This window comes from Tachyglossus aculeatus, chromosome 1, assembly GCF_015852505.1.
Source record: "Tachyglossus aculeatus isolate mTacAcu1 chromosome 1, mTacAcu1.pri, whole genome shotgun sequence".
Taxonomy (NCBI): Eukaryota; Metazoa; Chordata; class Mammalia; order Monotremata; family Tachyglossidae; genus Tachyglossus; species Tachyglossus aculeatus.
Genome location: NC_052066.1, coordinates 75,127,811 through 75,416,168, shown reverse-complemented (window position 1 = coordinate 75,416,168; position 288,358 = coordinate 75,127,811). Strand labels below are relative to the sequence as shown.

The following is a 288,358-nucleotide window of genomic DNA, read 5'->3' as shown; positions in this document are numbered from 1 at the left end:
ATTATTTTTATTACAAGGGAAGCAGCATGGTCTAATAGAGAGAAGCTGGGCTTGGGACTCAGAAAGACCTGGGTTCTAATCCCAGTTCCACCCTGTCTGCTGTGTGACCTTGGGCAAATCACTTAACTTCTCTGTGCCTGTTACCTCATATGTAAAATGTAGATTAAGACTGTGAGCCCCTTGTGGGACAGGGATTCTGCCCAACATGGTTAGTTCATATCTACCCCAGCTCTTAGAATAGTGCACATAGAATACATAGAAAGTTCTTAACAAATACCATCATTACTATTATTATGATCATTATCTGTACAAAATACCAGGCTTCAGATAAAATGGCCTTATTGTCTGTCAACCAAATGGCCTTATGGCTATGATCTAGTGGAAGAGCATAGACTGGAACTCAGGAGACCTATATTCTAATACCAGCTCCGCTTTTTACCAGCTGAGTGACCTTGTGCAAGTCACTTAGCATCTCTGTGATTCAGTTTTTTCCTCTGAAAAATGGGGATAATATATCTGTCCTCCTTCCCTCTTAAATTGTGAGCCCCATGTAATAATAATAATAATAATGATAATGCTACTTGCTAAGTGCTTACTGTGTGCCAGGCACTGTACTAAGCACTGGGGTGGATACAAGCAAATTGGGTTGGACATAGTCCCTGCCCCACATCAAGCTCACTGTCTCAATCCCCATTTTACAGATGAGGTAACTTAGGCACCAAGAAATGAAGTGAATTGCCTAAGGTCACACAACAAATGGCAGAGCTGGGATTTGAACCCATGACCTTCTGACTCCCATGTCCGTGCTCTATCCACTATGCCAAGCTGCATCTCTAGGAAGGAAGGAAGATGTGTCTGATCTGATTATCTTGTATCTACCTCAACGTTTAGCACAGTGTTTAGCGCATAATAAGAACCTCCATTGTCATGATTAACAGTAATAAAAACATTATTATTGAGAACCTCTCTTCAGAGCAGGCCCACTCACCCATCTTTGTCTCCGTTTCCACAACCCTCCCTTAATTATTAAGAGGAATTGAGGTAGGACGGAGAAATCAGGAGTAGAGCAAGAATCCTATTGTGAAATCAGATTAGGCTATGAGCTGGAGTTAGAAACTGGCCCCTGCTGCTAAAATCAGCAAGAATCAATGCCTCACCACTAGTAGGGACAAAGGAACCCATACGAGCACTCCAAAGAACAAGAAGAAAGGCCATAAGCAATGGCATTTTCTATACAAAAAGTCCATGCAGTCTACATCTCTAACAGAGTCACCAAAGGATTCTTCAAGGAATAGTTCTGTGGTTGCTCTCAACTTTATCCTAACAGTTAGGGACAGTCCCTCTTACCCTAGAGAGAGAGAGAGAGAGAGATGATGGTATTTGCTAAGTCCTTACTATGTGCAAAGCACTGTTCTAAGCGCTGGGAAGGATACAAGGTGATCAGATTGTCCCACATGGGGCTCACAGTCTTCATCCCCATTTTATAGATGAGTGAACTGAGGCACAGAGAAATTGTGACTTGCCCAAAGTCACACAGCTGACAATTGGCAGAACTGGGATTTGAACCCTAGACACAAAGACACCTGGGTATTTATGTTCTTTGTATTCTAGAGTAGTTCTACATTTTCAGGGTAGAGTTAGAGGGAAAAATATGTCTAGGATTTACAGCAACCAATGATATTTATTGAAGATTTACTATTGGTAACTGGCTTATCTAGCTGGTAGAGTTCAATAGAGATAGAAGACGCAGTCCCTGCTCTCAATCAACTGACAATCTAATCGTTGAGACATATACAAAATAATCTGTGGGAAAAGGGAAGAGGATGCTGGAAAAATGGACATGTGGAAAAGTAAGCCTACTATCTGCTGAGCATGAATCTAAGCACTTTGAAGAATAAAATAGAAGACAAAATATTTTGCCTGCAAGGATTGACTGAGGACACATTTAGTATGGTACACTGTACTAGACACTTGGGAAGAAAAGAATGATGAAGTGATAGTGTTTCCTGCCCACAAGGCACTTACAGTCTAGTAGGGGAAACAAACTTAAAAATTATTTGCAACCACAGTGGTCAAAATAAATCAAGCAGATATTTATATGAGAGCAGATATATATCTGATCAATTTATATATGTATATACATATATGCATATATATGATGCATGTTTGCATATATGTATTTATGCGTGTATGTGTATATGTATAAGAATACAAAAATAATGGCATTTGTTAAACACTATGTACAAAGCACTATTCTAAGTGCTGTGTGGGGGGAGATACAAGGTAATCAGGTTGTCTCATGTGGGGCTCACAGTCTTTATCCCCATTTTCCAGGTGAAGGAACTGAGGTACAGAGAAGTGAAGTGCCTTGCCCAAGGTCATACAGCTGACAAATGGCAGAGCCGGGATTAGAACCCATGACCTCTCATTCCCAAGCCTGGGCTCTTTCCACTGAGCCATGCTACTTCTCTCTCTCTCTCTCTCTGTCTTTCTCTCTGTCTCTCTCTCACTCTCTCTCAATACATATATATATGTATATATATATATATATATATATATATATGCAGCAAAGATGTAAATCAGTTCATAAGCACTAGGTTATAATGTAGAGGGAGACAGACACAAAATAATTTACAGAGAGAAGAGAAAAGAAGAAATGGATATGTAAATGAGCAAGTTCTTAAATAGGATATGTAAATTGAGATGTGAAGGTAGAACTGACAGGATTTAGGGACTGCATATGTGGCTTGAATGAAATAGATGAATTGAGGATAATGCCGAGGTTACAGGCTCGTTACCCAGGGATTATGGTGATATTGTTTAAAATGACAAGCAAGTCAAAGAGAAAAGAGGACTTGGATGGGAAAATGAGAAATCCTGTTTTAGACCTGATAAGTTTGAGCTGTCAGGAGGACATTCAAGTAGAGATGTTCTGAAGGCAGGAGGAAATTCAAGACTGCAGAGAAGTTGGGAGGTCGGGGCTACAGAGGAAAATTTGGGAATCATCTGCATATTCATTCATTCAATCATATTTATTGAGCACTTACTGTGTGCAGAGCACTGTACTAAGTGCTTGGGAAGTACAAGTTGGCAACATATAGAGATGGTCTCTACACAACAACAGGCTCACAGTCTAGAAGGGGGAGACAGACAACAAAACATGTGGACAGGTGTCAGGTCATCAGAATAAATAAAAATAAAGCTAGATGTTCATTAACAAAATGAACAGAATAGTAAATATGTACAAAGATGATAACCAGTATGGCCTAGTGGAAAGAGCACAGGCCTAAGAGTGGACCTGGGTTCTCATCCCGGCTCTGCCAATTGCCTGCTGTGTATCCTCAGGTGTCACTTAACTTCTCTGGGCTTCAGTTTCTTCAACTACAAAACAGGAATTAAATACCTGTTCTCCCTCCTACTTAGATTATGAGCCTTAGGCAGGGAAGGGACAGTCTAGAAGACTCACAGTCTAGAAGATGGTAGTTGAAGCCAATGAAGTAAATGAGATCTCCGAGGAAGAAGATTAGATAGACAGCAGAAAGGGACCCAGAGCTGAGCTTAAGGGACTCCCACTGTTAAGGGGTGAAAGGCAGAGAAGGAGCCAGAGAGTGAGGAAAGTTCAGAGGGATAGATAGTCAAAAAACAGGAGAAGACAGTGTCTGTGAAGTTCAGGTTAGGTAGTGTTTCCAGGAAAATGGGATGGTCCACAGTGTCAGTCAGCTGAGAGGTCGAGGGGCTTTGAATGGAGTAGGGTCTGTTAGATTTGGCAAGAAGGGGTTAATTGGTGACTTTGGAAAGGGTAGTTTTTTGTGGAGTTGGGGGTGGTTGGAAGCCAAATTGGAGGAGAGCAAATGAAGGCAGTGGGTGTAAACAATGCATTCAAGGAGTTCAGAAAAGAGTAGTTAGGAGGCAGATGGGGTGATAACTGCAGGGTGCAGGGGGATCAAAGCAGGGTTTTTTTTAGGATAAGTGATATGTGGACATGTTTGAAAGCAGTTGGGAAGGAGTCATTGGACAGTGAGTGGTTGCAAATGGCAGTCCAAGAAGGGACAAGCAATACCAGTAGCTTGCTTTCAGCCAATTGATGGGAAACAATGATTGCTGCAGTGGTGATGAGAGGGACAGCTGGCAGGAATGGAATAGAGGGAAGCTACCCTGGACATTTCAAGGCTATTTCCTTAAAGGTTTCTAGTGCAGCTGGATACTAGCTGTGACTACCATGTGTTTTGTGTGTGTGTGTGTGTGTGTGTGTGTGAAAGAGATCATTGAACTTCCTTCTAATAATGATAATAATAATAATAATAATGGTATTTAAGTGCTTACTATGTGCAAAGCACTGTTCTAAGTGCTGGGAAGGTTACAAGGCGATCAGGTTGTCCCACGGGGGGCTCACAGTTTTAATCCCTATTTTACAGAGGAGGTAACTGAGGCACAGAGAAGTTAAGTGACTTGACCAGAGTCACACAGCTGATGGTTGGCAGAGCCAGGATGTGAAACCATGACCTCTTACTCCAAAGCCTGTGCTCTTTCCACTGAGCCACGCTGCTTCTCTCTCCATTCCATTCACTCTGCCCCCCAAATCTCTGTTTGCTTCAGTTTATCTTCCTCTACTCAGTCCACCGCTATCTGATCTTCAGCTGTGCATGTTGGTTTCCAGCCATCTTCCTCCCTTCCCTTTTGGGACAGAGAGAGAGAGAGCACTGATTTTTCTTCTCTCTCCAATCCACGGTCTCTGCTGCAAATGTCTCTGTTTGCTTCAGTTTATCTTATCCCTCTAGTAGGTCCACTGCTATCTGATCCCCAGCTGTGCTTCTTGGTTTCCAACCATCTTCTTCTCTTCCCTTTTGGCTCTGGCCTTCAGAGTCTCTGCCTCTGCTTCTGCCCACCTTCGTTCAGAGACAGAAGGGATGATATAACTTAGGGGATTTTTCAGTCAGTCAATCGTATTTACTGAGCACTTACTGTGTGCAGAGCACTATACTAAGTGCTTGGGAGAGTACAAAATAACAATAAACAGTCACAGTCCCTGCCAGTAACAAGCTTACAGACTAGAAACTGAGATGGGCCTGTGATGGGAGTGTGACTTGCATAAGAGATGTTTGGCTTACAGATCAGTCTGGGTGTCCTATCAGTTCCACCAGTCCCGAGATGAAGGGGTTGAACTACGACCCAACATGGCTTCCCTCCCTTATGATTGACACCTGCCAGATGTATGATGCAATCTGACACAGACCTACAGGCCACGCCCCCATTCCTTGTCCCCGATAGCGGTAGCAGCAACTCTTTATTGTAAAATGGGGATTAAGACTGTGAGCCCCCCGTGGGACAATCTGATCACCTTGTAATCTCCCCAGTGCTTAGAACAATGCTTTGCACATAGTAAGCACTTAATAAATGCCATTATTATTATTTATGCCCGGCTGCGACAGGTCGAGCTCCACTTCATCTCAGAGGACTTTCCTTCCACCTCCCAGGCTCCACTCCCTGTGGGACAGATTGCCTTCAATCTTTACTCTGCCTCCTTCCTGTTGTGACACAGATGCTGTGGTGACATTGGTGGCAACGTCAGCATCAATCTGCACCCAGCCAAGACAGCTCTGGTTGCAGTGGCCCAAACTGGAGCACCCTTGTCCCTGTCATGGGGGTCAGCTCTGGGGAAGAGGTCTTGTAACAGGCTCTCCAATCCCACCCTTCCCCACAGTCTACATGCATCTCCCGACAGCCTCCACCCCCCGCCTTTCCTGAGAGGGTCGGCTCCCATCAGAAATCCCACCTCTCTCTACTCCGGCACCATCTCCTGGTTGGAAGGTCTGGTTACTTTGTAATTTCCAGGATGAAGAGCAAGAGATACTATTCATCATTCCTTTAAAGGATCATCTTGAAGGATTTTGCCTGACTGATGTTTTGTAGTTCAAAATGTGCCAAATTGGCATGAAACCTCCAGCTACACCCTTCTGGGCATCCCCATCCCCACCACTCCCCAACCACACTCACAGAGGTACTCCCCAGAGCAATACCCTCCTTCTAGTACCCTCCTCCTAGTAGAATAATAATAATAATGTTGGTATTGAGTGCTTACTATGTGCCAAGCACTGTTCTAAGCACTGGGGTAGATACAAGGCAATTAGGTTGTCCCACATTCATTCATTCATTCATTCAATTGTATTTATTGAGCGCTTACTGTGTGCAGATCACTGTACTAAGCGCTTGGGAAGTACAAGTTGGCAACATATAGAGATGGTCCCTACCCAACAGTGGGCTCACAGTCTAGATGGGGCTCACAGTCTTAATTCCCATTTTACAGATGAGGTAACTGAGGCACAGAGAATTTAAGTGACTTGTTCAAAGTGGACAAGTGGTGGAGCCAGGATTAGAACCCACAACCTCTGACTCCCAAGCCCATGCTCTTTCCACCAAGCCATGCTGCTTCTCTATAGAAGCAGCATGATGTAATAAATAAAACACAGGCCTGGGAATCAGAAGGTCAAGGGTTCTAATTCTGGCTCTGCCATGGGTCTCTTGTGTGGCCTAGGGTAAGTCACTTCACTTCTCAGTGCCTCAGTTACCTCATCTGTAAAATGGAGATTGAGACTGTGAGCCCATGTGGGACAGGGACTATGTCCAATCTGGTTTGCTTATATCCACCCAGTGCTTAGTACCTGGCACATAGTAAACACTTAACAAATACCATTATTATTATTACTATTATTATCATTATTGTTAGAGCAGAGAGCTGCACCAACAACTGGAGAAAATCAGCTCCTGTACACATGGTCATCACTTGCTCCCACCCTTTTCCCAACCCTTGTTCCATTGATCTGTGCCCAGTGTCTGCAATAATTGCTCTATGGGGCTTTGAAGAACCTGCAGAGCTTGGACCTGGTGACCTTTTAAAATGGTAAATACAGCTTGGAGCAGCTCTATTGATTTAAAAAAAAATCTTTGTAAGGATATTTAACTCTAGAAATGTCTCCTAAATAGTTCACAGAGTGAATCCCAATCTACAATATTTGAAGATTTTTGAAAATGAGAGGGAGACCTAACTGGTTTGGATGATCCTGATGCAGTCAGTACTAGCAGGAGGAAGGGTCTACTTTAGATGATCTTCTGAAGAATAATCAACATTGTGGTACTGAAGTGCTTACTGGGTAAACAGGATAGATAGAAAATAATCTGGTTGTACATAGCCTCTGTCCTACAAAGCATTCAAAATCTGAGGGGGAAGGAGAACAGGCATTTAATCCATCATTTTACCGAAGAAGAAACTGAGGCACAGAAAATTTGTGGCATGCCCCAAGTCACACAGCAGGTAGGGGATGGAGTCAGGATTAGAACTCAGGTCCCTTAAATAGTTCTTCTCACTCCAAATCCTGTGACCTTTCCACTAGGCCACACAAAACCATCTAACTCCAGAATGCTAATTCCTCCCTTAGATAAGTGAACTGTGGAAGACTTACAGTTTTCTGGCAGGAGAACTAGGTTTGCTTAAATTTGCTCTCTTAGAAGCCTTGATAGTTGCGTATTTGACCCCTTTCCTCTTGATCAATAAATCAATCAATCGCATTTATTGAGTGCTTACTGTGTGCAGAGCACTGTACTAAGCGCTTGGGAAGTACAAGTTAGCAACACATGAGCAACACAACTCTTGAGCTAAGTAGAGCGTCTCACGTGTCTGCATTTTGCTTCCACTGGGGAAGGCGGGTGCTCCCTGAAGGGCCAGGCCAGATGGATGGCAGCGAGATGCCTAGAAGAGGGACAGCCCTCACTCCTCGGCATTCCCTGTCCAATCCCACTGGCATGCCACTAGCCTCCTCACCCTCAATCCCGTCCCCCAGCACCTCCAGCCTACAGGAACACGGAGAGCTGAGCTAGGAGGGATGGGGTGGGCTTCTTCTTTAGCAGAGCCACCTAACTGAAGATCTGAACTTCAATCATTTCCACAAGAAGTAATTTCTACTAGGCAACTGAGGCTGGAATTCCATCCTTGTCCACTCTGGGCCTTGTTTTTCATGCAGTAGTCTAGAGTAAACATCAAAACTTTTTAAATTTTGGTTTTTTTAATGGTACTTGTTAGATCCTTCTATGTGCCAGGCACTGTACTAAGAAGTGGGGGTAGATACAAGACAAGAAGGTGAGACGCATTCCCCCTCCTATATGGGGCTCACAGTCTGAGTAGAAGGGCAGACAGAAGCAGCGTGGCTCAGTGGAAAGAGAGTGGGCTTTGGAGTCAGAGGTCATGTGTTCAAATCCTGACTCCGCCAACTGTCAGCTGTGTGACTTTGGGAAAGTCACTTGACTTCTCTGTGCCTGTTACCTGATCTGTAAAATGGGAATTAAGACTGTGAGCCCCCGTGGGACAACCTGATCACCTTGTAACCTCCCCAGCGCTTAGAACAGTGCTTTGCACATACTAAGCGCTTAATAAATGCCATTATTATTATTGTTTTACTGATGACAAGATTGAGGCACGGAGTTACTTGCCCAAAGTCACACAGCAAGTAGCAACTGGTGGAGCCAGGATTAGAACTCAGGTCCTCTGACTCCCAGGCCTGGGATCTTTCCAATAGTTAATGAATCAAGAAGCAGCGTGGCTCAGTGGAAAGAGCCCGGGCTTGGGTGTCAGAGGTTGTGGGTTCAAATCCCGGCTCTGCCACTTGTCAGCTGTGCGACTTTGGGCAATTCATTTAACTTCTCTGAGCCTCAGTTACCTCATCTGTAAAACGGGGATTAAGATTGCGAGCCCCACGTGGGACAACCTGATCACCTTGTATCCCCCCCAATGCTTAGAACAGTGCCTTGCACATAGTAAGCACCTAACAAATGCCATTAATGCTGTTTAATTCCTTTCCTGACGCTGCTGGATGTGTCATGATCTCAGCAGAACTTAAATGGCTATGGTGGATAGTTTTTTTTTTAAAGTGTTTCTAAATTCACAGGACCTAGCAGAAAATTTTCATCACCGGTCTTTTCCTCTCCAGATAATAATGGCCACAGAGCTGGCTGATGCAGTTACAGCAACGGAAGAAATAACAGAAGGACAGAATTTGCTGGCTCCATTATTTTGATGGAAATTATATATCCATATAATTGTAATTTTTTGGAAACAGCTCAGCAGCTGTGATTTCACTGTCTGTGCGGCGCAGCTGATCTAGGGCAAAATAGAGATATGCCAGTGGTTCCTCAGGGTCCTTTCAGACAATGAAATGTTTAAAACAGAATTGATAAGTAGAGGACAAAAACAACCTAAAAAAAGCCCAGATATGGCCTCTGGATCCATTTCCAGCACACCAGTCTAATAGATTCTGATAGCATTAGACCAGACTGCTAAGAAAATGTCTCAATCACATGGATAATTTAAGTATAAATGCACATATTTATATTTTCTGGATAGCTATATATGTCTCCTGTGCTAAATCATAAACGTGGTGAGGGCAGGAATTATCAAGATTTTATATTCTCCCAAGTGTTTAGACTCTCTAATGATAATTCATTGATTGAGTCTGTGCTTGGACTATCCAAATCAATCCCATTTACTTAGCACTTTGTGCAAATCACTGTACTAAGCACTTGGGAGAGTACAATAGAATAGATTTGATAGACACATTCTCTGTCCACAACAAGCTTACAGTCTGGAGAGGGATACAGACATTAATATGAATAAATAAATTTCAGATATGTAGATAAGGGCTGTGAGCTGAGGAGGTGGTATATAGGGTACAAATCCAAGGGCAAGGGTGATGCAGAAGGGAGTAGAGGAAATGACTTAGTTGGGGAAAACCTCTGGGAGGAAATATGATTTTAATAAAGCTTAACAGGTAGGGAGAATGATTGTCTGTCAGATATGAAGGAGTAGAGAGTTCCTGGTCAGAGGTAGGACATGGGCAAGGAGGTCAGCAACAATATAGATGAGATTGAGGTACAGTGATTAGGCTGGTGTTAGGGGAGTGAAGTGAACATGCCATGATATGTGACTTTGGGCAAGTCACTTAACTGCTCTGTGCCTCAGTTCCCTCATCTGTCAAATGGGGATGAAGACTGTGAGCCCCCCGTGGGGCAACCTGATCACCTTGTAACCTCCCCAATGCTTATAACAGTGCTTTGCACATAGATAATAATTTATCTGACAATAAATAATTTATTTATTATAATACTGATATAATTAATAATTATAATATATAATATAATTATCAATATATTTTAATAGATAATTTATTTGACAATAAATGCCATTATTATTATGATGATGATGATGTTGTAGGAAATGAGCAAGGTAAGATAGGAGGGGACAAAGTGATTGAGTGCTATAAAGCCAATGGTAAGACGTTTCTGTTTTATGCAGACAGAGGGTAGATGTGGACTGATTTTTTTTTTTTTTTTTTTACAAAACTGATCCTAGCACTAGAGTGAAGTATGGACTGGAGTGGGAGATCAGGAGTCAGGAGCGTCACTAGTACTTAATGTAGTAGCAGTTCGGATAGTGAGGAAAGGGAAAATTTATCAATGTTGTGAAGACTAAATGGACAGGGTTTGGTGGCAGATTATGTATGTGGGTTTAATGAGAGAGATGAGTCAAGGATAATGCCAAGATTGCAGGATTATGAGATAAGAAGGATAATAATAATATTAATTATGGTATTTGTTAAGCATTTAAACTATGTGTCAGTCCCTGTTCTAAGCGCTGGGGTGGATACAAGCAAGTTGGATTGGATATAGTCCCTGTCCTTCATGGGGCTCATAGATGAGGTAACTGAGGCACAGAGAAGTGAAGTGACTTGCCCAAGATCACGTAGCAGACAATTGGCGAACCCATGGACTTCAGACTCCCAGGCCTGTGCTGCTTCCTTGGTGGTGTTGCCTACAGTGAAGGAAAGGTCATGGGATGGACAGGGTTTGTGTAGGATGATGAGGAGTTCTATTTTGGACATGTTAAATTTGAGGTGTCTGTGGGACATCCAAGTAGAGATGTCCTTAGGGTAGGAGGAAATATGAGATTGCAAAGAGGGAAGGAGGGAGAGACAGAGGGAAGGAGGGGAAGAGAGAGAAGAGCAAGTGAGCTGGTGATATAGATTATGGAATAATCTACAAAGAGATGGTATTCAAAGCTATTCAATCGAGTAAATTCTCCAAGGAAGTGGCTGTAGTTGGAGAATAGAAGGCGATCCAGAAACTGATCCTTGAGGGACTCCCAAAGTTACTGGGTAGGAGGCAGAGAAGGAGCCCACAGATTAAACCGAGAATGAGCGGCCGGATAAATAGGAGGAAAACCAGGAGATGACAGTGTTAGTGAAGTCATGGTTAGATAATGTTTCCAGCAAAAGGGGGTGGTGGACAGTGTCTAAGGCAGCTGAGAGGTTGAGGAGGATCAGGATGGAGTAGAGGCCCATTGGATTGACAAGAAGGAGTCCACTGGTGACCTTTGAAAGGGTGATTTGGGTGGAGTTAAGGGGGCAAAAACCAGATTGGAGGGGGTCAAGAGAAAATTGGAAGAAAGGAAATAGAGGCAGCAGATGCAGAAAACTTTCTCAAGGAGCTTTGAAAACAGTGGTAGGGGGAGATGGGAGACACCCAGAAGGATCAGTGGGGTTTAAGGGAGGGTTTTATTTTTTTAGGATAGGGATACTTCAGCATTTAAAGACTTACTGGGTGTCTGCCACATTCAAAGCTTTATACTAAGCTTTTAGAATAATATATAGTTAGAAGACAAAATCTCTGCCCTCCAGGAGTTTGTTGGTGGTAGGATTTATTGATCACCCATGTTTCAGAAGAGCAATACTTTTCACCTGAATACTGGGTTCTCAGAACCTCCTTCCCTTCACTGGAGAAACATTAGCCATTTCATTCACTTATATGAACAAGTAGGATCTCAATATCAGGTATATCATGTTGGAAAATGCAATGCAGCACGCGTGGTGTGTTCTCTCTCTCACACACACACGCGTGTGTGTCTGATAACTCTGAAAGAAGGGCTGCATTAAACAGGCACATGAGAAAAACATGTCTGAGGAGCTCTCAAACTTTTAGGAGATTATGTTACAAAGCATTGACATCCAATTTCCAATCAAGTACTTGGATTTACTCTGGCACATTAGTTGCAGACTTAAACAAAAGAAACCTAGTTTGTCATTGGGTTGGGGCTAGAATGAACAAGAATCCAGGGACCCAGAAATTGAACTGTTTGCTTCTGTTGCTTTTGTCCTATAATCTTGCAAGCTAGTAAGCCTGAGCCAGAGTTATACTGTCGTAGTTCAAGTTTTCAGATTGATGATTGATTATTTTATGCATAACCTCTCTCACATTGCTAAAAATGTCAAAAGTGGTATGGAACAAACTATGGTCACATCTGTCTCTGTTGTAGGACTAAGACTCCCCACTTCCCAAGTCCAATAGAAAGAAGGTTATTCTCACTCTAGACTTGGAAAAAAAAACAAGCTCGACCTCTTCTGAAACTGATTAATAAAATTAGGTTGTAGAAGGGGCTTTCAAGTAATAATTTAACTCATCAATTCACATTCTTTCCTGCCTTGGAGAATGCATGGGGCTTAGCAGATCAATATTATAAATGGGGTAGATAGTACTTTAGAGAAGCCCCAGTGTTAATTTCAGGTCACTGCTTCTTATCTTCAAGTCTCAACAGAATAAGGAGATGTACAGGAGTTAGGGGGTGACCATTCTGCCCAACTCAAGTGACATGGTAATTACTGCTTAGAAGGAGCATTTTTTTATAGCCTGGGAAGAAGTTCATTGAATGGCAGAAAACACAGTGCAGACATGATTTAAAGTGTTTCCCAGTATTCTTGTCTCAGTCAAAGGGTAACTGTAAAATGGGGATTCAAAACCTGTCCCCATTCTTACTCAGACTGTGAGCCCCATGTGGGACTGGGACTGTGTCCAATTTGATTAAGCTGTATCTATGCCACAGTTTAGAATAGTGCTTGACAGATAGTAAGCACTTGAATACCATAAAAAAATCAGCAGTGTAATGCCAACAACCTAATACAAGTGGTAGTTATAAATTCCACTGTAATGTCAGAATGACTACCACATGCAATATTGTACTGAGACTAATGAAAGGACATAGGGTTGCGCAGATTACCATTTGTTCAGCCAGTTAATTCACTAGGGATGCTCTGTTTTGAGATCCCCTCTTTGTTGCATCCACAGATGCCCCAGCAGTCCCATTTTAAGGGTTCATAATCTCCGATATCATGATATTATGGTGCTTGTGTGTGGGGTTGTGTGCATGTGCTTGGGTGCATATACCTTGGACCTTTAGGATTATGATTTATGAGTGACTTCTGCAGAATAATGCTTTATCTTTTCATATCATGGTAAGACCCCTTAGGTTTGATCAGGACTTGTATTTCCTCTGAACCTCGCAGGTAACTACAGCAGCTGAATGAGCCCTGAACTTGAATGTTAGCAGCAAACACTCTGTTCCTAGGTTTCTTAATTAATTTCTTCAGTCTTTACTTCCTGCCCATAAATTTGGATAAATTGCTCCTTCCTCTTTGGAGTACCATGAGTCTTCTGAGGATATGGAATATTTATTTCGAAAGAATACAGAAATTGAGTAGCAAGAAGACAATGTGACTATTCCACTCTATTATCATCATCATCCGTATTTATTGAGCGCTTACTATGTGCAGAGCACTGTGCTAGGTGCTTGGGAAGTACAAATTGGCAACATATAGAGACAGTCCCTACCCAACAGCGGGCTCACAGTCTAAAAGGGGGAGACAGAGAACAAAACCGAACATACTAATAAAATAAAATAAATAGAACAGATATGTCCAAGTAAAATAAACAGAGTAATAAATCTGTACAAACATATATACAGGTGCTGTGGGGAAGGGAAGGAGGTAAGATGAGGGGGATGGAGAGGAAGGAAGGGGCTCAGTCTGGGAAGGCCTCCTGGAGCTTGGGAAGTCCAAGTTGGCAACATATAGAGCCAGTCCCTACCCAACAGCGGGCTCACAGTCTAAAAGGGGGTGACAGAGAACAAAACCGAACATACTAACAAAATAAAATAAATAGAATACATATGTACAAGTGAAATAAATAGAGTAATAAATATGTACAAACATATATACATTATGAAATGTTAGGTTTGACTGTCTTGATTCCCATCATCAAGCCTGCAAAATATTTAGTTTAGTCATTGTCCAGTTTAAAGACATCACTGCAGACGATGAAACTCAACTGCCACTATGAATTCTTGAGAGAGAATTTCCTGTACATTTTTATATTTTGTCCTTGAAAATACAGAGGTGCCTCTTCTGACCCTTTGCCATTCAAGTGAGCGTTGTTCAAACACTGATGTTTAATAAGGGAAAAGGTAGGTTCAACCACTAACAGGACATGTGTGGGTTTTTTTTAATGGTGTTTTTTAAACACTCACAATGTGCCCGGCACTCTACTAGGCACTGGAGTAGATACAAGATAACCCGGTTTGACAAAGTCTATATTCCACATTGGGCTCACACCTTTAATCCCCATTTTAGAGATTTAATAACAGAGGCATAGACAAGTTAAGTGACTTGACCAAGGTCACACAGCTGAAAAGTGGAGAAGACAGAGCTAGAAACCAGGTCCTCTGACTCAATCAATCAATCAATCGTATTGAGCGCTTACTATGTGCAGAGCACTCTACTAAGCGCTTGGGAAGTACAAATTGGTAACACATAGAGACAGTCCCTACCCAACAGTGGGCTCACAGTCTAAAAGGGGGAGACAGAGAACAGAACCAAACATACCAACAAAATAAAATGAATAGGATAGAAATGTACAAGTAAAATAAATAGAGTAATAAATATGTACAACCATATATACATATATACAGGTGCTGTGGGGAAGGGAAGGAGGTAAGATGGGGGGATGGAGAGGGGGATGAGGGGGAGAGGAAGGAAGGGGCTCAGTCTGGGAAGGCTTCCTGGAGGAGGTGAGCTCTCAGCACGGCCTTGAAGGGAGGAAGAGAGCTAGCTTGGCGGAGGGGCAGAGGGAGGGCATTCCAGGCCCGGGGGATGACGTGGGCCGGGGGTCGACGGCGGGACAGGCGAGAATGAGGTACAGTGAGGAGATTAGCGGTGGAGGAGCGGAGGTTGCGGGCTGGGCAGTAGAAGGAGAGAAGGGAGGTGAGGTAGGAGGGGGCGAGGTGATGGAGAGCCTTGAAGCCCAGGGTGAGGAGTTTCTGCCTGATGCGCAGATTGATTGGTAGCCACTGGAGATTTTTGAGGAGGGTAGTAATGTGCCCAGAGCGTTTCTGGACAAAGATAATCCGGGCAGCAGCATGAAGTATGGATTGAAGTGGAAAGAGACACGAGGATGGGAGATCAGAGAGAAGGCTGGTGCAGTAGTCCAGACGGGATAGGATGAGAGCTTGAATGAGCAGGGTAGCGGTTTGGATGGAGAGGAAAGGGTGGATCTTGGCAATGTTGCGGAGCTGAGACCAGCAGGTTTTGGTGACGGCTTGGATGTGAGGGGTGAATGAGAGAGCGGAGTCGAGGATGACACCAAGGTTGCGGGCTTGTGAGATGGGAAGGATGGTAGTGCCGTCAACAGAGATGGGAAAGTCAGGGAGAGGACAAGGTTTGGGAGGGAAGACAAGGAGCTCAGTCTTCGACATATTGAGCTTTAGGTGGCGGGCAGACATCCAGATGGAGATGTCCTGAAGGCAGGAGGAGATGCGAGCCTGGAGGGAGGAGGAGAGAGCAGGGGCAGAGATGTAGATCCGGGTGTCATCAGCATAGAGATGATAGTTGAAGCCGTGGGAGCGAATGAGGTCACCAAGGGAGTGAGTGTAGAGTGAGAACAGAAGGGGACCAAGCACTGAACCTTGGGGAACCCCCACAGTAAGAGGATGGGAGGGGGAGGAGGAGCCTGCAAAAGAGACTGAGAAAGAACGACCGGAGAGATAAGAGGAGAACCAGGAGAGGACGGAGTCTGTGAAGCCAAGGTCAGATAGCGTGTTGAGGAGAAGGGGTGGTCCACAGTGTCAAAGGCAGCTGAGAGGTCGAGGAGGATTAGGACAGAATATGAGCCGTTGGATTTGGCAAGCAGGAGGTCATTGGTGACCTTTGAGAGCGCAGTTTCCGTGGAATGAAGGGGACAGAAGCCAGACTGGAGGGGGTCGAGGAAAGAGTTGTTGTTGAGGAATTCTAGGCAGCGCGTGTAGACGACTCGTTCAAGGAGTTTGGAAAGGAACGGTAGGAGGGATATGGGACGATAACTAGAAGGTGAGGTGTGGTCAAGAGAGGGTTTTTTTAGGATGGGAGAGACATGGGCATGTTTGAAGGCAGAGGGGAAGGAACCGGTGGAGAGTGAGCAGTTGAAGATGGAAGTTAAGGAGGGGAGAAGGGATGGAGCAAGAGATTTCATAAGATGAGAGGGAATGGGGTCAGAAGCACAGGTGGCCGGAGTAGCACTTGAGAGGAGGGAGGAGAGTTCCTCTGAGGATACCGCTGGGAAGGATGGGAGAGTAGCAGAGAGTGTTGAGAGCCGGGGGGATGGAGAAAGGGGGGAAGAGACTTTGGGGAGGTCGGACCTGATGGATTTAATTTTGTTAATGAAGTAGGAGGCCAGATCAGGCCTGCGCTTGTTCCATTAAGACACACTGCTTCAGTTGTTTTTGCAGTAGGGGCAACGGCTTATATGGATCCATCCTAACACTCTCCCCTAATAATAATAATAATAATAATAATAATAATAGTAGTATTTGTTAAGTGCTTACTCTGTGCCAAGCACTGTTCTAAGTGCTGGGGGAGATACAAGGTAATCAGGTTGTCCCAGTGGGGCTCACAGTCTTAATCCCCATTTTACAGATGGGGTAACTGAGGCCCAGTGAAGTGACTTCCCCAAAGTCACAGAGCTGACACATGATGAAGCCGGGATTAGAACCCATGACCTCTGACTCCCAAGTCTGTACTCTTTCCACTGAGCCACGCTGCTTCTCTGATAACACTGGGCCCACAGACATGCACATTTATTTGTACATATTTACTACTCTATTTTATTAATGATGTGCAAATAGCTATAATTATATTTATTCTAATGGTTTTGACACCTACCTACATGTTTTGTCTTGTCTGTCTCCTCCTTCTAGACTGTGAGCCTGTTGTTGTGTTGCCGACTTGTACTTCCCAAATGCTTAGTACAGTGCTCTGCACACAGTAAGTGCTCAAAAAATATGATTGAATGAATGCACAACAGGACACATGGTAGGGAGACTGTATCTCTGGTCACAAAACAGACTGACTTTGAGACTCTTCTTTAGTCAATACCTCACTGCCTTCACCCATTTGGTAAGCCATCACCATTAACAATAATAATAATAATGACATCTATTAAGCGCTTACTATGTGCAAAGCACTGTTCTAAGCGCTGGGGAGGTTACAAGGTGATAGGGTTGTCCCACGGGGGGCTCACAGTTTTAATCCCCATTTTACAGATGAGGTAACTGAGGCACAGAGAAGTTAAGTGACTTGCCCAAAGTCACATAGCTGACAATTGGCAGAGCCGGGACTTGAACCCATGAACACTGACTCCAAAGCCCGTGCTCTTTCCAATGAGCCACACTGCTTCAATGGCTTAGTAAAAGTCGAGTCCTTTCCCTGATGTTGCAGAAACCAGCAGATAGACAAAGAAAAAAAACCCAAAAAACATAGAACAAAAGTAGGAAAAAAGTAAGATCTATGGAGTTTATACACTCCCAATCATCAATGGTTTTTTGGCCACTGAGTATTCTAGTGCATGAAGTGGGTCCTAGATGATTTCAGGAGGGTGGCATGTAATGAAGTTACTGTCCCATTTGTATTTTGATTTAGAGTGGTAGCATGGCATAAAATGAAACGTGTGTAAGGCGTGTGTGATTGGAACTGAGGCAAAAATGATCCTCCATACCCAGGAGCTCATATGAGTACTTAACCCCAAAAATGTCAGAAAAAGATAAAATGGTTCATGAAAGCTGGGAGGTTAGAAAGAAGCCATTTCCTTTATGCTTTTATGATACAGAATCACTTGGAACATTATGTACTTAGGAGATTTCCCAAGACTTTAGCAACGGGAAAGAGCATAGCACTAAGCAAAACACATGATTGGTGACTTACAACCTTAAAAATTTTGGCAAAGGGTTTCAACAAGTTTTCTCTTTTACATTTCTAAGAACATGTTAAGTCTCTAGACAATGAAATTTGACTAGAGGTCAGGCTACAGCAGATCTCACAGGGACCTATTTTTAAGATGTGGAGAAATAGACATAAAATGAGGAGGAAAGAAAGAATCCCTCTATCAATCGAGCTTTGTTAAAACTTGTCTGCCCTGGGAATCAGGAGACCTGGGTTCTAGGTGCCATCAAGTGTTTAGTACAGTGCTCTGCACACAGTAAGCGCTCAATGAATACAACTGAATGAATGAATGAATTCTGTCTTCTGCGACTATCAGTCAATCAATCCTAATTATTATGGTCACATCTCCTCCAAAATGCCTTCCCCAATTAAGCCCTCTTTTCTCTGGTTCCCTCTCTCTTCTGCATCATCTATGCTGTTGGATCTGCGACCTTTGGCCATTTGATAATTTCCTAAACCTCAACCCGATAGTACTAGTGTACATATCTATTAATAACACATTATAACTTTAAAAAAATTCAAGTCTGTCCCCCGCCCTGCCTAGTCTGTAAGCTCATTTGGGGCAGGGAGCCTGTCTACGAACTCTGTTGTACTCTCCCAAGCACTTAGTACAATTCTCTGCACACAGTAAGCATAGTACCATTGACAGATTGATTGAGTGCTTGTGGTGTGCACAACACTGTACTAAACAGTTTGGAAAAGTACAATATAACAGAGTTTGTCATCCATGGTAAAGTGTTCGAACTGAAGAACCATCTCATTGTTTTCTGTAAGATAGACATGCCCTACAGCAATTGTGAAAAATTGTTGAGTGGTTAGCAAAGGCTGCCAAGGTGACTACTATTACTACTACTACTACTGATACTATTACTACTATTACTACTAATAATAATGGCATTTATTAAGCCAGAGACCTCTACTCTCTCGACCCCTTCCATCTTTCTGAGTGCCTCACACCCCACCATGCCTCCTTTCCTCTCTACCCAATCTTGATGATCATATTACTGTTCTCAACCCTACCCTCTCTACTCAGCTCAACTCCCTTGCTCCCCTTTCCCATTGCCGCTCTCGTAACACTAACCCCCAGCCCTGGATCACTGCCACTGTCCGCCTCCTTCGCTTTTATGCTCGAGCTGCTGAACGCTGCTGGTGAAAGTCTAAACACCATGCAAACCTCGTTCTCTTCAAGTTTATCCTTTCCTGCCTTAACTCTGCCCTCTCCTCTGACAGACAAAACTATTTCTCCTCCCTTATTGACACCCATGCCTGTCATCTCTGTCAGCTCTTCCGTACATTTAACTCCCTTCTTAGGCCCCTTCTTCCTCCCCCTCCTCCTCCCCTCACCCCCAACAATCTGGCCTCCTACTTTATTAATAAAATTAAATCCATCAGGTCTGAGCTCCCCAAAGTCACTCCCCCCCACCCTTCTCCAACCACCCAGCTCTCAACCCTCTCTGCTACTCTCCCATCCTTCCCAGCAGTATCCTCATATGAGATCTCCTCCCTCCTCTCAAGTGCTACTCCGGCCACCTGGGCTTCTGACCCCATTCCCTCTCATCTTATGAAATCTCTCACTCCGTCCCTTCTCCCCTCCTTAACTTCCATCTTCAACTGCTCACTCTCCACTGGTCCTTTCCCCTCTGCCTTCAAACATGCCCACGTCTCTCCCATTCCTAAAAAAAACCCTCTCTTGACCCCACCTCACCTTCTAGTTCTTCCTCCTACCATTCCTTTCCAAACTCCTTGAATGAGTCATCTACACATGCTGCCTCATTCCCCAACGCCAACTAACTCCTCAACCCCCTCCAATCTGGCTTCCGTCCCCTACATTCCATGGAAACTGCCCTCTCAAAGGTCACCAATGACCTCCTGCTTGCCAATTCCAATGGCACATACCCTATTGGGGTAGATACAAGCTGCCTTAGGGGTCACAGCAGTGGCTCTATGTAGCAATCTTTGATTGATCCAGGCCCATTACTGGGTCGAATAGGGAGAGAAGGCCATGCCTCCCTCCATGCTCCACCCCCACAGGCCTGGAATCACCTGTCTCAGGTAGAGCCCATCAATGCCTTCACGAGTCTCTTCCTTGTTGTTGTTCGTGGGATAATAATAAAGCAATAAAAATAATAATGTTGGTATTTGGTAAGCTCTTACTATGTGCTAAGCACTGTTCTAAGCGCTGGGGTAGATACAAGGTAATCAGGTTATCCCACATGGGGCTCATCCCCATTTTACAGATGAGGTCACTGAGGCCCGGAGAAGTTAAGTGACTTGCCCAAGGTCACACAGCTGACAAGTGGAGGAGCCGGGATCATGGTCACTAACAAGGCAACTTGTGGGTTCACCACAGAATCCAACTTGTCCTGCAAGCTACTTTAGGTTAATTTCTCCAGGGCAAAAACTCAATTATTTTGGACTAGCTCAGTATCTACTAAATATAAGGGAATATGAGGGGAGCAACGCGGTCTAGTGGAGAGAGGACCTGGGTTTTAATCAATCAGCCAATCCATTTATTGAGCACTTACTGGGTGCAGAGCCACACATGCCGTGTACCTGCTTTGTGACCTATCACAAGTCACTTAACTTCTCTGCACTTTAGTTTCTTCATCTGCAAAATGGGGATTCATTACCTGTTCTCCCACCTATTTAGATTGCCAGCTTGGCTTAGTGGAAAGAGCATTGGTTCTAATCCCAGCTCTGCCACTTGTCCGCTGTGTGAGCTTGGACAAACCACCTAACTTCTCTGTGCCCGGTTACCTCATCTGTAAAATGGGGATAAAGACTGTGAGCCCCACATGGGACAACCTGGTTACCTTTTATCTATCCCAGCACTTAAACCAATGCTTGGCACATAATAAGCATAATTATTATAATTATTATTACTATTATTAAGACTGTAGCCCACCTGATTAACCTGTATCTATCCCAGTTCATTCATTCAATCATATTTATTGAGCACTTACTGTGTGGAGAGCACTGTACTCAGTGCTTGAGAAAGTTACAATTCAGCAGTAAAGAGAGAATCCCTGCCCACACTGGGTTTACAGTCTAAAAGGGGGACCATCCTTAATACAGTGTTTTGCACATAAAATAATACTTTATAAATACCATTATTATTGTATATATTCAGCCAACCTATGGACTCTACTGACCACTGAATGGTGTGCAGAACATTGCACTCAATGCTTGGGAGTGTACAATACAACAGAGTTGGTAGACCCTGTCCATAACAAGCTTTACTTTCTAGAGGTAGCCTCTATACAAAAGCTTGGTATTAAACAGTTTGCAGTCCAAAGCCCTTACGAAAGAAGTGATTTGCAGAAGGGATATGATTTTGACCAAATGATTCTGTGATGGTTTGGAGTCATAAATAGCTTCTACATGACAACCCACTATTCTACTTCTGTTCTCCTTCTGCTCTTAAACTGAAATAACACTTCTGCTTTTCCCCATTCAAACATACTGCCTGGCATCTGGATTTACTAAAAGGTGACATCAATATAACATACTATGGCAAAATACAAAGCATCCAACCTGCAACATATGGTCAGCAACTCCTTGCTTCATTATTTCCCCTAAAGTATTTTAACTTGTCACTCGCACCTCTTGCCATCAATGAATCTAGGCTATATGTGGTTTGAAGTAGTATTTGATGATCCAGTCTAACTACTTCATAAATCCAATTGATTAGGAGGTAAAGAATTCATAGATAAATCAATATTAGTACATTCCTATTGGGTATCTCTCAACTTTATGTACTCTAGATAAGATCTGTCAAAATTAACGTAAAGAACTGCTTTGAAAGAGATCGTGGATGCTTGGAACACATTTAATGTCCTGGGAGAAAGAGATAAGAGGTCAATGTTGTGCTGAAAAATGATAGATAATGTAATAGGTTAGCTCGCTCTAGACTCTAAGCTGACTGTGGGCAGGGAACACCTCAACCGTTATATTGTACCTTCTCATTTGCTTAATACAATGCCCTGCACACAGTAAATGCTTAATAGATACAACTGACTGAGGGAAAATACAAATATGATCTAGACAGATGATGATGATATACAGATGTTTTATCATATGATATGAAGAGCTACTGTAGTTAAACAGCACTGCTTAGTGAAAAGAGCACAGGCATGGGAGTCAGAGGACCTGTGTTCTAACCCCCACTCTGCCACCTACCTATGTGGCCTTGGGCAGGTCACTTATCTGCTCTGTGCCTCAGTTCCCTCCTCTATAAAATGGGGATTCAATTCCTGTTCTCCTTCCTACTTAATAATAATAATAATGGTATTTGTTAAGCACTTACTATGTGCAAAGCACTGTTCTAAGCACTGGAGAGATAGAAAGTGATCAGGTTGTCATTCATTCATTCATTCAATTGAGCGCTTACTGTGTGCACAGCACTGTACTAAGCACTTGGGAAGTACAAGTTGGCAACATATAGAGACGGTCCCTACCCAACAACAGGCTCACAGTTGTCCCACGTGGGGCTCACAATCTTAACCCCCCTTTTACAGATGAGATAACTGAGGCACAGAGAAGTTAAGTGATTTGCCCAAAGTCACACAGCCAATAATTGGGGGAGCCAGGATTAGAACCCATGACCTCTGACTCCCAAGCCCATGCTTTTTCCACTGAGCCATGCTGCTTCTCTACTTGGTCTGCGATCCCCCATGTGGTACCTGCTTATGTTGTAATCTATGCCAGATCTTTGTACAGTGCCTGAAATGTAGTAAGTGCTAAGCAAAACCACAATGTAGAAAATGTATCCATGAGAGGAATTTCATTCCAATTTTCCTTTTTCAATACACAGAGCTGGCCCTCAGTTAACCAATTCCTCCCCTACCTGACATGGGTACAGAAAATTACTCTCCCCCACTTCAAAGCATCATCACAGGCACATTTCCTCCAAGAGGCCTTCCCTGATTAAGTCCTCTTTTCCTGTTCTTCAACTCCCTTCTGTGTCACACTGACTTGCTCCCTTTATTCATCCTCCCTTCATCCAAGCACTTAGTACAGTGCTCTGCACACAGTAAGCGCTCAATAAATACGATTGATTGATACTCCATCCCAGCCGCACAGCACTTATGCACATATCTCTAATTTATTTAATTATATTAATGCCTGTCTCCCCCTCTAGACTGTAAGCTCATTGGGTGGCGGAGAATGTATCTGCTATATTGTCATATTGTACTCAGTAAATACGACTGACTGACTGTGTGAGAAGTAGTGTCGCTTACTGGAAAGATCTCTGTATCTGGGAGTCAGAAGATATGAGTTCCCATCCCAGCTCTGTCACTTTCCTGGAGTGTGACCTTATGCAAGCCACGTAACTGCTTTGTGTCTCAGTTTCCTCACATGTCAAGTGGGGATTCAATACCTGTTTTTTCTACTTAGATTGTAATTCCTCTGGTGACAGGAACTAGATCTGATCTGATTATCTTGTAACCACCCCAGCACTTAGTACAGCATTGGCCTGTAGTAACTGCTTAAAAAAATGCTACCATTATCATGTGCTGGTGAGAGGCTCACCAGGGAAGCACAATTCACAATCTAGGAAGTGATGCATTGGAAAAAGATATGATCATGAAGCTAGGGAATAGAAAAGAACAGTGCTTTGCCCATAGTAAGCGCTTAACAAATGCCATCATTATTATTAAAAGGACAGCTGAAATAATTTAGTCCATCCCCCTACCTCCTGAAAGAACCCTATCTGTGGTCAAATGATATTCATCACATACTAATAATAATAAGTAAGAGAAGCAGAGTGGCTCAGTGGAAAAAGCATGGACTTTGGAGTCAGAGGTCATGGGTTCAAGTCCTGACTCCACCAATTGTCAGCTGTGTGACTTTGGGCAAGTCACTTGACTTCTCTGTGACTCAGTTACCTCATCTGGAAAATGGGGATGAAGACTGTGAGCCCCCCGTGCGACAACCTGATCACCTTGTAACCTCCCCAGAGCTTAGAATGGTGCTTTGCATGTAGTTAGTGCCTAATAATGCCATTAAAAATAATAATAATAGGTTATATTTGTTAAGCCCTTACTATGTGACAAGCACTAACTAAGTGCTGGGGTAGATACAGGATACTTAGGTCCCACATGGGGCTCAAAGTCTAAGTAGGAAGGAGGTCAGTTTTGAATCACCATTTTGCAGAAGAAGCAACTGAGGCACAGGGCAGTTAAGTGACTTGCCAAATATCACAAAGTGGGAAATAGATGGAGCCGGGATTAGAACCCAGGGCCTCTGACTTCCATGCCTGGGGTCTTTCCACTAGGCAGCCTTGCTTTCACACTGCATCGGGAAAGAGTCAACAACAGAAGGCAAAGGAACTCTTGTTTGTTTCCCTCCACTCCCACTGCACACTTGAGCCCAAACCCAGGTGGCCAAACTGTTGCTGATATTACCCAGGATTCTCCAATAAACTTCCTGCTCAACTTGCTCACACTAAAAATGACAGCAAGACTGAGGTGTCTCTTTCTTTTCCAGTACCAGTAAATCAAACCCATGTCTCTGGGCTGCACAGAGAAAGGAAAAACAGATGGAAGCATAAGAGTCAAATCAGTTGGCTGCTTAAAAATCCAGCCTAGTTTTGCAAACCCGCCTGCACTCCATGCAGTAATTGGCATTGAGAGTTACTTGGAACAGCAACCAGTGATTTTCAATTGGTATAAAAAAAGTAATTGGCATTAAGTGCTGTTTGGAACAGCAAACCAGTGATTTTTCAAATGGCATTCAACAAGAAATAATGTCAATTGATATTAAACAGGCACTTTGACTCTAAGTTAACACAACAATAGGGAAGGGGCTGCCTTTGAGAAATGGCATATCAATTGCATTTAACCATATACACTGCATTGAGGGACAAAGGACACCTTGTAAGTGTCCAGTGGAGCACCTTTTCAAACAACTTGATGATAATGGTATTTCTTAAGAGCTTACTATGTGTCAAGCACTGTTCTAAGCCCCGGTGTAGATATAGACTAATCAGGTTGGATGCAGTCCCTGTCCCATACGGGGCTTGCAGTCTTAATCCATTTTTCAGATGAGTTAACTGAGGCACAGAGAAGTGAAGTGATTTGCCCAAGGTCATACAGCAGACAAGTGGTGAAGCCAAGAATAGAAGTCAGGTCTTTCTGTCTCCTAGGCCTGTGCTCTATCCACTAGGCCATGCTGCTTACCATAAACTGGATTGTTTATGAATGGGAAGTCATTAGATGGGAAGTAGGGAGGACCGTTGGAAAGAACACTAATCTGAGAAACAGGAGATAGATGTGAGTGCTAGCCCTACTCCCGCCACCCTCCTGTGTGACTTTGGGCAAATCACAACCTCTCAGCGCATCTTCCCAACCCCTATCTCACAGGAATGTTGAGATAACTGATGTGCAATCCTTTTGAATAAATAAATGGGCTCTAAAGTTCACAGTTACGTGGCTCAATGGAAACAGCACGGGCTTTGGAGCCAGAGGTAATGGGTTCAAATCCTGGCTCCACCACTTGTCAGCTTTGTGACTTTGGGCAAGTCACTTCACTTCTCTGGACCTCAGTTACCTCATCTGTAAAATGGGGATTAAGACTGGTGAGCCCCATGTGGGACAACCTGATCACCTGGTAACCTCCCCAGCGCTTAGAACAGTGCTTTGCACATAGTAAGTGCTTAACAAATGCCATTATTATTATTATTTACAGAGGTGTAGAAGTGGTTTTGTCCCTGGTTTTATAAATGCAATTGCTGATGGTGAAATTATTTCCGTATGTGTGGCTGTGGCTGAAAAGATCCGTGGCCATTGAACAATATATTCTATATTGGGTGCATGGGAAGATGGGTCCTTGTTTTTCTGCTGCATTTGCTGTGGGTGGGCCTATTGCTGCATGACAGAGATAATCTTGAAAACAATCTTTAGGAAGCCTCTTCTCCAGGTAACCTCTCCCTCTCCAAGTTACTGCTTCCCTGCCTGGTCTGTCTGCTGCACTGGTCTCGTGACATTGGTGATGAACCACTTTGTAGAGTTAGCACAGCTGTTAAGGGCTGGCGATAATCCCAAAGAAGCTTGAGGTTATTTGCTAGTTTGGATAGGGAAAATCCTAACATATAACCAAAGAATTTCACCAACAGAACTGACTGCTGTCACCAAGTAACATTCCCTAGGCAGTATCTGATCAAACAATATTCGCACATACAGAGGAATCTGAAATGGAATCAAGGAGGCCTACATGTCTTTTAGGAGACTGACCAAGTGTGATTACTAATTGAGCACCCATTGTATATTGAGCACTATACTAGGTGGTTAGGCACTAGACTGTGAGCCCCATGGGGGACAGGGACCGTGTCCAACCTGATTTGCTTGTATCTACTCCAGAGCTTAGTTCAGTGCCTGGCACATAGTAAATGCTTAATAAATACCATTATTATTAGTATTATTATTATTATTATCCTTGTCCTCAAAGAATTTACCGTAGAGCAGGAGAGACGGACACTACTTATAGCAGGAAACTATAGAGTAGATGAGAGGCATCGTCATGAGTCATCAGTGGCTTTTATCAAGCACTTACTATGTGCCAAGCAGTATACTAAGCACTTGGAAGAGGAAAATACAATAGAGTTGGCAGACAAGTTCCCTGCCCCCAACAAGTTTGCAGTTTTGAGGGAGAGACAAGCATTAGTATATATAAATAATGTCTAATTTAACGATATGTACATACTAATAATGGTATTTTTAAGCACTTACTATGAACCAGTCTCTGTACTAAGCACTGGGGTGGATACAAGGAAAGCAGGTTGGACACAGTTCCTGTCCCCCATGGGGCTCCCAGTCTCAATCCCCTTTATACAGATGAAGTAACTGAGGAACAGAGAAGTGAAATAACAGTACCAAGGTCACACAGCAGACAAGTGTCAGAGTTGGAATTAGAACCCAGGACCTTCTGGGTCCCAGGCCTGTGCTCTATCAACTAAGTCATGCTGCTTCTCTTCTCTTCTGCAAGCGCTAGGGTGGTGCAAGATAGTTTGGACATGGTTCCTGTCCCACGTCATCATCATCAATCGTATTTATTGAGCGCTTACTATGTGCAGAGCACTGTACTGTGCGCTTGGGAAATACAAGTTGGCAACATATAGAGACAGTCCCTACCCAGCAGTGGGCTCACAGTCTAAAAGGGGGAGACAGAGAACAAAACCAAACATACTAACAAAATAAAATAAATAGAATAGATATGTACAAGTAAAATAAATAAATAAATAGAGTAGTAAATATGTACAAACATATATACATATATACAGGTGCTGTGGGGAAGGGAAGGAGGTAAGATGTGGGGATGGAGGGGGGACGAGGGGGAGAGGAAGGAAGGGGCTCAGTCTGGGAAGGCCTCCTGGAGGAAGTGAGCTCTCAGTAGGGCCTTGAAGGGAGGACGAGAGCTAGCTTGGCGGATGGGCAGAGGGAGGGCATTCCAGGCCCGGGGGATGACGTGGGCCGGGGGTCGACGGCGGGACAGGCGAGAACGAGGTACGGTGAGGAGATTAGCGGCGGAGGAGCGGAGGGTGCGGGGTGGGCTGGAGAAGGAGAGAAGGGAGGTGAGGTAGGAGGGGGCGAGGTGATGGAGAGCCTTGAAGCCCAGGGTGAGGAGTTTCTGCCTGATGCGTAGATTGATTAGTAGCCACTGGAGATTTTTGAGGACGGGAGTAATATGCACAGAACGTTTCTGGACAAAGGTAATCCGGGCAGCAGCATGAAGAATGGATTGAAGTGGGGAGAGACACGGGGATGGGAGATCAGAGAGAAGGCTGATGCAGTAGTCCGGACGGGATAGGATGAGAGCTTGAACGAGAAGGGTAGCGGTATGGATGGAGAGGAAAAGGTGGATCTTGGCAATGTTGAGGAGCTGAGACCAGCAGGTTTTGGTGACGGCTTGGATGTGAGGGGTGAATGAGAGAGCGGAGTCGAGGATGACACCAAGTTTGCGGGCTTGTGAGATGGGAAGGATGGTAGTGCCGTCAACAGAGATGGGAAAGTCAGGAAGAGGGCCAGGTTTGGGAGGGAAGACAAGGAGTTCAGTCTTCGACATGTTGAGCTTTAGGTGGCGGGCAGACATCCATATGGAGATGTCCTGAAGGCAGGAGGAGATGCGAGCCTGGAGAGACGGGGAGAGAGCAGGGGCAGAGATGTACATCTGGGTGTCATCAGCGTAGAGATGATAGTTGAAGCCGTGGGAGCGAATGAGGTCACCAAGGGAGTGCGTGTAGATCGAGAACAGAAGGGGACCAAGCACTGAACCTTGGGGAACCCCCACAGTAAGAGGATGGGGGGGGGGGGAGAGGAGGAGCCTGCAAAAGAGACTGAGAAAGAAGAGTCCCACATGGTCTGAGTGGGACAACAGATACATACCTCCATTTTGCAGATGAGGAATATGAGACAGAGTTTACATAACGTCCAATTTCACAAAGTGGGCCAGGGACAGAATTAGAGCAAGGGCTTGGGAGTCAGAGGTCGTGGTTTCTAATCCTGGCTCCACCATTTGTCAGCTGTGTGACTTTGGGCAAGTGACTTAACGTCTCTGTGCCTCAGGTCCCTTATCTGTAAAATGGGGATTAAGACTGTGAACCCCATGTGGGACAACCTGATTACCTTGCATCTACCCCAGTGCTTAGAATAGTGCTTGGGACATAATAAGCGCTTAACAAATACCTTCATTATTGTTATTATCATTATTATTATTATTATTATTATTAAAACCTAGGTCTCCATGTTCTCAGTTCCATGCTCTTTCCACTAGGCTCCAATTCCTCTATGGTTAGAATTGCCTGGTAGAGAACATCTACTTCATAATTCAATGAGAAATGGCATTAACAGCAGTGTAGATGCTGAAATATAATATCCCAATTTTAGTGTTTTGATGGACTTCGCCTTTAAGCCAGACTGTTGGAGTACCCTTTGTTATTAGCTATTGCTATGCTATGCTATGATTTGGCCTGAATTGTACTTCAGAATTTATCACTGTGCTCTCTACTGTGGATGAGAAACCAAGCATTGAGCATATAACTGTATCACACAATGCAAATAGGCATAAAGAGCTACCGCTGTAATACCAGAAGAAACCTAGCATTTTTTTCTTCAGTTAAATCCACTTCTTTATCATCCTTGCTCCTGAAATTCCTCAAAACGCATCCATCCATCCCCCAGCTCAAAACTCCCTCTCTCCACAATCCAACAAGCCTCAACTTTCCCTATGTTTAAGACCATCCTAAAATTCTACCTCCTGTAACAAGCTTTTCCCAAGTAGATCTCCACACCCCAAATCAATCCCACTGCACCTATAGCATTAAACATTTTCATGTATTCCCATCCTTATCACTCATGAATAGGTCTCCCTCCATGGTTTATTCTAATTCTCTACCTGTAATCTCCCCAGTTAGAATGCAAGTTCCTGGTGGGCAGGGATCATGACTATTCATCTGAGGTACATACCCAAGTACTTAGTACAGTGCATTCTCTAAACTGTAAGCTCATTGAGGGCTGGGAATGTGGCTGTCAACTCTGTTATATTGTACTCTCCCAAGTGCTTGTTACAGTGCTCTGCACATAGTAAGCATTCAATAAATACCATTGATTGAACCCAGGGTATCCTCAATAAATACCATTATTACTATTAGGGAATTAGACCCTAAAGTGAACCTACTCCCACCAAAGTTCCATCATTAGCCCTTTTCCCAACCATCCCATTTTTCAGAACACTGACCAATCCCTAGGTAAGAAAATAGATTTTCATTCAAATATGCATGAAAATTCCCAAGCCCACTCAGTTGCAGGCTGGAAAGCTGGACTGACAATGGAGACCTCTGGTTCTCAACAGGACAAATAATTGGGCTTATTAGGGAAGCAATGATAATGAAAGATTAGGGTAAACTAAGAATCAGGAGTGGTAGATAAAGCACAAAGTCCATCTCAGAATGACTGGTTCCCTTAGTGCTCCCCGTGGTCAATTCCTTCCTATCTTCCTGTCCTCATACTGTAGTAGTAATAGTATTTATTAAGCACTTAGTCTGTGCAGAGAAGCATACAGTTAGCAGTGGGGCATAGTGGATAAAGCATGGGTTTGGGAGTCAGAAGGTCCTAGTTTCTAATCCTGACTCTGTCACTTGGCTATGTGACCTTAGGCAAGTCACTTCACTTCCCTGGGCCTCAGTTACCTCATCTGTAAAATTCATTCATTCATTCAATCATATTTATTGAGCACTTTATGCAGAGCACTGTACTAAGTGCTTGGAAAGTACAATTCAGCAACAGAGACAATCCCTGCTCACAATGGGCTCACAGTCTAGAAGGGATGAGGATTAATTAAGACTGTGAGCCCCACGTGGGATAGGGACTCTGTCCAACCCTATTTGCTTGTATCCACCCCAGTGCTTAGTACAATGCCTGGCACATAGTAGGAGCTAATGAATGCCACAAGTACTATTATTATTTTAGAATGACTGATTCCCCTATTCGTTGCCACAGTCAAGTCCTTCCTATCCTCCTATCCTCATACTGTAGTAATAATAATATTTATTAACTACTTACTGTATGCAGAGCAATATACTAAGCACTAGGAAAGAATAAGCAAATCAGACAGATACTGAACACAGTCTAAATTCAGATACCCACTAGATCGGGGGTGCAGGACTGTCATAACATTTTTACGGAGTTCCTTCAAAAATTACCCAACCCTTCTTTCTTTCTCAGTTGTCCATTCTGTTTTTAAAAATTGCCCTTCAAAGAGACTGTTCTTTGAAGAAATGATATTTCCAAGCACCAAAAAATATTGGATCACCTTACTAGCAGGACTTAGCCAAACCATCAGAAACCACCTTCTCACTCCCTGGTGGGAAGATACTGGTTTCTGTTCTTCCCCTTTGCCAAGGAAGCCCACCACCTGGGTGGATTCTCAATAGTAGGATCAGAGGGAGGTAAGGTGTCCAAACTCAAGGGAGATGGGGGAAATGATAATAGTCTCTCCTGACCCTTCCTACTTGTTTGGACTGCTTTCATTCAGAAGCACAATGGCCTAGTGGATAGGGCAAGAACCTGGGAATCAGAAGGTCAAGGGTTCTAATCCCACTTCCACCACTTGTCTGCTGTGTGACCTTGGGCAAATCACTTAACTTCTCTATGCCTTGGTTCCTTCATCTGTAACATGAGGATTAAAACTGTGAGCCCCATGTGGGACAGGGACTCTGTCCAACCTAATTACCTTGTATCTAAACAGTGCTAATAACAGTATCTGGCACACAGTAAATGTTTAATAAATACCATCATAAATATACTATACATATGTGTGTATGTATAGTCACCAATCAGTGGTAATTACTAAGTGCTTACTCTGCAGAGCAGTATACACTAAGTACTTGGGAGAGTACTGCAGAAGGACCTAGCAGAATGATTTGGAGAGAGCTGTTTTAGGGAGTGGAGGGTCAGAAACTGAATTTCAGAGGGTCAAGAAGGGATTGGAAGAGCAGAAGTGGAGGGAGGGGGAGTAAACAACTTGATTAAAGAGTTTGGAGTGGAATTGTAAGCAGGAGGTGGGACAATAGCTGGTTCCCCAGAGCTTAGTACAGTGCTCTGCACACAGTAAGCGTTCAACAAAAACAATTGAATGAATGAAAGGGCACTGGGGTGGAGGGAGGTGCTTTATTAGTTTTGGAGATATGTGGGCGCGTTTGAAAGTGGAGGGGAGAAAGCCATTGGAGAGTGAGTGATTAAAGGTAGCAGTGAAGAAGAAAAAAAGGAAAGAAAGTCTTTTAATATGGTGCAAAGGGATTGGGTCAGAGGGACAGAGGATAAATTTTGAAAGGAGGTAGGAGATCTTGGGAGAATCTTGGGAGATGGTTGGGAAACATGAGATAGTGAATGTGGGGATTGGAGGTGTCAGGGATTGGGGAAGTAAAAAGGAGATTTGGGAAAATGCGTGTCTGATGATTTCATATTTCCTGACCAGGAATTGAACATACTAATAATAATAATGGCATTTATTAAGCGCTTACTATGTGCAAAGCACTGTTCTAAGTGCTGGGGAGGTTACAAGGTGATCAGGTTGTCCCACGGGGGCCTCTCAGTCTTAATCCCCGCTTTACATCTGAGGGAACTGAGGCACAGAGAAGTGAAGTGACTTGCCCAAAGTCACACAGCTGACAAGTGGCGGAGCCAGGATTTGAACCCATGACCTCTGACTCCAAAGCCCATGCTCTTTCCACTGAGCCACACTGCTTCTCATGGGCTATGAAAGTGCTGAATCCTATTAGAGCACTAGGCTCCCCAAGTTGCAGGGACTCTTTGGACAGATTCTATGCCCCCAGACCACACTAAGCTTATCTGCTTGGGGCTGTTTGAGAAGCAGTATGACCTGGTGGAAGGAACACAGGCCCGGGAGTCTGAGGACCTGGGTTCTAATCCCAGCTCTGCCAGTTGTTTGCTGTGTGACTCTGGGCAATTCAACTTCTCGATGGCTCAGTGTCCTCATCTGAAAAATGGGGATTAAATACCTGTTTTCCTTTCCACCTACACTGTGAGCCCCATGCAGAACAAGGACTGTATCCAATCTGAATAACTTGTTTCTACCTTCAAAGCTTAGAACAGTGTTTGAGACATCATAGTAAGTGTTTAACAAACAATAATAATGATAACAATGATAATAATAATGATTTTTGTCTCCAGATTCCAGAAACAGGCCTCAGCAGCCATCACAATTTCATGAGAACTAGCATGGCGTCCATCTATGCTATATAATAATAATTGTAAAGTGCTTACAATGTGCTACACACTCTTCTAAGCACTAGGGTAGATACAAGTTAATCAGGTTGGACACAGTACCTGTCCCACATGGGGCTCACACTCTTAATCCCCATTTTACAAATGAAGTAACTGAGGCCCAGATAAGTGAAGTGACTTACCCAAGGTCACACAGCAGATATGTGGCGGAGCCAGGATTGGAACCGAGGCCCTTCATTCAATCGTATTTATTAAGCACTTACTGTGTGCAGAGTACTGTACACTTGGGAAGTGTTTGGGAAGTACAAGTTAGAAACATTTAGAGACGGTCCCTACCCAACAATGGGCTCACAGCTCCATCCGCAAAGCCACACTGCTTTCAACTCAGGAATTAATAATCCAGGAACTAACCTTTGAACAAGTCACCTTCATCAGCTCTTTTCAGTCTCTCCTGGGGCCTTAGAAAATTTGCTAAACAGCAGCTCATTTTCAAAACAAAAGAATGCCATTCCCCTGGGAAGAATGGCATGAGGGAAGTGTTTTCACTTCCCCATGCTTCCTTCCCTCAGAATATCCTATAGAACCAATGGAGTCACACACACAAAGACAGAACTCTGCTAAGCTCTCAAACCTGCTCAAATAACTACATGGCTTTGTCACCAAACAAGCCATTGTCTTTATCAAGCACTTACTTTGCGCAGAGCACTGGGGAGAGTACACTATAACAGGGTCGGTAGACACATTCCCTTCCCACAAGGAGGTTATAATCTAAAGGGAGTTGACAGTCCTCCTCCAGAAGCCCCAGAGTAAGACACAAAGGTCAGTCATGGTCAGCCACCCCAGTTCTTCCCGTTTACAGGTTAAATGGGAAAATAAGATATGATGACATGACTAATGGAAGGAGTAATTGACTAATGGAGATCTTTTGTGACTATCTGTACAAACAGCTCTCCCACATTTCAACTGTCCTGTTCAATGTGTATATCATTTCAAATAGGTTAAGTGAGATTTATTTCTCCCAGCGGGGAAGCTAAGGAAATGTCCTAATAAACTCTCTGGCTCTAGATATTCATACACTGTAGATAGGAACGGCGCTTTTTTCCTCTTTGCCTACTTTGAAGTACATTCTTCAGTTATTTGCCAAATTTTGGCATACTATGATTTACTTCAGTCCTTCCCCTACCTGGTCTGCAAGAAACTCCTAGATGAACATCTGCCTTTTGCAGTAAATCGTGCAGTTGGATTCTCTATATTCCTAGGGGAAGTTTAAGAATTTTCCAGAGGAAATGTAATTCCAGAGCGTGCTTCCATCATCCTCAATTGCCTTCTCTTTCTTGCCCATTACCCCCCAATCCCAGTTAAGTCCTCTCTTATAAATCCTTGTGCTTATCCCCAGCTAGAAGCAAAGTAGCTTGACCTAGTGGATAGATCTGTGGCCTGGGAATCAGAAGGACATGGGTTCTAGTCCCAGCTCTGCCATTTGTCTGCTGTGTGACCATTGGTAAATCACTTCACCTGACTGTGCCTCAGATACATTATTTGTAAAATGGGGGTCAAGTCTGTGAGCCCCATGTGGGACTTGGACGGTGTCCAACCTGATTACCTGTATCTACCCCAATGCTGGGAATAGTGCCTGGCACTTTGTAAGCACTTCACAAATACTATAAAAATAAAAAGATACTCTTACATTCACTGTGGCGTACATGGCTATAACTTCCTAAAATCATTTTACTTGTTCTAAAATAATGCCCTTTTGTTTCTCTGGAAGATTCTAGGCCTCTCCAAAATCAGTGATACTATCCAAATTGTCCTTGCTCTAGGGAGGATTCTCTCTGTGGCATGCATGTTATTCATTCATTCCTTCGTTCAATCATATTTATTAAACCCTTACTGTGTGCAGAGCACTGTCCTAAGTGCTTGGGAAGTTCAAATTGGCAACATTCAGAGATGGTCCCTACCCAACAATAGGATCACAGTCTAGAAGGGTGATACAGGCAACAAAACAAGTAGACAGGTGTCAATCCCTTCAGAGTAAATAGAACTATAGCTCTATACACATCATTAATAATATAGAGTAATAAGTATGTCCAAATATTCACAAGTGCTGTGGGGAGGGAAAGGAGGTAGGGTAGAGGGAGCGAGAGGCAATGGGAAGGGGAGCAGGAGGAGAGGAAAAATTGGCTGCTCAGTCTGGGAAGGCCTCCAGGAGGAGGTGAGCTCTCAGTAGGGCTTTGACGGGAGGAAGAGAGCTAGTTTGGCAGATGTGAGGAGAGATGGCATTCCAGGCCAGAGGTAGGATGTGGGCCAGGGGTCGACAGTGGGACAGGTGAGAACGAGGCACAGTGAGGAGGTTAGTGGCAGAGGAGCAGAGTGGCTGGGCTGGAGAAGGAGAGAAGGGAGGTGAGGTAGGAGGCGGCGAGGTGACGGAGAGCTTTGAAGCCGAGAATGAGGAGTTTTTGCTTGATTCAAAGGTTGATAGGCAATCACTGGAGATTTTTGAGGAGGAGAGTGACGTGCCCAGAGTGTTTCTGTACAAAGATAATCTGGGCAACAGAGTGAAGTATAGACTGAAGTGGGAAGAGACAGGAGGATGGGAGATCAGTAAGGTGGCTGATGCAGTAATCCAGTTGGGATGAGTGATTGGACCAGCAAGATACAGTGGTTTGGATGGACAGGAAAGGGTGGATATTGGCGATGTTGTGGAGGTGAGACCAGCAGGTTTTGGTGATGGATTGGATGTGTGGGGTGACCTCCATCTCTTTTTAGTCTTTAAAGAGTCTGTTTCCTATGTGTAAGTCACCCAAATGAGCTGGAGACAGAAGCCCTCTGAAAGATGAATAAGGAATATAGAAAGCAAACACCTAATCATCATCATCAGTGGCATTTACTGAGCACTTACTACGAGCAGAGCACTGTATCAAATGCTTGGGAAAGTATAATACAACAGAGTTGGCAGCCACACTTGCAGAAAACAGTCTCTGAGTTTTAACAGTGTCCCTATTGAGCAGGATGTTTTTGGTTTGGGAAGAGGATATACTGAAGAGTTTTCCACATAGAACACTAACGGAACTTGAGACTCATGGCATTTCACAAAAGAACTTCCGAATATCACTCATTCTGGGGAAATCTATGGCTCTGAACACATGACTCTAATTTTAGTCAAAGAATGATGATTCAGATATTACTTTCTGAACCAATCTTCTTTAACTTCCCCTTAGCAGCATTTTGCAATTCAAGGAAAAACTATATTTCTGTCAAACTTCTGTTGGACCCTCCAGTCAAAGCAAACAAGAAAAAATTCAGCTAACCACTCAGGCCCTATTTAAAAAGATGACATCTTCCCAGACAGCACATTGTTATATTTATCTTGGCTTGGAAAAATCGTATTTGAATTCTTCCTTCTAACAGGATGCAGTGTGATCTTTATTCTGTATTTAGGACTTCACAGAAAACATTTTCCATGAATACTTTCTGGAAATACAGTCTCCTTATTTATCAGGTTATAGATGACACTTTTTATTACATCGGAAAGACCTCAAATTCGGAATCAAGCAGGCAGAAGCACTTTTAACATAACCCACTTTTACAGTAGGCTTTCAAACTGCCTAGCGAGGCTCGGCCTGTTTTAAATTAATAACATAGTTTCTATCAAGTCCTTTTGGATGGCAGGTGTAGAAAGTAATGAATCACTTAGCAAAGTGTTTGGAGATGTATGAAAGACAATATAAAACCATATTATACTCTGTCTAGAGATTATATAAATATGACTAAAGTCATTTTTGAAAGCCCTTCTAAATTTAAATTTAGTGGAACTGGCACAGATATCTTTTGGAGAATGTCAGAAAGCTTTTGGACCCTCGTCTTTTGTCTTCCGTAACATCTCTTAGCACTTGTGGTGATTGCGGTGTATTTTTTTTTCATATCCAATGCATATAATTTGTTACATTAATCTCTTACTCGAAAAAAAAATTTGGAGAAGATCAGTATAATTTAGCAAAGTCATCGGAGAATGCTTTACTCTGAAAACACTCAGATGAGAGAGAGATAAGTTTAATTTCAAAGTAATTTTGTCAGGTCTCATCACTTCACATTTGAGTGGCGGTTTCCTCAGTCAAGCATGAGACGAGTTATCAATCAGAATCCACTGCAGCCGGCCTATATTGAAGTATTTGCACCTCACAGGAATTAGAGATTCCAGAATGCACCATTCCACACAATCAGTCAAGGGTATTTATTGAACCCTGTGTGCAGATCACTAAAGCAAGCTCTAAGAATATACAATAGAGGTAGAAGACAAAATCCCTTGTCCCCAAGTTTGCAATCGCACTGGGAGGCATTTGCAATCAAAGTGGGGAGTGACACAAAATAATTTCCAGATAGGAGGGAAAAAAGCAGAGAAAGATGAATAGGTGTGTAAATAAGTCCTTAAATTGTAGCTTATGGAAACTGATATGTACAAAAGTACTATGACTGGTGGTGAACCTCACCATGTTACTAGTCTAGAAAACTGTGAGCCTGTTGTTGGGTAGCGGCCGTCCTCTATATGTTGCCAACTTGTACTTCCCAAGCACTTAGTACAGTGCTCTGCACACAGTAAGCACTCAATAAATACGATTGAATGAATGAATGAATGTTACATCTGTTAGATTCTAGAGATGATTGGTTTCCAGTCATATATCTTTCCTTGTTTCAAAGAGGTCTAGCCAGTTGGAAAACATTGTCGTGCATTCTGTGATATATAAGGCTGCCCAGAGCTAAAAAAAAAAAAGCGCTAAAAATTGGATGTTATAAAGCTACTTGACAGAATCTTTAGGAGTCATTTGGCCATTCTTTACATATCCCCCGCACCACCCCAATTTTACCTCCCAAATCTTAAATACCTCAAAAACAAACTAGGAGATAGAGCTATGTGCTGCAACAGCTGAGGCGTTTTTAGAACCTGAAGAAAACACAGAAAGTTATTGGTGCCAAAAGTTATACAGACCTCAGAGTGCAGCAGAGAAAAGCCTCCCCATGAAATATAGTTCAGCATCTGCTAGAATGAGTTGCTTGTTTACCATGTTTCTCAGCAGAATGGAGTGATATTTCTTACCTAATGTACTGGAGAATTTTTAGATGAAAGAGCAACATTTATGAGCATCATGCATGGTTTAATTTAAAGAGTATTTCCAGGGTAGAGGTGACATATGGCTTATATTTTCTTTGAACCCAAATATATCTTTGCAACTACTTGAAAACATAAATATCATGACGGAGTAGATAGCTACACATTTGCTTGAGGCACATTCAATTACTCTCAATTATCAGTATTCCAAAGTTGTTTTTTTATGTCCTAACATAAATGCCACTACTCAATCAATCCATAGTATTTATCGAAAACCTACTGTGAGTGGTGTACTCTACTAAGCACTGGGGGAGTACACTGGAGTTAGAAGGCATGATCCCTGCCTTCAGGCAGTTGATAATCTAGCAGAGGTGAAAGGCACAAATTAATTTAAAGAGAGGAGGAATGTGTTTACTCACAAGGCATTTAAGTTGAATTGTTTGGCAGTGTTACGGTTGGTTATGAATACATAATTGTGTCTGTGTGATACAAAAGTGCTGACATGGTAGTTGGGAGGACACAACCTGGGACTTTGGGAGAAGAAAAATCCAGGATGAATGCCTGAAAGAAGAAGATTTCGGGAGGATTCTGAAGATGGGGAGAGTTTTGGCCTGGCGCATTTGAAGTTGGGGGGACTTCCAGGAAGAAGAAAGAGTCTGAGCAAGAGGTTAGCCCCATCACGTGTCTGCTGCGTGACTTTGGGCAAGTCATTTAACTTCTTTGTGCCTCAGTTTTCTCATCTGTAAAATGGGGATTATTACTGTGATCCCTATGTGGGACAGAGGGAGGAGGTGGTGGCATTGACTCTGATAGAAAAGTTAGATGGAAGAGAGGATTTACTGGGGAAAATGAGAGGAGATTTAAGACACGTTGACTTTAATGAGCTGGAGGGGCATCAGTGTGGAGATATACTGAAGACAAGAGGAAATGTGAAATTGCAGGGTAGGTGAGAGGTCAGGGTACTGAGGAAAATTTGTAAGTTGCGCATAAGAGAAGGAGCATGGACTAATAGAAAAAAAAATAATAATAATAATAATGGCATTAATTAAGCACTTACTATGTGCAAAGCACTGTTCTAAGCACTGGGGAGGTTACAAGGTGATCAGGTTGTCCCACAGGGGGCTTACAGTCTTAATCCCCATTTTACAGATGAGGTAGCTGAGGCACAGAGAAGTAAAGTGACTTGCCCAAAGTCACACACCTGACACTTGGCAGAGCCGGGATTCGAACCCATGAACTCTGACTCCAAAGCCCGTGCTCGTTCCACTGAGCCACGCTGCTTCACGAAAAAGAGTGAGAGGACCTGGGTTCTAAATCCAGCGTTGCCACTTGTCTGCAGTGTGACCCTTGACAAATCACTTTACTTCTCTGTGCCTCAGTTACCTCCCTGTTGTACTTGGGACAGGGCCTGTAGCCTGATTACCCCAGCACTTAGTACTGTGCATGATGGATAGTAAAAGCTGAACAAATACCATTTAAAAATACACAGGTGGCAACTAAAATTTAAAGGAGCAGATGAACTCCCCAAGGGAGGGAGTGAAGCTAGTAGGCAGAGCACAGAGGTGGGAGTCAGGATGATATGAGCATTGCCCAGTGGATAGAGCTTGGGCCTGGCAGTCAGAAGGACCTGGGTTCTAATCCCAGCACTGCCACATGTCTGCTGTATGACCCTGGGCAAGTCACTTCACTTCTCTATGCTTCAGTATCCTTATTCATAAAATCAGGATTAAAACCATGTGGGAAAGGGACTGTGTCCAACCTTATTAACTTTTATCTATCCCAATGCTTAGTTCAGTGCCTGGCACATAGAAAGAGCTTTACAAATACCATTTTAAAAAAGTGAGAAGAGAAGAGTATCTCTTCTCTTAGTTCCCCCATCTTACCTACTTCCCTTCCCCACAGCACCTGTATATATGTATATATGTTTGTACATATTTATTACTCTATTTATTTATGTATTTATTTTACTTGTACATATCTATTCTATTTTATTTTGTTAGTATGTTTGGTTTTGTTCTCTGTCTCCCCCTTTTAGACTGTGAGCCCACTGTTGGGTAGGGACTGTCTCTATATGTTGCCAATTTGTACTTTCCAAGCACTTAGTACAGTGCTCTGCACATAGTAAGCGCTCAATAAATATGATTGATGATGATGAAGAGTACCAGAAATAGGTCTTAAATGATATCCACAGTTAGAGGATTCATTCAGTTGCATTTATTGAGCACTTACTGTGTGGAGAGCACTGTACTAATCACTTCGGAGAGTACAATACAGCAATAAACAGTCACATTCCCTGCCCACAATAGGCTTGCAGTCTAGAATAGGGGAGACAGACATCAATATAAATAAATAAAATGACAGATATGCACTTGCGTGTTGTGGGGCTAGGAGGGGAGAAGAGCAAAGGGAGTAAGTTAGGGTGACACAAAAGGGAGTGGGGATGAGCTCGATTTGTACTTTCCAAACACTTAGTACAGTGCTCTGCACACAGTAAGCGCTCAATAAATACAATTGAATGAATGAATGAATGAATGAACGAGGAAAACTGGGGCTTTGACTGGAAAGAGAGGTGGGAGATGAGCCAGTGAAAGAGATTGAGAAGGAGTGGCCAGAGTCAGGAGGGGAAGTAGGAGACTGTTTTGTCAGTAAAACCATGGTTGGATAGAGTTTCCAGAAGACAGGAATGGTCCAAAGTGTCAAAAACAGCAAAGAGATCAAGGACGATAAAGATAAAGTAGAGACCATTCTTCAATCAGTTCAAAGTTCCATATAATTAATAATGATGATGATGATAATAATAATAGTGAAACTATGGGATTTGTTAAACACTTAATATGAGCTAAGCATTGGGGTGGATACAAGAAAACAGAGTGAGACACAGTCCCTGTACCATGTGGGGGGGTCACAGTCTTAATCCCCATTTTACAGATGAGGTAATTGAGGCACAGAGAAATGAAGTGACATGTCCAAAGTCACACAGCAGACAGTTTTCCTGACAGGATAGTCCAATTCTTAGCTATAGTTTTTCTTATGTTAGTTGTTCATAATGGACTAATTAGAGGAAATATTGATTGGTTCTTTAATAACCTTTAGGGTCAAAAGGGACGACCATCATTCTGTTCCTCCAAGCATTTTATTGCTAGACCTGGGTTCTAATCCCAGGTCTAATCCCACGGGGGGATACCAGGTAATCATGTTGCCCCATGTGGGGCTCACAATCTTAATCCCCATTTTACAGAGGAGGGGACTGAGGCACAGAGAGGTTAAGTGACTTGACCAAAGTCACACAGCTGACAAGTGGTGGAGTGGGGATTAGAACCCATGACCTCTGACTCCCAAGCCTGGGCTTTGTCCATTGAGCCATGCTGTCTGCTTTGAGACCTTGGGCAAATTGCTTAAATTTTCTGTGCCTGTTACCTCATCTGAAAAATGGGGATTAAGATTGTGAGCCCCACATTGGACATGGATTATGTTCAAAGTGATTATCTTATACCTACCCTAGTGCATAGTACATTGCCTGGCACATAGTAAGCACATAAAAAAAGTCATTAAAAAAACTCACCCGTTGCCCAAAAATTATCCGAGAATGGGACAACATGTGAATAGGTCCCATTCTCCTGAACCTTCTGGTATTCCACAATCCTACAATTTGAGTACCCCAACATCAGCTGTAGTCTCAATGCCTAGTCTCCATAACAGTTTGGTTGAAGAGGAAGGGGCAGATTCTAGAGATGTCGGGAAGTTAGAACTGACTGGATTTGGAGATAGATTATGATATTGATGAAAGAAAAGAATGAGCTATTTTTAAAATAAAAGCCACAATAAGAGCCACAATATTTTTAAAATAAGATCCACAATAAGAGCCACAACATTTTTAAAATGAGCCACAGTAGGTGATAAAAACAACTAATGATGACCCCATGATAGACCATCTCATGTTTAGGAACATTCTTTTTTCCTCTTCAGAGAAAAAACTAAATTCACAATCTCAGTGTTATTTTAGTCACAGTCAATAAAATATCTAAGGTCTTTATTATCATTGAGTCTGATTCTTCCAGAGCCTAAAATTTCTGCCTGGTGGTTAACTATGCACTTTGGTAGGGATAGTAACTAACTCTTCAGATATTTTTTTAGTAAAATGCCACACTGCTTGAAACCTCCCTTTGCTGGACTAAAAATATTCATATTTTGTCCCAAGAAGCAGGGAACAAGTTCGAAACTGGAAAGATTTGGTTCACTGTAATTATTATTCCTTAGAACAGAGAGGCCAGCCGGGAAACTGCTTGTGTGGCAATGTGCTAGCTGACGTTCCTTTAGAACCAATCAATCATATTTATTGAGCGCTTACTGTGTGCAGAGCACTGTACTAAGCGCTTGGGAAGTACAAGTTGGCAACATCATCATCATCAATCGTATTTATTGAGCGCTTACTGTGAGCAGAGCACTGTACTAAGCACTTGGGAAGTACAAGTTGGCAACATATAGAGACAGTCCCTACCCAACAGTGGGCTCACAGTCTAGAAGGGGGAGACAGAGAACAAAACCAAACAACTAACAAAATAAAATAAATAGAATAGGTATGTACAAGTAAAATAAATAAATAAATAGAGTAATAAATATGTACAAACATATATACATATATACAGGTACTGCGGGGAAGGGAAGGAGGTAAGATGGGGGGATGGAGAGGGGGACGAGGGGGAGAGGAAGGAGGGGGCTCAGTGTGGGAAGGCCTCCTGGAGGAGGTGAGCTCTCAGTAGGGCCTTGAAGGGAGGAAGAGAGCTAGCTTGGCGGATGGGCAGAGGGAGGCCATTCCAGGCCCGGGCGAGGACGTGGGCCGGGGGTCGACGGCAGGACAGGCGAAAATGAGGCACGGTGAGGAGATTAGCGGCAGATGAGTGGAGGGTGCGGACTGGACTGGAGAAGGAGAGAAGGGAGGTGAGGTAGGCAGGGGGGTGAGGTGATGGAGAGGCAGTTTACCTTGGGGAAGGAGATTGTTAGGATTGAAAGTAGATAATAAATATGCTGTGTCAAAGTGTCCATTAGGCTCCAGGGGGTTTTCTCTTGGCTCTCATTTTATTGAGATTGGCTTCCACAAATCTCCTGGTTTGACATGGCAAAGAAGGGGGTTAGGAAGGCATGGAAGAGCTATGCCAATTAGGTTCACTGTGTTCAGAAACAAAGTTGAATTTATGTACATTTGATTCTATATGCATATGCAGACACACACATATATATACGCATAATAATAATAATAATGGCATTTATTAAGCACTTACTATGTTTTGGACTGTGAGTCCACGTTGGGTAGGGACTGTCTCTATATTTTCCCAACTTGTACTTCCCAAGCGCTTAGTACAGTGCTCTGCACACAGTAAGCGCTCAATAAATACAATTGATTGATTGATTTGAAAGCACTGTTCTAAGTGCTGAGGAGGTTACAAAGTGATCAGGTTGTCCCACGTTGGGCTCCATCCAGAGAGAGAGAGAGAGAGAGAGAGAGAGAGAAAACTACTTTGGGGTGCCCCTTTCCTGAACACCAGACAGCAAACTCCATATAAGCAATGATGATTAATATGCCTCACCACTATGACTTGTTTCAATGTGCAGAGATAGCTACTCCTTGTGATAAACTAGTGATTTGTTAGGATAGTGTGTTATTTTCTCATAAAAGCAGGAACTGCACCCTCTGGTTAGGAGTTGGAATTTCCCTTTCCTTTTCTTGGTACTGTCTCACACATAGACACACATCCAAGCACACACACACACACACATACGCTCACATACAATTGAGAAGAGAGGCCATTATGAAACATATAATCTCCCTAGAAAAAAAAAGCACAATCTTCCATCACCCTGCATGGACAATTAATCTTCTGTGCATGCCACCTGCTGAATTTACAGAGGCAGACAATCCGAAACAGCAATTTTAAACATTGATGTAAAGTTCTCTCAAATATGGAAAACTGTAAAATGTGTTGGCGTGGGGAGGCAGGGTATTTTTCTTTTTTTTTTTTTAATCTCTCATTGCATTGAAAATAATGCTATCAACTAAAACTCCAGCCAAGCAGGGAGCAGCAAGAGGATGTGAAGCAGCATGGCTTAGTGGAAAGAGCACAGGCTTCGGTGTCAGAGGTCATAGGTTCTAATCCCGCCTCTGCCACTTGTCAGCTGTGTGACTTTGGGCAAGTCACTTAACTTCTCTGTGCCTCAGTTAACTCATCTGTAAAATGGGGATGAAGCCTGTGAGCCCCATGTGGGACATCCTAGTTACCTTGCATCTACCCAAGTGCCTAGAACAGTGCTTGGTACATAGTAAGCGTATAACAAATGATACCATCATTATTCAGTGTTTAGAACAGTGCTTGGCACATAGAAAGCACTTAACATATACCATTATCATCATTATTATTATGTAGCTCTGCTGCTAATAAACGGGAGAAACAACACTGTTCCTTGTAAACAATTACATTTCAAGATACACATCAATTTATTTTAAATGTGGAAGAAGTGAAGTAGGATTGGTTCAGGGTTGTAAAATAAGAGAATTTGTTGTAACAATGTAAATATTTGGTGTGAAGATCAGAGTGCTAAAATCTATTAGATTGAGAGCTCCATTTTGGACAATAATTCCCTTTATTTTGATGGTATTGACACCTGTCTACTTGTTCTGTTTTTCTGTCTGTCTCCCCCTTCTAGACTGTGAGCCTGTTGTTGGGTAAGGACTGTCTCTATATGTTGCCGAATTGTACTTTCCAAGCGCTTAGTACAGTGCTGTGCACACAGTAAGCGCTCAATAAATACTAATGAATGAATGAATGACAGGGACTGTATCCAATCTGATTATCTCTTATCTCCCCCTGCTCTTAGTACAGTGCTTGGCACACAGTGAGTACTTAACTGATGTCATCATTTCAATGATTGATGTCAGAGAATGGGAAGAGCATCCTGATGGTGAGGCTTGCTCAACACCCCCTTTATACCGTAAGCTAGAAGTGGGCAGGGAATTGTGTCTATTATATTGTTGTATGCGCTTACATGCACTTATGTACATATCCTTGTGTTCTCCCATTCCCCTAGCAGTAATTTGCATTAAGGTAATAATAATAATAATAGTGATGGTATTTGTTAAGTGTTCACTATGTGTCAAGTACTGTTCTAAGCATTGGGGTAGAAACAAGGTTATCAGGTTAGATAATAATAATAATAATGGCATTTGTTAAGCACTTACTATATGCAAAGCACTGTTCTAAGTGCTGGGGGGATACAAGGTGATCAGGTTGTCCCACGTAGGGCTCACAGTCTTAATTCCCATTTTACAGATGAGGTAACTGAAGCCCAGAGAAGTTAAGTGACTTGCCCAAAGTCACACAGCTGACAAGTGGTGGAGCTGGGATTAGAACCCATGACCTCTGGCTCCCAAGCCTGTGCTCTTTCCACAGAGCCACACTGCTTCTCTAAGACTGTAGCTGTGGAATCCCTGGCCTGCATGGGGTTCACACTCTTAATCCCCACCCATTTAGGACAGGGACTGAGTCCTGACCCAATTTCCTGACCCAATTTCGAGCAAATAATTTGCTCTTGGGGTTTGGAGATGAACTGTAGGAGGGAGATGGGGCAATGAGTGGAGGGAGCCATGGGGTCATGGGATGATTTTTTAGGATAGAGGATAATGGGTATGTTTGAAAGCAGTGGGAAAGTAGCCATTGGAACGTGAGCAGTTAAAGGTGACAATCAGGTGAGGAAAAAGAAAGGGGACAAGTATTTTAATAAGGTGCAAGGTGATAGCATCAAAAGTGCAGGTGGAGGGCATTGATTTTAAGAGGAAAAGGGGGATTTCCTCTTGAGATATTGCTGGGAAGGATGGTAGAGTTAAAGAAGGGACAGGAGGAGCTTGAGACTGGAGAGGAACCAGGGATTTTTGGGGAGACAATCAATCAATCAATCATATTTATCGAGTGCTTACTGTGTGCAGAGCACTGTACTAAGCGCTTGGGAAGTACAAGTTGGCAACATATAGAGACAGTCCCTACCCAACAGCGGGCTCACAGTCTAGAAGGGGGAGACAGAGAACAAAACCAAACATATTAACAAAATAAAATAATTAGAATAGATATGTACAAGTAAAATAAATAAATAAATAGAGTAATAAATATATACAAACATATATACGTATATACAGGTGCTGTGGGGAAGGGAAGGAGGCAGTCTGTTGGTTTCAATTTTATAGATGAATTATGAGACCAGATTATTTGGGGAAAGGGAATGTGGGTAGGACAGGGGATTTAAGGAGGGTGCTAAACATCTGAAACAGTTGTTGCAATCAATGGGCATGAGTCAATAAGGATGGAGTAGTGTTGTTGCACTGTAATCTCCCAAGCACTTAGTACAGTGCTCTGCACACAGTAAGCACTCAGATACGATATAGAGATACCTAATGTCAGGTAGGTTATGTAATGATGGAGTGACATCATAAGGACACCCAACTATTTAGTTGACTGACTGACTGTTGTTGGGTGGAGGAGGGGGCAGAATTAAAGTAGGTGAGGATGCATTTGGGATGGATGAAGTCAGTCTGATGCCTGGATTTCCACCAGCAGTGCAGCACACCTCAAGCACAAGAGTGGAGGAAACACACTTACATGCTGTGTGACCTTGGACACTTAACTGCTCTGTGCCTCACTTCACTCATCTACAATATGGGGACTAAATATACAGATATTTAGTAGGAGGGAGTACAGCCCTCCTACTTAGTCTGTGAACCCCAGGTAGGACCTGATTACCTTGTATCTACCCCAGGGGTTTGTACAGTGCCACATGGTAAGTACTTAACGAATACCACAATTATTGTATTTTGTAGGTGAACCAGGACTGCAACTTGGAGGTAAGAGGTTGACGAAAGAACAAGGGATCAAGGGAGTTGAATTCAGAAAAGATAATGGAGTTGGAGGGGTGGATTTTTGATGAGGGCCTAAATCAGGGTGATAGAAGAAAGTGTGAAGAGGAAAGGACAAGACAAACTTTCAGTAATAAAGAGACAATGTAAAATAACAATAATAATAATAATCAGTGGCATTGAGAAGCGGTGTGGCTCAGTGGAAAGAGCACAGGCTTTGGAGTCAGGGGTCATGGGTTCAAATTCTGGCTCTGCCAATTGTCAGCTGTGTGACTTTGGGTAAGTCACTTAACTTCTCTGGGCCTCAGTTACCTCATCTGTAAAATGGGGATTAAGACTGTGAGCCCCTCATGGGACAACCTGATCACCTTGTAACCTCCCCTGTGCTTAGAACAGTGCTTTGCACGTAGTAAGCATGCCATCATTATTATTAGTATTTATTGAGCGCCTACTGGAGTATTGTATTAAGTGTTTGGGTGAGTACAATACAACAGCATTCATAGACACATTCCCTGTCCAGAAGGTGTTCTAATCCCAGCTCCACACTTGTCTTCTGTGTGACCTTGGGCAAGTCACTTTACTTCTCTCTGCCTCAGTTACCTCATCTGTAAAATGGGGATTAAAACTGTGAACACCATGCGGGACAGGGACTATGTCTGACTCGATCAGCGTGGCTCAGTGGAAAGAGCCAGGGCTTGGGAGCCAGAGGTCATGGGTTCGAATCCCGGCTCTCTCACATGTCTGCTGTGTGACCTTGGGCAAGTCACTTAACTTCTCTGAGCCTCAGTGACCTCATCTGTAAAATGGGGATTAAGATTGTGAGCCCCATGTGGGAAAACCTGATCACCTTGAATCCCCCCCCCCAGCGCTTAGAACAGTGCTTTGCACATAGTAAGTGCTTAACAAATGCCATTATTATTATTATTATTTGCTTGTAGCCACCCCAGCACTTAATACAGTGCCTGGCACATCATAAACACTTAACAAATGTCATCATAATTATTATTATTGTTACTTTTAAGGAGTTTAGAGGGGGAGGCAGACATTAAAATAAATTAATGGTATGTTTACAAGTGCCACGGGGCTGAGGGTGAGGTGAATATTAAGTACTTAAAAAGGTATAGATTCAAGCGCACAGGGAGGGGAAATAGTAGAAAAAAGGGCTTAGTCAGGGAAAACCTCTTGGAAAAGCTCTTTACCTTAATAAGGCTTTTGAAGTGAGGAGAAGGGTGATTCCAGCCAGTTGTAAGAGGTCTTTTATTTCTGCTGCTCACAATTCATCATCTACCTAACTGCATCTCCAAAGTGTGTCTATAAAGATATTTTAAAGACATCCATTTTTTTTAGTTCTCTGTAGAAATCAGAATCGAATTCTTTCATTTTTGACTATTGACTTTTGTTGGCCTGTGGCTATACCACTTTAGTCTCTGATCTCTTCAGCTCTTCAACCTAAACTAGATCAGACTTTGACAGACCTCGGATTGGAGACTTCAAAAGAAAAACCTGGGAACTGAAAGGAGTGATCCTGATTACTCACAGGCAAATCCTCAGTTCACGTCGATGAAGCAGTGGGCATTTTACCTTTCTATATTTCCCCATCTGTGGGCACGCAACCTCTCATTTCTGCCTTACCAGTGTTGAATATAAATTGTAATCTCTTGGTGACTGGGATGGAGACATAGCTAATATCAGATAGGAATAAAATAAGACATCATAAGGACACCCAAGAGAGTTTGTTATAGAGATCTGAGAATAGAGTTTCGCCAAGTTTGATCCCTGACCACCCCCTTGCCCCACCTTGTTGGTGCCATTGCCTTCAGTGCTCTGTTTTTTGGGTTGTTTTTGTTTTCTATTATATTTGCTAAGCATTTACTGTGTGTCAGTCACTGCACTAAATGCTGGGGTAGATACAAGCTAATCAGGTGTGCACAGTCCATGTCCCACATCGGGCTCACAATCTGAATCCCCATTTTACAGATGAGATAACTGAGGTTAACACACGAATGGCTTCCCAGCGGTGGGATTTGGCAACAGGAGCCAAAGTGGAGGGATTTGGATGTTTTTTTATTATTATTATTACTATTATTGCTAATAACGATGATAATAATTGTAATAATTCTGGCATTTATTGAGCATTTTCTATATGCCAAGCACTACACTAAGTGCTGGGAGACCTCGGCCTGTGCCGCATGCCAGGGGTTGAGTTGCAGCTCCTCCTGGTATTCCCCACATTGATGGTAGTGGAACTTGTAGTGGGGGCAGAGCTGGGCCCCTGTCAGCTTCTCTGCCAGGAAAATGACCACATCATGTTGGATCCCCAGCTGGTGGGATCCACTCATCCCTGGGGGTGGGCGGGCAAGGGCTAGAGGCAGGCAGGTGCCTGGGAGACCTGGAGCCCTAGCAGATGCCCTGTGCCCCCTCCCCACTCACCATTGAAGATGAGGTGTCTGAGCCAGGTTTAGTGGAAAGAGCACAGGCTTGGGAGTCAGAGGTCATGGGTTCTAATTCCAGCTCCGCCACATGTCAGCTGTGTGATTCTGGACAAGTCACTTAACTTCTCTGTACCTCAGCTCATCTGTAAAATGTGGATTAAGACTGTGAGCCTGATCAACTTGTATCTACACCAGTGCTTAGAACAGCGCTTGGCACATAATAAGCACTTAACAAATACCACCATCGTCATCATTATTTATTATTATACAAGATAACCAGGTTGGACACAGTCTCTCTTCCACATGGGGCTCCCAGTCCAAGAAGGAGGGAGAACATTTTATAGATTAGGAAACTGAAGCACAGAGTAGTTAAGTGATTTTACCAAGGTCACACAGCAGACAAAAGTGGCAGAGAGGAATTGGAAGCCAGGTTCCCTATCTTCCAGGCCTGAGCTCTTGCCATGAGGCCATGCAGAAAGCAGCTGGGCAGCATGGCTTGGAGTGGTTTCATGATGGGCAACTGGTTTGAGGACAGGTTCTTTCTCTGCTATGAAGTGAATCTCACAGGCTAAAAGAACACTGGAGCCTTTGTTCATCATCAAAAAAGGGTATTTACGTTCCCACATGCACAAGGTTTTGTTGAAAGTGCTTTGCACATACTAAGCGCTTAATAAATGCTATAAAAAAAAGTGAGTTGAGATGTGGATTCTCCACTCTGGGCTTTCCTAATCTAACATGGATAGCAGTGATGTAGATAAAAGTATCTGAGGACAAACCCACTAAGCAATTGCATGGACACAAGAGATGACACAACTACAAGAATTTAGAGCCAATACAGTCTGTTTATACAGGCTAATATATCTCTATACTTCGATCTACAACATGGACAAGGATGCCCTATAAGGGGCAATATCTTACAGAAAGATACAAATCAGAAGCAAGGGTAGGAGATGTGGAGATTGTTTGTCAGCCCCACTTTCAACAATACGGACAGCATCGTGGTGGAGGCACTTCTGGGATTTCAGCATTTGTTGTAGGATATTAATGAACCAGATGTTTCCAAAATGTGCATTGAAAAATGTTCTTGAATAAGTTGGAACCACCACCTAGCAGAACAGAATGCAAAATTAGTCATTTCTCTCTCTCTCAATATATATATATTTATTCCATGTCCTCATGAATTATAAGCAGCATGGAGTAGTAGATAGAGCATGGGCCTGGGGAGTCAGATGGTCAAGGGTTCTAAACCCAGCTCTGCCACTTGCCTGCTGTGTGACCTTGGGCTTGTCACTTCACCTTTCTTTGCCTCAGTTACCTCATCTGTAAAATGGGGATAAGACTGTGAGCCCTATGCAGGACAGGGACTGTGTCCACTCCAGTTTGCTTGTATCCACCCCAGTGCTTAGTTTCAGTGTCTGGCATATAGTAAGCGCTTAACAAATACTATTATTATTATGATTAATAATGTTTTTTTCTTTATCTAGTAGAGCATGTGACATTCTGTGTGGAATCCACATATTTTATTTTTCTTTCTCACAGAGAAGCAGCATGGGCTAGTGGCACAGACTTAGGATTCAGAGGACATGGATTCTAATCCTATCTCTGCTACTTGTCTGCTTGGGCAAGTGGCTTAATGTATCTTTGCCTCAGTTTCCCTATCTGCAAAATGGGGAATAAGACTGTGAACCCCATATGCGACAGGTACTGTACCCAACCTGATTATCTTGAATGTACCCCAGTGCTTAGAACAGTGCTTGGCACATAGTAGAAGCCTAACAAGTACCATAATTATTGTAATTATTAGTATTTTTTTCAGTATTTGTTAAGTGCTTACTACGTGTCAGGCACTGTACTAAGCACTGGAGTAGATACAAGCTAATCCAACTGGACAGAGACCATAACTCTCATGGGGCTCACAGTCTTATTCCCCGGTTTACAGATGATGTACCTGAGGCACAGAGAAGTTAAGGGATTTGCCCAAGGTCAAAGAACAGGCACCGATGGCAGGAAATGTGACTACAAATTCTGTTGTACTATAATGCCCATTGTTGGGTCTATATGTTGCCGATTTGAACTTCCCAAGCACCTAGTACAGTGCTCTGCACACAGTAAGCGCTCAATAAATGAATGAATATTAAGCACTTAACAAAAGCCATCATTATTATTATTACTGTATCTACCCCAGCAGTAAATACAATGCCTAGCACCTAGTAAGCACTTAACAAATACCTTAAAAAAATGAATCAATTGTCCTAAGCGGTTGGAGTACAACAGAGTTAGCAGACACATTCTCTGCCCACAATGAGCCTGCAGTCTAGTGATGGCATTTGTTAAGCACTATGTGCAAAGCACTGTTCTAAGCACTGGGGAGGTTACAAGGTGATCAGGTTGTCTCACGTGGGGCTCACAGTCTTAATCCCCATTTTATAGATGACGGAATTGAGGCACAGAGAAGTGAAGTGACTTGCCCAAAGTCACACAGCTAAGTGGCGGAGCTGGGATTTGAACCCATGACCTCTGACTCCCAAACCTGTGCTCTTTCCACTGAGCCACGCTGCTTCTCATAAGAGTGGAAAAGAAGTCTAGAGATGGCATTATTTGTGTCATGTTGGCTGGCCAGATGCGGGTGTTGATTTCCCAGCCCTGGGCAAGGTTGTATGGCCTGATGAAGGATGCACCTTGTCGGGGAGAGGTTTTTCTTTTTTTTTTTCCCTTATCAAGCCACTAGCTGTCAAATTGTTTGCACATTGTCAGCTGATGAGAGAAGTCCTTTCAAATTTGCCCAGAGACAGGAGTGACTGGTGACACTGTACTGTCCCCAAAACAGCCCTTGTTTGCCCAGCCTCTGTGCTGATGATCCTGCTATTTTCTGGTTCTGACCTACCTAGGTCTGCAAAGGACAGAGGTATTTTATTTGATATTTACTGTCACTGTTCTTTGTTTCTTATTTTTTGTTTTATCTTTCCCCTGGTTTTCCCAGGAGGGAAAAGACCCCGGCAACATTTACCAAATTAGAGAAGCATATGGCTTAGTGGATAGAGCACAGCCCTGGGAGTCAGAAGGTGACCTTGGGCAAGTCACTTCACTTCTCTCTGCCTCAGTTCCCTCATCTGTAAAGCGGGGATTAAGACTATGAGCCCCACGTGAGACAACCTGATCACCTTGTAACCTCCCCAGTGCTTAAAACAGTGCTTTGCATGTAGTAAATGCTTAACAAATGCCATCACTAGACTGCAGGCTCACTGTGGGCAGGGAATGTGTCTGCTAACTCTGTTGTACTCCGCTTAGGACAACTGATTTATTTTTTATGGTATTTGTTAAGCACTTACTAGGTGGTAGGCACTGTATTTACTGCTGGGGTAGATACAGTAATAACCCAGCTCTGCCACTTATCTGCTTTGTGACCTTGTCCAAGTCACTTCACTTCTCTGTGTCTCCGTTATCTCATCTGAAAAATGGAGATTGGGACTGTGAGCCCCATCTGGGGCAGGAACTGTGTCCAACCTAATTTGCTTGTATCCACCCAGCGTTTAGTATGGTGCCTGGCACATAGTATGCGCTTAACAAATACCACTATTTTTAAAAATTATCATTATTAGTGTTGAGTATAACGCCCAAAGACGGTTTACAGAATGGGCACAAATATTTGCTGCTGTTGGGGAGAAATATTCCAACCGTGACTACAGATTGCCCCTCTCAGGGTCACACTTGGAAGTTTCCAGTACTCTACCACTATTGACTGTGGGAGGGAGAGTCAAGCAGAAGCGTATCCATTCCATTCCTGGCTTGGGCAGTGGCTAGTGAGGGGAAGACAATCTGCTATAAGTCAAGACTCCCCTATGCTGGGCAGCAGTAGCATGGGAGAGAATTGAGGGCAAAGACTCTAGTTTACTGCACAGAAGAAGGCAGTGGCAAACCACTTCCGTATTTTTACTAAGAAAACTCTATGGATACAGTCCCGGAACAATTGCAGATGGAGGTGGGGCATCCTGGGAGAGATGTGTCATAGAGTAACATATTTGTTACTCTATTTATTTATTTTACTTGTACGTATCTATTCTATTTATTTTATTTTGTTAGTATGTTTGGTTTTGTTCTCTGTCTCCCCCTTTTAGACTGTGAGCCCACTGTTGGGTAGGGACTGTCTCTATATGTTGCCAACTTGTACTTCCCAAGTGCTTAGTACAGTGCTCTGCACACAGTAAGCGCTCAATAAATACGATTGATGATGATGATGATGATGATGATGTGTCCATGGTGTCACTATGGATTGGAGATGACTCAACGGCATAAGACAGGACAGGACTACAACCAGCCATCTTAGGTAGAAGAATAGGGTAAAAGAGCATGGATGGTTTAAGGAAAACCATCCTTATGCCAATGCATAAGCAGCTCAAGTGCCAGTCTTACTAGCTGTAGTATATACCTCTCCCCTCTTAATCACTGTTGTTTGAGCAATGCTCACTCTAAATAGCAATGGGGGCAACTGTGGAAGAGATTTTAAGAGTGTCACTCACCCACGGATACCATCTCAGTTTCAGTAGCACCATCTTCAAACTAATTCAGTCAAAAACTTCCTGGCTAGAAGAGCCATGAGAGAAATCTGGAGGGAAACAGGCTTTCTGGGGCTACCGCCATATCAAGGTTTCTATTAAATGAACTCACTGACTCTCTTAGGAATCCTTTGGCTTTTGTATTGCTATAGAGCATAGGGAAAATATTGTCAATGTCTTTAGCAAAGAACATCTTGAATGGAAAAGATTGCTTGGAGTTTTCTCAGTCGTGATTTGTGAAATGTGATTTAGCCTGACACCAAAAGACCCAAGTCTGATGACGTTGAGGGAACATTGTGAAAGAGATTTAAAGCGTTGGGAATTGATTAGATTTTTCTGATTCGTATTTTTCTTGTCTCTTGTATGGAAGCCCAGAGTGTATATATGTTCATATGTATTTATTTGCCCAACTGGGGCCTCTTTCGATTATTCTCGATTTTATATAGTTATTGGAACACTCAGCTGTTAATAATAGAAATCTTATGGAATACCAGGATCCACCATTATAAAACTCTTCTACTGCATTCTGGTTTAAAGTACTACAAAGTTTACACAGGTTTACACTCATATTTTACCCCCAAACTTGGAAGTGTTTTTATTGACTTTAAAGTCCACTTGAATAGCTCTGTATTCTCAATTTAGTATGAGATGACAGTTCTCTATTTCATGAGCACAACAGGATGTGAAGGACAACATTTTGAAAATCAATCATATTCACTGAGCACTTACTGTGTGGAGAGTGTTGTACTAGGGGCTTGGGAGAGTATGATACAACAGACACATTCACTGCCCACAAGGTGCTTGCAGTCTTAGAGGAGAAGCTGACAATATATACATGCACATTAAAGAAATAAGATTTCATAAGATTTCATTACTTGTACATATTTGCATTGCTCTTTTATCACTTTTTTAATATCCGCATTGTTTTGCTCAGGCTTTTAGATGGGAAAACATTAATGCCTGGCATATTTTCTGTGTGAAGCTCTATTCACTTAGTACTCTTTTCCCGAGATTCACTTTCCATGGAACTAATTGGGAGCACTAACTGGGAAGTATCAGAAATAAATCCCTTCCACCGCAGCTGTCCTAGCCTCACTCTAATCACACCCACGAAGATGAACTGGACTCTTGAAATCTGCCCATGCAGATATGGAACAAAGACCCTTACCTCAGATGCAATTCTCTTGATAAAATGATACAATTGGAAAATTCCTGAATTCATTATCTCTGCTGTTATTTGGAGCAGTTAAACCAACACATTAGGAGAGACACAGATAAAGCCTTTTCTCTTTTTTCTTTTTCAAGAACCTCTGCCTTGCTTTCTGTAGCTACAGCTTCCAGAAGCAATCAATGGCATTTAAGCCTGCACTTTTCTAAGCAAGGGAGCTAGTAGAAACAAATAACGTGCATTCTAGAGTTCAGAATTGGCCTTGGCATTATATTTGGATTTGTGTTAGGTGAAGAAGCTGAGCAGGGATGATCCATGACTAGGAAAGCAGTTCTCAGGTATGCTTTATCTCTTTATACATGATGGAGGGGGGTGAGCTGGTTTTCAGGCTTCAGATAAGAGAAGAAGCATGGCTCAGTGGAAAGAGCCCGGGCTTTGGAGTCAGAGGTCATGGGTTCAAATTCCAACTCCGTCACATGTCTGCTCTGTGAACTTGGGCAAGTCACTTAACTTCTCTGAGCCTCAGTTACCTCATCTGTAAAATGGAAATTAAGACTGTTAGCCCCACATGGGACAACGTGATCACCTTGTATCCCCCCCCAGCACTTAGAACAGTGCTCCGCACATAGTAAGTGCTTAACAAATGCCATTATTATTATTATTTTATTATTATTATTATAAGTTCCCTTTCACTGCTTTTATTATTGCCTTTTATTTCTCAGGTAAACATGGCATCATTACCCAAGAGGCACTAGCCAATTATATTAGAATCATCTATTGCTCTCCTGGTTATATAATGGGCATCCGGACATATAGCCTTCAGAACTCATGCCAATGTATAATTATTGCTTGGTTTCTTAAGGCGTTTAATTAGAGTCTGAGGTTCTACCATAGTCACTGACACAATCAAGGAATCAATGATATTTATTGAGTGTTCAATTAATCAATTGCATTTATTGAGCACTTACCATGGACAAAGCACTGTACTAAGAATTTGGACAGTATTAATAATAACTGTGGTATTTGTTAAACATTTACTGTGTATCAGGCACTGTACTAAGTACTGGGGTGGATACGTGCAAATCGGGTTGGACACAGTCCCTGTCTCACAGGGGGCTTCCAGTCTCAGTCTCCATTTTATAGATGAGGTAACTGAGGTGCAGAGGAGCGAAGTGACTTACCCAAGGTCACACAGCAGACAAGTGGTAGAGCCAGGATTAGAACCCATGATCTTCTGACTGTCAGGCCAGTTTTCTATCCAGTACACCATGCTGCTTCTAATATAACACAACATAGTTGGTAGACATGGTCCTTGCCCACAAAACGTTTACAGCCTAGAGGGGGATGGAGTGTATTGCTCTGGGTTCCAAAACATAGCAGATACTTACTTTCATTTATATTCTTTGTGTAAATTATTTGGACACATTTGTAATAGGGAAGAGCATTATCCAATATTATGCACTTGTTCTTTCTTCTGAGGTACTGAAAGGATTAGCAAGACACATTTGGGAGCCATAGAGGGCAAAAACATTTCATTTTCTTCCTCCCTTATCAATTTATAGTAATCATTGAGCACTTATAGATCAATCAATCACTGGTAATTATTGAGTGCTTACCAGGTGCAAAGCAACTGTAACCAAGTACTTGTTAGAGTACAATACAACAGAATTAGCAGATATGTTCCCTGCCAATAACAAATTTACAATCTAGATGGGGTGATGGGCAATTATAAATAATATATAATATTTAATTTAAAGATATGTACATAAGTGTTATGGGGCTGGGAATGGGGCGAATATCAAATGTGAAAGTCACAGATCCAAGCACTGCACTACAGTTGGGAGAGCACAATACAATAAAGTTGGTAAAAGTGATCCCTGCCCTCCAGGACCTTACAGTCCAGTGGAGGAGACAGATATTAAAATAAATTAGAGATAGAATAAAAAGGCAGAATATAAGGATGTGCATGTAAGTCCTGTGTGGCTGGGGTAACATCCACTGCTTAAACAGTGCTTGGCACATAGTAAGTGCTTAACAAATACCATCATCATCATCATTCAAATAATAATAATAATGATGGTAATTGTTAAGTACTTACTATGTGCCAAGCACTGGGATAGGTACGATTTAGTCAGATTGGACACAGTCCCTATCCTACATGGGGCTAAGCCTCCATTTTAATCTTAATCTCCATTTTACAGATGAGATAATTGAGGCCCAGAGAAGAGTAGTGATTTGCCCAAGGTCACACAGGAGATATGTATGATTAGAACCCAGGTCCTTCTGGCTCCCAAGCCCGTGCTCTATCCATTAAACCATGCTGCTTCTCTAAGCCCTGAAGGGGTACAGACCTGAGTGCATTGATGATGCAGAAAGGAGAGGGAGAGGGAGGGAGGAAATGTGGGTTTAGGGAAGGTTTGTTGGAGGAAATGTGACTTTAGTAGGATTTGAAGATGGGGAGAGTAGTGGTCTGTGGGTTATAAAGGGAGAGGGATTTCCAGGCCTGAGGGAGAACATGGGCAAAGGGTTGACAACAAGATAGATGAGCTCAAGGTACAGTGAATAGATTAGCATTAGGAGCAAAGTGTGTGCACTGGATTGTTGTAGATTAGTAAAGTCTGGTAAAGGGGAAGAGCCGATCAATTGCCTTCAAGCCAATGATAAGGAGTTTCTGTTTGATGTTGGGGTGGATGGGCAACCATTTGGAGCTGTTTGTGGAGCAGGGTGACTTTGATCTGCTTTGAGGGGGAAACTACAAACTGTGCAACACCTGGTTAATCTGCCACCCATCTTGTTCCCTCCATCAATTTGTGCTGAGGAGATGTTTTAGGTAAGACAAACAAGAGCTGCCAGACAGAGGACAGAATCGTTGGGTCAGTTTGCAGCCATTCCCCTGTTTTCATAAAGGGAAAGGAAATTAAATGGGAAAAAACATGATCCAGTGGAAAATAACAAGCCTGGGAATCAGAGGACCCGGGATCTAATCCCTGCTCTCTGTGCCTGCCTCAGTTACTTCACATGTAAAATGGGAACCAAATCCTCCTCCCTCCAACTTAGATACAAGTGGGCTCACAGTCTACCTCAGTGCTTGGCACATATTAAGTGCTTAACTAGTACCTGATTATCTCATATCTTCCCAGAGCTTAGTATAGTGCTTGGCAATAAGTCTAGACTGTAAGGTCATTTTGGGTGGAGAATGTGTCTGTTTATTGTTATATCGTACTCTCCCAAGTGTTTAGTACAGTGCTGTGCACAGTAAGCACTCAAATATGAATGAAGTCCTTAACAAATACTATTAAAAATAGTTTCTCTCTCACTGCATTCAATTACAAGGCAGTAGCAGAGCTGAATTTCTGCCTTTGGATGCTCTGGTCTCCTTCATTAGGACCGGTGGCTCTATTCCTGGGCTTAACAAATATTATTATTATTATTATTATTATTATTATTCATGAACTCAAAGTTACAACTCCTGTGCAGACCTAATTCTACCCAGCCTCACCAAGGAAGCTTAACTCTAAGAGTTCCTACAAAATAATGCAGCAGAGAGAACTCATTATTCATACTCATCGCCAAATTTTCATAGCATATTTCTCTAATCTGGAAGTTTTTGCCTTGGCTTTAGTTCTTTATGAGACCTCACAGTGAATATAAAATGGTTCAACTGGCCTTTACAATTGCTCATAAAGCAGCCTGACATATTTCAGTGACCGGTTGGTGCTTTTCATTCTGAATCACACATTGCAATCTGCTGATGCCAAGTATTTGGCCTTCTCCAGCTCCTGGCTCTCATTCCATCCACCAAAAGCCTTCAACCGTGACTCCCTCTGAATGGCAAACCCTCTCCCCTCTAACGTTAAAGCTTCTGGGCCCCATTTAGGCTTCAAAACCCACTGTGTGGTGAGTTTTCTGAGCCAAAATGTTGCGCTCCACAATGTTTTATTTAGTTCACCTAGAGCAGGTGAAATGCCCATCCCTAGCATGGAATTCTGATCTATCGCACTATGAAACCTCATACACCTAGGGACAGCATTGCAGTCATTTATCAAATCTTTGACTTGCCTGGTTGGCACCAAGCTTGAGAAGACATCTGGCCCCTCCTGCTGTCTCTAAAGGGTTCTGACCTAAATCATCCCAAAAAGATGAAAATTATTTGTCTTTAAAGACCTCCAGAGAAGATATCCTTATTCTATTTGTGCCCACAATTTGGAGTCTAACATAGCTCCCTATTAGAAATCTTGCTTATTAATCAATGAATCATTCAATGGTGCTACTTTTTGAGCACTTACAGTGCTCAGAACATTGTACTTTTGGCTTAGTGGCTCAGTGGAAAGAGCCCGGGTTTGGGAGTCAGAGGTCATGGGTTCTAATCCCAGCTCTGCCACTTGTCAGCTGTGTGACTTTGGGCAAGTCACTTAACTTCTCTGAGCCTCAGTTCCCTCATCTGTAAAATGGGGATTAAGACTGTGAGCCCCACGTGGGACAACCTGATTACCTTGCATCCCGCCCAGTGCTTAGAACAGTGCTTGGCACATAGTAAGTGCTTAACAAATACCACCATTATCATTACAATCTAACAGAGGTGTTAGACACTATCTCTACCCACAAGAAGCTTACAATCTATAGGGAGAGATGGACATTAAAATAAACTACAGATATCAAGAAGCTTACAATCTATAAGGGGAGATGGACACTAAAATAAACTACAGATAGGGGAAACAGAGTAATGGCAAGCATGCATGTGTCCTGCTGCAAACTGATCCCATGTGTTCTGTGTCTCTTCTTGATCAAATTGGAAGCCAAGTACTCTCACCATTGATATAAAAACTCTGAGACTATTGCTTGAGGAAGGGCTGCAGCACTCTGTAGCATATCTTTCATTTGTGTTTTCATGAGAGTTCTAAAGGCACCCAAAGGAGAACGTGCTGATGGTTGTGAACTGCTTTTCAGAAATAGCACTGGACTAAAGGCTGATCATTAGCCTGAGGATGATAAAGGTTATGTGCCAGTCTGCACTGGGCAAACTCTAACCTCAGCCCAGGATTTCCATCAGCAACCTAGATCTTTCTTCACCCCCCCAGCACCCTCCACTTACCACTCCATCTCCCTTCTACCATTTTTTTATGGTATTCATTAAGCACTTACTATGTTATCAAAAAGTTCTAAGCTCTGGTGTAGATACAAGTGAATGGTGTTGGACACAGCCCTTGTCCCATATGGTGTTCACTATCTAAGTAGGAGGGAGAACAGGAGAACAGAGGCACAGAGAACTAAAGTGACTTGCCCGGAGTCACTCAGAAAGTATTTGGCAGAGCCAGGATTAGAATCCAGGTCCCCTGTCTCCCAGACCCGTGCTCTTTCCACTAGGCTCTATTGCTTCCATTCCTCTCTGAATTCCTTGAGCGGGTTGTGTTTATACCTGCTGTCTTCACTTTCTCTCTTCCAGTTCTCTCGATCTTCTGCAATCTGGATTCCTCCCACTCCATTCCATGGACCCTGTCCTCTCTAAGGTCATCAGTGACCTCCTTCTTGCCAAATCCAATGGTCTGTACTCCATCCTAAACCCCCTCACACTTTCTGCTGCTTTCGAGCTACAGGCCCACCCTGTCTTCTGGAACCATTATCCAACCTTGGCTCCCCTCTATCAATCAATCAATCAATCGTATTTATTGAGCGCTTACTGTGTGCAGAGCACTGTACTAAGCGCGTGGGAAGTACAAGCTGGCAACATATAGAGACAGTCCCTACCCAACAGTGAGCTCACAGTCTAAAAGGGGGAGACAGAGAACAAAACAAAACATATTAACAAAACAAAATAAATAGAATAGATATGTACAAGTAAAATAAATAAATAGAGTAATAAATATATACGAACATATATGCATGTGCTGTGGGGAAGGGAAGGAGGTAACATGGGGGGATGGAGAGGGGTCCGGTCGGGTCCGCCTCAAGAGTGGCCCAGTCAGGGTCAGTCCGGCCCAGTCCGCCTCAGTCCGGTCTAATCCAGTCCTAGTCTGGCCCGGTCCGGTCGGGGCCACCCCAAGTGCAGCCCAGTTGACGTCAGTCCGCCTCAGTCCGGTTTAATCCGGTCCGGTCCGGTTGGATCTGCCTCAAGTACGGCCCAGTCGGAGTCAGGCCGGCTCAGGCCGGCTCAGGCCGGTCCAGTCCGCCCTCCTCAGGTCGGCTCTAGACTGTTAGCTCATTGTAGGCAGGGAACATATCTACCAACTCTATTATATTGTACTCTCCCAAGCACTTGGTACAGTATGCTGCTTATAGTAAGCACTCAATGAATAAAATTGATTGATTAATGGATTTACTGATGATTGATTGATTTCTGGCTCCCCTCCCATCTCTCTGACCATTCCTCAGTCTCTCTTTCAATGGCTCCTACCCTCTAACTGTGGGAGTCTTTCAAGGATCAATTCTGGGTTCCTTTCTATTCTCCATCTAAATCCACTCCCTTGGAAAACTCATTCACTCCCACAGGTTCCATTAAAATCTCCATGCAGGTGATTTCCAAATTAATATCTCCAGCCCTCACTACCTCTCTGCATTCTCACATTTCATCCTGCCTTCAGGACATCTTTACTCAGATGTACCGCTGACACCACAGACTTAACATGTCCAAAACAGAACTCCTCATTTTCCAACCCAAACCTTAACCTCTCCCTGTCATTCCTATCACTGTAGACATCACCAGCATCCTCAAGGCCATTAACCTTGGCAAAACCTTCGACACATCACTCTCACTCAACCCACACATTCAATCTGTCATGAAATTTTTCCAGTTCTACCTTCATTCTACCTTCACGACATTCGTGGCTCATTGGAAAGAGCACTGGTTTTGGAGTCAGAGGTCATGGGTTCAAATCCCGCCTCCCCCACATGTCTGCTGTGTGGCCTTGGGCAAGTCACTTCACTTCTCTGTGCCTCAGTTACCTCATCTGGAAAATGGGGATTAAGACTGTAAGCCCCCCGGTGGGGCAACCTGGTCACCTTGTAACCGCCCCAGCACTTAGAACAGTGCTTTGCACATAGTAAGTGCTTAATGAATGCCATTATTATCATTTATTCTAGACTCTGTCCTTTCCTCTCCATCCAAATGGCTCCAAGCAGTCATTATTTCCCACCTTGACTATTGCATCAGCCTCCTTGCTGACCTCCCTACATTCTGTTTCTCCCCTCTCCAGTCCATACTTCATTCTGCTGACCAGATCACTGTTTATGACAAAGCATTCAGTCCATACCTCCCCACTCCCCAGAAAACTCCAATGATTGCCAATCCATCTTCACATTAAATTCCATAAGCTTCAAAGCACTCTTTCCCTCTCCTACTAGAACCCAAACTGCACACTTCACTCCTCTAACACTAACCTACTCTCTATACTTTGATCCTACTTATCCTGTCACTGATCCCTTGCCCACATTCTCCCTTGGAATCGGAACGCCTTCCTTCTTCACATCTGGCAGTTCACCACTTTCCCTATTTTAAAAAACCCTCCTAAAATCCCATCTCCTCCAAGAGGCCTTCCCAGACATAGCCTTATATTTCCCTTATCTGCCCTCCCTTATGAGTCATTATGCCCTGGGTTTATAAGCACACTGATACTCATCGTAGTCCCACAATACTTATAATAATAATAATAATAATGCCAACTTGTACTTCCCAAGCGCTTAGTACAGTGCTCTGCACACAGTAAGCGCTCAATAAATATGATTGAATGAATGAATGAATGAATAATAATAATGAAATTTGTTAAGCATTTACTATGTGCCAGGCACCATACTAAGCACTGGGGTTGATACAAGCAAATCAGGTTGGACACAGTCCCTGTCCCACATGGGGCTCACAATCTTAATCCCCATTTTACAGATGAGGGAACTGAGGCCCAGAGAATTGAAGTGACTCGCCCAAGGTAACACGGCAGACAAGTGGCGGAGCCGGGATTAGAACTCATGACCTTCTGACTTTCAGGCCCGTGCTCTATCCACTCTGCCATGTTGCTTGCCCTAACCACAATTTATTCATTCAGTCATATTTACTGAGCACTACTGTGTGCAGAGCACTGTACTAAGTGTTTGGGAGAGTACAATACAATAATAAACAGACACATTTGCTGCCCACAATGACATTACAGTCTAGAGACAGGGTATGTACAACAGTACAAATAAATGAATTACAGAAATGTACATAAGTGCTGTGAGAATGGGATCAGGGTAGAATAAAGGGAGCAAGTCAGGGCGACACAGAAGGGAGTGGGAGAAGAGGCAAGGGGGTGGCTTAATCTGGAAAGGCCTCTTGGAGGAGATGTGCCTTCAGTAAGGCTTTGAAGAGGGGGTGGGAGGAGAGGGATTGTCTGTTGGATTTGAGAAAGATGGGCATTCCAGGACAGAGGCTGGATGTGGGCTTAATGCCAGTCTCCTCCAGTAGACTGTCAGCTCCTTGTGAGCAAGACTCCAGTCTACCAACTCTCTTGTACTTTCTCAAATGCTTAGTAGAGTGCTCTGCGCACTGGAAGCTCTCACTGATTGACTGATAAATCTGAATCAGAATTACACAGTGTCGTAAATAGAAAATGGATCCAAGAAATACTTATATACTTTGAGGCTGAGTGTGGAGTCAACGTGGCATCGAGATTGAGACCAAACTGAAGATCTATTAAGTAATGGTGGTGTCTGAGTTGCTGTCAATAAATGATCATTATTGAGGGCTTACTGAGTGCAGGGCATGGTACTAAGTTCTTTGGAGAGTAAAATACAATAGAGGTGGTAGACGTGATTTCTATAGGCCCAGGCTTACCATAGATTCCATGCTGCCAATACCTCCTAGCCTTCATGTTTTACTGTGAGCCCACTGTTGGGTAGGGACTGTCTCTATATGTTGCCAATTTGTACTTCCCAAGCGCTTAGTACAGTGCTCTGCACATAGTAAGCGCTCAATAAATACGATTGATGACGATCACATAGCAAGACCGACACCGAAGGAATGCTCACAGGCATCATACATCCACTGGAGGGGACATATGAGGATGACAGCAGGATTCCTCCATGGTGAACTGAAATGGGGAAATCTTATGCACTTAGAACAGTGCTTGGCACACAGTATGCGCTTAACAAATACCAACATTATTATACAAAGTGGCAGAAGAAACACTTTAAAGATTTCACTAAAGAAAAACTTCCAACATAAGGTGCGGCAGAGAGCAGACCAGCCTGGCATTGAGCATTTAAAAATGGGTTGACTCTCTCAGAAGGAGGAGGAGAAATGAAAACAGCATCCGGTATTGTGGTTGGCAAGTACAACTGTGAAGCAGGGGGCAATCTTCCTGGGCCTATTGTGTGGAAGCCATTTTATGTCTCCTCAGCTACCCTTCTCACTTTTCATGTCCATAGTGCCATCTTTGAATCCACTCTGAAACACAGCTGTGAATTTATACAGGAATGTCCTCTCTTAGGCCTAGTGGATAGAACACGGACTTGGGAGTCAGAAAGGCCTGGATTCTAATCCCAGCTCTGCCACTTGTCTGCTGTGTGACTTTGGGCAAATCACTTAATTTCTCTGTGCCTCAGTTACCTCATCTGTATAATGGAATTAAGACGGTGAGCCCCATATGGGACAGGAACGGTGCCCAACATGATTAGCTTGAATCTACCTCAGTGTTTGATGCAAGATAATCAAAGCAGGTGGCTCACAGTCTAAGTAGGAGGGAGAGCAGGCATTAAATCCCCATTTTACAAAGGAGGCACAGAGAAGTAAAGTGACTTACCCAAGGTCACACAAGAGCTTGAATTAGAACCCAGATCCTCTGGATTCCCAAGCCTGTGCTCTTTCCACTATGTCACGGTATTCCTTTTAACACTGTGCTGTTGGTTTTACTGATTTTTACTGATTTCTTTGTATTTTGTATAACTACTCCAGGATAGAGAAGGCGGTTTGAAAATAAGTAAAGATATCCTGGATCAACAGGTGAAGAGGAAGAATTAGTTAAAAATAAGAGGAAGAAATAAAGCTAGTGAAGAACTTATTATAAACAGTGTACTTAGGGACATTTGCAGAATTACATGCATGTGCTTTGCTGCCTGGGGTGTCCTCTTTATTGACTCAGAGGGCTTGACTATGGTGATGAGGCAAATAAGAAACAGCAGAGAGGTTAGTGAAAGGAAAATCTTGCTGGCTGCCTCGTTCTCACATCTTCAAGCTCCCATCACTCAATCATTGATATATTTGACCCTTTACTCTATGAAGAGCACTATACTAAGCACGTGGGAGAACATAATACAGTTATAAGACCCAATCCTTGCCTTTAAGAAGCTTCCAGTCTAATGGGAAACAGTGCACTGTCCCTATCCCTGATACCATATGTTTGCTGCCTGCTCATTCCCCCATACTTCCTCTCAAATCCATCTATTCCAGGCAGGGAAACAAGCTAGGTCTTGAGAGACTCAACTTACATTATACTTAGAGACCCACAATTCAGTGAGTCACTAGAAATCACACTAGACCATTTGCCGGCAGACATAACCCCCATGCTAAATGATAAAGACCAGGATTCAAACTTCAAAAGAAGCACTCCCAGCAAAGGATGTGAAGTCAGGGCGTACAAAATCCCATTTTTCAGGCATCAGCTCACTACTGATAAGGCAGGCCAGTCTGCATGCCACACATTACTAAATGTGTCTCTCTCTGAGGTACCAAAAGCTCTAGGTTTGATGGACAGTGTGCTGAACTGGAATGGTTATTTGTTTTTTATTCTATCATAACCGCCTTCCAGGTGCTCTTGACAGACCATTTTGCACATCTTTGCTGTACCATTTTTTAGATTATAACAGTTTTAAGATGGGCTGGTGCAAAATTGCCCAATCTCATATCCCTGGTATTGTAAAGTTCCTGATTTTATTTGAGTTCCTCTTAAAACTCTGTATCAATTCAGTAGACCTCATTTCCTTTGCTCAGCTGTCATCACTAATGCCTCAGACCAAAGAGATGGTATCCAAACACATAAGACATTTGCCTGGCTCCATCACCATCAGTAAATATTTCATTCATTCATTCAATCGTATTTATTGAGCGCTTACTGTGTGCAGAGCACTGTACTAAGCTCTTGGGAAGTACAAGTTGGCAACATATAGAGATGGTCCCTACCCAACAACGGGCTCACAGTACCACCTATAGCATGCTGGCCTTAGTCTTGTGTACTTTGGGAAGAATACGCAGGCATTCACTATTTCAGAATAGCTGTCCTATTTTCAAGGATACATGAACTCATTTTTTTATAATATTTGTTAAATGCTTACTAGGGGGTCAAGCACTGTTCTAAGAGCTGGGGTAGATACAAGTTAATCCCACAAAATCCCACATCGGGCTCACAGTCTAATCAATCATATATATTGAGTGTTTACTACGTACAGAGCACTGTACTAAGCCCTTGGGAGAGTACAATACAACAGAAATAGCAGACCTGTACCCTGCCCATAATGCGCTTACAATCTAAGTAGGAGGGAGATCAGGTATCAAATCTCCATTTTGCAGTAGAGAAAACTGAGGCACAGAGATGTGAAATGACTTGCCTAAGGTCACACAGCGGGCAAATGGTGGAACTGGGATTAGAACCCAGGTCCTCTGGATCCCAGGCCCATGCTTTAGCCAGTAGGCCAGGCTGCTTCAGTTGGAATCAAAATTGGGACAACTCAGAACATTTCCACTTTAAAAGAAGAGAGTTTCACAAGGTGTGGTTAATTTGACAGATTTGCTGGTCATGTATCTAGTTTGTCAGTGGTGACAAGCAGAATGGACAGCAGGGTAACAGAAGCTATATGAGCAGGAGAACAGCTAAGAGGGATGAGGAGGAAGAGAAGGAAAAGATTCTTACAAAGGTTGAAAATATGATTAATCGTTTCTACCTTTCTGATGAAAACTATGAGTAAAGGCTATTAGGAAAAATTAGGCAGGAGTAAAAGAAATTAAGATGCTATGAGTGATTCAAATAGGTTATATTCAAGTCTTGCCTTCCACTCTGAAACTGTTACCCAGATTGAAGCCCGGAACTGAGCAATTATCTGGAGAATTTGTCCACTGGGGCTACACATCGTAATAGTTCTGGCCAAAACTACTTTCTTTCTCCTAATTTTTTTTTTGGCCTTAATGCATTCCTTCAGTTGGACTAGGTAGGCCTACAAAGGCATTCAGGAGTTTTTTTGACACCTGTCTACATGTTTTGTTTTGTTGTCTGTCTCCCCCTTCTAGACTGTGAGCCTGTTGTTGGGTAGGGACCGTCTCTATATGTTGCCAACTTGTACTTCCCAAGCGCTTAGTACAGTGCTCTGCACACAGTAAGTGCTCAATCAATATGATTGAATGAATGAATGAGTTTCCTCTGGAACTTACTTTAAGCTGCGGTGATTTTGTGTTGTTTTTACATAACACCACAAGAAAACTCGGAGAAGCAGCGTGGCTCAGTGGAAAGAGCCCGGCCTTTGGAGTCAGAGATCATGAGTTCAAATCCCGGCTCTGCCAACTGTCAGCTGTGTGACTTTGGGCAAGTCACTTCACTTCTCTGTTCCTCAGTTACCTCATCTGCGAAATGGGGATTAAAACTGTGAGCCCCCTGTGGGACAACTTGATCACCTTGTAACCTCCCCCAGTGCTTAGAACAGTGCTTTGCACATAGTAAGCACTTAACAAATGCCATCATCATCAACAACTGTTAATTAATTCAGTCATTCATTCAATCGTATTTATTGAGCACTTACTGTGTGCACAGTACTGTACTAAGCACTTGGAAAATACAATTTGGCAACAGAGACAATCCCTACCCAACAATGGGCTCACAGTCTTAAAGGGAGGGAAAGACAACAAAACAAAACAAGTAGATAGACATCAATAAAATCAAAATAGATAAATAGAATTATAGATATATGCACATCATTAATAAAATAAATAGAATACTATGTACAAATATACACCAGTGCTGTGGGGTGGGGAAAGTGGGAGAGCAGAGGGAGGGAGTAGGGGCGATGGGGAGGGGAGGGGGAGCAGAGGACAAAGGAGGGGGGCCCTCAGGCTGGGAAGGCTTCCCGGAGGAGGTGAGCTCTCAGTAGGGCTTTGAAGGGAGAGCTAGTTTGGCAGATGTGAGGAGGGAGGGCATTCCAGGCCAGAGGTAGGATGTGGGCTGGGGGTCGAAAGCAGGCAAGAACGAGGCACAGTGAGGAGGTTTGTGGCAGAGGAGAAGAGTGTGCAGGCTGGGCTGTAGAAAGAGAGAAGGAAGGTGAGGTAGGAGGGGGCGAGGTGATGGAGAGCTCTGAAGCCAATACTGAGGAGTTCTTTGCTTCACAGGAAGGTTGATAGGCACCACTGGAGATTTTTGAGGAGAGGGGTGACACGCCCAGAGAGAGTTTTATATACCAAAGATCTAGGCACTGGGCACTTGGATCTGTAACATTTAATCACTTGATATTCACCCCACTCTTAGCCCCACAGCACTTATGTATGTATCCCTAATGGATTTTAATCCCTGCCTCCTGCTCCAGATTGTAAACTCTTATGGGGAGGGGACGCAGCTGCCGGCTCTGTCATATTGTACTCTCCCAAACACTTACTACAGTGTTCGTCACAGAGTAATCACTAAATAAATGCCACTGCTTGAGTGGCTGATAGACCAAAATTTCTGGATCAATAGTAGGACTTTGTATAAATCCCCGAATAACAAAAACAGTGAGTTATATTTCTGAACCCAGTTCTGCTTAAGTTAGAGAACCTGAAGGTCTCCACCACATTAGCCGTGACAGGGTTGGAAATCTGGCTAGTGAGAGTGTTTGAAACTAAATTTTTATTTAGTTCTTCATATGACTAGAGAGCCCGGCCTTTATAATCTCACCTTAACCCTGCCTTCAAAACAGAGCGATGTCTGTCCATGGGAATCTTTATGGAAAAATTAGCCATTCTGCATGTTCCTTTGGGAGTTTATTTTAGTTATTTACCCCATGATTATAGTCGAGAATAACTTCATATTTATCATCAGTGGTATTTACTGAGTGCTTACTGTGTGCAAATAATAGGCAGGGGACATGGTGTTTGCCAATTCTACTGTACTATACTCTCCCAAGCACTTAGCATAGTGCTCTGAACATACTAAGTGCTCAGTACATACTATTGATGATGATGAATGAATGATGATGATGCAGAGCATTTGGGAGAGGACAATATAATAGAGTTGGTAGACACATTCCCTTCCAACAAAAAATTTGCAGTGTAGAGGGAGCTTACAGAATTGAGGATCTTCCCCATAAAAATTGAATTCCAAAATGTCACCTGCTTTGTCTTCTCTAAGTTAAAAAAAGCCAATTCCATTAAGCTTACTTCATAAAACCAATTTCTATCTCTTTTTCCTCTGTACCAAGCCATAGTTATCCTTTCCCCCATCCCTATTGTTTGTCATACAGCATGTAGGATTTAATGGAGACTTTGTAAAGGGGTTTAGAAAACAATCTAGACTAGAATGACAAATCCATGAAGGTCAGGGATGTATTCTAGAGACAGCTGTAACAACATAATGGGAAGATCAATATTGTCTTCCAGGTTCCTTACGAAATTATGATTGGGTAGCTTCAGCATCCAATTAAAATGAAAATTCCATGAGTGCAGGAGGTATGCCCAGTTCTTTGTGCACATAGGTAAAACAAGTTGATTTAGGCACGCCTATTCATTAGTATCTTTAATCTTAACTCTTTCGAGTTTTTCCTTTCACTTCTTCAACTTCAGCAGAAAGGGGCGAAAACAGGATGTTCAGATGGAAAATGAAAAATATTTTGGTATTTTTTCATAATAATAATAATAATGGCATTTATTAAGCACTTACTATGTGCACAGCACTGTTCTAAGTGCTGGGGGGATACAAGGTGATCAGGTTGTCCCACGGGGGGCTCACAGGCTTCATCCCCATTTTACAGATGAGGGAACTGAGGCCCGGAGAAGTGAAGTGACTTGCCCAAAGTCACACAGCTGACAACTGGCAGAGCTGGGATTTGAACCCATGACCTCTGACTCCAAAGCCCAGGCTATTACCACTGAGCCACGCTGCTTCTCCTATAATGGCATTTATTAAGCGCTTACTATGTGCAAAGCACTGTTCTAAGCTCTGGGGAGTTTACAAGGTGATCAGGTTGTCCCACCGTGGGCTCACAGTCTTAATCCCCATTTTACAGATGAGGGAACTGAGGCCCAGAGAAGTGAAGTGACTTGCCCAAAGTCACACAGCTGACAAGTGGCGGAGCCGGGATTTGAACCGATGACCTCTGACTCCAAAGCCCAGGCTCTTTCCACTGAGCCAAGCTGCTTCCAGTTGCTTCCAGCTGCTTCATGGCATCATAGTCTCAGTGGGCACTCAGTAAATACCATTACAACTCCTGTGTGTCTGTTTATTGTTATCCCTTACTCTCCTAAGTGCTTAGCACAGTGCTCTGCACACACAGTGTGCTCAATAAATATGACTGACTCAGTGACTGAGTGACTGATATCTGGGGAGGACAAGGCCTCTCTTGGCAGACAACAAGGCCGGATGTCCCTGGGGCACCGATTCCTCTTTAAATAATCCTCACTGTCAATTTGCCCTGTCTGACTGGGAGAGGGCAAGGCCCAGAGGAGTCCAGCCAAGCTGGGATTGTTTGGAGGGGTGGCCTTGGCAGTTTTGCCAAATTGTGGGGCTGAGCCCAACCCAAGGGGCTCCAACAGGAATGAGGTGGCAGAGGTGACCACTAAAACTGTAAACTCCCTGGGGTCGGGGCTTGTTTGTACCCCAGTCTAGACTGTAAACCTGATGGGGTCAGGGACTGTCTCTCTTCATTGCTGTATTGTACTTTCCAAGTGCTCAGTACAGTGCTCTGCACACAGTAAGCGCTCGATAAATACGACAATGAATTGAACGAATGAACTCTATTGATTTGTACTCTACCAAGTGCTTAGTACAATGTTCTATTTGCCTTCCTTTCTGTCTGCTATACAATCAGATTGATACCCCTTAAGCACTTTGATATTCACCCTACCCTTAGCCCCATAGTAGTTATGTACATATACTACTATTTCTCTGTCATTTCCCATCTGTAAATTATTTTAATGTCTGTCTCACCCTGTAGACTGTAACCTCCTTGTGGACAGGGATTCTGTTTACCAACTCTGTTGGATTGTGTTTTCCTAAGGGCTTACAATAATGTTCTGCATTAAAAAGGCACTCTACAGATACCATGCACTGACTGTTCTGCACACTGTAAATATTTAATAAATATCACTGACTTATTGATAATTTAAACAATCTCCTATTTCACCACCAACTCCCTGCCTACATCCTGCCTCTGACCTGGAATTTCATATTCTACAGACCACCACTCTCTCCACCTTTAAAGCCTTATTAAAATTATACCTCCTCCAAGAGGCCTTCCCCAACTAAACCTTTATTTCCCCAATCCCTCTCCCTTCTGCATCACCCTTGCACTTGAATTTATACCCTTTATTCACCCCACCTTCAGCCTCATGGCATTTGTGTATCTATTCATAATTAATCTTAATGTCTGTCTCCCCCTCTAGACTATATGCTCATTGTGGCAGGGAACATGTCTACCAAAACTCTTAAATTGAAACTCTCCCAATCATTCAGTACAGTCCTCTGCACTCAGTAAGAACTCAATAACTGTGATTGACTGATCAACTGAATAGGTTTCCTACTAACCCTTAAATCCTGTTGGACTTTGATTCATTCTCCATTATAGATCTGAGCATTTCCACAGCCACCCTTTGCCAAAACAACACTTGACTTCTCTATGATAATTTTTGGTGCTTCTCAGAAAAAGTAAAACCATAGCTGTTTAACTCCTGTCTATAATATTAACTTATTAAACTAACTTTTTTTAGTTAATTTGAATACATTACATCTAACAGTGGTAAATCCTAAATCCACCACTAAAAAGCATCATTCAATCACTGCTTGATTGGTTCAAATGAGATCTATTACGATGCCAACTCAGTCACGGCACCATACAAATGAGAATTGATGATGATGAGGGAAACTCCCATCAGGTTTCTGTTCTGTCACTTCAGGGGTGTAGTCAACTTTGCAGTGCAATGCAATACAGAAGATGCAAAAGTTAGGGCCAGGCCCCAAAAGAAAGTAAATTAACAAGCATTAAATGAAAGACTGTTAAGCGTTGAATACGCTTCAGTGCCAGGACTGTACTAGGTGGAAGGTAGATTAGATGTGACATCCCTTTCCCTTAATGTTTGATCAGGTCAGCATCACAGACCCAACTCAGGTCACTTTAGGCTTTTCATTCATTCATTCAGTTGTATTTATTGAGCACTTACTGTGCGCAGAGCACTGTACTAAGCACTTGGGAAGTACAAGTTGTCAACATATAAAGATGGCCCCTACCCAACAATGGGCTCACAGTTTAGAAGGGAGAGACAGACTACAAGATATGTGGACAGGTGTCAAGTCATCAGAATAAATAGAAATAAAGCTAGATGCACATCACTAACAAAATGAATAGAATAGTAAATATGTACAAGTAAAATAAATAGAGTAATCTGTACAAACATATATACAGGTGCTGTGGGGAGGGGAAGGAGGTGGGGGGGATGGGGAGGAGGAGAGGAAAAAGGGGGCTCAGTCTGGGAAGGCGTCCTGGAGGAGGTGAGCTTTCAGTAGGGCTTTGAAGGGAGGAAGAGAGCTAACCTGGCAGATGTGCAGAGGGAGGGCATTCCAGGCCAGGGGGAGGACGTGGGCTGGGGGTCAATGGCGGGACAGGCGAAAACAAGGTACAGTGAGGAGGTTAGTGTCAGAGGAGCGGAGGGTGTGGGCTGGGCCGGAGAAGGAGAGAAGGGAGGTGAGATAGGAGGGAGCGAGGTGATGGAGACTTGAAAATCTTTAGTTCAGAGGACATTGCTTTATTGACTACTTTCTCTCCCCTGCCCTGTCTGAGCTGAGGAAGGAAACTGAAGCCTGAGAACATTACAGGAGGCTTCTCATTCTGTTATTACTTATCCAAATGCAGGATTGACAATATACTGCAGAGGACCCAGGTTATGTTCCAGCCATCACCTAGAAAACCCAACTCACAAGCAAGTATCAACATCAGTGACGTGTAGTGCACGGAGAGACAAAGGAGTGGAAAAACAATTCAAGAAGGTTAATGTGCCTTCGGGAGGTTCGTAGACAAAAGGTGGTGCCACCAGTACGTGAAGTCAGACTAAAGCGGAAATAATCAAGGTTTTTTTATAGTGTTCAACATTCTTTATGACCATAAAAACTGCAATGACCATGGACACATTTGATTCCCAGATCTGTTATACCTGTGTGCAATGCAAGTGTCAAGACACAGTGACATCATTGTGGTATTTGTTAAACTGTTTGCCAAGCACTGAGGTAAATACAGGATAGGGAAGCAGCATGGCCAAATGGAAAGAAGCAAAGGTCTCGAAGTCAGGGGACTTAAGTTCTGATCCCAGCTCTGCCAATTGCCTGCTGTGTGACCTTGGGCAAATCATTTAATTTCCCTATGCCTCAATTTTCTCGTCTGTAAAATGGGGATTAAATCCCTCTCCCTCCAACTTTGACTGTGAGCCCCATGTGGGACAGGGACTTCATCCTACATGATTATTGATTCATTCATTCAATCGTATTTATTGAGCGCTTACTGTGTGCACAGCACTGTACTATGCGCTTGGGAAGTACAAGTTGGCAACATATAGAGATGGTCCCTACCCAACAATGGGCTCACAGTATAGAAGGGGGAGAATAATAATGGTAGCATTTATTAAGCACTTACTATGTGCAAAGCACTGTTCTAAGTGCTGGGGAGGCTACAAGGTGATCAGGTTGTCCCATGGGGGGCTCACAGTCTTAATCCCTATTTTACAGATGAGGTACCTGAGGCCCAGAGAAGTTAAGTGACTTGCCCAAAGTCACACAGCTGACAATGGCGGAGCGAGGATTTGAACCCATGACCTCCAAAGCCCAGGCTCTTTCCACTGCGCCACACTGCTTCTCTTGTATCCGCCCCAGTGCTAGAACAGTACTTGATACATAGTAAACACTTAACAAATACCATAACTATTATAATTGTCTAACACAGTCCCTGTCCCATATTGAGTTCACAGTCTACATAGGAGGGAGAACGGGTATTGAATGGGGCACTGTATCACAATTGTCCCTTCAAGCACTGAAGCAACGTTCATCACATCACACCTTCACTGTGGATAAGAGCAACAGTCACAGACAGCTTCTCTACGATAAGCTGAAATGGGCAAATCACAGAAAAGGAGAACAAAAGAAATGCTTTAAAAGGAAAATGAAGTGAAACTTCTTATGATGAGGCACAGCAATGGCCAGGGAATCAAGGCAGTCTGAACAGGAACTATCTAAAAATGGGAAAATTATCAAGTGATGCATCTTAGCTGCTGAGTGTCCACTGTGTGGTAATAAGAGCTTGGGAGAATGAAATAGAATTAATAGACATGATCTCTTCCCTCAAGGAGTTTACAATCTAGTGGGGGGAGTCACACAAAGAATTGGAGAACTACTATCCTTCCCATCTCACAAGCCCACAAAGTTAGTGTCATCCTTGACTCTGCTCTCTCATTCACCCCACTCATCCAATCCATCACCAAAACCTGCCGGTCTCACCTTCACAACATCACCAAGATCCGCCTTTTCCTCTCCATCCAAACTACTACCTTTTTGGTACAATCTCTCTTCATATCCCAGCTGGATTACTGCATCAGCTGCCTTTCTGTCTCTCTCCTGTCTCTCCCCGCTTCAGCCTATACTTCACTCTGCTGCTTGGATTATCTTTCTACAGAAATGCTCTGGGCATGCCACCCCCCTCCTCAAAAATCTCCAGTGGTTGCCTATCAACCTTCGCATGAAGCAAAAATTCCTCACTACTGGCTTCAAAGCTCTCCATTATCTTTCCCCCTCCTACCTCACCTCCCTTCTCCTTATACAGCCCAGTCCGCACACTCCGCTCCTCTGCCACAAACCTCCTCAATGTGCCTTGTTCTCTCCTGTCCCGCCATCGACCCCTGGCCCACATCCTAAGTTTTTCCTGGCATGCCCTCCCTCCTCAATTTTGCTAAACTAGCTCTCTTCCCCCTATCAAAGCCCTACTGAGAGCTCACCTCCTCCAGGAGGCCTTCCCAGACTGACCCCTCCTTTTCCTTTGCTCCTCCTCCCCTCCCCATCACCCCTACTCCCTCCCTCTGCTGTATCCCCTTCCCCGCTCCATAGCGCTTGAGTATATTTGTGCATATTTATTATTCTATGCATTTTATTAATGATGTGTATATATATATATATCAATAATTCTATTTATTTGTTTTGATGTTATTGATGCCTGTCTACTTGTTTTGTTTTGTTGTCTGTCTCCACCTTCTGGACTGTGAGCCTGTTGTTGGGTAGGGATTGTCCTTATCTGTTGCCAAATCGTACCTTCCAAGTGCTTAGTACAGTGCTCTGCACACGTAAGCACTCAATAAATATGACTGAATGAATGGATAGTTGAAAGAGACAAAGCCTGGGAAATCGAGGACCTGGGTTTCAACCCTAGCTCTGCCACTTGTCTGCTGTGTGGCCTTGGACAATTCATTTAATTTGTCTTTGTCTCAGTTACCTGATCTTTAAAATGGAATTTAAATCATACTCCCTTTTATTTAGACTGTGAGCCCTAAATAGGACTGGAACTGTGTCCAACCTGTTTATCTTGTATCTCCCTCTGTACAAAGTACAGTGTCTGGCACATAATATGCACTTAAAAAGTACATTAAAAAAAACTGCAGGTAAATTGTAATGATATGTATGTACATCCTGCAGGGGTGTGACAAAAACCCAGCAAGAGTTGAGATGATCCATAATAATAATAATAATTTGGGTATTTGTTAAGCACTTACTATGTACAAAGCACTGTACTAAGCACTGGGGTGAATGCCAGAAAATAGGGTTGGACACAGTCCCTGTCCCACATGGAGCTCACTGTCTCAATCCCCATTTTTCAGATGAGATAACTGAGGCACAGAGAAATGAAGTGACTTGCCCAAGGTCACACAGCAGACACGTGGTGGAGCTGGGATTAGAACCCATGATCTTCTGACCCCCCAGGCCCATGCTCTATCCATTACGCCATGCTGCTTCAGCAGAAGTGCTGAAGTTGTAGTTCAGGGTGTGGAAATAGGAAAATAGGATTCCTTAGAGATGAATCAGGGAAGGATTCCTGGTTTTGAAATACCTACTATGTGCAGAGCATTCTAGTGGGAATTGGGGTGACTACAATAAAATTAATAGATAAGATCTCTGCCCCCAAGTTGCTTACACACTGGCTGGGAACACAGACATTAAAATAAATTACAGTTAGGAAGAAGCAATAGAGTTTAAAGATATGTAAATAAACACTGCTGTGGCAGTGGGGAGGGTTGTGAAAACTACAAGTGCTTGGTGGTAAGGCAGTGCTAAAATGGCAGTTGAGGAATAATTTTTAGAGCTTCGGGAAGATCATGACACCAAGAGGGAGAAGTGAAAATGCTGCCATGTGCTATGAGAAACAAGTGGAACAGGAGAGCAGGGGGCAAACTTTTCATTCACAGAATCTGAAGGGACTGTGAGTCAACCCCGGTTAGAAACTGATAAAAACCTCATGGTCTGAACAACACTCTTCAACTCGGGCAGCTAAATGGAGAAACCGCTAGTTGGATTTCCCTGTTACTTCCTCCACTAATGCTGGTGAAGATTTGGCTCAGAGCTACAGTGTCAGCTCCCAGTTAAAATGGGGACGCTTGCATCTGTTTCAATTGTAAAGTTCCAATTGGCCATCATAAAGCATATATGTCTCTGAGACAGATACTATATAAATGACACTTATGTTGCCTCTTGGAGTGGGTTTATGAAATAAGCCTATGGGTTATTTTTTTTTTCTTTCAGAACACTGGCCTTGGGAGCCCTGCCCAGCCAGCACAGCCTATATTGGAAACATTGGAGACACTAAAACATCAGTGAAGTTATCAAAACACAGAGATGGATCGGTGAATTTCCGCTACCCTGCAACTCTTCGTGATAAGGTATTCAGTTTCTTCAGATGACTTGGATCTTGGTTTTTTTAAAAAAAACTTCAGGGTTTTAGCGATAATTTTATTTTGTAAAAAGTTAGTACATAACAAGTGCCAAAGTGTGGAGCTTTAACAGCCTGACACTGAGTTACAGTCAGCACTGCCAAGGGAACAAGTCTTCCCTCTCCCACTCTCTGGAGTTTCTATTTCCAGGACTTGAATGATGAAGCTGCATCTCTTGCAAATGTAGAACTTTGGAGTCAAAAGGAATTTTTCATTGCCCATTACACATGACGGCATTAATAAAAAGACCTGTTTTTTTTACTAATCCACATCAGAGAAGGGAGTCAATTTATACTATAATTACCTTTCGGCTTTATCTGGGAAACATGAAAAACCTTTTAGAAGTGTCAGATTTGGCTCCTCTCAGTATCCCACAACACAAGAGAGTTCAGAAGTGATGCAAACACCAAAGACCCAGGTTAGGAAATGTAAAATTCCATTAAGCAGTTCTCAATCCCCAATCCAATTCAAATGGGTTTGTATCCTAATCAAATAACAGCTTGGGGTAAGTACATTGGGGTATTCATGCCTCTGCCAGTGACTTTGGGAGCCCTGGTTGTTGAAAGATTGCAAAACCTTTCTTCCTTTCCTATAAGAAAAGTGGAAAGTATTCATTCAGAATGGCCATCTAGAAACTTGTGAGATGACACCATTTCAATGCCATTTGATTTTCTAGATGAAGAACTAGAAGCCATCTCCATGTGCCTAATAGCACCAGTATATTCTGATTTACACATTAGTCCTAGGGTGAAAAAAACTCTCTCAGTTGAGGATTTCAGTGGGATGAAGAGTGCAAATGGTCTGATCTCCTAGAAGCTTATGATAATGGAGTCATAACTGCTGAATGAGCTGCAGTCTCAGTCATGAAGACACTGAGGCAAATTTTCATTCATTCATTCAATCGTATTTATTGAGCGCTTACTGTGTGCAGAGCACTGTACTAAATGCTTGGGAAGTACAAGTTAGCAACATATAGAGATGATCCCTACACAACAACAGGCTCACAGTCTAGAAGGGGGAGACAGACAACAAAACAAAACATGTGGACAGGTGTCAGGTCATCAGAATAAATAAAAATAAAGCTAGATGTTCATTATTAACAAAATAAACAGAATAGTAAATATGTACAAAGATGAGAACCAGTATGGCCTAGTGGAAAGAGCACAGGCCTAAGAGTCAGAGGACCTGGGTTCTCATCCCGGCTCTGCCAATTGCCTGCTGTGTGTCCTCAGGTAAGTCACTTAACTTCTCTGGGCTTCAGTTTCTTCAACTACAAAACAAGAATTAAATACCCGTTCTCCCTCCTACTTAGACTATGAGCCTTAGGCAGAGAAGGGACAGTGTTCAATGCAACCTGCGTAACTTGTATATATCCCAGAGCTTAGAACAGTGTTTGGCACGGAGTAAGTGCTTAACAAATACCATTAAAAAAAACAAAAAAACCCAAAGATATTGATGCAATAAATTGACTGTATAGTGCTTGTAATTTACACAGCACCACTGGCCATCTGTCACCCCTGCCAATCATGTTCCTGCTAGACCATACTGTGCAGCAGTCAATACGTGGGTAGGGATTGAGAACATTGTCAAATACAGCATGGCTTAGCGGGAAGGGCATCGGCTTGTGAGTCAGAGGCCTTGGGTTCTAATCCCAGCTCTGCCACTTATCTGCTATATGACTTTGGGCAAGTCACTTTGCTTCTCTGGGCCTCAGTTCTCTCATCTGTAAAATGGGGATTAAGACTGCGAGCCCCACATGGGACAACCTGATTTCCTTGTATCTACCCCGGCACTTAGAACAGTGCTTGGCACATAATAAGCACTTAACAAAAATCATCATTAATTAAGTGCATCAGTCAATTGTATTCATTACAGTACACAAGGAGCACTGTACTACAGTTGGGAGAGTACAATATAATAATTGGTAGACATGCTCCCTGTCCATAGGAAGCTTACAGCCTAGCGTGCACACAAGAGTTTCACAGACAAGACCCATTTATGGCCATGGTGCCACTACTGTACTGTTACACCATAGATCAGTCAGTGCTTGAGATCACTGTCGTGATAGCCACTTTGGTCTTTCCCACCCAAATTGTCCGGCTATTTTCAAAATTCCTGCTGAACCTCTCTGTCACATGTGATGCCTTAGGGGAGACTTCAATCAGGACCTCTCCTTTCTGATAATAATAATTATAATAGTGGTATTTGTTAAGCACTCACTATGTGCCAAGCACCATAATAAGCACTGGAGTAGACAGAAGATAATCAGGTTGGACACAGTCTCAGTCCCAAAAGGGGTGCTCAGACTGATGGCATAGTCCCAGTAAGCCCACCTCCATTTCTGTCTCTTTCAACGTTTCACCACAGTAGGAGTAGTAGTTATGGTTTGGTGGATTCCGATAGGCGCTGTTTTAGGTGATGAGGAGTGCAGAAGAAAGAGAAGCAACATGGCATAATGGATAGAGCATGAGCCTTGCAGTAATAATAATAATTGTGGTATTAAGTGCTTATTATGCGGCAGACACTGTACTAAACACTAGGGTAGATACAAGGTAATTGGGTTGGACATGGCCCCTTTTCCCACATAGGGCTCACAGTTTCAATCCCCATTTAACAGATGAGGGTAACAGAAGCACAGAGAAGTTAAGTGACTTGCCCAAGGTCACACAGAAGACAAGTGGTAAAGCCGGGATTAAAACCCAGATCCTTCTGACTCCCGGGCCTGTGCTCTATCCACTAGGCCTAACTACTCCCAGCTCCACCACTTTTTTCAGTTACCTTATCTGAAAAATGAGAATTAAGATTTTGTGCCCTACGTGGGACAGAGACTGTGTCCAACCTCATAAACTTGCTTCTACCCTAGAGCTTAGTACAGTGCCTGGCATATAGTGCTTAACAAATATGATGGGAGAAAAAAAAAAACAAAGAATTGGCATGTTTCCTGCCTTCAAGGAGGTTACAGTGCTTTGGAGGAGACTAGCAAAAAATATTTACAAGAGTCATCAAATAAATAATTAAATGTACACCTGAAAAAAATATATATATATACAAGGATGCTGAGGATGTATATAAATGGGTTCAGAAGTGCTAGAGATGTCTAATGGTTTCATTAGGTGTTGGGAAATCTGAAACAAAGATGGCTTGGAGCAAGTGGGATTTTTGGTGGCTTTGAATGTGGGGAGATCTGTGGTCTATCTAGTATGGGGAGGGAAGAACTGGGGGAAATCTAAGGGAGAGGATGAAGGTGAGAGATCTAAGAGTGAGTAACAACTAGAAGTTTGCCTTAGGAGGAGTAAAGGAAACAAGTTTGGGGCTAGTAGATGAAGTGTACAGATAGCTGAGATAGAGACAATTGGAGGAGAGCCTTGGAGCTGATGGTGAGGGATGATACTTGATGCAGAGACATGGGAAGTCAGTGGAGGTTTTGAGGAAGTGAGAGAAGTGGGCTGAGTGACTCTTCAGGAAGACTATTCAAGCAACAGAGTGTAGTATAGATTGGAGAAGGGAGAGGCAGGAGGCTGGAAGTCAAGCAAGGAGACTGCTGCCATATATAATCATTCAATCAGTAGTACTCAGTGAGCATTTATTCTCTGCAGAGCACTGTACTAAGCTCTGGGGAGAGTATCATTAAGGTAGTAAACATAATCCCTGTCCTCAAGGACATAAGATCTAGCTGGAGTGACAGATACAGATAGAGGGAAGAAACAGACTTCAAAGGTACACACCTAAGTGCTGCAGAGGCAAAGGGGGAGCAAGTACCTAAGTAACTGGGAGACACGGGAGTGTTGAAGTGGCAGTAGAGGGGAAATATGGTGAGGAGATAAGAGATTATTCATGGAAGGCTTCCTGGAGGAAGTGTAATTTCAGAAGGGCTTGAAGATAGGGAGATCATGTCTCAGATAAGGGGGAGAGGATTTCAGGCAAGAGGGAGGACATGAGAGTGTGGCGGGGGGGAGGGAGGGGGAAGACAGAGAAAGAGAGAGAGAGAATAAATGTATCAAGGCAAAGTAATCACGCCAGTGTTTGAGGAATGTAGTTTGTGGGCTGGGTTGTAATGGGAGAGAAGTGAGGATAGATAGGAGGGAGAAAGCTGATTGAGTCCTTTCAAGCTGATGGTAAGGCATTCCTGTTCAATGCAGAGGTTTTCAAGAAGTGGGGAGATGGCTACAGAATTTTTTTTAGGAAAAAAAGATCTAGGATGCACAGTGACTCCCGTGGGGAGTGAGCGCGGTGGGGACAGGCTGGAGGCAGAGAGGTTAGCAAGCAGGCTGATGCAGTAATAATAATAATAATTTTGGTATTTGTTAAGCACTTACTATGTGCAAAGCACTGTTCTAAGCACTGGGGGGGATACAAGGTGATCAGGTTGTCCCATGTGGGGCTCACAATCTTAATCCCCATTTTACAGATGAGGTAATTGAGGCACAGAGAAGTGACTTGCCCAAAGTCACACAGCTGACAAGCGGTGGAGCTGGGATTTGAACCCATGACCTCTGACTCCAAAGCCCAGGCAGTAGTTAAGATGGGATATGAAGCAGCGTGGCTCAGTGGAAAGAGTATGTGCTTGGGAGTCAGAGGTCATGGGTTCTAATCCCGTCTCCACCACTTGTCAACTGTGTGACTTTGGGCAAGTCACTTAACTTCTCTGTGCCTCAGTTCCCTCATCTGTAAAATGGGGATTAAGACTGTGAGCCCCACGTGGGAAAACCTTGATGACCTTGTATCCTCCCCAGCGCTTAGAACAGTGCTTGGCACATAGCAAGTACTTAACAAATACCAACATTATTAGTATTATTATTATATGATAAGTGCTTGGAAGAGCATAGTAGCAATTCAGATAGAGAGGAAGGGAAAAATTCTAAAGATCCTGTGAAGATAGAATTGACAGAATTTTATGTATGACAAGATGAAAGTTGAAGGAGATAGATGAGTCAAGGATAAGACCAAGGTTGCAGGCTTGTGAGACAAAGAGGATATTGGTGTTGATTATAGTAATGGAAAAGCTGGGGGAAGGAGAGGATCGGGGTTGGAAGATGAGGAGTTCTGTTTTTCCCTCTAGACTATAAGCTCATTGTGGGTAGAGGACTCGCCGACCAACTCGGCTGTATTTGTAATGATAATAATAATAATGATGGAATTTGTTAAGTGCTTACTATGTGCCAGTCACTGTTCTAAGCACTGGGTTAGATATAAGGTAATCAGGTTGTCCCATGTGGGGCTCACAGTCTTAATCCCCATTTTACAGATGAGGTAACTGAGGCACAGTGAAGTTAAGTGACTTGCACAAAGTCACACAGTTGATAAGTGGCAGAGCTGGAATTAGAACCCATGACCTTCAATCCCAAGACTGTACTCTTTCCACTAAGCCACGGTGTACTCTCCAAATGCTTAGTAGAGTGCTCTACAAATACAACTGATTGTTTGATTGCACATGAAAAGTTTGAGATGTCAGTGGTACATCAAAGTAGTAATAATAATAATGGTATTAAGTGCTTACTATGTACAAAGCACTGTTCTAAGCACTGGGGGGATACAAGGTGATCAGGTTGTTCCGCGTGGGACTCACAGTCTTAATCCCCATTCTACAGATGAGGTAACTGGGGCACAGAGAAGTTAAGTGACTTGCCCAAAGTCACACAGCTGACAGTTGGCAGAGCCGGGATTTGAACCCATGACCTCTGACTCCAAACCCCGGACTCTTTTCACTGAGCCACGCTGCTTCTCTAATGATGTCTTGAAAGGAGGAGGAAACGTGGGATCAGAAAGGAGAAAGGTTGCAGCTGGAGAGGTAGATTCTGGAATCATGGAGGTGGTTGTTGAAATCAGGGTCGGTCAATCATATTTATTTTCTACTCTGTGCAGAGCATTGTATTAAGCAGTTGGGAGAGTGCAATATACCAATATAACAAACACATTCTCTGCCCAAATCTAGCTTATAGTCTAGAGGAGGAGACAGGCATTAATATAAATAAATTACAGATATGTACATATGTACTGAGGGGCTGGGAGAAGGGTGGTGAATAAAGGGAGCAAGGCAGGGTGATGCAGAAGGGAGTGGGAGAAGAGGAAAGTAGGGATTAGTCAGGGAAGGCCTCTTGGAGGAGATGTGCCTTCAATATGGCTTTGAAGCAGGGACATCATCATCATCAATCGTATTTATTGAGCACTTACTGTGTGCAGAGCACTGTACTAAGCACTTGGGAAGTACAAGTTGGCAACGTATAGAGACAGTCCCTACCCAACAGTGGGCTAATTGTCTGTCAGATATGAGAAGGGAAAGCATTCCAGGCCAGAGGTAGGACATGGGTGAGGGGTCAGGAGCGAGATCGAAGTATAGTGGGAATGTTGGGTTGTAATCTCGGCTCTGCCACTTGCCAGCTGTGTGACTTTGGGCAAGTCACTTAACTTCTCTGTGCCTCAGTTACCTCATCTGTGAAATGGGGATTAAGACTGTGAGCCCCATGTGGGACAATCTGATTACCTTGTATCTACCCCAGCATTTAGAACAGTGCCAGGCACATAGTAAGTGCTTCACAAATACCATCATCATCATCATTAGATGAGCAAAGTATTCGGGCTGGGCTGTAGTAGGAGAAAAGTGAGGTGAGGTAGGAGGGGTTAGGTAATTGAGTGCTTTAAAGCCAATGGTGAGGAGTGTTTTTTGAAGTGGAGGTGGATAGGTAACCACTGGATGTTCTTGAGGAGTGGAGAAACATGGTCAGAATGTTCCTGAAGGTAGATGATCCAGGCAGCATGGGGTATGGAGTGGACTTGGGAGAGACAGGAAGCAGGGAGATCAGCAGTGGCTGATATAGTAAACAAGGCGGGATAGGATAACTGATTGGATTAACATGGTAGCAGTTTGGAGAAGAGGAAAGGGTGAATTTTAGTGATGTTGTGAAGGATGAACCAGTAGGATTTAGTGATGTGGGCTGAAATAACACTAATAATAATAATAATAATAATAATAATAATGGCATTTATTAAGCACTTGCTATGTGCAAAGCACTGTTCTAAGCGCTGGGGAGGTTACAAAGTAACCTTGTAACCTGAAAGAGAGAGAGGGCTCAAGGATAATGCCAATGTTGCTCAGGGGAGCAAATGAGTTCTCGAAGGGAGAGTGTGAAGATAGAGAATAGAGGGGGATCCAGAAGTGAACCTTGAGGGACTACCCGGGAAAGAGCACAGGCTTTGGAGTCAGAGGTCATGGGTTCAAATCCCGGCTCTGCCAACTGTCAGCTGTGTGACTTTGGACAAGTCACTTAACTTCTCTGTGCCTCAGTTAACTCATCTGTAAAGTGGGGATTAAAACTGTGAGCCCCCTGTGGGACAACCTGATCACCTTGTAACCTCCCCAGTGCTTAGAACAGTGCTTTGCACATGGTAAGCACTTAACAAATACTAATATTATTATTATTATTATGGGCCAGGAAGCAGAATAGAAGCCTGTGAAGGAGAATGAGAATGAGAATGAGAATGAGCAGCCAGGGAGATAGGAGGAGAACCAAAAGGGGACTCTGTCAGTTAAAGCCCTGCCATAATGGCTCCAGAAATCTGGACCACAAAATGGCCTATTTTTTACTGCACTTGTTGAGCATTTGCTGTGTGACAGGCACTGTACTAAGTTTTGGGGAGATACAAGATGATTAGGTTGGACTCGGTCCCTGTTCCACAAGGGGCTCACAGTTTAAATCTGAGAGTGGAGAATTCAATCCCCATTTTACAGATGAGGTAAGTGAGGCAAAGAGATGTTAAGTGACTTGTCCAAGATCATAAAGCAGGCAATCGGTCTATCCAGGATTAGAACCCAGGTCCTCTGACTCCTAGGCCCCTGGGCCTTTTCACTAGAGCACTCTGCTTCCCTATTCTTTGGCTGGAGTCCTCACTCAACCTGCAGTTTGAACAAGCCAGCGGTATTTTTTTGTTTGCTAAACTTACACACTTTACTTAGTTTTTCCAAGAAGCCAAGGGTAAACCACTTGTCTAGAATTCACAGTCCAACTGTTGTCTGTCTGCATATGGCTAACCACCTTTCTCAACAGCAGCTTCCCCTGCCAGTGACCTGTGTGGGAGAGATACTTGAGTGTATTGGAGAAGAGCCTCCGGTTGAAGTCATGACTTATTTAAGTAGACAAATCCCTCTTGGTTTATGCAGTTTATCACTGCTGAACCATTGACTGACCAGGTGCAGATATTGCACTCAAAAGAGTAAAACATTTTTGCTCGTCATCAGCTTAAAAAAAAATACATTTGCTGACAGGAGCGGATGATTTGTTTGTTCCACAATTAGCTCATTGGAGTTATTTCAAAGAAACCAAATCTAAAAATGTCTCGCGAAGTGATTTACTTCAGTACATCTTTTTGAAGCTATAAATGTTGACCTAAAATGAGCATTGTCAGAAAAACTTCCTAGGATCAGTTTGCTGCACCCAACAACAAAATTGAAGGTAAAAGCCTATAAGAGAGGACAGCCTTTCTCTCCTAAATGGATTTTGTCTTTGTGTTCTGATTTCTAGCACAGACTTGAGTCTTTGTACATTAACATTCTGGATCTGTCCAGAGTCAGAGCCTTATGTCCCCAGAGGTAGCTGTAACAACATTTTTGATAGTTCCCTACCTTCTTCCCCTGACATAGTTATAAGGTCTCTGTGAAGTGGGAACCATTAAGATGTCATTTGAAAGTGTGTCATCCACGTCTGAACTTACCCAGCTGTTTTGAACGAGCCCATAAAAAAGAGAACAGCCAGATAACCACCTAAACTCTTGGGAGCTTCTCCCATCGAAATGATGAAAGTTTTAAAGCTTTCCTCATCTCTGAGATGGACTCGGATGTGTCTTTCCTCTCTAAGGGGCACAGTAAAAGTCAGCTCTCTGTGTGCTACAATATTGTGTGTGCCTAGAGAGACCTTTAAAAATCATCCTTGGGGTCTAGATGCTTCATTATCCCCAGCAGCTGGAAACATGTGGGATGAAGGCAGAAAGGCAAAGAAGGAGAAGGGGGTGAACAGGTAAGGATATGGTTTTCTGGGGCTTCTCCCCTGGGTCCAACACCCATTAAGGAAAAAACAATCAAAAGAAAATGACCAGTTCTGGCCCATGGTCCACTTGGACAAGGGTCCTGCCTCCAGTGGCCCCAAAGGATGTCTAAAGTCAGAGTGTGATGGCTGCCTATCTTTGACATTTACCCTGATAGATAAGAAGGAGCCAGAGAAGCAATGTGGCTCAGTGGAAAGAGCACGGGCTTTGGAGTCAGAAGTCATGGGTTCAAATCCCTGCTCCGCCAACTGTCAGCTGTGTGACTTTGGGCAAGTCACTTAACTTCTCTGGGCCTCAGTTACCTCATCTGTAAAATGGGGATTAATACTGTGAGCCCCCCACCGTGGGACACTCTGATCACCTTTTAACCTCTCCAGTGCTTAGAACAGTGCTTTGCACACAGTAAGCACTTAATAAATGCCATTATTATTATTATTATCCCTATATTTTCCTTCTTAAAACCCACTGAAGCCCTGCCAGCTACTTATTTATTTAACCATCCCCAAGTTTTCTATCATCACTGACTTCTTCCCCCTCTAATATCTTGCCTTTCCCTCTGCTAAACCATTTTCAACCTCTCATCTATGCATTTACCCAAACGACTCTTGAACCTGTTGGTGTTTTATGATATTCCCTGCTTCCTAAACTTCCTGAAGTAATGCATTCCATATGCTTTCCACCTATTGCAGGAGTTACTTTTTTTTCCTTTTGCTTTGAAATAATCACTTTATTCAAGAAAAAGAAAAAAAACTAACATGTAGAAAATCCTCAAATATTTTTTTTTTAATTTAGAAGAAACAAATGACACAGAAAACTGTAATTTCTCCAGTCTCATTAATAAGACCAGGACCTCTGAAGTCAAAGAATGATCATAAATACAATCAATAGAAGTGGCACTGTAATAAATATTAGGAAGAGGACAATGTGTTTAAGACATGATCCCTGCCCTTCAGGACCTTCCAATCTAGAGACAGACACTGAAATGAAATGCAGGTAGGAGGAAGTAATGGAGTATAACATTATGGACCCAAGTGATTGGGTGACATGGAACAGCTGAAATGGCAACTGAATAGGTTTATAGGATGGGGATATGAGAGATTTATCAGACAGAGCATGTGATTTCAAAAAGGCTTCAAAGTTGTTATGCCAGATGTGAAATGGAAGGGAGTTCCAGGAAAGTGGAGAGGATGAGAAAGAGGTGAGTTGTGGGAGAAATGAGAAGAAGGGACACTGAGTAGGTTGACTTGAGGGGAATGAATCATGAGAACTGGGGTTTGATGGGAGAAGAATAAGGATAAGTAACGAGGAGAAAACTGTTGAGTGTTTAAAGCCAGTGGGCAGGAGTTCCTGTTTGGTACAGAAGAGAATGAGCAACGATTAGAGGGTTTTTGATGAGTCAGGAGATGTGGGCAGAATGATGTTTTAGAAACAATAATCTGGGCAGCAGAGTGCAGAAAAAAGAGAATAGAGGCATAGAGATTAGTGAGGTGGCTGATGCAATAATCGAGACATTGAATGACGTGCCTGGACTAGTGAGTTGGTATTAATAATAATGATATTATTATTACCAAATGATGGTGGTATGCCTCTGCCACCACCACCACTGTGCCAAGTGCAGTACTAAGCAATGTGGTAGATACAACATCCCTCTCAGGGTCTCACCTAGAGACTTTCCAGTACTGTACCGGTTTCGGGTCTGAGCAGGAGAGTCAAGCAGAGGCATAACCATTCCACTCCTATCTTGGCCAGTGGCTAGTGAGTGGAAGGCAATCTGCTACAAGTCAAAACTCACCTATGTTGGGCAGCAGCAGAGGGAGAGTCGAGGGTGAAGACTAAAGTTTACTGCACAGAAGGAGGCAATGATAAACCACTTCTGTATTTTTACCAAGAAAACTCTATGGATACTCTACCAAAACAATTGCTATGGAGAGCAAGGTGCTGTGGGAGAGATGTGTCCATGGTGTTGCTAAGGGTCAGAAATGACTCTATGGCATAAGACAAGACAAGATAGTTCCCACCCCACACTATCTGTAAAATGGGGAGTCAACTCCCGTTCTCCTTTCCCCTTACCCTGGGAGCCCCATGTGAGTTACGGACTGTGTCCAACCTAATTGTCTTATAATCGACCCCAGTGCTGTGCACATAATAAGCACTTAACAATTAACACAACTACTATTAACACTGCGTGGGAAAGCTTAGTGCACTGACAGAGCTCTCTTTCAGGGGAAACACCTGAAAGTTTCCCCATGGTGATCCCCAAGAACACCCCGTGTGTGTGTGTTCGGGGGGGATCCACTTCCAGAGGTCCAAGACTCGTCCTCTGTTGCCGAATTGTACTTTCCAAGTGCTTAGTACAGTGCTCTGCACACAGTAAGCATTCAATAAATACGATTGAATGAATTAATGAGTTAATGAATGGGACTCTCCGTATTAAGTAGGAGGGAAAACTTGGTAGTTAGGATACAGAGGAAGGGGGTGGATTCTGGAAATATTGTGGAGGAAGAACTGACAGGATTTGGCAACAGATTGACTATGGGGGTGGAAAAAAAGAAAGGAGTCAAGGATAATGCCATGGTTACAGACTTGAAAGTGGAGGAGATTGTGGTTCTGTCAACTGAGATGGATGAGTTAAAGAGCAGGATTTGGGAGGGAAGATGAGGAATTTAATTTCAGGCATATTGAGCGTGAGGCAGAACAACCGAGTTATAATGACCTAGAGACAGGAGGAAATGTGAGACTGCTGAAGGGGAAATATTAATTATACTACTAATAATAAAAGTGGTATTTGTTATGTGCTTACTATGTGCCAAGCACTGTAGTTGTAATGGGGTACATACCGTAAAATCAGAATGGATACAGTCCCTGTCCCACATGGGGCTCACAGTCTAGTGGGGAGGGAGAACAGGTACTAAACCCTCATTTTACAGTTGTGGAAACTAAGGTACAGATAAATTAATCGATTTGCCCAAAGTCACACAGCCGGTAAATGGAAGCACCAATATTAGAACCTAAGTCTTCTCACTCACAGGCTTGTACATTTTCCAATAGACCATGCTGCTTCTAGGATTGGGCTAGTGAGGTAATAATAATAATATGTTGCTGACTTGTACTTCCCAGGTGCTTAGTATAGTGCTCTGCACACAATAAGCACTCAATAAATACTACTGAATGAATAATAATAATGGCATTTTTTAAGCACTTACTATGTGCAAAGCACTGTTCTAAGTGCTGGGGAGGATATAGGTGATCAGGTTGTCCCATGTGGGGCTCACAGTCTCAATCCCCATTTTACAGATGAGGTAAGTAAGAAGTTAAGTGACTTGCTCAAAGTCACACAGCTGACAAGTGGTGGAGCCGTGATTGCGCCGGCTCCTTCCACTGAGCCATTCTGCTTCCCTAAAGGTAGATAAGAGAGTCATCTATTTAGATGTGAAAGCTCAAGCTGGCAGTGCAGAAGAGCTTTTAAAGGGAGCAAATTTAGATTGAGAATGGGAGCCAATAAGGAACTCAATCAGCCCTCTTCCCACTAACTTCACTGTCCCCTCCGTACTATCTAGCCTGGATATTTCACTCTAATATCAGCATGCTCACATGTACCTTTCTCTCACCCTCAACCCCTTACTCAAGCCTTCCATCCTGCCTGGAACTTCCTCCCCTTTAATATCCAACTGGTCCCCATCATTTCCATCTTCAGAGCCCTACCAAAATCATATCTCCTCCAGGAAGCCTCCCCTGACTAACCCCTCATCTCTCCACACTATTCAAATAGTCATTTTTCCTAAATGCAGGAACATCCCACTCCCATCCAAAACACTTAAGTACATATCCTTATGTGCAGATGGTTTCCCTTACCTGTAATTCATTTTAATGCCCATCTCACCTACTAGTTCGTAAATTTCTTGAGTGAAGGGACCATGCCTACTTACTCTAGTGTAATAATAATTATGGTATTTGTTAAGCGCTTGCTGTGTTCGAGGCACTCTACAAAGCACTGGTGTGAATACAAGCAAATCAGGTGGGACACCGTCCCTGTCCCACGTGAGGTTCAAAGTCTCAATCCCCACTTTACCAAAGAGGTAACTGAGGCACAGAGAAGTGAAGTGACATGCCCAAGGTCACACAGCAGACAATAAGAGAAGCAGTGTGGCTCAGTGGAAAGAGCACGGGCTTTGGAGTCAGAGGTCATGGGTTCAAATCCTGGCTCCGTCACTTGTCATCTGGGTGGATTTGTGCAAGTCACTTAACTTCTCTGTGCCTCAGTTACCTCATCTGTAAAAATGGGGATTAAGACTGTGAGCCCATGTGGGACAACCTGATCATCTTGTAACCTCCCCAGCGCTTAGAACAGTGCTTTTCACATAGTAAGTGCTTAATAAATGCCATTTAAAAAAAACAAACAGTGGACCTGGGATTAGAACCCATGATGTTCTGACTCCGAAGCCCAAGTGTACTATTATCCCAAGCTCCTAATATAGTATACTAGAGTAAGTAGACACGGTCCCTGGCCTCAAGGAATTTATGTAGTAAATGCTCAATAAATACAATTGATTGACTGATAGAGATCCAAAACTGAGCCTTTAGGGACACCCATAGATAGGGAGTGTGAGGCAGAGAAGAGCCAGAAAAAGAGACTGAGAAGCACTATGGCCTCGCAGAAAGAGCGTAGGCCTGGAAGAAAGAGGACCTGGGTTCTAATCCTTGTTCTACCACTTGTCTTCTATATGACCTTGGGCAAGTCACTCAACTTCTAGGCACCTCAGTTCCCTTATCTATAAATTGGGGACTAAATCTGTGAGGCTAGGTGGGACAGGACTGTGTCCAACCCAATTATCTTGTATTTAACCCATTGCTTAGTAATAATAGTAATGTTGGTATTTGTTAAGCACCTATTATGTGCCACGCACTGTTCTAAGCACTGGGGTAGATACAAGGTAATCAGGTAGTCCCATGTGGGGCTCACAGTCTTAATCCCCATTTTACAGATGAAGGAACTGAGGGACAGAGAAGTTATGTGACTTTCCCAAAGTCACACAGCTGACAAGTGGAGGAGCCAGGATTAGAGCCATGACCGGCTCCCAAGCCCGGGCTCTTTCCACTAAGCCACTCTACAGTGCCTGGCACATAGTAAGTGGTTAACAAAAGCCATTAAATAATAAAGGACCAGCTAAAGAGCTAGAAGGAGAACCAGGAGGGGAAAACTGTATCTGAAAAACCAAGACTAGATAGCATTTCCAGGAGAGGGGAGAGGTCCATTCATTCATTCAATCCTATTTATTGAGCGCTTACTGTGTGCAGTCCACATTGCCAAAGACAGCCAACATGTGAAAGAATAATAGGGTGGAAGAGAGTCCATAAGTTTTAACAAGAAGGAGATCATTGGTGACCTTGGAAAGAGAAATTTCTGGATGTAATGCAAGTAGACCTTGAAGAGAGGAAAAAAAAAGTGGGAAATTGCACCCCCAGACACACATTTAGCTTGTCAAAGGTAGTCTGTAAACTACAGTAAGCACTCAATAAATATGATTGATGATGATGATGATACCTAGCTCCTCTAGACTCTAAGTTCACTGTGGACAGGGAACGTTTCTACCAACTCTGTTGTACTGTACTCTCTCAATCACTTAGTACAGAGTTCTGCACAATGTAAGCAGTCAATAAATGTCACTGATTGATTACTTCATTGACAGTGAGAAGATTCAGGACCCACTGGAAAAGAGGTATGGCATCTGGCTTCATCCTATCTCACTGTAAGGGCTACATTTCAAAAACAACTCTGCCTTGTTTCTGCTGTAAAGAGGAAGCTATCACTTAGCACTGCATGTTCCCTTACTTCGCCCCATTTTCAAAAAATGTCCAAAGGATGGTCAAATCGATAACATTTATCGAACACCAACTGTGGGCAAAGTTGTAAAACTCTGTAATACTGGAAAGGTTGTCAGTGGTCATTACTACTCAGTTACAAATATGTTTCCATCAGATACCTTCTTGAAAAGATGTCAACAAGGAGACTCTCCAACAAAATTGACTACGGGATATCAGTAAACCTTTAAAGCTACAATGGCAAAACACTCCATCCATGGAAAGAGTCCAAATTTCCACTTCCCTCCCTGCTATTGTAAGTAAGGAGCTCTGGACACAGTAAGTACTCAATAAATACCACTGATTGATTAACTGAGCTTATGATACTGTGTTCATGGCTCAGGGGAACATATCTGTTCTAGCCCCAACTTAGACTTCAAGCCCCATTTAGGACAGGGACTGTATTTGTCCTGATCTATCCCAGTACTTAGAATAGTGCTTGACAGATAAGTGCTCAACAAATACCATTAAAAAGTACACTCATCAATCAATTAATCAGTGGTGTTTATTAAGGAATGACTATCTGAAGAGCACTGCACTAAGGTCTAGAGAGAGTACAATACAGCAGAATTAGCAGAGAAGTTCCCAGCTCTTAATGACTTGCATTCCTGGAATGCTCTCAGCTCTTGCCAAGTTCGAGCACACCCAGTCTTACAGGATGTATCAGGTGGAGAAATGTTCATGTCTGTCTATTGTATTTTAAGCTGTCCAGTTACACCCGGGTGTGTGCAACCCCTTGCTTTATACTATCACGAGCCCTTTGGGAGTGCAACTCCCAATAGTGACCAGCAGCATGGAAGAAGCAAGACCTAGTGGATAGAACACGGGCCTAGGAATCAGGAGGACCTGGTTTCTAATCCCATCTCTACCGGTTATCTGCTGTGGGACCTGGGAAAATCACGTAATTTCTCTGGGCCTCAGTTATCCCATCTGCAAAATGGGGATTGAGACTGTGAGCCCGTTGTTGGATAGGGACCATCTCTATATGTTGCTGACTTGTACTTCCCAAGCGCTTAGTACACACAGTAAGTGCTCAATAAATATGATTGAATGAATGAATGTGAGCCCCGTGTGGGGCAGGGATGGTGTCCAACCTGATTAGCTTGCATCTACACAACAGTGCTTGACACATAGTAAGTGCTTAACAGATACCGTATTCTTCTTATTATTCTTATTATTATTACTATCTCTTAGGAGTAATCTGGGGAAAGGAGAGAACCCTAATGGTGTCAAAGGGAGAGATGGGATTGACCAGTAGGGAGAGACGGGATTGACTGGTAGGGAGAGATGGGATTGACTGGTAGGGAGAGACGGGATTGACCGGTGCAGAGAACTAAATTTAAGTAGAATGGCTTCTCCATTTGATGAATGAAAGGAGATGTGCTCATTTTTTAATAGGATTTATTTAGTGTGCACTATGTGTCAAACACTGCTCTAAGCATTGGGGTAGATAAAAGATAAACAGGTTGGACAGAGTCCCTGTCCGGCATGGGGCTCACAGTCTAAGTAGGAGGGAGAATAGGTATTGAATCTCCATATTACAGATGAGAAACTGAACGTGACCTAGTGGATAAAGCATGGGCCTGAGAATCAAGAGGACCTGGGTTCTAATCCTAGCTCAGCCACTTGCCTTCTGTGTGATCTTGGGCAAGTCACTTAAATTATCTGTGTCTCAGTTTCCTCAGAAAATAGGGATTCAATTTGTGTTCTCCCTCCTACTTAGATTGTGAGACCCATGTTGGGCGGGAACTGTTTCCAAACTGATTAACTTGTATCTACCAAGTGTTTAGTACAGTAACTTGCACACAGTAAGTGCTCAATAAATATGATTGAATGAATGAATCTAACCCAGTGCTCAGAACAGTGCTTGACACATAGTAAGTGCTTAACACTTGTACTTCCCAAGCACTTAGCACAGTGCTCTGCTCACAGTAAGTGCTCAATAAATATGAATGATTGATTGATTGATTGATTAACAAATACTATGAATAAGAAAAAAGAAAAGGGACAGGGAAATTAAATGACTTGCCCAGGGTCACACAGCAAACAACTGGCAGAGCTGGGATTAGAACCCAGGTCCTCTGACTCCCAAGCCCTGGCTCTTTCCATTAAGCCATGGTACTTCTCATTTGAACTACAGGGCAAAGAAGGCAGCAAATTGTGGACCAGTGGTGTGATTCACTAGCGCTTGGTGCTTAGAACAGTGCTTTGCACATAGTAAGTGCTATAATAAATACCATCATTATTATTATTATTATTCACTATGACACCTTTTATACTACTACCAGACCAGGAGGGTAAAATTTGAGACTATTTTTCATATTTGAGCAGAAGGAAATCAGTGGACCTCACCAGGACCTTGGAAGATAATCAATTAAAAATAGCCTTGCATGTAGATTTTACCAAGGGCAGGTAAACTTTTAGCCTGGAAATGAAAAGAATTCCAAATACTTCATTTGTTTGGTCCCTTATGTAGTTTATCGGGGGAGAGTAGTTGGCAACTGCAATCCTGAGTGTTATCTTTCTCCAGTCCTTAATCTAACCAAAAAAAATTACCCTGTAAATGGGAGATGCTTGTTCTTTCAGGTCATGGACTAGTGCTTGGTGATACTACGTGTCCTCCCCGTCTGGCATCCCCAGTGGCACCACCATGAATACTGTGCTAAGAAGCAATGTTGCCCAGTGGAAAGAGCTCGGGCCTGGGATCCAGAAGACCTGGGTTTTAATCCCAACACTCCCAGCTGCCTTCAGTCTGATCTGAGGCAAGTTACTAACTACTCTGTGCCTCAGTTCCCTCAACTATTCATTCAATCATATTTATTGAGAGCTTACTGTGTGCACAGCACTGCACTAAGCACTTGGGAAGTACAAGTTGGCAACATATAGAGACAGTCCCTACCCAACAGCAGGCTCACAGTCTAGAAGGGGGAGACCAACAACAAAGCAAAACATATTGACAAAATAAAATAAATAAAATAGTAAATATGTACAAGCAAAATAGAGTAATAAATCTGTACAAACATATATACAGGTGCTGTGGGGAGGGGAAGGAGATAAGGCAGGGGGAATGGGGAGGGGGAGAGGAAGGAGGGGGCTCAGTCTGGAAGGCCTCCTAAAATGGGGATTCAACACCTGTTCTCCTTTCATTCATTCATTCAATCATATTTATTGAGCGCTTACTGTGTGCAGAGCACTGTACTAAGCGCTAGGGAAGTACAAGTTGGCAACATATAGAGAGGGTCCCTGCCCAACAATGGGCTCACAATCCAGAAGTCTCCTTCTTACCTATATTGTGAGCTCAGTGTAAGACAGAGATTGTCTTGTATCTACTCCATGGCTTATTATAGGGTTCAGCTTATTGTCATTAAACGCTTAACTAATACCATAATCATTATCACCAAAGAGAATCAGGCTTATCATAAATACCTGATCCTTTTTCACAAGAAGACTACAAAAATCAGAGAAACATAATGGCCTAATGGATAGATCACAGGCCTAGGAGGCAGAAGGAACTTGGCTTTAATCCCAGCTCTGCCAATTGTCACCTTGGGCAGATCACTTAATTTCTCTGTGCCTCAGTTACTTCATCAGTCAAGTTGGGATTTTAAAACTTTAATCCCATGTGGGACATGAACTGTCTTCAACCTGATTATTTTGTATCTACCCAAGTGCTTATTACAGTACGTGGCACATCATAACACTTCATATGATAATAAGAAAATCCCAAATACATAATAATAGTAATTATGGTACTTGTTAAGCACTTACTATGTGCCAAACACTCTGTCTCCCCCTTTTAGACTGTGAGCCCACTGTTGGGTAGGGACTGTCTCTATATGTTGCCAACTTGTACTTCCCAAGCGCTTAGTACAGTGCTCTGCACACAGTAAGCGCTTAATAAATACGATTGATTGGGGTAGATACAAAGTAATCAGGTTGTCCCTCGTGGGGCTCACAGTCTTAATCCCCATTTTACAGATGAGGTAACTGGGCACAGAGAAGTTAAGCAACTTGTCCAAGGTCACGCAGCAGACAAGTGGCAGAAATGGGATTAGAACCCACAGCCTCTGATTCCCAAGCCCATGCTCTTTCCACTAAGCCATGCTGCTTCTCTAGACTCTGGCCTCTCCCAGTGGCATTAAATTATATCACTTAAACTATATTTTAATGACAGTTTACATTTCAGATTGTAAAACTGTCTTACCAATACCTGTCGACTCGCTCATTAGACACTGCGCCTCAGTGGAAACATGACTGACAAGGACAGAAGTGGGCTGGTGGTGCTGGCAAACCACTAATAATGTAATTCATTCATTCACTCAATCGTATTTATTGAGCGCTTACTGTGTGCAGAGCACTGTACTAAGCACCTGGGAAGTACAAGTCGACAACATATAGAGACTGTCCCTACCCAACAATGGGCTCACAGTCTAGAAGGGGGAGACAGACAACAAATCAATTCCTTCACATGACCTCTTGCCCTTAAAGGCTCAGGTCCAACCCTCACCCTTCTCCCTCGATCATAGAGACCCCAAAGATCTAATCAAAGGCACGGATTCCCTCCCCGCCCCCAAACCCCAGCCTTGTACCTCAATTATGAAGGCTCCTTGGTTCTGGTTTATAATCAGCTCACAGGCCAAATTGGATGCATCAAACTCAAAAGTTCCCCTTTGTGGCCTGCATTCATAGGTTTGTTAAGAAGTATTGCTAAGATCGCTGCTCCACTTGGTGCAGTATAGCAGATGAGAGAAAGAGAGAGAGAGCACACGCTATACCTTTAGAATCATCATATATTGATCAGGTAACACGATGGATGAGTTCTCATAGATGCAAAGAAACACTCTGATACTCCCCCCAGCCCCACAGCACTTGTAAATATGCTTATACTCCACTATTTGCCCTACCTGTAATTTATTTTAAAGTCTGTCTCCCCCTGTAGTTGCTAAGATCCTTGTAGGCAGCAAAAATTAATAGAAAAAGGATGGGCCAGAGAGCCATTGGACCTGTGTTCTAATCCTGGCTCTGACACTTGCCTGCTAGGTGACCTTGGACAAGTCACTTCACTTTTTTGTGCCTCAGTTACCTCATCTGCAAAATGGGGATTGAGACTGTGAGGCCCGTGTGGAATATGTGTGACCTCGGGCAAGTCACTTAACTTCTCGGTGTCCCAGTTCCCTCATCTGTCAAAATTCAGATTCAGTACCTGTTCTTCCTCCAGTTTAGTCTGTTAAACCCCTGTGAGGCCTAATTATCTTGCAATAGGTAGTGCTTACTACCATGTTTTACACATAGTAAGTGCTTAACAAATACCACAATTATTATCACTCTACCAACTCTATTAAATTGTACTTTTCCCAATGTTTAGTACAGTGTTCTGAACACAGTTAAGTACTCAATAAATATCAGTCAATGATTAAAGAAGAGAAGTATGGACAAAAGAATGTATGAGCTGTGGTGCCTGGATTAAAGATGGGACATGGACTCAGGTTTCTTGTGCTTCTTTCTACCCTCATATAGATCTTAGGGAGAACAGGAGGATAAATTAGCTTCTGGGCAAACTGATAGGAGTAAGAGAAAAGTTTGCAAGCCAGATAGTAACTTAACTGATCAGTAAGAGGGAAGAACTTAGAGAAAATTCAGATCCTATCCTAGAAAGAGTGAATGAAAGAAAACCAATTTCTGCTGAATCCAAAACAACTTTCAAGCTCATCTTGGTGCTTTGTGATTGCACAGTAAGCGCTCAATAAGTTCCATTGATTAATGATGCTAGGTGGGATTGTTTGTGGCCTCCTTTTTTTAAAAAATGGCATTTTCCATCTCCAACAAGCAGTGAGAGCCAAGCCCTAATGGGAGCAGTTAACCCCCAGAGTTTGCAAAGCAGCCGGGCAGTCCGGAAACTCTTGCTGCATTCTGAAACCAATCTTTGGCTGGGTTTGCAGCTTGGGAAGTCTGGAGCTGATTAGCTCTCCCTAGAAGGTGTATATCTTTTTGGCAAAAGGAACGTCCTATATTATGTGTTTGGCCCATCATAAAAGTGGAGTGGGAATAGGGGGTATAAGCTTTAAATGCATTCAATATATTTTCATGGTTCTTTACTAGTTGGATCTGCATTCATTCCTCAAAAGGAAGTACTGATATCATTACATTTGATATTTATTGGTAATTTGGCCCAAGACTGAGAAAGCACATTGTAAACGCTATGGATATTTTGTTCCAGATACCTCGAAAAAGGTATAAGGTTGATAGTTGGAGAGCTGGGTCTTGAAAATGAATGTTAAATGCAGCTGATTCTTAGGAAAACACATTCTCAAGGCCCACTAGATTTTTTTAAAATGATGACTCGAGTTTGGGATCAATTAAATCCCTTCCAGATGTATGCCTATGGTCAGCTCAATCAGCGTATTATTGAAGACATACTGTACTAAGCCCTTGGGAAAGTGCAATGCAGTAGAGTTGGTAGGCATGATCCCTGCCCTCTAGGAATTTGCAGTCTAGAAGGGGGAGACAGGCATTAAAGTGAATAACCATACAGGGGAAACAACAGAGCATAAGAATATATATATAAGTGCTGTGGGGCTGTAGTGGGGTGACTAGCAAAGTGACTATGGGATATAGATCCAAGTCTATAGGTGACACAGAAGGGAGGGTGAATCGGGTGGACAAAGGAGGAGTTAGTCAGTGACAGCATATTGGAGATTCATTCATTCATTCAATGCAATCATATTTACTGAGCGCATACTGTATGCAGAGCACTACTAAACACTTGGAAAGTACAATGCAGCAAGAAATAGCAACAATAATGATAATAATAATAATGATGATGGCATTTGTTAAGCACTTACTATGTGCCAAGCACTGTTCTAAGCACTGGGGGGAAAACAAGGTAATCAGGTTGTCCCACATGGGGCTCACAGTCTAAATCCCCAGTTTTACAGATGAGGTAACTGAGGCCTAGAGAAGTTAAGTGACTTGCCCAAAGTCACACAGCTGACAAGTGGCAGAGCCGGGATTAGAACCCATGACCTCTGACTCCCAAGCCCGTGTTCTCTCCCCTGAGCCACGCTGCTTCTCTAATCCCTGCCCACAATGGGCTCACAGTCTACAAGAGGGAGACAGCCATCAAAACAAGTAAACATGTGTCAGTAGCATCATTATAAGTATATATAGAAGTATATATGTACATATATAGATCATTAATAAAAATAGAATTATAAATATAAAAATGTACATAGATACACAAGTGTTTTGGGGCACGGAGCAGGGGTAGAGTAAAGGAAGCTGGTTGGAGCATCGGAGAGGGGAGGAGGAGCAGAGGAAAAGGGGGGCTTAATCTGGGAAGGCCTCCTGGAGGAGCTTTCAGTAGGACTTTACAGGGGAAAAGTGTGCTAGTTTGGTGGATTTGTGTGAGCCCACTGTTGGGTAGGGACTGTCTCTATATGTTGACAACTTGTACTTCCCAAGCGCTTAGTACAGTGCTCTGCACACAGTAAGTGCTCAATAAATACGATTGATTGATTGATTCCAGGCCAGAGGTAGGACGTGGGCCAAGAGTCGACAGAGATGTGATTTAAGGAAGAGGGGAGTGGTCACAACATGGTTTAGTGACAAGAGCACTGGCTTGGGAGTCAGAGGTTGTAGGTTCTAATCCCAGCTCCACCACTTATCAGCTGTGTGACTTTGGGCAAGTCACTTAACTTCTCTGTGCCTCAGTTACCTGATCTGTAAAATGAGGATTAAGACTGTGAGCCCCACAGTGGGACAACCTGATTATCTTGTATCTACCACAGAGTTTCGAACAGTGCTTGGCACATAGTAAGCACTTAACACATACCATCATCAAGTAAATATAATAATAAAAATAATTATGGTATTTGTTAAGTGCTTATTTTGTGCAGGCACTGTTCATTCATTTAATCCTATTTATCGAGCGCTTACTGTGTGCATAGCACTGTACTAAGCTCTTGGGAAGTACAAGTCGGCAACATATAGAGATGGTCCCTACCCAACACTGTTCTAAGCACTGGGGTGGATACAAGCAAATTGGGTTGGACACAGTCTCTGTCCCACATGGGGCTCACAGCCTCAATCCCCATTTTACAGATGAGGTAACTGAAGTGCAGAGAAATGAAGTGACTTGCCCAAGGTCACACAGTCGACAAGTGAGAGAGCCAGGATTAGAATGCATGACCTTCTCTCTCCCAGGCCCGTGTTCTAGCCTCTGTGCCACGCTGCTTCTCTATATGAAAGGGGATGGAGTTTCAGGCCAGAGAGAGGCTATGGGCAAAGGGTCAATGGTGAGATAGATGAAATCGAAGTACAGTGAGCAGGTTGGCATTAGAGGCACAAAGAGCACCGGTTGGATTATGAGAGAGAGAAATGAGGTTAGGAGGGAAGGGGAGAGCTGATTTGAAATATAGATCCAGTGTATTCTAGGTCTGACACTTTTGACATTCAACACTAGTATTAGGTCGAATTGAAAGTAGGACAGGATAGATAGTCGACAGATTCCGCTCCCTATGTCTATAAATACCCACTTGGATAGACTACATTTTATCACAAGCATCCACACCCTGGCTAAACTGCTTTGAACAGAGGAAACCTAATTAGGAACAATGGAAAAAGAGCATAGAGCTGAAAAATGGTTTTCCTGGTGGGACACTGGGCTTCCCATCTGGAAAATATCCACCGAATCCTGGATTGGGTCCAATCCCCATCTCCTGGTTGACGAACACTGCTTTCCCCGAAGCTTCTCCGAGAATGGAGGGCTTCGCTCCACTTTCCCCGACTTGAAGAAAAATCACATTTCAAGTTCCAGTTCATCCTGAAAATTACCAGTAGCAAAGCAGCCACATTGATGCCTCTCTCCTATCACCCACTCGGCATTATTTCAAAGTTGACATTCCAGTGTGGATCAGAGAAGTCCCTAAACTTCCCCTCTTCCTTCCTTTGGTGTTGGGTGAGGAGGGGAATTTCACCACTGTGAGAATTTTCAGCAGAGAGGAGACTAAAGCCAATTGGCTAAGATGGAGATTTGGGATGCTCTGTAGTTTTCATGTGTCTCTGTCCCCTATTACCCATCAGTTTGCTGCGTAACGGTGGACTGCAGAAAGCTTTCATTTTAATGGCAGAGTCAGGAGGATAGTCTGAAGCCCAGCAGTCTGAAGAGATTTCTGAGTCTCCACTTCCCCAAGTAACAATTATCCCGATTTTCTTCCTTGGCCCCTCTGCTCCTCTCTTCCTCTGAACAATAAAAAAGAGGCTTTTTAATATAATCTTCCTTTCAGACCCAGCTGGCTCCCAATCAAGTATTGCCAGACTGTCCCTGATGCCAAAAAGCCCAATCTGGAGTACAATTACCGCTCTCCTCTCTCTGACCTTGGATTTTTAGTCACCTTGAAAACAGTTCCCGTGCATCGACTACACATAGGTGTTTGTGCAGCTTGCTAGTCCTGGAAAGAAAACAGTCATATTTTGCTCTCCAGCAGGCAGACATGTGATTGACAAGGTAGTAATGAAGAGAGAGCTGTGGAACAGAAAAGCACGCCAATGGAGACGCGGTGACCTGACTACCCAAGACTGAAAAAAAAATGGGATGAGAGTGTTGTAGGTGGCTCATTAAAGGATCGTGTTCTATGGGATGCGAGACTGCAAGATGATAAAAGCTGGGAACCAATGAGTCGGTTAAAGGGAAAAGTTTAAAGGAACTTCAAGTGAGGAGGATTAAGAAAGTAGAAAATTCTCAGCTTCACCATTTTGTCCCATTCCTTAATAGGAGAACCTAAAATGCTCGGTGGAATCTCGAATGCTTCATTTTAAGGAGTATTTTCTTCCTCCCTCAACCCATGTGACATACAGCTGCACTATGAAAAGGAGCATGGCTAAGTGGTTAGAGAAGGCTATGTGTTCTAATCCAGACTCTGCCACTTGCCTGCTGTGTGACTTTGGTGAAGTCACTTCACTTCTCTGGGCCTCAGGTCATCTGCAAAATGAGGATCTGTGAGCCTCACATGGGGCAAGGGCTGTGTCCAACCCGATTTGCTTGTATCCACCCCAGCACTTAGTACAGTGCTTGGCACAAAGTAAGCACTTAACAAATAGAGAAGCAGTGTGGCTCACAGAGAAGCAGCATGGCACAGTAGGAAGAACACAGGCATTGGAGTCAGAGGTCATGGGTTCAAATCCAGGCTCTGCCAATTGTCAGCTGTGTGACTTTGGGCAAGTCACTTAACTTCTCTGGGCCTCAGTTACCTTATCTGTAAAAGGGGGATTAAGACTGTGAGCCCCCCGTGGGACAACCTGATCACCTTGTAACCTCCCCAGTGCCTATAACAGTGCTTTGCTCATAGTAAGCACTTAATAAATGCCATCGTTATTATTATTATTAATATCTTTTTAATAATTTCCATTAATCGATTATAGGAACTTCTTAGACCTTAAACAGAGGGGTATATTCCCACTGGATTAACTGCCAGCATGCCAAAGGAAACGCACAAGATTTGACATGGCTCTTCCTCAGCATCAAGAGATTGTGGTGAAGGGTGAATAATGCCCAGTTTTAGGACAGGAAATTCCTTAGAACACATTATCCTTGGGCAAAAGAGGAAGATTTCTAATTATTCATATTCCATATACCCTGGGCCTCTGGGGTCCAGAGATGATGACTATCAAAAAAGTTGTTTTTTTATGGTATCTGTAAAGCATAAAAAATGTGTCAGACCCTGTATCAAGCCCTGGGTTAGATAGAAGTTAATCAGGTTGGAAACAGCTCATGTCCCATATGGGGCTCACAGTCTTAATCCCCATTTTACAGATGAGGAAACTGAGGCAAAGAGAAGTTAAGTGACTTGTCCAAGTTTACATAGCACACAATTGGTGGAGCCTGGATATTAGAACCCAGTTCCTTATGACTCCCAGACTCATGCTCTTTCCACTGGCCATGCTGCTTTGCTTAGACCATGAATGACAAATTAAGCAGTCGAGTTTCCCACATTTGGGAAAATTGCAGGGGTCAGCACAGCTGGCGTAGAATGGATGAACCTCACCCTGTGAAAACTACCTACATATTCGTAATGTCTCGCCTGACAGGAAAGTAGCCAGATGGGAAGCCCCCTCCTTCCTCTCCCCCTCTTCCCCCTCCCCATCCCCCCACCCTACCTCCTTCCCCTCCCCACAGCACTTGTATATATGTTTGTACAGATTTATTACTCTATTTTACTTGTACATATTTACTATTCTATTTATTTTACTTTGTTAATATGTGTTGTTTTGTTGTCTGTCTCCCCCTTCTAGACAGAGCGCCCGCTATTGGGTACGGACCATCTCTATACATTACCAACTTGTACTTCCCAAGCGCTTAGTACAGTGCTCTTCACACAGTAAGCGCTCAATAAATACGATTGAATGAATGAATGAATGAATGAATGAATGAAAGAGCCCAGACCTGTGAGTCAGAGGACCTGGTTTCTAATCCTGGCTCACAATACTAGTCATTCATTCATTCATTCAATCGTATTTATTGAGCGCTTACTATGTGCAGAGCACTGTACTAAGTGTACTACGTCAACAGTGTGACCTTGGGCAAGTCACTTAACTTCCGTGTGCCTCAGGTCCCCCACCTTAAAAATTGGGATTTAAACCTATTCTCCCATCTACTTGGACTGTGAGCCCCACGTGGAACTTGATTATCTGCTTTCTACCCCAGTGCTTAGTACAGGGCTTGGCACATAGTAAGCACTTAACAAAAGCCACCATTAACAAATGCCACAATTATTTGCCCCACCTGTCTTCTCTTTTCAAGCAATTCTCCAAGCACAAAGAGCTTTGATCTGGGATAACAGCCCTCAGAGAGGTAATAAAGGAGCAGAGGAGTGAAGAAAAAGGGGGAAGTGAGGGAGAGAGAAAAGAACAGTATGAAAAATGGCAGGGGGTCTAAAAAGAGAAAATAAAGATAAAAACAGGAATAAGGTAAATAAAATAGTTGATAGAAAACAGGAAAGAAAACTGAAATGGAGAGGAAAAATTACAAACAGAATGTGTTGGGGGGAATTGAGGAAAGAAACAAAACCTAGGCAGATACAGGGCTCCCTGAAAATGCAAGGACAATGAGCACAGGGCATGCAAGTACTAATGAAAGGAAAAAATAAGAAATGAGGAAATGAGGAAACAAGACTTTGGAGTAAATACTTCTCTGTGCCTCTGGTGTCATCAAAATAATAAGATAGGGCATCACGGGTTCTAATCACTGCTCCTCCACTTGTCTGCTGTGTGACCTCAGGCAAGTCACTTCACTTCTCTGGGCCTCAGTTACCTCACCAATACAATGGGGATTGAGACTGTGAGCCCCACTCTGCCCCGGCTCTCTCTCCCTCTCTCCAGGATCATATCTCCTCCTGCCTTCAGGACATCTCCCCCTTTTAGACTGTGAGCCCACTGTTGGGTAGGGACTTTCTCTATATGTTGCCAATTTGTGCTTCCCAAGCGCTTAGTACAGTGCTCTGCACATAGTAAGCGCTCAATAAATACGATTTATTGATTGATCTCCATCCGGATGTCTGCCCGCCATCTAAAACTCAGTATGTCCAAGACTAAACTCCTTATCTTCCCTCCCTAACCCTGCCCTCTCCCTGACTTTCCCATCACTGTAGACAGCACTACCATCCTTCCTGTCTGACAAGCCCACAACCTTAGTGTCATCCTCAACTCCGCTCTCTCGTTCACCCAACACATCCAATCCGTCACCAAAACCTGCCAGTCTCACCTCCACAATATCGCCAAGATTTGCCCTTTCGTCTCCATCCAAACCGCTACCTTGCTGGTTCATTCTCTCATCCTATCCCGACTGGATTACTGCATCAGCTCCTCTCTGATCTCCCATCCTTCTGTCTCTCCCCACTTCAGTCTATACTTAACTCTGATGCCAGGATTATCTTTATTCAGAAATGCTCTGTGCATGTTACTCCCCTCCTCAAAAATCTCCAGTGACTGCCTGTCAACCTACAAATCAAGCAAAAACCCCTCACTCTTGGCTTCAAGCTCTCCATCACCTCGCCCCCCTCCTACTTCACCTCCCTTCTCTCCTACAACCCAGCCCGCACCCTCTGCTCCTCTGTCACTTACCTCCTCATTGTGCCTTGTTCTCACCTGTCCCACCGTTGACACCCGGCCCACATCCTTCCCCTGGCCAGAAATGCCCTCCCTTCACACATCCACCAAGCTAGCTGTCTTCCTCCCTTCAAAGCCCTGCTGAGAGCTCACCTCCTCCAGGAGGCCTTCCCAGACTGAGCCCCCTATTTCCTCTCCTCCTCCCTATTCCCCCTGCCCTACCTCCATCCCCTCCCCACAGCACTTGTATATATTTGTACAGATTTATTACTCTATTTTCTTGTACATATTTACTATTCTATTTATTTTGTTAATGATGTTCATATAGCTACAGTTCTATTTGTTCTGATGATTTTGACACCTGTCTACATGTTTTGTTTTGTTGTCTGTCTCCCCCTTCTAGACTGTGAGCCAATTGTTGGGTAGGGACCATCTCTATCTGTTGATGACTCAAGCGCTTAGTACAGTGCTCTGCACACAGTAAGCCCTCAATAAATATGATTGAATGAATGAATGAATGACAGGGACTGTGTCCAACTCGGTTTGTCTTATCCACCCAGCACTTAGTACAGTGCTTGGCACATAGAAAGCACTTAACTAATGCCATTATTATTATGATCATTAGTATAATTAGGAAGTTTGGACTGTTAAGTGAAAGCACAGAGAGATGGAAGAAAGCAGAGGGTGCAAAATGAGCGCCTAGTATTCTATTCACAGGAGGCTAATGCTCAGGGAACTTAACCAGCCTTATTTCTGTATGAGTGATGCTCATTCTGCTGGAAATAACAGATTCCATTCTTGTAACACAATCAGTGGACAAATACAGTTCATGCCTCACCTCTACACAATACTACTAGTGGTATTTGTTAAGTGTTTTCTATGCACCAAACACTGTACTAAGTATTGGGGTAGATATACAATAAGCAAGTTGGAGAGAATCCCTGTCCTTCTTGCAACTCAGGGTCTAAGTAGGAGGGAGAAGAGGTTTTGAATCCTCATTGTAATAATAATAATAATAATAATAATGATGGTATTTGTTAAGCACTTACTATGTGCAAACCACTGTTCTAAGCACTGGGGGGATACAAGGTGATGACGTTGTCCCACGTGGGGCTCACAGTCTTAATCCCCATTTTACAGATGAGGTAACTGAGGCACAGAGAAGTTAAGTGGCTTGCCCAAGGTCACACAGCTGACAAGTGGCTGAGCCAGTATTCGAACCCATGACCTCTGACTCCCAAGCCCACGCTCTTTCCACTGAGCCACGTTGCTTCTCTGTACAGATGAGGAAACTAAGGCACAGAAATGACTTGCCCAAGGTCACGGCAGGCAAGTGGCAGAGGTAGGAATAGAACCTGGGCCCTCTGACTTACAGGCCTGTGTTCTTGCCTAAATACTTCTGTCCCTAAAACCACAATTTATTTGTGACTTCTCTACTGTATTTAAGCGTCAGATCCCTATGGGCCGGAAACATGGCACTTTGTTATTTTACACTTCCCAAGCTCCTAGTAACAATCATAATAATAATGATGATGGCATTTATTAAGTGCTCACTATGTGCAAAGCACAGTTCTAAATGCTGGGGAGGTTGCAAGGTGATCAGGTTGTCCCACGTGGGGCTCACAGTCTTCATCCCTATTTTATTCATTCATTCTTTCAACTGTATTTATTGAGCACTTACTGTGTGCACAGCACTGTACTAAGCACTTGGGAAATACAAATTGGCAACGGATAGAGATGGTCCCTACCCAACGACAGGCTCACAGTCTAGAAGCAGGGATACAGACAACAAAACAAAACATGTAGACAGGCGTCAATACCATCAAACTAGATAAATTCATTCATTCAATCGTATTTATTGAGCGCTTACTGTCTGAGGCACAGATAAGTTAAGGGACTTGCCCAAAGTCACACAGCTGACAAGTGGTGGAGCCAGGATTTGAACCCATGACCTCTGACTCCAAAGCCCGTGCTCTTTCCACTGAGTCACGCTACTTCTAGTACAGTGCACTGCAATAAGAGGGTGCTCAATAAACTCATTCATTCAGTCATTCAATTGTATTTATTGAGCACTTACTGTGTGCAGAGCAATGTACTAAGCGCTTGGAAAGTACAATGCTACTATTCCTGCCCAAAGAGCTCTTAACCTGCCCACAAAGGAACACCAGTGTCCCCTGTGCATTAGAGAGTCAGTAAATAAGGGCTCTACCACTTTCTCCTTCCCAGTCACTGTTCTGAATATGCCACCCTCTTTTGCATCTGTTAGTTCTCTCTAACTTGCTGTTACTCTCTGGAGAAGGAGAAAAACCATGGCTCAATGAAAAGAGCACAGGCATGGGAGTCAGAGGTCATGGGTTCAAATCCCAGCTCTGCCAATTGTCAGCTGTGTGACCTTGGGCAGGTCACGTCTCTTCTCTGTGCCTCAGTTACCTCATCTGTAAAACGGGGATTAATACTGTGAGCCCCACGTGGTACAACCTGATCACCTTGTATCCTCCCCAGTGCTTAGAACAGTGCTTTGCACATAGTAAGCCCTTAACACAATGCCATTATTATAAAAATCAGCACCTAGACAATCATATTTACTGAATGTTTACTGTGTGCAGAGCACTGTACTAAGTGCTTGGGAGTATTCAATATCACAATATAAAAGATACATTCCTTGACCTTACAGTCTAGAGCTGGAGACAGACATTAGTATAAAGAAAATAAATCACAGATATGTACATAAATGCTGTGGAGCTGAGGCGGGGGCGGTGAATGAATAATGGGAGCAAGTCTCTTTGCTCTGCCCCCATATATTTGGATTTGTTCTATTCTTTCCACTTGCCTCCCAGACAGTAGTGTGACTCACCCAGCTTCTGACTTTCCCCAGAAGAAAAGAGAACGGGATATTTCACGCACTCTAATCCTTCTGTGTGGCCAGTTACTGCCACTGCAGATCCATGCTTCTCTCCACCACACCTATATCATCAGGAAAACATTCTTTTCTCTTTTCTCAGTAAGTCTGTATCTCTTCCAGGAATTCTCCCCAGGCTCTCTCACACCTAGCTTCCGTTCCACCACACACTGTCCTTCCCTCGGCACCCAACTGTTATTGTCTTATGCTGTCGATTCATGCCCAACCCATAGCTGCGCCATGGACACATCTCTCTCAATGAATGCCCCACCTCCATCTGCAATTGCTCTGGGAGTTTAGCCATACTGTTTTCTTGGTAAAAATATGGAAACGGTTTACCATTGCCTCCTTCTGCTCAGTAAACCTGAGTCTGCCCTCGACTTTCTCCCATGCCGCTGCTGCCCAGCCCAGGTGAGTTTTAACTTGTAGCAGATTGCCTTCCACTCACTAGCCACTGCCCAAGCTAGGAATGGAATGGGTAGGCCTCTGCTTGACTCTCCTTCTCATAGTTGAGACTGGTAGAGTATTTACCAGAGTACCAATTACTGGGTTCCAAATGGCAATCAACAATCAATCAAGGCACACTTAAGGTGTGCACTAAGTACTTGAGTGAGAACAATAGAGTAAGTAGCCATGAGTACAGGCCTCAAAGAGCTTAAAATCTAGCAAGGACAGGATAAGATCCCTTAAGAAAGGAAGTAGGGCAGAGCTGGAACTCTGAAGACTGTAACAAAATAACTGATCTCGGGGAAATGATGTGGCCTAGTGAAAAGGGAAAGGGTTCCTAATCCTGGCTCTGCCACTTGTGTGCTGTCCTACCCTTCCTTTCCAAACTCCTAGAACGAGTCGTCTACATTCGCTGCCTCGAATTCCTCAACTCCAACTCTCTCCTCAAACACCTCCAATCTGGCTTCCATCCCCTACACTCCAGTGAAACTGCCCTCTCGAAGGTCACCAAGCACTTCCTTCTTGACAAATCCAATGGCTCCTACTCTATTCTAATCCTCCTTGACCTCTCAGCTGCCTTTGACACTGTGGACCACCCCCTTCTCAACAAGCTATCCAACCTTGGCTTCACAGACACCGTTCTCTCCTGGTTCTCCTCTTATCTCTCTGGCTGTTCATTCTCAGTCTCCTTTGAGGGCTCCTCCTCCCCCTCCCATCCCTTTAGGGGTTCCTCAAGGGTCAGTTCTCGATCCCCTTCTGTTCTCCATCTATACTCACTCCCTTGGTGAACTAATTCACTCCCATGGCTTCAACTATCATCACTAGGCTGATGACACATAAATCTACATCTCCACCCCTGTTCTCTCTCCCTCCCTCCAGGCTCGTATTTCCTCCTGCCATCAGGACGTCTCCATCTGGATGTCTGCCCACCATCTAAAATTCAACGTGTCTAAGATTGAGCTACTTATCTTCCCTCCAAACCCGTCCTCTCCCTGACTTTTCCGTCACTGTGGACGGCACTACCATCCTCCCTGTTTCACAAGCCCGCAACGTTCGTGTCATCCTTGACTCTGCTCTCTCATTCACCCCACATATCCAATCCATTACCACAAACAGCTGGTCTCATCTCCACAACCTCTCCAAGATCCGCCCTTTCCTCTCCATCCAAACCTCTACTTGCTCGTTCAATCTCTCATCCTATCCCGACTGGGTTACTGCATCAGCCTCCTCTCTGATCTCTCATCCTCCTGTCTCTCCCCACTTCAGTCTATAATTCACTCTGCTGCACGGATTATCTCTGCACAGAAATGCTCTGGGCATGTCACTCCCCTCCTCAAAAATCTCCAGTGGTTACCTATCAACCTTCGAATCAAACAAAAGCTCCTCACCCTCGGCTTCAAGGGTCTCCATCACCTCGCCCCCTTCTACCTCACCTCCCTTCTTTCCTTCTCCAGCCCAGCCCACACACTCCTCTACTCTGCCACTAACCTCTTCACTGTGCCTCGTTCTCACCTGTCCCGCGATTGACCCCTGGCCACCTCTGGCCTGGAATTCCCTCCCCCCACACATCTACCAACTAACTCTCTTCCTCCCTTCAAAGCCCTACTGAGAGCTCACCTCCTCCAGAAGGCCTTCCCAGACTAAGCCCCCATTTTTCCTTTCCTCCTCCTCCTCCCCTCTCCATAACCCCCCTTTGCCAAACCCCCTTCCCCACAGCACTTGTATAAATTTGTACATATTTCTTACTGAATTTTATTAATGATGTGTATAATCTATTTGTACTTCCCAAGTTCTTAGTACAGTGCTCTGCACACAGTAAGCACTCAATAAATACGATTGAATGAATGAATGAATGAACCCTGGACAGGTTATTTAACTTTCATGTACCTCAGTTTCTTCATCTGTAAAAATGGGGATATCTGTTCTCCATCCCCCTTAGACTGTGAGACCCACGTAGGTCAGGGAATCTGTAAATTATGTTCAAGTACATTTACCCAAGCACTTAGTACAGAGCCTGACACACAGTAAATGCTTCACAAATTTCACAGTTCATTCATTCATTCATTCAATCATATTTTTTAAGCACTTACTGGGTGCAGAGTACTATACTAAGAATTTAGGAAAGTACAATATGGCAATAAAGGGTGACAATCCCTGCCCACAATGAGCTCACAGTGTAGAGGGGGTAGACAGGCATCCATGCAAAGAAACAGACATCAATATAAATGAAATTACAGGTATTTACATGAGTGCTGTAGGGTGGGGAGAGAGGGGAAGAGCAAAGGGAGCAAGTCAGGGTGGTGCAGAAGGGCGTGAGAGATGGGGAAAAATAGGGCTTAATTGGGGAAGGCCTCTTGGAGGGGATGTGCCTTCATTAAGTTTTTGAATAGGGGGAAAGTAACTGTCTGGCAGATTTGAGGAGGGAGGGTGTTCCAAGCCATAGGTAGGACATTGGCCAGGGTTTGGCCGTGAGTCAGGTGAGATCCAGGCATCGTGAGAAGGTTAGCACCAGAGGAGCAAAATGTGCTGGCTAGGTTGTAGAAGGAGAGAAGTGAGGAGGGGTAAGAGGGGGCAAGGTGATGGAGTGCTTTAAAGCAAATGGTGAGGAGTTTTTGTTTGATAAGGATGTGGATTGGCACCCACTGGAGATTTTTGAGGAGGGAGGTGACATGTCCTGAACATCTCTGTAGAAAAATGATTCGGGCAGTGGAGTGAAGTATAGACTGGAGTGGGGAGAGGCAGGAGGTTGTGAGGTCAGCAAGGAGGCTGATGCAGTAATGTAGGTGGGAGAGGGTGAGTGATTGTATTGTTATTTACAAATGCTACCGAACTTGGAACAAGAAGAGGAGGGAGCTAGAGGGAATCAGGCCTCCAAATGTCTAGGGGGATAGAGACCCCTATGGTGTCTAAGGGACAAAGCTCCAGGGGAAAATGAGCAGAGAATGTGTCTGCTAATTCTGTTATACTATCCAAGCACTTAGTACAGTGCTCTGCACACAGTAAGTTCTCAATAAATACCACTGATTGATTGAAAACAAGGCAATTCTAAGGGTGCTACAATCCTCACTTGTTTAAACCAGACACAAATAATGATCAAATTGAGTACAGCCCACACTTATAGTTAATGGGATTTGTAGCACTTATTTAGGCATTCTTATCTAGTAGAGTATGGCCTACTGGAAAAATCACGGACCTGAGGCTCAGAGTACCTTGCTTCTAATCCCAGCTCTACTACATGCCTGCTGGGTTGACCCTGGACCAATCACTTCAATTCTCTGATCCTTCATGTTGTACTTGTAGTCCCTCAATCACTTAGTACAGTACCCAATAAGTGCTGAATAAATAACTTTGATTCTGCTATTGTTTCCTCAACGTTAAAATGGGAATTCAGTGCCTATCATCCCTCAGCCATAGACTGTGAGCCTCATGTGGAGCAGGGGCTGTGTCTGACCTGGCAAATTACCTTGTATTTACTCCGGTGCCTAGAACAATAGCAGGTACTTAACAAACACCATAATTATTAGTGGAGAAATCAAGGGAAGGGGAGTCTGGAGACCTGAACTCTAATCCCAGCACTGCTAGTCACCTGCTGTGTGATTCTGTTGCACACAGTAAATGCTCAATAAATACGATTTAATGAAGGAGTGATTCTGTGACTCCAAGTCCTTATCTGTAAAACAGGAATAAGAAACCCACTTTCTTCAACTGTGAGCTTCCTGTGGAACACTGGCTTTGTCTATCGTTTAGCACAGATTTTTGACATTTAGTAAATGACTAATGAGCACCAGAATGAACATGTTTTCCAAATTAGACCACAGCTTCAAGGTGACCCCACTCTCCTGAGCCTGCACCTACTGATTTTCCCATACAGAACCTTAACCTCCAGATCCAACAGAGAGGGGTTAGATCCCTCCTACACAGTGGTGATCCCAGGGCCAGGACAGCTGTGGTGCTCAGGGACTCCTTAAAGAGCTTCTTCCTCCATTTGTGAATCCTAACCTGCATTTTTGCTTCATTATCTCCCCTCCCTTTTCTCATGACTAGAATTATCCTATTGTGGAATGAGTCCCTCATTTATTTACAGGGGAACCAGAATGCTGGACAAAGAGCCTAACATTCCCCATTTAAGATGTTAAAGACCCCATGGGCCGTGATTAATATTCCTTGATACTGGGAAAAAGGAGCTGATTTCAGTACGGCCACCCCTTTATTTTCCTTATGAGGTAAATCATGCAACCAGAATTAACCTGATGTTCAGGGGAGGCAAATCTGCAAGGCCTTTTTTTTTTAATGGTATTTGTTAAGTGCTTACTATGTGCCAGGCACTATAATAAGCACTGAGGTAGATACAACCTAATCAGGTTTTTTTTTATAATGGCATTCATTAAGCACTTACTATGTGCAAAGCACTGGGGAGGTTACAAGGTGATCAAGTTGCCCCACGGTGGCGCTGACAGTCTTAATCCCCATTTTACAGATGAGGTCACTGAGGCAAAGAGAAGTTAAGTGACTTGCCCAAAGTCACACAGCTGACAATTGGCGGAGTCTGGATTTGAACCCATGACCTCTGTCTCCAAAGCTCGGGCTCTTTCCACTGAGCCATGCTGCTTCTCTACACAGGTTCAACGCAGTCCATGACCCGCATGGGTCTCTTGATCCCCATTTTACAGATGAGGGAACTGAGGCACACAGATAAGTGACTTTCCTGAGGTCACACATCAGACAAGTGGCAGAGCTGGAATTAGAACTCGGGTCATTCAGACTCCCAAGTCTATTCTTTACCCACTAGGCCATGCTACTTCTACTGCCTTTTGTGTGCAGACAGTGATATTGCCCAAGTTTGTATTCAGCTTAATGTGCCAGGATGCAGATTGTTCTGCAGCTCAGACCTCATGTGATATACTTCTAGGCTGTGAGCCCACTGTTGGGTAGGGACCGTCTCTATTTGCTGCCAACTTGTACTTCCCAAGCGCTTCGTACAGTGCTCTGCACACAGTAAGCGCTCAATAAATACGATTGAATTGAATACTGACCTGGGCATGTCCCTTCACTTCTCTGTGCCTCAATTTCCTCATTTGTTAAAAGGGAATTAAGACTGAAGCCCCATGTGGGACATGGACAGTGTCCAACCTGATTATCTTCTATCTACCCCAGGGCTTAGTGCTGGGCCTGGCACAGAGTAAGCACTTAACAAATACCATAAAAAAAACTTACTGAACCTAAAATGGCAGCAACCTGATTATGCTAATCAGAACTCCAAAGCAATGATTTCTTGGAACAAGATTAGCATGCTTCTAGACTGTGAGCCCACTGTTGGGTAGGGACTGTCTCTATATGTTGCCAACTTGTAGTTCCCAAGCACTTAGTACAGTGCTCTGCACACAGTAAGCGCTCAATAAATATGATTGATTGATTGATGCTTGAATTGACCACGCCCTAGTAACAAAACCACAGAATATCTTCAACTCTCCAATACAAGTTGTTGAATTGGCCACCCATCTGTTGGCACTGGATGGTACCCGGAATTCAGCTCATGCCAGGGGCCTGAGAAATGAGGCAGTTGCTGAAACAAACACTTTTGGAGGAAGAGAAAAGTGACCCCCTCCCACAATTCACACTCAGCTAGACTTCTGCTCCACACTACAAGTTCACTTGGCAAGAAATCTACTAGCGAGCCCAATGAATATTGAATGGCTCCTGAGATAAACAGTCTTTAAAGAAAGACAAATAGATCAAGAGGGATGGTCGACAGATAATTCCCCTAAGACCTTAAGCATACTTTGAATCTCCTGAAACCCCACGCTCAAGAAACATCACTTACATGGCTTTGCTTGGGCCCTTCCCACAAGAAGCATGAAAGAAGAATTCAGTGGGAGTGAAAGGGTGGGTATTTGTTTCCAGGTCCTCTGCATCTGGTATTCAGATTTACACTATAGCTGCCAAGAGGACAAAGATTTTCCCCAAACTGAGGAAAGGAAAGAAAATCCGCAGCAGAGATTTATCAGATGCATCAATTAAAGACAGGGTCCTGGGCAAGTCGGCTGAAAAGTAAAGAATTCCTGGCCTCCTGCACTTCATATATGGCCAGCCTTGTGAATATATGTATTTCCATATGTCTATGTCTGTCATTCCCAAGCACTTAGTACAGTGCTCTGCACACAGTAAGTGCTCAATAAATACGACTGAATGAATGAATGAATTCCCATTAGAGTGCCCACTCCTTATGGGCAGACAATGTTCTTGCGCTTCTACTGTACCTCTGGAGTACTTAGCATAGTGCACTCCACTCAGTAGGCACTCAATAAAGCCCATTATGATTTCTGCTGAACAAACAGGAATGCTCACTGGTGTCTTCTGGAAAGGATGTAGTGGCATTAAGTTTTTTTTGAGCATCTACTCGTTACAGGGCACAGTACTGGGTCCTTGGGAAGTACATAATAAAAAAAAATCACGCATCCATCTGTCCCCAAATAATGCAGAAACTCCTCAGCATCAGCTTTAAGGCATTCAATCATCTCTTTCCCTCTTCCCTAAACTTGCTCCTCTCCTACTACAACCGAGCCCACATACATTGCTGCTCTAACACCAACCTATTCACTATGCTTCTGTCTCATTTCTCTCAATCAATCAATCAATGGTCTTTGTTGAACACTTGTATACAGGGCACTTTACTAAATGTTCACTGTTGATCCCCTGTTCACCCCATATCTCCAGCCTGGTACTCCCTCCTCTACATATATGACAACTTCAAAGCCCTACTAAAATCATGTCTCTCCCAGAAAGTCTTCCCTGACTTTTCTCATTTCCCTAGCATATTTTCCCTCCCTTCTGTGTGACCTGTGCATTTGCATTTATACCTCCTAAAGACTCTGATATTCACTCAATCCCCATCCCCAAGGCATTTATACTCTGTTCCTCCCTCTTTCTCTAACTTATTTTGTCATCTGTGTCCCCTACTAGATTTTAAGGTCCTTGTGGGCAAAGATCACGTTTACAAACTCTATTGTATTAAATGCTCCCAAGAGTTTGTTACAGAGAAGTCAAAATAAATGATTTAATGCACGATTGAATATAAAGTACATATGGCAATAATCTGAATGTAAGAGTTGAAAGAAATCAAGAAGTGTAGGGTGGTATAGAGGTTGCATCTTTCTACCTCAGAAAGTTAGGGATGTTCTCAACTGAGAAGGAAAGATTAGGTGGAGGAAAAAGATGGTGTTTAGGAGGAACGATGAGGAATTCTGTTTTCAACATTCAAATGGAGATGAGGAGATGTGGGATTTCAAGTAGGGTGAGAGGTCAGAGAGATTGATTTGGGAATCATCCGGATCAAAGTGGTCCCTAAAGCCATGTAAGCAGAAGAGCTCCCTGAGCAAGTGTGTGTAAAACCAAAAGAATAGGGTTCCCAAAACAGAGTCTTGGGAGACATACAAGATCCTCGATGACGGGGTGTGATGGGGTGCGATTGGCATAAGAGGTGTTTGGTTGGCTTATGAATTTGTCTGGGTGTCCCAGAAGTTCTACCAATCCTTAGGTGAAGGGATTGAACTACGATCCAACATGGCAACCTTCACCACAATCTAACCACAGCCTGGGGCTTAATAAATGCTATTATTATTATTATTATTGTTATTATTATTATTATTATTATTATTATTATTATTATTATCAGTGCCTGACCTAAAAGATCGGCTTTATGTAAATCCATTGAAATTTGACCACAAACTGTAAAACAACACCCACAGATTTTATTCACCAAGCCATTGTCCCAAAGACGATGTCCAAAGGTAAAGATAGAAAATCTATTTCTTGGAGAATATGATTTTTCTGGCAGTCACAGATGTTAACGAAATGTCTGCTTTCAAGAGGAAAAGATTGCAAGGAAAATGTAACCATTCCCCTCTCCAGTAGTTCTGTGACTGGCAAGGGTGGCCAACGGTAATGCTTTTGCACCAGCTCAAGTTAACAAATCTTTTCCTCACCAGTAATTGAAGGTGGCCTTTCTTTGATGGTTAATTCAAAGCCCTACTGAGAGCTCACCTCCTCCAGGAGGCCCTCCCAGACTGAGCCCCCTCTTTCCTCTCCCCGTCCTCCCCCTCCCCATCCCCCCCACCCCACCTCCTTCCCCTCCCCACAGCGCCTGTATATATGTTTGTACAGATTTATTACTCTAATTGTACCTATTTACTATTCTATTTATTTTATTTTGTTAATATGTGTTGTTTCGTTGTCTGTCTCCCCCTTCTAGACAGTGAGCTCGCTGTGGGGTAGGGACTGTCTCTATATGTGGCCAACTTGTACTTCCCAAGTGCTTAGTACAGTGCTATGCACACAGTAAGTGCTCAATAAATAAGATTGAAGAAGAAGAAGAAGAAGAACTGCATGTGCCTGTGGCAGTGGTAGCAGTAGGAGGAGTTGGAGGAAAAACTGAAGTGGCTTCATCTCGGCTCTCTCAACTGAGAGAGCTGTCACTGCCGTGGCCACCACCATCACAACTCTCTGTGCCCCATAAGCCAGGGCAGAGCTGTTTCCACTTTTCCTTCACCTCCTCTCTGGTCAGGTTGGCTGGGGGATTATAAACAAAGCACAAACTCCCCAACCGTTTCCCAACCCCACAATCCACGAGCAAGCCCCAGCAGACTCCATCCTCCCCAGCCCTGTCATGGAGGTCAGCTCCAGAAGAAAGTCCCACCTCCCTCTTCCCCGGCACTGCCCCCTATTCAGAGTGTCAGGTGACTTCACTATTTTAAATTATGAACACACAAAACAGGAGGCTCAGTGGAAAGAGCACGGGCTTTGGAGTCAGAGGTCATGGGTTCAAATCCCGCTCTGCCAATTGTCAGCTGTGTGACTTTGGGCAAGTCACTCAACTTCTCTGTGCCTCAGTTCCCTCGTCTGTAAAATGGGGATGAAGACTGTGAGCCCCCCGTGGGACAACCTGTTCATCTTGTAACCACCCCAGTGCTTAGAACAGTGATTTGCACATAGTAAGAGCTTAATAAATGGCATTATTATTATTATTATAAATCTCTACTTTATTGAGATCATCTTGCCGGAATTCACCTGATCCCATTTCACAGTGCAAAATGTGCCAATCCACTGTGGAAAAGGAGGAGAACCAGATAGTCCTGTGTCAGTAGAACTGAGGTCTGGAAGTGCTGTGAGGAGAAGGGGGTCAAAATCAGCTTTGAGGTTGAGGAGGATCAGGTTGGAGCATAGCATAGCCCTTTGGATGGGGCTACAAGTAGGTTATTGGTGACTTTAGAGAGCCGTTCAGTGGAAATGTCACTGAAGCTCCCCAAGTCCAGGAAGGTCCTGGGTGGTACGAACTGGGGTAGCTCGCAATAATGTTCCTGTCCCATTCTAGCGGTTTGAATGGGAAGATGGTGTGATGGGGTGATGGCTGGAAGGGCTATAGGGTGACGAGAAGAGAAAGCAGAAACCCACACACTTGTGGCTAGATCTTGGTCTAGGTTCTCTAGGTTCTCTAGGATCCATTTCTATCCATATAGGACTTAATTTGATGTTTTCCCCCATTCATTCAATCATTCAATCATATTTATTGAGCGCTGTGTGCAGAGCATTGTACTAAGCGTTTGGGAAGTACAAGTTGGCAACATATAGAGATGGTCCCTACCCAACAACGAGCTCACGTTCTTCCTTTCTGCTCCCACATTGGAAACCCAAATTCCCCATTCACTCTCCACCTGGTCGTTTTACAGTAATCAAAGCCCATCAACCCAATATCTCTATTTTACTGTCCTTTCTAGGAGGAAAAATAGGGGATCTTTGCTCAGAGCAGAGTGGCTCAGTGGAAAGAGCACAGGCTTTGGAGTCAAAGGTCATGGGTTCAAATCTCGGCTCCTCCAATTTTCAGCTGTGTGACTTTGGGCAAGTCACTTCACTTCTCTGTGCCTCAGTTACCTCATCTGTAAAATGGGGATTAAGACTGTGACCCCCCCCCCCCATGGGACAAACTGATCACCTTGTAACCTCCCCAGCGCTTAGAACAGTGCTTTGCACATAGTAATTGCTTAATAAATGCCATTAAAAAAAGTCAGAATAACTTGGGGACTTGTCAAAGAGGATTCCAGGAAACAGAAAGCTGTCTCGCTCCCCAAAAATCAACTTACATGACAGGTCCAATGATTTAATTCAAGGACAGAGGACAAACTTCAGAACTATGAGGAATAATCTGGTTCTCCCACCATCTAACTCATAACGAGCCTGCTGTCCAAAATAAAGGCAGGCCGGGCAAATTCCTCCTCATCTTTGGCGAGATCCAACAGCCTTGAAAATTAAGCTACACTCTCAAAGAGTGGTTGTGTGCACAATATGGTAATGAAATAATGACGGCTTCATGAAGCACTTTTTATGTACCAATTGTTGTACTAAGCTCTGAGGAAGATACAAGATAATCAGATTCGACACAGTCCCTCCCACATGAGGCTTTCAATCTAAGAGGGGTGGGGAGAACATAATGTTCTCCCCACTTCACAGGTCAATCTGTCAATCATATTTTTTGAGCATTTACTCTATGCAGAGCACTGTACTGATCACTTGAGAAGCAGCGTGGCTCAGTGGAAAGTGCCCAGGCTTTGGAGTAAGAAGTCATGGGTTCAAACTCCGGCTCCGCCAATTGTCACCTGTGTGACTTTGGGCAAGTCACTTAACTTCTCTGGGCCTCAGTTACCTCATTTGTAAAATGGGGATTAAGACTGTGAGCCCCCAGTGGGACAATCTGATCACCTTGTAACCTCCCCAGTGCTTAGAACAGTGCTTTGCACATAGTAAGCGCTTAATAAATGCCATTGTTATTATTATTATTGAGAGACCGTAATATAACAATAAGCAGGCACATTCCCTGCCCACAACGAGCTTACAGTCTATAGTTGAAGTCCTCAAATATAGGATGAGGCTACTAAAGAAAAGATTGGAGAAATAGCTCCAATCCCTGGAAGCATTAAACAATAAGGATGGAATAAAAACAGAATTCAGGCTACCCTGTGATGCTCTTTTCTGGAGTTGGCTTGATATCCAGAAATCAGTGGAATTTGCTGGCTTACACATTCAATCAATCACTGATATTTCTTGAGTATCTACTGAGTGCCAGGCCCACTATTAAGTGATTGAGAGAGGGCACATTATCAGGGTAGCATGAAAAACAGCATGTCCTAGGGGAAAGAAAAGGAATCTAGGAGTCAGAGGATGGGTTTTTAATCCTGGCTCTGCCACTTGCCTTTTGTGTGATTTTGGACAAGTCACTTAACTTCTTTGTGTCTCGATTTCCTCATCTGTGAAGTAGGAATACCTATTATTCTTATTTATTCATTCAATCATATTTATTGAACACATTGTGTGCAGAGCACTGTACTAAGCACTTGGGAAGTACAAGTTGGCAACATACAGAGACGGTCCCTCCCCAACAGTGGGTTCACAGTCTAGAAGACTGTAAATCCCATGTGGGACAGGCACTGTGTGTGGACCAACTATCTTGTATCTACCCCCATGTTTAGTACAGGGCTTGGCACATAGTAGGCACAGTATTATCATTATTATTCAATCAATCACATTTATTAATCACTTATTGTGTACAGAGCATTTTACTAAGCACCAGCATGGCTTAGTGGATAGAGCACCAGCCTGGGAGTCAGAAGGTCATGAGTTTCTAATTCTGGCTCCATCACTTGTCTGCTGTGTGACCTTAGGCAAATCACTGCACTTCTCTGGGCCTCAGTTCCCTCATCTATAAAATGGGGATTAAGGCAGTGAGCCCCATGTGGGACAGCTACTGTATCCAACCTGATTAGCTAGAATCTACCCCAGCATTTAGAACAGTGCTTGGTACATAGTAAGTGCTTTACAAATACCATAATTGTTATTATTATTTACAACTAAACAATAGAATAGACACATTCCCTGTCTGCAAGTTTACAGTCTAGAGGATTATTATTAGTATCATTTCTAAGGCACATATTTTACTTCCCTCATGAAGCTTACAGTTTAAATGGGGCAAACAAACAAAAAGTATTTCAGATAGTGAAAGCAGAAAGAACAAAATTATAGCAGGGAACAGTAGAAACATATCAGTGCAAACTGGCTTAGTAAATAGTTGATTGTTCAGTGAAATGTAAAAATGAATAGAACTACATCATCATCATCATCAATCGTATTTATTGAGCGCTTACTGTGTGCAGAGCACTGTACTAAGCGCTTGGAAAGTACAAATTGGCAACATATAGAGACAGTCCCTGCCCAACAGTGGGCTCACAGTCTATTTCATAAATACTGAGGAAAAGAATAAAATACGTATGTAATGAGGGTGGGTGTGAGGCTGACACTCCTTGAGTGTTGTGCAATAATTAGGGAAGACTTCTTGGAGGAGGTGAGATTTCAGGAGGGCTTTCAAAATGGAGAGACATCTGTGTTCTGGTGGATTGGAAGAGAGGGAGGGACTTCCAAGATGGTGGATTAGTGTGAGTGGGGGATCAAAGGCAGGAAAATTGAGATCAATAAAGAGTTAGAACGTTAGTTATGGAAAGGATCAGGATTTCAACCTGAAGAGAAGGGAGTGAAGAGTCCTAAAAAGACAGAGCCCTTATTTTCCACTTCTCTGCATCTTTGTCCAACCACTATATAAGGAGTTTAGACAACCTTGCCCTACCCAAACTATTACAGTGATCAAATCAAGTTTCACCCACAAAGTCCAGACTGAAGTTTAGATACTGTCCACTCTTAACAGTTTCACTTCAATACTCCAGATCTACCCTACACATGGAAAAATGGGTAAAAATAAAATAACTTCCCCCTGTAGCATCAACTTGACAATGACATATGGGAAATAGAGTGCAGAACTGTTCAGAATGGGAAAATGTTTAAAAAGCCCCCTCTAGAGAATGAATATTTGTAATGGGATTCTGAAGATCTGAGTTATTGGTCAATCATCATCTCCATCCTCATCATACAACAAAATTTACACCGTAGGTAAATACTGCACGGAGTGAGTAGTTATCAGTAAGTAGGAAATTAGGTCACATTACAAGAGCTCCTGGGGAGTATTTGATGGAGATACTCCTCAGAGAAGCAGCATAGCCTAATGGATAGAGCACGGGTCCGGAGCCAGAAAGACCTGATTCCTAATCCCAACTCTGCTGCTCCTCTGCTGTGTGACCTTGGGCAAATCACTTAACTTCTCCTTCCCTCAGCTTTCTTATTTGTAAAATGGGGATTAAGACTGTGAGCCGCATGGGGGACATGGACTTTGTCCAACCTGATTAGCTTATATCTATCCCAGCACTTAGAACAGTGTCTAGCAAATAAAAAGAACTTAAATACCATAAAAAGACAGGTAGCCATCATGAACAAATATCCATAGTGGGTAAAGTATTACCATGATTATAGCACATTAGTACATTAGTAGGTGGAATGGTCACGGACTAGGTGGGGGGTGTCTGCAGAGACTTTTGCTGGCAATAAGGCAGCTCCCCAATGACAGGGGCATTGAAACAGAATGCAGTGCCTCTGGAACAAAGAGGGCAGTCAGGAATCCCGCCGGGACATGATTTTGCAGGTTTCCACACTAGGAGCCAAATGACTGCATTAGGTTTGCTGTGTAATCTCAGTACCTTGCATAAGATTCATCTGGTACTTCGTTTGGCTAAGGCATGTCTGGTCCTCAGAAAACTCCAGTGGTCACCCATCCATCTCCACATCAAAAACTCCTCACCATTGGCTTTAAAGCACTCAATCCCCTTGCCCCCTTCTACCTCACCTCTTTACTCTCCTACAACAACCCAGCCCACGTACTCACTCCTCTAATGCTAACCTTCTCACTGTTCCTCGATCTCGTCTATCTTGCTGCCGACTTCCCACCCACATTCTACCTCTGGCCTGAAAAGCCCTCCCTCCTCAAATCCGACAATTAATCTCCCCATTTTCCAAGTTTTATTGAAGGCACATCTCCTCCAAGAGGCCTTCCCTGACTAAGCCCCCCTTTCCTTTTCTCCCACTTCCTTCTGCATCACCCTAACTTGCTCCCTTTGTTCTCCCCCTACCTACCGAGCCCCACAGCACTTAGGTACATATCCATAATTTCTTTATTTATATTAATATCTCTCTCCCCCTCTATACTGTAAGCTCGCTGTGGCCAGGCAATGAGTCTGCTTATTGTTATATTGTCCTCTCCCAAGAACGTAGCATAGTGCTCTGCAGACAATAAACGCTCAAAAATATGACTCAATGAATGAATAACGAACACTTAAATACCACAATTATTATTATCACTATAATAATAATAATAATGGCATTTATTAAGCACTTACAATGTGCAAAACACTGTTCTAAGTGCTGGGGAGGTTACAAGGTGATCAGGTTGTCCCATGGGGGCTCACAGTCTTAATCCCTATTTTACAGAGGAGGTAACTGAGGCACAGAGAAGTTAAGTGACTTGCCCAAAGTCACATAGCTGACAATTGGCAGAGCCAGGATTTGAACCCATGACCTCTGACTCCAAAGTCTGTCCTCTTTCCACTGAGCCATACTGCTTCTCATAATGAAAATAGTATGATATATGTATTTGTATATATATACATACACACATAAATATATATATTATAATAAAACTTGGGGAATGACCATCCTAGAATTGGTACTTTAGAATCTACAAAAATAAAACACACATTCCCTGCCCATTAAGAAGTTTACTCAATAGGTATTTACTGAGAGCCCCAAGCACCTAACTCTATCTGTACACATTAAATACGGGATACATTAAAGATGAGATAGTATACTTGTTCTCATGAAACCTGTGGGAACAGTGAATTCACTTCCACTGGGTTCACTCTCAGAGGAAAACTTTTTGCCAATCAATCAATCAATCAATCAATCGTATTTATTGAGCGCTTACTATGTGCAGAGCACTGTACTAAGCGCTTGGGAAGTACAAATTGGCATCACATAGAGACAGTCCCTACCCAACAGTGGGCTCACAGTCTAAAAGGGGGAGACAGAGAACAGAACCAAACATACCAAGAAAATAAAATAAGTAGGATAGAAATGTACAAGTAAAATAAATAAATAAATAGATAAATAGAGTAATAAATATGTACAACCATATATACATATATACAGGTGCTGTGGGGAAGGGAAGGAGGTAAGACGGGAGGATGGAGAGGGGGACGAGGGGGAGAGGAAAGAAGGGGCTCAGTCTGGGAAGGCCTCCTGGAGGAGGTGAGCTCTCAGCAGGGCCTTGAAGGGAGGAAGAGAGCTAGCTTGGCGGATGGGCAGAGGGAGAGAGGGCATTCCAGGCCCGGGGGATGACGTGGGCCGGGGGTCGATGGCGGGACAGGCGAGAGCGAGGTACAGTGAGGAGATTAGTGGTGGAGGAGCGGAGGGTGCGGGCTGGGCAGTAGAAGGAGAGAAGGGAGGTGAGGTAGGAGGGGGCGAGGTGATGGACAGCCTTGAAGCCCAGGGTGAGGAGTTTCTGCTTGATGCGCAGATTGATCGGTAGCCATTGGAGGTTTTTGAGGAGTTGGAGGTTTTTGAGGAGTTTGAGGTTTTTGCCAAAGATTGCTCCTTCTGAAAATGACATTTTTACGAACAGATTTTGCAGAGAATTCAGGCTCATTCTCTGGTAAACTGAGTCTTCATCCGGAGAATATTTATGTGAAATTCAGAGTCATTGCGTGGTCAACAAATACGTCTCCTCTCTGTCATCCAATTATTTATATTGTCTGCCTCCTTCTCTAGACTGCATGTTCTACGTAGGCAAGCAATGTGTCTACCAACTCAGTCGTATCGTACTCTCCCAAACGTTTAGTTCAGTGCTCTGCACACAGTATGCACTCAATAAATGCAATTGATTAATTGATGTCTCCATCACTGCAATCACTGTCATATATTCTTCATATGCCTCTGAATTATTCCAAAATATTATTTACTGTTCTGCCTTCAACCAAATATCATCTCCATGGAGATACTTACCCTGATTCACCCAGTGCCTGAAGTCATTGTCCAGGAGTAGGCCATGACTTTAGGAAGGGCACTGACAGTTTCACACATTCATTCAATCATTCAGTTGTATTTATTGAGCACTTACTGTGTGTAGAGCACTATATTAAGCACTTGAAAAGTACAATTCAGCAACAAATAGAGAAAATCCCTACCCAACAGTGGGCTTACAGTCTAGAACTAGTTTATAAATTTCTACCTCCACTGGGGATATTCAACTGGTCTGAGACAGTTGATTTACTTCCAGAGTGTCAGCTTTCATAACTTTTGGCACTAGGAGTATCAGATGTGGCTTAGTGGAAAGAGCACGGGCTTGGGAGTCAGAGGTCATGGGTTCTAATCCTGCCTCCACCACATGTCTGCTGTGTGACCTTGGGCAAGTCACTTAACTTCTCTGAGCCTCAGTTACCTCATCTGTAAAATGGGGATTAAGACTGTAAGCCCCACTTGGGACAACCTGATCACCTAGTATCCCCTACAGCACTTAGAACAGTGTTTTGCACATAGTAAATGCTTAGAAAATTCCATTATTATTATTATTATTATCATTATTATCAGGCTGAATAACTTTGCTGGGTCATATTCATTCATTCAATAGTATTTATTAAGTGCTTGCCCTATGCTGAGCACTGTACTTAGCACTTGGAAACTTTTAGACTGTGAGCCCACTGTTGAGTAGGGACTGTCTCTATATGTTGCCAACTTGTACTTCCCAAGCACTTAGTACAGTGCTCTGCACACAGTAAGCGCTCAATAAATACAATTGATTGATTGGGAAACAACAATTCAACAATAAACAGTGACACTCCCTGCCCACGGTGGGCTTACAGTCACACTTTCCTCTCCTGCAAAATAAGGATTAAATATCTGTTTTCCCCCTGCCCCCCTTAGATTCTGAGCCTCATGTGGTACAGAAGCCATAACCCACTGGTTTATAATGTACCTATCTCAGGGCTTAGGACAGTGATTAGCATGTAGCAAGTACTTGACAAATACCAGAATTACTATCATTAGCATTATATAATCATATCTACTCAGCAGCCACCTCTAGCAGTTAAATATATATTTTCCACCTTCCTCAGCACTTGTGCATACAGGTAGAATTGATTGTTCAGTCTATTAATAAATCAATCAGTGGTAATCACTGATTGCTTCCTGTGGGTCCTGCACTGTACTAAGGACTTGTAAAAGTACAATATAGTTAGTAGACGAGACCATAGGCAGTGCTCATTCTGATTATCTTATTGTAAATATTTTAATGCCTCTCCCCCACATTACAATGTAAATTCTGGGTGGACAGGGCATCCTGCTGCAGTTCTGCTTTCTCAGCCCCTTATTACAAGGCATCCACCATATCTGATGGGTGATGAATAAATAGCATTGATACCATGGAGAAGCAGTGTGGCCTAGTGGAAAAAGCATGGGCCTGGAAATCACAGGATGTGTATTTGTATTCTAATCCCTCCTCCACTATGTGTATGTTGTGTGACCTTGGGAAATCATTTAACTTCTCTGAGCCTCGGTTATCTCATCTGAAAAATGGGGATTAAGACTGTGAACCCCATGTGGGACAGGGACTGGGTCCAACCTGATTTGCTTCTATGCCCCCTCCAGCGCTTAGTATAGTGCCTGACACACAAGAAGCACTTAAATACCATTATGATTATTACATGTTACTTCCCACCAATTTGTGCCAATTTTATTGTTTTTCACCAAATATATTACCTTGACTATATTTGCATTAAATCTTAGCTCTCTGAACAGAATTCGATTCTGTTATTCCTCCTTGGCCTCAGTCATTATTTTACCCCACAGATTGTGCAGTGTGTTTTATGTTCACAAACAAGTATTATGTGTCTCTCTACTTGGAATCACCCCGCTTCTTGATAATTAATATGCAAGGAAAAAGAAACGAGCAATTGCTTAAATTACATAAATGAAAACTAAAAATAATTAAAAATCCTATTTGCAGAGTAAAACATAAGGCCCTGGAGGGCTATTCCCATTTGTCTGGTTACACCCTGCAAATTCCATTAGATTGTAAGCTTCCAGGCAAGCATCGCATCTTATTTTCTCTTGTATGTTCCTACAGCACTAAGCGGAGTTTTCTGCCTAAAGCAAACAATGAATAAACACTGTTGATGATGTGTATGTGCTTTTTTAATCAATTTAATGAGAAGCTGATACTATAACTTGTACTCCTGAGTTAATTTTCGACTTGCAAACTGGCAATTTGTGAAGCAGAAATTACTGAAGTGTCCTCCCTACATCAATGTTGGTAGTGGAACTCATAGCTAAAATACGCAGTCTCTGAAGTCCAGCAAAATACACTTCACGTGTATATGAAGCACTCTCCTCTCCATCCAAACTGCTACCATGCTTATTCAAGCACTTACCCTATATCACCTTGACTACTGTATCAGCCTTCTCACTGACCTCCAGGCCTCCTCTCTCTTTCCACTCCAATCCACAGTTCACTCTGCTACACGGATCATTTATCAACAAAAGTATTCAGACTTTGTCTCCACACTCAAGAACCTCCATTGGTTGCCCATCCACCTCAGCATCGAACAGAAACTCCCTAGCTATAGCTTTAAAGCACTGTCAGCTTGTCCCAACCTACCTCAACTCACTGACCTCCTACAAAGTTCAGCCCACAATCAGCTCCTCTATCTCTAGCTTACTGACATTGCCCTGATCTCATCTACTGAGCAACCGATGCCTTTCCCACATCCTCACCTTAGCGTGGAACTCCCTCAATCAATCAATCGTATTTATTGCGCGCTTACTATGTGCAGAGCACTGTACTAAGCGCTTGGGAAGTACAAGTTGGCAACATATAGAGACGGTCCCTACCCAACTTCTCCATTTATGCCAGACCACCTCTCTCTCCTTTCAAAGCATTATTAAGGTCACAGCATTATTAAGGTCACAGCTCCTCACAGGTCTGGGAGTAAGAAGGGTTAAGGGTTTTAATCGTGGCTCCACCACTTGTCTACTGTGTGACCTTGGGCAAGTCACTTAACTTTTCTGTGCCCCAGTTACCTCATATATAAAAAATGTGAGCCCACTGTGGGACAGGGACTGTGTCCAACTTAATTACCTTGTATCTACCTCAACACTTAGAACGGTGCTTGGCACATAGTAAGCACTTAACAAGTACTATAACTATTATTGTTATTATTACTCTTCCCCAATTAAGTCCTCTTTTCTCCTACTCACTCTCCCTCTGCCTCATAAATGCAGTTGGATCTGTGACTTTTGGATAATTGATATTTGCCCCACCCCCAATCCACAGTACTTATGTACATATTCTTTAATATGTTTGGTTTTGTTCTCTGTCTCCCCCTTCTAGACTGTGAGCCCACTGTTGGGTAGGGACTGTCTCTATATGTTGCCAACTTGTACTTCCCAAGTGCTTAGTACAGTGCTCTGCACACAGTAAGCGCTCAATAAATACGATTGATTGATTGATTGATTTAAATTATATATTATAAATTATTCATTTATATTGATGCCCGTCTCCCACTCAAGATTGTAAGCTCATTATGGGCAGGGAATTTGTCTGCTAATTCTGTTGTATGGTACTCTCCCAAGCACTTAGTACAGTGCTGCGCACATAGTAAGTGCTAAATAAATAGCAGTGATTGATTAATTGATTTTAGGAAGTAATCAATGTCAAGCTCTTTGAAGATAGAATGCACTCCTTAACACTAAGAAATAGTAAGTCTCTTTTAACCTAATCATTTTGTATTTTTCTTCTCATCATCTAAGACTTTTCTCAATCTTCATTTGTGTCACAGTTCTATCAATTGTTTCCTCTTTATATTTTCATTTTTAAATAGTTCAAAACACATGTTTTAAAAACTACCTTTTCGTTTTGTCAGTGTTATACTTAACTCAATTTTTCTATCTACATTTTCTTTCTGATCATGGCCTTCTTAAAATTCTGTATTTTAAAATATTGTTTTATTTTTGAATCCCATTTTATCAGCTTTCCTGCAGTCGTTGTGAGACTATGTTTTAGGTTGACCTTAGTGTCATCAAGATGCTTTTCCTTCACTTATTTTGTTTCTCAGAGTTCAGAACCTTTAAATTCCCATATCAGATGGTTTGGAAATTAATGAAAATCATGAGACTTAGATAAGGTTCAGTACTTTAGATTAAAATTAATTGGAAGATTTATGAGAAATTTTGCATCAATAGTTAATGCTTAGAAAATATAATGTTCTAATCAATTCTAATTCTTTATGTTTTGCGGTTCTGGTTTTGTTTAATATTAGGAATCACAATGTTCTTCAATTCCACCTTCTTGTAGTAATCAGGTTTCTGGTTTTGTTTTTTAAATAATCACAACACAAACATTACTCTTCTCAGTCACTGTTCACAGCCGTCCATATCCTCCATGTACAGGCCTGGGAGTAAGAGGATGTTGGTTCTAATATTGGCTTTGATACATGTCTTCTGTGTGAAATTGGGCAAATTGCTTCACTTCTCTGTGCCTCGGTTTTCTCATCTGTAAAGTGGGGATTAAGACCGTAAGCCCCGTGCAAGACATGGGCTGTGGCCAACCTAATTAGCTTGTATTTATCTCAGTGCTTAGTACAGTCCTGGTACATAGTAAGTGCTTAACAAATAACATAGGAAAAAAATTGCTAACAGGAATATATCTGAAATTGAGAAATTGTAAAAATGGAGGCCCCAAAAAAGCAATTTAAAGACCCAGCAAAACAAAACTTCAATTAGGCACAACAGTGGACAGTGGAAGTCACCTGTTGAAGTCCATCAATCAATGGGTTTTATTGAGCACCTACTATGTGAAGAGCACTGTACTAATCTCCTGGCATGCAGCAATCAGAAATGGAGTGGCTATCATGGAGTGGAAGCTGTTTTGAAATCAGAACACCAAGCAGGATAAATAACAAAAATGCCCACCAAGAACCATAGGTAAAAATGCAAAAATACTACAAGGGGCATCATGAAGAAGTGATTGTTAATTACACATTGGACTTATTAGCTGTATCTGCAAACACTGAAAAATCTCAGTCAGTAACATCATTTTTAAATGTAAAAGACAGTTATAGAAAAATACAACATATATGTATACATGTTTATCTAGCACTTAGTACAGTGTTTGGCAGATAGTAAGTGCTTAAAAATGCCATCATCAACATATTTGGCATGTACATACATATATATATATGTACACCAACACACACACGTATATACGTATATATACATGCATAATATTTATTTATTTATTATCTCAGTCCTTCGATTTCCAAGATAATGTGACTGGCAGGAGAATTTCATCTTTCAGTGTGGCTGAAGCGAAGAGACAATTCTTCTCCTGGTTCTCCTCTTACCTCTCCGGTCGTTCATTCTCAGTCTCTTTTGCAGGCTCCTCCTCCCCTCCCATCCCCTTACTGTGGGGGTTCCCCAAGGCTCAGTTCTCAGTCCCCTTCTGTTCTTGATCTACACTCACTCCCTTGGTGACCTCATTCACTCCCACGGCTTCAACTATCATCTCTATGCTGATGACACCCAAATCTACATCTCTGTCCCTGCTCTCTCGCCCTCCCTCCAGGCTCGCATCTCCTCCTGCCTTCAGGACATCTCCTTCTGGATGTCTGCCCGCCACCTAAAACTCAACTCCTTGTCTTCCCTCCCAAACCCTGCCCTCTCCCTGACTTTCCCATTACTGTTGACGGCACTACCATCCTTCCCGTCTCACTAGCCCGCAAACTTGGTGTCATCCTCGACTCCGCTCTCTCATTCACCCCTCACGTCCAAGCTGTCACTAAAACCTGCCGGTCTCAGCTCCGCAACATTGCCAAGATCTGCCCTTTCCTCTCCATCCAAACCGCTACCCTGCTCATTCAAGCTCTCATCCTATCTCGTCTGGACTACTGCATCAGCCTTCTCTCTGATCTCCCATCCTCGTGTCTCTCCCCACTTCAATCCATACTTCACACTGCTGCCCAGATTGTCTTTGTCCAGAAACGCTCTGGGCATGTTACTCCCCTCCTCAAAAATCTCCAGTGGCTACCAATCACTCTGTGCATCAGGCAGAAACTCCTCACCCTCGGCTTCAAGGCTTTCCATCACCTCGCCCCCACCGTCACCTCGTCCCCTCCTACCTCACCTCCTTTCTCTCCTTCTACAGCCCAACCCGCACCCTCCACTCCTCTGCCGCTAATCTCCTCACCGTGCCTCATTCTCGCTTGTCCCGCCGTCGACCCCCGGCCCACGGCATCCCCCTGGCCTGGAATGCCCTCCCTCCACACATCCGCCAAGATAGTTCTCTTCCTCCCTTCAAGGCCGTACTGAGAGCTCACCTCCTCCAGGAGGCCTTCCCAGACTGAGCCCCCTCCTTCCTCTCCCCCTTGTCCCCATCTCCATCCCCTCCGTCTTACCTCTTTCCCTTCTCCACAGCATCTGTATATATGTATTTATGTTTGTACATATTTATTACTCTATTTATTTATTTATTTATTTTATTTGTCCATATTTATTCTATTTATTTTATTTTGTTAATATGTTTGGTTTTGTTCTCTCTCTCCCCCTTCTAGACTGTAAGCCCACTGTTGGGTAGGGACTGTCTCTATATGTTGCCAACTTGTACTTCCCGAGTGCTTAGTACAGTGCTCTGCACAGAGTAAGCGCTCAATAAATATGATTGATTGATTGATTTTATCCTATTCTCAGGTAAATTTAAATTCCTTTTTTTAGTCTCTCATCCAATCAGTGAGCAGTATATTCTTAAAGAGGTCATCCCAGACACCAGTGATGTTTCCAAAAGATGCTACTGTCCCTGTCTATCCAAGAGAACAGTATAGATCTTCCCATGTATGTGGAACATGTTAGAATTATGGGAGGAGGGGAAGGAAGGAACACTTCACTGTCAGAAGGGTATGCCTTAGATCTGTTTTTCCAACAATGGTAGTGGGCTGAGACTCAGGTTTTCAGACTTTCTGAAAACTAGTCCCCATCTGACCCACGGCATAAATTGTTACATGACTGATCAGCGTAGAGGGTGCAGTCATGTCCTTGAACAGGAAATCTCCAAGTCCTCTTTACCCCTACTGCTGTGGCACCTCCAAAATCCTAAAGCACTGTTTAGGAGATTACATCAGCTGTTCTAAAAGTGAGGACTTTGCTTCTAGCTCGAACCAGTGAGACTGAGTATTTATCAAGCTAAATGAGTAAACTGTGAAACCTAGGATGATATGCACTGGAAAAACGTGAAATGATTGCCACCTACGTAATTTGAAATAGAGTAAGAGGGTAAAGGGTGGGGGAAAATTGAAAAAATAAATTTGGGGAGGGCTCCCTGCTTAAAGATAGTTTCCTTTTCTTGACTAAAAGTTGAAGGTGGGAGTAAACCACGTTACAAGGCTCCCTTCTTCATTTTCCCAACATACCAACTTTATGAAAAACATTTTCAGAGAGAATGCATCCCTGAAGTCTTAATTGGAAGAATCATTTTATAATGTGCTAGATGTTTCCAAGAATCCGATCTCAAAAACCTTGAAAATTGGAACTTTAAACTTAAAACTTCATTACCTTATATACCGATGAATATACATTTTCAATTCCCATTCTTCAAGTGTTTGAAAGGACTGTGAAGCCAGGGATGGTGTCTTTTACTTATATGGTCTATTCCCTAGAGCTTACTACAGTGGTCTACAAACAATAGGTGCTCAATAAATGTGGTTGATGATCATAATAATAAAATATTTCAAATGTGTTTAGCCCTGTTAGCTTTCTTTTACAAATAGAAGGCAGCATGTTTTATAGTTGAACAAAGACACCCTAAGCGTCTGTCCAGAAGGAACTTACAGTCCCCCTTCTGCATTGTCCATGCATTTGGATCTGTGACTTTAAGCATTTAGTATTTGCCCCACCTCAACCCCATGGCACTCATGTACATATCTTTAAATCATATATTATAAATTGTTTAATTATATGAACATCTGTCACCCCCTCTAGACTGTAAGCTTGTTTTGGGCAGGGAACGTTGCCAATTCTATTGTATTGTACTCTCCCAAGCTCTTAGTGCACAGTAAGCACTCAAATAGTTTTGGTAATGATAATAGAAGGGGAGTCAGACATTAATATTAATAAATTACAAATATGCACATAAGTGCTGCGAGGCTGAGGGTGAGGTGAAAAAGGGTGCAAATCAAAGAGACTAACACAGAATAATAATAAGAATAATTATGGTATTTGTTAAGCACTTACAATGTGCCAAGCACCGTTCTAAGCACTGGAATAGATACAGGGTAATCAGGTTGTCCCACATGGGGCTCACAGTCTTAATCTCTATTTTCCAGATGAGGTAACTGAGGCACAGAGATGTGAAGTGCCTTGCCCAAAGTCATGCAGCAGACAAGTGGTGGAGCCGGGACAATAATAATGATAATAATGTTAATGATGGCATTTATTAAGCACTTACTATGTGCAAAGCACTGTTCTAAGCGCTGGGGAGGTTACAAGGTGATCAGATTGTCCCACGGGAGGCTCACAGTCTTAATCCCCATTTTACAGATGAGGTAACTGAGGCACAGAGAAGTTAAGTGACTTGCCCGAGGTCCCAGAGCTGACAAGTGGCAGAGCCGGTATTCAAACCCATGACCTCTGACTCTAAAGCCCGTGCTCTTTGCACTGAGCCACACTGCTTAATGGAAAGGGAGTGGGAGAAGTGCAGTACTACTTTACAGGAATTCCCTGACCTGAGGATGAGAATTTCAGAAAGTGTTCTTTATCAATAATCTCAATATTTTCATTCAAGACCACAAAATGAACATTGTATTGGGAACTAATAAAGTTTGTATTTTTTGGCTCCTCTGACACACCAAAAATCCTCAACAGTGGTTGCCCTTCAGCTGAGCCAACAGTGCAAAATGGATCCTAGGTAGATGGGTTCTACTGTTTTCATTGACAGGCCCTCCCCACCATTCCATCCCACATTGGCCCCACCACTCAAATCCTGTTTTCCAGTGCTAAAAGGTAGGGATGGCCAACTGTCAGGAGCAGCGAGGATGGAATATTTGCAGGATAGAATAAGGAGGGGAACAGAGAAGAGTGGAGAATCAGGGAGAAAAGTTCAGGGGGACGCAAGAATGGCGACAGAGAAGCTGCAGCCCCTGGAACTGGGGAAGGGAGAACCCCTGGCTGTGTTTACATTCCTTGGAGGAGGTGGGGCTAGTTTTCCAAGACTGTGAGTCCATTGTGGACAGGGATTGTCTCTATTTGTCGCTGAATTGTACTTCCCAAGTTCTTAGTACAGTGATCTGCACACAGTATGCACTCAATAAATTCATTCATTCAATCATATTTATTGAGCGCTTACTGTGTGCACAGCACTGTACTAAGCACTTGGGAAGTACAAGTGTGCAACATCCCTACCCAACAGCTGGCTACAACTGAATGAATGAATGAATTCCTTGAGAAGAAAGAGGTGATGGGAATCATTGCAGCTCTGACAGAAAACTCAGGCAGGATGACTTTTTAGTGTAGAGTTAAAGGAATCATTGCCTAGTGAAAAGATCATGGGCCTGGGAATCAGAGGACCTAAATTCAAATCCCACTTCAGCCACTAGCCTGTTTATGTGAACTCAGGCAAGCCACTTAACTTCTCTGCTGTACCTTAGTTTCTTTATCTGTACAGTGGGGATTAAGGACCAATTCTCCACACTGCTTAGACTGTGAGCCTGTTGAGGAGCAGGGAACATTTCCAACCTGATCATCTGTACCTTCCCTAGCACACAGTAAAGGGCTTGGCACACAGTAAGCATTTAACAAAACCACAATAATAGTAGTTCTTATTAGTCCAATTTTGGCACTTATCATGGAAACCTGAGACTTCAATTCCTCAAGTAGAAATACATATATATATATATATATATATGTATATACATATGCATACACATATATACATGTATTCTTCTGTTTTTGTTTCCTTTTATAGGTGTTCTTACAAAATGATTGATTGAGACTTGGAGGCCTCACTCAGAAACTTTGGAGAATGTCTTGGAAAAAGCGTGAGGAACCAAAGATGTATATCTAAACATGGTTACCTTAGAGCTCAAGTGTATCTCTAGGGTTTACATTTTGTGACATTTTCAAAGTGTAGGTGGGAAGTAGAAGCGATACAAAAGAATCCCATCATTTGTCAACTGAATTTGTGTGCATATATCCCACTTACTGTTTACAAAATCCCATAATCCTCTAACCCTCTATTTCACTCTTCTGTGCATTTTACTGTATTAAATCTAGCTAGTCCCATTACTTAATTTTTGAAGAAGTTATAAAAGCCTTTCTTCTCTCACCCAGCATTATCAAAAAAAAAGCCCAAAACACGCTGATCTTTGTGTCAGGCCAAACCGGTCAGAATCTGCTGGCGGGAGGGCCATTAATCACTGACAAAAAGTTAAGAAAACTAAAGCTTTAAGCCACCACTAACTGGTTTATTCTTTAAAGTACAGTAAACACCCTTAGTTTCTCCAATAAATAATGTTGAAATTGACATGGATATTGAAGCTAGGAGCAAAAATATGCCATTTGTGCCATCTGGAAAAATTCTCTAAGAATGAGGTGGATACCTCCCTCAGTTAAACAGAATGCAGTGATGAAGAACATAAATAAAGTTTTGAACTGATGATGCTCTTTTGTTTTAATCATAATCCCACTGGTGGATATTATGCTCCTGTGAACTGCTTAAAGGAAATTAAAGAATGGGCAGGGAATGTATGTCTCTTATTTTGTTATATTGTACTCTCCCAAGTGCTTAGTACAGTGTTCTGCACATCGTAAGTGCTCAATAAATACTATTAATTGATTGAAATACAAAAGAAGAGGAGAGGATAATTACTGTGAATCATTCAAATCTCCTTTATCTTCACGAGAAGCAGTGTGGCCTCATGGAAAGAATGTCAGGCTGGCGGAGGATATGAGTTCTAATTCCACCTCTGCTACATGCCTACTGTGTGACTTAGGGCTAATCAATAATAATGATGTTATTTGTTAACTACTTATTACATGCCAAGCACTGTTCTAAGCACTGGAGTAGATACAAGGTAACCAGGTTGTCCTTCATGGGGCTCACAGTCTTAAACCCCATTTTATAGATGAGGTAACTGAGGCACAGAAAAGTTAAGTGACTTCCCCAAAGTCACACTGCTGACAAGTGGCAGAGGTGGGATTAGCACCCATGACCTATCACTCCCAATCCCGTGCTCTTTCCACTAAACCACTCCATGCCTCAATTTCCTCAGAGAAGCAGCATGGTTCAGTGGAATCAAATCCCAGCTCTGCCACTTGTCAGCTCTGGGACCTTGGGCAAGTCACTTAACTTCTCTGTGCCTCAGTTACCTCATCTGTAAAATGGGGATTAAGACTGTGAGCCCCCCGTGGGACAACCTGATCACCTTGTATTTCTCCCAGCGCTTAGAACAGTGCTTTGCACATAGTAAGCACTTAATAACTGCCATTATTATTATTATTATTATTGTTATCTGTAAAATTGGGATTCAATAATTGTTTTCTTCTTACATAGTCTTTCAGTTACAGGTGGAACAGGGACTCTATCCTACTTGATTATCAATTAATCAATCAATCAATGCTATCTACTGAGCCCTTTCTGTGTGCAGAGAACTATACTAAGTGCTTCGGAGTTGGTAGATAAATTCCCTGCCCACAGTTAGCTTCGTACATAAAGAGTGCTCAACATATATTATTATTATTATTATTCATGGTATTAAGCATTTATATTAAGCATGGTATTAAGCATTAAGAAGCAGCGTGGCTCAGTGGGAAAAGTCCAGGCTTGGGAGTCAGAGGTCGTGGGTTCTAATCCCGGCTTCACCACTTGTCAGACTTCTAGACTGTGAGCCCACTGTTGGGTAGGGACTGTCTCTATATGTTGCCAACTTGTACTTCCCAAGCGCTTAGTACAGCGCTCTGCACACAGTAAGTGCTCAATAAATACGATTGATTGATTGTCAGCCGTATGACTTGGGGCAAGTCACCTGACTTCTCCGTGCCTCAGTTACCTCATCTGTAAAATGGGGCTTAAGACTGTGAACCCCATGTGGGACAACCTGATTACCTTGTATCCCCCCCCCCAGTGCTTAGAATAGTGCTTGGCACATAGTAAGCGCTTAACAAACGCCATCATTATGATTTATGATGTGTTATTTATTGTACTAAGCACTGGGGTAGATACAAGATAATCAGGTTGGACAAAATCCGTGTTCCACATGGGGAATCACAGCTTTAATCCCCATTTTACAGATGAGGTCACTGAGGCACAGAAAGTTAAGTGACTTGCCCAAGGTCCTCAGCAGACAAGTAGCAGAGCCGGGATTAGAACCTAGGTCATTTGATCTCCCAGGCCCATGCTGCTCATTATTATTATTATTATTATTATTATTAGTAGTAGTAGTAGTAGTAGTAGTAGTAGTAGTAGTAGTAGTAGCAGTAGTGCTAGTATTATTTGTTCAATGAATGCTCTATAGGTATTTGCTCTAACTACCCGCTCATGCATTTCCATTGCTTCCCTATCCTCCAGCTTCCTTCATCTTTCTTCCTAAATCTTATTCTGCTCTTTCACTCAATCATGGTAAATGCATCCTTGACATTTTGACTATGATTTAGAGAAACACAGGTAATCAGGACCACTGGGAGACGATATGGAAGAAAAACATGAATTGTTTTTCTTCCATTACTGAAAATATTCCACTCTGTAAGACCTCTTCAAGACATCCATCTTTTCTAGACTGTGAGCCCACTGTTGGGTAGGGACTGTCTCTATAGGTTGCCAACTTGTACTTCCCAAGCGCTTAGTACAGTGCTCTGCACACAGTAAGCGCTCAATAAATATGATTGATTGATTGATTTTCCTACCTTTGCTTTCAGGATTAGCAAAGGAAGATAGTTATCTATTAGCCCAACAAAAGACCATGAGCTACTCAGTTAAAAAGACTGCTAAAGATAATGTCCCCTTTGATTAAATCCCCATACTCCCCAAGAGCACTTTAAATTCTTTCCCACACCCGAATCATCCTTCTCATCCTCTAAATGAATCTGGGCAAGCTTGACACTTCTGACACCCAACAACAGCTTTGTGTGGATGCTGAACCTCAGAAGTTGAGTCCCACAAGGAAAAGCAAAGACCCACCTTTGCCCTCTGATGGGTAACTTGTTACAGCATCTCATAGAAATATTGCCAAGAGCAGCTCAAAACACCACAATTCAGCTGGAACCTGGGACACTGCACTAAGCAAGCACAGTAACGTCACAGCTCACAGATTAAGTCAAAGCGAGGTTTGCCCAGTAACCCAGCAGGAGCACACCAGTTTCCAACTACACCAAAGGACCTGAGCCCATTATGACCTCGACTCAGAAAAGGATAAACCTCGTGGGGTTTCTCCGGTCCAGACTGGTGAAGAGTTTTTCAATCAGGGAGACTACTGAAGGGGAATTTAGTCTACGCCCCGCAAATCAGCATTGTGTGCTTTTCTGATTGCTATGATTCATATTCTCATTTATTTGATGTGCAAACACTGGGGGCCCTCTGCCATCATTTTCCACTGAAATTTGTCCAGGCAGTGGTCTTTTTGAGTGTGACACAAAAACACAGCATGGAAGTGGAACATATTCAGAGTTGAACTTTCCATTCCAGCTGTTCCACCGATTCCACATTAGCATTTTCAATGAAATAGCCAGCCTCTTAACAACAGCTTGGAAATGAGGCACCATGTGCAAAAGGACCCTGCAGCAGCTAGAAGACAATTCTGCGTTTAGTACACTGTTCCGCACACAGTAAGTGCTCAATAAATACGATTGAATTAATTAATGCATGGAGAAGACTGGATCTCGGAAGATGGGCATGGGTGGGAGGGAGAAGAGAATGTGTTGTCAAAAGACTATGAAGATGACTCTTGTTCCCTGGGTGCAGAAGTCAGGGCTGAAATCTGTCACCAGAAAATCCTAATATGTCTGCTTGAGAAATTCTGTCAACCAATCAATCTTACTGTTCCCTTACTGTGTGCAGGGCACTGTACCTAGCACTTGGGAGAGAATAACACAACAAAATAACGAACAATATAACAATATAACTCCACACAGAAAAATGGGGAGTTTGGCCCATCACTTCGTACAGTGCTGTGCACATAGTAAGTGCTCAGTAAATGCCACTGATTGAATGATTGATTGAGCCGGATGCAGTTCAAACTAACCCAAATAAAAGGATGACCATTTATCTGGTTTTATAATGGGCAGCCCAGTTTTCAGCTGATCTGTCCTCTATCATCTATCGATATAGGAACCGGATGCTTTTATTTCCATTTTCCTTTCAACTCCAGCATCCAGCCTCTTTGCCATGGCTCCAGGCTGCCCGATTGCACAGCTCCAACTCTGCACCAGTATCTATCCAGGACTGGGATGGAAGCACAAAGGTTCTGAACCAATTGGGAGATAGGGTTCTCCTTGGAGATTCTCTCTAGGGTTGCTGGAAATCCATGAAGCTCCCCAAATCAGTGCAGGTGCCTTCATCCCATTCCATGGGTGACATCACTTAAATCTCACTGTCCATTATCCACAAGGGTTTCAGGGACCATCTTACCAGTACAGTTTCACTGAGCACGGGCCTGGGAGTTGGAAGGATCTGTGTTCTAATCGAGAAGCAGCGTGGCTCAGTGGAAAGAGCATGGGCTCGGGAGTCAGAGGTCATAGGTTCTAATCCCGACTCCGCCGCTTATCAGCTGTGTGACTTTAGGTATGTCACTTAACTTCTCTGTGCCTCAGTTACCTCATCTGTAAAATGGGGATTAAGATTGCGAGCCCCACGTGGGACAACCCAATCACCTTGTAACCCCCCAGCAGGCAAGTCACTTAATCAATCAATCAATCGTATTTATTGAGCGCTTACTGTGTGCAAAGCACTGTACTAAGCGCTTGGGAAGTACAAGTTGGCAACACAAAGAGACAGTCCCTACCCAACAGTGGGCTCACAGTCTAAAAGGGGGAGACAGAGAACAAAACCAAACATACTAACAAAATAAAATAAATAGAATAGATATGTACAAGTTAAATAAATAGAGTAATAAATATGTACAAACATATATACATATATACAGGTGCTGTGAGGAAGAGAAGGAGGTAAGATGGGGGGATGGAGAGGGGGACGAGGGGGGGGGAGGAAGGAAGGGGCTCAGTCTGGGAAGGCCTCCTGGAGGAGGTGAGCTCTCAATAGGGCCTTGAAGGGAGGAAGAGAGCTAGCTTGGCGGATTGGCAGAGGGAGGGCATTCCAGGCCCGGGGGACGACGTGGGCCGGGGGGTCGATGGCGGGACAGGCGAGAATGAGGTACGGTGAGGAGATTAGCGGCAGAGGAGCAGAGGGTGCGGGGTGGGCTGTAGAAGGAGAGAAGGGAGGTGAGGTAGGAGGGGGCGAGTTGATGGACAGCCTTGAACCCCAGGGTGAGGAGTTTCTGCCTGATGCACAGATTGATCGGTAGCCACTGGAGATTTTTGAGGAGGGGAGTAATATGCCCAGAGCATTTCTGGACAAAGACAATCCGGGCAGCAGCATGAAGTATGGATTGAAGTGGAGAGAGACACGAGGATGGGAGATCAGAGAGAAGGCTGATGCAGACTTAACTTCTCAGTGCCTCAGTTACCTCATCTGTAAAATGGGGATGAAGATTGTGAGCCCCACGTGGGACAACCCAATCACCTTGTAACCCCCCAGCGCTTAGAACAGTGCTTTGCACATAGTGAGCACTTAACAAATGTCATCATTATCTTGCCCTTGTCTGCTATGTGACCTTGGGCAAGGCACTGAACTTCTCTGTGCCTTAGTTACCCTATCTGTAAAATGGGGATTAAGACTGTGAGTCCCATGTGGGACAGGGACTGTGTCCAACCAGATTATCGCTTATCATCATCATCATCATCAATCATATTTATTGAGCGCTTACTATGTGCAGAGCACTGTACTAAGCGCTTGGGAAGTACAAATTGGCAACATATAGAGACAGTCCCTACCCAACAGTGGGCTCACAGTCTAAAAGGGGGAGACAGAGACCAAACATACTAACAAAATAAAATAAATAGAATAGATATGTACAAATAAATTAAATAAATAAATAAATAAATAGAGTGAAAAAATATGTACAACATATATACATATATACAGGTGCTGTGGGGAAGGGAGGGAGGTAAGATGGGGGGATGGAGAGGGGGACGAGGGGGAGAGGAAGGAAGGGGCTCAGTTTGGGAAGGCCTCCTGTAGGAGGTGAGCTCTCAGCAGGGCCTTGAAGGGAGGAAGGGAGCTAGCTTGGCCGATGTGCGGAGGGAGGGCATTCCAGGCCCGGGGGATGACGTGGGCCGGGGGTCGATGGCGGGACAGGCGAGAGCGAGGCACGGTGAGGAGATCAGCGGTGGAGGAGCGGAGGGTGCGGGCTGGGCTGGAGAAGGAGAGAAGGGAGGTGAGGTAGGAGGGGGCGAGGGGATGGACAGCCTTGAAGCCCAGGGTGAGGAGTTTCTGCCTGATGCGCAGATTGATCGGTAGCCACTGGAGAATTTTGAGGAGGGGAGTGATATGCCCAGAGCGTTTCTGGACAAAGATAATCCGGGCAGCAGCATGAAGTATGGATTGAAGTGGAGAGAGACACGAGGATGGGAGATCAGAGAGAAGGCTGATGCAGTAATCCAGGCGGGATAGGATGAGAGCTTGAATGAGCAGGGTAGCGGTTGGGATGGAGAGGAAAGGGCGGATCTTGGCAATGTTGTGGAGCTGAGACCGGCAGGTTTTGGTCACGGCTTGGATGTGAGGGGTGAATGAGAGAGCGGAGTCGAGGATGACACCAAGGTTGTGGGCTTGTGAGACGGGAAGGATGGTAGTGCCGTCAACAGAGATGGGATTGTCAGGGAGAGGGCAAGGTTTGGGAGGGAAGACAAGGAGTCCAGTCTTCGACATGTTGAGCTTTAGGTGGCGGGCAGACATCCAAATGGAGATGTCCTGAAGGCAGGAGGAGATGCGAGCCTGGAGAGAGAGGGGGAGAGAGCAGGGGCAGAGATGGAGATCTGGGTGTCATCAGCGTAGAGATGATAGTTGAAGCCGTGGGAGCGAATGAGGTCACCAAGATAGTGCGTGTAGATCGAGAACAGAAGGGGACCAAGCACTGAACCTTGGGGAACCCCCACAGTGAGAGGATGGGAGGGGGAGGAGGAGCCTGCAAAAGAGACTGAGAAAGAACGACCGGAGAGATAAGAGGAGAACCAGGAGAGGATGGAGTCTGTGAAGCCAAGGTCAGATAGCGTGTTGAGGAGAAGGGGGTGGTCCACAGTGTCAAAGGCAGCTGAGAGGTCGAGGAGGATTAGGACAGAGTAGGAGCCGTTGGATTTGGCAAGCAGGAGGTCATTGGTGACCTTTGAGAGGGCAGTTTCCGTGGAATGTAGGGGACGGAAGCCAGACTGGAGGGGGTCGAGGAGAGAGTTGTTATTGAGGAATTCTAGGCAGCGAGTGTAGACAACTCGTTCAAGGAGTTTGGAAAGGAATGGTAGGAGGGAAATGGGACGTTAACTAGAAGGTGAGGTGGGGTCAAGGAGGGTTTTTTTAGGATGGGAGAGACATGGGCATGTTTGAAGGCAGAGGGGAAGGAACCAGTGGAGAGTGAGCGGTTGAAGATGGAATTTAAGGAGGGGAGAAGAGATGGAGCGAGAGATTTAATGAGATGAGAGGGAATGGGGTCAGAAGCACAGGTGGCCGGAGTAGCACTTGAGAGGAGGGAGGAGAGTTCCTCTGAGGATACCGCTGGGAAGGATGGGAGAGTAGCAGAGAGTGTTGAGAGCCGGGGGGATGGAGAAAGGGGGGAAGAGACTTTGGGGAGGTCGGACCTGATGGATTTAATTTTGTTAATGAAGTAGGAGGCCAGATGGTTGGGGGTGAGGGAAGGAGGAGGGGGAGGAACCGGGAGCCTGGGAAGGGAGTTGAGTGCACGGAAGAGCTGGCGGGGGTGATGGGCATGGGTGTCAATAAGGGAGGAGAAATAGTTATCTACCCCACTGCTTAGAACAGAGCTTGACACAAAGTAAACGCTTAACAAGTTTCATCATTATTATTATTAGATATCCTGGGGACCAGTCCAGCCCGAACAGAAAAGCAGCGCTTAACTTACACCAGAGCTTCACAGGATTTAGGCCAGCACTGGATTTGCCTTTAAATGATGCAGGTGGGGAGTGTAACCTGTGAGCTGAGAATCTGTTTCATTCATTCACTCAATCGTATTTATTGAGCACTTACTATGTGCAGAGCACTGTACTAAGCGCTTGGGAAGTACAAGTTGGTAACATATAGAGACGGTCCCTACCCAACAGCGGGCTCACAGTCTATAAGGGGGAGACAGGCAACAAAACAACACATATTACAAAATAAAATAAATAGAATAGTAAATATGTACAAGTAAAATAAATAGAGTAATAAATCTGTACAAACATATATACAGGCGCTGTGGGGAAGGGAAGGAGGTAGGGTGAGGGGATGGGGAGGGGGAGGAGGGGGAGAAGAAGGAGGGGGCTCAGTCTGGGAGGGCCTCCTGGAGGAGGTGAGCTCTCAGTAGGGCTTTGAATTAACCATCAAAGAAAGGTCACCTTCAGTTACTGCTGAGGAAAAGATTTGTTGAGCTGGTGCAAAAGCATTACCCTTGGCCACCCTTGCCAGTCACGGAGCTGCTAGAGAGGGGAATGGTTACATTTTCCTTGCAATCCTTTCCTATTGAAAGCAGACATTTGGTCAACATCTGTGACTGCCAGAAAAATAATACTCTCCAAGAAATAGATCTTCTATCTTTACCTTTGGACATCAATCTTCTTTGGGACAATGGCTTGTTGAATAAATTCTGTGGGTGTTGCTTTACAGTTTGTGGTAAAATTTCAATGGATTTATTTAAAGCCGATCCTTTAGGTCAGGCACTGATAATAATAATAATAATAATAATAACAATAATAATAGTAATAATGGCATCTATTAAGTGCTTACTACGTGCAAAGCACTGTTCTAAGCGCTGGAGGGATACAAGGTGATCAGGTTGTCCCACGTGGGGCTCACAGTTTTAATCTCCATTTTACAGATGAGGTAACTGAGGCCCAGAGAAGTTAAGTGACTTGCCCAAAGTCACACAGCTGACAAGTGGCAGAGCTGGGATTTGAACCCATGACCTCTGACTCCAAAGCCCATGCTCTTTCCACTGATCCACGCTGCTTCAACACTTGGAACACATGTGTTCCAAGTCAACTATCAAACCTTTCCATGCCCAGTGCATATAGATAATGGAGCACCACACAATTACCTATGCTTTTAATCAAACTGTGCAACTGAGTTGTCCTATCCTGTCTCAGGCCACTTCCTCTTCCCCCTCCTTCTGCCGAGAGTGCAAACCTTATGCCAGAAAGGAACCTGGGTGATACTCGAGATCTATTTAGGGAAAGATCTCTTCATCTTAAGGCTGCATCTACACCATAACATCTCACAAAATAACTGTGGTCCAAATCTGTGAATTTTACACGTTTTTGGTTTTGTCTACATTACTGTAGGATTGATAATATCGAGCACAATATGCTGGCAGCTTTATGTAAAGGTTATCAATGGTGTCTCTCTCGTCTCACAAAATGAGAATAGCAGAAAGAAGAACCTTTAGTTTTCAAGTCCTCAAATATCCCTGATAGAGCAGGAAATGAACAAGGCCGAGAAAGTGAGAACATAGAAAATGGAAAACATCGCGAACTCTATTTAGTCAGTAAAAGAGCACTATGTCATCACACCAGGCTTCCCATTCTTTTGCCGTAGCAAAAGATTCTTAACCCATAGGATATAAATTGTCCATGATAAAAGAAGACGAAGATACATTGTGAATTGATGAATCCACAGACAACTCAAAAATCTAATTTTAGCTAGTAGCTTCAATTTTTTCCCTACCAACATTTGTAGCAGTTCCTTGGATGGGAACCTCTAACAAAGAGGCACACTGACAATAATAATAATAATAATAGTTGTGGTATTTGTTAAGCACTTACTATGAGCCAGGTACTCTACTAAGGGCTTGGGTGGATACAAGCAAATCAGGTTGGACACAGTCCTTGTCCCATATGGGGCTCACAGTCTCAATCCCCATTTTACAGAAGAGGTATCTGAGGCCCAGAGAAGTGAAGTGACTTGCCCAAGGTCACACAGTAGACATGTGGCAGAGCATGTTTTAGAACCATGACCTTCTGATTCCCAAGCCTATGCTCTTTCCACTACGCCATGCTGCTTCCCTAAAAGACTTACAGTGTGGCTCAGTGGAAAAAGCCCGGGCTGGGGAGCCAGAGGTCATGGGTTCTAATCCCCGCTCTGTCACTTGTCAGCTGTGTGACCTTGGGCAAGTCACTTCACTTCTCTGTACCACAGTTACCTCATCTTCACTTCACTTCTCTGTACCACAGTTACCTCATCTGTAAAATGGGGATTTAAAGTGTGAGCTCTACGTGGGACAACCTGATTAGCTTGTACCCCCACCCAGTGCTTAGAGCAGTGCTTGGCACATGGTAAGCACTTAACAAATGTCATCATTATTATTACTACTATTATTATTATTATTATTATTATTATTATTATTATTATTATTCTATTCTCCCCTTTCTTTCCAATCTCTGCTGGAGACAGCCATATTTATAAATTCATTTAATTGTATTTATTGGGCGCTTTCTTTGTGCAGAATACTGTACTAAGTGCTTGGGAAGTACAATTCAGCAAAAAAAGAGACATTCCCTGCGCACAGCATGCTCACGGTTACAATCTATTCTACACTGCCTGCCTGGAGCCATTGTCATATTTAAACAGCAGCAGGCACTGCAAGTCATGGAGGCCCTAATGAATTTCAAAATGGCCACAAAGTTAGAAGACAGAGAAAGCGGGAGGAGAAAAAAGGGAGCAGGATGATGAGCATCCCCCAAATTTAGTTTTCTTCTCATTTCTTCACCCCCATAATCTCATGAACTTCCAAGCTGTCCAATCTGCCCCTGGCTGAAAGAAATTTAAATCAAGACCCATCATTTCCAGAATGATGAAACTATTACGAGGTTGATCATCTAGTTGGACAGGTTAGTAATTGCTATTAACTATGGATAAGATTTCTATTAATCATTTATGAAATGCTAAGCAGGAAACAGATAGGTTCATTTTTCACATTGGCTCTGAATGGCTTGGGAAATTTGTGCACCAGCCCATTATAATGGAGCAAAACCAATTTGTTCTGAATACCCATGCTAGCCAGGCATCTTAGCTGCTATTGCTTCTCTCAATCCCTCATTCTCTCTCTTTTTTGCTCACTCTCATTCTCTCTTACTCTCATTTTCTTACTCTCCTATTTTGAGGCTCTCTTGCTCTCATTCTCTCCCTGGTTTTCATACTCTCTTGCTCTCATATTCATTCTCTACTCACTTTCAATTCCTCTCTCACTCTCTCTCTTGCTTTCTATCTCTTTTGCTCTCTTGCACTCGTTCTCCCTCACTAAGTCTCAGCATGCCAGGCTCTTTGCAAAGCAACAACACCACCAGACAAGTCAGTGACATTTCATTAATTGAGGATTCAATTATCACCTGAATCATCGAGCCACTGAAACATAGACATTGTTTAGCTCTGCTACGGGAATTAAAAATTATTTTTTGTAAAGCATCCAATGACTTTTGCTAGCGGCAAAATTCTTGTACTGGCAGAAGTTGAAACTAAGTAGTTGTGCTTTAAGACATGAAAGAAAATGGAGCTTAGGTTTTGTAGTGAGAAACATCATAATTGTAAGCCTTCGTTTTGTTCCTCTTTTTATGATATCTGTTAAGCTTTACCATGAACCATGTACTGCACTAAGCACTGGGGAACACACAAGCTAATCAGGTTGGACACAGCCCACAACGCATATGGGGCTTACAATGTTAATCCCCATTTCACAGATGAGGTAACTGAGGCACAGAAAAGTGAAATGACTTCCCCAAGGTCACACAGCAGACAAGTGGCTGAAATGAGATTAAAGCTCGGATCCTTCTGACTTCCATGTCTGTGCTGTCCACTAGACCATGCTGCTTTTCAATGGGGGTTTTTGAAAGCTTTGAAAATGCCTTTTCTTAAACTCCTCTTACAAGGACATTTCTTCTGCTCACCATTTGCTTGCATTTAGATCAGAAAATCCATGCAGATATTCTGGAATCCTGATGATTTCTAGGCAGAAGTACGAATTGCACTTCAAAGGCTAGTTGGGGAGAGATTCGTCCGAGATCCCTTCCCAAAAGTTCTAAGATCTGTGAAATGAGCCTTCAGCTCAAAGGTGAAGCAGCTGTAGGTGAGACTGTATCCAGCACAAGGTGAGAGAATGTGGATGATTCAACACAAACTATCCCCACTACTTCAAAAGCAACTCAAGCAATTCCCTTATGCTCATGGTAGGACATAATTTTCCCTCTGAACTACTGGTGTCTGAACAATGCTTATCCCAAAGGAAAAGGGCCCAGTGTGCAAACTGTTCTCAGTGTGACCCTACACTAATAAACTCAGAAGTTTCTCTGAACAAAGCCTGGCTATATTCCCTTCTATAGGGCTGTTCTTTGGAGTTAAAATACTGGGCCTCGATTTCATCTATCTCACCACCAACCCCTTTCCCATATCCTCCTTCTGGCCTGGAATTTCCTCCCCTGCCATATATACCAGACAATTTCTCTCCACAATCTGCAAATCCTCATTGTCACATCTCCTTCAAGAGGCCTTTCCTGAGTAAGCCCTGGTTTCTCGACTCCCTCTCTCTTCTGTGTCTACGGACTTTGATCTGTGACATTTGCACACTTGATATTCACCCCATCCTCAGTACCACAGCATTTATATACATATCTGTCACCTATTTTATTGTCTGTCTCTCCCTCGAGATTGTAAGCTCGTTGTGGGCAGGGAACATGTCTACTAGAATGTCCTCCTGCCACCTCAAATTCAACATGTCCAAGACAAAGTTCCTTATCTTCCCTGTCTTCTTCTGAACTTTCCCATCACTGTAGACAACACAACCATCCTTTCCATCTCACAAGCCCAAACCCTGTTGTCATCCTTGGCTCCACTCTCTTATTCAAAACACATATCCAATCCGTCACCAAATCCTGTCAGTCTCACCTTCACAACATCCCCAAGATCCCCTCTTTCCTCTGCATCCAAACCACTACACATTAGTAAAATCACGCATCCTATCTCAACTGGATTCCTGCATCAGTCACCTTTCTGATGTCCCAACCTCCTGCCTTTCCCCACTTCAGTCCATACTTCAGTCCAATGCCCGGGTTATCTTTCTACAGAAATGTTCAGGGCATGTCACCCCAACCTCCTCAAAAATCTCCAGTGGTTGCCTATCCACCTCCATATCAAACAAAATCTCCTCACTATTGGCTTTTAAACTGTCCATCATTTTGCCTCCTCCTATCTCACCTCCTTTCTCTCCTTCTACATCCCAGCTGGTATATTCCACTCCTCTGGTGCTGACCTTCTCACCCATATGGCCCCCATCTCACCTGTCTCGCTGCCGACCCATGGCTCTTGTCCTACCTTTAGCCTGGAATGCCCTCCCCCTTCAAAATCGCCAAACAATCACTATTCCCCCTTCAAAGCCCTTCTGAAGGTATATTTCCCCCAAGAGGCCTTCCCAGACTAAGCCTCACTTTTCCTCAGCTCCCCACCCTTCCATATTCCCATGACTCACTCCCTTTGCCCTCCCCCAGCTCCTCACCCCACAGCACTTATGTACATATATGTGTATATCTATGATTTTATTTATTTATATTGATGCCTGTTTACTTGTTTTGACATCTGTCTCCCTCCCTCTAGACTGTGAGCCCATTGTGGGCAGGGATTGTTTCTCTTTATTTCTGTATTGTACTTTCCAAGAGCTTAGTACAGTGCTCATCGTTTTATACACAAGTGTCTTCAATCTATACCTCACTCTAATGCCCAGATAATCTTTGTACAGAAACACTCTGGTCATGTGACTCCCCTCTTCAAAAATCTCCAGTGGTTGCCTGTCAACCTACAAATCAAGCAAAAACCCCTCACTCTTAGCTTCAAGGCTGTCCATCACCCTGCCCCCTCCTACCTCACCTCCTTTCTCTCCTTCTACAGCCCAGCCTGCACGCTCCGCTCCTCTGCCACTAACCTCCTCACTGCGCCTCGTTCTCACCTGCCCCACTATCGACCCCTGGCCCAGGTCCTTCCCCTGGCCTGGAATACCCTCCCTCCACACATCCACCAAAATAGCTCACTTCTTCCTTTCAAAGCCCTACTGAGAGCTCACCTCCTCCAAGAGGCCTTCCCAGACTGAGCCCCCTTTTTCTTCTCCTCATCCCCATCCCCCTGCCCTATCTCCTTCACCTCCCCACAGCACTTGTATATATATATATTTGTACAGATTTATTACTCTATTTTACTTGTACATACTTACTATTCTATTTATTTTGTTAATGATGTGCATATAGCTTTAATTTTATTTGTTCTGATGACTTTGACACCTGTCTACATGTTTTGTTTTGTTGTCTGTCTCCCCCTTCTAGACTGTGAGCCCTTTGTTGGGTAGGGACTGTCTCTATATGTTGCCAACTTGTACTTCCCAAGCGCTTAGTACAGTGCTCTGCACACAGTTAGCGCTCAGTATGATTGCATATATTTGTACAATTTTATTACTCTATTTTACTTGTACATACTTACTACTCAATTTATTTTATTAATGATGTGCATACAGCTATAATTCTATTTATTCTGACGGTTTTGACACCTGTCTACATGTTCTGTTTTGTCTGTCTCCCCCTTCTAGACTGTAAGCCCATTGTTGGGTAGGTACCATCTCTACATGTTGCCGACTTGTACTTCTCAAGTGCTCAGTACAGTGCTCTGCACACAGTAAGTGCTCAGTAAATACGATTGCATGAATGAACCCATCACAGACCAAATGTCTCAGCACCAATTTGATCCTTCGCTTGCCTTTTATCATTTTGAATGTTTCTCATTGGCCACTTTAATTTCCTTCTATTTCCTTCTAATTTCCACTTTATGGATCTTTGATCCTTGATTTTGTTCCAAACCCTTCATGAACCTACTGACATTTTTCTGCTCTCCCAACTTCCCTTGATAATGAACTCCATATGCTTGCCACCTACTAAGTGAAGAAGTGTTTGGTTGTATATGATTTGAATCTATCACCTTCAAGCTTCATCCTGTCCAGTGTTGTGACATTAGGGAATGAAAATTCCTGTCCACTTCCTTTGTGATTCTGTGTGCTTCAATCCTGTCTCCTCTCAACCTTCACTTTTCCAGACTAAAGAGTCCTAAGCAGGTTGGATACCACCCTTGTTCTACATGGGGATCTTATTCTAAGTGGGAGGAGAACAGGTAGTTCATCTATATTTTATATACAGTTGGATACCACCCTTGTTCTACATGGGGATCTTATTCTAAGTGGGAGGAGAACAGGTAGTTCATGTATATTTTATATACATGGAAATAGAACAATTAAATGACTTACCCAAGGCCACACAGCAGACAACAGAAGTAGAACCAGGGTTCCACTGATGCCCAGGCTTGTGGTTTTTCAACGACACAGTATGGAAGCAGTGTGACCCAGCTGAAAGAGCATGGTCCACAGAGTCAGAAGACCCGGGTTCTAATCCTGGCTCTGACAGTTGCCTGCTGTTGACCAGTGAAAGTCACATATCTTCTCTATGCCTCAGTTTCCTCAACTGTAGGATTCAAAAACCCGTTCTCCCTCCTACCTAGACTCTGAGCCCCATGGGAACAGATACTATGTCCAGCCTGATTAACTTGCCTTTACCCCAGTACTTAGAACAATGCTTGAAACATAGTAATCACTTAAATACTAGAAAAAAAAACTAGCCACGCTACTTTTTGTGGTCCAGTGGATGCTCACAGATTTCACTCTCAGCTATCAAGCTCTCAGATAAGAACACTTTTTCACCCATTGTAGCTGTAGCCATGGTGGCAGGGAAATGAGTAGGAACGTCAAGCAGAGCTGAACTATAAAAGCAGGAGGAAGGTAAAGTGATAGTCGAACAATGACAAACACTCCTGCCAGCTCCCAGGAGTTCCCAATTCTACCCGCCTCGGACATGGCCGCGCATGAACTGTGCACACCGGGAAGCCATTGCTTGCTTGTGTTATTTCCTCTTACAGCTTCTGCTTAGCTCTATGCCAAGCATCACTGTCTATGACAGTGCAGGTGTGTATGTGTGTATACCAGCACATGAGTATCTGTGATTCTGTGCCCTTTCCCCTGCATGTACACAGCAGTCTACTCCTGTTCCTCTCTCTGTCTCTCTGCTCTTGACTGTAGAGTGTAAGCCCCTTTCATTCATTCATTCAATCATATTTATTGAGCGCTTACTCTGTGCCCTTGGGAAAATACAATACAGCAACAAAGAGTGACAATCCCTGCTTACAATGAGCTCAGAGTCTGCAGAGGGGTGCCGGGGAGACAGACATCAATACAAATAAAGAGACATTGATGTAAATAAATAAAATTACAGATATATATATATATATATATATATATATATATATACATATACATACATATACATGTATATACATATATATACATATATACAGATATATATATAAAATTACAGATATATACGTAAGTGTGCATTTAACATTACAAAGCCATAAGTTTTTGGTCAACAAAAATGAGACTGATATCTAGGAGGCCTTCCCAAACTGAGCCCTCTCCTTTCTCTCCCCCTCCTCCCCCTCCCCATGGTCCCCGCCCTACCTCCTTCCCCTCCCCTCAGCACCTGTATATATGTTTGTACATATTTATTACTCTGTTTATTTTACTTGTACATATTTACTATTCTATTTATTTTACTTTGTTAATATGTTTTGTTTTGTTGTCTGTCTCCCGCTTCTAGCCTGTGAGCCCGCTGTTGGGTAGGGACCGTCTCTATATGTTGTCAACTTGTATTTCCCAAGCACTTAGTACAGTGCTGTGCACACAGTAAGCACTCAATAAATACAATTGAATGAATGAATGAATGGGGCATGGAGGGGGGTAAGAGCAAAGGGAGAAAGTCAGGACAATGCAGAAGGGAGGGGGAGAGAAGAAAAGTGGGGCTTACTCAGGGAAGGCTTCTTGGAGGAGATCTGCCTTCAGTAAGGCTGTAGGGGCTGGGGGTCGGGGAGAATAATTGTTGGGCAGATTTCAGGAGGGAGGGAATTCCAGGTCAGAGGTAGGACATGGAACAGGGGTCTGCAGCGAGACAGGTGAGATCGAGGCATGGTAAGAAGGTTAGCATCAGAGGAGTGAAGTGTGAGGGCTGGGTTGTTGAAGGAGAGAAGCAGGGTGAGTTAGGAGGGAGTGAGGTAATGGAGTGCTTCAGAGCCAATGGTGATGAGTTTTTGTTTGATACAGAGGTGGATAGGCAACTCCTGGAGATGTTTGAGGAGGGGTTCACGCCCTGAACGTTTCTGTAGAAAGATGATCCAGGCAGCGGAGTGAAGTATAGACTGGAGTGAGGAGAGGCAGGAGATTGGGAGGTCAGTAAGTAAGCTGATGCAGTAATTCAGGCAGGATAGGATGAGTGATTGTATTAATGTGGTAGCAGTTTGGATGGAGAGGAAAGGGTGGATTTTAGTGATATTGTGAAGGTGAGACCGACAGGATTTGGTGACGGATTGAATATGTGGGTTGAACGAGAGTGAGGAGCCAAGCATAATGCCAAGGTTATGGGCTTTTTTTTGATGGTATTTGTTAAGCGCATACTATGTGCAACGCACTGTTCTAAGTGCTGGGGGTATACAAGGTGAACAGGTTGTCCCACATGGGGCTCACAGTCAATCACCATTTTGCAGATGAGGTAACTGAGGCTCCGAGAAGTTAAGTGATGTGCCCAAGGTCACACAGAAGGCATGTGGTGGAGCCAGGATTCGAACCCATGACCTCTGACTCCAAAGCCCATGCTCTTTCCACTGAGCTACGCTGCGTCTCTAGTGTGGGGGCTTGTGAGATGGGAAGGACTTGCCCACCCTTTTCCTCTCCTTCTCCTCCCCTCCCCATCACTCCCACCCCTGCCCTATCCCCTTCCCCTCCCCACAGAACTTGCATACATTTCTACATATGTATTACTCTATTTTATGAATGAGGTGTAGATAGCTATAATTCTATTTATTTTGATGGTACTGACACATGTCTACTTGTTCTGTTTTATTGTCTGTCCCTGCCTGCTAGACTGTGAGCCCATTGCTGGGTAGGGACTGTCTCTATATGTTGTCGATTTGTACTTCCCAAGTGCTTAGTACAGTGCTCTGCACACAGTAAGTGCTCAATAAATACAACTAAATTTAATGAATGAATGAAGTGTTACAGGACTGAGGGTGAATATCAAGTACCTTAAAGGGTACAGATCCAAGCACATAGACTATGCAGAAGGAAGAGGGAGTAGGGGAAAAGATGACAATTGCGGAATGGCCTAGTGGGATATGGTATGCACCTGGGAGTCAGAAGGATCTGGGTTCTAATCCTGGCTCTGCCACTGTCTGCTTTGTGACCTTCGGCAAGCCACTTAACTCCTCTGTGCTTCAGTTATCTCATCTGTAAAATAGGGATTAAGGCTGTGAGTCCCACGTGAGACACTGAATGTGTTAAACCTGATTACCTTGCATCTCCCCTAGAGCTTAGAACAGTGCCTGGCACATAGTAAGCACTTAACAAATACCATTGAAAAAAAAAGAAAAGTCTCTTGAAGAAGATACGAGAAGGAGATGGAGAATATGCACCTCACAGGCTGGGATCATTTCAACCAACTCTGTTTTATTATACTCTCCCAATCTGTACATAGTAGACACTCAAAAACTACCATTGTTTGCCTCTCCCTGCTTTTCTCTTTTCATGCTCCCTCTGATGTTTTTCTCTCCTAACTCCAGCCCGCAATCATTTAGGTGACTCCATTTCCCGGAAGTGGCACCTCGGGTTCCATTTTTAGCTCGAGAAAATGGGTTGATTTAGCACCGACAGAATTGTGACTCACTATGGCCACCCTCTTTGGATCACACTGGTTGGTGCTATCCCTAAAATATTCTCACCTTGGAAAACCTTTTGGAACATAGTAGTTGTACATCAAAAACACAACCAACGGACTTAGATATCCATAGAAAACCAGGGAGGGAGCCAGGAATGGATTTGGGAATTCAAGTTACAGAACAAAGAGTAGTAGCATGACCTAGTGGAAAGAGTATTCATTCATTCAATCGTATTTATTGAGCGCTTACTGTGTGCAGAGCACTGCACTAAGAGCACAGACCTGGGGGGTCAGAGTATCTGGGTTCTTCATCCCTGCTCCATCACTCATCTGTTCTGTAATCTTGGGGAAGTCACTTAAACTTCTCTACGCCTCAATCACCTCATCTGTAAAATGGGAATTAAGCCTGGGAGCCTCATATGGGACATGCACTGTGCTCAAACCAATTGATTTGTGTTGATATTAACAATAAGAAAAATTATGGTATTCATTAAGTGCTCACTATGTGTCAGACACTGTTCTAAGTGCTGGGACGTTTGCCAGTTAATTGGGCTGAACACAGTCCCTGTCCCACATAGGGTTCACAGTTTTAATTCCCATTTTACAGATGAGGTAACTGAGGTCCAGAGAAGTGAAGTGACTGGTCCAAGGTCACACGGCAGACAAGTGGAAGAGCCAGGATTAAAACCCATGACCTTCTGACTCCCAGCCCATGTGCTACACACTAGGCCATGGTGCTTCTCATTTACATCTACCCTGGCACTAGTACAGCACCTGGCACATAGTAAGTGCTTAGCAAATATCTTGAAGAAGCAGCGTTGCTCAGTGGATAGAGCACAGGCTTTAGAGTCAGAGGTCATGGGTTCAAATCCCAGCTCTGCCACTTGTCAGCTGTGTGACTTTGGGCAAGTCACTTCACTTCTCTGGGCCTTAGTTTCCTCATCTGTAAAATGGGGATGAAGACTGTGAGCCCCCTGTGGGACAACCTGATCACTTTGTAACCTCCCCAGAGCTTAGAACAGTGCTTTGCACATAGTAAGCGCTTAATAAATGCCATCATCATCATCATCATCTAAAAGAAAAACCATGGCCTAGCTCTTATCAGTGAACTTAGTCCCAGTCAATCAATCAATAGTATGTATTGATACCACCCCTAAGTACTTAGGTATTACCTCCCACTCTGACCCCCACAGAACTAACAGACCCCCACAGACCCCCTTAGTGCCATCACTGTGGACAGTACTACCATCCTTTCCATCTCACAAGCCTGCAACCTTGGTGTCATCCTTGACTCCGCTCTCTCATTCACCCCAGACATCCAATCCGTCACCAAAGCCTGCCGTTCTCACCTTCTCAACGTCACCAAGCTCCACCCTTTCCTCTCCATCCAAACCACCACCTTGTTGGTTCAATCTGTCATCCTAGCCCAACTGGATTACTGCATCAACCTCCTTTCTTATCTCCCATCCTCCTATCTCTCCCCAGTTCAGTCTATACTTCACTCTGCTGCCCAGATTATCTTTCTACAGAAATGCTCTGGACACAACACTCTCCTCCTCAAAAATCTCCAGTGGTTGCCAATCAACAGTCGCATGAAGCAAAAACTCCTCACTATTGGCTTCAAAGCTCTCCAACACCTTGCCCTTTCCTTCCTCACCCCTTCTCTCCTTCTATAGCCCAGCCTGCACACTCTGCTCTTCCGCCACTAACTTCCTCACTGTGCCTCACTCTTGCCTGTCGCACCTTCGACCCCTCGCCCATGTCCTACCTCTGGCCTGGAATGCCCTCCCTCCTCATATCCATCAAACAATCTCTCTCCCCCACTTCAAAGCCCTATTGAGAGCTCTCCTACTCCAAGAGTATTTCCCAGACTGAGTGCCCCTTTTACCTCTGCTCCTCCTCCCCTCCCCACTGCCCTCACTCCTTCCCTCTTTCCTTCCCCCTTTCCCTCCCCACAGCACTTGTTTATATTTGTACATATTTATTACTCTATTTTATTAATGATGTGTCTATATCTATAATTTTATTTATCTATTTTGATGGTATTGACACCTACTTGTTTTGTTTTGTTGTCTGTCTCCCCCTTCCAGACTGTGAGCCCATTGTTGGGTAGGGACTGTCTCTATCTGTTGCCAAATTGTACTTTCCAAGCACTTAGTACAGTGCTCTGCACACAGTAAATGCTCAATAAATACGATTGAATTGAGTTGAATTGAACTAAGGCTCATATCCTTCTACTTGGTTGCAGATCCAAGTGCATAGACCATGAAGAAAGAATGCGGTTCTAAGCTTCTTGTGGCAGCTAACATGTCCAAGACTGAACTCCTTGTCTTCCCTCCCAAACCCTGACTTCTCCCTGACTTTCGCATCTCTGTTGATGGCACTACCATCCTTCCCGTCTCACAAGCCCACAAACTTGGTGTCATCCTCGACTCCGCTCTCTCCTTCACCCCTCACATCCAAGCCGTCACCAAAACCTGCCGGTCTCAGCTCCGCAACATTGCCAAGATCCGCCCTTTCCTCTCCATCCATACTGCTACCCTACTCGTTCAAGCTCTCATCCTATCCCGTCTGGACTACTGCATCAGCCTCCTCTCTGATCTCCCATCCTCGTGTCTCTCCCCACTTCAATCCATACTTCCTGCTGCTGCCCGGATTGTCTTTGTCCAGAAACGCTCTGGGCATGTTACTCCCCTCCTCAAAAATCTCCAGTGGCTACCAATCAATCTGCACATCAGGCAGAAACTCCTCACCCTGGGCTTCAAGGCTGTCCATCACCTCGCCCCTCCTACCTCACCTCCCTTCTCTCCTTCCACAGCCCAGCCCGCGCCCTCCGCTCCTCTGCTGCTAATCTCCTCACCGTACCTCGCTCTTGCCTGTCCCGCCATCGACCCCCCGGCCCACGTCATCCCCCGGGCCTGGAATGCCCTCCCTCTGCCCATCCACCAAGCTAGCTCTCTTCCTCCCTTCAAGGTCCTACTGAGAGCTCACCTCCTCCAGGAGGCCTTCCCAGACTGAGCCCCTTCCTTCCTCTCCCCCTCGTCCCCCCTCTCCATCCCCCACATCTTACCTCCTTCCCTTCCCCACAGCACCTGTATATATGTATATATGTTTGTACGTATTTATTACTCTATTTAATTATTTATTTATTTTACTTGTATATATCTATTCTATTTATTTTATTTTGTTAGTATGCTTGGTTTTGTTCTTTGTCTCACCCTTTTAGACTGGGAGCCCACTGTTGGGTAGGGACTGTCTCTATATGTTGCCAACTTGTACTTCCCAAGTGCTTAGTACAGTGCTCTGCACATAGTAAGCACTCAATAAATACGATTGATGATGATGATGAAAGGGAATATGTCAGTTGCTTGTTTGACCCTTACCAAATGCTCACATTCATTCTCTGCCAATTCATGCCAATCTTTCCTGCACAATATCTCCAAAGTAAACCCCTTCCTCTCCACCCATCTGCTACCACCTTGGTACAAGCTCTGTGCTTTCCACAGCTAGGCTACTTCTATAGCATCATCATAGGTCTCCCAGCCTCCATCGTCTCCCTGATCTAATCATGTTGCTGCTCAGATCACTTTTCTTAAGACTCTCCTCAAAACTCTCCACTGACTTCCTGTATTTCTTTGCATCAAACTAATCTCATAATCAACTTTGAGGCTCTCCAACATGTGACCCCACTTATCTGCTGTCTTCGCCTGTTATTCCCCAACTCACTGTTTCCTCCCCTCTCTTTGCCCCACCAAAAAAAAAAAAAAAAAAAAATCCAACCTTCTAGCCATCCCTCACTTTTAACTCTTCCTTCACACTGTTGTCCAAGCTTGGGACTCCCTCCCTCACCATATCAGGTCCTATATTCCCACCTCCTCCACAATTCAATTTCCCAGAATCCTGAACCACGTTCTCTCAAACCTCTATGAATTTAATAACATCCTCCTCAGCACTCATGCATAAGCGTCCACTCAATCTGTTTATATTGACAGTTTTTGAAATATATTTATGTTTATCTCCCCCTTTAAAATGAAACCTCCTTGTGGGCAGGGAGTATATCATTTTGTTTTTCTGTATTTTCCAAGTGTCTACTAGGTAGCTGATAAATGCTACCACTAGTTTTTCCACTACATTGTTCCCAGGAGGACATTCGATAAAGGTTATGACTACTGCTAAGAGGAAAGTAAACTCTGCCAGCATAAGATGGCATCTCTAGGCTTTGAGCTCGTTGTGGGGAGGGAATGTCACAGTTTATTGCTGTATTGTACTTTCCCAAGTGTTTAGTACAGTGCTCTGCACACAGAAAGCACTCAACAAATGAACAAATGAACTATGTAGTGCCATGGAAAGAATCATTTATTAAATGATACTCCTGAGCACTGGAATATTTCAATATTATTTTAATTATCTTCAAAGGATAGGACTAGATGGGCAGAAGGAGAAGGAGACATCCTAGTGAGGTTCTCAACGGAAAAGAGATGCCTCTCCACCTGATTCTCTTACCTCAACCCCTGAATACAACTGGATGTGATTAATGGATTTAGAGTTCATTCATCTTGGTGACCCAAATGGAGTAGATTTAGGAAAAAAATAAGTAGGCAGAAAGGTAGTCAGATAGAATGACAGTCAGACAGGTGATGAATGCTGCAACTGAGGCAAGTAAATAAGGGACCAACCTTTGAGGTCCTAAAGAGGCTCTCTTTAATGATGCTGAGCAGAGCAGGGGTACAAAATGTCTGTAATTAATGGATCCAATAAGGCAATTCTGATGGAAATTGCTTAAGAAAGAGATTTTGTTAGAAGGGTAATCAAGGAAAAAAATGTGTGTGGTTGACATGCAATAGTGCAATGTTAGAGAGATCTAATTAAGGTGGCAGTTCTAGAAAGAGTGATGGGTAAAATCCCTTGCCAAAGAGAACCCTCCCACCCCACCACAAAAAAAAAAAAACCAGCCAGGATCACCAGACTGCATTCATTACATTTCTTTCTCCTGGCATTTTACTGATGCCCTGACAGCTCTCATCTTTGTTCCCATACCTCTTTAATGTATTCCTAAAAAAACATGCCAGCAGATGAAGCAGTTTTAAGCTTTGTTGGATAAGGGGTTGGCTTGAAAAGAACAGATCTGTTTTTAGAGAAATTACAGTGATTATTTAGCTTGGGCACCGGATTCATTCATGTTCACAGAGCATACAAAATTCAGTCTTCATTCTCCTATAATGCTTGAAAGGAAGGTCCTTAACATAGAGGTAAGGGTAAAGAAAAGTTTAAAATGTACACTGTATCCATGGTAAACCATTCCAGTATAGAGTGCCTTTCACGTCACTTGTACATTTCCACAAGTGCTCGAAACAGTCTTCTGTACAGAGAAGAACTTCAGGATATGATGCTGATAAGATGGGAAACCATATAAACCAGAGAGGGGAGAGGTAAATCCTTTCATGTAGTTTTAAGGGTGCAGAGATCAATCAATCAATGGTGTTTATTGAGCATTCACTTTATGAAGTGAATCCCGTCTGGACTACTGCACTAGCCTTCTCTCTGATCTCCCATCCTCGTGTCTCTCTCCACTTCAATCCATACTTCATGCTGCTGCCCGGATTATCTTTGTCCAGAAACGCTCTGGACATATTACTCCCCTCCTCAAAAACCTCCAATGGCTACCGATGAATCTGCGCATCAAGCAGAAACTCCTCACCCTGGGCTTCAAGGCTCTCCATCACCTCGCCCCCTCCTACCTCACCTCCCTTCTCTCCTTCTACTGCCCAGCCCGCACCCTCCGCTCCTCCACCACTAATCTCCTCACTGTACCTCGCTCTCGCCTGTCCCGCCATCGACCCCCGGGCCACGTCATCCCCCGGGCCTGGAATGCCCTCCCTCTGCCCATCCGCCAAGCTAGCTCTCTTCCTCCCTTCAAGGCCCTGCTGAGAGCTCACCTCCTCCAGGAGGCCTTCCCAGACTGAGCCCCTTCTTTCCTCTCCCCCTCGTCCCCCTCTCCATCCTCCCGTCTTACCTCCTTCCCTTCCCCACAGCACCTGTATATATGTATATATGGTTGTACATATTTATTACTCTATTTATCTATTTATTTATTTATTTTACTTGTACATTTCTATCCTACTTATTTTATTTTGTTGGTATGTTTGGTTCTGTTCTCTGTCTCCCCCTTTTAGACTGTGAGCCCACTGTTGGGTAGGGACTGTCTCTATGTGATGCCAATTTGTACTTCCCAAGCGCTTAGTACAGTGCTCTGCACATAGTAAGCGCTCAATAAATACGATTGATTGATTTATGAAGAGCACTGAACTAAGCACTTGGGAGGGTACAATACAGCTGGTAGAGATGATCCCTACCCTCTGGACTGAGAGTCTAAATAGGGAGACAAAATAAATTATAGGTAAAGAAGAAAAATTAATATAAAGATATGTACATAAATACTGGGGGTGGGGGTGGAACTAAGTGCATGGGTAAGGCAGAAGGAAGGGAAAATGGAGGGAGAGGATGAAAGATTAGACAGGGAAGGCTTCCTGGAGGAGATATGATTTTAATAGAGTTTTGAAGATGGAGCGAATGCTGGCCTGCTGGGTGTGAAATGGGAGGAAGCTACAGGGAGGTGGGAGTGCCTGAGCGTGGAGTCAGTGGCAGATGAGACAAAATCAATCAATCAATCATGTTTGCTGAGTGCACACTATGTGCAGAACACTGACTGTACTAAGCACTTGGGAGAGTACAATATAAAAGACACTTTCCCTGTCCACAACGAACTTACAGTCTAGGACGGGGAATAGACAGTAAAATAAAGGAGTAGATTACGGATATGTACATAGGTCCAGTAGGGCTGTGGGAAGGGTGAATAAATGGGGTGATTCTGAGTACAAGGGTGATGCAGAAGTGAATGGGAGAAGAGGAAATGAAGGCTTAGTTGGGGGAAGGTATCTTTGAAATGTGCTTTTAATAAGGTTTTGAAGGTGAGGAGAGTGATCATCTGTCTGATATGAAGAGGGAGGGTGTTCCAAGTCAGAGGCAGGAGGTGGGTGAGAGGTTGGGGACCGGATAGTTGAGACAGAGGAACAGCGGGTAGGTTGGCATTAGAAGAGTGATGTGTGTCAGCTGGGTTGTAGTAGAAAAGCAGCAAGGTAAGGTAGGAGGAGGCAAGGTGACTGAGTGCTTTAGAACTGATCATATGGCATTCCTGTTTGATGCAGAGGTGAATGGGCAATCCCTGGAGGTTCTTCTTGAGGAGCGGGGAAATATGCACTTTTGTAGAAAAATGATCCAGGCAGCAGAGTGAACTATCGACTAGAGTGGGGAATCAGGAGGCAGGGAGGTCAGAGAAGAGGCTGATGCAGTAAGCAAGGCAGAATAGGATAAGTGTTTAGATTAATGTGGTAGCAGTTTAGCTGGAGCGGGCAAGGTGGATTAGAGCGATGTTGTGAAAGTTGAACCAAAAGGGTTTGGTGACAGGATATGGTGATGAAAGCAAGGGATAATGAGTCATTTGCTACTAGAGAAGAAAGTTGGATAGGTTGGGTTGTCATGGGAGAGGAATAAGGATAAATCAGAGAGAAAGAGCTGATTGAGTGCCTTGAATCTGATAGTGAGCAGTTTATCTTGGACACGGAAATCAATGGGCAATCATCAGAAGTTTGAAGAGTGGGAAGACATGCAGAATGATATTTTAGCAAATGATCCGGACATCAGAGCAACCAAAGACTGGAGAAGGGGGTAGCTGGGGGCATAGAGGACAGTGAGGATGCAGTGACAGAGATTGGTTAACATAAGTGCTTTAACCGGTGTTGTACCAGTTTAGATGAAAAAGAAGGTGTGAATTCTGGAGATAGAGATAGAATCAACAAGATTTAGGGGTTGGCTGAGTAGGCGAGCTGAAGAAGAGAGGTGAGTCAAACAAGGACAAATTCAAAATTGCAGGCTTCTGAGACAAGAAATAGGGTGGTTTTGTCGATAATGTGGGAAAGTCGGGGAGAAAGTGAGTTTTGTGGGGTGGGAAAGATGAGCAATTCAGTTTTGGACATGTTGACTTTGAGGTGAAGACAAAACATCAAGGCAGAGCTGTTCTGAAGGCAGGTGGAAAGTTAGGTTGCATAGAGGTCATAGCTGGAGATGTAAATTTGTGAGTTAGCCACCTAGAAGGGAGACAAGGGAGCAGATAAGCTCCCCAATGGAATTGGTATAAATGGAGAATAGAAGGGGACTCAGAACTGAGTCTTAGCAATCCACTTCACATCTGACAGACCTCTGCACTTGCTACCTTCAAGGCCATTCTAAAATCACATCTCCACTGATTAATCTCTCCTCACCTTATTTCTCATCTTCAAATGCTACCTCAGCACTTTGTCACCTAAGCACGTGGCTACTCACACTCCTTCCCCACACCCCCGGCTTTTATGTAAGTAAATTGATGCTATAATGTTTCTTACTACCTGTACTTCAAGTGTCTGCCTCCTCCATGAAACTGTAAATTCCTTGAGGGATGGATTTGTATCTTCCAACTCCACAGTACTCTCCCAAGTGCTAAGTACTGTACTCTGCACATAGTAAAAACTCAATACTCAATACTGATTGACTGATACTGATTGAATACTACTGATTGACTGTGAAGATGAAAGGAGATCAAATAAAAGTACTTTAGAAATTTCAAACATTATACAAATTCAGGTTATGATGATTAGGATTGGGGGATTGGAAGTCCTAGCCCTACCATAGTCTACTTTCCTGGATGTTTGTACCAGAACAATAACTTCTGATGAGTTAATTTATCTATCAGGAATATTTGGTGAACATTCAGACATGTTACCATATGAGGGATCTGTATGGTGAAATGTAAAAATATAAGTTACGGGGTAAAAAAAATAAAAATAAATCAAATGCCCAAGAGGCATTCCCTGTGTCACAGAACAAGTGATCAAATTTGGCAAGTGAACTGGGGAAAAGAGACCAACTCTAAACCATCTGTTGAAAATAAGCAAGAGGAGAGCAAGAGAAGCAGTGTGACCAAGAGAAGCAGTGTGGCCTAGTGGATGATGGTCTTGGGAGTAAGAAGGACTTGTTTTGATGTTTGTCTCCCCTCTTCTAGACTGTGAGCCCATTGTGGGCAGGGATTGTCTCTATTTGTTGCTGCATTGAACTTTTCCAAGTGCTCTGCACACAGTAAATGCTCAATAAATACGATTGAATGAAAGAATGAAGGACCTGGCTTCTATTTCTGGCTCAACCACATGTCTGCTGTGTGCTCTTGGGCAAGTTACTTCACTTCTCTGTGGCTCAGTTACCTCATTTTACAGATGGGAATTAAGACTATGAACCCTATTTGGGACAGGGACTGTGTCCAACCCAATTAACTTGTATCTAACCCAGTGCTTAGTCCAGTGTCTGACAAATACTTAGTGCCTGGCAGTGCTTAACAAATACCACTATTATTATTATTATCAATAGTATTATTATTGTAACACAGACTAGGCCTCAGGAAGAGAACTTGAGAGGGAGATTGTCCTGTTAGTGTTCCCCAAAATTAGCAGTTCTGATGTGTCAGTAATCATTCTGAAATTTTGAATTTGTTACTATCAAAATGCCATAAAGGGAAAGTGAGGCTATTTAAATCCCCTGTATAATAAAGATCTGAAAACCATCATCTTGAAGAGGGCTCCCTGATGGTCCACTAGACTCTAGAATGTCTAGGACTGGTCCTCTTTGTGGGCAGGGAACATGTCTACCACTTACTTCTGTTGAATTGTACTCCCCCAAGCACTTAGTAATAATAATAGCATTTATTAAGCACTTACTATGTGCAAAGCACTGTTCTAAGTGCTGGGGAGGTTACAAAGTGATGAGGTTGTCCCACGGGGGGCTCACAGTCTTAATCCCCATCTTACAGATGAAGTAACTGAGGCCCAGAGAAGTGAAGTGACTTGCCCAAAGTCACACAGCTAACAAGTGGCGGAGCTTGGATTTGAACCCATGACCTCTGTCTCCAAAGCCCATGCTCTTTCCACTGAGCCACGCTACAGTAAGCTTTCAGTAAATATCATTGATTGCTTCTTCTATGGTCCCTTACTGGATTGCTTCTCTTGGTTAGCAGTTCTAGTCCTGGCTCTGCCATTTGTCTATTCTGTGACCTTGGGCAATGCACTTCACTTCTCTGTGCCTCAGTTTCCTCATCTGTAAAATGGGATTAAGACGTTGAACCCGATGTGGAACAGGGACTGTGTTTAACCTGATTAGCTTGTATGTACCCCAGCACTTAATACAGTACCTGGCACGTAGTAAGCACTTAAATACCACAGTTATTATTATTATTATTACCATTACGAACAAAAAGAAGCAGCATGGCTCAGTGGAAAGAGCCCGGGCTTTGGAGTCAGAGGTCATGGGTTCAAATCCCAGCTCTGCCAGTTGTCAGCTGTGTGACTTTGGGCAAGTCACTTAACATCTCTGTGCCTCAGTGACCTCATCTGTAAAATGTGGGTGAAGACTGTGAGCCCCACGAGGGACAACCTGATCACCTTGTAACCTTCACAGCACTTAGAACGTTGCTGTGCATATAGTAAGCGCTTAATAAATGCCATTATTATTATTTAAAAAATTTTATTAATACATTTTCAGCTCTTTTTATGTTATCTTCAGATACTTCTTCCTGCTCTCAATGATCTGCTTTAGCATTTCTTGTTTTCTTCCCTTGTCACTTTCTAACCTTAAAAATGTTCCACTGGGTCTTAAACATCTTCATATCGCAAGGCTAGGAGAACTTAAGTGCAGTGTATGCCTGCAGCAAACACAGTCAGTGCTCTCAGCCCAATTTAGAGCTCCACAGTAAACGAAGAGAGAAGAGAAACAAATCGGCAAGCATATCAAATGTCCTTCAGTATTGCTGCTTAAATTCCACTTCTTGGAGCTGCTGAGTGCTGGTGGCTGCAGTGGGCCTCTAAAAGAAAGCCCCTCTGAATATCATTGAATAGCAATTACACATCATTACCCAGAACCAGGATGACTTGGGAGGAACATGGCCGCAGCAGTGGGAGCACGAAGTTCCCAGCTGCTGCTGGAGTGCCTGAAGATTTTTTAGTAGTCATTCATTCAGAGGTCATGGGTTCAAATCCCAGCTCTGCCAATTGTCAGCTGTGTGACTTGGGGCAAGTCACTTAACTTCTCTGGGCCTCAGTTACCTCATCTGTAAAATGTGGATTAAGACTGTGAGCCCCCCTTTGGGACAACCTGATCACCTTGTAACCTCCCCAGTGCTTAGAACAGTGCTTTGCACATAGTGAGTGCTTAATAAATGCCATTATTATTATTATTGTTATTATTATTCATTCAATTGTATTTACCGAGCACTTACTGTGTGCACGGCACTGTACTAAGTGCTTGGAAAGTACAATTCAGCAACAGAGACAATCCCTACCCAACAATGGGCTCACAGTCTAGACGGGGGGAGACAGACATCAAAACAAGTAAACAGGCATCAGTAGCATCAATATAAATAAATAGAATTACAGTGCCTCATGCTGTCAAGTTATGCCTAACCCATAACGATGCCATGAACACATCTCTCCCAGAACGCCCAACTTCCATCTGCAATCGTTCTGGTAGTGCATCCATAGAGTTTTCTTGGTAAAAATACAGAAGCAGTTTACCATTGCCTCCTTCTGTGCAGTAAACGGGTCTCTACCCACTACTCTCTCCCATGCTTCTGCTGCCCAACACAAGTGAGTTTTGACCTGAACCAGATTGCCTTCCACTCGCTAGCCACTGCTCAAGCTAGGAATGGAATGGGTAGGCCTCTGTTTGACTTTCCTTCCTGTAGTCAAGACTGGTAGAGCACTGGAAACTCTCCCAGTGTGACCCTGAGATATGTGTATAGATATATACACAACATTAATAAAATAAATAGAATAATAAATATGTACATATATACACAAGTGCTGTGGGGCAGGGAAGGGGGTAGAGCAGCAGGAGGGAATCGGGGTGATGGGGAGGCAAGGACGAGCAGAACAGAAGTTCTCTGTGTACAGTAAGCACTCAATAAATACGATTTAATGAATGAAAGGAGTGAATCCTAATTGAGTCTCCTAAATGAGAATCCCAAAACATGCCCTCTGAGAGGATTTTAAAAGGAGAACCAAGGCGATAATGCACGGGATGAAGCCATGTAAATGATCTCCCTCCACTTCCCTGTCCAGCGCTTTCCAAGTGTGGGCTACTAATTGTTCTTTGCATTGATCCAGACCCTTTCCTTCAGACACCTTAGTCGACAGGCGACTGCGCCACTGCCAAGATTGGTTATGTTTTGAGTTACAAAGTGCTTCCCTCTGTCTGCTCAGAATGGGCTTTTCTGTCACAGCCACTTATATCTCCCGGCTCCCATTGTCTGCTCCGAGTGAAACGCCAAGTGACCGGGACACATTAGGGGATTTGAGTCATTTTTCCTCCACTCTCAGCTTTTTATCAGTCACGGTTTTAACATTTTTCGAATTAACTTTTAAAAAACTAAATCTAGAGTGGGGTAGCAGGCCCTTAGGCTTGTTCAACAGAATTATAAAAAAGGGCAGAGTATTGCACATTTAGTTTAATTTCCACTGGAGAAAGTGGGGAAAAGAAGTGCTGATCATTTCACAAGCAAATGGAAAGATACTCTGAGGTTTCCAGGCTGATTTTATTAGAGAAGGGGCTCTTTGAGACTTTATTTCCTTACTGATTATTTAAAGTACTTGGTTTTAGCAGATGCCTACTCTGCCGAGTATCTACCAGTCACTAAAAAGGAATCCCCCACATCAGGCTGAAATAACTTTTGTGGATCGTTTCATCAGGGTACTCGTCATTCTGCTGAGGAGGAAAAAAAAAACCTCTTTGGATCTCGGTACGACACGTTTCTGTTCTGTGGAGCCTAATTTTTGAAGTGCTGCAGGAGGTTTGATAATAATAAAATCCCTCTGAAAGATCTGGAGTTCAGCATGTGCTTCCTGAAATAACCACTTCGTGTGTGGACAAAAAAAGAAGTCAATTCAGGCAGCCTGGCGGAATGAATAAGAAGCCCAAGTCTACTACCTGATGTTCTAAGAGACGGGGAAGCAAATGACATTCCAAGGGGAAGTTTCTCGCCAACACACATACCTGGAATTTTCTCTTCCTGACCATCAGCCCGCCTGGCTTAGCACACTAGGCCTGGAACTGAGGCTCAGTTACCGATTTCACCTGTTTTTCTGTTTTGTGTGGTTTTGTTGGTTTTTTTTTCATGCTCTTTGTTAAGTGCTTACTATGAGCCAGGCACTGTACTAAGTGCTGGGGTAGATACAAGCTAATCAGTTTGGACACAGTCCATGTCCCACATGGGACTCACATTTTACAGATGAGGTAACTGGTGTACAGAGAAGTTAAGTGATTTGCCCAAGGTCACACAGCAGACAAGTGATGGAGCCAGTACCAGAACCCAGGTCTTCTGACTCCAAGGCCTACGCACTATCTGTTAGGCAACACTGCTTCTTCCGCATTGCTTCTGCCCAGTCATTTACTTTATCTCAGACTCTCCACCACTTCCTTTGACCTGTTCTTTCATGATTCAATGCAGTAGAAAGAGCACAGGCCTGGGCATCAGAGGATTTCTATTCTAATCCTGGCTCTACCACTTGCCTACTCTAAGACCTAGGGCAAGTCATTTCAATTCTCTGAGCCTCAGTTTCCTCACCTGCAAAAATGAGGATTAAATACCTATAATCAATCAGTGGTATTTATTGAACGTTTTATGCGTGCAGACGAGTGACCTAATCGCTTAGGAAAGACAGTTAGAGAAGCAGCGTGGCTCAGTGGAAAGAGCCCGGGCTTTGGAGTCAGAGGTCATGGGTTCGAATCCCGACTCCGCCACATGTCTGCTGTGTGACCTTGGGCAAGTCACTTAACTTCTCTGAGCCTCAGTTACCTCATCTGTAAAATGGGGATTAAGACTGTGAGCCCCACATAGGACAACCTGATCACCTTGTATCCCCCCACAGCGCTTAAAACAGTGCTCTGCACATAGTAAGTGCTTAACAAATGTCATTGTTATTATTAACAGTACAATAGGGCTGCAGACAAGATCCTTGCACATAAGGAGTTGACAGTCTACAGCCTATAAAATGGAGATTTTAAAAAGTACCTGCAGTCTCTCCCACTTACAGTGTGAACCACATGTGGGACAGAAACTATGTGTGACCGGATCATCTGGTATCTACCCCAGTGCTTCCTTTGGTGTTAGACACAGAGTAAGCACTTAACAAAATATGATGATTTTCAGTGATTTCCAATTTCAGAACACATGTCTTCCAATGCTCCTTCTGAGCTTGAGCCACTCAGAGGGTAACTCTGAACCTTGGTAAATGCAGGAGACCAAGGCAAAAATGCACCCAGTAAATGCTCAATAAATCCGTTCAACTGATTAAAACAAAGCATAAAATAAGATTTTTTTCCCTTGGGCTGCCCAGATTGCAGGTGATGGAAAATGGAGCAGGGCTTGATTCCGTGCTGCATGAAACACTTCAGCATCAAACCTTTCCGCAGGCTCACATGCCCACTATAGCTTATCCCTTCCAAGTCAGTCAATCAATCATATTTATTGTGCACTTACTGTGTACAGGACAATGTACTAAGCACTTGGGAGAATACAACAGAATTGATGACACATTCCCTGCCCGCAATGTGGCTCTGCCACTTTCCTGCCGTGTGACCTTGAGCAAGTCACTTAACTTCTCTGTGCCTCAGTTACTTTATCTGTAAAATGGAGACAATCCTAAGAATAATAATGGTATATGTTAAACATTTACTATGCATCAAGAACTGTCCTAAGTGCTGCTCTAAGGTTGGACACAGTCCCGGTACATGAGACTCACAATTTAACTAGGAGGGATTATCTTTTATGGTAATTGTTAAGAGCTTACTATGTGCCAAGCATTGTTCTAAGCTTGGGATAGATACAAGATAATCAGGTTGGACACAGTTCCGGTCCCACATGGGGCTCACAGTCTAATCCCTCCTAGTTAAACTGTGAGTCCCATTTGAGACTGGAACTGTGTCCAACCTGATTATCTTGTATCTATCCCAAGCTTAGAACAATGCTTGGCACATAGTAAGCTCTTAATAATTGCCATAAAAAAAGAGCTTACACTCTAGAAGCTGGACGAATCACAACTGTTGTTCACCTAGTCATATTCGATTGCTTTTTCTTCACCCAGGAGAGTTTTGTACAGCAGGGCTGTGTTATTAGTGGACACGCACTTTAGCTCATTATTATTCAAAATACTCTCCTATGATATCTGTTCAACTCTGTTCTAAGTGCTGGAGTAGATAAAAGACAATCAGGTTGGACGCAGTCCCTGTCCCACATATGGCCCACAGTCTAAATAGGAGGGAGAGCAGGTGCTTAATCCCCATTTTCCAGATGAGGAAATTGAATCAGGTGGAGGAGGATTTAATCCTCATTTCACAGATGAGGTAACTGAGACACAGAGAAGTTAGGTCACACAGAGGTCAAGGGGCAGAGCGGGGATTAAAGTACAGATCCTCCTGACTCCCAGGCCTGTATAATTCCATTAGATTGTAAGCTCCCTATGGGCAGGAATCAATCAATGGTGTTTCTTGAGTGTTTACTGTGTGCGAGGTACCACATGAAATGCTTGGAAGAGTACAAAACAACAAAATTGGTAGACATGATCCCTTACAATTCAATTATATTTATTTAGCTTTAAGGCTGTCCATCACCCTGCCCCCTCCTACCTCACCTCCCTTCTGTCCTTCTACAGACCAGCCCGCACCCTCTGCTCCTCTGCCTCTAATCTCCTCACCATACCTCGTTCTCGCCTTTCCCGCCGTCGACCCCCAGCTCACGTCATCCCCCTGGCCTGGAATGCCCTCCCTCTGCCCATCCGCCAAGCTAGCTCTCTTCCTCCCTCCAAGGCCCTACTGAGAGCTCACCTCCTCCAGGAGGCCTTCCCAGACTGAGCCCCCTCCTTCCTCTCCCCCTTGTCCATGTCTCCATCCCCTCTGTCTTACCTCCTTCCCTTCCCCACAGCACCCATATATATGTATATATGTTTGTACGTATTTATTACTCTATTTATTTATTTATTTTACTTGTACATATTTATACTATTTATTTTATTCAGTTAATATGTTTTGTTTTGTTCTCTGTCTCCCCCTTCTAGACTCTGAGCCCACTGTTGGGTAGGGACCGTCTCTATATGTTGCCAAATTGTACTTCCCAAGTGCTTAGTACAGTGCTCTGCACACAGTAAGCACTCAATAAATATGATTGAATGAATGAATGAACCAAAGTCTCCTGGGTGCCATTATTTCCATTTCACTGACCCCACAATTCAGACATCAAATGACTTGCCCCACACCACACAGCAGATTCATTAAAGAGTTGGGATTTGGCTTCCTATTTCATCCCTGCAGCATTAATCCACTGTTGAGTCTGTATACATAGCACTGCCTCTGCTCTTGAGAGACCCAGAAAGTCCCAGAAAGAAAGTCCGTGACCCCTTTCTCCCTTACCTCTGATAGCCTCAAACATTTTCAAGCAGGTGACAGGACAAGGCTAAAGTGAATTGTAGCAGAACTTAAGGGTTTTTTTGTTTTTTATTTCGCTTTTTCCCCTAATTCCATCACTTCCAGCCCTGTCGATAGACCAGACAGAAAATAATACTATAGGCAATGGCTACTTCAGAGATAAAGAGCAGATATATATATATACATATATATATATATATTGAACAATGGGACAGATAGGACTGAATGACCTCCTGTAAATTTCCACACTCTAAGTCTCATGACTGCCAAGCACAGCCAAGGTGCCATCCCTGTGACCAGCTAGAATACAGCAGCTGTTCTTTTTTATTGGCAATGTAATATTTGATTACTGACTGAGCATACGTGCTCGGGGGAGTGCTTAGGGGGACACTCTGAACTCTCTCAACATTTAATACTTCCTCCACTCTGAATAGAACCTTCTGAAGGAAACTGTGTAGTTTTTGTTGGTGCAAAGTACAATTGCAATAATAATAATAATGGTATTTACCAAGTGACGATTGTGGGTCAAGGACTGTAATAAGTGCTGGGGTAGATGTGAGATAATCAGGTGGGACACAGTTCCTGTCCCAACCAGGGCTCACAAACTGGTTGGAAAACACTCACTGAATCCCCATTTTGTAGATGAGGAGACTGAGGTCCTGAGAAGTTAAGTGACTTGCCCAAGGTCACAGAGCAGGCAAGACTGTAAACTTGTTGTGGGCAGGGACTGTATCTGTTTACTGTTCTATTGTACTCTCCCAAAGGCTTAGTACAATGCTTTGTACACAATAATAATAATAATAATAATAATGCTATTTATTAAGCACTTACTATATACCAAGCACTGTTCTAAGCGCTGGGGTAGATACAAGGTAATCAGGTGGTCCCACTTGGGGCTCACAGTAGTAATTTCCATTTTACAGATGAGGCAGCTGAGGCACAGAGATGTTAAGTGGCTTGCCCAAGGTCACATAGCAGACAAGAGGTGGAGGTTGGATTAGAACCCACAACCTCTGACTCCCAAGCCTGTGTTCTTTCCACTAAGCCACACTGCTTCTGGTGCACAAGATAAGTTATCCAGTAGATAGCAAATTGTCCTCTTCAACATATATTCATAAAAACTGCTTTTTTTTTTTCCTAGCCACTCCTGGAGGCCCAAATCATCACAGAGGTTTCTAATTGTCTTCCCCAGAAATTGTATATAATCTGAAGTACAATTTCATTATTCCTCCCTCTGATTATGAAGTTAATAACACTGTACAAGAAGAAACCATGAGAGAAACTCTGATTCCCGTCCCACAAAGCCAGTTATGGGAGGTTTAAGGAATGGCCATCCTGAGATTATTAGGTGTTACTCTCCCTTCACTTGCTGCTCTCCTCCTTCTTCCCATTTTTCACTGGCCCTGGTGTTCACAGATGAGCACAGCCCACTAACCCCAGCCTGGTGAGAGCTCCCAGCAGGCTCATGGCAGCTACCTGTTTTCCTGCCATGATCTATGACATTCCGGTACCCGGCACTCACTCAGACTTGCTTGCTGCCAGATTTGCCAGAAAATAGGAAACACATTCAGTTGCTTCCTTAGAGTCTTCTGGGAGACCCTCCGCAAAATCAAAATCATCATCATCATCACCAATCGTATTTATTGAGCGCTTACTATGTGCAGAGCACTGTACTAAGCACTTGGGAAGTACAAATTGGCAACATATAGAGACACTCCCTACCCAACAGTGGGCTCACAGTCTAAAAGGGGGAGACAGAGAACAAAACCAAACACACTAACAAAATAAAATAAATAGAATAGATCTGTACAAGCAAAATAAATAAATAAATAAATAGGGTAATAAATATGTACAAACATATATACATATATACAGGTGCTGTGGGGAAGGGAAGGAGGTAAGATGGGGGTGATGGAGAGGGGGACGAGGGGGAGAGAAAGGAAGGGGCTCAGTCTGGGAAGGCCTCCTGGAGGAGGTGAGCTCTCAGCAGGGCCTTGAAGGGAGGAAGAGAGCTAGCTTGGCGGATGGGCAGAGGGAGGGCATTCCAGGCCCGGGGGATGACTTGGGCCAGGGGTCGATGGCAGGACAGGCGAGAACGAGGTACAGTGAGGAGATTAGCGGCGGAGGAGTGGAGGGTGCGGGCTGGGCTGGAGAAGGAGAGAAGGGAGGTGAGGTAGGAGGGGGCGAGGGGATGGAGAGAATTGAAGCCCAGGGTGAGGAGTTTCTGCCTGATGCGCAGATTGATTTGTAGCCACTGGAGATTTTTGAGGAGGGGAGTAATATGCCCAGAGCGTTTCTGGACAAAGCTAATCCGGGCAGCAGCATGAAGTGTGGATTGAAGCGGAAAGAGACACGAGGATGGGAGATCAGAGAGGAGGCTGATGCAGTAGTCCAGACGGGATAGGATGAGAGCTTGAATGAGCAGGGTAGCGGTATGGATGGAGAGGAAAGGGCCCCACTCCACCTTCACCCTTCTTCAAACACCTGAGGTTTTCCATTTTCTTGACCCTAAGAAGGATCAATTCTAAACTTCACTGGCTTTCTAGCCAGCAAGAGCCTTGCCCTTGGATCTATAACTCAGGCTCAGTGGAAAGAGCACGGGCTTGGGAGTCAGAGGTCATGGGTTCAAATCCCAGCTCTGCCAATTGCCAGCTGTGTGACTTTGGGCAAGTCACTTAACTTCTCTGTGTCTCAGTAACGTCATCTGTAAAATGGGGATTAATACTGTGAGCAGCATGTGGGACAACCTGATAACCTTGTATCCTCCCCAGCACTTAGAACATTGCTTGGCACATAGTAAGCACTTAACAAATGCCATGATTATTATTATTATTATTATTACTCTCCCCATTCTCAGCCTCACAGCACTTATGTACATAGCCCTAATTTGTTTATTTCAATGTGTATCTCTAGACTGTAAGCTTCTTGTGGGCGGGGACTGTGTCCTCCTATTCTGTTGTACTGTACTCTCCCAAGGGCTTAGTACAGTACTCTGCATATATAGTAAACTCTCAGTAAATGCCATCGGGGTCACCTCATAAGGAGGGGCAAGGAGTCAGACAATCTATATATAGAGACATGAAGACAAAGTTTTCAACTCTTGTTAAGTAAGCTGCTTCTTTTATTAGAATCAGAGCTTTGATGCTTCTGAAATGGACTGGATTAAGCCACTCTCAGAGCTGAATAAAAATAAAAATAATACTAATAAGAACAATAGTGTTATTTGTTATGCACTTACTATGTGCCAGGTACCGTTCTAAGTGCTGGGGTAGATACAAGGTAATCCATTTGGACAGTCCCTTCCCCACACAGGGCTCAGTCTTAGTTCCCATTGTACTGATGAGGGAACTGAGGAACAGAGAAATTAAGTGACTTGCCCAAGGTCACATAGCAGACAAATGGTAGAGCTGGAATTATAAATCCAGGTCCTTCTAACTCACAAGCCTGTGCTCTATCCTCTAGGCCACATGGATATATCGATAAAAATATAGATAGCACCACCATCCTCCTTGTCTCACATTATCCTTGACTCAACTCTCTCATTCAGCCCACATATTCAATCTGTTACCAAGTCTGTTGATTCAACCTTCAAAACATTACTAAAATCTACATTTTCCTCTCCATACCAACTTGATTACTGTACTAGCCTCCACACTGACCTTCCTGCCTCCTGACTCTCCCTACTCCAGTCCATACTTCATTCTTCTGCCCAGATCATTTTTCTAATAATACCTTCAGTTCACATCTGACTCTGCCCAGATCATTTTTCTAATAATATGTTCAGTTCACATCTGACTCCCTCAGACACTCCAGTGTTTGTCTAGTCACCTCTGTATCAAACAGAAACTTCTTACTACTGGCTTTAAAGCACTCTGTGACCTTGCCCCCTCACTGGTTTCCTACTAGAATCCAGCACACTCACTTTGCTCCTCCAACACCAGGGTACTCACCGTACCTCAATCTTGTCTAGCTGCTAACGACTCCTCACCACAGTCTGGTCTCCCCACCTTCAAATCCATATTAAGATCACATCTTCCCCAAGAGGTCTTCATTGACTAAGCCCTTATTTCTCCACTCCCTCTCTCTTCTGCGTCACCCTTGCCCTTGGATACATACCTGTTAGTCACCCCACTCTCAACCTCAAAGGCACTTAGGTCCAAACCCATAATTTATTTCCATATCTGTCTCCCCCTATATACTAGAATCTCCCAGTGGACAGGGAACATTTCTACCAACTCTGTTTTACTGTACTGTCCCAAGGACTTAGCACAGTGCTCTGTATTAAGTGCTCAATAAATATGATTGATTGATTGACTTGCCCAAGCTCATGAGGCAGGAGAGTGTCAGAACTGGGACTAGAATAATAATAATAATAATGTTGGTATTTGTTAAGCGCTTACTATGTGCAAAGCACTGTTCTAAGCACTGGGGGAGATACAAGGTAATCAGGTTGTCCCACGAGGGGCTCACAGTCTTCACCTCCATTTTACAGATGAGAGAAGTGAGGCCCAGAGAAGTGAAGTGACTCGCCCAGAGTCACACAGCTGACAAGTTGCAGAGCCAGGATTTGAACCTAGAACCCAGGACTAGAACCCAGGTCCTCTGAAACCCAGGCCCTTGCTTTTTCGAGTAGACTATGATGTTTCCCTGAATAAGTGGCAGAGGTAGGGAAACAGTCAGCAGAGGCACCCCATGATAGCTCAGCTAGCCCCCTCCATTCTCCGCCTGAAGCTCACACATCCAGGTCCTCTACAGTAGTGACTGGACAAAAAGAAAGTAAATTGAGAATGCTCCAGTCTTAAAGACATCTCTTTTTCTTCACCAGCCAGCAGATTTCATAGGGGCTGAATTTTCTCGATCATTTCCCCAATTGTCCACCTTACTATGGCTGGGCAGTTTGACTTTGTTCAGAAAGGTCCCACTGGAATTGCCACTTCACTTGCTAAATTATCATTTGAGAGAATGAAAAAAAACGAAAACCACCATTACATTTCTCTCATGAACTTTGGAACCAGTGGCCTTGGACTGATACTAAAACTATGTGGAAAGTTGTTTCCTTATCCTTTACAACCACCTTTTCTTAAAAGAGAAGATAGAACGATGAAGTTTGCTGTTGTAGCAACTGTTCACTTGCCAGCCTGGAATTTGACAATGACAGTGCCTCTGCAAACATCCATTTCATGACAGAATTTTTCTACATTCTGAGGCCGCACAGGGTTTTTCATTTTTATTTTTATTAATAATAATGATAATAATAATAATGATGATGGTGGTATTTGTTAAGCGCTTACAATGTCCCAAGCACTGTTCTAAGCACTAGGGTAGATATAAGTTAATCAGGCTGTCCCACGTGGGGCTCACAGTTTTAATCCCCATTTTACAGATGAGATAACTGGAGCACAGAGAAGTTAAGTGACTTGCCCAAAGTCACACAGCTGATGAGTGGCAGAGCCGAGATTAGAACCCACAACCTCTGACTCCCAAGCCCGGGTACTTTCCACTAAGCCACACAGCTTCTCTAAGAGAGAAGACCAAAATTTTCAAAATACCTACAGAATGTTGATGACGAGTACGGTAAGCCATTGTCTTGAGCTATATTCTCTTTCATTAGAAGGGTATAATTATAGTTTGTTGAAGGATTCATAATTTAAAGGTGTATTGGAGAAATGAGGGAAAGAGCAATTCCTTCTACCCAATGCGATATAAAATAAGCTGAAAAGCTTACGGCAGCTTAAACTACTGGCTCAATTAAGAAGTCAGCTCTGAAAAAGAGAATGTGGGAAATCTAAAATCTTCCTTATCGCATGTCTGAGTCACATTGTTCCCATGATCTCCTTGCTGTACTGCCTGATTACAAAAACTATGATAAAAAATAAGCTACAGCTCTTACCTCAGATGCACTGTGTACCAGTACAGCCCTACAGATGAGTCACAAGGAGCAGTGCTGGCTTAAGCTCATTATGGACAGGAAACGTGTCTGCTAATTTTGTTGTACTGTACTTTCCTAAGCACTTAGTACAGTGCTCTGCCCATAGTAAGCGCTCAATCAATACGATTGATTGATGGATTGGAAAGAGCACAGGCCTGGACATCAGAGGACCTGCATTCTGATCCCAGCTCCACCACTTGTCTGCCGTGTGACCTTGGTCAAGTTGCTTCTCTGTGTCTCAGTTTCCTCATCTGCAAAATGGGGATCCACTACCTATTTTTTTAATGCCATTTATTAAGCGCTTACTATGTGCAAAGCACTGTTCTAAGCGCTGTGGAGGTTACAAGGTGATCAAGTTGTCCCCCAGGAGGCTCACAGTCTTCATCCCCATTTTACAAATGAGGCCACTGAGGCACAGAGAAGTGAAGTGACTTGCCCAAAGTCACACAGCTGACAATTGGCAGAGGCGGGATTTGAACTCATGACCTCTGACTCCGCAGCCCGTGCTCATTCCACTGAGCCATGCTGCTTCTCTGTTCTCCCTCTTACTTAGACTGTGAGCTCCACGTATCTACCCCAGCACTTAGTACAATGCTTGACACATAGTAAGAGCTTAACAATAACACAACTATTGTTAGCTGATTCTCACAGTACTATTCCCACTCCTCCTAGCCTACCTAATCAACCCCCATTAGCTCCCCTGTAGATTCTTTCCAGTATCTTTCAAAAAATTGCGATACCTAGAATCCTCCTCAGCCAGGCAACATCCACCTCCCTTAGTTCTCTCCCCACAGGTTCACTAGCACATCACAATCAATCAATCCAACAATCAGTCATATTAGGTGCTTACCATAAGAGAAGCAGCAGTGGCTCAGTGGAAAGAGCCCGGGTTTAGGAGTCAGAGGTCATGGATTCTAATCCCGGCTCCACCACATGTCTGCTGTGTGACCTTGGGCAAGTCACTTAACTTCTCTGAGCCTCAGTTACCTCATCTGTAAAATGGGGATTAAGACTGTGAGCCCCACGTGGGACAACCTGATCACCTTGTATCGCCCCAGCACTTAGAACAGTGGTTCACACATCGTAAGCTTTTAACAAATACCATCATTATTACCTTACTAAATGCTTGGGAGAGTACATTATAACAAAGTTGAAAGACACATTCCTTGCCCTTAATGAGAGTACAGTGCCACTTGGGGCAGGTTTGGTTGGCCACACGCACCTGACTGCCTTTGTTACCTGTTACTCATTTTTCCTGGGCTGAGACTCATTTTTCCCTTTGCCCCCTGTGAATTCTGATGGGTGTGTCTGAGGCAATAACAGCAATCTGGATATTATCGGCCGGCAAAAGTGTTCTTGACAAAACTGTAACATTTGGGGGACTGTCCATGTTCTGCCTCAGATCGCTGACTCAACCTGACCCAAGGCTCTACTCATCTTGTGCCTACCCATAAGGGACAAGGATTTTGCCGAACCCTCTGAGATAGCAGAATAGTTGGTTGTTCCTCCTCCAGTTTGAGGTTTTGCCCACCGTTATAACCCTGACCCTTTCTGCAGGAGAGAGAGCGGAGGGCACTCACCACTCCTTTGCTACTTTGAGTTAACCTCAGCTTGGGATTCAACAACAATTACCCTAGCTGTCCAAGGATTGGTGCCCTGAGCCTATGTACTCTGCCCTACTGGCAGATTGTGTCTAAGTTCTAGAATAAAAGCAAAAAACCTTTCTTGTCTGAACTCCCAAGACAGCACATGCTTCTCAGGGCGCTCAGTGTTATATGATGATGCCTCAGCCCCTCCCTCAATGACCTCCTAAGGGGCAGAGGATAGGAACCTCCCAGGAAGGGATCCCACCCCACCCCTCTTTCTATTCTGTACCATGGCAACTCTCCATCCAGCCTGTGGGGAAAACAGGCCTGCAGTTCTGGTCATGCAAGGCCTCCTGTAGGGCTAAGCCAGCCCCTTAAGCTCAGATCTTAAGAGAAGCAGCACTGCCTAGTGTTTAGAGCATGGGCTGGGAGTCAGAGGACTTGGGTTCTAATCCCGGCTCTACCACTTGCCCTCTGTGTGACTTTGGCAAGTCACTTCACTTCTCTCTGCCTCAGTTACCACATCTGTAAAATAGGATTTAAGATGTGAGACAGGGATGTGTCCAATCTGATTAGCTTCTATTTACCTCAGTGCTTTAGAACAGTGCTTGACACATAGTAAGCACTTAAATACCATCATTACTATGATTAGATCTAAGTTTTCCCTCCTTCTCCTCTTCCCACTTTCTGGATTCCCTGGAATCTCTGGGATTCTGGGTTTCTCTGGAATCCCGCTGCTGGATTCCACCCCCAAAAGCCCAGGGGCAGAGGTGGGGGGAGAGTGGGAGGGAGACACAACCTCATCACCTCTTTCTCCCCAAGAACTGAGCTTGGGGTGGAGTTTGTTTCTGCTTACTGTTATATTGTACTCCCAATATTGTATATTGCATATTGTACAGTGTTCTGCACAAAGTAAGCATTAATTAAATAAGATTGAGTGAATACATAAATGAAGGTTTAGGGCCCAGCACTGGCCTGGTACATGGACAGAAAGCAAGACCCTGACAGCGGACCCTAATGCCATTTCCTCTGGCTAGCTCCACAGGCCAAAGTCCACTCCCTGCGAGGCCTTCAAGTCAGTCATCCAGTCAGTTGTATTTATTGAGCATTTCCTGTGTGCAGAGCACTGTACCAAGCACTTGGAAGAGTATAATACAACCATAAAACAGACACATTCCCTGTCCACAAAGAGCTTAAAGTCTAGAGGGGACAGATCCCCTCCTCCGAGCACCACCTGCTCCACTCCCCCAGCACACCCGGCCTGGACCCACATGGGATTCGCTGCAGGAGCAGAGGGTACTCAACGTGTCTGCAGCCTCCATCCTGCCTACTGACTCCACCCGCGACTAGGCTTCACATTCCCCTCCTCGGTCTGTGAATTATTCTGCAGTCAGAGGGAAGTCAGAGCAGCTGTTCTCATTTTATTGCCAGAACCCTGTTCCAGTAAAAGTCCAGGTTACTTCCACCATTGGCAAGCATTCCAGGCCCCACTCATACTGAGTAGGTGAGGTCAAAGAAACGCCCATTTTAGGTGAGTGCTCGGGGAAGTAAGAAGGGTCAGAGATGCCTCAGTCCCTTTTCAAATGGAACTATAGACTATTCTCTGAACCTAGGTAATATAAAAATCCATAACAATTCAATCAATCAGTCAATCAATCACTGGTACTGATTGATTGCATGCTATAGATTCTTGTCTATTTCTTTTGTTTTGTCGTCTGTCTCCCCCTTCTAGACTGTGAGCCTGTTGTTAGGTAGGGATTGTCTCTATCTGTTGCTGAATTGTACTTTCCAAGCGCTTAGTACAGTGTTGTGCACAAAGTAAGTGCTCAATAAATACGACTGACTGAATGAATGCTATGTGTAGAGCACTGTACTAAACACTTGGGAGAGTACAATTCAACAGAGTTGGCAGACATGTTCCCTGCTCACAATGACCTATTCCTGCCTCTGTTCTTATCCCTGACTCTCCTCAAAAGATAGAGTTCCAAATCTCAGGTTTTCAAAAAGAGACAAAAAGAGCATGAGTGAAAAAAAATGAGAGAGTGGCCTTACCGATTTGCCAAGGTTTCCAAATCCAAGCCTACACTACTCCGTTTGTGCTAAGACAACACTGTTCAGTCAGTGAAGTGCTTCAGTTGCTCACTTTGCAAACTACAAGGAGAGCAGAGACTAGTGAATCTCTCCATACTCAGTTTATAAGACTTTAAAAGGCAGGGCATTGTAGTCGTTGCCACCACAACAAAGTACTGTAATCCTAAATTTAGTTCTTACAGACCTGATCCTAAAGTCAAATTGAGGCTCCACTTAAAATGTAAACCTGATTTCACAAGAGGCCCTGTCTTCCATAAAAAAGCCCGTCTTTCCATCCAGACCCATGGAAGCCTGGGAAGCTACCAGCCCATTCCCAGAACACGTTTCTTTCCATTAGGAGCATCTGAGGGAGCCATGTTGGAGTCGGATTCAGAGCTCATGAATTATTCATTCACGCCGTCAAGTGCAGGAAACCAATACATGGATTTTATTTACTAAATAATTTGTATAGCTCAGGGGCAGGATGCTTTAAATTCACTAAAAGCAAGAGTGTGCTCCACTCTGCGTATACTAACGAAAGATCAGCTTCTCGATTACCATTGCCTCCTTCATGGTACTCATTAGTTGTATAAATTTCCATAATTGATCTGGCACCAACCCAAACATCTGGAAATCCCTCCATGAAAGCCATGAATTTTAAAAGGGTAACTGACGTTACATTAAAGCCAGCCTTTTAACTAACAGAGAGATGAAATTAGAGTTCCAGAAAGTCACAATTACTTACCTTATCCAAACAGAGTTCCACTCAGGGTGCTTATTTGCATTTGCCATCTGACTGACTCCCGGTATTCCAGCATTCAGTCTTTTATAAGGTCCTTAGAGGTTAGAAAAAATAGAAAAAATAAAAATAAATGACTGACTCATCTGGAGTATCAGTAAATATTCTCAGAAGAAATGAATTAAGAAGAATTGAAAAGAAGCAGCAGTGCCATTTTCAAGTGGACTTTCTAAAGAAATAAAATCCAGTGAACTGAAATGAGTTGTGAAGGACCATTTTTAGCAGTCAGGAGTGCAAGAAAAGAATGTTTTTTGCCTCAGTGGTGGGAGAGACCAGAAAACGCATACCCAGATAAATTAGGTTTGTAGAAGGGAAAAGGCTGGACCAGAGAAAGTAGTGATACTGCGGGAGACTATTTAATAATGACTCTTTTATTCCAGTTGCTTTTTTAAAATCAATTAGATCTGTTTACATTTTCGTCCCTAGGGTTCTAAAACAAAAAATTCATCATTGAAAGATACGCTTTTTCCATTTACTCCTCATATCCACCAAATTAGCTCTCTTTCCCCCTTCAAAGCCCTATTGGGAGCTCACCTCCTCCAGGAGGCCTTCCCAGACTGAGCCCCCTTTTACTCTTCTCCTCCTCCCCTCGCCATCGCCCCTACTCCCTCCCTCTGCTCTACCACTTCCCCGCCCCACAGCACATGTGTATATTGACACATATTTATTATTCTATTTATTGTCTTAATGATGTGTCTATATCTATAATTCTATTTATCTATTTTGCTGCTATTGACACCTGTCTACTTGTTTTGTTGCCTGTCTCCCCCTTTTAGACTGTGAGCCCGTTGTTGGGTAGGGATTGTCTCTATATGTTGCCAAATTGTACTTTCCAAGCGCTTAGTACAGTGCTCTGCACAAAGCAAGCGCTCAATAAATGCGATTGAATGAATGAATGAATGAAAGGTGAGGAAACTGAGGCACCAACAAGTTAAGCAACTTTTCCAAGGTCAAACACCTGGCAAGTGGCAGAGCCAGGAATAGAAGCCAGGTCCTTTGACTCTGAGGTTTATGTTCTTTCCACTAGGCCATGTTGCTTCTCTAACCCTAACCCTTCTCTAAGCCTGCTAGAGAAGCAGTGTGGCTCAGTGGAAAGAGCCCGGGCTTTGGAGTCAGAGGTCATGGGTTCAAATTCCAGCTCTGCCAATAGCCAGCTGTGTGACTTTGGGCAAATCACTTAACTTCTCTGGGCCTCAGTTACCTCATCTGTAAAATGATGATTAAGATTGTGAGCCCCCCCCCCCCCCCGTGGGACAACCTGATCACCTTGTAACCTCCCCAGCATTTAGAACAGTGCTTTGCACATAGTAAACACTTAATAAATGCTATTATTATTATTATTATTATGATTAACCCGGTTGGGTCACACGCCAAAGAATGGAGAGAGTGAACCCAGAACATGGAAAAAGAGGGAGGTCTGTTTGTGCAAACAAGACCTTCAATGCCCCCTGTAACAACCCAGAAGCCATAGCCAGCAGCTTGAGACCAGGTTCTAAAATGAAGTTCCACCATGGATTATCATCCTCATCAGTGGTATTTATTGAACGCTGTATTCAGAGCACTGTACTAAGCACTTGGGAGAATACAGTACAACAGAGTTGGTAGACCCAGCCCCACCCACGATGAATTTACAGTTTAGAAGAGGAGACAGACATTAATATACATTCTAACAAATCATTTATAACATTGCTATAAATAAGCACTGTGATTAACAAATTATTCTCTTAAATCTGTGTAATTTAGTGCAATGTTTTGACATCCTCATCTACAAAATAAAAGAAATCTTGAAGAATTTCTAAGCAAAATAGTATATCAGTAGCAAATAATGTCTAATAGAGCTTGAGTGCCCAAAGTTGATATCTCCTACATGGGATAAACCAGCCCACTGTGGTTTGTAAAAATCCCGGTTCCATCAACTGTCAGCTGTGTGACTGTGGGCATTCATTAATTCATTCAATCGTATTTATTGAGCACTTACTGTGTGCAGAGCACTGTACTAAGTGCTTGGGAAGTACAAGTTGGCAATATATAGAGATGGTCCCTACCCAACAGTGGGCTCACAGTCTAGAAGACACTTCTCTGTGCCTCAGTTACCTCATCTGTAAAATGATGATTAAGACTCTGTGCCCCTCGTGGGACAACCTGATCCCCTTGTAACCTCCTCAGCGCTTAGAACAGTGCTTTGCATATAGTAAGCACTTAACAAATGCCATCATTATTATTATTATCAAGTTTAATTAATCAATAAAATCAGTAGTATTTATTGAGTATTCACTTTAGGCAGAACACTGTAATATACTGATGGTATTTGTTAACTTACTATGTGTAAAGCACTGTTCTAAGCACTGAGGTAGATACAAGGTAATCAGGTTGTCCCACCTGGGGCTCACAGTCATAATCCCCATTTTACAGATGAGGTAACTGAGGCACAGAGCAGTTAAGTGACTTGCCCAAAGTCACACAGCTGATAAGTGGTGGAGCTGGGGTTAAAACCCACGAACTCTGATTCCCAAGCCCTTGCTCTTTCCTCTAAGCCACGCTGCTTCTGTACTTAGCTCTTGGGAGAGTACACATGACCAGTTCCCTTAAGGAGTTTACAATCTAGTGGAGGAAACACACACTAAATTAAATTACAGGAAGGAGAAGCGACCGAGAAATAAGATTTGTATTTAAGTGCTGTCAGGAGAAAGTGAGATTGGTTATCCATTACTTAGTATCTAAGGACTTTAATGGTCTAGGAGATGCAATAGAAAGAGAAGTAGTGTGGGAGATGAGCTATCAGTCAGGGAATAATAATAATAATGATGATGGTATTTGTTAAATGCTTACTGTGTGCCAGGCAGTGTTCTAAGCACTAGGGTAGACTACAAGCTAATCAGGTTGGACACAGTCCCTGTCCCACATGGGGCTCACAGCCTCAATCCCCATTTTACAGATGAGGTAACTGAGGCCCAGAGAAGTGAAGTGACTTGCCCAAGGTCACACAGCAGACAAGTGGTGGATCTGGCATTAGAATTCATGACCTTCTTAATCCCAGACCCATGCTATATCCACTACTCCAGAGAAGGCTTCCTGGAGGAGGTTCATTCATTCATTCAATCGTATTTATTAAGTGTTTACTGCATGCAGAGCACTGTACTAAGTGCTTGGAAAGTACAAGTCGGCAACATATAGAGACGGTCCCTACCCAACAATGGGCTCATTGTCTAGAAGGGGGAGACAGACAAACAAAACAAAACATGTAGACAGGTGTCAAACCCATCAGAATAAATGGAATTATAACTATATGCTCATCAATAACAAAATAGAGTAGTAGATATGTACAAGTAAAATAAATAGAGTAATAAATCTGCACAAATGTATACAAGTGCTGTGGGGCAGGGGGGTGAGGGGGAGGAGGAGAGGAAACGGGGCTCAGTGTGGGAAGGCCTCCTGGAGGAGGTGAGCTCTCAGCAGGGTTTTGAAGGGAGGAAGAGAGCTAGCTTGGCGGATGTGTGGAGGGAGGGCATTCCAGGCCAGGGAAGGATGTGGGCCGGGGACGGACGGTGGGACAGGCGAGAACGAGGCCCAGCGAAGAGGTTAGCGGCAGAGGAGCGGAGGGTGCGGGCTGGGCTGGAGAAGGAGAGAAGGGAGGTGAGGTAGGAGGGGGCGAGGTGATGGACAGCCTTGAAGCCCAGGGTGTGCTTTTAGTAGGGCTTTGAAGGTAACGGTCTCCTGACGTGAGCAAGCAGTTGGCAGTGAGAGAGAGGAGAGTGAGATATTAGAGAAGTGAAGCATACAAAGAGAAGCAGCATGGCTCAGTGGAAAGAGCCCAGGCTTTGGAGTCAGAGGTCATGGGTTCAAATCCCGGCTCTGCCAACTGTCAGCTGTGTGACTTTGGGCAAGTCACTTCACTTCTCTGTGCTTCAGTTACCTCATCTGTAAAATGGGGATGAAGACTATGAGCCCCATGTGGGACAACCTGATCACCTTGTAACCTCCCCAGCGCTTAGAACAGTGCTTTGCACCTAGTAAGCGCTTAATAAATGCTATTATTATTATTATTATTATTATTATTATTATTATTATTATTATTATTACAAGCTGGGTTGAAGTGGGAAAGAATAGAGAATGAGCAGTGAGGAGACAGCTGATTTAGGGCCTTAAATCCTATGTGTCAGGAGATTCTGCTTGCTATGGAGATGAATGGCCAATTATGATTTTTTTTTTTACCATTAAAGTGTCATCTCCTTGAGGGCAGGGAAAATGTCACTTCAATATCCAAAGTGCAGAATACAGCACATGGTCCCAACAATCTGCTGCTGCTCTTACAATAATATTTGTTAAGTGCTATGTGCCAAGCACTGTTCTAGGCGCTGGGGTAGATACACGGTAACTAGGTTGTCCTAAGTGGGGCTCACAGCCTTAATCCCCATCTTACAGTTGAGGTAACTGAGGCACAGAGAACTGAAGTCACACAGCTGACAAGTGGTGGAGCCAGGATTAGAAAACATGACCTCTGACTCTGAAGCCCGTGCTCTTTCCACTAAGCCACTACTACAACCACCGCTGGCCAGCTACAAACTACAACTTTGTTCCCTTCCCACTGCCCCCTAGCCCTGAGATCACTAGCCCAGCTCCCTCCACAGCTGGCTACTGAGGCCATGCACTGGGCTTCTAGCAGACCAGATCATTGTCTCTGGGCAAAAACAAAACCACCAAGAAATGAACAATCTCGGCTTGGGTTCACATTCCTGCAGCAGAGCTTCTTCAAGCATGTCTTGCCAAATTTAGTAATAACAAAAACAATAATAATAATAATTGTGATATTTAAGTGCTGTGCCAAGCACTGTACTAAGCAATAATAGTAATAATAATAGTAATAGCGCTTCTAGACTGTGAGCCCACTGTTGGGTAGGGACTGTCTCTATATGTTGCCAACTTGTACTTCCCAAGCGCTTAGTACAGTGCTCTGCACACAGTAAGCGCTCAATAAATACGATTGATTGATTGATTCAGCAATAGAGTTGAAAATATGAAATAGGCATGGGTGGCTGAAAAGGCCAATAATGAACAGATAGTCTGGATTATCACACTGTGTGCAAACACAGACAGTCCCTTGTTACACTTTGTTTTTGTTTACGGTATCTGGTGATGCTGTATCTTCGGCTTCTACTCAAAGTCAGCTGTCCCTCCCTTATCGGTCAGTAATATCGACTGAGGACTTACTGTCTGCAGAGCACTGATAATAATAATTGTAGTATTTGTTAAGCACTTACTGTGTGCCAGGCACTGTACTAAGCACTGGGGTGGATACATGCAAATAGGGTTGGACACAGTCCCTGTCCCACATGGGTCTCACAGTCTCAACCCCCATTTTACAGATGAGGGAACTGAGGCCCAGAGAAGTGAAGTGACTTGCCCAAGTCACATAGCAGACAAATGGCAGAGGCTGGATTAGAACTCACAACCTTTTGACTCCCAAGCCCATGCTCTATCCACTATGCCAATCTGCACTTGTGAGCGTACAGTAAAAAATAACAGCGTTGGTAACATGGTCCCTGCCCACAAGGAGCTTACAGCCTAGAGGGGGAAACAGATGTTAATATAAATAAGGAAGCAGGGAGGCTTAGTGGAAAGAGCATGGGCTTGGGAATCAGAAGATGTGGGTTCTAAACCCAGCTCCACCACTTGTCTGCTGTGTGACCTGTGTGACCAAATCACTTAACTTCTCTGTGCTTCAGTTACCTCATCTGTAAAATGGGATTAAGATTGTGTCTCATGAGGGGCAACTTGATTTCCTTGGATCTACCCCAGAGCTCAGAACAGGGCTTGACACATACTTAGAGCTTACAAATACCATCATTATTATTATTATTATTGTAAATTCCAGGTATGCACATAAATTATGGTAATGTAATTGATCCCAATATTCCATGTTGGTCTTCCTAAGGCAAATGAGCCCAGGTTTTCAACTGGAATGCAGCACTGCATTTCCTGAGGCTCTGTTTTATGCCCCTTGAAAACATTTCCTCTGCCAGGGTGAGTCTGTACCTTGATGCTGCCCTGGGGCAGACCCAGGGAGGCCTCTGCTCCCTGACTACACCTCAAGGGTCAGCTCTAGAGGAAGAACCTCAGGCCACCCCCTGACCCATGGTGGACCTCAAGACAACAGCATCAGCAAAGTACCCACTCTCAGACCGCTCCCGGCCTCTGAAGTGGAACATGGAATTCCTTTCCTATTCTCCCATTCCCTTCTGTGCTGCCCTGACTTGCTCCCTTTGTTCTTCCCCCCGCCCAGCCCCACAGCACTTATGAACATATCTGTATTGTATTTACTTTTATTAATGTCCGTCTCCCTACCTCTAGCCTGCAATCTCATTATGGGCAGGAAACCTGCATATTTATTGTTATATTGTACTCTCCCAAGCACTTAAAACAGTGCTCTGCACAGAGTAAGAGCTCAATAAATATGATGGAATGAATGAATGGAAAAATAACAATTTTGACTTTTGGGAAACAGTCTCCCTTCTCTTTCATCTCCTTATCTCTCCTCTCTCTTTTCTTGTCTTTTTTCTCTTCTCTCTCTCTCTCTTTCCTCCCCCCCTGCACAGCCCCATCTGGTCTGTAGCTCAAATGGAGCAGAAGAACTGACAAAAGAACTGGCAAAACAGCACAGTCTTTTCTTAGGGCCTCCTCTAAGAAAGGCAATCTACAAAACAAAGCATGGAGATGTTGAGGAGATGTGCTCTGGGAAATCTACTTAACCTTTCTGGGTCTCAATTTGTCATTTGTGTATTTCCTGAGGATATTTTTGAAAATTCATTTTCTTTATTAATAAAGCTCTTTAAAGTCTAAAAAATGTTTATGGGGATGTAAATGCACGTTTATAATAATAATAATGATAGCATTTATTAAGAGCTTACTATGTGCAAAGCACTGTTCTAAGCGCTGGGGAGCTTACAAGGTGATCAGGTTGTCCCACGGAGGGCTCAGAGTCTTAATCCCCATTTTACAGATGAGGTAACGGAGGCACAGATGAGTTAAGTGATTTGCCCAAAGTCACACAGCTGGCAATTGGCAGAGCCGGGATTTGAACCCATGACCTCTGACTACAAAGCCCATGCTCTTTCCACTGAGCCACTGTAGACAGAGAAGCAGCGTGGCTCAGTGGAAAGATCAAGAAACTGGGAATCAGAAAGACCTAGGTTCTAATCTTGGCTCCACCACTTGCCTGCTATGTCACCTTGGGCAGGGCATTTCCCTTCCTCTGTGCCTCAGTTACCACATCTGTAAAATGAGGATTAAGATTGTGAATGCTACGTGTGACAGGGACTGTGTACAACCAATTTGCTTGTATCTACCCCAGGACTTAGTACAGTGCCCGGCACACGGTAAGTAGGTAACAAATGCCATTATTATTATTATAATTATTGTTATTAAGTTATTGTCATCAACAGTGTACAGTATTTTTTCTGAGCACTTAGGTGTTACCTAGCATAATAGAGGAAAGGGGAGGTAGGAAGGTAGAGAAGGAGAGAAAGAAAGTAAGAATGAAGGAAAGAGAGACTCATCCGGACATGCAGAACTAATTTAACCTCTTTGTAAGAGGTGATGTGACAGAGGCAGAGCTGAAGACTTGGATGGAGGGTGAATGGGAAGAGTAGCTTTAAAAATCTTCACCAGTTGTGTGAAGGAAAAGATAAAATGAAGAAACAGCATTATCCTACTGAATAGAGCATGGGCTGAGAGTCAAAAGGATCTGGGTTCTAATTGCGGATCCTCCAATTGTTTGCTGTGAGACTTTTGTGAAGTCACTTAACCTCTAGGCCTCAGTTACATCATCAGTAAAATAGGGCTTCCCTTCTCAGAATCGCTCCTTGAGTGTTTCAAGTTCTCTACCTGTCTCAGCTACGGGAGGGAGAATCAAGCAGAAGCATACCCATTCCGTTCCTAGCTTGGGCAGTGGCTAGTGAATGGAAGGCAATCTGCTACAAGTCAAAACTCACCTGTGCTGGGAAGCAGCGGCATGGGAGAGAATCTAGGGTGGAGAGTCAAGTTTACCGCATGGAAGAAGCTATTGGTAAATCAGTTGTGTATTTTTATCAAAAAAACTCTAAGAATACACTACCAGAATGATTGCAAATGGAGATGGGGTGATCTGTCCAAAGAGTCACAATGGGTCCAAAATGACTCGACAGCATAAAATAAAACAAACTAGGGATGAAGACTTTGATCCCCATGTGGAACATGAACTGTGTCCAGCCTGATTCGTTTGTATCCACCCCAGCATTTAGTACAGTGCCAAGCATAAAGTAAGCACTTAACAAATACCAAAAAAAACAACTGGATGGAGGGTGAGTGGGAAAAGAGTGAATACAGTAGCTCTAAGAATCATTACCAGCTGTGTGAAGAAGACAAAAATGATTGAGGATATTGTCAGTGTGTGGGGGGAGGAGGAATCAAAGCTGTCAGCTATGAAATGGACTATCATAATAATTATTGATTAAACATTTACTATGTGTCAATAATTCTACTAGCTCTGTCACTTTTCGGACCATAGAGTTAAGCCTCATCTCTCCCTTAAATATCTCTGAGTTAAACTGGATGAGTGAACCTGAGATATGACAGCACAGAAAAAGAAGATTTGCACCAAAAATGGAGATGGGAAATGATAGAGATGGGCCATGTCTTTAGGAGAATGGTTGGGAACAAGCAGGAAACTGAGGGGCTAAAAAGGGACAGTGTACAGCTAAAACAATTGTTAGAATGACTGAAGAGGGGGAAATAATCCTGCCAACAAGGAATGGAGTGGGGGAGGTAAGAAATAAAAAGCACGGGCTTGGGAGTCAGAGGAAATGGGTCCTATTTCTGGCTCTGCTACTTGTCTGCTGTGTGACCTTGGACAAATCACTAAACTCTTTTGTGCCTCAGTTACTTCATCTGTAAAATGGGGATTAAAAGTGTGAGCCCCACGTGGGACAAACTGATCACCCTGTACCTACCGCGGTGCTGACGACAGTGCTTGGCACATAGTAAGCACTTAACAAATACCATTATTATTATTATTATTATTATTATTATTATTATTATTATTATCCACCATATTCATTAGTTTGCCTGGAAATCAAGCTACAAGTGTATGACAGTGTTAGATCCACTACTATCTGCCAACAGCAAATTGTGGACTAACTTCCACCAGAACTGAATTTGGTAAAGGTAAAAGGAGAAATGATTGTAATTGTCTCTCCCTAATGATGCCTTTTGGAAGAAAGAAGACAGAACATATCAAGGCACTATTTAATAGTTACATAGTTTGGACTAGTGATATGATTAGAGCTAAATCATCTCCAGATAGCAATTTCAAAACCACCGTCTCAAAGACTTTTGATGAAGACTGCACTTATCATATCCCTCCCTGAATAATGCATCAGCTTCCTTGTTGACCTCACTGCTTTCCTTCTCTCTCATCTCCAGTTCGTACTTCACTCTGATGCCCAGATCATTTTTTGTAAAAAAAATAAAAATAAAAAATGCTTCCCTCCTTAAAAACCTCCAATGAGTACCCACCCATCTCCAGCCCATAAAAACAGAAACATCTAACATCTTATCATCAGCTTTAAAACAATCACCTCTCGCCCTCCTACCCTACCATGCTGATTTCTTAGTAGATCCCAACCTGCATGGTTCGTTTCTCTGAGGCAAGCAGCCTATACAGTGTACCTTGATCTCCTCTTTCTCACCACCAGCCCCTTGCCCAGATCCTCCCTCTGGCCTGGAATGCTCTACTCCTTCATATCCAATAGAGCACCAATTTCCCCATTTTGAAAGCCTCACTAAAATTACATCTCCTCCCCCTAGACTGTAAGATCACTGTGAGCAGGGAATGAGTCTGTTATATTGGTATACTGCACTCTCCCAAGTGCTTAGTACAGCGCCCTGCACATAGTAAGTACTCAATAAACATGATTGATTAATTGAACAAGCCTTCCATTTCTAAACCATCTCTTCTCCATCGCCTATGCACTTTAGTTTGTTCCCTTTAAGCATTTTGATATTTACCCCTCCCCCAGTTCCATAGCACTTGGGTACATAGCCCTCTGTAATTTATTTTAATGTCTCTCTCCCTCTCTAGTCCATAAGCTCCTTATGGGAATGGACCTTGTCTACCTAACTGTATGTATTCTACTCTCCCAAGAGTTTCGTACCGGGCTCTGTGCACAATGAGCACTCAATAAATACCACTGATTGACTGCAACCTGTTGAATCAATCCAGACCTCCTTTTCTCTAGGCTCATCCCTTTCCACACTGCTGCAAAGAGGATCTTTCAGAAGCACTGCTTGGTATGCTTCTCTACACTTGTACACATTAGCTTAACAAATGCCATAGAAGAAAAAAAAGAAAGGAAAGATCTCTACTCCTCAAAACCCTCCACTGGGGTTTTTTTTTCGATCATTTATTGAGCACTTACCTTCTTCAGAGCACTGTACAAAGAGCTTGGAGTAATAATAATAATAATAATGGCATTTATTAAGCATTTACCATGTGCAAATCACTGTTCTAAGTGCTGAGGAGGTTACAAGGTGATCAGGTTGTCCCATGTGGGGCTCACAGTCTTCATCCCCATTTTACAGATGAGGTAACTGAGGCATAGAGAAGTTAAGTGACTTGCCCAAAGTCACACAGCTTTCCCCCTTCTAGACTGTGAGCCCGTTGGTGGGTAGGGACCATCTCTATAGGTTGCCAACTTGTACTTCCCAAGCGCTTAGTACAGTGCTCTGCACACAGTAAGCACTCAATAAACACGACTGAATGAACGAAGAAATGAATGACAATTGGTGGAGCTGGGATTTGAACCCCTGACCTCTGACTCCAAAGTCCATGCTCTTTCCACTGAGCCACGGTCCTTCTCAACACAACACGATATAAAAGACACATTCCCTGCCCACAATACGCTGCCTCCATAGCAGGCAAAAACCTTCTCAAGATCACAAGCAGCAGTCTGGCTCACTGGAAAGAGCCCGGGCTTTGGAGTCAGAGGTCATGGGTTCAAATTCCAGCTCCAACAATTGTCAGTTGTGTGACTTTGGGCAAGTCACTTCACTTTTCTGTGCCTTAGTTAACTCATCTGTAAAATGGGGATTAAGACTGTGAGCCCCACGTGGGACAACCTGGTCACCTTGTAACCTCCCCAGTGATTAGAACAGTGCTTTGCACATAGTAAGCGCTTAATAAAATGCCATTATTATTATTTTTATATTAAAGGCTCTTCACCAACTCCCTGCACCTATAGGTTCCCTTCATCGGCCACTCCCCAACTTCTCCCCTTCGGTCCTCCTAAGCAATGTGAGAAACAGGGTAGTCTCATCGAAAGATCATGAACCTGGGAGTTAGGGGACCTGGGTTCTAAGTCTAGATCCACTATTTTCCTCCAAGGTTGTGTTGGACAAATCTTATCATTAACGCCTTGTTCACATCATCCCTCCTGCCTGGAACTCCTCCCCCTCCGTATCTAACAGACCTCCATTCTCCCATTTTCAAAGTCCTACTAAAATCATCTTCTCCCAAGAAGCCGGTCTCACCTTTGCAACATTGCCAAGATCCACCCTTTCCTCTCCATCCAAACCGCTACCTTGTCGGTTCAATCTCTCATCCTATCCCTACTGGATTACTACATCGGCCTCAATCAATCAATCAATCAATCGTATTTATTGAGCACTTACTGTGTGCAGAGCACTGTACTAAGCGCTTGGGAAGTACAAGTTGGCAACACATAGAGACAGTCCCTATCCAACAATGGGCTCACAGTCTAAAAGGGGGAGACAGAGAACAAAACCAAACATGCTAACAAAATAGAATAGATATGTACAAGTAAAATAGAGTAATAAATATGTACAAACATATATACATATATACAGGTGCTGTGGGGAAGGGAAGGAGGTAAGATGGTGGGATGCAGAGGGGGGCGAGGGGGAGAGAAAGGAAGGAGCTCGGTCTGGGAAGGCCTCCTGGAGGATGTCAGCTCTCAGTAGGGCCTTGAAGGGAGGAAGAGAGCTAGCTTGGCGGATGGGCAAAGGGAGGGCATTCCAGGCCCGGGGGATGATGTGGGCCGGGGGTCGATGGCGGGACAGGCGAGAATGAGGTACAGTGAGGAGATTAGAGGCAGAGGAGCGGAGGATGCAGGGTGGGCTGTAGAAGGAGAGAAGGGAGGTGAGGTAGGAGGGGGCAAGGTAATGGACAGCCTTGAAGCCCAGGGTGAGGAGTTTCTGCCTGATGCGCAGATTGATTGGTAGCCACTGGAGATTTTTGAGGAGGGGAGTAGCATGCCCAGAGCGTTTCTGGACAAAGACAATCCGGGCAGCAGCATGAAGTATGGATTGAAGTGGGGAGAGACACGAGGATGGGAGATCAGAGAGAAGGCTGATGCAGTAGTCCAGATGGGATAGGATGAGAGCTTGAATGAGCAGGGTAGCGGTTGGGATGGAGAGGAAAGGGCGGATCTTGGCAATGTTGCGGAGCTGAGACCGGCAGGTTTTGGTGACAGATTGGATGTGAGGGGTGAACGAGAGAGCGGAGTCGAGGATGACACCAAGTTTGCGGGCTTGTGAGACAGGAAGGATGGTAGTGCCGTCAACAGAGATGGGAAAGTCAGGGAGAGGGCAGGGTTTGGGAGGGAAGACAAGGAGTTCAGTCTTGGACATGTTGAGTTTTAGGTGGTGGGCAGACATCCAGATGGAGATGTCCTGAAGGCAGGAGGAGATGGGAGCCTGGAGAAAGGGGGAGAGAGCAGGGGAAGAGATGTAGATCTGGATGTCATCAGCGTAGAGATGATGAAGCCATGGGAGTGAATGAGGTCACCAAGGAGTGCGTGTAGGCCTTCTGTCTGATCTCCCATCCTCCTGTCTCTCCCCACTTCAGGCTATTCTTCACTCTGCTGCCTGAATTATCTTTCTAAAGAAATGCTTTGGGTGTGTCACTCCCCTCCTCAAAAATCTCCAGTGGTTGCCTGTCAACCTACGAATCAAGCAAAAACTCCTCACTCTCGGCTTCAAAGCTCTCCATCATTTCGCCCCCTCCTATCTCACCTCCCTTCTCTCCTTCTGCAGTCCAACCCGCACACTCCGCTCCTCTGCTGCTATCCTCCTCACTGTGCCTCGTTCTCACCTCTCCGGCCATCGGCCCCTGGCCCATGTCCCACCTCTGGCCTGGAATGCCCTTTCTCAACACATCTGCCAAACTAGCTCTCTTCCTCCCTTCAAAGCCCTACTGAGAGATCACCTCCTCCAGGAGGCCTTCCCAGATTAAGCCCCCCATCCTCTGCTCCTCTTCCCCTCCACAATGCCCTCATTCCCTCCCTCTGCCCTGCCCCTTTCCCCTCCCCACAGCACTTGTGTATATTTGTACATATTTATTACTATATTCATTTTATTAATAATGTGCATATAACTATAATTCTATTCATTCTGATGGTACTGACACCTGTCTACTTGTTTTGTTGTCTGTCTCCCCCTTCTAGACTGTGAGCCCATTGTTGGGTAGGGACCATCTCTATCAGTTGCCGATTTGTACCTCCCAAGCACTTAGTACAGTGCTCTGCACACAGTAAGTGCTCAATAAATACAATTGAATGAATGAATGAATAAATGAAGCCTTCCCTCATTAACCTCTCATCTCCCCACCCTAATCACTCTCTTCTGTGTCATCTATTCACTGAGTCGGTCCTCCTTACAAATTTTGGTATCCCACCTCCAAGCCCCCCAATACTTCTTCGCTCACTCTTCTACTCTACCTCTTGTCTGTACTTTATTTAATGTTTGTCCTTATCCCTCACTAGATTTTAAACTCCTTGACAGCAAGAATTGTGTCTCCTTACCCTATTGTACTCCCCCAAGTGCTTAGTACAATGTTCCACATGAACTAAGTTCTCAGTGAATACCAATAATAATAATAATAATAATAATGGCATTTATTAAGTGCTTACTATGGGCAAAGCACTGTTCTAAGTGCTGGGGAGGTTACAAGGTGATCAGGTTGCTCCACGTGGGGCTCACAGTCTTAATCCCTATTTCACAGATGAGGTAACTGAGGCACAGAGAAGTTAAGTGACTTGCCCAAAGTCACACAGCTGGCAGTTGGCGGAGCTGAGATTTGAACCCATGACCTCTGACTCCAAAGCTTGTGCTAATTCCAAGGAGCCACGCTGCTTCCAATGACTGAAACCCATGAAAAGACCACTGCTCTAGCAATCTGGAGTCTCAGTTCTACCTGTGGCTGATTAGTGTAGACAAAGACCGCTCCCATATGCACACATATTTTATTACGTTCTGCACCCCTGCCCGGGGGTAGGCGGTCACCCAATCAATCAATCAGTGGTAATAACTGACTACCTTACTGAGTGCAGAGCACTGTACTAAGCACTTCGAAGAGTACTATATAAAAATGTTATGTAATAGTGTTTGTACAGAGATCATAGAAAGTGATCAATAAATACAACCACTTGATGGATTGAGCACCAAACACAGTCTCAAACAATGTGTCAGGACAAGGGACTCTTGGGCAATTGGGAGAAGGATGGCTTTCATTAACAAAAGACTAGGCAAAGATCAAAGTAACAAGAAACTATGTTATTTACAACAATGCAGAAGTGAATCCATAGCAACATCTGTTCAGCAGTATTTTGTATATATGCATATAATCTCCTGGGCAGTCCTGACAACCCCCAAACTGAAGGGTAGCTGTGTAAACATACAAACACCTACACACAAATGCACATACTACATATATAGTACACTATATATATATATAGCATCTAAATATTGTATATAGCTGTAGTACAGTATAAAGACTATAGTGTATGTGTATATTATAAATACCACAGTTATTATTATACACACTATATATGTATATATGTGTACAGATATGTATACATGTCCAAGACCAAACTCCTTATCTTCCCTCCCAAACCCAGCCCTCTCCCTGACTTTCCCATCACTGTTGACGGCACTACCATCCTTCCTGTCTCACAAGCCCGCAACCTTGGTGTAATCCTCGACTCCGCTCTCTCATTCACCCCTCACATCCAAGCCGTCACCAAAGCCTGCCGATCTCAGCTCCACAACATTGCCAAGATCCGCCCTTTCCTCTCCATCCCAACCGCTACCCTGCTCGTTCAAGCTCTCATCCTATCCCATCTGGACTACTGCATCAGCCTCCTCTCTGATCTCCCATCCTCATGTCTCTCCCCACTTCAATCCATACTTCATGCCGCAGCCTGGATTGTCTTTGTCCAGAAATGCTCTGGGCATGTTACTCCCCTCCTCAAAAATCTCCAGTGGCTACCAATCAATCTGCGCATCAGGCAGAACCTCCTCACCCTGGACTTCAAGGCTGTCCATCACCTCGCCCCCTCCTACCTCCCCTCCCTTCTCTCCTTCTCCAGCCCAGCCCACACCCTCCATTCCTCTGCCACTAACCTCCTCACTGTGCCTTGTTCTCATCTGTCCCACCATTGACCCCCGGCCCACATCCTCCCTCTGGCCTGGAACGCCCTCCCTCCACACATCCGCCAAGCTAACTCTCTTCCTCCCTTCAAAGCCCTACTGAGAGCTCACCTACTCCAAGAGGCCTTCCCAGACTGAGCCCCCTCCTTCCTCTCCCCTTCCTCCCCCTCCCCATCCCCCCCGCCTTACCTCCTTCCCCTCCCCACAGCACCTGTATATATGTTTGTACAGATTTATTACTCTATTTTACTTGTACATATTCATTCTATTTATTTTATTTTGTTAATATGTTTTGTTTTGTTGTCTGTCTCCCCCTTCTAGACTGTGAGCCCGCTGTTGGGTAGGGACCATCTCTATATGTTGCCAACTTGTACTTCCCAAGCACTTAGTACAGTGTTCTGCACGCAGTAAGCACTCAATAAATACAATTGAATGAATGAATGAATGAACTGTGGTATTTATAATAGAGAAGTAGCATGTACTAGTGGAAAGAACACTGGTCTAGAAATCAGAGGACCTGGGTTCTAATCCTTGTTCCGCCACTTGTCTGCTGTGTGATCTTGGGCAAAATATTTAACTTCTCTGGGCCTCTGTTGCCTCATCTGTAAAATGGGGATTAAGATTGAGCCCTATGTGGGACAGGGACTGTCTCCAAACCGATTAGCTTGTATCTACCCCAGCGCTTAGTACAGTGCCTGGAACATAGTAAGTGCTTCACAAATACCCCAGTTATTATCATTGCTATGTATATAAATTCAAAGTGAAATAAAATGTAGCCAGAGCACACATGCCATGCACTAGGTAGCATACTAAAATATACTACATAGGCTATATATTCAAAGGTTTATTGTATATGTATTATACATATATGGATATTATATATAAGAATCTAATGAAATACTTTTCAATCTGAATATTCTTTGATTTGTGAACAGGGTTGTGCCATTATCACATAAGCTGATACCTATCTCTGCCAAATGCCCTATTAAACTGAAACTTTCCCTTTATCGAGCCTCTTATATCTGAACACTGGGGTAGGTCCACAGATGGAATGAGCCAAGCTAAAGAACTGGAGTTTGTCTGAAATAAACTATTTTAGTTGCCCTGCAAATTCATATTGCTCAAGCTGTAAAACTCACTAGAGTGATATATTAGGTGCTGAAAGTGTATATTGTGCTAACTATAATTATGCCATGGCTCTTTTTAGAATGCATTGATTTCACTAAAGTGTGCATTTAATCAATAATGCATATTGAGTGCTTACTGTGTACTGAGCACTGTCCTAAGCACTTGGGGGACAACAATATAACAGAGTTGGTAAACACATTCCCCACCCACAACGAGCTCACAGTCTAGAGATTATTTCACAGATAAATCTATCAGTTTAAATTAAATTGTCTCTGTTTCTGTTACATCTTAATTGATTTTGGAAAGGTATTGGTTTTTTCCTTGATATGCTCTGATTATGAGATAATCATTAGTTTAAATTTACTTTTGAAGATTACATGTAAATCAGGGCTTGAAAGGTGGGGAATCCAAAAGAACTCAGTTCCCCTTATCAAAGAGAATCTTTTAACATTAAATGCAAAATCAAGAGTAGAGCAATAATCAAGTTGCAAATATATTCACAGGAAAGTCAAGAAATGGGAATGAAATATTCACAGCAACATGAATTCCCATAATGTGTACAATGTCCGTATGAACTGCCTTTTAGATCCTGAATGAGTCATTTAAAATATGAGATAGCCCTGTGTGGGGGAGATTAGCCTTTCACTTTCCAAGTTTTCAGATTGCAAATTCAATTAAATCTCACAATAAATAGGGTATGCATTTAATTTACCACACTGAGTTAATTTTACTGTTAAAGTGAAGTGGTATCTTTCCTTTCATTGCAAAGTTCATTTTCTCCAGGATCAAACACTTTCAGTTGGCTGTTAATGTAAGTTTTCACTATGTGTTTCAGCTAGAACAATGACAATTAGGGCATTTCCTTTGGACAACGGAAGCCTAACTGACATCCGTGAGGTACGTGAACAGTGTCAGAATGGATGACACTGGATGGATAAAATGGGGATTAAGACTATGAGTCCCATGTGGGACATAGACTATGTCCAACTTGAGTAACTAGTATATACCCTAGCACTTAGTACAGTGTCTGTCAAATAGTACATGCTTAACAAATGCTATTAAAAAAAATGTGGCAGAGCCGGAATTAGACTCTGACCTCCAGACCCAATCTCTTTCCACTAGGGAACTCTCAAAGTACACTATGGATGCTGGCTTGGGTATGGAGAAGCAGCATGGCTCATTGGAAAGAGCATGGGCTTTGAAGTCAGAGGTCATGGGTTCAAATCCCGGCTTCGCCAATTGTCGGCTTTGTGACTTTGGGCAAGTCACTTTACTTCTCTGTGCCTCAATTACCTCATCTGTAAAATGGGGATTAAGACTGTGAGCTCCCCGTGGGACAACCTGATCACCTTGTAACCTCCCCAGCACTTAGAACAGTGCTTTGCACATAGTAACTGCTTAATAAATGCCATTATTATTATTATAGTAACCCCTCAATGGGCCTGGGGCTAATAGATGTTGTGGGGCTCCCCTCGTGGCTTATGTGATGGCATCATGTCATACTTCTATGGCTGATTAGCACCCCACAGAAGAGGTTCCCAGCCCAGCAGATATTGACCACTCCTGCATGCCTATTGCTCATATTAATGATCATTAGCAACCCTTAATGAGAAGCAGCATGGCCTAGTGAATGGCGAACAGCCCTGGGAGTCAGAAGGACCTGGGTTCTCATCCCAGCTCTGCCACTTGTCTGCTGTCTGACCTTGGGCATTTCACTTATCTTCTCTGTGCCTCAGTTACCTCATCTGTAAAATGGGGATTTAGACTGTGAGTCCCATGTGGGAAAGGGACTATGCCCAACCTGATGAACTTGTATGCACCATAACTCTTAGTAGAGTGACTGGCACACAATAAGCGCTTAGCAAAAACCATTATTTGTTATTATCATTATTAATCTGGCTATTAATAATATTAATTAATATTATCTTGGTCAGATGTGGGGCAGGTGCCTTCTAGGAACCAGAGCAGGTGAAGTTCACCTACGGTCAGCTGCCAGCAGCCAAGGGTGACAGATAAAGGGGAGGAGAGGCAGGACAGAGCTGCGGACGCGGTATAACCGGGGGTTCTCTCCTCTTCCTGACTCACTGAGCTAAACTGGGATTTTCCGAGCTCTGTCAGCTCCAGCCGGTTTCCCCAGCAACAGGAGGGACACTAATTAGGGAAAGTCATGTCCTATCTTTCTGTGCTTTAGGGCTGCTTTTAGTAGGATTGGGATTGGAGTTGTGGCAGCAGTTTGCACAGCAGGGGACAGCATTTTGGAGATCTTCCTTTAGCCTGTGGCCCCTGGATTCATCCATATGAGCCTGGATGCATGATTATTACCAATCAGCTTCAAAGCCCTACTGAAAGCTCACCTCCTCCAGGAGGCCTTCCCAGACTGAGCCCCCCTTTTCCTCTGCTCCGCTGCTCTTCATCACCCCTACTCCCTCCCTCTGCTCTACCCCTCTCCCTGTCCCACAGCACTTGTATATATATGTACGTATTTATTCTTCTATTTATTTTATTAATTTGCATATATCTATAATTATATTTATTTATATTGATGTTACTGATGCCTGTCTACTTGTTTCGCTTTGTTTTGTTGTCTGTCTCCCTGCTTCTAGACTGTGAGCCTGTTGTTGGGTTGGGGCTGTCTCCATTTGTTTCCAAATTGTCCTTTCCAAGCGCTTAGTACAGTGCTGTGCACACAGTAAGTGCTCAATAAATACGATTGAATGAATATCACATTCAGCTCCAGGTTAGATGTCTTCTAGAAACCAGAGCTGGTGCAGTTCTGAAGGCCCAGAAGATATTAAGCTGTTTTCCAAAGATCTAGAAGGTGGTGTTTTTTAATTCTTTTCTCAGGACAAGTGATGGGAAGAACATAACACCTGACTGTCTGTAACTCTAATTCCTAGTAATTTTATAAAGCACATCACCAATTTCCAGAAAGCAGCTCAGCCCTTGAAGTATGTCTAACTTGTTGGATGGCTGCATGTGCAGAGATCCTCACATAATGTACGACCACTTGATTAACAGAGATTTGTGTTAAATGGGCTGCCTAGATGCAATCGAAGGGGATATTTGAGATTTTCACCTCAAATTATCACTCTTTTCATGGAACAAATAGAAACAATCAAACAGAAAAATTCAGGATCATTTTTGAAGTGAAATCAGTTTTGTCACAGACAACTTTTCTTCCTGTAAATCGAGCATCAGCATAATTTACAGACTCCACAGAAGCAATTTAAGACTTTAATTCCTTTTCACTCTAAAAGGAGCTTCCCTGTAGGTATTTTTTTATGATATTTGTTAAGGCCTTACTATGTGTGAGGCACTGTTTTAAGTGCTGGGGTAGAGATGGTTAATCAGATTGGACACAGTCCATGTCCCACATGGAGCTCACAGTCTTAATCCCCATTTTACAGGTGTGCTTGACTATCAATCAATGCTATTTATTGAACGATTACTGTATGGACAGCACTGTACTAAGTGCTTGGGAGAGTACAAGAGAAAAGAGAGAAGCTGCGTGGCCTTGTGGAAAGATCATAGGCGGGGAGTCAGAATACCTATGTTCCAATCGTGGCTCTGCTGATTTTCTGCTGTGTGATCTTAGGCAACTCACTTATTTATCTGGGCTTCAGGTCTCTCATCAGCAAAACAGGATTAAATACCTGTTCTCCCTCCTAGTTAGACTGCGAGCCCCAGATGGGATCTGATTATCAGGCAAAGCAGTGTGCCTTGGGAGTCAGAAGACATGGGTTCTAATCCCCGCTCTGCCAGTTGTCTGCTGTGTGACCTTGGACAAGACACTTAACTTCTCTATGCCTCTGTTACATCATCTGTAAAATGGGGACTAAGAGTGTGAGCCCAACATGGGATAACCTGATTACCTTGTTTCTACATTGCTTAGAACAGTGCTTGGCACATAGTAAGTGCTTAAAAAGTACCATTATTATTATTATTATCTTGTATCTACCCCAGTGGTTAATACAGTGTTTGACACTAAGTGATTAGCAAATACCACAATCAGCATCATCATTTTAATACTACAAGGTCAGTGGACACATTCCCTTCCCAAAATGAGCTTACAGTCTAGAGACTTGGTGGCAAGCAGGGTAGAGCTCAAACTGAATTTCAGAGAAGGAGCATGGCCTACTGGATAAGGCATGGGCCTGGAAGCCAGAGGACTTGGGGTTTAATCCAAAGACCTGGGTTCTAAATCAAGGATTTGTGTTATAATCCCAGTTCTTCCACTTGTCTGCTCTGTGACCTTGGATAAGTCATTTCACTTCTCTATGCCACAGATCTTCTAGACTGTGAGCCCACTGTTGGCTAGGGACCATCTCTATATGTTGCCAACTTGTACTTCCCAAGCGCTTAGTACAGTGCTCTGCACACAGTAAGCGCTCAATAAATACGATTGAATGAATGAATGAATACTTCATCTGTAAAATGAGGATTAAGACTGTCAGCTCCATGTAGGACAGTGACTGTGTCCAACCTGATTTGCTTGTATCCACCTCAACGCTTAGTTCAATGGCTGGTATATAGTAAGAACTTAAATACCACAAGTATTATTATTATTATAATTATTATTATTATTATTATTACAGATGAGGTAACTGAGGCTCAGAGAAGTGAAATGACTTGCAGGCAGAGTCGGGATTAGAACTCAGGCCCTTCAGACTCTCTGGCCCATGCTCTATCCACTAAACCATATTCCTTCTCTAGATTCCATCATCTACTAAGATGGACAGTAAGGAATGCAAACTGATGGAAATAGTATTGAAGTTTTCTTGAACTGTCGGTGTTTCCCTTGGGTTCCAGATACATAATCAGGTTTTCATGGACCATCACCTATTCCCTTTGTTGACAATAAAAAGATCTTCAATTTCTGAAGTAACAGGTGAGAAATGTTAAATCAATCACACTTACTGAGCACTTACTATGTGTAGAGCACTATATTAAGTGCTTGGGAGAGTACAATACAACAGAATTAACAGACATGTTCCCTGCCCATAACACCTTTACAGTCTAGAGGGGGAAACAGACAGTAATATGAAAAAATAAACAATTTATAATATATAATTTATAGATATGTACATAAGTGCTGTGGGGTTGGGGACAATATTTAGTGCAAAATGTCCAATTGAGGTGTAAAAACAACACAGAAGGGGGAGAGAGCAGGGGAAAAGAAGGCTTAATCAGGGAAGGCCCCTTGGAGGAGATAATAATAATAATAATGGCATGTGTGAAGCGCTTACTATGTGCGAAGCACTGTTCTAAGTGCTGGGGGGAATACAAGGTAATCAGGTTGTCCCACATGGGGCTCACAGTCTTAATCCCCATTTTACAGATGAGGTAACTGAGGCTCAGAGAAGTTAAGTGACTTGCCCAAGGTCACGCAACAGACATGTGGCGGAGTCGGAATTAGAACCCATTACCTCTGACTCCCAAACCCATGTTCTTTCCACTGAGCCACACATGCTTTGAAGGTGGAGAGATGAGTAGTCTGGCATATCTAGAGGGGGAAGGAGTTCCAGGCTAGAGGGAAGATATGGGAAAGGAGTCATGGGCATGAGAAGCAGCGTGGCTCAGTGGAAAGAGCATGGGTTTTGGAATCACAGGTCATGGGTTCAAATCCCTGCTCTGCCACTTGTCAGTTGTGTGACTTTGGGCAAGTCACTTAACTTCTCTATGCCTCAGTTCCCTCATCTGTAAAATGGGGATTAAGACTGTGAGCCCCAGGTGGGACAATCTGATCACCTTGTAACCTCCTCAGCACTTAGAACAGTGCTTTGCACATAGTAAGTGCTTAATAAATGCCATCATTATTATTATTATCATTATTATGGATAAGATAGACAAGATTAGGGCACAGAGGGTAAACTGGTGCTAGATGAGCGGAATGAACAGCCTGGGCTGTGGTAGATTAGTGAGGTGAGGTGGGGTGGGGTGAGCTGATTGCTTTAAAGCCAAGGTTAAGGAGTATCTTTTTGATGCAGAGGTGGATAGGCAACCATTGGAAGTTTTTGAGGAATCAAAGAGCTGAGAACCAGGTACAGGTTGATTCCTTTGACCCCCAAACTTCTACACTCTAAAATTCACCTTGTGGAAGCCACCTACCCATTCACTCCACAAAATTAAAATCAGGACCGATCCTGGTTCTAGATTTTCCCATGATATTTGACCATCATGGGCCACGTATTCGGGATTTGGGACCCAAGGGAAACATCAAAAGTTGAAGTAAACTTCAAAGTAACTTTCCATTAGTTAGAGAAGGTGCACACAAGTTTCAGAGGCATGTTACATAAGCTTTCCCATCAGAAGACACGTCTAAGTTGACATCCTCTTTTCCTTCTTCCATCCTTTTACTGACCATTCATTTGTATTTTCCATTTACAACCTGCTTCTCAATATTTAGTTAATTCTCTAGACGTAGTAGATACAAATTTTTCTTAAGAAGCAGTGTGGCTCAATGGAAAGAGCACAGGCTTTGGAGTCAGAGGTCATGAGTTCAAATCCCAGCTCTGCCAATTGTCAGCTGTGTGACTTTGGGAAAGTCACTTCACTTCTCTGGGCCTCAGTGACATCATCTGTAAAACGGGGATTACGACTGTGAGCCTCCCATGACAAAACCTGATCACCTTGTACCTCCCCAGTGCTTAGAACAGTGTTTTGTACATCATAAGTGCTTAATAAATGCTATTATTATTATTATTATTAAGGTAAAGAATCCTTAGGAAGTATGTGACCTTGAGCAAGACACTTAATTTGTGGCTCATTTTCCTCATCTGAACGATTCAACACCTGTTCTCTCTTTCTTACACTGAGTCCCATGTGGGACAGGGACTGGGTCTATCCCAGAACTTAATCAATAAATCATTTTAAGAGCTTTCTCTATGTAGAGCACTGTACTAAGCACTTGGGAGACTACAATATAACAAAATAATGATAACAATAATAATAATGGTATTTGTTAAGCACTTATTATGTGGCACGCACTGTTTTAAGCACTGGGGTAGGTTATAAGGTAATCAGGTTGTCCCACATGGGGCTCACAGTCTTAATCCCCATTTTTCAGATGAGATTACTGAGGCCCAGAGAAGTTAAGTGACGAGTGGTGGAGCTGGGATTTGAACCCACGTCCGACTACTCCTAAGCCGTGCTGTTTCTACTAAGCCACAATAATAGATCTTACAGTCTAGAGGGGGATCCAGACATTGATATATGTGAATAAATTACAAATATGTACATTCGGGCTGTGGGCCTGAGTGCGGCGTGAATAAAATGTGCAAATCCAAGTGTAAGAACAAAGTAGAACGGAGTGGGAAAAGAGAGAAAGAAGGGTGACTCTCAGGCTTAGTCAGGGAAGGCCTCTTGTAGGAAATGTGCCTTCAACTTGCTTGGTATATACATAAGTGCTAAAGAAATACCACATACTTATTGTTATTATTATTAAAAAGTGTTTTAGCTTTAGATTGTCACCAGCAATCAGGTGACAATCAGTTTATTTTATTTGGTGTATATATTTTGTTTTGTTATCTGTCTCCCCTTTCTAGACTGTGAGCCCGCTGCTGGGTAGGGACCGTCTCTATATGTTGCAAACATGTATTTCCCAAGCGCTTAGTACAGTGCTCTGCACACAGTAAGCGCTCAGTAAATACGATTGAATGAATGAATGACTACAACTTTCCATTTTGAGTTTGGATTACACAGGAGACAAAGATTTTGTTTGAGGTTGGGGCTGGGATGGAGCAGGTCTCAAAGAGCTAGAAGGTCAGAAAGTCATCATCATCATCATCAATCGTATTTATTGAGCGCTTACTATGTGCAGAGCACTGTACTAAGCGCTTGGGAAGTACAAATTGGCAACATATAGAGACAGTCCCTACCCAACAGTGGGCTCACAGTCTAAAAGTCACCGTCCGGGGTCTTGGAAAACCTGACTGGAAACTCTCAGATCTCATTAGAGATCAGTGACGTGACCAGCTCATAAAGCCCAGGGGCCAACTGCTAGGTGCTCATCCACCTGCCGGCACTCTGGTACTGATTAATTAATTAATTAATTAATTAATTAAGGCATTTGTTAAGCGCTTACTATGTGCCGAGCATTGTTCTAAGCGCTGGGGTAGATACAAGGTTATCAGGTTGTCCCATGTGGGGCTCACAGTCTTAATCCCCATTTTACAGCTGAGGGAACTGAGGCACAGAGAAGTCAAGTGACTTGCCCAAAGTCACACAGCAGACAAGTGGCGGAGCCGGGATTTTTTTAAGAACATTTTTAAACTGATCACCACTGAACCTCTTACTGCCATAGTTCCTGCCGTCCAATTCCCCAACTGGATGTCAGAGATCATAGCGACCTGGGAGGTGAAGGGGAAGGGCTCTAGAGGAATTGTGGGGAGACGGGGGAAGCTGCATGGCCTAGTGAATAGAACACGGGCCTGGGATCAGAAGGTCATGGGTTCTAATCCTGGCTCTGCCTCTTGTCTCCTGTATGACCTTGGGCAAGTTGCTTCACTTCTGGGCCTCAGTTACCTCATCTGTAAAATGGGGATGAAGAGTGTGAGCCCCAAGTGGGACAAGGACTGAGTCCAACCTGATTTCCCTCTATGTATCCCAGCTCTTAGAACAGTACTTGACACTTCTAGACTGTGAGCCCGCTGTTGGGTAGGGACCATCTCTATATGTTGCCAACTTGTACTTCCCAAGCGCTTAGTACAGTGCTCTGCACACACAGTAAGCGCTCAATAAATACGATTGAATGAACATAGTAAGAGCTTAACAAATACCATCATTATTATAGGTTTCCCTCCCACCAGAGAGAGGCTCTAGGATCAGAATAAATTGATGAGCTTCTGCCAAACAGTGCCAATGCAAAACACACAAAATGCCCTACTGAGAGCTCACCTCCTCCAGGAGGCCTTCCCAGACTGAGCCCCCTCCTTCCTCTCCCCCTCCCCATCCCCCTGCCTTACCTCCTTCCCTTCCCCACAGCACCTGTATAGATGTATATATGTTTGTACGTATTTATTACTCTATTCATCTATTCATTTTATTTGTACATATTTATTCTATTTATTTCATTTTGTTAATATGTTTTGTCTTGTTGTCTGTCTCCCCCTTCTAGACTGTGAGCCCACTGTTGGGTAGGGACCGTCTCTATATGTTGCCAACTTGTACTTCCCAAGCGTTTAGTACAGTGCTCTGCACACAGTAAGTGCTCAATAAATATGATTGAATGAATGAATGAAAGGTAGGGAGGACTAGTTAGGCATCACATTACACTCATACTTGTCATGGGTCTCTCCTGGCCCAGTAGTTGCCACAAGGTAGCTGGCAACTCTAAGACGTAAACTCCTCCTCTAGACTGTGAGCTCCTTGTGTTAAATGTCCAGCCCTTAGCAATTGTTTTAGAGAGTTCGTTTGAAAATTATCATTACTCTGGAACACCTGAAAAAATCCCCATAATAATAATAATAATAATAATGGCATTTGTTAAGCACTTACTATGTGCAAAGCACTGTTCCAAGCGCTGGGGGGGGATACAAGGTGATCAGGTTGCCCCACATGGGGCTCACAGTCATCATTCCCATTTTACAGATGAGGTAACTGAGGCTCCAAGAAGTTAAGTGACTTGCCCAAGGTCACACAGCAGACATGTGGGGGAGCCGGGATTTAAACCCATGACCTCTGACTCCAAAGCCCGGGCTCTTTCCACTGAGCCACGCTGCTTCTCCATGTCATCCCAATCATGCTGTTGAATAGTTCCTATCTTTCGATACCTCTGCACTTATCTAGGAAGTTATGCTTTAATTTCTGTTATTCGTGCTTTGCGCTTTGCACTTTACTTCTAATCTTGTGTTTACTTTCATTTATTCATTCATTCAATGGTATTTCTTGAGTGCTTACTGTGTGCAGAGCACTGTACTAAGTGCTTGGGAAGTACAAGTTAGCAACATGTAGAGACGGTCCCTACCCAACAGTGGGCTCACAGTCTAGAAGGGGGAGACAGAGAACAAAACAAAACATATTAACAAAATAAAATAAAGAAAATAAATAGAAAAAATATGTACAAATAAAATAAATAAATACATAAATACAGTAATAAATACATACAAACATATATACATATATACAGGTGCTGTGGGGAGGGGAAGGAGGTAAGGCAGGGAGGATGGAGATGGGGAGGAGGGGGAGAGGAAGGAGGGGAGCTCAGTCTGGGTACTTCTTGTCCATTAGCCCCTCAAGGGCAGGGATCTCATTTTATATTTTTCTCTTCTAGTGTTTGGTAAAGTGCTCTGTAAACACTGTATGCTTAATAATCACTATTATGATTGTCTGCTACGTGACCTTGGGCAAGTTGCTAGGAGGCCTTCCCAGACTGAGCCCCCTCCTTACTCTCCCCCTCCTCCCCCTCCTCATCCCCCCGCCTTACCTCCTTCCCCTCCTCACAGCACTTGTACATATGTATATATGTTTGTACGTATTTATTACTCTATTTATTTTATTTGTACATATTTATTCTATTTATTTTATTTTGTTAATATGTGTTGTTTTGTTGTCTGTCTCCCCCTTCTAGACTGTGAGCCCGCTGTTGGGTAGGGACCGTCTCTATCTGTTGCCAACTTGTACTTCCCAAGCACTTAGTACAGTGCTCTGCACACAGTAAGCACTCAATAAATACAATTGAATGAATGAATGAAAGTTGCTTAACTTTTTTGTGCCCCAGTTTCCTCATCTGTAAAACGGGGATGCAATAACTATTCTCCTTCCTAATTAGACCATGACCCCTATCTGGGACAGGGACTGTGTCTGACCTGAATTTCTCGTATGTATCACAGGCCTTTGTTAAGTGCTTGGTACATAATAAACACTTAACAAATACCATAATTATCTTTACTATTATCATCATCTCATCACCACGGTATTCATAATACTCCTTAAAACCATTCAGGAAAATGCAAAAATAAGTGTTAATATGACCGTGGTGACAACTTAATAAGAATTGTATAATTTATTAAGTGCTTACTGTGTGCTTGGCATTGCACAAAGCACTGTGTCGGATATGAGCAAATTGAGTTGGACACAGTCCCTGTCCCGTGTGGGGCTCACAGACTTAATCCCCATTATACAGATGAGATAACTGAGGCACAAAGAAGTGAAATGATTTGCCCAAAGCCATGTAGCAGACAAGTGATGGAGCCGGGATTAAAACCCACGCCATGCTCTCCCCATGATACCCAACTTCATTTAGCCTCTCTATGCCTCAGTTTTCCTGTTCTCCCTCTTAATAATAATAACAACAATAGCATTTATTAAGCAGTTACTATGTGCAAAGCACTGTTCTAAGCGCTGGGGAAGTTACAAGGTGATCAGGTTGTCCCACATGGGGCTCACAGTCTTGATCCCCATTTTACAGATGAGGGAACTGAGGCAGAGAGAAGTTAAGTGACTTGCCCAAAGTCACACAGCTGACAGTTGGGGGAGCCGGAATTTGAACCCATGACCTCTGACTCCAAAGCCCGCTCTTTCCACTGAGCCATGCTGCTTCTAATTATTTAGACCGTGAGCTGCATGTGAGGCAGGGAGTGTGTCCAACTTAATTAACTTGTATTTAATTAACTTGCATCTACCCCAGCACTTAGAACAGTGCTTGACATATAGTAAGTGCTAAACAAATATGATTTAAAAAAAACTTAATAACTGGGATAGATACAAGATAATCAAGTCAGACAGTCCTTTCCTCGCATGGGGTTCACAGTCTGAGTAAAGGGAGAACAGGTATTTAATCCCCATGGTGAAGAAACTGAGGCAAAGAGAAGTTAAATGACTTGCCCAAGGTCACACAATAGGCAAAAGGTGGAGCCAGGGTTAGAACCCAGGTTTCCTAACTCCCAAGCCAGTGTTTTTTTTTTCCTTTAGGCCATGCTGCTTCTCATCAATAACTTTGTTATGAACAAAGATGTTGAAATGATAAACGTGATCTATTTAGGCTACAGGATAGCCCGTGCTTCCATCCGTCATGGTAAATGAATCAGCAAAGAAAGATCTGTATCCGTTAGGTGGGTACAATGTTTGCTGAAGTGTTACAGTCTAAGTTGTATTATGATCTGGAAGGACACTGACCTGGAAAGACATAGTAATTGGTGTTCAACAGGGATCAGCCCTGGAGCCATCTCTAGTAAAGTCTCAATCAGTAATCCAGACAAATAATAAATGAAGGCATTTGTTAAACTCTTATTATTTTCCAAGATAGGCCAGACATAATCCATGTCCCTCATGGGGCTCTCAAGAAATAATTAATAATAGTGAGCAAGGAAATGATATGTCTCCGTCCCCATGCCCCCAACACACACCTCCACATCCTCCAGTACACACCCTCCTTCCCCAAAAGAACTTTCTACCAAATACTACAAGCAGCATATCTTTACTCCCTCACAGTTCGAGTTCACCAAGTGAAAAATGAAAAATAAAAGCATCTCTTAGAGAAAGGAATTAAACAGACAGGTACAACTCAGTTGTCTCTTTTGTTTAATATTTTCCAGGTTATGGATGTGTAAAAGGTTTGCCCTTCTTAATTCTTTCACACTAAAACTGACAATCAAAGTTAAAAGGCTGACAAAAAAGAAAAGAATAATCTGACTTTTTTGTAAGGGTGGGGGAAGGTGATAATCTTCAGAAAAGTGTTGAAATGAAAATTTTAGAGTGTGTAGGAGTGAGAGGAGGAGCAAGAGAGAGAGACAAACATATATGTGCTTAAAAATGAGAGAGCAAATGGACACACAAACTTTTACAAAATTAATTCACAAACCATCAGGAGAGTAATAACAATAACAAACAAATCCCTCTAACCTGAGTATGACAGCCACAGAGGAGAGGATTGAGGATGACTATTGATAAGAATCAAATCCACCAAGATGTCTTTTATGTTTGTGCAAATAAGCAATAAATCTGAAAATACTCTCTGGATACAAGCAACAAGATCCAAAACAATCCCTAGCTCATCTCCAGCCCAGTAGAACCAGGCTATTGCTAAATTACCCCACAGTCTCCTGCGGCTTGCTTTATCCCACTATCAGGAAAACCAGAGCTGGTACACCCTTAGAGTTGTAAAACTCATATTCACTAGTCTCTCCTTCCTTCCAGGGGATATAGGACAAGAATGGTCAGGGTGGTAAGTGAGAGAGGATCTGAGAATGAGAATCTAAAGCCATCAAGGGCTTCAGTTCTACCCAACACCCATAAAAATGAACTTGTCCCTAATGAGAAGTTTATTTATGCACACTAGTGAGTAAAAACTGAAGAATTATTTGGATAACTGATCAGATTGTTGCTGCTAATTCAACCTTATAAGTGGCTATGTATGAGACTCACCCTGTGTCCAACCCAATTTGCTTATATCCACACCAGCACTTAGTACAGTGCCTGGCACATAGTAAGTGCTTAACAAATACCATAATAATAATACAACAACTTGCTGTTCATTGTCATCTTGCATCTGTTACTGTGTTTATATTCACAAAGTCATCTGAGTGTCTGCCACCTCTCGTCTCTCTCACCACCATTACTGGTGCCATTTCCACTCCACCTCCACTTTCTCCTTGCCACTACTAGAGTGAGGAGGGTGTGGGGGTAGATGAAGGGGGAGGAAAAGAGAAGGAAGGATGAGGACAGAGGTTTATACAAATGGGAACACTAGAGGTATGCATTTTAAAGTTGTACTCCCACTTCGAATGACCTAATTTGGAGAAAGTTGCAGTGAACAACAATTATTTTTATATTCCAGAAATGTGTGTTTCCAATAGAGAGAAATCAAATTTGCCTTAGGCAATTTGAATTCTTTGTGGCGGTAGGAATCGTATTGTCACTTTAGAAAGAAGTAATGTACCTGAGTTAAGCAGCTGACATCCTAGGATCAGGAGGTCTAGAACGGTCTCTGTGTGATGCTATAACCACATTTTGATGTCCTAACAGGGAATGTTTATTTTGTTGGACAGAAATTGTTCCAAGCAGATGAGTTAGAATCAACTCAGTTTCATACGTGGGAATCTTTCTTCTTTTCTGAACCAGAGACTCTCCAGGACAATTTAATTCTGCCCTCTCAAACACCCAGAAAATTTCACTTTCTTTTCCATCGTAGATTTCTTTCTCCATTGTGGGTACCAAGTATCAGCCCCAAGACATCCCTTTACCATTTTTCTCACCTCAGGGAGAATGGGGTGCCTCCCTTTAATGGGAAGAATTTGGGATGCATAGGCTCCCTTTTACAAAAGTAGACCAGAACCTTTTCCTCAAACCTCTAATTGAGGGGTTTTGAATGGCCAGGAAGGGCTCAGCAGAAAAATCTTCCCAGAAGTCCATGAAGGGCCAGGGAAGAAAAAGGATGGAAAAGAGCCTAAAAACATGAGTACAACCATCTTCTAAGGAGAAGCTGAAGTGTACATTATGGTTAAACACTGTGATTCCAATTGTTTTATTTAGAGAGGTCTTATGAACAATACACACCCTGCATATTTGGAATATGGGAGTTTTTCCCTTTCCTTTCCACACTCCTTTACCCACCTCTCTCACAACACAATCCTTAGCATCTCACAGAGGGATTTCAGAATGAATGTGAAGTTTTCAAATGAGAAAAAAGAATTTTGCACAATGATAAAAAATAGATTTTTCTGTATACAAGTGCCACCTACTATGTATTTAGCCTTATCAAAATAATGAATGCATACTAACACAAACATAGACATACAACAGACAGTTTTCAAGTACAGACTTGGAATTAGTGACTGTGTTTAGGTTTTTATGCAATGACTTTCCTAACAGAACTATTAACATTAAATATAACTAATGAAAGCAGCCTTAGGCAGCCTGGTCTCTTTAGCTCAGCAACATAAGAAGAATTAATGACTCAGTGGAAAAGAAATGCCTCTCCACTACTCTGGCACCCTTGTTTCTCCAGTAGTTGTGATTGTCTGACAACCTCATATACTCTCTTCATTTGAGTTATCAAATATCTCTTAAGACACAGATTTTGATGTGTTAAGCACAATTGGCTTAGAAACATATGGATAAAAATTCCCTTAAGAACCTGTACATGGAATTCCAATTAAAAGAGCGTATTTAGAGAAAAAAGTCCATTTGAGCTTTAGTGAAATACAAAAGATTTTAAAAGGCTTGGCATATCTGAACAGGTCTAACTCTCTAGCAGCTTTTTTAATAGCAAAGATTCTAAACATTCTTTGTCTAGAGACCACGAAAAGTGAAAACAACCTCTCAGCCAACTCTTATTATTTACACTCACAAAGGGAATGCATTACATGGGTAATCAAAAACTAGGGAGAACACAAAATCGAACGGGATTTTTTTTTTTTATCCTGGACCATTCATTTGCCCAAAATACTTCATTAGTACTAGGTACACTTAATTATTTAAAAGTCCCCTCTCATACTATTAAACATGTTAGCTGAGTGGGTAAGCACTTTCCTGTAAATTTATAGCTGTCACTTGGGCTCCAAGATGATTCTATTTTCAGAGAGATTTGCATCAGGGTGTGTGAATGTGACTGTTATAATAGTTGCATAACTAATGTTCTCTCCCTCACCACAGGTGCATGCAAAGATGACACTTTATTGCACAAGTGTATCTGCAACCCACAATGCCTGATGTCATTTTAATTTTTTCCTCTCACAGGAGTTTCCAAAGCCACTGCTCTAAGAATCATTCCATTTCAGATGGCTACACACCCCACTAGTCCATCTTTAGCTGCTGTCTTCCCACTACCATGACTATGCTACCTCATTTGGGGTCTTTCTTCAACAGGTTGACTACATTTCCATTAGCAGTTTCTAAATTTTAGCTCCCTATACAGAAGCTGTTCGAGTAATCATCCCTCTAAAGTTCCTCCAGAAAAGTTGAGATATAACTAACACTCTGGCAATATTAGCGGTTGACTTGCCTTCTAACAACTCATTGTGATTCTACCTTGTCCCTTTGATGTTAAATAAAGCACATAGGTTGTGATAGTGAAACTACTCAGGAAGTTGAATGTAGCAACTGTGATATGCTTAGCCTTCACAGTCATGGAGAAGGTTTTATGTCTGTTGGTTTTCTTTGGTATTAGGTGCTTACTATGTGCCAGGCATTGTATTAAGGGCTGGAGCAGATATAAGGTAATCAGGTTGGACACAGTCCATGTCCCACACGGGGCTCACAATCTTAATCCCCATTTTCCAGATGAGGTAACTGAGGCACAGAGAAGTGAAGTGACATTCCCAAGTCACACAGCAGACAAGTGGCAGAGCTTGGATTAAAACAAAAGTCCTCTGATTCCCAGGCCCATGCTCTTTCCACTGGGTCACATAGTTTCAGTGCTCCTAATGTGTAGGAAACATGTCTACTAATTCAGTTGTAATATATTCCCCCCAATTTCTTTGTACAGTGCTCTGCACACACTAAGCACTCAAAAAATAGCACTTATTGACAGATTGGTGGAAGGAAGGAACATGTTGCCACCAGAGCTGCAAACTCCATAATTCCAAATTGTGGTTCATTCTGTTTTACCTGGACTTTCCTTACAAACTTTCAAAACTGTCCATCTCTTAGAGGCAAGAGCCCGGGTTTGGGAGTCAGAGTACTTGGGTTCTAATCCCGGCTCCGTCACTTGTCTGCTGTGTGACCTTGGGCAAGCCACTTAACTTCTCTGTGCCTCAGTTCCCTCATCTGTAAAATGGGGATTAAGACTGTGAGCCCCACGTGGGACAATCTGATTGCCTTATATCTACCCCAGCGCTTAGAACAGTGCTTGGCACATAGTAAGCGCTTAACAAATATCATAATTATTATTATTAAAACTGTGAAGGGAATAGGCCATTCCATCCCATTATCCTGCATACTATCGTGTGCCTGTTGATTTGTTAGCTATTTATTAACCTACAGCTGCCCAGGAAAGTTTGTCAAGTTTTTGAGACACGGTGGTATGGCTGGTTAGATCAGAGCCCAGGATGCTGTGTCTGATCCATTCCTAGAGAAGCAGCTTGGCTCAGTGGAATGAGCATGGGCTTGGGAGTCAGAGGTCATGGGTTCTAATCCCGGCTCCGCCACATGTCTGTGTGACCTTGGGCAAGTCACTTAACTTCTCTGACCCTCAGTTACCTCATCTGTAAGATGGGGGTGAAGACTGTGAGCCCCACATGGGACAACCTGATCACCTTGTATCTCCCCCAGTGCTTAGAATAGTGCTTTGCATATAGTAAGCACTTAACAAATGCCATAATAACTATTATCATAATTATTAATAATATAATATATCACATAACAATATATTGAATAATTATACATTTATATAATCAAATAATCACATTAATTATATAATATATTATAATATATATGATATAATATATTATATTTTAATATAACATATCATGTTATATATCACATAATGCAATGTATTATATATTCTAATATTATATTATATTATATATCATGTGTTATAATAATATAATAATAATAATTATTATTATTATTATTATTAGAGAAGCAGCATGGCTCAGTGGAAAGAGCCTGGGCTTTGGAGTCAAAGGTCAGGGGTTCAAATCCCAGCTCTGCCAATTGTCAGCTGTGTGACTATGGGCAAGTCACTTAACTTCTCTGTGCCTCAGTTACCTCATCTGTAAAATGGGGATGAAGACTGTGAGCCCATGGGACAACCTGATCACCTTGTAACCTCCCCAGTGCTTAGAACAGTGCTTTGCACATAGTAAGCACTTAATAGATGCCATTATTATTATTATCATTATTATTATTATTAATATCATAGAGTAAAACAGGGTGCAATAAGGGCCCAGTTGTTGTAAAATGCATTCAATGCAGACATGCTGGAAGGGGCAAAAAGAGACCTCTATGGAAGTGCTACCTCTGTGAAAACCTTCCAACTCAATAGAGTGCAGCATGGTCTAGTGGAAAGATCCCAGGCCTGAGAGTCAGAGAACTTAAGTTCTAAACCCGGCTCTGCCACTTGTCTGCTGTGTGACCTTCAGCAAGTAGCTTATCTTCTTTGTGCCTCAGCTTCCTCATTTGTAAAATGGGGATTAAGACTGAGTACCATTTGAGACAGGGACTGTGTCCAACCCCATTATTTTTTCATTCATTCATTCAGTCATATTTATTGAGCGCTTACAGTGTGCAGAGTACTGTACTAAGCACTTGGGAAGTACTAATCGACAGCATACAGAGACGGTCCCTACCCAACAATGGGCTCGCAGGCTAGAAGGGGGAGACAGACAACAAAACAAAACAAGTAGACTAAGATCATAGGTCTTAGTACAATGCTTGACACATAGTAAGTGCTTAACGAATATCACAATTATTATTAGTAGTAGTAGTATCATTATTATTATTATTATTATTATTATTTTTATTATTATTACTCAGAGGCTATGAGTTCTATTATTCAGAGGTTGTGGGTAGAGAAGCAGTGTGGCTCAGTGGAAAGAGCACGGGCTTTGGAGTCAGAGGTCAGGGGTTCAAATTCCGGCTCCACCAAATGTCAGCTGTGTGACTTTGGGCAAGTCACTTAACTTCTCTGTGCCTCAGTTACCTCATCTGGAAAATGGGGATTAAGACTGTGAGCCCCCCGTGGGACAACCTGATCACCTTGTAACCTCCCCAGAGCTTAGAACAGTGCTTTGCACATAGTAAGTGCTTAATAAATGCCATTATTATTAATCCCTGCTCCACCACTTGTCAGCTGTGTGACTTTGGGCTGTGTGACCTGGGGTAGGTACAAGGTTATCAGGTTGTCCCATGTGGGGCTCACAATCTTAACCCCCATTTTACAGATGAGGTAACTGAGGCACAGAGAAGTGAAGGGACTTGCCCAAAGTCACACAGCTGACAAGTGACAGAGCTGGGATTCAAACCCATGACCTCTGCCTCCCAAGTCCGGGCTCTTTCCCCTAAGCCATGCTGCTTCACTGCTGCTTAACAAGCACCAACAATATTATTATTATTAGAATCCCTGAAAGCAGATCACTGTGCCCCGAAAGCACACACCCCAGAAGACATGCAAATGATTGTAAGCCAAATCCTTGAATCAGCCAAGTAGTAGGTGCTTAACAAATACCAACATCATCATTATTATTATTATTAATATTATTATCATTATCATTATTAAAAACAAGCCCAAAGAAAATGGAAGGAAGACCTCAGCCTGCACCTGGAAAGTCATATACTCAACAGACAGGTCCTATTGACAACAAAGAACTACATGTCACAGAATTATATCACCTAGGCAGCACAGTGTCCAACGATACAACATTTTAGATTGTGAGCCCACTGTTGGGTAGGGACTGTCTCTATGTGATGCCAATTTGTACTTCCCAAGCGCTTAGTACAGTGCTCTGCACATAGTAAGCGCTCAATAAATGCGATTGATTGATTGATTGGACAAGAAGCAGAGAACCGAGTAAGGAAAACCAGCACATCCTTTGGAAGGCAAACAAGAGCATGGTTACAGTGTGGTATCAAGCTCCAGAATGAACTGAAGGTCTAGAGAGCTGTAGTGCTGTCCAGCCTTTCTATGCTTGTGAGACATGGATCCCACACAGGTGGCTCCTTGAACCATTCCTTCAGCATCATTTACAGGCCATACTCAACATCAAATGACAACATCACAAATAATGAAGATCTGGAATGTAGTCAATCTCCAAGGATCAAAGCCATGTTCACCTCAACACAGCTGTGTGGGTAGGACATGAAGAGAATGAACCAAAGCTGAATACCCAAACTCTCTGTAGCGAGCTGTAATCAGGAAACTGAGAGCTAGAAGGGCAGAGGAAACATTTTAAGAACACGGGAAAACAATGCTGCATCTCAGCTGAAAACTGGGCATCAGTTGCTGAGATTAAACCTGAGTGTTGCATTGCTATCAAGAGGGGAGTCTTCAAACGAAAGTTTCAGTTGGTGTGGGAGTTGGGGAGACAAAGGAGAAAAGAGCATTACGTGCTGCAAGCAGTCGTTATAACACAGAACAACCTTTTTGTTTAAGAAATGAGACCTGAATGGTGGGTCCCACATTGGCCTTTTCAACCACACTCAAATCTAAAGGTGAATTTCACTCTCAGTGATATCTTTGTTGACTTCACAGGACAACTACATATAATTGCATGCATTTGTTTTCATCATTTTCATCGGTGCTTTTATTCTCACACTTATCGTATACTACGCTTGACACACAGTGAGTGTTTCACAAATATCATAATACCAAAAAAAAAATCCCTGGTATTTGCCAGTTCACATCCATTCATCTACTCAATTAATTCCTTTGTTGCAGGAACCATGTCTTTACCTTCTGTTGTATGTTCCAAACCAACTATTACATTGCCTTCTACACAGTGTCTGCCCCATCAATGCTTTTTTTGATGATGCTGATGACTGGTGAGTTTCATTAGAACAGGTCGTTAGTCAGAACTTGGCCCGTGATCAGACCGTCTCTCCAAGGTTCGCCCCCTGATATGACCTTCGTGTCACCTTCCCCCTCTCTCAGTTTTCTGTCTGTTGTCTGTTCACAAAAGCTGCTTTTGTGAGTTTTTCCTGTATGTCCCTCTTGTGTTTCTTTTACTGTGTCATCCTTGGCCATTTAAAAGGCAAATTGACGAAGCTAATGGGAAAATGGATACACGTCTAAAAATACAATGATAAGAATGAAAGCACGAACAAACTAAAATTCCTTCCAGTCTGTAAATTCACTTCCCACCACTCCTCATTTCTGGTTCCACTGCCAGATACAACACCAGTGCTTCACTCTAAAATCTCAAACTGTTGCTTGCAGGAATCAGGGAACTGTTTCTTTCCGTTATCAAGCTAAAATGCCTTTGTTCTACTAAGTCTAAATTAAAAGGGCTGCTTTTCTCTAGTTATTTCATTACTTAATTTTTCCTGAGGTGTCTAGTTTGCATTATTTACTGTGTTGAAATATTACCCTATTCATGATTGGTTTAACAATCAATGCTTCAATACGCTTGAGGCCCTGTAAATCTGTAGTGCATTACTGGTATGATTCCCAAGGATATTAGCTGCATGAAGAAAGCAGGAGCTAATTAGAAAAAACAGTTTTGTAAAATGTGAAATTCAATGAAAGCAAGAACCACTGACCAAAAAATACTCTGAAAGGAAATGAGAACAAGACGAACTGGTGGTGATTACTTTGATTCATCTTTGAGAGTGATTTTTTTTTCTGGTATTTGTTAAGTGCTAACTTTGTGCCAGGCACTGGACTAAATTCTGGAGAAGACAGAGTCAGAAGAATCTGGGTTCTAATCCTAACTCCACCACGTGTTGGCTGTGTGACCTTGGGCAAGTCACTTACCTTCTCTTTGCCTCAGTTACTTCATCTGCAAAATGGGAATTGAGACTGGGAACCCTGTGTGGGACAAGGACTATGTCTAACTGATTTTCTTATATCTAATCCACTGCACAGTAAAGTGCATGGCACGTAGTAAGTGCTTAATACCACTATTATTATTATACAAGCTAATCAAATTGGACACAGTCCATGTCTCACAAGTGGCTCAAAGTCTTAATCTCCATTTTACAGATGAGGTAAATGAGGCGAAAAGAAGTTGAGAAATCTGCCCAGAGGACCCGACTCCCAAGCCCACACTATTTCCACTAGGCCACGCTGCCCCTAATCTTTGCATTTTTCCATAGGCCTGGTCATCCAGGCAGAGAAGTAAGATTAAAAATATTCCTCTTCAAGGTCTCTGGACCCCAGAACCATCTAACAACAATAACAAAGGTCGTGCTTCTGATGAAAGGCAGGGGTTAGGAGATCCGACCCCTGGCTCCTGTAATCATCAATCAATCAATCAGTGGTATTTACTGATCGCTTACTATGTGTAGAGTACAATGCTACAGAGTTAACAGACAAATTCCCTGTCACCAACAAGCTAAATGAGAACCGGGTGGCCTAGTGCAAAGAGCACAGGCCTTGGAGTTGGAGACCTGTGTTCTTATCCCAGCTCTGCTATTTACGGGCCTCAGTTTTCTCATCTGTATAATTGGAATTAACTATCTAGTCTCCCTATCCCCCTAGGTATTGAGCCTCATGTGGATCAGGGACTGTGTCCAACCTACTTATCTTGTATCTCCTTCAGTGCTTACTAAGTACAATGCTTGAAACCCAGCACTTAACCAGTATCACAATGGATTATTGATGAAAACCAAAATAACAGCCAGGCACATACTAAGTGGTTAACAAATGCCGTAAGAATTTGGAGACTGTGGAGTCTGACTCTTCCCTCTTCCCATTCTCATCTTCCCTAAGACAAGGGAAGAATGGACTGCCTCTAGTATGTGCAGGGACACATAATTCTATCCATTAATGGTACTTATGGATCACTCTAGGGAGACAGATGCTGAATATAAATTATGGGTAAGGGAAGCAACTGAGTATAAAGATATGAACATAAGTGCTGTGGGTATGGGGGGAGGAGAAGGGCCTTTGTGCTTAGGAGAGAGGACTCAATAGGATAAGTAAGCAAAATAGGGTGAAATAAGGTGAGGAGATGGCAAATTCTTCAGGGAAGACTTCCTGTGGGAGATATTAATAGGGTTTTAAAGATGGGGAGACTGATGGTCTGTCGGATGTGAAGAGGGAGGAAGATCCAGGCAGGACGGAGGGTATGATAATCAATCATTCAATCAATTATGTTTGCTGAGCACTTATGTGTACAGGACCCTGTACTAAGCGTTTGGGAGAGTACAATATAACAGCCACATTCCCTGTCCACAATGAGCTTACAGTCTTGGGATTTGCAGTTTAGAAGGGACAATCACTAACTAGACCCCACACTCAGGAGGGGCAAGAGGAACACAGAAGGCAATGGTTTCCTAAGTGCCCCTTAGGAAAGTTAAATGAGTAGGTACTATAGCCTTATATGGGATTAATTTGGACCGCAGTTAATTAGGCCAATGGTTTGAGAGGATAAAGTGTGAGCAGCTAGCTGGGGAAGGAAGACCTTCAGCCATTTCAGACTTTAAGGAGGTTTCGTGGATGGTCAGGATGTAGGGAATGCTAAGAGCTGTGGCTCTGGAACAACAGAGGGTACAGGGTGGTCTGTGAGAAATATCCCAGAGTGTTAGGCTACCCTGAAGGTTTCCAGGTCTGATGGTTAGGACTCTGAAGGAGCAAGGCTCCCTCCCATGTGCCAGAGAAATGGCACAGATCTTCCCTGGCAACCAAAGTACTCTGGGAAGGTAAGACTGGAACAAGCAATGCCCCAAGAGAGGAGGGGAAACAACAAGAGGATGTGAACCCCAATATACCTAGAGGAGAATAGAAAGGGTCCCAGAAGGAGAGGGATGAAAGTTTGGATTGGAATTCTTTTTATTCTCTGATTAATGTTTATTCATTCATTCATTCAATCGTATTTATTGAGCGTTTACTCTGTGCAGAGCACTGTACTTAGTGCTTGGGAAGTACAAGTCGGCTACATAATGTTCTGAGAATACTTGCAGGACAGCTATTAAAAGATACTGAGATCTTACCTTAGTGTTGGCCTGTGGTAGGGCTGGAGGATCAGCTCCCGATACCTGGAAGACGCATGGATCTGGGAAATATAGAGAGTGGGGAGGATTATTTTCTCCATGAGCTTCTGGGAGCCAGTCCCAGGAGAAAGCATGGTACCCCATTCTACCCCATCCTAATCCTCCTCAACCTTACAACTATCTTCAACACTGTCGCCCACCCCTTTCTCCTGGAAACATTATACAACTTCACTTCATTGACACTGTCTTCTCCTAGTTCTCTTCTTTTCTCTTTGGCCATTCAGTCTCAGTCTCTTTTGTGGGCTTTTTCCCTGATTTCCATCCTCTAACTGTGGGAGTCCCTCAGGGCTCAATTCTGGATCCCTTTCTACTCTCCACCTACACCCACTCCCTTGGATAACTATTTTGCTCCCATGGCTTCAATTACAATCTCCATATGGACGATTCCCAAATCTACACCTCCAGCCTTGTTCTTTGTCTTTCTCTACCATCTCAATTTCTCTCCTCCCTTCAAGACACCTCTACTTAGATGTCCCACAGACACCTCAGACTTAACAGGTCCAAAACAGAACTCAATTTCCCATCCAAACTCTGTCTTTCCCCTGACTTTCCATCACTGTAGACAGTACCACCATTCTTCCTCTCTCAAAAACCCTTAACCTTGGCATTATCCTCGACTCATCTCTCTCTCATTCAACCCACATATTCAGTGTCATCAAATCCTGTCCATTCTACCTTCTCAACATTGCTAAAATTTGCCCTTTCCATTCCATCCAAACTACTACCACTTTAATCCAAACATGTGTCCTATCCCACCTCGATTACTGCATAAGGCTCCTTGCTGACCTCCCTGTCTCCCGTTTCTCCCCACTCCAGTCCATACTTCAGTCTGCTGTTCTACAAAACATTCAGTATGTGATTCACCACACCTCAAGAACCTCCAGGGATTGCCCATCCACCTCCACAAACAGAAACTCCTTACCATGAGATTTAATGCACTCAATCGCCTTGCCCCTTTCTGATTTCCTATTATAACTCAGTCCACACACATCCCTCCTTTAATGCCAGTCTACACGCAGTAACTCAATTATGTTTATCTCACCACTGACCCCTCTCCCACAACCTGCCCCTAGTCTGGAATGCCCTCCCTCTTCATATCCTACAGGTGTTCACTCTTCCCCACCTTCAAAGCCTTATTAATAATAGTGATGGTAAGCGCTATGTGCCAAGCACTGTTCTGTTATTAAAAGCACATCCCCTCCAAAGGGCCTTGCCCACGTAAGTCCTCATTTCCTCTTCTCCCACTCCCTTCTATACTGCACTTGCATTTAGATTTACACCTTTCATACCCACTCCTAGCCCTAAAGCACTTATTTATATATTCATAATTTATATTAATGTCTGACTCCCACTCTCGACTGTAAGCTCAGGGAACATGTCTACCAACACTACTGTATTGTACTCTCCCAAATGCTTAGCATAGTGCTCTTTACACCGAAAGCACTCAATTATTAAGATTGTTTAATTAATTGATAAATTGGGTCCTTGAATTTTGTTATGGTGTATGTTAAGCCCTTACTATGCATCAAACACAGTTCTAAGTGCTGGGATTGATACCAGTCAGTCAGATTAAGCACAGTCCCTGCCCCACATGGTGCTCACAGTTCAAGTGGGAAGCAGAACAAATACTGAATCCCCATTTTACAGTTGAGAAAACTGAGGCTCAGAGAAATTAGGTGATTTGCCCAAGGTCACACAGCAGGGGAACGGCAGTGGGATTAGAACCCAGGTCATTTGACTCCCAGGACTGCACTCTTTCCTCTAGGCCATAGTGCCTCCCATGTTCAATCGTGACAAGTTTCTGCTTCATGTGTCGGTGGATGAACAAACATTGGAGGGCTTTGAGGAGTAGGGAGGACACATACTGAAAGACTTTTTAGAGCAATGATCAGGGCAGCAGAACTAAGTAAGAACTGGAGAGGAGCAAGCCTGAAGGCAGGGAGGTCAGTGAAGACTCTGATGCCCAAGCAGAGTAGGGTTACCATGACTGTTCCTTGGAGCAAAGTAAAAAAAAAGAATAAAAATTACAGTTAAGTGCTTACTATGTTCCAGGCACTGTACTAAACACAGGAGTAGAGAAGCAGCATGGGTCAGTGGAAAGAGCATGGGCTTGGGAGTCAAAGGTCATGGGTTCAAATCCCGGCTCCACCAATTATTAGCTGTGTGACTTTGGACAAGTCACTTAACTTCTCTGGGCCTCAGTTACCTCATCTGTAAAATGGGGATGAAGACTGTGAGCCCCATGTGGGACAAGCTCATCACCTTGTATCCTCTCCTGTACTTAGAACAGTGATTTGCACGTAGTAAGTGCTTAACAAATGCCATTATTATTATTATTGTTCTGAAAGGTGATCAGGTTGGACACAGTCCCTGTCCCACAAAGAGCTCGACCATCTTAATCCTATTTTACAGATGAGGTAACTAAGGCACAGAGAAGTGGATTGACTTGACCAAGATCATACAGCAGACAAGTCTTCTGACTTCCAAGCTCATGCTCTAGCCACCAGGCCGAGCTGCTTCTCTTGTGCTTGGACACTATGCAGACTCAAGGATGGACACAAATTTCACTCCTGTGCCCAAAATCAAGAAATCTTTCACCATCTATACAGGAGCACATAGCCCCATTGGAGAGGTGTCTGGAGCAGGTTACCAAGTGCACATTATAGGTGCTTCTGCCATTAGCATGACCTTTGCTGCTCATCCACTCCTCTGGGGCAGCTTCTCATCTTGACTCAACACACTCTAGGAAGTAGTGCAGGGAGGGAAGGGAGAGGATGGAGTAAGCAGGAGTTCCAGCAGTTGCCGCTCCCAGGCAGTTATTTCCCACTTGAAGCAAGGCCGAGAAGGCATAGGTCTGCTTCAAACAAAGAGTAAGGGAGGTACAGGAGTTCCTTTTCCTCCTCCCTGAAGCCTTAGCCTAAAGACACGATCTGCTGCATCCCTGAAAGCCGATCATGCGATAAGAACTCAGTAGTTTACCTGTCAATTTGGAACCACCCAAAATAAACTTTTTCCCCAGATGTAGCCACGGTGATTCCGGGACTGTTCTAATATTAGTACAATGTCCATATATATATGAGAGCAATGTCATCCCCAAACTCAGGCCTGCTCTGTTTATCTAAAGAAGGAAATTGTCATTTAACAATGCCGGTCTCCATTTTAACTCCATGGCTGCTAGAACTAATGCACACTGAATTTTCGGACCCGGATCTTTATATGGTAATGAATGGATTTCCCCTAGGGGCAGCAAGTTTCCACAAGCTCCAATTGCTGCCCACTGAACCCGAACCTTTCGTTCCCCAAATCAATGCAATTTAATTCTAGTGGATGCATTTTTGCTTACCCTGTTGCGTTTCTGCTTGTGGAATCTTTTTCCAGAGTTGCCAATGAGCTACTAAACGAATAGGTAGTATGCAGCTATAGAACAACCTCATCTTTATGGAATCCACTAGCAACTTAATTGAATTTGGTGGATTTTCTGTGAATGCAAAGTCTACTAGCTGATGGGGGAATATTTCTGCCAGAATGAGTTGTTTTGGACACCCGGGGGATTTATTTCATCCTTTCATTTTTAACCTCTTGGGAGCTTGACTAATGCATATCCTGGGTACTTTGAGACTGCACCATTAATTTTCAGGGAATCTAATTTGCATCCATAGGATGATGTTCCTGGAGCACCACTCAGCTGGACTTATGCCTTAGGTCCCAAGGTCACAGGAGGAATTAAATAAAGCCAAATTTATTTTTATTCCTAGTCAAATTTCCTATACGAGCAATTGTATTACACTTAACCTCTTGGCTTCAGGAGGGTTAAGACAGCTTACATTAGTGCTAATACATTACACATTTTCAGTCACTTCAGACTGAGAAACACAGATTTCAAATATTTCTGATTCAATGCAAAATTTGTACTGTGAAAACAGGAAATTTTCTCAAATAGGATATCTTGTTCAAAATGTCTTTATTAGTTGACAGAGACAGGACTGATTGGCAAAGACATTTTCAGTTCCAAAATATCTGCAATAACCACAAAGCCAAGGCTTTCTCTCTCACCTTCCCTACCTTCTCTACTTCAGCCTCTTTTTCTCCTCTTCCTCTCCTAAGGATATCCACCACATTTTTTCTTTTTTCTATCTTCATTATTTTTATCTAGAGTCAGACTTCTCTCTCCATTAGAATAACATTATGAAAAAATTACCACAGTCTAATGACATTAGCAAATCGAAAGAATTCTGTAAAATGAAAAACTGAATTCCTACCCAACCAATTCAACCCAAAAGGCATTTACAAATTGTCTTTCTTCCTGCGGTAGTATTGCATATTTAGAGCGCTTTGAAACAGTGACAGACCAGAATTTGGTGCAGAGGACTTGCATGTATTTAGAATGGAGGACAGCTTTATGTCACACAGAAGACTGCCACATTGCTCTTCTCGTTTCAACCAGAAATGCAGAAGGAATGTGGCATCACATTAAAACTAATGGCAGTGGGACGGAGCAAGCAAAATGCCATTAGTCAAACTGGAATCCAGCCATCTTCCAGACACTGTCAGCTCAGCTCTGATTCAGATGGAAGCTGACACTTGCAGATGACACGTGCAGAAAGAAAGCACTTTGAAACAACGGTGTGTTGTCTGCTGCAGCCAGAAGTGGTCAAATAGGGAGAGTGAGGGATATGCTTCAGGGTGCATCCCCTGAGAAACCCTATTTAGGCACAGAATTCCGGATCAGGGAAAGTTCTGCAGCAGTCAGGGATCCCCACGATTCAACCGGGAACCCTCCCAAGGCAACTCCCCACAGTCTACTCCTTGGCGTCTCCATTCTGAACCTCAGAAATGTCTCCACCAATAGCAACAGACATTCCAGCAGAGAGTTGGGATTCCTCTCCTCCCAAACCGGACAGCTGGGAGTCTGAGAAGGAGGAATAACAACATTCACTGCGTTCCTACTTGGCATGGTGGACTGTACTAGACTCTTTGGAAGTTCAGAATAACAAAGTGACACATCACTTGCCCTCAAGGAGCTTACACGCTTGTGCAGGAAACAAATTTTAAAATATTTACAAAGGGTTTTATGTGGAGTTCTGTCTGGCGTGACATGTTTTCTTTTTTTCTGTGTTTTTTTTTCTGGTATTTGTTAAGCACCTTATTACGTGCCGGGCGGTTCTAAGCACTGGGGTAGGTACGGGGCTGGGAGTCAGAAGGTCATGAGTTCTAATCCCACCTCTGTCATTTGTCTGCTGTGTGACCTTGGGCAAGGCACTTCACTTCTCTGTGCCTCTGTTACATCATCTGTGAAATGCGCATTGAGAATGTGAGTCCAGCATGGGACATGTACTGTGTCCTACCCAATTTGCTTGTGTCCACATCAGCACTTAGTACAGTGCTTGACACATAGTAAGCACTTAACATATACTACAATTCTTATAATTGTTGTTATTAATAACACTTATTTAGGGCAGTGCACTGTATTAAGCTCAAGAAATACAATACAAGCAAAGCAAGTGACACATTCTCTCACTTAAATTCTGCTTCTGGCCTGGAACACCCTCCCTCCTTACATTCACTCATTCATTCATTCATTCAGTCGTATTTATTGAGTGCTTACTGTGTGCAGAGCACTGTACTAAGTGCTTTGAAAGTACAGTTTGGAAACAGATAGAGACAATCCCTATCCAACAACGGGGTCACAGTCTAGAAGGGGGAGACAGGCAACAAAACAAGTAGACAGGCAAACGACCGACAGTGAATTACTCTCCCCCACTTTAAAGCCTTATTGAAGGTATATCTCCTCCAAGAGGCCCTCCATGACTAAACCCTCTTTTCCTCTTATCGCACTCCCTTCTACGTCACCCTGACTTGCTCCTTTTATTCATCCCCTTCTCAGCCCCATAGCACTTAATCTATTAAATTTGTTTGTAATCTATTTATATTAATGTCTGTCTCCCCATATAAGCTCACTAGTACCTTGAGTGGACAGTAAGCTCATTGTGGTCAGGGAATGTGTCTGTCATATTGTTATCCCATACATTCTTAAGCACTTACTACTGTGCTCTGTACACAGTAAGTGCTCAGTAAATACAATTGACTGACAAGATGCAAGGAGGACACTGACATGGATTGTATGCTAAAACAGAACGTACAAACAATAATTTAAAATTAAGTTAAAATAAATAATTCAATACACAACTGATTCATTGTGTATACAATCCATACATGCTGGGGAAGCAGCATGGCCTAGTGGATAAGGCACGATCCTGGGAATCAGAAAGACTTTCGGCTCTGTCATTTGTTTGAGGTATGACCTTGGGCAAGTCACTTAACTAAACTGTTCCTCAATTACCTCATCTGTACAATAAATTAAGACTGTGAGATCCATGTGGGACAGAGACTGTGTCCAACCTGATCATCTTATAGCCCACTGTTGGGTAGGGACCGTCACTATATGTTGCCAACTTGTACTTCCCAAGCACTTAGTACAGTGCTCTGCACACAGTAAGCTCTCAATAAATACAATTGAATGAATGAATGAATCTTACATCTACCCCAGTGCTTAGAACAGTGTTTGACACATAGAAAGCACTAAACAAATACTATCAATATTGACTTGCATTAAGTGCTGAGAATGGATGTGTGTTTAAGTACATAAATTAGGGAGAGAAACATTGTGACAGATTCATAAGAAAAGCTAAAACTTTAAAAATTCAAAAATAGCATCCAAGACAAGGACAACTATAAACACATACACACACAAAAAAAAATGAGCACCAATCAATCATATTTATTGAGGGCTTACTGTGTGCAGAGCACTGTACTAAGCGCTTGGAAAGTACAAGATGGCAACATATAGAGACAGTCCCTACCCAATAGTGGGCTCCCAGTCTAGAAGTAGGCTCCCAGTCTAGAAAGAGTACAGAGTCTAGAAAGCACCAAAGAGTGCTATTATGATCTTGTGGTTAGGAGGGGCAGAGTTTCTGATTACTCCTGGCTCAGAATCCACTTGGTATTTTCCAACTGCTTCGTCTAGTGCATTGCATCCAGGGGGTGTTCAATAGATGCTTGCTAGGATAGCAGTCCCAGCCGTTAATGACAGTCATGGCTTTGCCAACATTCCAAGCTTGAGAAGTTTTGCCAGTGCTGAGGCTGCTGTTGTCTCTGCCATAATAATAATAATAATAATGGCATATATCAAGTGCTTACTATGTGCAAAACACTGTTCTAAGCACTGGGGAGGTTCCAAGGTGATCAGGTTGTCCCACATGGGGCTCACAGTCTTAATCCCCATTTTACAGATGAGGTAACTGAGGCCCAGAGAAGTGACTTGCCCAAAGTCACACAGCTAACAAGTGGCTCAGTGGAAAGAGCCCGGGCTTTGGAGTCAGAGGTCATGGGTTCAAATCCCCGCTCCGCCAATTGTCAGCTGTGTGACTTTGGGCAAGTCACTTAACTTCTCTGTGCCTCAGTTACCTCATCTGTAAAATGCGGATTAAGACTGTGAGCCCCCCGTGGGACAACCTGATCACCTAGTAACTTCCCAATGCTTAGAACAGTGCTTTGCACATAGTAGCGCTTAATAAATGCCATTATTATTATTATTATTATTATTATTATTATTATAAGTGGCGGAGCCGGGATTTGAACCCATGATGGGGCGGAGCAGGGGAGCAGGGCAAGGGCTGATGGAAAAGTCCCAGAGAGACTGTACAGATTCTCAGACAGTGATAGACCTGCCGCTGGTGGGGTCACAAAGCTAATTCAGCCTGGTAGCTCGGGTCAAAGGCAAAGACATGAGGGAATTCAGTTCAGTCGTGGCCTCAATCTTTTCGCAGGCAGAACATTTCCTCTTCACTGGTTTTTCCTCTTATGAAATCCTGTCCAGCCATTTCTCAGAGATGGCTTCATTTCTATTCATTTTTCTCCTGCTCGCCTCTTCTTTATGCTCATGCTTCGCTTCCTCTGGTTGCTATCTACCTCTCTCAATTCGGTACCTCTGGTACCTGTCAGCTACTGTGAACTTGATACCATACAGAAGAAAACGAGAAGCAGCATAGCCTTGTGGAAAGAGCAGGGGCCTGGAGTGAGCGGACCAGAGTTCTAAACCCAGCTCTGTCACTGGTCTGCTGTGTGACCTCGGGCAAGTCACTTAACTTCTCTGTGCCTCAGTAAACTCATCTGTAAAATGGGGATTAAGACTGTGAGCCACACGTGGATCAGGGACTGAGTCAAACCTGGTTATCGTGTATCTACCTCCGTGCTTAGTACGGCACCCGGCACAGAGTAAGCGCTAAACAAATTCCATAAAAAAGAGCCCCATTTTCAAGTTACTTAAGTGGCAACACAAAATGCATCATCTTTTTCTTCTTGATTTCTTTCTTGAGATGTATCAAGCTGCTTCAGATTTCTGGCCAAGTCTGACTTTGCTTTTTGTCATTTATTTCATATTTTGAATATTTAACAAAAATTCCTCTCAAGTAAAAGCTGTTACATGGCATTTCCCATATTCCATATTTAGATCCAAAGATCATCATGCCTAAATGTAATGGACTGCTTGCTGGAATCTCTCTAACTGTAATTTCTATCAGGGGATGGGGAGGAGCACACTTCACTGTTCAGTAATTGTCCCTTTTGGCATCAGTCACATACTAAAATACAGCAGCAAAGGGTTTTACTGGAGTGCTTATTTTTTTATCATTTTGCAGTTGACTATTTATGACATTCCACTGATGGGATTTCATGGCTCATGAACAGCCAATATTTTATAGGCCAGTTCTCTCTGCCTAATAATAGAGGGTATCATCCTATTTCTGCTCTGCAGAGCTGGTCCTTTTTTTGCACTTTGGGTATTTGCCAGAGGAAGAAATGTCTGACTTCTGTCCAGAGCACCCAGCTTTAGCTCAAAATCACAAAGAGCTGGGTAAAACCATCAGATAGCTTTTCCCCAAAGGCTGACAGATCGATTCACATTTCAGAATTTTGCCTTTAATCTTTTCTCCTTAAAACACCATGAGGGCCTGGTTTCCTGAATTTAATTGTGCAGGGAAATATTGCCTCTTACTCAACTCAGAACCCAGTTTCTTCCAGGACTTTCTCCTTTCTGCCTGGCTGTAAAACAAGAGCTTTTGAGTTCATCATTAAAGCTCTCAATGTCACCGCTCCTCTGCTCCCTCTTCCCCAAACCATTTGCACATGGATTTGATTTTGACATTATCATGCCATAATGTACAATGAATGATCAGGGGCCTAGAGTGCTGGCCTATATGCTGTAAGAGACACCAGTTACCCTGTAAGCTCCCTGAGAGCAGGGATCATATCTACCAACTATCTTGTTAAGTAGAATGATCTGCAGGGAGCAAATGCTCAATAGATACCATGGATTGACTGACATCAGGAACAAGTGCAGGAGGAATATGGATCATGGGGGCCTGATGTTTCATGTTTCCAAAAAAATGAGATGCACACATCTACAACCTTGTCAAAAATCTAGGTTGGCAAATCAATCGACTGGATACATCCTCCAGAATGCAAGTTTGCTGTGAATAGGGAATGTGTCTATTATATTGTACTCTCCCAAGACCTTAGTACAATGCTCTGCACACAGTAAGTGCTCGATAAATATGATTGATTCATCTTCTAAAGCCCCCTGCTCTTCAGGAGAAAGGACTGCAGCCAACATTATGTATGTTGGAATCCTGGATCTGACCCTCCCGGGTGGGATGCAATGGTAGGATAAGCCACTTGTCAGCTGGGGACGGGCTTCAGTGCTCAGCCCTCAGAGCCAAGTGGTGACCGGATTCATTCCAGCCCCTAGCCTCCCTAGGTATAGGAGCTGCTTGTCCTGTCTTATGCTGTCGAGTCGTCTCCTATCCATTGTGATGCCATGGACACATCTCCCCCAGAATGCCCCATCACCATCTGCAATCCACCTGGTAGTGTATCCACGGAGTTTTCTTGGTAAAAACCCGGAGGTAGCTTACCATTGCCTCTTTCCACGCAGTAAACTTGACTCTCCACAGTCAACTCTTTCCCATGTCACTGCCGCCCAGCACAGGTGAGTTTTGACTTGTAGCAGATTGCCTTCCACTTACTAGCCACTGCCCAAGCTAGGAGTGGAAATGTCTCTGCGTGACTCTCCCGCCCATAGTCAAGACTGGTAGAGAACTGGAAACTCTCCAGGTGCAACCCTGCGAGGGAAGCAGAGCCGTTGCCAAGCACAAATCAATCTGAGCCAGGGATCACAGGAAACCACCAAGTCAAAGCTTGAGAATTGCTACACTATTCACTTTTGCCTTTTCAGGAACATAAATGCTTGAATAATTGCTACAATAATTCAAGGCCCTACTGAGAGCTCACCTCCTCCAGGAGGCCTTCCCAGACTAAGCCCCTTCCTTCCTCTCCCCCTCGCCCCCCTCTCCATCCCCCCGTCTTACCTCCTTCCCTTCTCCACAGCACCTGTATATATGTTTGTACATATTTATTATTCTATTTATTTATTTATTTTACTTGTACATATCTATTCTATTTATTTTGTTTATATGTTTGGTTTTGTTCTCTGTCTCCCCCTTCTAGACTGTGAGCCCACTGTTGGGTAGGGACTGTCTCTATATGTTGCCAACTTGTACTTCCCAAGTGCTTAGTACAGTGCTCTGCACACAGTAAGCGCTCAATAAATACGATTGATTGATTGATTGAATAATGAGGGTATACCAGAGGCAGGAGTCACCAGAGGTTTAATATTAATGATGGTATTTGTTAATTGTTAACTATGTGCCAAGCACAGTTCTAAGCACTGAGGTAGAAACAAGGTAATCAGCTTGTCCCAAGTGGAGCTCACGATCTTAATCACCAATTTACAGATAAGGTAACTGAAGCACAGAGAAGTGAAGTGACTTGCCCAAAGTCATGCAGCTGAAAAGTGTTGGAGCCGGGATTAGAACCATCACCTCTGACTCCCGAGCCCGTGCTCTTTCCACTAAGCCATGCTGCTTCTCTGATTAAGTGTCTGTTTAAGTGTCGATGGGCCTTAAGAACATTAAGTTCGTAGCTCTGCCAGCAAAAGCAGGGACCTGACAGTCACAAGGAAATGGGTTCCTGGCTCCACCACTTGTCGACTGTCTGATCTTGGGCAAGTCACTTCACTTCTCTGTGCCTCAGTTACTTCATCTGTAAAACGCGGATTAATATTGTGAGCCCCAGGAGGGACCTGGACTGTGTCCAACCTGACTTGCCTGTATCCACTCCAAGCACTTAGAAACAGTTCCTGAAATATAATAAGCACTTAAACACCACAATTATTATTTTCTGTGTCTCAGTTACCTTATTTGTAAAATGGGGATTCATGCTTTGAGCCCCATGTAGGACATGGACTGTGTCCAACGTCATTAGCTTGTATCTACTCCAGCACTTAAAACAGTGCCTGGCACATAGTAAGCATGAAAAAAATACCATCATTACCTTCAGAAAGGCACCAGCCCTCTGCTTGCCCAACCAAAAAATAAAAAACCTCAGCATGTTTTTTTTTCCTCTTCCAAGCAGGCTGAAGAGAAGGAAACCATCATTTCCTGAACCTTATGAGACCAGAGATGAAAGGTGCCTAGCTTCTTTTTGAGCTGATACCTTCTAATTTCTATTGAGAGAAAAGTGTTACCCGCCCCACCCCACAACTCGGTTGTAACAAATATTAGACAATATTATATTGGATTCGTCAAGCACTTTGCCAAGCAAGAACCTGGTGCCTTTCTATGGATTTGATTACAATCCCAGTAAACTATAAACTCCTCAAGGCCAGAAGTCACATATTTTATGTCCTTTGAATGTTCCCCAAGTTCCTTAAAACAGTGCTCTGTACATAGCAGGTGTTCAATAAATCCTCTACTTACTGATCCTGGTATTTCCTTCTTAATTTTCAGAGCCTATCTGTGTGGAGTAGGGAGGGACAGATATTATTAACCCTATTTTGCCAAGGAGGACTTGAGACACCAAGAATGAAAGTGACACAGAATCAATCAATCATATTTATTGAACACTTACTTCATATAGAGCAGTGTAGAGCACTTGGGAGAATACAAAACAACAGATTTGGTAGACATGTTCCCTGTCCACAAGGAACTTACAATCTAGAGGGAGAGACAGACACTCAAATAAATTATGGATATGTACATTAGAACAGTGCTTTGCACATAGTAAGCGCTTAATAAATGCCATTATATATATATATATATATATATGTATATATATATATACATACATAAGTGCTGTGGAGCTAATGGTGGGTGAATAACAAATATAAATCCAAGTGTAAGGGCAATGCAGAAGGGAGAAGAAGTAGGGGAAATGCAGGTTTAATCAGGGAAGGCTTCCTGGAGGAGATGTGCTTTGCATAATTCTCTGAAGGTTAAGAGAGTGATCATCTGTCACATATTAAGGGAGAGGTAGTTCCAAGCCAGAGGCAGGGCATGGGCCAGGGGTTGGTGGTAAAATAGATTAGATAAAGTTTCAGTGAGTAGCTTGGCATTAGAGGAAGGAAGTGATGTGCTGGGTTGTAGAAGGAAATAAGAGAGGTAAGATAGGAGGGGGCAAGTTGACTGAGTACTTTAAAGCCTATGTGAAGAAGGAGTTTCTGTTTGATGCTGAAGTGGATGGAGGTCCTTGAAGAGTAGGGAAATATGGACTGAATGCTTTGTTTTAAAAATCAATCAATCAATCAATCAATCATATTTATTGAGCGCTTACTGTGTGCAGAGCACTGTACTAAGCGCTTGGGAAGTACAAGTTGGCAACATACAGAGACAGTCCCTACCCAACAGTGGGCTCACAGTCTAGAAGGGGGAGACAGAGAACAAAACCAAACATATTAACAAAATAAAATAAATAGAATAGATATGTACAAGTAAAATAGAGAAATATGTACAAACATATATACATATCATATATACACCAATCAATCGTATTTATTGAGTGCTTACTGTGTGCAGAGCACTGTACTAAGTGCTTGCACTGTGTGAAGCTTGAACTGGTGTAGGTAGAGACAGGAGGTGAGGAGGTAAGCATGGAGGTTGATGCAGTTGTCAAGGGAGATAGGATAAATTACTGCAAGAATATGGTAGCAGTTTGGATGGAGAGGAGAGGGTGGATTTTAGCGATGCTGTAAAGGCTGAACTGATAGGATTTGGTAATAGATTGAATGTGCGAGTTGAATGAGAGAGATGAGTAGAGGATAATGCCAAAGTTGTCGGCTTATGAGTCAGGGAGGATGGTGGTGCTGTCTACAGTGATGGGAAAGTCATGGGGAGGACAGGGTTTGGGTGGAAAGATGAGGTGTTCTGTTTTGGACAGGCTAATTTTGAAGTGTCGATGAGACGTCCAAGTAGAGCTGTTCTTAAGGCTGGAGGAAATACAAGACTGAAGAGGGAGAGAGATCAGGACTGGAAATGTAGATTTGGGAATCATCTGCATAGAGATGTTAAAGCCATGGGAGCAGATGAATTCTACAAAGGAATGGGTGTAGGTGGAGAATAGAAGGGGACCCAGAAGTGAGCTTTGAGGGACTTCTAGACTGTGAGCCTGCTGTTGGGTAGGGATTGTCTCTGTTTGTTGCCACATTGTACTTTCCAAGCACTTAGTACAGTGCTCTGAACACAATAAATGCTCAATAAATATGATTGAATGAATGAATGAATGACTCCCACAGTTAGGGGGTGGGAGGCAGAGGAGGAGACTATTAAAGGTACTGAAAATGAGTGGCCAGAGAGATAGGAGAACCAGGAGAGGACAGGGTCAGTTGAGTAATGTTTTCAGGAGAAGGGGGTGGTCCACTGTGTCAAAGGCAGTTGAGAGGTCAAGGAGGATTAGGATGGAGTAGATGCTGTTGGATTTGGCAAGAAGGAGATAATTGGTGACCTTTGAGAGGTCATTTTCTGTGGCATGAAGGAGGCAGGTAACCACGTCAGACACAATCCCTGTTGGTCATGGGGCTCACAGTCTAAGTAAGGAGGAGAATAGATATTTATGTAGTCCCTCTTTTACATATGAGGAAACTGAAGCCCAGAGGAGTTAAGTGACTTGCTCAAGATCACACAGCAGGGAAGTGGCAAAGCTGGGATTTTTAACCCAAGTCCTCTGACTCATAGGCCCATACTCTTGGAAAATAAAAGGGCTATACTAAAATATGGAATTAGCATCCTCCGCATCATAAGCCTTAAAAAAATCACAGAAATAAGGTGTATCCTACTTAGCTTGTATACATCCCTATTTTCACAGAAAACATTACCGCCAAGAATTCAATGTCCTTGGGATATATGTGTCAAAAGCTGTTTCTTTTTCTCCCTCCTTAGATCAAGATGAATGGGCACAGTGAGCAACAACACAAGTATGGCAATCTATCCAAAGTCCTCTCCAAACTCCCTAGCAGGTGGGCACAGATGGCAATGTTTGGATATCATGATCCAAGCATTAGCTGCTCAAGTATGGGGCTTAGAAACAACTTTCTGACAGTTTAAGAAATAATTTTGTCAAATTTGGAGGTAGACCGAAACAATCACAAATTGGAACAACTGTTTTTAGGAATAAAGATATTAAATAATAACAATGATGATAATGATATTAAAGCTCAGTATTTTGTGGGCCATCATTCTACTGCCCTATAAGTAATTTATGACATTGACTCATTAGTACTTGTACTAGGTTGGGTTATAAAGCTTTTGCTATAACTAAATCATAACAAACCTTCATTCTCTTCATTCATTTTTCTTACAATTAGATAACTGTAGACTGTATGATCCTTGAGGGCAGGAATCATGTCTACCTACTCTATCATACTGTACTCTCCCAAACACTTAGTAGGGTGCTCTGCAAATGGAAAGTGCTCAATAAACTGCTCAGTTGACTGATTGAAAATACGTCACCCTGAGCCTAAAGGTTTGGGTCTACATGTGCCGAGTGTTGTGGAATATTGAGGCATTTAGGATAGTTCCAACCAAACCACCGATATTAAAGAAGGTCGCCCATACTGGCCACTCATCAGATAAAACTATGATCTCTTCCCTTTGTCAGTATAGTGCAGGATAATGGCTGGGATACTGTGTGGCCTAATGAAAAGATCATGGGATTAAGAATCAGAACACCTGGATTCTAATCCCAGCTCTGGCATTGGGCTACTGTGTGGACTTGTGCAAGGTCATTTAAATTCTCTGTGCCTCAGTTTCTCTAATGAAATGTGGGAATAAAATGCCTGTTTACCCTGTCTCTTAGACTGTGAACTCCTTGTGGGTCAGGGAAGGAGTCCAATCTGATGATTTGTATTTGCTCATTCATTCGGTTGTATTTATTGAGTGCTTACTATAATAATAATGATGGTATTTGTTAAGGGCTTACTATGTGCCAAGCACTCTTCTAAGAGCTGAGGGAGACACAAGGTGATCAGGTTGTCCCATGTGGGGCTCACGGTCTTTAATCCCCATTTTACAGATGAGGTAACTGAGGCACAGAGAAGTTAAGTGACTTGCCCAAAGTCACACAGCTGACAAGTGGCGGAGCTGGGATTAGAACCCACAACCTCTGACTCCTAAGCCTGGGCTCTTTTCACTGAGCCACGCTACTATATGCAGAGCACTGTATTAAGTGCTTGGGACAGTACAATATGGCAATAAACAGACACATTCCCTGCTCACAATGAGCTTACTACAGTTCCTAACATAGCCTTTGGTGCACAGAAAGAGTTTAGCAAGTACCACAACTATTAGTCTATCAAAAATTTAATCTCAGTTCACAGTCCCTCAGACCACTCAAATGAGTCACACTATTCATAGTGAAAGACGATGTTTCTGTGGAGCAATACATTGAAAATCATTATCCAGATGCAACTGAAAAGTCAAAAGATGATTAATTCATGCATATGGATTTATTTCCTCTCTTTCCTAAAGGAAAATTGACAACATGTCCAAGGCAACTCAAAGCTAAGTATATAAAGACCCAGTATTCTATACTGGCATTTGAATGCCAAGTCCACAGAGCTTTTAATGCCAAAGCTGATTGGGTTAGGAGCACTGATTATATTCCTTAGGCCTGCCTCTGAAGTATTCTAATCATTCGTGCTCCACTTGCTTAAGAAATTGGTCTTCTGTCTGACAAGGAACTCCACGGAGCACGACAAAACTAAATACAAAGGCAGTCCAGAAATGTGCATGGAATAAAGGCAAACAAGTGAAATCGTGCGGGCATTGCACTTACCTTTTAATTGACAACACCACTAATGCAGTAAACCAAGATTCTACAACATTCTTATATACCTGATACTCTTCTGCTGTTAATGCCTATTTTGAGTCCAGAAAGGGTTCTCCTTTAAGGACAGGCCATCAAAATAGATGATATTCCATGTTGATTTTGAGTTTTCTTTTTCAAAATCCTCACTTCATATCATTAGCAAAAGATCATATGATAGAGAAGCAGCTTGGCTTAGAGGACAGAGTAAGGGCCTGGAAGCAAGAGGACCTGGGTTCTAATCTTGGCTCCATGTCTTACCTGCCGTGTGACCTTGAGCAAGTCACTTAACTTCTCGTCTCAGTTCCCTCATCTGCACAATTGGGGATTCAATTCCTGTTCTCACTCATACTTTGATTGTGTGCGTCATATGGGACCTCATTAGCTTGTATTTACCCCAGTGCTTAGTGCAGCGCTTGACACATAGTAAACGCTTAACAAATACCACAATTATTATCGTCATTACACGAGAGGCCTTCAGAACTGAATAGAAGAACTCTAGATGTTTGCTTAGCGAAGCAGGTGGCTCAGTGAAGAGAGCCCAGGCTTGGGAGTCAGAGGTCATGGGTTCTAATCCCAGCTCCGCCACTTAGCTGTGTGACTTTGGGCAAGTCACTTCACTTCTCTGTGCCTCAGTTCCCTCATTTGTAAAATGGGGATTAAGACTGTGAGCCCCGTGAGGGACAACCTGATTACCTTGTATCTACTCCAGTGTCTGGCACATAGTAAGTGCTTAAAAAATACCATCATTATTATTATTATTATTATTTTTTTTTTTTTTTTATTTGAGAGAGTACAATGTAAGAGACACATTCCCTGCCCATAACAAGCTTACAGTCTAGAAGGGTAGACAGACATTAATATAAATATATTAATTACAGATATGTACATAAATGGGGTGGAGGGTGGGGTTAATGAAAGATGCAAATTCAAGTGTGAGGGTGACACAAAAGGGAGTGGGAGAAGAGGAAATAAGTATTTAGTCATGGAGGGCCTTTTGGAGGAAATGTGATTTTAATAAGTCTTCATATACGAGGAGAGCGATCATCTTTCCTCTCCATCCATACTGCTACCCTGCTCATTCAAGCTCTCATCCTATCCCGTCTGGACTACTGCATCAGCCTTTTCTCTGATCTCCCATCCTCGTGTCTCTCCCCACTTCAATCCGTACTTCATGCTGCTGCCCGGATTATCTTTGTCCAAAAACTCTCTGGGCATATTACTCCCCTCCTCAAAAATCTCCAGTGGCTACCAATCAATCTGTGCATCAGTTAGAAACTCCTCACCCTGGGCTTCAAGGCTGTCCATCACCTCGCCCCTTCCTACCTCACCTCCCTTCTCTCCTTCTACAGCCCAGCCCGCACCCTCCGCTCCTCTGCTGCTAATCTCCTCACCATGTCTTGTTCTCGCCTGTCCTGCTGTCGACCCCCGGCCCATGTCATCCCCCGGGCCTGGAATGCCCTCCCTCTGCCCTTCTGCCAAGCTAGCTCTCTTCCTCCCTTCAAGGCCCTGCTGAGAGCTCACCTCCTCCAGGAGGCCTTCCCAGACTGAGCCCCTTCCTTCCTCTCCCCCTCGTCCCCCTCTCCAGCCCCCCATCTTACCTCCTTCCCTTCCCCACAGCACCTGTATATATGTATATATGTTTGTACATATTTGTTACTCTATTTATTTATTTATTTTACTAGTACATATCTATTCTATTTATTTTATTTTGTTAGTATGTTTGGTTTGGTTCTCTGTCTCCCCCTTTTAGACTGTGAGCCCACTGTTGGGTAGGGACTGTCTCTATTTGTTGTCAACTTGTACTTCCCAAGCACTTAGTACAGTGCTCTGCACACAGTAAGTGCTCAATAAATACGATTGATGATGATGATGATGATTTCCTGCCCATAACAAGCTTACAGTCTAGAGGGGTAGACAGACATTAATATAAATATATTAATTACAAATATGTACATAAATGCTGTACATAAATGGAGTGGAGGGTGGGGTTAATGAAAGATGCAAATTCAAGTGGGAGGGTGACACAAAAGGGAGTGGGAGAAGAGGAAATAAGTGTTTAGTCATGGAGGGCCTTTTGGAGGAAATGTGATTTTAATAAGTCTTCATATACGAGGAGAGCCAACATCTGTTGGATTCATTCATTCATTCAATCGTATTTATTGAGCGCTTACTGTGTGCAGAGCACTGTACTAAGTGCTTCAGAAGCACAAGTCAGCAACATATAGAGACGGTCCCTACCCAACAACGGGCTCACAGTCTAGAAAGGGGAGACAGACAACAAAACAAAACATGGGGACAGGTGTCAAAGTCGTCAGAACAATTAAAATTAAAGCTAGATGCACATCATTAACAAAATAAATAGTACATAAGTGGCAGAGCCGAAATTAAAACCCATCACCTCTGACTCCCCAGCCCATGGTCTTTCCATTAAGTCATTCGGCTTCTCAAATGCTTAGTACACTGCCCTGCACACAGTAAGCATTCAATAAGTCCAACTGTTTGATATGAAATATAAATATATATATATATATCATCATCATCATCATCATCAATCGTATTTATTGAGCGCTTACTATGTGCAGAGCACTGTACTAAGCGCTTGGGAAGTACAAATTGGCAACATATAGAGACAGTCCCTACCCAACAGTGGGCTCACAGTCTAAAAGGGGAAGACAGAGAACAAAAACAAACATACTAACAAAATAAAATAAATAGAATAGATAGGCACAAGTAAAATAAATAAATAAATAAATAGAGTAATAAATATGTACAAACATATATACATATATACAGGTGCTGTGGGGAAGGGAAGGAGGTAAGAAGGGGGGGTGGAGAGGGGGACGAGGGGGAGAGGAAGGAAGGGGCTCAGCCTGGGAAGGCCTCCTGGAGGAGGTGAGCTCTCAGCAGGGCCTTGAAGGGAGGAAGAGAGCTAGCTTGGCGGAAGGGCAGAGGGAGGGCACTCCAGGCCCAGGGGATGACGTGGGCCGGGGGTCGATGGCGGGACAGGCGAGAATGAGGTACGGTGAGGAGATTAGCAGCGGAGGAGCGGAGGGTGCGGGGTGGGCTGTAGAAGGAGAGAAGGGAGGTGAGGTAGGAGGGGGCAAGGTGATGGACAGCCTTGAAGCCCAGGGTGAGGAGTTTCTGCCTGACATATATATACGTATTGATGAGTTCTGTCTGGGATGGTGGGTTTAAGTCCCCATTTCTGTCTCATGATCTTGCAAACTGCACCTCCCTATACTTCAATTTCTCCACCTGAAAAATGGATAGAAAAATGCCAGTTCCAATCTGCCTCCAGACACATCTTGAAAATACCATCAACCATTGAATGGTATTTATTGAGCACTTAGTATGTGCAGAGCACCCTACTATGTGCGTGCTTGGGAATATAACAGAGTTGGCAGACACATTCCTTGTCCACACTGAGCTTACAATGAAATAAATATGACAGGAAAGCTTTACAAATGGTTAAAATCATTATCAACAGTATTTAATATACTAAAACTCACTCCCAACGCCTACCTTTAGATCACCTATATCTCCCACCATTTGGGGATTATAAACTGTTTCATTTAAGATGACTTTCAGTATAATTCCTAAAAGCAGCTTGTACACAGTCAACGCTCAATAAATGTAGTTGATGATAATAATGTCAGATTCGCAACGTAACTTGAAGTTATCACTTTGAGACAGACTTCCTGGAATCTCAACTATACCCATAGATGAGATGTGCAATTGCTAAAGGCATAGCAACCATCAGAACCAAATCAATAATAGCAACAACAAAGTTAATCCTAAAATGATGATAACCCAGCTTGATGACGAGGTACATAAACAAAGCAAAATTTCACAGGATAAATTGGGCTAGTGTCACAGAAAGGATAACGAAAATAAATGTTCTTAAATACATCCATATAAAATTAAAACCATTTTCCCCCGAGTTCTTTTTTATCAAAGAACTTTTTTTAATCTCTGAACATTGTACAACCTAATATATTTTCACCCAAGATAAATCTTGGGTATCTATTATGTCCTGCAGTGAAATTAAAATGCTTTAACTGCATCCAATCCACGCAAGCAAGCACGGGTCAATGCTAAGGTTCTGTGGAGATGAGAATTTACCGGAATTCATTTCGACATATAATATTTTCTGGTTTGCAATTTTGTGAGGTAGGTGAGCTACATATTGATATTTATTTGTCCTGGCCTATCTTCATGGTCAAAGTTAAGCAGTGAATTTGGACTGGGTAGACAGCCAATTGAACTGATTTAGTGGATTTGGGGCTCTGAATTGTCCGGATTGCTGGTCAGTCCAACAAAAATTCACTGGTGAATTTCCCACTTCGTCTTCAAGTCAGGGTGCGTAGCCTTGACGTCAAGGGATGGATAACAGGTTAGAGTCTCCTCAACTCTGCCCCAACAGAAGGGAGTGAACTACAATTCAGCCAAGGAAGGAAGGGCCCAGCAGCAGGTGAAGGGAGAGGTTTTCCATGGCATTGGACAGGGACTGGTGCACATGGATGTATTCCTCAGGTACCTGACATCAAAGGTCAGAGCTGAGCTAGTGACATCTGATGTTGTCTGTTTCTAATGGCGTGCAGCGGCAACCATGTCACTGTCACACAACAGTCCCAAGTGCTACCAATTACAAACGAGACCTGCTCTCAGAATGGAGTTGTCCACTCAGGGAAGGGGGACATTTCTCTACCACATCTCCAGAGAATACATTGTTTGAAAACACTGGACCCAAAATGGGAGACTAAAGTTAATTGTTTTCCTTCTAGGTGAGTTTAGCTCACCAGTGACCTCGATTCTACTTTATTCAGATTGGATTGAACTAAGAATCACAAGAATAAAATGAACAAATTTGCTATAGTTCTCACCGAGTTAGAGCCATTTTGAAGGCCAACACCTCTAAATGAAGCATTTCAAATTCACCCTATTTCCATTTTTTGTCTGAAAATTGCAGTCTACCCTCTATCTCCTGATTTTTCCTATCCCTATTATTTTCCAGCTCCTTAAAGACTTTTCCAACCTGTATGTTTTTGTGACCCAGCCGACCACAGGGCTTTCACATCCCTATCTACTGTGACAAATGAAAATGAAAAATAAGAACAGAAGTAATGCCCTCCTGGATCATTCATCCAGCCAGTTTCCTGTGTCTGGCAATGATGCAAAGTGTTGATGAGAAGAGCAATGGGATGGTTGCCATATTGAGAAGCATCATGGTATAGTGGATAGAGCATGGGCTTGGGAGCCAGAGGTCATGGGTTCTAATCCCAGTTCCGCCACTTGACAGCTGTGTGACCTCAGGCAACTACTCTGTGCCTCATTTACCTCATCTGTAAAATGGAGATGAAGACTGTGAGCCCTATGTGGGACAACCTGATTACCTCGTATCTACCTCAGAGCTTAGAACAGTGCTTTGCACATAGTAAGCGCTTAAAAAATACCATCATCATTATTATTATTGTTGTTCACTTCTTAGAGAAGCAGCATGATGTAGTGAATAGAGCACAGGCCTGGGAGTCAGATGGTCATGGGTTCTAATCCTGCCTCTGTCACTGGTCTGCTGTGTGACCATGGGAACGTCACTTCACTTCTCTGTGCCTCCGTTACCTCACCTGTACAATGGGGATTGAGACTGTGAGCTCACATGGGACAGGGAGTATGTCCAAGTTCATTTGCTTGTATCCACCCCAGTGCTTAGTACAGTGCCTGGCACACAGTAAGTGTTTAACAAATACCACAATTATTATTACTCTCTGTGCCTCGGTGATCTCATCTGTAAAATGGGGATTGAGACTGTGAGCCCTCATGAGACAGGGATTGTATCCAACCTTATTTGCTTGTATCCACTCCAGCACTTACTACAGTGCCTGGTCCATAGCAAGTGCTTAACAAATACCATTATTATTATTATTAGTAGTAGTAGTAGTAGTATTTTATTGACATCCCTGGATGTTCCCCCAATTACAATTAAAAACAAGGCTCCTCAGTCTCAGTCTACAGAAAGCTAAAAAAAAAAAAAGTGATCAGGTTGCAAAAACCACTCTGTTCCCCCATTCCTACCACCAATTGAGGAAAATGCCCTTGCCTGGGCCCAGAATCCCCTTTTAGACTGTGAACCCCACAAAGGACAGAGACCAAATCTAATTCTCATCTGTATATTCTCTTCCAGAGCTTAGCACAGTGCTCTGCTCAAAGGAAATGCTTAATAAATGCTATTATGACCACCTAGTTCATTAGTCCTGATTTCTTACACTTCAAAGCATTAACTATGACACCTCACACACTCCCTCATATTGTCCTTAAAGCAAGAGGAAAAGGACGTAAATGAAAATAAAAAATATTTGCCAAAAAAGTTGACCAAAACCAGAAGAGGAATATTCCCTAAGTGACTAAAGACAAAGATTTGACAAAGGTAAAATGAACGTGGGAAAAGAAAAAAAAAAACCTTGGAAAAGCAACCCAGATTTTGCACTGTAGATGCTTGGCTCATTAACCAGCTTTACTGGAGGCCTCCCTCACCTTGACAGAAGTTTATTTCCCTTCCGTTGCCTTCTGCATTCCTCATTTATGTCAGCCATTCCCATTTACATCTCACCTGGGCTGCATTCTCTAAATGCTGCCCTTGAGGCATTAGAAGCAGGATGGCATCAGAATCCCCAAAGTAGCTTTCATTTTGACTTACATACTAAAAGTTCAAATTCAAAAAAATATTTTCCCAACATAACCCCAGGGGCTATTGGATTTTATGAAGAAAACACAATTTATCACTGATTGATCACCAGGGAGATACTAGCAACTCAGTATGACAAACTTCACTCCTATTTTATGGTGCTTAAGTGTACCTCATCCTTTATTCATACGACCCCATCTTTGTTGAGACACATGCTATGATGGAAAAAAGGCAAAATGATAAATTGATAGTTTTATCAGGGAAACCTAAGGACTTAAAAGTCAAAGATTTTGGAGGAGAAAAAATATTCCTCCTATCCATCTAATAAAAAAGAAATAATAATTATAATAATTACTATAATTATAATTAGGTATCCGTTCAGGTATTAATAGGTGCCAAGTCCTATGCTAAGAGCTGTGATTGGTAAAATACTAACAGATTGGTTGCTGGGGACTTGTAATCTAAGGAGGAGTGAGAACAAGCATTTAATACCAATTTTAAAGATGAGGAAACTAAGGCCCAGAGAATTAAAGTGACTTACCCCTGATCACACAGCAGGCAAGTGGTAGAGCTGGGACTAGAACCCAGGTCCCTCAATCTCCAAGAGGCCATGCTTCTTCTCTTTTCATCTCTAAGGGCCAAGAAAGCCAAGCTATATCTTGCCCAGAAAGTTGTGAGGAAGAGAAAGGTGATATTGCCCTCACAGTGTCAAGTCTACTTGTTCATGATTCTAACTGAGGCTCTTGACTACGATGATGTGGGATCCTATAGTCAAGAGCTACTTCTGGCATCGTGAAGAAGTAAGATCTAGCTGGCGAGTCAGCCCTGACACAAGGACAAAGTTAATGGATGCTTCCTTCTCAGAGGGTTGTACTTCGGAAGGATATGAAAACTTCTCCCGTAGTAAAGGGCTCGACAATGAGAACAGGTGAGCCCTAGGAATCCTGAGGTCAAGCTAGATGTTTCTTCTCTCCCAAGATGAAAGCCAACCCATCAATTGGTTGGGCAGCAAGAGGTTGGAAGGGAATCTAATATCATCCCACCTGTCACCAAATCCAGGAGTCACAATAGCACCATAACCTTCCCAAATTATTAGGTACTTTATTTCCAAACACTATTTGATCCAAAACCCAGCCTACTTAAAAGTCAGGAGTAAGGCAGCTAGTCCTATGAATGCATGAAAGGAAGAGCCATACCTTAGACAACTGGGCCCCGAAATAAATGAGAGTACTGTTATACGGTTTTTATTTTCACAATTCAGGAAGTACTGTGTTGACACCCTGAAAACTGCTTACTAACATGCTTTGTTTACCTCCAGGGCCATCTGATATCTCATTGTTCCGATGCCACGCACTATTTTTAGAACTTGTGAAAACTACGATGTATGTCCTCAATTTATAATAAAAAATTAATAATGAAAAACAAACATTGTGTGAAACATTTATAGTTGGGAATAGCAGAGGCAATTCAAGTACAATTCAACAAGCTCATACTTTAACCAAATCCTGATTTGCAACTACATACATTCTCATTCGTTTTCTTTCTTTCTTTCCTTCTCTCTTTCTTTCTCTCTTTTTTTCTCTCTTTCCATCTTTCTCTTTCTTTCTCTTTGTTTCTCTTTCTTTCCTTCCTTCTTTCTTTCTCTCTCTCACACACACACAGTCTTAGCCATATCCATGCCAATTTACAGTCACACAAAAATGCCAACAATTATCTTTCCTAATGATCTGCTCTGAGTCAGCCAACCCATCTATCTTATCATCATCCTCAATTGCTGTCATCTCAAGATAATGAGCTCAGAACTATGAAAACATCCTGATTCTGTCCTAAGAGCTTGCATCTTTAACTATGCAGCTGAATGTTACAGTGGAAAGCATTCTGCAAACAATACCACCAGAGACTCTACCTTTATTGATTATTGAATAACAGTGTGACCTAGTGGAAAAGCACATCCTGGGGGTCACTGAACCTGGGTTCAAATTCTGCCTCCACCCCTTGCCTGATGTGTGACCTTGGACAAGTCACTTAACTTGTCTGTGCCTTATTTTTCTCATCTGTAAAATGAGGATTCATTACCTGCTTTCCCTCCTGTACCATGATGCCAATCCTAAGGGACAGAGGTTTTCCTGTTTGACGATTTCCCCAAAGATTGACCAATTTCTAAGCAGCTGTACAAAGTGACTATGACGGCGTTTGTTAAGTGCTTACTATGTGCAAAGCACTGTTCTAAGCGCTGGGGGGGGTACAAGGTGATCATGTTGTCCCACGTGGGGCTCACGGTCTTAATTCCCATTTTACAGATGAGGTAACTGAGGCTCAGAGAAGTTAAACGACTTGCCCAAGGTCACACAGCAGATATGTGGGAGAGCCGGGATTAGAACCCATGACCTCTGACTCCCAAGGCCATGCTCTTTCCACTGAGCCATGCTGCTTCTCTGGAGAGGGGGGAGACTATTCCCTTTCTAAAGTCCACCAAGACTCAGTTTTGGCACTACTGGCAAAGAGGGGGTAAGGCAGTGGGGAGGAGGCTGGGTAGGAATCTTTCTGCAATCCATCCAACATTTCTGCCACTCTTCCTCTGGGTGACCTTGGGCAAGTCACTTAATGTCTTTGTGTGTCAGTCACCTCACCAATTACCAAATGGGGATCAAGACTGCAAGACCCACGTGGGGTATGGACTGTGTCCGACCTGATTAGCTTCAATCTACCCCAGCATCTACTACAGTGTCTGGCACATAATAAATGCTTAACAAATACCTTAAAAAAATTACTTGCAGCAGGGAGAAAGCGAAAAAGACTGTGAGCCCACTCACACTTTTAGACTGTGAGCCCACTGCTGGGTAGGGTCTGTCTCTATATGTTGCCAATTTGTACTTCCCAAGTGCTTAGTACAGTGCTCTGCACATAGTAAGCGCTCAATAAATACGATTGATGATGATGAAAAAGAAGCAGGTTTGCTTCTCTTTGGAGGAGCTGCCATTGTAGCAGGTAATGAATCCTCATTTTCCAGAGGAGAAAAACAAGGCACAGACAAGTTAAGTGACTTGTCCAAGGTCACACATCAGGCAAGGGGTGGTGGCAGAATTTGAATCCAGGTTCAGTGACTCCCAAGGTGTGCTTTTCCACTAGGTCACGCTGTTATTCATTAATCAATAAAGGTAGAGTCTCTGGTGGTATTGTTTGCCACCGGGTTCTGGACTTTATCCTCTCTCCTTTCCTCCAGGGATCTGGAGACAGAGCTGGATCTGCTCAGGCTGGAGAAGATATGAAGGTGTCCTTCAGGAGGAAAAAAAAAGTTGTCTGCCTGGAACTCCAAGATCTCCTAAAGTTCTGAAAACTATGTTGGGCTCTCACCTACACAGTACGCTGAGGGCAAGTAGCAGCAAGTGTAACTGGGCTCAGACACCCTCCTGGTTACAACCAAACTGCTCTCCCACCCTCCCTGCCTCCGACAGTTTCTGCTGTTGCTATGGAAAGAGCAGGGGACCTGAGAAGTAAGATTCAGTGGGTGTTGAGTTCCCCCAACTTTCAAAATCCAAGGGGATTGTGTCACTGGTGAGGTCAACTCAACAGCCAGATCTGCCAGCCGATCAGATCCTGCCTGGGGGACTGTGACCCCACTGGTGGGTAGGAACTGTCTCTATATGTTGCCAACTTGTACTTCCCAAGCGCTTAGTACAGTGCTCTGCACACAGTAAGCGCTCAATAAATACGACTGAATGAATGAATGACTGAATAAGAGGAGGGGGCAGTAGGGGCAGATGGTAAACCGATGTTTTAATTGAAAAAATGAGCAACGAGCATTTCCCGGAAGCCTTGTGTTGTGCAAGTTGCAGATTAAAAAGCCTCAGATTTATTATGTACCCCTCTCTCCTTCCTAAACTGTGAGCCCAGTGCCAGACGGGAATCAAGTTCAATCTGATTTTCCTGTAGCTACTCCAGTGATGAGTGCAGTGTTTGCCCCCCAGGTAACTGCCACAGTTATTATCACTGTCATTATTATTATTGTTAGTAGTTGCTGTACTTGCTTTGTACAAAGCACTGTACTAAGAACTGCAGCAGCAGCAGGACTCAGTGGCAACAGCCCGGGCTTGGGAGTCAGAGGTTGTGGGTTCTAATCCTGGCTCGGTCACTTATCAGCTGGGTGACTTTGGGCAAGTCACTTCATGTCTCTGAGCCTCAGTTCCCTTATCTGTAAAATGGGGATTAAAAGTGTGAGCCCCACGTGGGATGACCTGGTCGTATCCCAGCACTTAGAACAGTGCTTGGCACATAGTAAGCACTTAAGAAATACCTTCATCATCATCATCATCAACTGGGGAAAATGCCTGGGCTCTCTTTCAGACAGAGGTCCTTGAAATTGGACAATAGAGCATAAGGTAGAGACTGTCTCCTAACTCCACTGTACTCTCTTTACAATTTAATATAGTGTTCTGTACAGAATAAGCCCTCAATAAAAACAATTGATCAATATAAGGAAAAAGAGAGAAGGGGAGGGATAAAATTAATAATAATTGTGGTATTGTGGTATTTGTTGGTGGCAATTTTGGTATTTGTTGTGTTTACTAAATAGAGAAGCAGCGTGGTTCAGTGGAAAGAGCATGGGCTTTGGAGTCAGAGGTCGTGGGTTCAAATCCCAGCTCTGCCAATTGTCAGCTGTGTGACTTTGGACAAGTCACTTAACTTCTCTGTGCCTCAGTTACTTCATCTGTAAAATGGGGACTAAGACTGTGAGCCCCCCATGGGGCAACCCGATCACCTGGTAACCTCCCCAGCACTTAGAACAGTATTTTGCACATAGTAGGTGCTTAATAAATGCCATTATTATTGTGATTATGTTACTTAACTTCTCTGTGCCTCAGATACCTCATCTGCAAAATGGGGACTAAGACTGTGAGCCCCCTCTGGGACACCCTGATCATCTTGTAACCTCCCCAGTGCTTAGAGCAGTGCTTTGCACATAGTAAGCATTTAAGAAATGCCATTTTTATTATTATTATTATATGACATCTTCCCCAGATCTGAGAACAAGTGCTTGGCACAACGTAAGTGCTTAACAAGCAATTATTAATTATTATCATTATTCTAAGTGCTTACTATGTTTCTACACTGTTCTACAGCGCTGGGAATCAGGTTGGACACAATCCCTATCCCACATGAGCCTCACAATCTAAGTAATTGGAGGAGGGAAGGCTTCACTCTCACAGTGTCAGGGGGAAGAAGACTGCCACCCCTTTCCCTCAAAAAAAGCACTTCTACCCCTTCCCCAAATTATCAGCACAGCCTCCAGGGCCTCTGTGACATGCAGGGCCAAGAACGTATTTATACTGTTTCTGCCCACCCTTGGGACAAAAAAAATGGCACGGGATTCTGTCACATGCCCTAATTTTCCATACGAACATTTCTTAGCAGCTAATTCTCCATTTTAGTTCTGAAAATAATTTAAGCTCCTTAGTTATGTGGATAAGACTAATGAACTAATAAGACAAACTAATAGCACTCTTCAGCTTTATGGCATCTGTTCTCCTCCTGCCAAAAGTACAATAAATAACTTCTAAATATCCATCATGACGGCGCAATGCATAAAATAAATTATGCAGTAAGCTGGAATAATTACAGTACCCTTTCCGACTTCCTTACTAGCTTAAAATCTGCTCTATGGGATGTGGTTTATTAAAGTAATCAAACTGTATAGTGAATTCATTAACTGGCTGCTCTCTAAATGTCAAAGACCAATTCCTTGATAAATGCCACCGTGCCTATTGACTAACCGCAGCTTTTTGGATGGGTTCCCTGCCCCTCCAGCTGTTTTCGGTGCCCAGGAAGAGATTGGTTGTGCCACCCTCTGAGGTAGCTGCGGGCAGGGCTTACCAAGCTCCTTTATAGATTTTTTTTCCAGTTTACAGCCAAGCATCCAGGGAAAGCTAAATCGCACACATGACTTTCCACTATCTGCCCCCTTCCACCACCTCCAGAAGCCCCAGTTGCCCTCTGGTCCACTCCTAAAGCCATCTGGGCCTCTCTCCTTGCTCCCATCCAACTTCAAGAGGGCCAGAATGAGGCCCAGATGGCTTAAGGTCTGAAGGTATTTTTTTTCTAATGGTATTTGGTTAAGCGCTTACTATGTGCCAGGCACTGTTTTAAGTAATGGAGTAGATACAAGGCAATCAGGTTGGACACAGTCCATGACCCACATGGGGCTCACAGGCTTAATCTCCATTCTACAGTTGAGGCAACTGAGGTACAGAGAAGTTAAATGACTTGACCAAGGTCACACAGCAAACAAGTGGCAGAGTTGGAATTAGAACCCAAGTCCTTCTGACTCCAAGATTCATGCTCTAAGCCACTAGGCTATGCTGCTCTCACCCTGCTCTGCAGGAAGCTGAATGATGAAGGCTCACTCCCACCCAATCCTACCATCATGCTCATTCCAATATAGTGCCCGGCAGTTGTCAATCCATCAGTCATTTTAATTGAGTGCTTACTGTGGAAAGGTATGTTTGGGACAGTTCAACAGACTTGGTAAGCATGTTCCTTGCCCATGAGGAGCTTATAGTCTAGAGGGGAAGACAAGCATTAAAATTAATTTACGGATATGCATATAAGAGCCTTGGGGCTGAGGGTGGGGAGAATAAAGGGCGCAAATCCATGTTCAAGTCCTCGCACTGCCAGTCCTCAGCCCCTCCAGCAGAACACGGCTCCGTCGCTTCCCTGTTGTTTGATCTTGGGCAAGTCACTTCACTTCTCTGTGCCTCAGTTACCTCATCCATAAAATGGGTTTAAAGACTGTGAGCTCCACATGGGACAGGCATTGTGTCCAACTCCATTTGTTTGTACCCACCATAGTGCTTAGCACAGTCCTTAGCATGTAGAAAGCACTTAACAAATATCATAATTATTATTACTATTTTTATTAAGATGCCTGAGTGCTATGGCCAATGCCCTCTCCTGATCTCTGATATGGAAAAGCAGCAGGGGATCAGATCCTACTGAGGAGAACACTGACCACTGTCATGAAATAAGCCAAATCTAGCAGCCCTGGCCACTTCATCTTTTCCCAGGAATGATGGTTTGCTGCTGCAATTTTACGTAACTGCTACCATATTAAATTATTTATTTTTAAATCTTGGCTCTTCTCTCACCTCTGCTTCTGAATGACTAACCTCCTCTCCTTCTCTAATTCATCATACTTTTATGCTCCCATCCGCATTAGAAATGTATCCATAGCTAGCTAGTCCCACATTTCTACTGAATAATAGAATCTCTGCATAGGAATTTGAATACTGGGGCATTCACATCCCTTCAAAGCTCTGGTCCCATTGAACATCAAGGAGTAAATTAAGTGTGGGCAACAGCAAGACTGCACAAACTGAGTTCTAGTTGTGCTCCCTTTTCCTTTTCCCTTCAGGAATTAAGTTCTCCCACATCAATTTTTGCTTGTAATAAATATATAAGTATCTAATCTGCAAGATTGCCATTCACAGAGCTCTATTTGGTAGCCACATGAGCTACAAACCTCACACAAGTGCCTAGACCCCTAAACTTGAAGTAGAGAAGACAGAAATGTGTTTGTGTACCAGACATTACTTCATCCCATTGGTCCTACAACTTAAAACCACCACACTTCATTGTGTAGAAAGACATGTTCTGAGCCCAAAATAATTAGTAATCTGCTAACAAAAATACAGATCTTCCATAAAAGCAAGTTGTTCTAACTGTTCATTTCTCTGTTCCCACCAGGGAGATCTCTAAAGGGTTCTTCTTCTAAATGCAGCTGATTGATTCGTAGGAAGCAAGTCATAACCAGGTCTGCCATCTATATCCTCCAAAGGAAGCAAAGTGACAGCATACAAAATAGCAGGCTGAGATTTCAATATGGTCCAGACAAAGGAAACATCTTTTTTGACACTCTGCCAGCTAGAATATTGCCAAACTCCTTAACCAACTAAAGTATCTGTATTTAAAAGGAAAAACGAGTGCCACTCCTACTGCTAGTTCTCCTAGTTCTACTATCTACTAGTCTCTACTAGTTCTACTAGCGTGGCTCAGTGGAAAGAGCATGGGCTTTGGAGTCAGAGGTCATGGGTTCAAATCCCGGCTTCATCCAATTGTCGGCTGTGTGACTTTGGGCAAGTCACTTCACTTCTCTGGGCCTCAGTTACCTCATCTGTAAAACGGGGATTGACTGTGAGCCCTCCGTGGGGCAACCTGATCTTCTTGTAACCTCCCCAGCGCTTAGAACAGTGCTTTGCACATAGTAAGTGTTTAATAAATGCTATTATTATTATTATTACTAGTTCTCCTGTCCCTAATTTGGTTTAGTATCTGTCACCCCCTGCAAACTATAAGTGCCTTGTGGACAGGGATCACATCTACCAACTCTGTTGTTCACAGTACTTTCCCAAGCACTTAGTCCAGTGCTCTAACCACAGTAAGCACTCAAATATCAGCATGGCCTGGTGGCAAGAGCACAAGCTTGCGAGTAAGAGGTTGTGGGTTCTAATCTCAGCTCTGCCATTTATCTGCTGTACGACTTTGGGCAAGTCACTTAACTTCTCTGTGCCTCAGTTACCGCATCTGTAAAATGGGGATTTAAACTGTGAACCCCACGTGGGACAACCTGATCATCTTGTATCTACCCCAGCACTTAGAACGGTGTTTGGCATAGAGTAAGCATTTAACAAATGCCATAATTATTATTATTATTATAACTATTATCACTGCTTGCTTGATTGATGACTCTCTCTTGTTTAGGTGGACAGTTTTGAAGATGGTCTATCCCTCTGGAACTCAGTTGAAAATGGAAATAGGCAATCTGTCTGAAAACCTATTGTCTTGAGTAAATACTGGGGACTAATTGCTTTTGTACTGAATCAATAAGCCTGCCAAAATACAACTGTAAAACAGAAATCACCTAGTGACTTTGAGATCCCAACTGTATGGAGAGATATGGAACAGCCAGCAGCAGAATGGACCATGGCTCATACTTAAATTGATGGAGAAGATCAAATGCATTCACTTGTTTTACCTGATCAAATATAGAAACCTATTAAATGTCTATTAGAGCCAGGTAGATTTTATTCTTGGACAAGATCTATAGTTCCTGACAATATTTTTTTCCAGCAAATATGAAATCTGTCAAGATGCTCTTGGGGTCATTCACCCTGGGCTTATTGAGAAGTTGTCTAATGAGAGGTGATGTATGTATAATAACTTTTTGTGTACACACATGTTCAAGTATAGGTGTAGCTGTCTTTTATTTTGAGGCTGATGATACTGATGGTGGGCAAGTGTGAAAGAAAAGATGAATATATGACCTGATAATCCCTTCCATATTGTTGCGGGCAAAGAGGGGTCCTTGCTGCATTAAAGATCTGTTGGTGTTATTAGATGCTTTTTGCAAGGTCAGCAAATATTGCAAAGCAGTCTTGCGGTGGCTAGCTGCCCATTTGCTCTATGTTTTGTGAAGCAAAGATCATATCTGCTGGGCTTCCTTTTGATGTGAAGCCACATTGCAATTCAGGCAGTGCACAGCTGACTCTGTTCCTCACTACTCGGTTCAGGAGAAGTTGGAATGTAATCCACCTTCTCCTGAGCTCCTGAACTTTAGAACTTCTCCTGAACTCGTGCCCTCCTAATGGAGTATATGAGAAGCAGCGTGTCCCAGTGGATAGAGCACAGCCGGAGAGCCCAAAGATCCTGGGTTCTAATCCTTCTCCTCCACTTTTCTGGGTGACCTTGGACAAATCACTTAACTTCTCTGTGCCTCAGTTACCTCATCTGTAAAATGGGGATAAAGACTGTGAATTCCATATGAGAAAGGGACTATGTTCAACCTGATTTCTTTGTCTCTACCCCAGGTCTTAATGCAGTGCCTGGCACATAAGCCCGTTGTAGGGTAGGGATTTTCTCTGTTGCCGAATTGTACTTTCCAAGTGCTTAGTACAGTGCTCTGCACACAGTAAGCACTCAATAAATATGACTGAATGAATGCTTAAAAGATACTGTTAATAAAATACAGCTTGTTGGCCTGGAATGCAGTGAGATTCTCAGGTAGTTGCATGATCATCAATATCCACTCCCTTCCCGAGATGATGATTACTATTAAAACTACTACTAATAATAATAACGGCAATAATAATAATAAGCAATCAGGTCCCCTGACTCCCAGGCTTGTGTTTTGTCCCCTAGGCCATGTTGCTTCTCTATGCTTACCGGAGCATTGTGAAAGTTTTGTGTCACTTCCTCAGTAATCCGTTCATTGGGATAAATTTGTGCAACTGTCTGAGGATTGTTTCCTCCCTGCTTTATAGATTTCTGCAGAAGTGATAATAATAATAATGATGGTATTAAGTGCTATGTGCCAGGCACTGAACTAAATGTTGGGGTGGGTACAAGCAAATAAGATTGGACACAGTTCCTGTCACACATGGGGCTCACAGTCTTAATCTCCATTTTCTAGATGAAGGACCTGAGGGCCAGAGAAGCAAAGTGACTTGCCTAAGGTCACACAGCAGACAAGAGGCAGAGCCGGGATGCCATTTGGAGAACTCATTCGCTCCCACGGCTTCAACTATCATCTCTATGCTGATGACACCCAAATCTACATCTCCACCCGTGTTCTCAATCCCTCCTTCCAGGCTTGTATCTCCTCCTGCCTTCAGGACATCTCCATCTGGATGTCTGCCTGCCATCTAAAACTCAATATGTCCAAGACTGAACTCCTTATCTTCCCTACCAAACCCTGTCCTCTCCCTGACTTTCCCATCACTGTAGACAGCACTCCCATCCTTCCCATCTCACAAGCCCACAACCTTGGTGCCATCCTCAACTCCGCTCTCTCGTTCACCCCACAAATCCAATCCGTCACCAAAATCTGCCGGTCTCACCTCCACAACATCGCCAAGATCTGCCCTTTCCTTTCCACCCAAACTGCTACCTTGCTGGTTCAATCTCTCATCCTATCCCGACTGGATTACTGCATCAGCCTCCTCTCTGATCTCCCATCCTCCTGTCTCTCCCCATTTCAGTCTATACTTCACTCTGCTGCCCGGATTATCTACATACAGAAATGCTCTGGTCATGTCACTCCCCTCCTCATATATCTCCAGTTGCTGCCTGTCAACCTATGAATCAAGTAAAAACTCCTCACTCTCAGCTTCAAGGCTCTCCATCATCTCACCCCCTCCTACCTCAACTCCCTTCTCTCCTTCTCCAGCCCAGCCCGCACCCTCTGCTCCTCTGTCACTAGCCTCCTCCCTGTGCTTCGTTCTCACCTATCCCGGCATCGACCGCTGGCCCACATCCTTCCCCTGGCCTGGAATGCCCTCCATCCACACTTCCGCCAAGCTAGCTCTCCTCCTCCCTTCAAAGCCCTAATGAGAGATCACCTCCTCCAGGAGACCTTCCCAGACTGAGCCCCATTTTTCCTCTCCTCCTCCCCATCCCCCCCGCCCTACCTCCTTCCCCTCCCCACAGCACTTGTGTATATTTGTACAGATTTATAACTCTATTTATTTTACTTGTACATAGTTACTATTCTATTTATTGTTAATAATGTGCATTATAGCTATAATTTTATTTGTTCTGATTATTTTGACACCTGTCTACATGTTTTGTATTGTTGTCTCTCTCCCCCTTCTAGACTGTGAGCCCATTGATGGGTAGGGACCATCTCTATATGTTGCCGACTTGTACTTCCCAAGAGCTTAGGACAGTGCTCTGCACACAGTAAGCACTCAATAAATACGATTGAATGAATGAATCAATGAATCAAGGCATTTTGCTCTTCTTCATAACTTGTTAACTTTTCTTAAGAGATGGGAGGGCAGGTATTTGCCAAGAGTGAACAAACCAATTCATGCAAGTACAGGCTCAAAATTTAGGGGTCATGTGTTGTCTTAGCTCGCTAAGAGTAAGGGTACAGAGAAATAGTTACTCAGAAAATTGCAATTAAATTTGGGTCAGCAAGAGACTTTGCACTTAGAGAAGGAAGTCATTAGTAGTAGCACTTTAGTAAAACATCAGTTTAACCATCACTCTGTATTGAACAAGAATAGTACTTGAAGGAAACATTCCATGTTACAACTAAAATTAAGCTTTTATGAAATTTATTGATAACAATATTAGCATTTGTTAATCACTTATTATGAGTCAAGCAATGTAATCAGGTCAGGAACGGCCTCCTTCCCACATGGGATGCACAGTCTTAGTGGGAGAACGGGTATTGAATCCCTATTTTACCAATGAGGAAACTGAGACACTGAGAAGTTAAATGACTCACCCAACATCAAACAGCAGGCAATTGGAGGAACTGAGATTATAACCCAGGGTCATGCCCTTTCAATTATGCCACACTGCTTCCCTATTTATTGAATAAAGCAGCGTGGCTTAGTGGAAAGAGACCAGGCTTGGGAGTCAGAGGTCGTGGGTTCTAATCCCAGCTCTGCCACTTGTCAGCTGTGTGACTTTGAGCAAGTCACTTAACTTCTCTGTGCCTCAGTTACCTCATTTGTAAAGTGGGGATTAAGGCTTTGAGCCCCATCTGGGATAACCTGATTACCTTGTATCTACCCCAGAGCTTAGAACAGTGCTTGGCACATAGTAAACACTTAACAAATACCATCATTATTATCATTATATTATTATGTTATTCCCACACAAGTGTTCAGCTCTTATAAACATACCAATACACTGATGCAGTTACTTGTGTAACTATATTGTATATAGTATTATTTTGGCTAGACTGAATCGATGCATGATTGCATGTCATGAGCTGCATTTTACCAATCCTTGAAAGGCCTTTGTTTTGTTAATAAGGCAAACAAACTTCCATTGATGAACAGGAGTATCCTCAGCTCTTCCTTGGTCCAAAACGTACCATGAAGCTGCTGGATGAGCGGCCTCCCAATTATCAAACCCCTTCAGCTTCTCTCAATTCTTCCCTGTGTTCCAGGTGAAGTCACCAGATAAGTACCGAGTACTTAATTCAGCTAACTCTCCCTCAGGGAGGGGTTTAATAGGAGTAAGATTTTACTTGTTCTACCAATGTGAGGTTCTTTTTTTCCTCCTTAACATTATGTGCAGATCTTCCTTAAGAGAATGTCATACCTTCCCTCCTCCCAGAGGTACAAAATAGTGTAAAGTGGAGGGGGAAGAACACTGAGTTTTATAAATTTATTGAATACTTAAGCTAGGTTTGATTCTTGTGGTGATTGAGCTTTCTAAAGAGCCAGAGAATTGGATATGTGCTTGGCATGATGGGATATGCATGAAAGCCCCAGAGAATCAAATGCAGATGCAACCACTTAAGGTAAGCACTTAAAGAAATTGTTTTCTATCTTCTAGATGAGAAGTGGGGTCACAAGCAAGGCTTATAGGTTTAGAATGATAAAAATGGGGAGAGAGTTGACCTGGACCAGTAGTAAGCAAAGGCCAGATGCCTTGAAAAGGCCATATATCTTGAGGTGGAAAGATGATTTATAAGTCATGGAGGACAAGGAAATCGAACCTCAGTTTAGGGGAAAGGGACTATATTTTCTGGAACTCAAAGTGGTTAGGGGGTGGGACTCCTAAAGGATAAATCCCAGGCCCAGATTATATGACATGGAATATGCCAGTAATGAAGACCTGATAGAAACAGAAATGCAGAGACAAAGATTCACGCTCAGACATGTGCAGTTACATTTGCACTCACACGGAGGAATCAACTAGATGACTTCGCCTTAAGGCATCGAGCAAAAGCTGAGTGGTAAGAGAGAAAAGGCAGTCAGAGTTCCCTGCCCCCTCCCCAGTTCCATAAAAGCAACCATATTTATTGAGTGCTCTTAGAACACTGTACTAAGAAGCTTGGGAGAGTACAATAGACACATTCCCTGCCCATCATAAATTTACAGTTTAGAGAGGAGGGATGAATAGAGGGTGCAAATACAAGTGCACGGGTGTTGTAGAAGGGAGGGGGTGGGAGGAGAATAAATAAGGAAGTAGTTGGGAAATCCTTCTTGGGAGTGGTTGGGCACCACCGCCACCAGCCTCCCCCAACACCCTGGCTGCTGACGGAAAAGGGGAGACATGGGGAGAGAGAGCAGGGGGAACTGGATTGGTTTTGGAACAAGAATATTCATTCATTCACTCATTCACATTTATTGAGCGCTTACTGTGTGCAGAGCACTGTACTAAGTGCTTGGGAAGTACAAGTTGGCAACATATAAGATTGTCCCTACCCGACAGCGGGCTCACAGTCTAGAAGGGGGAGACAGACAACACCACAAAACATGTGGACAAGTGTCAAGTCATCAGAATAAATAGAAATAAAGCTAGATGCACAACATTAACAAAATAAATAGAATAGTAAATATGTACAAGTAAAATAAATAGAGTAATAAAGCTGTACAAACATATATACAGGTGCTGTGGGGAGGAGAAGGAGGTAGGGCGGGGGTATGAGGAGGAAGAGAGGAAAAAGGGGGCTCAGTCTGGGACGGCCGGGAAAGAGCTGATTGAGTGATTTACAAAAATACATAATATATCCACAGGAGTGGTTAGCTGAGGAGAGGCTGGAAAGCATAGGCACATACACAGAGTACCAGCAAGAGCAAGAATCCCAATCTATTACTTTCATCCAGTGCTTAGAACAGTGCTTTGCATATAGTAAGCGCTCAACAAATACCATCATTAGTATTATTATTATCCCAATCAAACTTCCTCAATTTGATTAGGAAAGGGAATTTCTGGGAGCAATCAGCTGAGGAAGAGACTGTAAGGAGTGATACAGATCCCCCGTGCCACTCTAGAGTCTAATAATAATAATGATGATAATAATAATGAAAATAGTGGTGGTATTTAGGTGCTTACTATATACCAGGCACTATACTAAGCCCTGCGGTAGATACAAGCAAACTGGGTTGGACCCAGTCCAAGTTTCACATGGGGCTCACAGTCTTAATCCCCATTTACAGATGAGGTAACTGAGGCCCAGAGACGTGAAGTAACTTCGAGGTTGCACAGCAGACAAATGGTAGAGCGGGGACTAGAACCCAGGTTCTTCTGACCCCCGGGCTCATGCTCTATCCACTAGGCCACTCTGGTTCTCTATTAGGCTAGAAGAGACCACAGCAGCAGTGTCAGGGACACCCAATTTATTCCCCTGCTAGCCATTCCCCTGATGTTGCAACGATGAATCTTTAAGAAAGTCAACACTAAATATTGAGTCAGAGCCAACTCCATCCCCGGCCGGCCTCGATCTCATCAGGTTTAGATGGGGGGAATGGGTGATATATGAGCAGTTCGATAACACCCAGAAAGAACATCGCCTGCACATCACAGCCAATCTTCTGCAAACCCTTATCTCCATTCAGAACTTAACAAGAACATTAATTTTCTGCACTTTCTATAATCAGCTTACAGCTCTGTCTCTGTGGAGGCAGCTGAAATGCTCTGGTGATTAACCGGGTCCCCAAGGTAAATGCCAAATTGGGCCTGGATTCATCTGAAACATCTTGATAAAGCCATCTCCATTCAAGGAAAATTAGGTGGAAAAAAACACAGAGGCTGTTGGGTTTTTTTTATATTAGCCGAGGAATAATTAAATGCAGAAGGGATTTAACCCTATATCTGAGAAATCAATTGAATCTTTTCTCATTTTCTCTCTCGGTTTACTTTCCTACGTGAGTACTGCTGACTTCAAGCCACTAAGGTGGAGAATTATGAAGATTAAAACAGGAAAAACAGCTTCATTAAAGTAACATTTGAGGCCTGACAAGTGGACTATACTGAGGAAATTCAGAGTGTCAGCTGGCTCCTGGACCTTGGTTCCTCCTGTCAATCCCCATTTTGGGCCCCCCCAAGATGTTGAGGTGAGCCTCCTTATCACAGACTCAAAAGTGGGTAGGAAGGAGTATTCTGTGGAGGCAGAGACACATTATCTTCCAATCCCTTTGCTTTAGTGGCCTTCTCTTTCTGCCGTCCCTGTTTCTAAATGGCTTTTTTACATTGAAATTCCTCCTTTCACTTAAATGGCAATTACAGTAAATGAAAAAGGCAACGCTGAAATTTCACTATGCAAATTCCCTCTGAAATCAATAGAGCATTGCATAATAACGGCAACAGACACATCATACATTATGGGGATTAGGGTGATTATGGGCTCAGTCCTTTCACTCCGAAAACTGATTGGTCCAGTTTGAATGCTATCGGCGGAACCACGCAAACCCCAGCGTCACATGAAAGTCTTCCCTATCTCTAGATTACCATGCAGGAATGACAGCAAGGGAGCCTAAGTAAATGGTTACTGTTGGGAGCTGGTTCACGTTTTGTTTCCATTTTAATTTTCCAAAAATTAAAAATGAGTGAACCTCAATCTTGGATTTTCCTGCTAAATTCCATCTTCCCCTGATGTGTCTGCTAAGCTCACAACACGTTGCTCTACCACATCTCCCTTTCCCTAAAACCCAAACAAAATTGTCCTCTTTTGGAAAAAAGCCATGAGTAGGGAAGGCAATTTCCCAAGCCAAACACAAAAAAGCACGGTGCCTTTCAAACTTTATTTCTACAACCAAATTATTTTGGACTAAATCATGTAAAGTTAAGCCATCAAGTTGCTCTTGGAATATTTTCCCCTTAGTTTAGGGATTTGAATGGGGCAAACTTACATTTGCCCGGTTCCATTTAAATACCTGAGACTATAACTCCTACTTTTCCAAATTGTAAGTGTCTTAAACAGTAAAGCCAGATCCTTCATGGCCAACAGTGATCACAGTGAACACCGTGGCCTAGTGGAAAGAGCACAGGCCTCGGAATCTGAAGGACTTGGGTTCTAATCCCACCTCCACCACTCGTCTGCTGTGTGACCTTGGGCAAGTCATTTAGCTTCTCTGGGCCTCAGGCACCTCATCTGTAAAATGGGAATTAAGACTGGGAGCCTCATTTGGGACATGGACTATGACCAATCTGATTAGCTTGTATCAGTCCCAGCATTTAGTATAGTGCCTGGCACACAGTAAGTACTTAACAAATAGTATATATTAAAAAGCAAAGCAATGATGCTAGCTCATAGTTTCTCTTTGATAATAATTGTACTTGAGTCTTTATTATGTGCCAAGCACTTTATGAAACTCTGGGGTAGATACAAGATAATACTGAATCACTATTTTGCAGTTAAGGGAACTGAGGTCCCGAGACATTAAGTGACTAGCCCAAGGTCACACAGCAGACAAGTGGTAGAGTCAGGATTAGAACCCAAGTCCTCTGACTCCCAAGCCTGTGCTTTTTCCACTAGGCAACACAGCTTCTCTTTGATAAATACTTCTTAGGTGTGATGCATTCATTTCCTCCACACAGTCCTCTCTAAAGTATGTGAATTATATTAGTCACATGGAATCTGACAATAAGGTGCATCCTAAACACTTCACCTTATTCTCAACATCACCGCCCTTGACACACAAGCTTCAAGGTCTGCTTTATCAAACACAGCTGTTAAGACCATGCTTGAGATTTTGCGTCTGTGAATCATCTCTTCCTCCAGCCGCATGAGACTAAACAAGATGGGAAATTTTATAAAAATAGAAGCGAGAAGAAATATATTGTAACACTTGTCACATGATGAGGAGCTGTTTACATTCATAGTAAACAATTATTTTCTCTGTTTTCACAGAAGCGGCCAAACCATGAAAATGTCTCATGTTTTATCATCAACGTAACAAAAACAAAGGTTCATAACACATAGCCAGCTGTGCTAATTCAAGAATATGACTACACATAGTCAAGGAAGTGAGCAGGAATTCATTCAGGATGAAGAAGAAATGAAAAAATAGAGGGTTTGGTAATGAGAAGGCAGCTAAGTCCCTGAGACCAGAGTCAATGAGGTCATGAGAGTTGGCCATCTAAACACCAATCTAGTTGGCTGAATTCAAAACTCAGAGACCTTTCCTTATGGGCTGGTGCACTGTAGCTTTAGGAATCAAAATCTAAATCTAAGATTAAATGATATCAAGAGTGAAGCCTGTGATGGAGCCATTGGACCAGGACATGTATCGAAATGATTGATAAACCATGTGGCCTGGTGGATAAAGCATAGGCCTGGGTGTCAGAGGACCTGGGTTCTAATCCTGGCTCTACCACTTATCTACTATGTGACCTCGGGCAAAACAATCTACTTCTCTGTAACTCAGTTACCCCATTTGTAAAATGGGGAATAGGATTGTGAGCCCCGTTTGGAACTTGGATTTTGTCCAACCTGATTGTCTTGTATCTAACCCAGTGCTTAGTAAAGTGCTTGGCACAAAGTAAGCCTTTAATAAATATGATTTTAAAATAATAGTAATAATTATAATGATGGTATTTGTTAAGCATGTACTATGGAGAAGCAGCATGGTGTAGTGGAAAGAGCACAGGCTTTGGAGTCAGAGGTCATGGGTTCAAATACCGGCTCTGGCAATTGTGTGACTTTGGGCAAGTCACCTAACTGCTCTGTGCCTCAGTTCCCTCATCTGTAAAATGGGGATTAAGACTGTGAGCCCCACATGGGACAACCTGCTCACCTTGTAACCTCCCCAGCACTTAAAACAGTGCTTTGCACATAGTAAGCACTTAATAAATGCCATTATTATTATCATTATTATGTATCAAACCCTGTTCTAAGCACTGGAGTAGATACAAGCCAATCAGGTTGGACACAGTCCCTGTCCCACATGGGGCCCACAGCCTTGATCCTCATTTTACAGATGAGGTAACTGAGGCACAGAGAACTGAAGTGACTTGCCCGAGATCACACTCCTGGCAAGTGGTGGAGTCAGGATTAGACCCCAAGACCTTCTGACTCCAAAGCCAGTGTTCTATCCACTACACCATGTTACTTCTCTAAATCGAATTTCATTATGAACACAGGGAAACATCAGCTGAACAGGAAGAGAGAGGGTTGCCAAAAATAAACATTTCTCTAAAGGTGGTGTGACAGGAAACCTTTCAGGGAACCAAAGGTCCAGTTGAGTAACTTGTCGCATAGTTGAAAAAAGAAAGAAAGGCATGTCTTTACCTCAGGTTCTGAATGAGATACATTGTTTTATCATTTGCAAACATCTATAATACAGCGATCGGCGAGAGCACTGAAACAAAGGCCTGCTTCAGATTTTGAAAATCTGCAAATCCATGCAATAGAAGCCAAAGCTTGGGGATTTCCAGATTTTTTTTTCCAGGCTCTGGGTTATTTACTGGGACTGGGGTTTATTTTATGCTTCAATAGCTGCACTAATAGAACTGCACTGTGCTCTCTGAATTAGATTTGCCTAGTTGTGAACATCGGTGGCTGGAACAGTTGAGCTAATCTGAATTAACCTATACAGCTTGAATACACTTGAGTCCATGAATACAGGATGACATTAAACATAGATTCCCACTGAGCCAGAATTAACTTTACATTCTGCAGGCTTTGTTCAGAAAGGAGGGAAAAAGTTAATTCAAAATCGATCTGAGACAAAATAAAATGTGCCCAACCTGCATTTGGTGGCAGAGTTTTCTTGGTCTGGGACGTTAAGTGCTAGTTTGAAAATCTCCCACTGCAGAAGAATGGATTCATGTAATGCATACTGTCTGTCATTAATTCAGGGGAACTTTGGGCCTTATAGGCTTTGGAGGATATTTTGTACAAACTGTTTAGTGATTTTTAGTGACCCATTTGTTAGTGGGGAGACAAAATAACTTCATAATACAGAACCTGAAACAAAAAAGATGTGTTTAAGATGGCAGACGGAATTGTCCCACTCATTCATTCATTCAATCATATTTACTGAGTGCTTACTGTGTGCAGAGCACTGTACTAAGCGCTTGGGAAGTAAAAGTTGGCAAAATACAGAGACGGTCCCTACCCAACAGTGGGCTCACAGTCTAGAAGGGGGAGACAGAGAACAAAACAAAACATATTAACAAAGTAAAATAAATAGAATAAGTATGTACAAGTATGGATTACTTGATGAATGCTTGGATTAATATGGTAGCAGTTTGGATGCAGAGGAAAAGGGCAGATTTTGCTGATTTTGGTGAAGGCTGAATCAATGGGATTTAGCGAGATTGAATATGTGGGTTGGAAGAGAGGAGTCTAGGAAAAATGACTATGAGGTTGGGAGACAGGAAGGATGGTGGTGCTGTCTACAATGATGGGAAAATCAGGAGGGGTGGGGGACGCATCCCAACAAAAACAGAGAGAAAGTGTGTGTGTGTCACTCATTAAGGAAGCATTCTGTTCTCTGGGTAGAGTTGGGGAGTGATATCTCACTTTCTGTATTGTTGAAGTGCACTTTCACAGGAACACAATGCCTATGGTCAGACCTCAGTCTCCCTCTAGACTTTTTACTTGTTGTGGACAGGAAACGTATCTACCAACGCAGTTGTATTGTACTTTCCCAAGTGTTTAGTACAGTGCTCTGCACAGAGTAAGCACTCAATAAATACCATTGATTTATACCTCATTAGGCTGGACCAATTATTGAATCTCTCTATTGTCCCAAGCTCTGATGAATTTTTTAAACCACCTGGCTGGCTGTCACTTCTTTTGAAGGAAATTGTCCGTAGCTTCATAGTGACTGAAGGGGTGAATACAGGATGTCAAACAATTTCGCTCTTACCTTGGCGTTAGAGTTCAGACACAGAATCCACAGATCTAGATCTCGAGGTTTAGATTTCAAATTTCTGAAAATATCCCTCATTATACAGAAAGCAGTCAAATGAAGGAATGACATTTAGTCTTGTTCAATCTGAGGAGACCTGGTTAGGGAGATCTATTTTTCCATCAGACAGTAATACGGTTGGGCTTCATTCAACTTTTCCTTTCACCAAAGCTCTACTTTTGAGATTACTGGGACCTTGATAAACACATGGAGAAATAGCTATTGACCCCAGTATTATCACTGCTTGCACAGTTACTGTTACTATTAAAAAATACATGCAGCATATTTCCTCAGTGACCCACTTGAGGCCTATCCAATATTAAAGGTAACTACACTTTTCCAGGACGAGAAGGGAAAAAAAGGTCAAGGGGAAGAACAGCAACGATCTATTTCTACCTTCACTGGAGTTCCAGTGACCATTCTCCCCACAGAGAGTGTGAATCTAAACTGGGCTTCATGGCCCTGTACCTGGCATTCCCAAAAAGATGGTGATAATGCATGTTGCAAGGATGCGGGTTTTCCCTCCACTTTAACTCAGAGCAATGCTTATTTCTGCCCCCAGATTCCTTTCACCCCTCCCACTCAGATTCATTGATATTGACTTCCAAATACCATATAGCCTCAATGCCCAAGAAAAAGACCTTTCTCCCATCGGCGTCAAAAGATAAAAATAGAGGTATAGAATATTGGAGGAGGAATAATTTAAAAAATTTGAAGCAGTTGCTCAAGAATTAGATGGATTCATTCATTCACTCACACTTATTGAGCACTTACTGTGTGCTAAGTGCTTGGGAGAAGCAGCCTGACTTAGTGGAAAGAGCACAGGCTTGGGAGTCAGAGAACGTGGGTTCTAATTCTGGCTCCACCACTTGCCTGCTCTGTGACCTTGGGCAAGGCACTTAGCTTCTCTGTGCCTCAGTTACCTCACCTGTAAAGTGGGGCTTAAGACTGTGAGCCCCATGTGGTACAACCTGATCACCTTGTAACTACCCCAGGGCTTGGAACAGTGCTTGGCACATAGTACGTGCTTAATACCATAATTATTATTATTTTTATTTCAGTATAACAACAGATACATTTATGACTACAACAAGCTCACAATCTAAATGGATATAGTAGCTCCTTTTGGGCTGAGATCGTGTCTACCAACTCTACGGTGTTGTACTTTCCCAAGTGCTTAGTACAGTGCTTTGTACAGTCAGCACACAAATATTATTGATTGATTGATATAGTGTGTAGTATCTTCTTCCACTAGTCTGCAGGGTGAGGCTGATTAAGTTCTTCAACCTCTCCATATCCATTCAGAAATGAGTCAGTCAGTTAATCGTATTTATTTAGCACTTACTGTGTGCCAAGTACTGTACTAAGATCTTGGAAGGGTACAATACAAAAATAAAGAGAAATGGTCCCTGTCCACAACTAGCTTGCAAAGAGTGACCCAATCCCCAACAAGGCTGAGACGGGCTAATTCACATTATTAGTTTTCCAAGGCTGCCACACAAATTTTGTTCAAAAAACTGAATTGTTTATTTGACTATTCAAATTAATCCCAGTTTGGATCATGTGCGTTCAGATAACCAAGGTTCCGATGATCAGTTCTCTACTATTCATATCCCCTGCCTTTCCTAGAGAGTTGTGGGAATTAATAAACCAAATATGGTGATAGATGCTTGCATAGCCTAAAATGATTTTAAAATGCTGAGCAAGAACAGAAATTAAAGAGCTCTATAGCTAATCTCAGAGAAATATCAAATTAACACTCTGCTCCCTTTTCACTGGCAGATATATTCCTGAGGATTCCAAGACTTCCAGGCTTGGATTAAGTCCAAATATCATTTATTTATTTATTTATTTTTTAATTTTGAATGAAGTCACTTTTCCCTGTTAGCAAGGAAATGAAAAATAAAAATAAAAGTAAAATGAGTATTTCTTTTAGAAAGAAAATAACAGAGGCTAGTTACTGCAAATTAACTTGGATTTAATCATGCTCCTCACAGGGAATGAACAGCTAAATCTATTTCCTCTAAAGGGAAACATAACTCTAACATCTTATCTCCCTACACTACTCTCCCTCCCTTCCCTGTCACCTATACACTTGGGCCTAAGTACTTTGATACCCACCCATCCCCCACTCACACATTAACACACACATTAAGTGTTTGGTACAGTGCTCTGCACACAGTAAGCGCTCAATAAATACGATTGAGTGAACACCCTTATCCCCTGCTGCTTCCCCCACTTGTAATTTTTAATTATTAATGTCTGTTTCCCCAGTAAACTCCTTGAGGACAGGGAAGGGATCACATTTAGGGATCATATGGCTACAAAAACGTTCAGGACACGCCACCCCGCTCGTCAAAAAACTCCCAATTGTTGCTCAGCCTCCTCCGCATCAAACAGAAACTCCTCACCACTGGTTTTAAAGCACTCCATCACTTTGCCCCCTCCTACCTCATTTCACTACTCTCCTACTACAACCCAGACCGCACACAATTGAATTAATGAATGAATGAACCCTCTCATTTTGTCTCAATCTCACCCAACATGGCACTGACTCCTCACACACATCCTGCCTTTGGCTTGGAGTGCCCTCCATCCTCAAATCTTACAGACAATTACTCCTAGCCCCTCAAAGCCTCAAGGCCTCCTCCAAGAGGCCTTCCTTGAATAAGCCCACTCTTTCCTCTTCTCCCATTCCTTTCTGCATCACCTGACTTACTCACTTTGTTCTTCCTCTTTCCCAGGCCCACAGCACTTATGCACATATCTGTAATTTATTTATATTAATGTCTATCTCCGCACCTCTAGACTGCAAGCTCATTGTGGGATGGGACCGGTCTGTTTATTGTTATACTGTACTCTCCCATGTGCTTAGTATAGTGCTCTCTGGACAGTGAGTACTCAATAAATACAACTGAATAAATGAATATAGCAACGCTACTGTACTCTCCCAAGAGCTTAGTACAGTGCTCTGCATACAGTCAGTGCTCAATATACCACTAATTGGTTGACTGAAAAGGGGTTTTATCAATTACTGATAGAGCTGTTACTCCTGCAAACATCTTTCTGGACTTCCAACTTATTCTTACTCTCCAGTTCAATGAGCAACTCAAAAAGGTCTCCCTTATTACAGGCTATTGCCAGGATCATCACCGCACATCTCCAGTGATTGCTTATCGGCTTAAGCATCAAAAACACTTCACTAGCCTTCTCCACATCTCCAGTGATTGCTCTTCCATTTAAAGGTCAAGACAAAATACCTTATCATTGGCTTTAAGGTTCCCCACTAGCTTTTTCCCCCCTACTCCTCACCCCGTTACTCCCCTATGACTCACCCCTCTAGAATGTGAGCCCATTATGGGCAGGGATTGTCTCTCTTTATTGCTGCATTGTACTTTCCAAGCACTTAGTACAGTGCTCTACACACAGCAAGCACTCAATAAATATGATTGAATGAATGAATGACTCTTCACTACCCCAAACCTACCTTCTAGATGTACCCTGCTCATTTTGCCCACCTCCAGCCTCTTCCTCACTTTGTCTCCAGAACATGCAACTCTTAGCCCACAATACTCACCATACCTCCATCCACCCCACCTTCATCACCTTCCTAAAATTTCCCTCACACTTATGAATTTATTCATGTCCATTCTCGGCACTCGTGCATATGCTTATTCAACAAATCTATGACTATCTCATGTATAAGACTACAAATTCCTGGTGGACAAGGAACATGTTTTGGGCTCCTTTTGAGACTCTCAAGTACTTAGTACCCTGCACTAAATAGCTATCAAAATACCATTACTTCTACTACTTTCATGCCTTTGGAATTGTATTACCCAAGTACTACTCCCTTTTCCCAATTTGCATAATAATAATGATGGTATTTGTTAAGCGCTTACTAAGTGCCAAGCACTGTTGTAAGCACTGGATAAGATTTACTTCTTGAGGATTCATCAAAGAAGACACCCATGTCAACTTCTCACTGATTTGTGCTGTCCACTGCCTAAGTCTCCTATTACACTCTCCCAAACGCTAAGGTACGGTGCTCTGCACACAGTCAATGCTCAATAAATATGATTGACTGAATGACTCTCTCTCATCCCCAGCAATATATGTGTTTCCTGAACCCCTTTCATTTCTTTCATTCAACTGCCCTATTTTGAGCTAAATACACACCTGAACCAAGTTCAAAACTATTCACTTAACATAGGATTTGGCACACCCTTGGTGCTGAAATAATAGTTTTGTTTTCAGACACTGTAAATCATCCTAATAATGATAGCCACAGTGCAGTGCAGTTTGACTAGTCACAGCTGAAATAGTGAATTTAAAACCATCCCTAATAGTAACAATAATTGTGGTATTTGGGGCAGGCACTGTACTAAGTGCTAGAGTGGATACAAGCACTTAGTACAGTGCTCTGCACACAGTAAGTGCTCAATAAATATGACTGAAAGAATGAATACATGCAAATTGGGTTGGACACAGACCCTGTCCCACATGGGGCTCATAGTCTCAATCCCCATTTTACAGATGAGGTAATTGAGGTAAAGGGAGTAAAGTGACTTCCCCAAGGTCACACAGCAGACAAGTGGTGGAGTTGGGATTAGAAATTGGGATTAGAACCCATGACATTCTCCCCCAGGCCCCTGTTCTATCCACTACATCATGCTCCTTCGCAAAACAAGTCTAGTAGGAGAATTGCAGGGAAAGGACCAAAAGTGCCAAACTCCCCACACAGGAACAATTGGGTCAATCTGGGATAAAATTGGCTAATCTGTTGTTACTGGGAATGCCACACCCCCTGGGAGCCAAATTCTCTTTAGGGAGATTTAGAGATAAAGTTCAGGTTTAAACTTTCTGTGTTTGTGCTTCAGTTTTGCTCCAGGCTGGGACTAAGCGTTTCAAGTTGCAATGTATTCTTAAACTATACTAATTAAAAAAAGAAACAAGTGTGGTTGAGCTAAATTGGAGTTAATTTTAGTCTAATCCCTTTTTCCAAATTCCTTCCCAAGAAAATGTGGCCAAGCATATTGGTAACTGGTTTCTGGTAATCAGGGAATCAAGTTTGACACTTGCACTGTAAACCTCAGTAGCCTTAAATATTTTCTTTTAACCTCAACCTTTGGATTTTTGATTGATATTATTTAATAATAGCAGTATTTGTTAAGCGCTTACAGTGTGCCGGGCACTGTACTAAGCTCTGAGGTGGATACAAGCAAATTGGATTGGCTAGTCTCTGTCCCGCATGGGACTAAAGTCTTAATCCCCATTTTACAGATGAGGGAACTGAGGCACAGAGAAATAAAGTGACTTGCCCCAGGCCACACTGCAGACAAGTGGCAGAGTCGGAATTAGAACTCATGACTTTCTGACTCCCAGGCTTATGATCTATCCACTAAGCCATTCTGATTCTGCTTCTAAGAAGCAGCGTGGCTCAGTGGAAAGAGCCCGGGCTTCGGAGTCAGAGGTCATGGGTTCAAATCCCAGCCCCGCCAACTGTCAGCTGTGTGATTTGGGGCAAGTTACTTCACTTCTCTGGGCCTCAGTTACCTCATCTGTAAAATGGGGATTAAAACTGTGAGCGCCCCCCCGCCCCCCACCCCGTGGGACAACCTGATCACCTTGTAACCTCCCCAGTGCTTAAAACAGTGCTTTGCACATAGTAAGCGCTTAACAAATACCGTCATTATTATTATTATTATTATTCTGATAATATTGTAATCTATATTGTAATCTAATCTGTAATATTGATTACATTTCAACTTTGGTCATTAACCTGTTTGGGAGAACTGGTTTAGCCATGATTATTAAGCCCTTCCCAGAGCAATCATCTGAGTTCTAGCTGGAGTTTATCTAATCTTGCATCTTCCTCTGATCACTTGAAGCATACCATGGTCTTAGTCTAGGTTCAGTATTATTCAGCAAAATGGCTACAAACTCAATCTTTTAAAGCAAAAACTTATGAATCTAAAAATGGATATCATAGACTGTGCTATAATCATAATAATGATAACCGTGGTATTTGTTAAGTGCTTATTTCAGCATGGCTCAGTGGAAAGAGCGCGGGCTTGGGAGTCAGAGGTCATGGGTTCTAATCCCGGCTCCGCCACTTGTCAGCTGTGTGACCTTTGGCAAGCCACTTAACTTCTCTGTGCCTCAGTTACCTCATCTGTCAAATGGGGGTGAAGACTGTGAGCCCCACGTGAGACAGCCTGATCACCTTGTATCCCCCCTAGTGCTTAGAAGAGTGCTTTGCACATAGTAAGCACTTAAATACCATTATTATTATTATTATTATTATTATTATTATTATTATTATTATTACTTGGTGGCAAACACTGTTCTAAGCTCTGTAGTAGATAGAAGATAATCAGGTTGGACAGAGTCCCTATCCCACATGGAACTCATAGTCTAAGTAGGAGGGAGAAAAGGTATTGAATCCCAATTTTACAGATGAAGAAACTAGGCCCAGAGAAATTAAGTGACTTTCCCAAGATCAAATAGCAGGTGTGCAGCAGAGCTAGGATTAGAGACCAGGCTATCTGACTCCCAGTCCCATGCTTTTCACACTACTTCTCTGAAAATGAATGTTGATTTTCTTCAGTTTTAATAAAGTCCTGTAATACAGGTATAACCCAGGATTCATATTTAATATATCCTTCCAAAATGTGCATGTATTGCGAATCATCATATTTTTTTCATAGAGTTAAATGTAAATTGATTATTTTCCCACTCCTGATATGACTGGCATGATGTCTGATCCCTGAGGTAATTAAAAAAACATATGCCACAGATACCTCAAACCCTCTCCCCTTGTTCCTTATTCTCCATTATTTCTAGGAATTTCCTGATCGCATGAACCCCAATTTCACCACCTTCCACCCATGTCTTTCTAGCTTCTCTCATCCTGCTATTGGGGTCCCCGACAATACATTCCAGCCCTGTGTCTTCGCTTGTCTCCGACAGTCCCGTCTCTATTCCTTCACGCCTAGGCTCCACGACTCTAATTTCCCCTGGTCCCCACATCATCCCATCTTGGCTCTCTGGTCTCCCAGGACTTCCAATACCCAAGTGCAACTGCCAACACTCTTGCATTCCTCCTTTCCCACCTCTCCCTCTCCTCCTGAGTCCCATCCCCATCCCCTCTCCATCCCCCCATCTTACCTCCTTCCCTTCCCCCCAGCACCTGTATATATGTATATATGTTTGTACATATTTTTACTCTATTTATTTATTTATTTATTTTATTTGTACATATCTATTCTATTTATTTTATTTTGTTAGTATGTTTGGTTTTGTTCTCTGTCTCCCCCTTTTAGACTGTGAGCCCACTGTTGGGTAGGGACTGTCTCTATATGTTGCCAATTTGTACTTCCCAAGCGCTTAGTACAGTGCTCTGCACATAGTAAGCACTCAATAAATACGATTGATGATGATGATGATGATCATGATCCCCAATCCCATTGCTTTTATTGGCAGCAAGGCTGGGAGTGAGGTCCATTTATGGCCAAAAAATTTATTTTGGCCAAAAAATAAAAAAGAGGGAGAGAAGTGAGGGAAGGGCCGAGTTAAGAGTCTAAAACAGGAAGAAAACTGCTCAGAAAATGGCAGAACATGAACCTAATGGCGAAAAGCGGGGAAGAGTGTTAAATTTCCTGAATTGATTGGACGTAATGCCTAATGGGGCTTTCGGGTTACATCAGCAATTAGTGCATAAAGTATCTCTGGATTTTATATATTGTCATGTTCTGCATTAGTGATGTGCCCATTACACCTGTATAAAGCAGAGAAATACTGTTTTCTAAATACTGAAAATGTGCCTCACTTTGACTGATAGGGATATTAGGCTTCATTAAACTTGGAAATTGCAATTAGATGGCCTATCATGTCCATTCAAAATATATCATTATCTCTCCTTTTCTTGAAATCATTTTGTTTTGAAAAAGGAGTGAGGAAGACAAGGGTTTCTGTGATTCCCAACATGTTCTTTCTGAATTATCTTTGTGCTTGAAGTAGTTTATTTTGCCTCCTAGTTTAGAGACCTGGTGTTTTCTTAATTAGAATGCTAGCAGTCCATATGTTTGACTCATGAGGTTGGAAGGTATTCTTGTCAAAGTCCATGTTATTCTTCTGTAATTACAAACTTGGATATTTATGTTGTTTATTTTGGTTCTGAACGTGTACTAAATTTTCTTGCTGTAGTTAGGTGATAGATAATGTTCTACAACATATTTTTCTCTTCTGAATCATGTCCTTATTTTTCTAGTTCTTCTGGGTCCCTATCTAAGCATTCTAAAATGTTTCTTAAAACAAAGGAAATATGTGCATGGGTAAGTTCACAAAGCTCAGAATTTCCAAATTCTTGCTGGAAATCTCAGGAAGTTACCCAGGAATTGACTTTTGTTAGCAATCATCCTAAGGTATTACAGTCCTAGACTGCAGAATAAGGAAATTTAATTCTACCCACTGCTCCCTTATCAGACAATTAGACCTCTGGGAGAGCTCAGTGATAAAGATTGGCCATCAGGATGCCAGGCTGGAGGTGGGCAAAATCCCTCTGTCATGGGAGCCCCTCCCATCTTGGTCAGCTATGGAAAGGAAATAGATGCTGGATGTTTTATTATTATCTATACCTTGCTCAAAGAAAGGTACACACGCAGGAGTGTACAACTTCCTGTTGCCATTGTATGCCATGTGTGGCTCCTTTTTTCACTCAGAAAATCTTCTGATTAAAAACAAATGACTTTTGCCCAATGTGGACATTTTTCAACTTCAAATGGCCTTTTAAGAGATTACAATTTATGTTTAAGCCGCTTCTGTTTCCTTTCTCTATTCTTTTTCTTGGATCATGACAGCAATTGAGATTCTAGGTTGAGTAGAAGTATTTCAGGAAACTAGAAAAATATTTTTGTACAAGGATTTCCCCACTCGCAATTATTGGATAGTATAAATTTCCAATTTACCATATCACTGGGACTCCTCCTTCTCGGGCTTTCCATTCTCTTGGAAAAGCCCACCCTTTGAGAGCATAAGAATTATCTCTTTGGAGGGAAAGTGATTACTTTTTGGGAGAGTCAATACCAAATCTCCCTCTTACTGATGAAGAAAATCGAACTCAAGTCTGTATCTGTAATGGTAAAATAAGGACATTACTCCATTTTCAATCTTCTCCATTGCCTGAAAGCTCCTCCCAGTAGATTGTAAGCTCCTTGTGAGCAGGCAGCATGTCTACCAACTCTATTGCATTCTCCTAAGCACTCTGCACATAGTAAGTATTCAATAAATATGATTGACTGTTCCTCTATCACATGCAAAGTCGACCCCTTCCATAAGCAAACGACTTCCTTTTCAATAATTCAAACATAAATCCACTCTCTCCCTAACAGCAGGGCCCCAGGGACTAAACTACCCAGTTGCTTGGAGCCCCAAGGTCTTCAGTGCCTTTTGTTTTTCTATTTTTCTTTTCAAGAAAAATCTTTCAACGCTAAATATTTACTTGTGCTTCACTTTTCTTGATCCAGGATTGGATTAAGAAAGATTGACCCTGGGTTTTCACCATTCCTAAGTGACTCCTAGAGAGCTTCTTGCTCCCACCTCACTGGGCAGCCAGCTTGGAGGCTAGGCTGGAGAAGCAGCCGGGCATTTGATCAAATTGCTCCTGATTCGGTATGTTTTTTGCACCAAAGTCACTGCAGGCTGAAAACTTCATACTGCTCGGCTGGATTTTGAGATTGTTGTCATTTTTGTTTGTTATAAAGCTTTTAGTCATTCATCATCTCCGTAACAAATTTCTGACCAGCTCCAGCATAAACCACAAGAAGCCTTAATTAATAATAACAGTAATAACAAGAACAATGATGATGGTATTAATTAAGGGCTTACTATGGGCCAATCAAAATAATCACATTATTATTACAAATAATAATAACAACAATTTCAACAAGTATTGGCTCAAGACCCAAAGGATGTAGGGCTAAATTCATGCCCTCAAAGAGGCATAAAGAGGGCATGTCCCTTATGAATCCTGACATAAATAGGTCCATCCTTCTCCAACAGTGCATTAAGATTATAATCCCACCCGGATGGATTTTAGTATGTCGCACTCCCTGTGGACTTTTGATAAATGTTGAACCACTCTTAATTGCTTCACCAGCTGGAAGTCCACCTACGACTCTGAAAAGTCTCCATCTTGTGAACATGACCATCAGACTGCTGAAATGCTCTGGCAGAACACAGTCTGACAAAGTGTCTGTCACTGATTGACTCTTACTTGGACCCTTTCAGAAGCGGATGGCCACCGCTGTGACTCAGGACACTGGAAGCCATAAGTGGCCTTTGGACTGTATACTGTGCTCCACTGCACTAGATCAATCAAACTGACTGTCACTGTTGGGATCACTAAGCAATGCCACCTGATCACTGCCAATCAGTGACAGCCAGCCAACTGCATTAATTCACATCTCCCCGTGTGTCTCAAAACTGATCCCCCTTGCCTGGTTTTTAAGTTCTCTTGCAGTCAATATTCTGCCCTTTAAAGAAAATGAAACTCTTTTGACAATGCAGTACCAAAGCCACTTCACCTCTTTGCAAAATTATAAACTCTTCCTCCTCCCCATGAAGGAGAAGAAATCATTGGAAATAAACCTTCCATATGACAGACTGTCACCTAGATTGAACAGCCCTGCAGGCAGAGCGGAGACACAGGGGGAGCAGCTGTGGCAACCCCTGCCATGCTGTAACTCAGAGATAAATTCCTTCCACATATATTCTCATCATTATTTCCAAAATCCCTCTGGAGTAAACAGCAGCATCACGGAAGGCCCTAGCTGTCATGGGACTCTAATACCATCCATAGTCGTGCATAGAGATGAGAGTACAGAGGTGGGCTGGAAATGGTCGGGGGGAGGGGGTGTAGAGAAAGAGAGACAGAGAGAGAGAGAGGGAGAGGAAGAGTGGGAGAAAGACAGAGTGAGAGAGAGAGGGGAGGGCGGGAGAGGAAGGAGAAGGGAAGAGAATGAAGACAACAACTAGGTATTTACAAGATTAAATATGGCTCAAGGGTATGGCCTTAGCTAATCCTACATTTACTGGAAGATCTATTTCCTGAGTAACCTGGATATCAAGGGATTCTGTAAAAATAAGAGAGTTCTCATAGAGTGTACAATCAAATGTATAAGGTATTGAGACAGGGTTTCAGGAAACTATGTTTTCCTCACTAACCAATGGAGATAACTGAGAAAATGACACTGTAATTTTCTTCCCTTAGAACTTCCACCCAGGTGGGGCCCTATATTTCACATATGTTTCTCAGGTTATTACTATGAGCAAGGACCTTGGTAAAGCAATCCTTCTCCCATTTTTCCCTCCTACCAAGCAGGGGCATTTAAGTTCCTGCTCCTCTAAATGGATAGATGGGGTTCTTTCAGGATACCTTTCCATAAACTCACATTATCCTACATAGCACCCTAGGGATCTGAAAGGCTCCTTGGAAGGTGGCCTCATCCATTCATTTATTCAATTACATTTATTGAGTGTTTACTGTGTGCAGAGCACTGTGCTAAGCTCTTTGGAGAGTACAATACAATAATAAACAGATAAATTCATACCCCCTGTCCACACTGAGCTTACAGTCTGCAGCGGGGGAGATAGATATCAATATAAAATAATAAATTACAGATGTGTACATAAGTGCTGTGGGGCTGGGCGGAGAGATGAACAAAGGAAGCAAGTTGGGGTGATCCAGAAAGGAGTGGGAGAAGAGGAAAGGGGGGCTTAATAAAGGAAGGCCTTTTGGAGCAGACGTTCCTTCAATAAGGCTTGGAAGAGGGGGAGAGTATGGTCTGTCAGATTTGAGGAGAGTGGGTGTTTCAGACCAAAGGCAGTGTGTGGGTGAGGGGTAACTGGTGAGACAGATGCAAATGAGGCACAGTGAGAAGGTTAGCATGTGGGCTGGGTTGTAGTAAGAGATAGCAAGTTGAGGTAGGAGGGGGCAAGGTGATTTAGTACTTCAAAGCCAATGGTGAGGAGTTTGGGAGTTTTTATTTGATGTGGAGTGGATGGGCAACCATTGGAGCTGTATATATGTATATCCTGTATATGTGTATATCCTGTATATATGCATATTTATTACTCTATTTTACTTGTACATATCGATTCTATTTATTTTATTTTGTTAATATGTTTTGTTTCGTTCTCTGTCTCCCCCTTCTAGACTGTGAGCCCGCTGTTGGGTAGGGACTGTCTCTATGTGTTGCCGACTTGTACTTCCCAAGCACTTAGTACAGTGCTTTGCACACAGTAAGTGCTCAATAAATATGATTGATTGATTGATTGATTGGAGCTTTATGAGGAGTGAGGAACCATGTTCTGAAGGTTTTTGTAGAAAACTAACCGGGGCAGCAGACTGAAGTATGGACTGCAGTGGGGAGAGGCAGGAACCTGGGATGTCAGCAAGGAGATGGATGCAGTAATCCAGGTATGATAGGATGAGTGATTGTATTAACATGGTAGTGGTTTGGATAGAGAGGAAAGGGCAGATTTTAGCAATGTTGTGAAGGGGAGACTGACAGAATTTAGTGATGGATTGAATATGTGGGTTGAAAGGCAGAGAGGAGTTAAGGATAACATTAAGGTTACAGGCTTGTGAGACAAGGAAGATGGTGGTGTCGTACAGCTCCATTTGATATTTTGCACCCTTTCCCCGAGCCCCAACTCTCCACCTGGTTGTAGGACCTATTGGCCTGATATCCCCTTAACAAAATGTCTGTTGTTGTTCTTGGATTTAAAGAGTTCCCCCGGAGTTCACCATTTCAACCCAATTTTGTTGACAAGGGTTTCTGAAAATGGCAAGAGCTCAGAAGAGGGTGAAACTAATAAAAGAGAAAACAGCCTCATGCTTGAATCCAGGTCATGTGAACCATGGGGTCCTCTAAACTGTAAGCCAATCCTCTAGACTGTATGTTCACTGTCGGTGGGGAATGTGTCCACTACTTTGCTGTTTGTACTCTCCTAAGCATTCAGTATAGTGCCCTGCATGCAGTAAATATGACTCAGAGATTTATTGCCAGAAGCTATTCTAAAAGACTGACTTTCTCTAATAATAATAATAATGGCATTTATTAAGCACTTACTATGTGCAAAGCATTGTTCTAAGTGCTGGGGGGCATACGAGGTGATCAGGTTGTCCCATGGGGGGCTCACAGTCTTAATCCCCATTTTACAGACGAGGTAACTGAGGCACAGAGAAGTTAAGTGACTTGCCCAAAGTCACACAGCTGACAATTGGCGGAGCCAGGATTTGAACCTTATTTTGTGGAAAGGGGGAATTTAGCCTTGTATCATGAAATGAGGTGAAAAGCCGAAGACGATTTGACATTTGCTTTCAGAATGTTAGTCACCGACAAAATTAGAAGCAGACATGGAGGAAACAGTAAGAAAGAGAAGCTTATTGTAAGCTGTTCCAATGGAAGAACACTTAGATGAACAAAATGAATGCACCTAGAGGAAACCTGCAGGCCCCATTGTTGATCTCTCCAAAGATTTTATAAGTACCTGAGAATGAAAAGATGCAGTTGATTTTTTCTTTCATTTGAATTCCTCACTGATTCCATGTGTGTAGATAAAAAATTTCTCCACAGTTTTACATTTATTCTCTGGTTACAAACTGCCCTATGAAGTATAGAAAATCTGGGGGTTTCATATGCCTCTTGCTGGTTTAATTAACTAATGATATTTATTGAGTGCCTATCTTGGGCAGAGCACTGCACTAAGCATTTGGTAGAGCACAATATGATAGAATTTGTAGGTATGTACCCTGACTGCAAGCAGTATGGCCTAGTGGATAAAGCATGGGACTGAGAGACAGAGGACCCAAGTTCTAATCACATCACAGTCTCTTGCCTGCTATGATACCTCAGAAAAGTCGCTTTACTTCTCCGTGTCTCAGTTTCCCCAACTGCAAAATAATAATGATGGTATTTGTCAAGCACTTACTATGTGGCAAGCACTGTTCTAAGCACTGGGGTAGATACAAAGTCATCAGGTTGTCCCATCTGGAGCTCACACTTTAAATCCCCATTTTACAGATGAGGTAACTGAGGCACAAAGAAGTTAAGTGGCTTGTCCAAGGTCACACAGCAAACAAGTGGCAGAGCCGGGATTAGAATCCACATCCTCTGACTCCCAAGCCCGAGCTCTTTCCACTAAGCCATGCTGCTTCAACACCTGTTGACTTGTTTCTATCTCAGTGTTTAGAACAGTGCTTGCCACATGGTAAATGCTTAGCAAATACCATAAAAAAGGAATTTATGATCTAGAAGAAGAAGCAGACTTTAAAGTAAATTACAGATGGGGGAATGGTAGCGTATAAGAATACGTATGTAAATGTTGAAGGGTTAGGAGAGGGGAGGATATCAAGTGTTTAAGAGGTACGGATGCAGTCAGTTCGACGATCTTATTTATTGAATGCTTACTGGGGGCAGAGCATTGTAACTAAGCACTTGGGAGAGTACAATATAATAATAAACATCAACACACAGGTTTCCCTCCCACTACGTGCTTACCAGCGGGACATGAGAAGCAGCGTGGCTCAGTGAAAAGAGCCCGGGTTTGGGAGTCAGAGGTCATGGGTTAGAATCCCCACTCTGCCACCTGTCAGCTGTGTGACCCTGGGCAAGCCACTTAACTTCTCTGTGCCTCAGTTACCTCATCTGTAAATTGGGGATTAAGACTGTGAGCCCCACGTGGGACAACCTGATCACCTTGTATCCCCCAACGCTTAGAACAGTGCTTTGCACACAGTAAGCACTTAACAAATACCATCATTATTATTATTATTATTATTACCAAGTGCATAAGCAATACAGAAGGGGAGTCAAATAGGGGAAGTGAGGGCCTACTCAGAAAAAGGTCTCTTGGAGGATAGTAGCCTTACCTTCCTCAGGCTGGGGCTCTGGAACAGAGAGGTGAGCCCCGGGTTACTTCAATAGCAGCACACTGTGCATCATAATAATAATAATAATAATGATGATGATGATGGCATTTATTAAGCACTTACTATGTGCAAAGCACTGTTCTAAGTGCTGGGGAGGTTACAAGGTGATCAGGTTGTCCCACGGGGGGCTCACAGTCTTAATCTCCATTATATAGATGAGGTAACTGAGGCCCAGAGAAGTGAAGTGACTTGCCCAAAGTCACACAGCTGACAATTGGTGGAGCTGGGATTTGAACCCATAACCTCTGACTCCAAAGCCCATACTCTTTCCACTGAGCCACGCTGCTTCTCTAAATAGAGCCCTTGCTGCCCCAGGGCATCTCTGGGCTGCTGTGATGACTTTTTCCTCCTGCCCCTTCCCCTTCCCTGGCTCCAAGCCGTGGTCTGGGTTGAGCTCCATGGTATGGGGAGGGAGATCCAAGCCTTACTGTCATCCCCACAGTGCAAAGTGGTACCACTGCCTCCATGGAGCTGACACCGCTCCTCCCCTCCACTTGTCCTCGCTCACCCATGGTATATTGGGAAGGGCTGACCACTGCCGCACCTCTACCATGGTCAACAGATGCCTCAGTGCCCACACACAGCACCCCCAGCACCCCCAACAGTGCCAGGGTCCAGCTCCTATGTCAGAACAGTTCCAGAAGCCCTGGATCACCGCCCCCATAAATAAAATAATAAATACATTTTGGTATTTGTTAAGCACTTACTATGTGCAAAGCACTGTTCTAAGCGCTGGGGAGGATACAAGGTGATCAGGTTGTCCCATGTGGGGCTCACAATATTAATCCCCATTTTCCAGATGAGGTGACTGAGGCCCAGAGAAGTGAAGTGACTGGCCCAAAGTCACACAGGTGACAAGTGGTGGAGCCGGGATTTGAACCCATGACCTCTGACTCCAAAGCCCGGACTCTTTCCACTGAGCCATGCTGCTTCTCCTTCCCATACACTCCCTGACAGCATAGGCTGGGGTGCATCCCCCAACCCCAAAGTGTAGCCCATTGTGGCTCCTGGAGCTGCTTTCTCTAAAGTACATCTCCAACCGCTCTCTCTTAATAGCCTCAAAGTCTCCGGAAAGTTTGCTGCATCCTTGGTATTTTTTTCTTCCAAGCACAGGAAAATGCAAGAGTCAGTTTAGCTCCCCAATCATGCAGTCAGTTTGAATCTAAATTATGTGGGGAACAGATAAATCCTCTGGATGATTTATAAGGTGTGGACCTGAACTCTCAGAGTTAAATCCATGATGCTACCCTCGTGACAATCCATTTCCACCAGGAAATCTGTGGCTAGACATATAATAATAATAATTATTATTATTATTGTTATCAAGTGCTTACCAGGTGCCAAGCAATGCGCTAAGTTCTGGGGTAAATAATAATAATGATGGCATTTATTAAGCACTTAATATGTGCAAAGCACTGAGTGCTGGGGAGGTTACAAGGTGATCAAGTTGTCCCACAAGTGACTCACAGTCTTAATTCCCCATTTTACAGATGAGGTAACTGAGGCTCAGAGAAGTAAAGTGACTTGCCCAAAGTCACATTGCTGACAATTGGGGGGGCTGGGATTTGAACCCATGACCTCTGACTCCAAAGCCCGGGCTCTTTCCACGGAGGCACGCTGCTTCTCCCACAGGTTAAGCACTTTGTACAAAATTCCTGTCCCACCTGAGGCTCACAGTCTAAGTAGGAGGGAGTATGATTTAATCCCCATTTTATTCATTCATTCAATCACATTTATTAAGCACTTACTGTGAGCAGAGCACTGCATTATGCACTTGGAAAGTGCAATTCGGCAACGAATAGAGACAATTCCTACCCAACAACGGGCTCACAGTCTAGAAGAGGGAGACAGACAACAAAACAAAAAAAGTAGACAGGCATCAATAATAGTAATAATAATGGCATTTATTAAGCACTTACTATGTGCAAAGCAATGTTCTAAGCACTGGGGAGGATACAAGGTGATCAGGTTGTCCCACGGGGGGCTCACAGTCTTAATCCCCATTTTACAGATGAGGTAACAGGCACAGAGAAGTGAAGTGACTTGCCCGAAGTCACACAGCTGACACGTGGCGGAGAGGGGATTTGAACCCATGACCTCTGACTCCAAAGCCCGGGCTCTTTCCACTGAGCCACACTGCTTCTACTAAGGGTTAATCACTTTGTACAAAATTTCTGTCCTACCTGGGGCTCACGGTCTAAGTAGGACGGAGTTTGATTTAATCCCCATTTTATTCATTCATTCATTCAATCATATTTATTGAGCACTTACTGTGAGCAGAGCACAGTACTATGCGCTTGGAAAATACAGTTCGGCAATGAATAGACAATTCCTACCCAACAACGGGCTCACGGTCTACTAGAGGGAGACAGACAACAAAACAAAACAAGTAGACAGGCAACAATGGCATCTATATAAATAAATACAGACGAGTTAACTCGACCACAGAGAAGTTTAGTGACTTGCCCAAGTTCACACAGCAGACAAGCGCCATAAGTGGGATTAGAACCCAGACCCTCTGAGTCCCAGGTCTGAGCTCTTTCCACAAGTTGTTTCCTATAGGAGAAATTTATCTCCATCACCTCGCCCCCTCCTACCTCACCTCCCTTCTCTCCTTCTCCAGCCCAGCCCGCACCCTCCGCTCCTCCGCCGCTAATCTCCTCACTGTACCTCGTTCTCGCCTGTCCCACCATTGACCCCCGGCCCACGTCATCCCCCGGGCCTGGAATGCCCTCCCTCTGCCCATCTGCCAAGCTAGCTCTCTTCCTCCCTTCAAGGCCCTGCTGAGAGCTCACCTCCTCCAGGAGGCCTTCCCAGACTGAGCCCCTTCCTTCCTTTCCCCCTCGTCCCCCTCTCCATCCCCCCATCTTACCTCCTTCCCTTCCCCACAGCACCTGTATAAATGCATATATGTTTGCACATATTTATTACTCTATTTATTTATTTATTTATTTTACTTGTACATACCTACTCTATTTATTTTATTTTGTTAGTATGTTTGGTTTTGTTCTCTGTCTCCCCCTTGTAGACTGTGAGCCCACAGTTGGGTAGGGACTGGCTCTATATGTTGCCAACTTGTACTTCCCAAGCGCTTAGTACAGTGCTCTGCACATAGTAAGCACTCAATAAATACGATTGATGATGATGATGATGATCCTCTTTTCCCTAGTCAATACCAATGAATAGATGCTTCCCAGAAGCTGGGGAAGCAGGTTCCAGCAGGATCTACCTTCTACGAAACGCAGTGACCACCTCCACCTCCGCTTGATCCAGTCTGATGAAAACTAGGGCTGTAGCTCTGTGAGCTATATGTACTGCCACCTTCAGAGTAGCCAAGACATGAGGGCAGGAATTGTGTCTGCCAACTCTGCTGATTGTACTCTCTCAAACACTTAGTACAGCGCTCTGGGTTCTAATCCCAGCTCTGCCATTGTCTGCTGTGACCTTGGGCCAGTCACAGTTTTTCTGGACCTCAGTTACCTCATCTATAAAATGGGGATCGAGACTGTGAGCCTTATGTGGGATAGGGACTGTGTCCAACCGGATTAACTTGTATCTACCCCAGCCCTTAGTACAATGCTTGGCACATTTGAAATTTAAATCCCAGCTCTGCCAATTTTCAGCTGTGTGGCTTTGGGCAAGTCACTTAACTTCTCCGGGCCTCAGTTTCCTCATCTGTAAAATGGGGATCAAGACTGCAAGCCCCCCGTGGGACAACCTGATCACCTTGTAACCTCCCCTGCGCTTAGAACAGTGCTTTGCACATAGTAAGCGCTTAATAAATGCCATCATTATTACTAAGTGCTTAACAAATACCATAAAAAAAGTAAGTGCTCAGTATATACCATTGACTACTGGATTAACACCGGCTGCAGCTCAGGACATTCATTCACTCATTGAGGGCTTATTGAGGTCTTACTGTGTGCAGAGCACACAGTACTAAGCCCTTGGGAGAGTACAGTACAAGAATAAACAGACACATTCCTGGCCCACAGTGAGCTTTCAGTCAAGAGGTGGGGAGACAGACATCAAAACAAATAAATTACAGTTATGCACATAAGTGCTGTGGGCTTGGGAGGGGGAAAGAAGTCTTGAAGAGGTTGTGTGTTCAATAAGGCTTTGAAGTGGGGGAGAGTAATTGTCTGTCAGATTTGAGAAGAGATGGCATTCCAGGCCATCATCGTCATCATCATCATCACCATCATCATCATCAATCGTATTTATTGAGTGCTTACTGTGTGCAGAGCACTGTACTAAGCACTTGGGAAGTACAAATTGGCAACATATAGAGACAGTCCCTACCCAACAGTGGGCTCACAGTCTAAAAGGGGGAGACAAAACCAAACATACTAACAAAATAAAATAAATAGAATAGATATGTACAAGTAAAATAAATAAATAAATAAATAAAGTAATAAATATGTACAAACATATATACATATATATAGGTGTTGTGGGGAAGGGAAGGAGGTAAGTTGGGGGGATGGAGAGGGGGACGAGGGGGAGAGGAAGGAGAGGAGGAGGAGGAGGCCAGAAACAGGATGTGGGCCAGGGGTGGGCAGTGAGATAGATAAAGCAAGACGGATAGACATAGCAGGAGGGTTAGTAGCTCAGATAGGATCCCTTACTTTCCCAAGTTTGTAAAAGTTGGAGAGCGGCTGGAAGAGTCCACTGTGGCAGAAAAGGCAGCCATTTCCAACTGGGACAAAACAAAGCCCAGGAGGCCAGGAACCCTACATGAGTAGCTACTACAGCGGATACTGGTACTGGGGCAGACTGTGTTCACGCCAGCCACAACCCAACTCGAAACACAACTCAAACTGCTCACAAATCATTGTTCAGAGTCAACCCACTGACTTGCTCTTACAATAGGTAAGCAAGGCTAACTTCAACCCTTAAGCACTTTGATAACCTATCTCCCTGATACAGATGTAAATATTCTTCAGAGAAGCAGCATGGCCTAGTGGAAAGAGCACAGACAGGAGACTCAGAGGATGTGAATTAAAATACCCATTCTGCCACATGTCTGCTGTTTCTTAACTTCTCTGTGCCTCGGTTCCCTTATCTGTAATATGGGGATTAAGACTGTGAGCCCCATGTGGGATAGGGACTGTGCCCAATATGACTAGCCTGTATCTATCCCAGAGCTTAGAACAGCACTTGACACATACTAAGTGCTTAACAAATACCACACTGATTATTATTCTTCAATCTATTATTTCCTCTTTCCCTGATTCATTTTAATGTCTGTCTCCCCTTATGGACTGTAAGCTCCTTGTGGGCAAATATTGCACTTCCCAACTCTACTGTATTGCATTTTCCCAAGCTTTTCATACACTGCTCTGCAAACAGTACGCACTCAATACATACCGCTGATTGACTGTTGGGCCCAGGTTTCATTTGAAGCCAGTGCCTCCACAAAAGCAATCTCCTGCACTCTTAAATCAATGAAAACTTAAGTGGGTGAGGAAGTCCAGTGGTCTCTAGAGGTCCCACAGAAGCAATTAACTGCACACATATACTTTCCTCTATGCCTGCTTTTTATTCTCTCGTTCACCATGTCTCTCTCTCTCACACACAAACACATTTGCTGTTGTTCTAATGACCTTCCTGATGGTTTTGTTGAAGCAGATACCTAGGGCTTCAAAAGATTAGCTTTTCATAGATTTGTGCAAAGCTGTTTTTATGTAAAGCAAATCCAGATCACTTGGGCACTTTTCCAGTGCTGTCCTTGCACCTCTAAAATAAGCAGGAGGTAGATTTTTGCCAACAAATCTTTCACATGATCCTAAGAAGGGACCTAAAAGTCAGTGGGTAAATGCGAATAGTTTTCAGCAGCTGAACCTTACAGTGATAATCAGCAGTTTTCAGTTCTCCTAAAAGATTTTTTTGGGGCAGATTGACATTCTTTTTTTCATTTTCTTTTTTTTTTTTTTTAAAGAGGACAGATGTCACTTTAGGGTTCAAGGACAAGCACCAAAACACCAGCTCTGTTATGGGTTCGGAGCAAAACTTCAGCCCAAACCTACAAAGGTGTGAGATGTGTGATTCAAAGATGGGGTAGTCTGGGAGAGCTGAGTCTTGGAAAGGAGGAACTCAAGGGAGGGATAGGAAGGGAAGAAGAATAAACTCAGGAATTGCTGTCATTGTTCTTCCCAACTGAACTAGGATAATAGGCTGACACTTTGGTTACTAGCTTTCTAGCTGTATCTCGATCTTCTCCACCTCCATCTCCTCACCCAAACCATTCCCCAAGTAGGAACTCCCCCCAAACTCAGCTAATCTAACAGATCACAGCTCTCCCTGGCTTCAAAGCCTTACTAAAATCTCCACATTTTCTAGAACCCTTCCCGATATTTACTCTGGCAATTAGATGATATATTTATGCCCTCCCCCATTACTTGTGAATATATATACTGGATCACATAGTCAATTTATTTATTCTGACTACTCTATTTGTAAATACTTTATGCCTGTCTTCCACGGTGGACACTAAATAAATACCATTATTACTACTATAGCTGCTAGGCCCTGGGGTAAGTTCAAGATAATAGGTTCAAGCACACTACTTAATGGATAAAGCACAGGCCTAGGAGCCAGAAGGTCATGGATTCTAATCCCAGCTCCCCAACTTGTCTGTGGTGTGACCTTGCGCAAGTCACTTCACTTCTCTGGGCCTCAGTTAGCCATCTGTAAAATGGGGATTGAGACTGTGAGCCCCACATGGGACAGGGAATGTGTCCTACCTGATTTGATTGTATCCACCCCTGCACTCAGTACAATGCCTGGCACATTGCAAGTGCTTAACAAATACCATAATTATAATCATTATTTCCTGTCCCATACAGAGTTCACAGTTTGAGGCAGGAAAAGCGGGTATCATCCCCATTTTACAGGTGAGGAAACTGAGTTCCAGAGACGATAAGTGACTTGCCCAAAGTCATACAGCAAACCAGTGGCAACATTGGGACTAGAATCTGAGTCCCTGAATCCTAGTTCTGCGCTCTTTCCACTAGGCAATAGCCACTCTCCTCTTTTCCCATGTTCCCCTATTTTCCCCACAGCCCTTTAGCCATGTGTGTTCTTTTTCTTGGCAAAATTATTAGTTACCCTCAGCGCAGATACTTGGGTCTACATCTCTGGCACTGAAAGGAAAATGACAGAACATTATACACTATAAAGAATAAAACACTACCAGTCTTTCTCATAAGTAGTGAGAACTTTCACTTCCTTTCCTATGGACATATAAAGAAGAGTTTTAACTCAGTCTCTCAAGATGACAAGAGAAGATGACTTTTTTTAAATCCTTCCACTTATTTTGATAAAAGTAGTTTCATTCTGCCATTTGGATTTAACCAAGTACATTACCATACCACCAAACGGCTTTCCAGTGATCCAATTTCATAAGTAGCACGATATCACTCAGAAATTAAAGTTAAGAATCAATTCATAAGCTTTCTCAGTCAGTAGTTTTCCTTCCTCTGTGCTCCTGTATCCTTTGACTCTCTGTTCTCTCTTGCTGCCTCATAATTGTTTCATTTACCTGACAAATTGCTGTCACCCTTTCACAAGCTAGGCTGTATGCTTTCTACACAATTCAGGTGCACAATTGCTTTAGTGCATCTGATAGGATTATGGGTGTCCCTGGGTGTCCATACTCAACTGTAATCCACCCAACTGAGGGGTTAATTATGGTACATTCATGCGGGACGTCCTCTGATGGGTTCCTGGAGAGGGAAAGATCAGTGTAATCCCAGTAATGTGATAATAATAAAATTATGGTATTTGTTTAGTGTTTACTATGCTCCAGGCATTGAAATAAGCACTGGAGTAGATACGAGCAAATCAGTTTGGACACAGTCCTTGTCCCACTTAAGGTTCACAGTCTTAATCCTCATTTTACAGATTCATTCATTCATTCAATCATATTTATTGAGTGCTTACTGTGTGCAGAGCACTGTACTTAGTGCTTGAGTAGTACAAGTTGGTAGCAGATAGAGACGGTCCCTACCCAACAACGGGCTCACATCTAGAAGGGGAAGACAGACAACAAAACATGTAGACAGGTGTCAAAACTGTTAGAATAAACAGAATTGTAGAATTACCTCTAATTATATTAGAGGTAGGGTGGGGTGGGGCGATGGGGAGGAAGAGAGGAAAAAGGAAAAAGATGAAGGAGCAGAGGTACAGAGAAGTTAAGTGACTTGCCCAAGGTCAAGACAGACAAGTGACGGAGCCGGGATTCTGACCTAGGTCCTTCTCACTCCCAGGACCATGCTCTATCCCTAATAATAATAATAATAATAATAATGGCATTTATTAAGCACTTACTATGTGCAAAGCACTGTTCTAAGTGCTGGGGGGATACAAGGTGATGAGGTTGTCCCACATGGGGCTCACAGTCTTCATCCCCATTTTACAGATGAGGGAACTGAGGCACAGAGAAGTGAAGTGACTTGCTCAAAGTCACACAGCTGACAAGTGGCAGAGCCGAGATTCGAACCCATGCCCTCTGACTCCAAAGCCCGTGCTCTTTCCACTGAGCCACGCCGCTTCTCTAGATCGTGCTGTTTCATCTTAAACCATCAGCCTCCACCCTGCCCATTCAGCTTGTCCCAGCCCATCATAGAGAGGAGGTGCAAGGGGGATCCAAGGGTGTCATGTCACTGCCACTGCTCTGGAGGAAAGAGGATGCGGAGGGGGACTCCAGTGGAGTTCCAGGTTGGTTAAAGGTGACAGAACGTCCACTGATGGGAGGGGGAGAAGCAGGGCCTACTGGAATATTCATTCATTCATTCAATCGTATTTTTTTTAATTTTTTTTAATGGTATTTGTTAAGCACTTACTATGAGCAAGCACTGTTCTGTGCTTACTGTGTGCAGAGCAATGGACAAAGCACTTGGGAAGTACAAGTTGGCAACATATATAGACAGTCCCTACCCAACAACGGGCTCACAGTCTAGAAGGAGGAGAGACAACAAGACAAAACATGTGGACAGGTGTCAAGTTGTCAGAACAAAGCTAAATGCACAACATT

General features: G+C 43.2%; 1 long non-coding RNA gene and 1 other non-coding gene across 2 annotated transcripts; both read right to left on the bottom strand.

Annotated features, from left to right (window-relative positions):
* Positions 1–50,166: 50,166 nt before the first annotated feature.
* LOC119933044 lies at positions 50,167–220,712 on the bottom strand. Its single transcript, XR_005452525.1, has 3 exons — positions 220,671–220,712; positions 180,480–180,570; positions 50,167–50,398 (listed from the first exon to the last, which is right to left on the bottom strand). It is a non-coding gene; the product is annotated as an uncharacterized LOC119933044 (long non-coding RNA).
* Positions 102,983–103,145, bottom strand: LOC119936528. Its single transcript, XR_005453797.1, has one exon. It is a non-coding gene; the product is annotated as a U1 spliceosomal RNA (small nuclear RNA).
* Positions 220,713–288,358: the final 67,646 nt, after the last annotated feature.